Here is a 288,358-nt window from a genome sequence, read left to right on the forward strand (position 1 = left end):
TGGGACAACAGTGGCCGCATCAAAGTCGGGCTCCTGGCTTTCAGTGGTTGGTGGCAGCAGTGGTAGCAGCAGCAGCATCCACATCAGGCCATTGCTGTAGCATGCTTCTGGGGTTGTTCCTAGATTTACTTCAAGACTGTTTCTCCAGCCTTTCTAACAGTTTTGTAAGTGACCTGATATCTTTCAGTGAACCCATTTTCGCCTAAATGAGCCAGTTATGAATTTGGCATTAAGAACCCTGACCATTATAGAGTGGTATATGGGATGAATGTGGTGAATGGGAATGGCTACATCTCAAGGGCATAGTTTCTTTCAGAAAATATTTATTGGGCACTTAAAACGGCCAGGCACTAGGCTAAGTGCTGGAGCAAAATAAGATAATTTTCCTGTAAGAGAGGATAAATGAAGTCAATTAGAATGTATTGTGATTAAGTGCTAAAACAGTGTTATATGGAAATGGTTATTGTGTCTCAGAAAATGGAACAATTAACATGACGTAGGGGAGGGGAATATTCAGTTTTCCCAAAGGTATGTTTGAATTCAGTTCTAAAATATAACTAGGAATGTATCAATAGATATCACGAACTAAGACAAAGCAAGCCACAGACTGGAGAAAGATGTTCGTGACACATAAAACTATCCATGAAATTTTTTTTTTCTTTTTTGCGGTACGCGGGCCTCTCACTGTTGTGGCCTCTCCCGCTGCAGAGCACAGGCTCCGGACGCGCAGGCTCAGCAACCATGGCTCACGGGCCCAGCCGCTCCGCGGCACATGGGATCTTCCCAGACCGGGGCACGAACCCACGTCCCCTGCATCGGCAGGCGGACTCTCAACCACTGCGCCACCAGGGTAGCCCCATGAAATTTTTTAAAAATAAAGAACTTCCACTTCTAAGGAAGATCCCACTTCTGGGGAATATGACATAAGACACTGGCAAAAGGCAATGGTTGCCATATATGCAATCTAGAAAATAATGGATTCAGTTCAGGAGAGCAGCTAAGTCCCAAGATGACGACTGTGCATTAGGATAAGGAATCAACAAGTTCAGACTGAAGCAAGGAGACCTGCCTACAGGGGAGTTTTCTGGAGTAAAAGGATGAGTCTATAGACTACTCGATGTGATGGGAGGCATTAAAATAATTGTGGTTATGATAGAGGCCAAAAGGATGAAGAGAAAAAATAATTAGAAACACCAAGAAAAACAAAAAGCGATTTAAAAAAATGAAATCATAGTATACACTGTGATCTGCAGTGAACTATATCAACCTATAAAGCTAAGAGGACTATTAATAATGATTATAAAATAGAATGCAAGTGTTATCAACCTTAAGGTAAGAACACAGATGGCAAAGGCCAAGAGAAGGGAGGAGAGTCAAAAGGAAGGATGGTGGTGTTAATATTGTCATCTTACACACTAGAGAGACAAGAAATACTGTTGACAGCCAATGGGATAAGAAATAATGGTGAAAATATATTATTAGACATTGTAAAGGAAGCCTATAGAGGAATCAAAAGTAATGATATGATCCTAGAAAGAGGGTGGGAGGGAAAGGAGGTAGGAAATGTAAGCTTAATCCTCATTTATCAGTCTTGAAAACTATTAATTTATGTTTAAAATTAAGAAATTAAGAAACAGTGGTATAAACATACTATTGAGAGGCATGGAGGCAACTACCAGAAGAAACACAAAACAGCTTGAGTGTCTCCAGTGGTAGAGGAGCTAAACTTGGTGGTAGAGGCATATTTTGTGATTCTTAGCTTTTCACCATGTCCTTCTGTACTACTTGACTTTAGAATCATTACAAGCATACTTTTTTACCTTTTAAAAATTGAAGAGGAGCAGGAAAAGAAATCTAATAATTTAATTTAGAACCAGGTTTTGGTTCTACCATTCTTTTCCACATTTTTACCCCAACGACTGATGCCCCACAGAAGGCATTTGCTCCATTCAGTTCTCCTTAAAAAATTTTAAAATTTAATTTTAAAAAAAGTTTTGAATTCAAACAATGATCCCAACGAAACCACTTTTAAATTTCTAGATCCTTTCTGGATCTGTTAAGTACATACATGCTTTTACAAAGCTATAAAGAGTCCCTGGGTCTCAAAGCTCTACCCTCTTCTCTTCATACCCTCCAGGAAAATGACCTCAACCCCCCTCTCTTACAAGTAGGACTAAGGTCATTCAGTGACCACTCTCCTCTAGTATCCCTTTCCCCCACCTGCACTCTAGTCATTCATCCTCTGTGTGGAAGACATGCCAAGGCTAATCTCCTCACGCATGCTCTCAACCCCAGCTCTTGCCCTCTTGCCTCTTCTATATGTTTGGTTTTTCTCCCATGCTTTTGTTTTGCCTATCTATAACCAAACTCAAATCTTTCCTACATTTAAAAGCAAAGCCAAAGACTGTATCTTCTTTTATGTACCTCAGAAATTCTCAAAAAATCACATCCTCTCCACTAACTCACCTTTAATCACTTATTGTTCCTTTTCTGTCCCTCTGTCCCAGGCCCATGCACACCTCTACGGAAACTGCTCTCTCCAAATGATCAGTGATACCAATTTCCAGTGGCCTTTTCTCAGGTCCCACTCTTCCTCATTCTGCTGCACTCTACTCTGTAGACGACCATCCTCTTATTGAAATTTTTCCTCCCTTTGCTTCTGTAGAACCAATCTCCCATGGGAATGTGAATATACTGCAAACAGTTGGCAATATTGTAACAGAATATACCCAGGATATTCTACTGAAGAAGTGAAAGGTTTGTGTTCTGTAACTTGTTAAGTGTGGCATGACAGAAAGCTGCGCACTGGTGTGTCTGCTTCTGATCTTTGTCTTAAAAATATGGCTGCTCTATAATGATCATTTTTGCAGTAACTCAAGCAACTGGCACCTTACATCTATAGACAAAGTCATTAGGAATGTTAGCTTGTATAGTTGCAGGAAAGTGAGAGTCTACCAGACACTAATCAGCCCAAGTTATTGGTAATGGGGCAATAAAGAGCCTCAGAAACCAGATGCATAATGTTTGCAAGGTTGTGATTACAAGCAAGAGTAGAGAAGCAGTGAACATTTAATACATCCTTGCCATGGAAAATCAGGCGCACCAATTTCAGTGATGTGAGGTTTATGAGAGCAAAGCTCTTTGACATTTCTCCTCATGCTGAGAAACAGAGTATAAAGGCCTACTGCAATGAAGGAAAGGTTAGACATGACTGAGATGGAGAATCATCATCTCTCTGCATCCATAACCTTAATCTGGTTTCTCACTTAATTTCCAACCCAATATTCCAATTCCATTTCACTTTATTCATTCAAAAAGCATGTAGTATGTATAAGCTGTTTCTAGGTGCTAGGGATGCAATAACGAATTAGACTTCACCTAAGGAAGTTAAATTTGATCCGAGATCAGAATGAAAAAGAGCTAGCCAAACTATGGAACAGGGGAGGGCTTTCCTGGGTGGCGCGGTGGTTGAGAGTCCGTCTGCTGATGCAGGGGAAACGGGTTCGTGCCCCAGTCTGGGGGCACATGCCGCGGAGCGGCTGGGCCCGTGAGCCACGGCCGCTGGGCCTGTGCGTCCGGAGCCTGTGCTCCGCAACGGGAGAGGCCACAACAGTGAGAGGCCCACATACCACAAAAAAAAAAAAAAAAAAAAAAAAACCAGGGGAAGTGTTTAATGGAAAAGAAACATGTTCAACAGGGGCAAAAGGATCTTGGATGTATGATTTCAGAACGGAAATGGGATGGGGCAGTGGGAATGGGTGGGACTGCAGCACGCACAAGGGAGCAGGAGTAGAAAGTTATGTGTTAGGGCTTCCCTGGTGGCGCAGTGGTTGAGAGTCCGCCTGCCGATGCACGGGACACGGGTTCGTGCCCCGGTCCAGGAAGATCCCAAATGCTGTGGAGTGGCTGGGCCTGTGAGCCATGGCCGCTGAGCCTGTGCGTCCGGAGCCTGTGCTCTGCAACGGGAGAGGCCACAACAGTGAGAGGCCCGTGTACTGCAAAAAAAAAAAAAAAAAAAAAAGAAAGTTATGTGTTAGAACTACAGCAGTTGTCCAGGTAAGAAATAGTGGCTTTGGGTATGGTGCCAGCAGGGAAGAGAAATGGACAAATTCAGTGTATTTTGGTGGGTGTTGGTCACAGCCTCTGAGGAATAAAGGATACGTTGGCTCGAGTACTCAAGTGGGCAAGTGCACAGAGGTGTATTTACTGAGTTGAAGGCTGCAGGAAAGGACAGTGTTATGCAGGAAAATCAAGTTCCTTCGCATGCCCTGATCTCCAACCAAACTTCCTTATACAGAGCCACATTTTCCCAATTCCTTGCCTATTTGAAAATAACAGCCCTCCACCTAAAATGCTTCTTTCTCCCTTTCCCTCCACCAATGCCTACAGCAGCCCATCTCTCAAAACTATCTCTAAAATTTCCCTAACTTACCACTCATCCCACTTATCCCCTAAATTTAATAATGCATTCCTCTAGACTTCCTGGAACTTTATTATTTCTATTTCTCTTAAGGAATGTAATACTTCCACCTTGCATTAAGTTTTATCTATCCATCTATCTAAATGTGCACACACACATACAGTTGACCCTTAAACAACACAGGTTTGAGTTGTGTGGGGCCACTTATAGGTCCACACAATACACACTACAATATTATACGATCTGTGATTGGTTGAATCCGTGGATGCAGAACCACGGATAAGGGGGGCAGACTGTAAGTTATACACAAATTTTCAACTGCGCCCAGGGTTGGCACCCCTAACCCCCCATATTGTTCAAGGGTCAACTGTATGTATATAAAATTTCTCAGAATGTCTCATCCATCTTTCTATTTCTGACAGTATTGTACTAGAGTGTTTTATACCTGAGATGGAAAAGACTCACAATCTGCAAACATTTCATGTTACTTAAATTACAAAGCCTTTACAAATATAAGTTAGGCTGCTAGGACCTCATAAACAAACACTATCTAAATTAAAACAAAATTTAAGACTACAATAGTTAAATTCTTTCTGCATATCGTAGTAGCTGAAATCTAAAGGGATCAACTTCAGAAAACACACTGAAAAACAATATAACACTTAAATGAGACAAAAACTGCAAATCAAATCAATAGAAATTAAGTAGATCAATTTATTATTGTGTATTTCACAAGTATAATTTTGGAAGGGCTATTTAACAAATTTCAGCATTAACTGCCAACTCTATAGACATGTTCAACAAAAAAGGCATTTACTCTTGGCCCTTTTAATAGAGGCAAGTGTCCTACTACTGCATCACAAATAAAAGATGCAGTAACAGATTTGAGGGTATATTAAAGAAATTAGATTTTTCTTTCAAATGCTGTTTAGTTGATAAATAACAATACAAACATAATTAATGGCTGTCATGACCATCAGTGATTTCCAGAATAAAACCCATAGGCCTACCTACTTTAAAAGGCAGAAACTAGTAAAACAGTATTAAAAATCAGTATTTTTATCCTTAGATTAACAATCCCAGAATGAGGCTTCTTTGATCCCAATTTTACAAGGTATGGTGTGATGTCAGGGGGAGAAGGGATATGGGGGAAGACTGGCAGTGCATGCTGAATTGCAGAGTTGGGAAGGTGGCTCAAACCTGTCATTATCCAGGTGAGGACAGTGTTTTAGAAAATTTTAAATGGGTCCTTAATTGTGTTATATTGGGAAGGGTATTAAAGGATTGATCATTCATCAGTCCTAAATACCATTTAATAGATGCTATCAGGAGGCTTAAGAAATAAGCAGGGATGGGAGGGGGGAGAAGTGAAGTAAAATGAGGCAAAAAAGGAAAATGAAAAATGGAAGAAATGTGTCTGAATGTTGGGGAATGTAAAAAGGCCACCACAGAAACTGCTTAAGTTGCCACTCAGACATGCTCTTCCTATTGGATACCTGCCCCTGGATCACCAAACACCAAGTTTAGAGCACAATTCAAGTAGATATCATATTTCAGCACTGATAAAACTTCACTAATTTGGATTGAGAAAGAATACATGTCTGATTTAGTAAAAAGTATCAATAAACATTCAGAGGTACAGTTTTGTTACATCAAGTAAAAACAGCAACAAATTCCAAGTGAAGTAACAACAAGTATAGGGCTTGATGAATAGTTAAGACTTATTTTTAGGTGAGCAGCAAAGGAATACTGAATAACTTGTAAATAGACTGCAAAAATGCTCCTTTCAGTTCCTCAAAACAATCCAACAGTCCTTACTATCCCAACATGCCAATAATTGTTTTAATCAGATGTAGCCTTTAAAAATGAAATGTTTCTCAGAACTGTATTATCAAATAGGAGCTACTGGACATAAAACAGGTAATTGAGTTCAGACATTAGCTAGTTTTCATGAAGTATTTATCTCCAACTTGTTTACTCCAACATTCATTTATAATAAGAAGGACAATGATTAAAATTGGCCATTTCTCAAACCACAATTCTGAAACCACAGAAATGTTTAAGCCCATCTTGGTCAAAAATCTTCATTCAAGCGATGGTGAAACAGCCTGCAAATATGTCTTCAATAAACTGAGCCTTGAAGCAGAACAAAAACACAAAAATGTAAAACCTCTATCCCAAGCACCAATAATGGAGGCTAAGCAATTATACCTACAAGTCCTAAATGACAGGTCTTTTCTGATGGAAAATCCTGAGATTTCTATCACTGTGACTTTACAGAAGGCAGGTTGGTTTAATGAGGAAATTTATTAATAAAAAGACAATCAACAATATTTTATTTTGGGCACTTACTCAGTATTTCACAGATCCTCAACAAGTTTTGAGGTAGGTTAATATTAGCATTGTATTTTACAAATGAAAACTCAGGCAGAGATTACATCACTTGTCGCAAACCATAGCAGGAGTCCTACCATAATCAGTAACATGGTCTGATCTTTGAGATTAATCTCTGATGTGTGTGTGAATTTAATGGTGATAGCTTGCAAATAGTCATAAAAACAAAACAAAACCACTAGGTATTCTACTTTGGGGTATTTTGTAATTCTTAAATAATCCTACAATGATTATACACACTTTGGAATAACCTACTTACTCCCATTAGAAATCTATTTATATGTAACTAATCCTTATAATAACAAATTAACACATTATCGATTTTGTTGTTTTCTGCCTTTTGGGGTGGGTGAAGCACAAAGATAATCAGCAAGTTTTCCTCAGAGAGCTAAGCAGCCTTTAAGTGCAGGTACTATGCTCAAGGCACCATCTATGGTGATTTGAGGTCATAGGAAAGCAGGTATACAAATGGAGCCAAGATCCAGAAAAGATGCCTGGATCCAAAAGAGGGGGAGGCCCTGCACAAGTAAAAGATGAAGAAAAATATACTATCATCTCAGGCTACATATCCTCAGCATCATGGGAAGAGCTCCTAAAAGACCAGTAAATTTGTCCCAGTAAAGTCTGTTAATTAAAGTTCTTACTAACTAGATAAACCACAAGTATTATATTTTATTAAAGTGACATCTATAGAAACAAAATATCTAAGTATTTAATATGAATATGTTCCACCTATCATGTAAATTCCTCTAATTGTCACAAGCCTAATTCACCTAGCTCATTATAATTACTTAAAATTCAGCTCATCCTGACTAGGTTCCTGGGCCAATCTTCTCAAATATTTGTTTCATTATAAATTTCCTTTTATTTAAACAACTGTCAATTCTTAACAATACAGGATTAAGAGTGGTTAATTAACAACTGAGAAATTATAAGGAAAATATCATTATTGTGTTAGAATATACAGCATTCAACAGAGCAAATTTCAAGAGTAAAGATATAGACACCTATGTTTCTGAAGAGACTGAACAGCACAGCCCAACACAATTTGAGTCAAAGAAGCAAGAAAAAAAGAAGGGAGGGGCCACAGGAGGCAAAGTATTTTATTCTAGTGTCCCCAAAATTGACTGTGGAAGTAAAAAGTTTCTACATTAAAAAAGTTTATATAAATTACATGAATTGTGATTTTCATAAAAGTCAAAATGAAATGTTCTGCATAGGACAAAAGATATGCCTAAGCAACATATCATATTTGCACAAGGCCACTGAGTCATGGATATGAGGAACAAATGAAAAAGCTTAAGTCTATGGCAGACTGAGCAAAGATTTCAGTTTGGTATTCTATAACCCCAAGACTGTAAACTACTCTTACTATGCAAAAGCTCTAATGACACACGGGGTTTTGTGTAGGAACTCTTGTGCTTCTGGTTGGCACATCATCTACTCTTTAATATGTGAAATTAATACAGACAGTTGTGAGAGGTTGTGCAAAACTACTGTATTTACAAAAATGGCACAAAAGTGAATTCAACAGTCGATGCACATGCACACTTCATTCACATCTTCAACAACAAAAGGTATTCTAACACTACAGAACTGAATAAGAATACTAGCTTCAACAGCAGCTGTTAAGCACTAGAGTCACATAAGTTACACCAGAATGGGCAAATATTGCCCAAGTAAAATTCTATTGTTAAAGCTGAAACAGATTTAAGGCCATTCAAGTTCAAGGACAGGATACAAATCTTTTGAAGCCCCATCTATTTGTGTTTGAAATATGTGACCTTTCTTCTAATTGAAATATGTGACCTTCTAACTTGTGGTCTTAAACTTCTGTTTTACAAAATCCAAAAGGAAAATACAGAAGAAATCAATACAATAGAGGTTACATTAAATAAGAGTAACATACAAAGCTATAATTAAGATGAATTAAAGAAAGCCAAAACATTAAAATTGTAAAACTTGCTTGTTACTTGTTGGAACCAGCCCTACACTAGGAGTTAGGTAATATATACAATTATCTTCAAGTAGATTACTTTACATTGCTCTAACATGTTCTTTTCATCAGTGCACTGTTAAACTAATCAAAACTCTACACATGTATATTCCCTTACACACACACTACCACTACCTGCAAAGCCATAACTCTCAAATGACTTAGTGAGTGAAAGGAAATAAAAAGTGGAGAAGTAACATATTAAGGAGAAATAGAGGGAATTAGAAGATTCATGCAGTTCAGCTCTTTTAATCAGCCAGCCAGCTTGCTAGCAACAAGAGATGGTTTCCGTTGAGGAAGGTCCTGTGGAGTAGGAATGTGGTCACCAGTGACTTCTGTCTTATCCGGAGCTGCAGTAGGAAGTTGCTTGTTCTTCATTTTCGCTTTAGCCATGTTGTAATCCCCAGAATCAAAATATTTTTGCTACAAGAAAAAAAAAATTCAGACTAGAGTTTAAAAAGCTTTCATATGCAATTACACTGGTTTAAGATATAGATGTGACCCTGTGCTGTCAAAATAAAATAAACCTAATAGTTTTTAAACAAAAACATCAACTACACGAAATAGCTATGACTCTATAGTGAGTTCTATCACAAGTCAACAGCTGAGAAGTCAGGCAAGAATCCTTTCTTCAGGCTTACTTATATCATTCTAGTTCCAGTATGGAACCCTCAATATTGACATAAACTTCCATATCAATCTATCTGGGAGCTAATAGCCATGGACTTAAAGAGTGGGACACAAGCCTTTCACTTACTAATGGAAAAACCAGCATGAATTTCTTGTTTAAATGATTTTGAAAATAAAAACACACAATCCACCAACTTGCATTTGGGATGTCACCCATCTCCAATCAAGTTTACAATTATTAAAACTATTATTTATAGTTGCTGGTACTCTGTCATCTAAGATGAACTTTTCTGTAAGGATTTAGACCATTTATTTGAATTAGAGCAGTTCACTAACATAAAAATTAAGGTTAAAATATAAATGCTAGGGTAATAGAAGAAATGAACTCATTAGAAATTAATTATCACTTAAAATACACATCCCTATCCTATACCACCATTTTTCACCTAAGACACTAGGTACAACAATCACTCTTATTAGTTGGAGAGATGGGATGTGGTAACAACCACACCATTTATCACTGAAATAGAAATTGTGGAGCTAAAGATCAACCTTAATATAGATAATCTACACGAGTTAGTCTGTTCCAAGGTTAAAACAGATGAATCTGCCTGGGTTCTGACTTTCACCTATCATGTTTAGCCCACCTTTACTGAGTGCCTGCAATACTACACGAGGCACTGTGTGAATCATGAAGAGAGATACAAAAATGGACAACAGCCAAGTAAATCCACTGTTACAGTTTTAAATACATGAGGTGCTATGGTTACTCAAAGGAGGGGAACCTAACCTTTGCCTACAGCATAGACAAGAATCCAGATACGAGGTGAGGGCTTGGACAAAGGATGAAGGGGGGAAATATAAATATTATCTTTGAGACTTCAGGGGTAACTCAAGTGGTAAATCAAGGAGCTAGGAACTCACAGCTTAGTTTAAGATTGCTGAATGGCCTGAAAAAAACGTCTCACCGGCTGCCTCCCTCCAGTGCCTATTCTTTTATAAGCATCTGGCCTTAGGCCAGAGTCTAAAGTTAGAAATTGCTTTTCATGTGTCACTACACATAGAGTAGAAACTTGGACCAGGCCTTTCTAAGACTTCATTTCTGCATGTTTTAAAATAAGTGTATGCATGAAGCTTCATTTCTGAAGCTTCAAGTGTATTCATGAAGCTGCATGCAGCTTCATTTCTGCATGTTTTAAAATAAGTGTAGTGAAAAAAAACCTCAGAACTTCTGATGTACTATATTATATTAGAGAGCTACTACTGAAGTTTAGTAGCCTCTAAAAGAGAAAGCAGACTGCCAAATTTCTTAGAGTCAAAAGCACAAAATGAGAACTTTAACACATAGTGCAAATTTTAGGCAGATTTTCCCCAATGTAATAAAGTCTGTTTCTAATGTTACCTATTTTATAGTAACCAAAGGTTCATCACAAGGGGATCACACTTAACTGTAGATTAGGCTACTTTGCTTGAGGAAAAGGAATTAAATTTATTTAGTGTGGTGAGAGAAAAACTAAACTCAATGCTTAATAATTATAACTGCTCTAGGTAGAGGAATGAACTAGATCAGTGTTTCTCATATTGGAAGAGATACAGTTCAAGAAGGCAATATTACTTGTCTTTAACAATTTTTAAATTTTGTGCAAGTGAAAATTTTTAAAATTAACATATTCTGTACCATCTAGATGACACTCTTATAAGAGCCTTTTCCCACTTCAATTTAAGGGCCACACTTACATCCATATTTATAATTGCATTGACACTAATGGATCACCAAAGCGACAGTATTTACTTTTAAGGTCATGTTTCTTAAAACTGGATCCTGTTTTCTTGGGACTTTACAAACTCCACAAATATGAAAAAACATGGGCCAGACTGCTGCTTGATATCCCTCACACGTCATATTGTTAAAAGCCTAAAAATAGGTATCCGAATAAATAACATTAACGAGTACAATAAAACAGAAAGGGACCTAAAATAAATGATATCTAACCAACCCTCTCAAATGAACAAGTAACTGTTTAAAAATACTAAGATAACTTGCCAGTTTGCTATTACGACAGAGGAAAACTAAAACCCTGTGATCCAGACATTTTTTAAAAAACAAAAGTCTTTTAACATAGTAAGAAATTATATAGTTGAATATAACACTTCATTTCCCTAATATAAAAGTGTTTATTCACTGACATTTTGGTAAAATACAGAATCATTCAAGAGCTCCCTTCTCAAATTCTATATAAATTTCTTGATTCAAGTGGCATTTTCTTATTGACAACTATTTACATCTATAACACCAATGCCAAGACACAATGTATATAAATTCTAACTTGAAGATACTTAAAAAGTCATAAATCGTTGAAGCTAGAGAAAAATGACAAAGTCAACAGCCCAAATGTTGGAGGAAAGGCTGCTAGCATAAGTTATACTGAAGATTAGCAAAGGAAAAAAAGTTTCCTAAACACTAATAGTCAAATCCCAAATCCAAATAATAATAATCAAAGAAAATTACATAATTTCATACTAAAACCACATCTGATGGGATGATTTCAAAATGAGACTTGGTACAGATACATTTTACACAGAATGCAGAACATGTTTCTCAATGCTGCTTTTTTCTATTTATGCCCTATATTATGGCCTTTTCTTTTTAAATGACCACATAATGTTCTACTTTGTTGACTTATCACAATTTATTTACTATATCTCTGCTGTTGAATAGTGATGCTGCTTTTTATTATAGTTAAAGCTACAAAGAAATAATTGTTCTAATTTATACTCCATTGATTTCTATCCTGGATAAACATTTTTTTTCTGTGTTTCATAACAGTATTTCCTCTGCTAAAATCCTTTATCTAGGGCACCTTAATGTTTTCCTTGTGTATTTGAAAAACCATTTTATGTATTACAAATATTAACTAACATTTTTATAATAATTTCCCCACCATATTACTTTTCATGGAACAAGGATTTTATTTTTATGTTTTGGTATAATCCTTCTTTGTCATTCTATTATTTCAAAGCTGTGAATGTCATTCTTTCATGCTATATAAAAACACCATTCTATATTTTGCCACTTTTAAAAGTAATCTGTTAAACTAAAATTAATGTTAAAATATTCTTTTGGTAGAAAGACAATTAGTGTATGACATCACTTATATGTGGAATCTAAAATCATCAAACTCATAGAAAACAGAGAAGAACAGTGGTTGCCAGGGGCTGAGTGGTGGGGGAAATGGGGAGATGCTGGTGAATGGGTGCAAACTTTCAATTATAAGATGCGTAAGTTCCAGGGATCTAATAAATGGACAACATGGTGTTAACTACAGTTAACAATATTGGATTGTATATTTGGAAGTTGCTATGAGAGTCAAGCTTTAATGTTCTCACCATAACAAGAAGAAAATGGTAATTATGTGAGGTAAAAGATGTGTTAGCTAACCTTATTATGGTAAGCATTTAGCAATATGTACATGTATCAAATCATCACACTGTACACCTTAAAGTTACATAATATTTTACGTCAGTTATAACTCAATAAAGCTGAAAAAAATATTCCCTTGCAATTTGGTTTATTTGAGAAAATAATTCACATATAACTATAGCCAACATATATACTTATCAATGCACACACATCTGGTGGTAAAGAGCTATAAACACAGACACCCATTTCACAATCTCTTTCGGCACACTGAGTTCACAGGACTTAAACATGTGAAGATTTACACATGAGAACTTACCCCCTTCTGCAATCGTTTCCTTAAAAAATCTGAACCTCCAGGCTTTTGTCCCAGATGAGGATACCTTGCTTTTAATTTTGCTTCTTCAGCTTTCTCTGGACTAGTCACTTTGTCTTCCATTTCCTGAAATAATTTTAAATAAATTACTTCTCTATTACAATTCAGATATTTTAGATAATTCCACCTTTTAAATATCTGGATTCTGACTTTAGTTGTCAAATACCAAATAATGCAGCAACAGACTAAGAAATCAAGCACAGAGGCTTTTAAAACATCTCTGTCTTGTTTTTCAAATGATCCATGTGACAGCTCTATTATAGCTGTGATGCATGTATAACACCCCACACACTGGATAAAAATATCAAGATAGCTCAGCTCTGAAGTCTTGCTTGCCATTACTTTCCAGTCATGTATAATACATTTATAGTTAGTCACCTTCTATGGAACTCATCAGCTCTTTGCCCATATTTAGAGAACCATCTTAATACTGTTAAAATAAAAAAGAGCTTTTTGACCTCCTGTTTATTCAAAATCATATTTAATTGAAAGCTCTGAGAATCTTTAATAGAAATTAACAGCAGCTTACTTACCATCAGATTTTCCTTGAATAATGCAGAAGACCTTGTTATTTTTAAAGGAGAGAAACATCATCTCTGTCAATCTTTACATCTGTATATTTTATTGCCTAATTTCTACCCATATTTAATGGCACAGTTTTCATGCCAAAGATCCCATCTTCAATGCATCAAAAATATGTTTTCTGACCAAGGACTATCAATATCTTAAGCCTATTCACTTTTAACACCAGTCTTGATATAGCTTACTTTCTTCCATATATATATATATATATAGAGGCTGTGCCACACGGCACGTGGGATCTTAGTTCCCCAACCAGGGATGGAACCTGTGCCCCCTGCAGTGGAAGTGGGGAGTCTTAACCACTGGACTGCAGGGAAGTCCCCAAGAGTAATATTTCATAGGGAAGCAGTGTTTACCACTTCATGGCAAGGAATGCAGAAGAATGAACGAATCAAGAAAAATAGAGCTGCCTTGATAGGGGAGGCTGGGCAATGGCAAGGCACACTTTTTAGCTAATGGACTCATTTCTGCACACCAGCTCAGCAAAATTACACACCTCTGCATATCTTGATTCTTCCAGGTTATTTATGCATAGTCAAAAAGCAGAAATGTTATCCATAAATGCCAAGCCTACTGTTCTTACACAGCAGCAAGTAATCATTTATTAATCTAGGAACTCAAGAAACTTCATATAATTTTTGCATATATCTTCCTCAAAAGTATTTTCATACATGTTTTATAATCAGCTTTATTCACCTTATAGATTGTCAATATTTTTTTTCCATCTTCAAAAGCTTCCTCATGTGTTGTTACCTCTTCTCATTTTTAGTCTTAGAGGATTTTGAGAATAAAGCTGCTGCTGCTGTCAAATATACCCTTTCTATGGGGCTTCTTTTATGTGTATGCTTCCTCCTGCTTCAAGTGTTCTACTCTCTTCTTATGCTGCAGTTTCATGCATCTACATATTTTGATTTTCATTCTTTTTACAGTGGTTGCATCATTCACTTGATGTACAAAAAATTCAACTATGTGTGCCCAGCCAGAGATAGAGACTCTAAATAGTATCGGTGATTCTGCCAGTCATTCCATGCAAAAAGGGTAGCTCAAGTGTGAGGTGTATGACGCAACCCCGCGTTCCCAGGAGAGTCTCAATCCCAGAGAGTATGTCTCTTTCAGAGTGTAAGTGTATCAACATACTGTTTATCATTCCAGTGTTTAAAAACTCAGCCCCTGTAACAGGAATCAACTACCTCAGCTGGCAATCAACTGAAGAACCAGCTCGGCCATCTGTTCAAACACTAGACAAAAAAGTGACTACCACTTGACCTACTGAGAATTGATGGGGCAGTCTCTAATGTGATCATGACTTCACTGGGTTTTTCAAGGGTGATTTCAGTTATATGTGATTTTTTGCCTTACTAACTTTAGAACCTAACCCCTATACAAGATATGACTACATTGTATTAATCAGATAAGCTGGAGAAATAATATAAATTTAAGGTTCCCAGTTTAGTATAAGAGAGTGCGCTGGGTCACCACAGAGGCTTCACTTCGCTACTACAGCCCCGGGTATCCACAGTGGTTAATTTATAAGTGGACTTGGGAGGGACCTACTCTTGGGTTCCACTATACGATTGTTTTTTTAAATTGGTTGACGTTAAATTTGGACACTGGTTGAAAAGGACTCCAGCCCGATTATAGCCTTTCGGTCCCAGCACCTTCAAATTAAAGGATGTTAACAGAGTCCTACATTTCCACTAAAAACTTCCAGCTTTCTTAGGCTTGGGAAATGAGAGCGCTCTACTTCTTTGTTTGATTTGAATGATCAGTTCTCTGTATCTAAGAAAGATTCCTTAAAATTTCTAGCATGGGGTAGCAACTTTCCCTAGTTTCCAGCGTTTCTGCAGATTTCCCCATTTTATATACGAGGGAAAAAAAGTTGTGCACAATATGCCATCTTATCTGGCACTCCTCTATTTTCTTAATAAGGAACACATTTATGTATATATTTACATATAATATTCAACTAAATGAAACAGTTTAATTAAATTGAAACAGTTTACTATCGAAAAATATTTTGGGCAAAACAGAACCTACAGCTGAAAATATTTAGATTTACAATAAATTTGTAATATGTCCTAGAAAAACAAACCAATTCTTGGACTTCCTGGCCAAATACATAGCACAATGGCAAGTCCCTGCTAGGTGTAACTTTGCAGTTGGATTCAGGATTTCAGCTACATTTAACACCAAAAGGGTGGAAAATATGACCTAAGCTACATTTTTTAAATGTAGTCAGTACCATCAAGACACATACAAAACTTTTAATGGATCATACAGAAACATTCTTAAACCTTTTGCAGATGTATACAGTTCTAGGGCTTATTGATAAGCAAGTTCAAATGCCTGGGTGTTCACCAATGATCTGACGCAGGTACAGTTTGCTTGTGGAGTATTAATAACACGTCAGGTGGTGGACTGTGTCTATGGGCATTCAGCCCACACTTACCCTTCTCTAAACACTCCTCTGAATCACTACAGTTAGAATAAGGCTGAAAGCACATTTCTCAGACTGAATTCCTATAAGGTTCTGCCAATGGTACCTACAACAGATTAAAAGGCATGGGAAAAAGAATCCATTTTATTCCTGGTGATGCCACACAATGTGCAGACAGCAGTAGCTCGCTCCTGTGTGTTCCTGCAGAAGGGCATCAAGCTCATGATTAGGGTCTACTGTAGCAGCTACATGAGATGGGGCAGAGGATGCTGGGCTCAGAATAGTGCTCACTCTTGCAGGGTCAAAGGTTTTTTTTGCAATCCCTCACCTCTGGAAACATCATCTCCCCCTTTTTGCTACTCTATCCTTTCAAATAATTTGTAACCTAACCCCCTAAATCATATCCCTTTCTGTCTGAAATACACAAATTGATTTCTATTCTCCAGAGCAGGACATTAACTGACAAAATCAGGTAAAATAAGTAATTTACTGAAATAGTTCCTAGAAAGTACTTGTGTAATTTAAAAGAAAGGAGATAATATGTATAGCAGTATGTATATATGTAAACTGCCAATTAAAATTAAAGGAATAAACTGTTGTATAACTTTTGCTAGAACTATTACAAATAAAAAGAGATCACCTCACCTCCAGGATGGTCCTGGCAGGATTTTGGGTGACTGGGGTGGACATAGGGCTAAGAGGGAGGAATGACCTGACAGTCTACTCCAGATGCCTGACTCTGGAGTTTGAAGAGGTCTTATGTTGTGAGAACTTCATTTCACAGTGATTTAAAATAAAAAGCTGCAATAGAAATTATTTTTTAAAAAGGCAATTTATCCCTACAGTCACATTAAAAAATGCAAAGAAGGACACAAAATTTGGTGTAATTGCATGTTTCTGGACATCCTTCAAAGGAATTCCTGAACATTTATTCCAGCTAGAATGAAAATACATCCCTCAAAAGGTCTGAGATAAAGAAGGAAAAAGCAAACAAAGAAATTGGTATGTATGTATGTATACTGAACAAGTCAATTTTCTAATTTTTTCCCCAGCTTTATTGAAATATAACTGACACATTCACTTTCCTAATTTTAATGTCTTAATATGTGAGGTTAAAAAAGGACAAAATAAAAATATACAACAGTTTTTTAAAGTTTAAGTGTTCTATGTTTCTGTCTCATTTACAAAAAGATTTATGATATTAATTTTACACTTTGCTTAGTTGAGGAGGCTTGATAAAATTTCAGAGGGAATCAATTTAATAATGAAATAAAGTATATAACTTCCAAACTAATAGTGGGGGTAAAATGGAAGAGAAAATCAGTCAACTGAAAAAAAAAGGGGGGGGGAGGAGGACAAGAAAGGAAAAAAAAAAAGACCAAAAAGCTTTATTAGGAATACAGAAGATCTAACGTTTATGCCTCTAATAAGAAAGCCTCAAAATATATAAATCAACAAAATTATAGGGAGCAACTGATAGGTCTATCAGCATAGGAGAGTTCAACAGACCTTCCTCATATTGGTAGGTGAAAAAGACAAAGTAGTCAACATACTTGATTTTAATTCTGCATCCAACAATTAGGAAATACATATTCTTCTCAAGGACAAATGGAAACACTGACTAAATATTAGGCCATAAAGCAATTCTTAACCATTTCCATCCAGGCCACAATCTATGACTGCAATTCAGAAGGTTAAAAGTCAATTATTTCAAACTGTATATATCCCTGCCATTTGGAAATTAAAGTACATTACTAAATAATTCATGGTTAAAAAAGGAATCATAGGAACAAAAAAATTACTTGGAACTCACTAATAATAAAAATTCTACACATACCAAATTTGTGGGATACAAGTGTCCCTTAAGGGCTTATATTAAAGAAAACTAAAACTCAATGAGCAATGCAACCAACTTGAGAAGTTAGACAAAGAACGGAAGCCAGAGAAAACAGGAGAAAATAAAAAGCAGAAATTAATGAAATAGAAAAGAAAGATATAATAGAAAGGATCAACAAAGACAGGAAATGACAAGCTTAACCAAGAAAGTATTTCTAAAAATTCAAATCTGGTTTTGAAACTTTACTCTCCAAGAGGCCTTTGTGTTACACAGAAATTTTACTACTTTTTAGAAATAGATGCTGGAATATTAGTGACTTCATTTAGCTAAGTGGTTTCTATGCTGATAATAGCTTTGGGAGGAGGGGGGAAAAAGCATCATTAGAATTCTGGAACTTTTACTCTAGGCTACAAACTAGGAAAGCAGAAATCCAGGATACTGCAACAGAGATGTATGCTTATGATGTACACAAAACAAAAACTTAAAAACAATATTTTAAGTGATAGTTATTCTCTTGGCAACAACATATGCCCCAAAATAATCTTCGTTGTATACTCTACAATTAGCACAGGGCCTAATATTTATTAACGTTAGGCACTTGCATTTTTGTGAATCATTCTATTGAAATACACTAGCTAAGCTTTCTGTAAGTAGGAGGACTATAAGGTATAAAAGCATATATATATATATATATATAAACATACATATATTCAAATAATTAAGGATTATTTTGTAGTCTGTCATGGAATTGATAGTAAGTTTGAATGATTAATACCACTTTTTGGTCTTCAGCAGGGAAGTTACACAACAACATCAGCAAATAAAAATCTGAACTCTCTAAGTAAATTCTCAATCTGCTCAGCAATATGTTCACTGATGCACTGATTGATGAATAAGATTAATGAAAGAGGGCTTCCCTGGTGGCGCAGTGGTTGGGAGTCCGCCTGCCGATGCAGGGGACACGGGTTCATGCCCCGGTCCGGGAAGATCCCACATGCCGCGGAGCGGCTGGGCCCGTGAGCCATGGTCGCTGAGCCTGCGCGTCCGGAGCCTGTGCTCCGCAACGGGAGAGGCCACAACAGTGAGAGGCCCACGTACCACAAAAAAAAAAAAAAAAAAAAAAAAGATTAATGAAAGCCAACAAATCCTTTGGTATAGTGTCAGGAAGGGACCAATACTGTTATCAACCTCTGTGGAAAAATTCTGTAGTTCTATTAAGTCCTTGCTGCTTGCCCAGTGCCTGGCATTTAATTGGTGTTCAATAAAAGTCTACTGAATGGGGGCTTCCCTGGTGGCGCAGTGGTTGAGAATCTGCCTGCTAATGCAGGGGACACGGGTTCGAGCCCTGGTCTGGGAAGATCCCACATGCCGCGGAGCAACTAGGCCCGTGAGCCACAGCTACTGAGCCTGCACGTCTGGAGCCTGTGCTCCGCAACGGGAGAGGCCGCAATAGTGAGAGGCCCAGGCACCGCGATGAAGAGTGGCCCCCGCTTGCCACAACTAGAGAAAGCCCTCACACAGAAACGAAGACCCAACACAGCAAAAATAAATAAATTAATTAATAAACTCCTACCCCCAACAACGACAACAACAAAGTCTACTGACTGAACAAATACAATGTACTCCAAAACTGTTTTTTAAACGTTAAGAAACTTTCTAATCACGTGATAGTTTCACCATCAGCTTATCTTTGGAATATTTCATGTTTAGTAGACACTTACAAGTTCAGGAATAGAAGTTGTTAAGTATTAAAGTCTTGCACAAACAACAGGCAAGCCTAAACACTGTTGCTATCTCAGCAATTTACTATACAACAAATGAAAGAGCTTTTTTTTTTTTTTGAAAGACATTTTAAAACTTTTCTGAGGTTTACTTCTAGATTGTTAAGAATCAATGGTTGCACAACAAACCAGAGGAGCAGGTTGTGCTCCAAACTGAATATATCTTAAGCCTTTTGGTTACCAAAAGTACTGTCAAAACAGTCCCAGAAAAAGGCCAATATTAACCACGATTTTTTAAAAACTGGGAAAATGGGAAAGCAATTTATATCCACTCTTTACTGATGACATAATGAAGTAATTTAAACAGTAGTTCTCCTCCTCTTCCACCAGTCACAAAAGCACCAAGCATACCTTTTAAACTGACAAAAATATTTAAGTTGAGAGCTCTACTTGAGTTAGCCTTTCCCAAGACACCTTACTAACTTAATTTGATGAATCTTGTAATAAAATCTCTAGAAAACCTGTTTTCTAGAGAACCTGCTATTAAGATCTTTTCTAAAAAAAAGTTAAAAGCCATATATATGAAAAAATGCATATAAACATCCTTCTATTTCATCCAGATTTCTTAAGTGGTCTAAGCTGAGGTTTTTTATATCACCATGGTCTATCCCTCTCTTTTTTTAACCGCAGTACTAGTATCATCATTTGTATTGACATAATGCTTTGGCAATAGTTTCAACTGAAAAGTTTGGAGAAAAATTCATTCAACCAACATTTTCAGAACAATGCCAGGCACTATCCTAGGTGCCATGGGAGAAAAGATAAATAAAGGAGAGACCTGAGTTTAAGGTGCTCACAATGAAAAGAGAACTATGTGTTTTACGTCTCCACATGCCTCTTTTCACCCCCAGGATCAGACTGCATGCCTGTCTCAGCTAAGTGTTATTCAAAGTGGATGATGGATCCATGAGGTCTCTGCTAAAATAATGTTTACTTTTCACTTCAGTGATAATCTAAAGAAAAATATAAGCATATCCTAGGGCATCTGAATTGCCATCTTATATTTAAGCAGTACTATGGTACTTGGGTGTCTGAGCTTTCATTTACTACTCCATTTGTCCAAATAATGAGAAAACTACAGAGCTGAATTTAAAATGTAAATGATGTACCTAAGACTACAGTTAAATGACCATACAGCTTACTCTTAAAAAAGGGAGAACTAAGGGATCATATGGTCTAAGGGAGTGTTAACTTGCCAAACTCAAAAGGCTCCTGAACTTTAACAATTGCTACCATAGTCTCAATACACTGGAAATTCAGTTTCAGCAAACTACCATGCCACAGTGAATTAATAATTTAGAATGTTTTTGTCTGTATTTAGTTTGTTTTAGTTTTAGAATGGTGTAAGAGAGATAAGAGTTTATACTTATTTTTACGTTTGTAATATTTAATTAGTATCGCAATAAAAAATAGTGGCTTATACAGTTTTCTTCTCTTAACAAGGGTGCACATACTACTCAGATAGATAGTGACTTAGCTCTTACTCTATGCCAGGCTCATCTCTTTACCTTAGTTTTTCAGAAGCTGACGTACCATAAAACTATAAAGGTATTTTAGCTGAATACTTTGGCTTTAATTCAAAGGTAAATTGGGTACAAAAACAATAACCCAATTTTTTTAGGTCATCTAACTATTCTTCCAAATAGAAGACACAGGTGATTTGGCCCACAGGAACACAGAAGTGACTCTGCACATTTTCCTCATGTTTAGGGATGGTATCCATGCTACGGGCACTTAACATCTACAGCCAAACCTTAATTCAAGAAGGGACGTTATATTACTAACTCACACAGCAGCCCTAAAACCAAAGGACCTGAATTAAAATTTTAATGTAGACACAAAAAGAAAACATTGAAGATAACCTTAAACTTGTTAAGAGACATAAATATTAGGCTGTCCCAAGTGAAGCATTTACGATGCAGAAATCAACACTCCACGCTTTGGCAACATATTAACAAATCTCATAAAAGAAAATTACATAGCACATTATTGTGCTTCAGAAGTCAAAACTGAGGTTGATTTTAGTGTTTAGGACAAGCCAGCACAGACATGGGTTTGCTGTTTTATCTGGGTTCCTAAATCCTAAGCAATAATGAACACCAAGATAAATATTTTACAATAAATACATAATATTTAATATTACGATTATGACTGTAATCCTTAAATTATATATAGCATATATACTCTTTTTTTTGCCCCCAAGTTCGATTTTTAGCAAAGTGTGAAAAATACCCAACATAGTTTACATCGGAATATTCTCGAATAAGGTAGTGACTTGGCCTATTTACTGCTTTTTTCTCCAGTTACTTTACAAGTAATATCATAACAGAGCCATCCAATTCAGGGAAAGTTAATATGGTAAAGAACACATGGAATGGGTTTAGAACACTAATCAAATTTTCAGCCTGATTAGGAGCATGGTTATAACCTAAAGCAGAAGCCCTTACAAAATCCAAGTATTAGACCAAATCCTATTTATGACAATGCCCTCTGATTCTTTAAATAATTATGGTTATTTAGAAGCAAGCACTAGCCTAGACAAATATAAAGCCTTTATATCCATAATCTGAATAACACCGATCCGTGGCCTATTTCCCTACATCAGCAAGGTATTACAAGTGAGTTTACAAAATGTTCCCATGTTTCCACGAAAAACATGATCAAGTCAGCTGGCAAAAAAAAAATTTAAATTCCAACCTTTCGAGTTTTAGTCAAGCACCACAGGCGAATCCCACTGGCACACATTTCGGAGCACACGCTGCGCCAAAGCGGTAAGTTACCCACCACATTTAAGCCTCACAACAACTGTATACAGCAAGGATTATTATTCTTATTTTACAGATGAGAAAACTGAAGCTTGAACAGTTTAGTAACTGACCAAGGTTACCCGGCTAACAATGACTGGACCTGAAATTCCAACCCAGGTCTAAGTCACCGCCCCAACACGAGATACCGCCTTTAGAGTTAAGAACACGCAGACAATACAAGCAGTTAGACAGTTAGTTCTTCGAGGGAAAAATAAAGGTTCATGAGCCAAGTGCAGCCCACGGAAAAGCTCAGGCTCCACGCGTTAAGGACCAAGTCACGAGCTCTCGTGTACAGTTAAGTATTAAAGGAAACCCCGACACACCCAGGCGCTAAAGGAACGTTTCAGCCAGGACGCTGAGAACCTCCAACTCGCACCACGCCGGCGCTAACTACCCGAGCTCCTGCGGGCGGCCGGTTCCGGAGTGTCTGGCCTTGCCAGGTGAGGAGGAGCGGCACACCGGCTCTGCACCGGCGCCGGGCTGGCTCCGGCTGCGCCCCTCCGCCCGCGGTGGGACCAGGCCGCCGCCAGGCCTGGCCCCCGGCAGCGACGGCCCCGGGCCTTGCGGGCTCCCCGGCCCGCTCCGCGGGCACACTCACCTTCTGCTCCTCCGCGGAGGCTGCCTCGGGGACTTCCGCGGACATACTGCTCCCTCTGTGGACAAGACGCCGGGAAGAGAAGCAATTACCAGGTGGCCGAGGCCGCCCACCCGCCCGCCGCGCAGCCTCAAGCCCGCCCCGCTCCTCGAGCGCCCACCCGGGCCGTCTCTGCCCGCAAAAATGGCCGCCTCCTTATAACGACACGCAGCCCCGCCGCGCCCGGCGGGCGGCCACCACTGCGGCCCGCCGCCGACCCACCGCCCCTTCGGCCCGCCGCCCCTCCGCGCCGCGCCGCGCCCTCGCCTACCTTAGTCCGCTTCTCCCGCTCTGCGACGCCCAAGCACTTCCTTCTTTCCTTCAAAGGTCGCGGCTCGCGCTCACCTCACATCCGTCCGCCGAATGCTTCCTGGGAATTGTAGTTTATGAGTGGAGCCGCCTCTCCCCGCCCTTGCCTACCTAGTCTGGTCCCTTCGGTTCCAGGAGCGTTCCTATTTTCACTTTCCCAGGCTCACCTGGTTCCGCTCTCCTCCTGGCTCTCCGCGCTGCGGCCATACATACCTTCTTTTGGGCGCCCCATAGGTCTGTGCTCCACAACTCTCTCCCGACTCTGCTTCGCCTTCTTAACCCTATTTTTCACATCCTCAATCCAACGTCATCGCCTTGGGCTTTTACTGAGACCCTACTAGGTCAGATCCACCTCTTAAATGCTGTCACATCTCTGCATAGTTCGACAATGCACGCTTTATCATTAGACGGTATTTGTTGTGATTACTTTATTAATGTCACCTTTCCTGTTTAGATAAGCCACATCAGGGCAGGGACCTCGTCCATATTTGCTTATGTTTTGTTCCCAGAGCCCAGAAATTCCTAGATAGTTAATAAATATCTGATGAAGGAATTCAGCTTCTACTCATTTGTCAACTCCCAGGAGTCCACTCCCACAAATTTACTCAAACTGCTGGCACCAAACTCCTCCAATGATTTTTTTACATAAATTTATTTATTTTATTTATTTTATTTTTGGCTGCGTTGGGTCTTCATTGCTGCACACAGGCTTTCTCTAGTTGCAGTGAGCGGGGGCTACTCCTTGCTGCGGTGCACAGGCTTCTTATTGCAGTGGCTTCTCTTGTTGGAGAGCACAGGCTCTAGGCACGTGGGCTTCAGCAGTTGTGGCGCACGGGCTCTAGAGTGCAGGCTTAGTAGTTGTGGCACACGGGCTTAGTTGCTCTGTGGCATGTGGGATCTTCCTGGACCAGGGCTCGAACCCATGGCCCCTGCATTGGCAGGTGGATTCTTAACCACTGTGCCACCGGGGAAGTCCCTCAGTGACTTTCTTAATTGCCAAATCCGTTGGCTTTACATTGAATCCTTATTCTATTTGACATCTGAATAGATACAGGCAATATGTGGTGGTTCCAATGAAGCATCTCTCAGAAACTTGGAAATAAGATTGCCCTCTAAAAGTTAAACTAGTAAAAAGCAACAGATTATGAATGCAGTTCTGTGGGAATTTGGAAACCATAAAAACTCAACCAGGTTGTCCTGCGTAGACTCTCAGGCAGGAAAAATTGCACTGGGATTGCAACTTGAAAAACAAAAAGTGCACTCCTTTTGGAGAAAGAAAAGAAGGAGTTTGTCAGGCAAAGGAGCATTTAAAATACAAGGGTTCAAGAGACTGAGCTCTTTCTTTGACAAGTATATCCCTTGGGAGTGACTTAAGCTGGGCCAGCTGAGACACTTCATAAGATCAACTAAATATTTGTTCTCATTTCATACTCACAAAGTAACCTACTGAAAATTTGCCTTTCTTTTATGCAGACCTACAGGGAGAAGGCAGAATGCACTAGTCAGGCTAACTTAAGCATCTGACAGTCTTATTTTTATTGAGTTGACATTCTGGTATATATCCTACATCAATGTATTTGTGAGCTAAAATCTGATAGAGGCATATATATAGAAAATCAGTATATGTAACCTTAGATAAGGAGAATCTGTTCCTGAAAGATAGTGACACTCACATGAGGGCAAGTTTGAATTTCTGGGAGGCAGATTTTGGTCAGTGGAGAATCCACAAAGGCCAATGTCCCACTGTGGGGACTGTCTGAGAAGCCATCCTTCCCCAAGTAATATTCCTTTTTGCATCATCAACCATGTACCTTAATGTTTAAAATTACACAGCGATCACCAATTCCCTGTTTCTCAAAACTTTCTTCCCTTGACGTTTAGGATACTACTCCCTTATTCTCTCTTACTTCTCTGGTCATTCCTTCGCTGAGTCTTTACCTGCCTCTTAATAGGAGGATTTTAACAATTCTGTCCTTGGATCCCCTTCTCTTCCAGTTTTATACTTTCTGAGAAATCATTTCCATCCTCATAGCTTCAACTGCCATTTATATATTCTAGATCAGTGCTCTCCAAGAGAACTTTCTGTGATGATGGAAATATTCTGTATCTGTGCTAGCCAATACAGTAGCCACTAGCCATATATGAATAATGAGCATTTGAAATGTGACTGGCACAACTAAGTGAATTTTCAATTTTATTTAATTAAATTAAATTAGCTACAAGGATTAGAATCACTGAGAAACCCTAGTGACGGAGATTCTCATTAAGTCTGGGGCAAAGTCAAAGAACTGATGTTTAACCAAAGCTCCCCCTGGTGATTCTGGTGCATACACGCACAAAAGATTTTTCAGGCTTGGAACTAGGTAGGTATATAAAAGTTTTAAAAAGATCAGGGGTCTTTTTGAGGTTTAGGTGCCCTAGCTCAAGGGTTTGTAGGAGTGAGTAAAGGAGATGAGAAGTCACACCCCATCCATTCCTCAAACAGCTGAGTGAGGAAGTCTACCTGCATCATTGTTGACATTGTAGCAAATATCAAGAACTGAATACCTTTTTTTAATTGAAGTATAGTTGATTTACAATGTTGTGTTAGTTTCAGGTGTATAGCAAAGTGATGCATATATATATATATATATATATGTTCATTCATATATATATATGTTCTTTTTCAGATTCTTTTCCATTATAGGTTATTATAAGATATTGAATATAGTGCCCTGTGATATAAAGTAGGTCCTTGTTGTTTATCTACTTTATATATAGTAGCATGTATCTATTAACCCCAAACTCCTAATTTATCCCTATTCCCTTTCCCCTTTGGTAACAAGTTTGTTTTCTAATTCTGTGAGTCTGTTTCTGTTTTGTAAATAAGTTCATTTGTATCTTTTTTTTTTAGGTTCCACATATAAGTGATATCATATGATATTTGTCTTTCTAAAAACAGAATACATTTTTAATGAAAGGGAGAAACTGGAAGATCAACGCAGGGAAACCAAGTTAGATAACAGAGTGCCAAAAAACCCTGAGTATAAATGGTGATGTCTGTGAGCAAAACTCAGGGAACATTACCTGAATAAGTAGGTCAGAGAACTGTAAAAAAACAAAAAAAAGTTTTAACAACTTGAGTGTTGGGAGTGGGACTTAGAGAGTGGAGGATGCCACTTCTCTAGGGACTTAGTGAGACAAGAGAACGTTATACGAACTGGAAAGGCTGGAATAGGAAATTTTTGAATGAATTAAAAAGAATGATGAACAGTGGGGTCTGGAAGAGATGTTTAAAACTTTAAACATTTAAATCTCATAAAATATTTGCCACAATATGTTTCTAAAACTTCTCACAACTGTATTTGCATGCCTCCTGACAGTATACTAAGTTGAAGGGCCTCTGAGTTGCTTTAGGACATTCCTTCCTAAAGTCTTTTATATTTTAATCAAAATCTTTTCCCCCCTAATGATTAATAGGCATTGCCTTATTATATAATCTCATTACACAGCAAATTAATTTTTTTGCCAAGAATATTGATGAAAAGTATATTTTGATGCCAGGCCACAATTACTAGTAGGAAAAAAAAATGAAAAAAGGGGTGAAATGCCAGTGTAGTAGAGTGGAAAAGACAGAAGATTTAACCTAGATTTGAATCCTAGCTCTTCAGCTTACTGACCATGGGACCTTGGGCAAGTACTTCAAGTGTCCTTTTTCTTTCATTGTAGACTATATCCATACTCTCTCTGAATAATGGCTTTAAGTATTAAATAACATATAAATTGTTTACAATGCCTGGCACAGTAGGCATTCCTATGTTCCCTGCCTCTTCCCACAGTGTTCAAGTTTAAGACATATATCTCTCACAGATAATCCATGGTGGACTACAATGAGCTGATTCCAATGTCACATACAGACAGTCTTAGGGATTGAGAGTGAATTCCTACCATGATGAAAAGCCTACTTCCCATGTAGACTGATACTGTGTTCCCAGGTCTAGTAGATCATGTGGAGTATCATATACTAAAATTTTGAGAGCCACCACATCTGTAAAGTGATAGCTAGAAGGGTGGATGGAAGGAGGGACTTTCACATTTACTTTACATAACTATGTACTGTAAAAAAATTTTATAGTAAACATGTATTGCATAAATTAAAACAATTAAATTTAAAAACAAATCATTGCTTCACTCACAAACTGACTAGGGAGAGTGGGGATCCCAAGGATGAAGTTTTTGAAGGAGAAATTGCTTCCTTTCTCTAACCCTCTGGGAATGAGAGAGACCTGGTGGGGTAAAATGACAGGAGAGGGAACCTTCTGTTGGGTGCCTTGCAGCCAGTCCCCATTGTCATCACTTCTTATTAATATTTTTCATTCTCTTCTGATAAGAAAATCTCTAAGGACTTTCCGGAGGTTACTTGTGTCCTGGAGTTCCTTTTAAAAACAAGTTGTCACTCATTTTGTTAGTCTGCAAAACTGCCAAGTGAGTCTGCAGTAAGTGAGGAGATCTCTATTTAATCTACCACAGGTAGCAGTGTTGGTTGTCTTTACCTGCAAGCCAACTCTCAGTGTAGTGACATAATCTGTGAGTACAAAGAGGAGCCACACAGGAAGTGTGGTAAAGTCTCGGCCTATGACAAAAGAAGGGTAGAAAAAGAACCATTATGATAGAGATAGTGCCAGGGCAAGTGAGAGCAGACAGATGCTGGGTCACCATACCTCACTGGGAAAAAGAACACGGACAAAAAAGAAGTAGATGGACAAAATGTCAGCACTTGTTTCCCTTGCACAAGCTTGCTAGGAAGAGCACAAGGTGCATCTAGCTGCTTCAGTCATTTTCTGGAAATTTTCTTTAAAATGCCCAGAAAGGTGGCAAACCAGGTACTAGAAATAATTCTAGAAAGATTGCAGTGTCGTGTCCACATAAAAGACACCTGCATACACATACATCATTAATTTTTGGATTACCAGAGAGGTTAAAGCAGCAATAACATTTTTTTAAATTAAATAAAGGCATTTTGATATTTTAAATACTTGGTATTTTCTGAGTTTTATATAAAATTATCAATATTGACTTTTGTCAAATGTATATAAAAAGTCTATTAGGATTGACATATATGCACTACTATATAAAATAGATAACTAATAAGGACTTACTGTATAGCACAGGGAACTCTACCATACTCTGTAATGGCCTATATAGGAAAAGAATCTAAAAAGAGTGGATATATGTGTATGTATAACTGAATCACTTTGCTGTACACCTCAAACTAACATTGTAAATCAACTGTATGCCAACAAAATTTTTTTTTAAAGTCTAGATACATGTATTGAAATACGTATTCCAATAATTAGATGACACTTTAAGAAGAGAAGACACATTAATTATACTCTCACCCCACTTTCTCAATCACACAGAGCCAGAAAGGTCAGTTCCATCAGATACCATTAGAGCTAGGACTATAATCCAAACGTAATGGGTCCTAATTCCATGTTGTTACCACACACCTAAAGATTACAAACAAACCTTTATAAATTTGTGCCACTGAAAACTTCTTTATTTTTCGTGGAGTGTAAATAGACTTTTCTCTTTAAGCTGGTGTTTCAAAAGGACTTTATAAGAGGCTTCTTGCTGACCATCCCACAGCCTGCAGGTACACACTCTTATATGCCTTGTATAGTCTATCCATTAGCTGAGTGCCAAAGGAAAGACCTTCCCATCTCCCAAATTCCAGACTGCTCACTTGGTTCTAGACTCCCAGGTCTCCTGGGTCTGGCCTACTGGAACGGTATGTATTTTCTAACCTGCGTTCATGGCTTTGTGTGAGCATTCCCAGTATTTGTGCCTTGTTAACTGATCTGCTGTTGACCACTGTCCCTGTACAAAGATCTAAAACCACTCCTCTTTCTGAGGGGGATGGATGGAAGCCTTCTGATGCACTCAATCATGTTCCTTTACTCAGTGGTTTTCCCAGTTGCCAAATGCCTTCCATGTGACCGTGAATGAGAAAGTGATAAATTGGTAGAAGGCTCAAGATATCTCTCTCCTCTTATTAGCTGTAAAGCTAGAATAGAAACTGTCTGATCGGTACCAGAAATTCACTCAATCACATAAATGTCTCATCTAAAAATAAAAGCCAAATACACATTTCTTTGTTTCTTGCATATATTTACAATATAAATACTAATTTGTTTTCAAAGTACATATTCTTTTAACAATTTGCAAAAGTTATCTAGAATGGGATAGCAATTTAACGTAAAGCCTTTGTAGTAGTGATTAAGGAAAAAATAGAACTGTTTTGGGGATAAGGGATTCTAGAAGGAATATGAATGGGCATGATGATCTGAACTCGCTAAGGGAATGTGAAGCAGCTTACTCTGTGTTGCACTGCCGATACAGCATGTTAAAGGACTACTGTGTGAGACAGCAACCGGGATGGGGTATTGTAAAAACTAAACCTGGGAGATATAAAAAGTACACATGCTTGCATAGTGCGTTAATCTTGAAAGAAGCTCAACATTTCATTCTCATTTTCAATAATTTAAATGAATAGTACTTAAAACACATCACACAAAATTAAAAGACTTGTGCATATATTTCAGATTTCAACATTAATGTCAAAAATACATAGTATGATTTTACATAGGATTTGTGCTACATTAGAACACTAAAGACAAACATCACTTGAGTAGTAAGGAAAACATTAAATATTAAATAACTGAGAAATGAAACGTGTAAACACTAATCTAACTGTGGAGGGGGAGTGGGGGTGGGGGGTGGTTTGCTCTTGCAACAAGTCCAGTGAAGTGGTTTCGACAGTACAAAAAGGGTTAGGACATGAGTGTTTCCAGTCTCCTTGGAATATGTGGATCTCATCCCAGGAATCCTTTCATAAAAACTGGTCCAGGATAACAGGAGAGGACCCACTCTCCTGCTTGTTAATTTGGTACACTCCCTTCTACGCTATTTTTTACTTTCAAACTTGGGTACTGAGCAAATACTTTAAATTGTCACTCTTTATCAACATCTTGGTGAAAACTGAGGGTTTGTTGGCGATTCAGTGTAAGATTTGAGTTCATATGCAGCACCGCTATCAACTTCCATCGACTTTCTAGAGAACAGGAGCCGTACATCTCTATGGAGGTAGATCTTTCCAGATTTAGAACTCTGGAACCTAAACAAAGAAACAACAAAATGATGCTTCATTTCAGGGAATTAGTGTTTAAAACAAACAAACCTGAGTAATTAAATTTTGAAAGCAGGAAGGATTAGTCTTACTACAATATTAACAGTGCCTCTTTAACAAGATATTTAAAGTCTTATATTGCCAAAGCACTTGCTGCTATTTCAGTGCCTCTCCCTCACTGTCCCTAAACATTCCATACTCCCTTTCCCCTCTTACAATGGCAGAGGTGCTTCTTTTTGTAAATCTGGGTTTCACAGGCAATCTGACTTTACATCCCTGACACCACAGCACATGCACCTTTCCTTACCTGTAGTACGCACTTTCAGTTCACGTCAGCCAATTATACTACATTTGGGCATCTTCTAGCTACAAAGAATGACCCATTTCACACAACTTGCCCTCCTACAATTTTGAGTACATTAAAATGGATCCCACACTTGGAAAGTCACCACAGAAAACTATCAAGTTTTGAGACAATCACAGGATGAGAAAGGACTGCTACCACCAGTAGTGGCTAGCTAAATAAAGCCTAATCATCATTAGAAACGAAAAGGAAAGTTAGCAGTGAAATGGAAATGGTTATCAAAGCTGTATATGGAACTGTTTCTATCCTCTGCTAACAGCTTATAGCATAATACAGGGGGTTGGAGGCTTTAATCACATAAACTTAACTGGCAGATAGTCAAACATACCCTTTAGTGTTAATTTCTCTAGTTTTCCCTTTGCATAGCAGAAATATCCAGACTTGTGGATTTTATTCCCCAATTAGCTGAAAAACCTGGTGGTCAGTTGTATATGTTAAAGCAGAACTCAGACTGGCTCACTCTTTGATTCTTTCTGCAGTTTTTCAGCTTCTCAATCTGAAGAACATGGTGAGCTTTGGGAATTATACCATGCCTTCTAAAGCAGTTTCTTTACAGCATTTAAGGCATCTAATCATTATATGGAGATGACAAAAGCTGGGATAGTTGACTTTTTGGCGAATGTTGGTTACATATGGCTAAGCCTGTTGTAACAGATTAAAGAGATGAAAGTTACCTCCTCCTGATGAATAGGGCTCCTTGGAGTAAGCAGTTAAGCTAAGATGAATTACTGTCACTGATGTGATTGAGGACTTACTATGAACGACATCAGAAAATTATTAGGAATAGAGTTACAGGCAAAGGGCTACTGAGTTCTCTTCTAAGCAATAGACTTGCTCATTGATGTTAAGAACTACACTAGGATTTCAGGGCTAAAAACCTTACCCTACGATGCTGGAAGCATGGACCTCAAGAGCAAACAAATGGTTTCTCACAACCTAGAGCTATTAGCTGGGTAGTAAAAGTTTGAGGAAAATATATTTCTGATGGAATCACCAGAATATAAGCTGTATAAGAACAGAGATTTTGTCCCGCTGTTTCCAAGAGTCTAGAAGCATGCCGGACACATCAATATTTGTTGAATGAATGAATGAATAAATGAAAGTTAAGAATTTCCCCGTCCAACTCAGCAGCCACAAGCCACATGTGGCTACTGAGCACCTGAAATGTGGCTAGTTCAAACTGAGTACAGCAAAGGAATGTAAATATCTCATTAATAATTTTTATATAGATTACATATTCCAATTATAACACTTGAATATGTTAGGTTAAATAAAATATATTAAGCCTCTGCTTATTACTTTTTTTAATGTGGCTACTAGAAAATATAGAACTATATATATGGCTCGTATTACAATTCTATTGGACAGCATTGGTTTAGACAACTGTGTTTCATTTCCCCCAGATGTATTAGCATTGTTTTGCTATAAAATAGTTTCCATTACACAGCTATAAATGAAAACTCCCCTAATTCAACAAGTAGTAATGACTGAAGGAAGATATGACATGTGTTTTCTGCATCCTGGCATATCATAAAGAGTGTCGAAGTTAAGCAAATTCCAAGGGGCACTCGTCTAGTCAGAATGCCAGTTTTTAAAAATAAAAATTTTAGAGTTTTCTTCTAAAGTAACGTATTTTCATATTCATTTGAAACATTACCTCAGATGTATGAGGTAGCGTAATAACCGTTCTTCTGTATGTCGGATGTTCTCTTTATTAACACTTCTCTTCATTTCTTGTTTAACAGGTACAGAAAAAGTTCTTTGTCGTAGGAATGTCTGATGATTGGCTGGCATATCTCGTAAGTCATATATCACAACAAACATCTTCACCACAGTCTTATTAGGATTAAATAAGGTCTGAAGAAACAATATAGAAATTATTCTTTAAAAACAGTGATTCGTTTATTTGATTCAAAATGATTGTGCCAATAATAAAATAGGCTTTTCAATAATAAATTGATCCCAGTGGATATAATTGAGTTTGGGGGAATAAAGTTAATAAAATTTCAGAAGTTTATGAAATGATATTCAATATTTTTTTAATGGTTCACTTAGATTTTTTATTTATGGAAATAAAAGAAAAGCTCCTGTAACAAATCAAAATCTTTAGTCACAAATCTCATATTAATAATAGATAATACATAACATTTACTCTTGTTCATATTTTAAGAAATGATTCCATTAGATTAAGCAAAATATACCTTCACTGAATTAAAACATTCCAGTTCAATTACTTCAAACACTAGCTTTATTAAAATGAGTCAACTGAAAAATGCTCAAAATAGAATTTTAGTTTTCCTCACATTTTAATAGTGAATAAATAGAATTTTTTTTTAAATAAAAAAATAAAATCTTGGTAAAACTAGACTCTGATATGATGTTTCAGGTACATATGGTTATTATAAAATTTAAAATACATTCCCAAAAAAGAGAACTTTTCTTGTTTGGAAATTTTTCCAAGTTTAGAAAATAAAGTTCATTATTATTAGTTACAAAGTAGGCTAAGTAATACTTCATGTTCTCACAGTTGGATTCATTTCAAACACTGCAGTGACACTAGACTTTTTTTTTAATCATCATCAATATCATAATAGACTGAAATTAAATTCAATTGTTACTTGGCCATTAATAACTGAAGGAATATTATTTTTTAAAGTACTAATTTTTAAACAAAATTCCAAGCTGCTGATTTGACTTTAACCAAATTACCAACACATCAATAGGTAACTTGGTGCCCATGCTTTCAGAAGCTCATCCGTGGCACTGGACATCACTCACTGAATCAAAATGAGAAATATATCAATATTACGATCCAATTTTTGAAATCTAGTGAGTCTTAAGATTAAGGCTAATAATACATTTAACAACCACAACAACTAGTAAGCCAGGAGTTCAAGCCATGTTTATACATAATTAAATTTATACAAGGAATGAAAGACATACCCAAATTTCAGATTTAAAATAGCCAGTAGAGTTGGTAGTCTTCAAACAAGGGGTAAATGTGCTGCCTCTGGGTCTATGCCTCATTATTATGACACCTGATAGCTAGCTTTCCAGTGACCCACACTTTCACAAGCGCTACAGAGCCAGAGGCAAGAGATCAGAAGATGATCACTCTTTTAGTTCAAGAAATCCATTCAACATAAAAATCTTACTTTAAAATGCAGTGATTTTTCTTTGGTAAAATTTATACATATGTACATACTGCAATACATACATGCATATATATTGCCTAGTACTATGTTTCATTCCTGTGTGATACGAAATAAACAAATGTACAGACTCTTTGCTATACTGGAACAATGATGATGAGTAAAAGTGGTCCTTCGAAGCACTGATCACACTGAAGCCAAAGGTCATCAAAAGGCTTGCTGAATTAGACCAGATCCTTAGTGTGAGGAACTCAGCTAGGCTCTTTTTTTTTTTTTAATTTCAGCTTTATTGAGGTACAGTTGACAAATATCAGCTAGACTCCTTCCAAGAGCTGAAAGAGCCAACACTGTAATAGACTTCCACACTTACAGGATTATCCTGGGTCTGACTTGGAGATGAACTCAATCACAAACTAGCCTTGATATAAAATTACTCTTCTGAGAATCCTAGATCAAGGATGATGAAGGATTATTGCTCTGGGCTAGAAGAGTTCTCCTAAGCCAAAACTAGATCAACACCTAGACCAAAAGGAAAGAGGCATTCTTTGACCTGACATCTGTCGGACTGCATTTCTGCTTTGTGTAACAGTCTCATTGAATCAATTTTAGAAATTATTACAGTAGGGATAATATAATTTTGCTTCCCATGTTTCCCTGACAAAGCAATACTAATATTTGGGGTCTCCTTTTGCATAGGTCAATCTCAATCCGGCTTATTAAGTAGAAGGTACTGGTAATCTAAATTCTAATTATACTGAAAATAGCTCTATTTAAATTATGTTAACTGTCATATACTATTTTTCTAAAGCATTCACCTTGATTAGCTTATTAATGCTTTCCTTTTATGGAGGTCCCCAAATGGCCATTCCTGAGGCAGAGCAGGGAAACTCCAAACAAAGCTGCAGCCCCACTGTTACTTACCAAAGTTGTTGCAGCAGCAGTAGCAGGAGAAAGGGCTAAGTTCTATATGTATGTGAGAGAATGATTATTGCAATTGTAGGCTATAAAACACATACCACTTGAATTGTTCCTGAAGGAGGTACTCGATAACCCCTTTTACCAAGGGACTCTAAAGTAATCACACCCTTGAAATAAAAGAAGACAAACTGAGTACAAACTGATGCATATATATACATAAAAGACTAAAATAAGAATAATAAGTCATGTAATTACTAACATTTCAGAATTGTATTTGTATGGAAAAACATTCACATTGAATTAATAGAGATACATTCTATGAATATGAAACAGTGAGGATCCCACCTCACTAGGAAACGATTTACTGTTCTTCCTAGAGATGCTTCAATAAACAATACATACATCAATGCTTGAAATTAATATTAAGATATCAAGATATAGAAGTGAGAAGTTCTTTAACTAAAAAGGAAATAAAGGGAGATGGCAGGATTATTCTCTTTTACCATGTGGGAGGAGGGAAATGAAGCAAAACAATTTATTGGTCTTTGGACATACAGAAACTCAGGAATGAGGACTGATCCTAAGTCTTTCCCAAAAATGAAGTCAATTCTTCAGTCAGAAAGTTGAATTGTTATATACGTATATGGACTTCTGACTAGAGACAGACCAGCATCATCAGCATCACCTGTGAACTTGTTAGAAATGCATAATTTCTGGCTTCTTCCCAGACCTACCAAATCAAATCTGCATTTTAACAAGATTCCCCAGATGATATCATATGTACATTAAAGTTTGAGAGGCACTGCCATATTATATAAAATAGTTTTCTGAGAAACATGCTGTAATCAATGCAGAAGTCCAAACAATGACAAACAGTATAAATTAAAACACGGGAGGCTAAGATTGAATGTGTGAAAGTTTCTTGATAACCAGGATGACCAAATTACTACAGGTGGTGACTGTGATACTTAATTCTTAGGTAGCTTTAAGAAACAAATGCTGATTCATTTAACTGGGTGAATAGTTTTCTTTTGAGTAGTTAAGTAGAATAATTGCATGCTCTACAACTCATATCCCATCATTTTACACTGTACCTGCCAAAACATGTCAACCTTATGTAAAAGTAAATATAAAACAGGACTGTCCCATCAGGCAACATCTCTGTTGGGTTTGAAAGACCAGGGGAGGTGGTGGGGGGTAGAAAGCAGTGGACAAAGGTAAAAGGGAAGGCCAGACTCTAATATGTGAATACCTAATCTCCAAGCGAACAGCAATTGACAATCAGAATATTAAATTAATACGTTAATAATGGGAAATGTTCATGGAAATGGGCACTGAAAAGACATATGTGGTTCTTAACAAATATGATTACATGGTCATTTATTTATTTTTATTTTATTTTATTTTTTGCGGTACGTGGGCCTCTCACTGTCATGGCCTCTCCCGTTGCGGAGCACAGGCTCTGGACGCGCAGGCTCAGCGGCCATGGCTCACGGGCCCAGCCGCTCCGCGGCATGTGGGATCTTCCCGGACCGGGGCACAAACCCGTGTCCCCTGCATCTGCAGGCGGACTCTCAACCACTGCACCACCAGGGAAGCCCCCTACATGGTCATTTAAAGCATGAAAACAGCATATCAACAAACTGCATCCCTAACCAAAACAGTAATGAAGCTTTAATAATTTTTCTCTTACAGTCTTCTCTACATGAAAAAATGCTATGGTATATAATGCTCCTCTTCCTCCTAGTTCCAGAAAGAAAAAGCAGAATATATCTAAATAATAGCTACCTTCTAATCACATTGCTCCAGGCAATATATTACTGTTTTTCCTTGCCATCCTCCACTAAATATATATAAGAAAACTGGTGAGGGAAAATCTACTACCAAGCCTACACTTACTTCCTTTAATACAATACAATTCTAATAGATTTTAGAACATAATAACAGTAACTAAATAAATTTATACAGAAAGAATATGGATATTTTTAAAACCCCTCAAAGTTTAAGGCAACACTTTACAACAATAATTTCTAAGCAATATAAGACTAGTATTGGCAATGGCAAGTTAGGAATTTTGAAGAGATTGGGAAAGTATTTGGAATTTTTTTGTATTATTATTAAATTTATTATTTTTAAAATTTCATTATTTTAATTGGTTGGCATATTAATATTTCCACCTAGAAAGTTACTGTATTTAACATAAAGAAGAAAAATACATTTTCTTCTGGCATTTTAGGATGGAATAGGTAGATTAAGATGAACTAAATTTGGTCAAAATCTTACACAAAAACTTCTCAAGTGACTGGGGAATAGAGAATATGCAAAGCTAAGTAAAACTGAAGGAGGTATACCTTAATTTGGTTAATTATAAATAGAAGAAAATATATAAAATATATAGTGCTGTTAATATGATCATAAAGCAAGTCATACCATGAATTTGCCACGGGCAAAACTGCTTTAGACCTTTATGCCTGGTTCCACCGTGCAATAGTTTCTAAACAGTGAAATGTTGCCATATTATATAACACTTGGAGAACATTTTTACCACTGATGTAGGATTGGAGAGAGACATTTATATGGCTTTGAGCTAGTCTAAAAGGAATTATTTAATGAAAAGCCCTGTACTATCTCTACTCCACAAAGACAGAATTCCCTGTGCTAAAATTTCACCCTTGCAAGTCATTTGTATAATTTGTCATGAGAGGTCCCAAGGTTATTATTAGAGTAACAAATAGGGGTTTAGTGTCTCAGCTCCACTGGTCTGTGATATGTACTATCTTATCAAAACATGATCAGTCCTTTGAAAACAGACTAAGCTACCAAAATACAAGTAAGACTCCCTACCAAATAAGATTAATTTGATTAATTTACAGTAGGAAAGATCCATGGTCTAAGATTTGGACTGGGTCATTTGCAAAGGGAACCCATTCCTAATGAGTAAAAAAAATTACATAATGGAAAATTTATTAAAGAATATTATCAGAGAAAAGTAAGAAAGAGATTCTTTTTTTTTTTTTTTTTTTTTTTTTTTTTTTTTGCGGTACGCGGGGCTTTCACTGTTGTGGCCTCTCCCGTTGCGGAGCACAGGCTCCAGACGCGCAGGCTCAGCAGCCATGGCCCACGGGCCCAGCCGCTCCACGGCACGTGGGATCCTCCCAGACCAGGGCACGAACCCGTGTCCCCTGCATCGGCAAGTGGACTTCTCAACCACTGTGCCACCAGGGAAGCCCAAGAAAGAGATTCTTAAAGGATAGACTAACTTAACCTAATTTAGACTCTTTTCAATATTTATTCAAAATCTGTGATCATTTGTGTGTGCTTTCTGGAGACAGTGATAAAATCCTTTCTCTCTCTTCTTTTTAAATTTAATTAATTTATTTTTTATATAGCAGGTTCTTATTAGTTATCTATTTTGTATATATTAGTGTATATATGTCAATCCCAATCTCCTAGTTCATCTCACCCCCTGACCCCCACTTTCCCCCTAAATCGTTTATCTCTTAATCCTTATTTTTTTAGATGTCAACCAAGGTCAAGAATTAATGTTGTTTTGCTTTTTTAAAGCATAGTTCAAATTACCTCTTGCTCATGAATTTCACTCAAAGATAGTTTTTTGAGCTGACTTTCAGCCAATTCACTCTTTAACTTGTTTCTAACTCATCCTAATGTCATCAGGGACTCTGTACACTAATGACCTCAGACCTTATCTTTCCATTCTTTATTACCATGTGCCAATAGAATACCTGAAACTAATGAGACCTCTTTTTTTTTTTTTTGCAGTACGTGGGCCTCCCACCGCTGTGGCCTCTCCCGTTGCAGAGCACAGGCTCCGGACGCGCAGGCCCAGCGGCCACGGCTCACGGGCCCAGCCGCTCCGCGGCACGTGGGATCCTCCCGGACTGGGGCACGAACCCGCATCCCCTGCATCGGCAGGCGGACCCTCAACCACTGCGCCACCAGGGAAGCCCCTAATGAGACTTCTTGATGTCCCAGTAAAGCAGAATGGCCATCTTTATAGCTATATTCTAATATTGTAAGCATTCCAGTAAGATACACATTTTTTCTGATATTGAGCTTATCTCAATGATATTTTCCATTTTATTAATTATCTAAAATTAACAGTTATTTTTTCAAAATTATACTGGAAGGTGGATACATCTTTCTATGGTAAATCAGTAACAAGTGGTATATGTGATAACTGGGTAGGTTTGTGAAGAATTGGGCCTGTTTTTTATAACAACCACTGTTATGCATCTTTACAATTATGACCCACAACTGTTATTATTATTGAAAAAAGAAAACTTTGAATAAATGATACCACTGTGCTTTTTAGATCAAAGTATGAAACACCAATCAGACTCTTGATTAAAATTTTCATCCTTAGAATGGAATAAGGCTTAACAACCTTCCGTGAACAAACTACGTCAATAATGAGTAGACTGTATTTAGGTCCCTAAAAAACTATAACTTCCCTTCCTTTGTTGTTTCTCAATTATGCAGAATTTGCTTTTCATAGTTTTTATTAATAACAAAAGATATTGTTGCTAATGTCCTTGAGGAACCTAGAAGGTGGGGAGAGGGATATTAGAAAGGAAGAAATTGGGTCAGGGGATAAGTTAGGAAATTCAAGTAGCAAGACCAGAGCTGTATATTTCTATGCCTACTGCAATTTGTATTTCTCAAAGTAAGACCTAACATAAAAACCCAGATCTGACTCCATATTTTATACCATCAATGTAAACTTCTTACAGACTTGCACTGCTAGCCACTAACTTGTCTTTTGGAAAAGGGCTGATAGTAATCACACACCAGGACTTGGTATCATTTTTGCAGTTGAGGGCTTATTTCATCCTCAAATTCACTTGAATAAAAAATGGGAAAGATAAAATTATAGGATCCTAAGGCTCAAGACAGTGCTCTTATTCCTCTTAGCTATTTTACTCTCCACTAAAACATTGGCATGGAGTCAGAAATAGCTAGTACTCTAAAGAACCCTAGGATTGGAAAAAGAATGGTCCAAAGATAAACCAAACAGGAGAAAGGGGGTGAAAGGGCCTCACAGAAGCCGTAGGTCACCAAATCTTTACCTAAACTCTACTGAGATGAGGATCATAGTGAAGGCAACACTGATAGGACTAGAGTGCGCAGTAAGCACTTGAGAATCTGCGTGAACTCAGCGAGATATGGAATTACAGTGTCACTAATCAAAATTTTATCATTTTTTCATATTACATAGAAACAAGTAAATTTTCAGCACAATCCTCAAATATAATAGAGGATATCTGTTATTAGAGCTTGCTCAGAAAGAAGTTGTGAGGTGTTGTTTTGGCATATTCATCTCTATGCAGCCTTCAATCCCCTCTTAGGAAATGCTTTATATTTTCAAGCATTGCACCAAAGTAGTACTAAATCTCTTTAAACTTAAAGGTATTTGTCATTAAGATGGTTGATTTTAGCAGAAGAAGACAATTAAAAAATACTTGCCATATAAGGAGAGGGAGCATTATCATCAGAAACACTGTAGAATGACACTTCAACTGGAAGAGTCAAATGGGTGGGGCAGAAAACACCACTTGCGCCTACCTCGGCAGTAAAGCCATCAACAATGCCGAGAGGATCTAAACGATAGTTCAAGACAGACTCCTGGAAGGCAAAATAAAAGAATTTTTAAGAAATAAAATTTAAAAGTTAACACATTCTTTCCTTCTTTCTATTTAAAGAAATATGTTAGTATGCTTTCTGGCACTAGAAAAGTGGTCGCTGCCATTGCCATACCCTCATTTCAAATGTTCATCTGACCTGAAATCAACCCTCTCCCAAATCAATCTTCTACCATCTTACAAAGTTTGGCCTCCTTATTATTCCAACCCACAGTGAACTATCTTTGAACTTCACCATTATTTTGATATAATCATTTAATGAGTTTTTCTTATCTCTGTAAAGAAAAATATGCTTTACCAGAGCAGGTATAATATCAGAAATGTTCTTATTCCTCACAGAATATATTCCTACTGTTAGCCACAGAGAAGCACTTGAAAACTTGTTAACAGATCATATACAGAAGTTCCATCAAAACAGAAAGCCAAGTACTCATAACTTTAACTGAAAAACAACTGCCTCTTAAAAATTGTTGTTGGACGTGACATATGTTTTATTGTTTAGTTTAATTTAAAAAACAGTAAATATACATTGGGAAAAAATTTTAAAGTACATAAATACAAACAGTAGAGAAGCTCCTTATCCATCTCTCCCAAGCTCATTTGCTGAGGAAACCACTTTTAACAATTTAGTGTTTATCTGTCCATGTATGAGAAACATGTTAAACCTTTCACAAGCTCTCTTTTCTATACATATATCAACACATATATGCATACATCATGAAATGTGAGTAGCATTTCTTTGATTCAGTAATTCTTTGAAAAGAAACACTCCAAGCCCTCATGAGTCTAAATTTGAAAGTGACATCAGCAATTCTCAAGTCCTGTGTCAAAAAGACCAGACCAAGAGACCTATGTTACAACGAGCCTTCTATATCTCCCTCCTGCCCTGCAATCAATCCAATCCATATCCTGCTGATGGGACCTCTCAGCCTCACAGCCTCAGCTCTCTCAACACCAGTAACCTAGCTCAGACCCTCATAACCTCTCCTCTGAACAAATGCAATACCCTCTAATTAGTTATTCCATCTTTAGTGTATCATCTGTATTACTGCCAGAGTTTTTCTTTAAAAAAAAAAAAAAAAAGTGTTACATTACCTACCAGGTTAAAAAGTTTGTGTTTCTTGATGTCCACCCACAGGATGAAGTCAAATATTCACAGCATGGTATGTAAGGCCCATCCTACATCTCTTACCACAGCTCTCCTCACTTGCACACAGTCTTATACTCCAGTTCTGGCTGATGCTTTCAATATCACCATGCTCTTTTACTACTTTTACACATATGCCTTTGCACATGTAGCTCCCTTTGTCTAGAATCCCTTGACACTTCTCACACAATATACTTGGCAAATTCCTACTCATCTTTTGTAACTAAGCTCAAATGACAGCTCCTTAGTAAAACTTTCCCAGTCCCTTAGCAGAGAGAATAAATATATGGAGACTGAGAAAATTTCTATTACAGTGCTAATTACTTTGATTTATAGATTATTTATATGTCCAATTTCTCCAGCAGACTGTAAACTTCTCTAAGGCAGGAAGTTTATTATTTAGCTTTATATTCCTAGCATACAACATGACACATAGTAGGTACTCAATAAATGTTTCTTAAATAAGAAAAATGTTCTAAAGATATTTGAAATTTTCAGAAAAAAGAGCACAAAAATGCTAATGGGTAAGGCCAATGATCCAGTGTAGTCTCTAACTTTATTCAGATTTTTGTGACTTTAAACGAATATATTGTACTAGCATGTACGTTAGGCCCTATTCAGTGCAAAACTACAAGAAAAGGAAATAAAAGGCATACAAATTACAAAGTAAGAAATAAAACTGTCCCTATTTGTAGATGATGTGGGAATCTACATACAAAAATCCACCCCTCCAAATCAATAAAATTAATAAGCAAGTTGAGCAAGGTCATAGGTGATTATATATGTTTATACATGCATATATATACATACACACATACATATATATATATACACACACACATACATATAAAATCACTTATATATATATGTATATTTTTAGCCCCAACTCGCAGCATGCAGGATCTTAGTTCCCCAACCAGGGATCCAACCCATGCCCCCTACAGTGGAAGCATGGAGTCCTAACCACTGGGCTGCCAGGGAATTCCCTAAAACCACTGTTGTTGGGAATGTAAATTGGTACAACCGCTATGAAGAACAGTATGGAGGTTCCTTAAAAAACAAAAAATAGAAGTACCATATGCCCCAGCAATCCTACTCCTAGGGATATACCCAGAGAAAACAATAATTCAAAAAGATAAGTGCACCCCAATGTTCATTGCAGCACCATTTACAATAGCCAGGACATGGAAGCAACCTAAATGTCCATTGACAGGAGAATGGATAAAAAAGATGTGGTACATATGTACAATGGAATATTACTCAGCCATTAAAAAGAATGAAATAATGCCATTTGCAGTGACATGGATGGACCTAGAGATTGTCACACTGAGTGAAGTAAGTCAGACAGAGAAAGATAAATATCATGTGATATGGCTTATGTGTGGATTCTAAAAAAAGGGTACAAATGAACTTATCTACAAAACAGAAGTAGAGTTACAGATGTAGAAAACAAACTTATGGTTACTGGGGGGTAAAGGGGGGGAGGGATAAATTGGGAGACTGGGATTGACATATACACACTACTATACATGAAACAGATAACTAATTAGGACCTACTATGTAACAGAGGGAATTCTACTCAATACTCTGTAATGGCCTAAATGGGAAAAGAATCTAAAAAAGAGTGGATATATGTATATGTATAACTGATTCACTTTGTTGTACACCTGAAACTAACACAACACTGTAAATCAACTATACTCCAATAAAAATTTTTTTTAAATGTCATTTACAGGTTCATGTTTAAGATTGTTTTCTAATTGAAGACAACTAAACCCTTGATATACTTGATCCCAAGTAGAAGAGTCATTAAATAAAGCAGCACCTGTATCAGAGACCTTTAACCATTTGATTTTTTAAAAATAATCTTATTTTATAATAAATTTAGATTTACAGAGAAGTTGCAAATATAGTACAAAGAACTATTTGATTTTGAAAATCAGCCTCCTTGATCATGAATCAGCTGCTATCAGCCCACCATCATCCTTCCTGGGTCCCAGAGCCAGTTTTACCAGGTAAGAAGGTGTGGTCAAGTCTATTTTCCAGCTTGAGTAATGGATACCTCCATCCAACCTGATTTCACCTAAGTCCTGCATCTCCTCCACCAGCTACCCAATTCTAAGATGTCACTGCCAACAATTCTCCCAACTTTACTTCTCATGAAAAGGAAAGGAAAAAGGGAAATCAAAAAAGGAAAAAGGGATAAGGAAAAAAGAAAAAGGGAAAGGAAAGGAAAGGAGGTGATTTCAAGGCTTTAGAAAAATATAATCCATTTATTTCCTTTTCAAGAACAAATGACATAAGTGACACCATGGATCTAGGTTAGGAAACTTCAACTCTTAAAATAGTTTCAAAAAACATTACCTCAAAATTTCCTAAGAGACTAAGACTTGTTATAGGTGGAGCACTAGAACTCAGAAATGGTTTTTCATGAATATCTGGATCATCTTCAATGTTTAAACATGGTCGAGGACTATTTAAAAAAAAAACAAATCAGCAAATGGACATATTAACAACAGTATTTTCTAATTCACTTTTGTACAAATTAAATTAGGAGGATCTGATCAATTTTACTTAAACTACCATAATAAAAAATTAATGTAACCAAATTTTAAGATATGAAATATCTCATTTTAAATTCCTAATTAGATTTTATAATCTTTGTTATAATATTTGATAAAGAATATAAATAACATCCTAGGTTTCAAGGTGGAATTTATAACATATCACATAGCAGCATCTACTGGAAATACATAACATTGTAATGCAGTCTTCTATATCAATCTTCATTTTAAGTTAAAAATTAGAATATGAAGGCAAACTTATGTGACTAAGGAATATAATGAGAGTATTATTTGTCAACATGGAACAAATTGCCAAGGCTTTTTTGCAAAGGAGTATAAGACAAAGGAGGAGGTTAATGACCAGAAACAGACAAACCCACTTAAATGTTAAAACCAATGTAAGTGTTTGTTTATCATAATGACCACTGTATAGTTACTCATCATCTTAATTTCTCCCTCACTCATCCTTAATAACTGTATGTGTGAAATCATCTTGAAAATGATAAACTGAAAAATGGGATTCCTGTTAAAATTCTGATTTTCAGAGTCAACATTATTTACTGTGAAAGGCTAGAATTTTGTGCAAGATTATTTCATATACACTAATGAATTTTAAGATAAATACCTTCTAGATGATAAGCTTTTCAGATGCAGTAATGAAGAATCCAGATTAAAGCAACCTGATTGTGCCTTTCTTTGAGGAACCTAAGGTTAAAATAATCACTTGTTAGGTTTCAAAAGAATTTCAGAAGACTATAATTTTTTTCTTGAATTGATAGAACAATTTTCAAATGAAAGCTAAGCATATCTTAAAAAATAATAAAACTTCTCTCCTAACAGCTTATTAAAATCATGCTCTTTATTACATATTGTCCCTATGTCCTCATTTTATTAACTAGTTTGGAAAAAAAGATGATTAATAAAAGCACTTTTACTAGGTTTTGATTTTTTTCTTTTTTTGGCCAACTGCACTTCGGGATCTTAGTTCCCCAACCAGGGACTGAACCCTGGCCACGGCAGTGAAAGCGCTGAGTCTAAACCGCTGGACCGCCAGGGAATTCCCTAGGTTTTGATTTTTTAAGAACCAGAACCAGTTTTTTCTAAAACCAAATCTTACATGTAATCCCAATATATAATATAATAAGACTTTTACTTTTTTACTTTATACACTTCTGTATTGAGGGGGTAGGAATAAATGATTAATAGCTTTACAATAAAAGGGGGAAAAAAGAATTAAATGGCGATGGGAGTCTGGGGTCCTGCCAACTCTACTGTTCTTTTATCCATCCTTACCCAACTGTACATTTCCAAGAACCCTGGCTGGGGCTTCACAGAGAACAGGTTTGAAAAATACTACTGTGGATTTTTAATCACTATTGTATACCAAATTACATTTAAGACAAACCACCAACTAGCTAAAAATAATCTAAAAATGAAAGACCCAAGTGTAAATTAAAGGTAAAATCACATACAACATACAAGTTAGATGGATTTGTCTCTAAAATTAATGTTAAATATGTATAAAGTATCTGAGTGATTGGTCTAATTTGTGATTAAGAAACAGATGATACTGAAAGTCTAAACAACCTCAATATTTTTGAGAGTTGTACAAGTGCACCATTCTATATTTTGGAGTTAGAACTTAATGTCAAATCTTCAATCCAAATTCTCATGTCTTCAATTCAGGAGTTTTCTACTTTCATTTCTTCCAATACTGCATTTTCCTCATTCCATCTAGTCTTCCTTTTGGAATTTCTACTAGGCTTATACTGAACATCTCATTTTATCCTCCAGGGCTCTTTCATATTTTACCATCTCTCTTCCCTTCTGCACTTTATTCTAGGTGCTTTCTTAATATGTGTCTATCCATTGACTAAATCTCTGTTCAGCTGATTCCAGTCCACCATTTAATCCATGTGTATGTGCACGTGTGTGTACACTTCAATTATATTTTTCATATTTTTAATTTCTATATTTCCAATCCCACATGTTCTCTTATCTCAGTTCCCTGTCTTTATCTTCATTTATCTCTTGGAACATACATTCATTCATTCATTCATTTATTTATGTTAACATCTTTATTGGAGTACAATTGCTTTACAATGCTGTGTTAGTTTTTGCCGTATAACAAAGTGAATCAGCTATACATAAACATATAACCCCATATCTCCTCCCTCTTGCATCTCCCTCCCACCCTCCATATCCCACCCCTCTAGGTGGACACAAAGCACCAAGATGATCTCCCTGTCTTGGAACATTTTAAAAAGAATTATTTCTGATTCTCTTTCAAGTTGCTCTGATAACAGGATTCCTAAATATGAATTTTCCCACTTCTTCTTCTTGCTGATTCTTTTAAGGCGCTTTTTAATTTTAATTCCCCTGAGATCATCCTCAGTTAAGAGTTATCTTCCATGAAAATAAATCCTTGGTGCCATGGGTAATAGATGTGGGATAGTTTCATGTTTTCTCATAGACAGCACAAATTCAGAACCCCCTAACCATGGGTGACTTAGGCTTAGGTCCAAATTCTTTTGGGGGTTTGTTTTCCCATCTACTCTATCCCTCCTATTGCACCCCTTAAGTAAATAGGTGATTTCTTTTCTCTTCTCCCACTTCTAGAATGGCAGTCCTCACCTGTTTCTGGCTTTATGGAGTTTGGTTTTAGGTCCCAGCTATGACCGGTGTAGAACTGACTCCTGATCCAGCAGGAGCATTAAACCCTAGCACTATATCAGATTTAGATATCCTAGAAGGTCATAATTTGCCCCAAGTTAGTTGCGGAGATTTATCTTTCTTGCTCTTACACTATATTATGTATTTAAAAGTTGTGTTATATTTTGTCCAGGATTTTTGTGTTTGGGAAGGAGGAAGGATCTTCTTGTATTAACTCAGTCCACCATATTGAACAGAAGTCTGTAGTGCTTTTTACACCAGCATGATGCTGTAAGTTTTTTCCTCATCACTTGGGCATTTTGAAAGCACCTCATACGTAGGTCAAACATTTGGGGTTATTTTAAATTGTTTAGAATTCAACTTCCCTAAAATAAGCACCTAAGGTCCAAGTTACAAATTTAAAACTAAATCTCTTATTCAAGAATTAATTTTTGAAAATATGCCAGATATTGCATGCTTTGAGTTTACTTAAAAAAACTCACATAAAAACAAAAATTATGTCAATAGCAAAATAAACATGTTTTTAGTTTACTAGGATATTGACTGCTTACCTCTGGTTTAACTGAAATGGCAGCTTTAGCAACTATCAAATGCTTACCAGGAATGATACTAATCATCTTCCCAACACTAAGGTAGACATTATCATCCCCTTTTTTCAGATGAGGAAACTGAGGCTCAGAGAGACAATATTTCTCACCTAATGTCACACAGCTAGGGTGAAGTCAGCGTGACGCCAAAGCGAGGTTCTTAACCATCACACTCAGATCTATAAATTTATTAGTAAATGTAAAGTGGGGAAACTTATATGTCTCAAAATAAGACGATTAACTGTACAGGTCGCAAGTCAAAGACAGCCACGAATTTGATTTCCAGATGATTCAGCTGGTGGTGTCAACCAGCCACAGTACTATGATACAAATCTATTTAGAGAAAATCCACTTTACACTAAGTATTTTTTTACATTAGTGAGAATTAATATGCTGGACAAAAGAATTTCAGAGAAATTTTATAATCCTAATACAATAAATTCATTTTTATTCATTTTCTCTGCCTTTTTCCATATTAACATTTAGCTATTAAATGTATCAAAAAATAAAATGTTTTCCCACTAGAAATTCATGAAGGTATTTAAATTTTTTCAATTAAAATTTGGATAAAGTGATTTGCAAACATTTTACGTGTTTTGCAATTCTAAACATAAAATAAGAGAAAAACACTTACAGGACTGGAAAGAAGAGGCAACCCAGTTCGAGGATGAAAGGCTCTGGTTGAGGTTCCATCCAAGGAATGAAAATTATGTTTCTGCCAGACACTTGAGTGTTTAAGTGGTATAGTTCTCTGCTAGGAAAAGATTTAGATTTTAATGGCAATATTTAAAATTTTTTTGTTTTTAGATTTATTCTTAACATGTACTGAGGTATTACATCCTTGGTGGTAAAGCTAACAACCTATATAACTATCTATACACACATATATATACACTTTAATCAAAAAACAGTGTTTAAGAGTTTTTTCTAAGATGCTGAATAAACTCAAATATTCTAAAAAAAGTATGTCCAAACACAATTGCCTTATCAACATATTTATAAAAACTCAGTCTGGGCTTCCCTGGTGGTGCAGTGGTTAAGAATCTGCCTGCCAATAAAGAGGACAGGGGGTTCAATCCCTGGCCCGGGAAGATCCCACATGCTGCGGAGCAACTAAGCCCATGCACCACAACTACTGAGCCTGTGCTATAGAGCCCACGAGCCACAACTACTGAAGCCTGTGTGCCTAGAGCCTGTGCTCCACAAGAGAAGCCACCGCAATAAGAAGCCCTCGCACCACAACCAAGAGTAGCCCCCGCTCACCACAGCTAGGGAAAGCTCGCGCACAGCAATGAAGACCCAATACAGCCAAAAATAAAAACAAATAAGTTTATTTAAAAAAAAACCAACTCAGTCTATCATCTAGTAAGCTAATATTCAATTCTTTGGCCGCTGGGCCTGCGCATCCGGAGCCTGTGCTCCGCAATGGGAGAGGCCACAACAGTGAGAGGCCCGCATACCGAAAAAAAAAAAAAAAAAAAAAAAAAAAATTCAATTCTTTTAATCTGTGAAAAAAAAACCTCACAGTTAGAAAAAATTAGTAAAATATTCTAAAATATAAAACTATGTCAGTAGCAAGAGCCATTCTCAGAAAATATAATTTGGTACAGCATGATATAAAAATTTAAATGTGAATTTTAAAATATACTTAACACAGTCACAGTATCATGTTTTTGAAGTGATATAAGAAGTAGACTAATTCTTAAGAATTTAAAATGGCAAGTTTATACCCAGAAATAAAAAATGCATAAAAACACATGAATAAAAATCAGAGAAGAATAATTGGGGTCCTGGCTCTACCATTTACTAGCTTTATGACCTTGGGCAAGTTACTTAACCTCTCTGGGCCTGGAGTCCTCATCATTTGTAAACTGGAGTTTGTAATAGCACCTAACCTTATAGCGTAGTGAAAGGATTTAGTAAGCCAGCATGTATAAAACATTCATAAGAGTGCCTGGGCACCCAGTAAATGCTATATAATTATATTTAAAATGAGTGTATGAAAAAACAAATCTTAGTGGCTTGAAAAATACCATGGTCAAAGTAAGTCTCCCTATTAGGTACCAGAAAGGATCATGAAAAGCTAGTATTCCTAAGGCCAGGGTAGGTTTTTGTGACAATTATAGTTTTAGGAAATTGGAAACTGTCATTTGATTAAACCCATGTGTTAGAAAGAGATCGTCTGTTGAAAAATATTAATTGGAAACATGGCATACTTTTAAGACTCTAATGTCCGGCAAAACTAATTTGTATGATAAAGAAGATGAATCAAGGTCATTCAGACTTGGATCGAGGCAGTTAAGTAGTTTTCCATATAACTGAGATATAAATTTGTGATACTTTTTGGAGAAATAAAGGAAATTTAAGCCTAATAATAATTTTCTAAAGTTAAAAAGTGATTTGGTGGACAAATAAAATGGAACTAACTTAAATATCTTTGATTTAGGTAGTGCATTAAAAGCTTACAAAATGTTTAAAGATCTATCATTTGATTATCACCACAACTATAAGCAAAAGATATTCATTGTTCTTATTTTAAAATCGAGGAGACTGAGGGTTTTACAAGTTACATGATTTATGCAGCCTCACTCAAGGACCAAATCATCAGGACTGAAACTTGGGTATTCTGACCAACAGCCCAGTGATTTCACTATAGATATTCCTAAAATCCTTAGCTGAGTAGTGGCATAACACAATGGGCACACTGCTTGTACTAGGCCAGAGCTGCTATCAAACAGTACCTTAAGCTAATGATACAAGTTTCATTTCTGGCTCTTATTTACTCTCCATCAACTGTTCACAGTATTAAAATAAACAAAAAAAGGCAACAGGAAGAATTTACCTAGCCTTTGCTCTGAAGTGGGTGGGTTATTTACAAGGATGTTTATTATATCAGACAGTGAGTTCTATAGATAATGGGCATCTTGGGCCTAACTAGATCTCCTGTAAACAAAGTTCAAACCATAACAAATGTTTGAGGATTATATTTGAAATGTTAGATATTACCTACCAATACCTCTTTATTTTTCAGTCGTTCACACGTAAACAAACAGTCTTTTATATTCTTCCTCTGAGAACAGTTTTGAGATTTTTCATCAACTGGATCTTCTTTCTTATCCTGTTCATTGTTTAATTGGTTTGGCTTTTTGTATTTGAAACCTTCACTATCTTTATTGAGATAATTTTCTATACTATTAAGTTGAGTATTTTGTTCGCATGACTTAGGCTTTTTTGAGTCTTTATCTGAGCACTCATTTGCATGTTTGTTCAAATATCCAGACATTTCCAACACAGTAACATTTATTTTCGAGTCATTTTTTATTGAATGATCAAACTGGTGATTGTTAAAAGATTCTGGATTATAATTTTCATTTATTATTATTTTGTCCTTATACTTATTTGTGCAAATCTGTTTGTCAATACTGTTACATTTTGAATACTGTTTATTGATTTCATTGTCAATTTCTTGTTCCTTAAATTGACACTCAGAAAGTGTGTTTTCCAATCTGATTGTGAAATCTAAGTTATCTTCTTTGCAATGAGACATATTTGAAGGATTCATTAAACCAGTGGCTTTGTTCTGTGTCTCTTGAAATGTACTTTGGATTTCACTAGGATTGTTCTGATGCAGATTTCTTCTTCTTTGAGGTTTCAAAGAAGGCTTGACATTATTATTGCATTTAAAAGAACTAAAATATTTATTAGGTGTTAAGTGTTTCCCTTCACTGATGTTATCTAACAAGGAAAATTTTGTATCAGAAATGGAAACAGAGGTGTCATCCTTGTTTTTCTTCAACAAATTTCTGTTTTCATAGGAACTCCTAAACACTTTAGAAGGAACTGAACTGGAGCCCTGCATGTTGAATGATTGCCGGGGCACGTGAGGTGCTGTTGGATCAATGTGTTCCAAGTGCTGAGCAATCCTTGCAATGACATCTTGCCGCTCCTGGAGTAAAGAGCTTATCAAAGGATTAATCTCACCAACAGACTGATCAGAATGAAGACCATTAGAAATGCAAGTGTCACTTCGAGGAGTTTCTGGTTTTACTCGAATTTTCCCTTCATTGGTGTCTTCTGAGGAGGTGAGCTCTGGGTTACCAAAAGAAATGGAGAACGTTTCTTTACATTTTCTCACATTTTCATTTTCTTGTGGAACCCGGAAAAGTTTTGAATTAAGTGAACTAGATTCTTGTGTATTAAGTGGATGTCCAGAAACATGTGAAGTGCTTGGATCACAATGAATCAAATGCTGAGCTATTCTTGCAATAACTTCTTGTCGCTCCTGAATTAAAGAGCCTATTAAAGGATTAGTCTCACCAACTGACTGCCAGGAACTCTGACGGCTAGATTCACTAGAATCAATCACTGAAAATGATTTTAAAGTTCTCACTGATGTTTCATGTGACTTTTTATCTCCTATACCACTGAAGCCCAGAATATTGCCTTGAGATGTTCCATAGTCAGATTTACCGCTAGTACCCGGATATAGTTTGACATTTTTGACAGCTGCAGTATATTCTGGAGTTGTGCCATTTTTTGCATGTAATATTATGCTTTCAGGTGCCATGGTCCAAGTTTGTTTGCTACACAGACGCTGTGAACTGTTTGTACAACATTGCTCTGCTTCAGTAGAATTTCGGTGCTGATGGGTTTTAAGTTCATGGTCTTGAACTCTTTTCTCATAAAGGCCAATATTAGTGTGAATACTACAGGTCAAAACTGGATAATTAGATTGTCTGGGCAAGGACTGAACACTGACTTTCAAGGCCACATTGTAAGACACATTGGGAACAGGAAACACATGTTCAATTGGAGTCTGTGAAAAATTCCACTGTAGGTCTACATCAGCAGCACTGATTCTAGAATCACACAGAAAAAAATGGAATCAATGGATTATAAAACATATCATTATTATATGTTATTTAAAAAATTTTAAACAGTCATATACTTACCTTTGTTTGCATTAATTATTATTGAGATTTTATTTTAACCTACTTTACCATGCATGTCATTCTAACAAAACTAACATAAATAGATTATACCTGGAATAGAGACCATCTTCTTTTTAAGAACACTATTCTATTAAAGCATTAAAGCTCAAAAATACTATAATTTAAAATTAGTTGTCAAAACAGAAAAAAAGGACTTTCCATTTACTACTAAATAAATGGATTCAGCTAATTCTGTTGCGCATGGTGATTAAGAGATACTCTCTATCTCATGGCCACCTGCCTAAAGAGACAGTTAAGACAGTTGTTCAGCAGCCTGTGTGTTTATAGTTTTCAGGGTCTAAAAATTAAGTCTACCATTATGGAAATTCAGCAACCCAGAAAGTTTTTCCACTTTATTTATAATGGTGGTACATTCTCATTGTTAGTTCTGTAAAGTAAGCTAAGAAGTTCTCTGAAAACTATTCTACACCAGATTTAACCCAAGAAGCAAAATTCATATTGAGTCATATCTAAATTTCTCTAACCTGTTTTGAAAAACAAGTAAATTTTTTAATTTTTAATTTTAGTAAATTTTGTCCACTTATATTTAGAAATGAAGGAAATAAACTGCTTAAAAGGTAAAATATTCAGTAGCTAACCACTGTAGCTGAATACACATTGTCCTTTTTCTGCCCTAGACATACCTGTAAAGAATATTTCGTGGAATAGCACCATGAGAAACACTCAGCCAAGCACTTAATTGAGAAAAAAACACAAATGAGCGGACAGCCAATAGGAGAGTCTTCTCTTCAATAAATCGATCGCCACTCCTAAGGGAAATAAAAACATCATCTAAATGTCAGCAAGTACAAAGTGACTAAATTTTAGAAAGATAAAAGCTGAAATAAACATATCACTCAGGACACGTGCTTTCAAGAGTATAGGAGTGCATTTACCAGTGTCACTTGAAGTCACATAAGTACTAAATATGTAAATTTTACTACATAAATAGAGGGACTCAAAGATATGATATATTATTAAAATAATTTATAGAAAGTAATGGAAAACCTGATTTACAAAGGACAACTTCAAACTCAGTTCAACTTACTGTCGAGGAACTGGCTCCAATATCCATCTTTCTAATAATAATGCATCTTGCTTAATTGCAGGATCATTTAGATCAATCCCTTCTGTGGTGGGCCCATCGTCACTGTAGCAGCAATCTGGTAGTAGCATCACTTCCACCATGATTGGAAGGTTATTCTTCCACAATAATGCGACCTCAGACCTAGTTCGTCGGGCTTGGCGACACTTGGAGAAGATGGAGATAAGCAAAATGGCTCAAAAGCCCACCCAATTTTATATTTAAATTTGAAAAGTATAATTGTAAAGCAGACATCTGTATGAAAATGAGTTGCCTATTGCAGGGCTCTGCTCAGGCTTGTCTGCCTATTTAGGTTTCCTCATTAAACAATGCATCAGCACTAGGAGCTCTAGAGTGTGGGGATTAGTAGCAAACAACAATTATGATGCAAATTTTCTTGGGGGAGGATATCTTTGCTCTATTTTGTGGAAAAAGAACTGCCATGCCCAATGTCTGACAGGCCTCAAGATGGCCCAGCCTCGCCTCATTTGTTAATTACATCGTCATTAATTAGAGGAAAGATTCATTCTAAGAGCAAAATGTTAAAAACTCATTTTCATTAAACACTCAAAGTAGACAACATTTTTAGAAGTTTAAAATTTTGGACTACAGTTAAGAGACTAACTGGGAGAAAAATCCTTACAGCAAATTATACGCTACATACCAAAATAAATATTTTTAACAGTATTCTACAAAAACATTAATGATTGCAAAAGTATCCTCCCATTAAAAAGGGGAGGGATATAAGAGGGAAAGTGATTAATGTGGGGAAAATAATTATGAACATCAATCTATTAAATAAACAAGAACACAAAGTTGATGAACCGGGGGCTGAGACTAAAACGAAAGAAAAGCTAATTCATAATAACAAAGATAATCTCAAATCTGGTGTGTGTGGAGGCAGGTATGAAACTGGCTGCCCACCTGCCTGCTGATGGAAAAGCTACCTACTGTGGCCTTTCAGAGCCTTGTTTACAGCCAAAATTATTACCTGCGGTTCAGGATTAGTACTTTTTCTTTATGTTGTGACCAATTTTATACTTAAATGTGAACATTATAATTGTGATTTAACAAAGTCAATGACAGAACTTAAACAGGTTTATATAAAAGATAAAAAGCATTCAAAACACAATTCTCACCTGGGCCAGCTTATCACTACACTCATGTTTGCTAGTTACTGGGTAACAGGACTGTGCTGGAGGGCAATGGAAACTTTCCGTCCGACCTTTAACAGAACATTCAGGTGTTCGTCCTTCTGTTATTAACAAGGCCAGAGAGACCAAGAACTCCTCTGCATCATATTCAAAATATTCATCCAGACTATCTGGTATCAAAAAAAAGAAAGAAAGAAAGGTGGGTCCTTGCTTTAAGGTATTCTTGACAAGAACTCATTTTTTTTTTTAACATCTGTATTGGAGTATAATTGCTTTACAAGAACTCATTTTTTTATGTCTAAAATAACTAATGCCATAGCCCAAATTCAAGTATATTCACAAACAAAGGGTGAAAAGAGAATAAAAATGAGGCAATTAAAATACAATAAACTCTTGGTACTTCCCTGGTGGCACAGTGGTTAAGAATCTGCCTGACAGTGCAGGGGACACGGGTTCGAGCCTTGGTGCGGGAAGATCCCACATGCCACGGAGCAACGAAGCCCGTGCGCCACAACTACTGAGCCTGCGCTCTAGAGCCCGTGAGCCACAACTACTGAGCCCGTGAGCCACGACTACTGAAACCCACACTCCTAGAGCCCGTGCTCTGCAACAAGAGAAGCCACTGCAATGAGAAGCCCGTGCACCGCAATGAAGAGTAGCCCCCCCCACCGCAACTAGAGAAAGCCCGTACGCAGAAACGAAGACCCAACGCAGCCAAAATAAATAAATAAACAAACTTATTTAAAAATAATAATAAACTCTTAATTCACAAGGTACAGAAGTCAGATGATGATGGATAATTCAAAATTTCATTTAAGACAAAGCTGGTTAAAATTACGGCATAAAATTGTTTTTATGTAAACTTCAATTAAAATGTTTAAGATTTAGGAATACATTTATAATCTTTTAGATAATGATATTTTTGGACATCAAATACAACAGTTTTCACACACAAAACTTCGCCAATAGCCAAAAGGTCAAAATGTCTTATTAGGTCATATAAATATTTTCAGCTAAGATGTTTTATTACTGTTATTAAATATTAGAAAAAGAGGAAGATACAAATGTATGTTTCTCCCTTTCTCTCCCTTTCCCTTCCTTAACTAGTTCCTTGTTCTTACAGCCCTAATTCTGTGATGTGGACACTCACAGCCACAGGGTCCTTCTCTTTCCTTGCTATGCAGTGGTAGTAGTTTCAGAGGAAGAAATTTTATAATTATCCAACAGGAGATGCAGGCCTGTATTGCAATATATGAAGTGTGATATTTTTTGGTTACTAGGCAGTTCCAAACAATCTAACCTGCAGATATTTCACTTAGATATATTAAATTAAAAAATTTTCACAAGTCCTCCAATTTTAAAACCACGGTTAGTCTTTAAAACTGTTAACCTGCTATGCAGGTTGGACATGCATGCATGTGTACATGCACACACGAAATTCAATTTATAGTGCAAACTTGAAAAGGTTGCTTTCTCTTATCTCTGCCAGCTAAGCAACACATATTTTAAGTGCCTAGCACACTGTAGTAGGTGACAAGGGGACACAAAATTGTATTGCACATAGCTACTAGTTTCAAAGGATTTGATTCAGAGATGATTTTTTAAAACAATAGAACACTGAAGCATATAATAAATTCCAAAGAAGTTCAGATAACAGTGGTAAAATTTTGCTAAAGAGGTGTTAAGCTGAACCATGAGAGAGAAAGTGCAACTTGAGTGGAGTATTTGTTCAAAAAAAGTGTAGAAAAGGCAGGACTGGAGCCTGATTGTGAATAGCCTTGAAGAGTATGACGACGAGTGCCTATTTCTAGGCTCAGGAAGGCTTATCAGGAAAAGAAGGAGTCTTGAGAGCCAACTTGATTGAGCTGGTATTTTAAGACCATTCAGTCCCTAAAATGACCATTTGCAATATATAAAATAACAGCCAGCACTTAGGAATGTTGTTAGGCATTGCCAGTTCTCACTACTTTCTATACATTAACTCATTTACTCCTCAAAGCAGCTCTAGAAGGGACTATTACCACCACTTTTATAGATAACCAAAGCATAGAGAGGTTAAATAACTTGCCCAAGATAACCCAGCTAGGAAGTTGCAAAGTTGAAATTTGAACCTACACAAGTCTGGTTCTAGAATCTGAGTCCATAACTACCCCATGCATGCTTTCTTTCACTGTGGCTACAAATTTTGCCTTTATATACTTTAATAGACATTTGTAAAAATATAAATATAAGTAATATATATTCAACATATATTTTAACAATATATTTTGGAATATTGTGGTACAGGATTTGTTTCCAGGAAAAGGACCATAATTTATAATAATGCGCCAAACTGGGGAAAAAAAAGAGGTCTCAACTTTCAACTTTCCTCCAGGAACCAATTAGGTAAGCCAAGGGTCTCCTGTGGTCTCCTAGGACTCACTGAGTTAAATCATGGTGTCCTTCAGAGGGAAGCAAAAGACATAAAAAGAAATCCATTCAGACCTTTCTCTGATGGTTCTGTGGGTTTTCAAGGCTAGCTTAGGCTTGCCATGGGCTGGCTACATGGGATGATTTTAGCTCCCGGGAGATTTCTCTGGGCTCATCCTTTTCCCTCTCTTGGACTGTGGGGTAATCCTGCAGAGCTAAGAATTGTGGCAGAGCAGTGGCTCTTACGCTATGGAATGCTGAATGATGTCAAGATGTCAGTTACTCCATGTGAGTACCAAGGACGGTTCACAGCCTAAGTAATGTCTCATATATATTTGGTACTATTTTTTTAATTATAATTTATCTCTAAAACCCTAGCAGGATATCCGTTGACAGATGAATGGATAAAGAAGACGTGGTACCTATATAATACAATGGAATATTACTGAGCCATTAAAAAGAATGAAATAATGCCACCTGCAGCAACATGGATGGACCTGGAGATATCATACTAAGTGAAGTCAGAGAGAGAAAGACAAATATTATATGATATCATTTATATGCGGAATCTAAGGAAAAAATGATACAAATGAACTTACTTACAAAACAGAAACATACTTACAGACTTAGAGAATGAATTTATGGTTACCTGGGGGAAGGGTGGGAAGGGGGAATGAATTTATGGTTACTGGGGGGAAGGGTGGGGAGGGGAATAGATTGGGAGTTTGGAATTGACATGTACACACTGTTATATTTAAAATAGATAATTAACAAGGAGCTACTGTAAAAAAAACCAAAAAACAACAACCCTATCAGGAAATGGCTTACTCATATACTAGAAATTACCAAGTTTAAAGTGATAAAAATTGAACTGTTATACATTGTAAAGCAACTATACTCCAATAAAAATTAATTTTACAAAACTGTTATGTGATGACAACCTTTAGGAACTTGTCAGGAAAAATTTATGAGTGTCGGAATTTTAATAAATGAGAATACTAAATCACAGTAGTCATTAGAAAAGTTGCATTATTAAAATTTTGATAATTTCAATCTCTAAAACCTCTGCCATAGCACAGAGTTTACTGTAGTAAAGAATATGACTTAAGGAACTGGGACATTTTATGTCATACTAAAGAAAATTCATTAGATCCGATGATACTTTGAGGACATAGCTTACTCAAGAAATAAGGTATAATTTTGGGGTCTCTGAAAACAATTTACTCTTTACAAAAACAAAAAGTGTTGCAAATCTAGACAAATATGGGCTGCTAAGGCTTACCTACTAGCTATACATTTTAAAAGAGATAAATTATTTGATGTAAAACATAACTTTGAAAAGAACAGAAAAGATGTTATAAATTCTCACAGGCTATCAATGACAAGTCATCACAGAGTGGGAATTAATCAATCAAAACATAGTCCCTCTGCCCCCAAAACCTCAATGAGGATAGTGCTTATACCACAGTCTGACTAGAAGCCATGACCAGACTAGCTCCTTTTTTGTGGCACACTCTTCTGGCTCCAGAGTTCAGCCATCTTAAAGTTCTTCATCTGTTCTCTCCAACAAAAGAGGTTAATAATTTGGCCACTGGGAAAACCTTAAACAATCAGAATGACCCATAGGTGAAACAGACTAACTTGGGAAGTAAATTCTTCATCACCAAGGGTGTTCACAAACAGACTGATAAACAATTGCCAGGGGTGTGGTTGAAGGGATTTCACTGCCAAGTGGAAAATGAATTAGACTTGCAGTGGTTCTTTCAACCTTGAGAGTCTATGAATCTCTGTTCTTCAGAAGTACTTCATAAAAAACCTAGGGGAGAGGCCAGAACCACCACTTCCTTCTTGGGAGGCCCTAACCAGGAGCCCCTCTGGATCAGAACTCATCATAAACACTTAATTGGTGGTGTCTCTGGATCCTTGATTTAAAAAAAAACCTAGGATACTTCAAAGCTCTGTCTCAAGGAAACAGAAGGTCCTTCCTACCATTGGGCTGCTGTATATACTGTTCAATTTATTTCTAAAGCCTGCCAAGGTAGTAGATTTCACCCCCCTCATATATGGAATAAAATGGCAAGAGAAGCATGAGAACACCTGGGGGATTGCCAGAAAGAAAGTTTCTCTAAAAACAATATCCTTTCAAACTTATGATGGACAATCTAGTAATACGAATAAAAATTATTCTATGAATTTATTCCAATGAAATAATAGAACAAGTACACAGAGATGAATGTTGAAGGATATTTATTAAAATGTTTATACCAGTCAAAAAAAACTGTAATCAATCTAAATGTCCAACAAAAAGGGACTGGTTAAATATACTGTGGTACAGTTTTATCTAAAATAATGATATAGATTTACTTTTTACAAGGAAAGATTAGCTACATCATAAGTGAAACACAACTCTCAAAAGAATGTTATGATCGTGTGTTTGTGGAATTTCACATGCATAGAAAGATATACATGCAACAAAATATTATCAGTCCTATAAAGCAAACATACAAACACATAAACTAAATTTTAAATAAATTACTATTCTCTGACTGGCATTAGATAAATGATAAAGCCTATTAACTGAAAAATAATATGTAAATAAAAGAATTACGTAGTGTCATATATTTTAATTAGAGTTATTGTTTTCTAAAACCCCTGCTAAGGAGATCACAGTTTGGTCACTCAGTAGAGGAATTTGTGAAGACACACACAGGTAACAGCACACTGGTTCTGGTGTTGAAAAATTAGAACTTAGCAGTTTGAAACACTTTTCTGCTTTGCTTTCTTTCTTTTTTTCTCTTTATAAATAATCTTTTAAAAATAATTAGGTAAGAACTAGCATCTCATACTGATAATATGAGAAACATATGGATTAATCTGAGAAAGGGCGTTAAGAATTAGTAGAAGAGGTTATGCTCAGAGAATTGAACTCTCAGTTGATATTACCAGTATGTAGGTATGAAGATGGTGCTAAGTGCCATGCTATAATTGCAAAAATTGAGAATAGTTATGTAAATGCTTTATACTAACTGTTGAGGGATGGCTTTTCTGAGCAGATAACATTTAAGCCAAGGTCTGAACAAGGAACAAGCAATTCAAAAATCGGAGGAAAGAGCATTCTGAGCAGAGGGTCTAAGGTGACAATAAAGGAGTAATGTCCCAGGAACTAAAAGAAGGTGAGTAAGGCTGGAATGGCAGTAGCAGAGAGGGAAAGTGGTAAGAACTATAGTTTAGAATGGTGGGCAGGGACTACATCACACAGGATTTTGAAGCTAGGGAAAGGAGTTCAGATTTTATCCTAAATGCAATGGGAAGTCACTGGAGGGTTTTAACTAGAGAAGTGACACGATCTGATTTACATTTTTAAATGATCGCTCTGAATGCTATGTTTATAACAGAATAGGGGAAAAAGAATCAAAGTAGGTATACTAGTTAGGAGGCTGTTGTTTTCCAGGGTTGGGGATATAGTTTTGGGAATCATTGGCATTTGGATAGTATTTAGAGTGAAGAGTTACCTAGAAGCATGTAGAGGGCATTCATGACAAAGGCCAGAGGCACTCTAAGAAGCAGAGATCTGTTAGAAGATGATGAACCAGCAAAAGGAGCCGGTATATGTCAAGTATGGTATCATGGAAGCTGCGAGAAAAAAAATGTTTCATGGAGGGCATGGCCAATGGTCTCAAACACTAGTGAGGTTTAATAAAATATAAACAAAGAAATGACCACTGTATTTGACAATAAGGAAGTCATTGGTGACTTTGACAATAGCGATCTCAGTAGGTGGTGATGATGGAAGATTAGATGTGACATACATTGTCAATTATTCTGAAGGGTACAGATGATAAATACAAAAGCCTACTTTCCTAGTCCTCTCTTAACACAATGGCAATTCATGTATCACAATATAAGTATTACACATGCAAAATCATCACTCATACAAAATTGTCTCCAAATCCCAAAAGAGAATAAGAGAAGTTCCCTTCTAAGTCTATGGTACAGGGGCAGGAGATTCTCCCTCTTTATGGTACTAAAATCCAGTCACTGAACAAGTCACTAACTTGTTCTTCAAATTTCTCTTGAAATTAAACCTTCCTTTTTAACCTCAAAACAGTTACCAAGTTAGATTCCTATTAGTTTACACATAAATTACTACACCAGTCTCCTAGCTATGGTCTAGGACTCTAGGCCTTTTCTTATACATCTTGCACCCTGATGCGGATTAATCTTCCCGAAAGCCATTACATCACATTCCTCAAAGTTTTTCTGTTTGTTTGTTTTACTGGCTCCCTAACTGCCTATTAAACCCAGTGTAAACTCTTAAGCCTGACATTAGGGCCAGCACCACTGTACAGAGCCAGCTACTCTGGCTGGGTGGGCATTGCCAGATTCTGATGTGAACACTGCCTCTTGAAGTTATACACTGAGGTGACCCTGCTTAAGACTCCACCCACCTCTGGTTCTTAATCTCATCTTTTACTGCTCTCTGTGTTCTACCCAAACTGCTGTCTATACCACACTCTACTCATTTCCCACCCTGTACCACTGCTTTTTCTTTCTGTACTGCTAACTTTAGCCAACCCTCTCCCAACTGCAGGCACATACAGAGTTACACTAACCCATCCATTTCTTTATAAAAATATTCTTAATATTTCATAGATGTTTATCTCCTAACGGGTTAAGTTCTACATACATTGAAATATTTTTGGTTTCTCATTTATATGTTCCAATCTCATAGATATGTGTTGAGTGTTTCTGTTTTAAGTGAGAATTGTAAAGGACCTTAGAAATCATGTGGCCTAATCTATCTTACTTCCAGATGAAGAGAGTAAGGTAAAAAGACATTAACTTTCTTGCTCAAAGTTGTATGCATACTGCTGCACACTGGAATCCAAATTTCTTCATTCCTAGTGCAACCTGATTTATACACCATGAGAAGTCTTTAAGCAGAGAATAAAAGACAAAGTTGACTCTAACGACAAGTGCAAAAAATAGTGGCTGTGGCTATAAATGAAAGCAACTTTATATCTGCACTATTATTTTATTAATACTAGTGACACAAATATTTCCACTGTCAGAAGAGTACCTTCAAACACAAAAATATTCTTTGTTTTTGTTAGCCAACAACAAAGCTTAAACTGAATTTAAAAAAAATCCTCAGCACTCTATTATGAAAAAGGCAAGTGATCTGTAAACAAACTTATCATGGACTGACTTTTAAAAGCAGCTTTCTAGACTTGTGTGTGGTTTAAGTTCAACCAAGTATTTCTGCTGTACATCTACATTATACAGTAACCACCAAAATTCAAAATTATGATAAAAACTGAATATTCTGAGGTTCTATCTGAAAAACAAAGTCATGTGTATGTTTTTATAATAATCTAGCTCTTTGAAAATTGGCTATAAATTTTAATTGTCACATAATACAAACATTCAGTTAAACAAAGATGATCACTATCATCTTGAGTTGTGGAGTGTTTTATCAAGTGCTTCCTCATCTTAATTCTCATGATGTAGCATAAAGTAATAGTTAAGAACATGAACTCTGAGGTCAGGCAAACAGTTTTGCTACTTGCTAGTTGTTTGGCTTTGTACAAGTTATAGCGATACAACCTCTCTTTGCCTTAGTTTTTAAAAAATCTATTAAATGGCAATAATAATAGTATTGACCTTCAGAGGGGAGTTAGTAGGTTGTTATTTGTAAAATATTTAGAATATTGCCTGGCACATAGTGAGCACCATACTGTTTCTTTTTTCTTTTATTTTCCATCTAACGTTTCTTAAATTTAAAATAAAAATAGGGACTTCCCTGGTGGTGCAGTGGTTAAGAATCCTCCTGCCAATGCAGGGGACACGGGTTCGAGCCCTGGTCCAGGAAGACCCCACTTGCTGAGGATCAACTGAGCCCGCAAGCCACAACTACTGAGCCTGCGTGCCACAACTACTGAAGCCCACACACCTAGAGGCCATGCTCCACAACAAGAGAAGCCACCACAATGAGAAGCCTGCACACTGCAAGGAAGACCCAACACAGCCATAAATAAATAAATAAAATAAAACAAAAATAAATGCAATGGCATAGGTTTTTCTCTCATTTTACAGATGAGAAAACTAAATCTGTAAATCATTCGCCCAAGGTCACAAACAGTATCAGTAAGTAGAGAACCATCTGTAGGAGCCCACTTTCCACTACCAATAGCTCTTAATAATTCTCAATTATGAAAGTTCATTCTTATTTTTCATTTCACACAAGAAAGACTCATTTTTAGGGTAGAGGTTACCCTGCCAACTCGGCATAGATTCTAGAAAGCTCCTCAGATAGACATATCTTCAAGGATTCCTGGTATTAAAAGAATTTGGACAGCTATTCCTTTCTCTCCTTATGTCTCCCTAGTTTAAAGGTTTCTCAATTTAGATATCATGGAAAAGGTCTGGATCATGCAGTTCCAGAAAGAGCAAGAGGATATCCCACTTAGAAACATTATCCTTATAATGCTTGGCAAAACTGTACAATTACATCTGCTTATAAATAAAATGTTTCAATGTTCTGTTTTGTGCATTCAAAACCACTTAGAGTTAATTAAAACCAAGCTTGGTACCTCTGTCATCAAAGAAAAATAAGCAGCTTCTGTGGGCAAAACTACAGGGGATAAGTTAAAAAGTGGGGCGAGGTGGGGGGAGTCTTGGCTTTTGTATAGAATTCAGGAGTAAAAGAACTCAAAGGAACCTTCAAGAGTATGTATTTTCATTCATCTATAGATGAAGAAATTGGACTTCAGAGAGTAAAGTGACAGCTCAGACACACAGAGCAATATAATGGTAAAGTGAGGGCTTAAATCAAGATCTCCTATGTATATACAATGTTAAAAATCTGAGGACTTATTTCCAAGTCTCAACCAGTGTGCCTACCTAAACTCTACTCCCCAATTAGTCCAATTCCAATTCTGGCTCAGGAAAGAATAATGGATGGAGACTCAGCCTCAGGTATTTGTTGGCTTAGTATCAAGGTCATTCTTACAGCTCATTCTGTATTGGTTATCCAGCCTGTGAATGTTGATTCTGGTCCTTACTATAAAACATCTTGATGTTTAATTCCCAATCTCTGTTTTCCTTTGAATTCTAACTTGACTTTCCAGTTTACATGGTTACTATTCTGCAATCTTGACAGAATTTTCTTTGTTTCTCTGCTCATGCAACCACTCGGAACCCTATTTTTCACCACTGAGACTTGAAGTGCTTACCTATCTCAGGACTGTTTCCTCAATATCTATTATATCTGATAGGGATTCCTATATGCCGTGGCTACCCGAGCTAAACCTGACACTTTGAAAGCTGCAAAAGAAGAGTTGTGAATGAGTTGGAAAACCAAAGGGGGAAGGGAAACAGGGGTTAAAAACCTTAACTAAGGAGTACACTGTTACAAACTGTGTATTTTCCAGTGGAGAAATTGAAAATCTGCCAACTTTTTTCTAGTCCCTGATTTCAGTTAAATTTCAACTCAGGTGGGAAGCAGACACAGAGGGAAATCCTCTCATAAGCTTCATGTGTTCCTACTGCAATTATTACTCTATTCTATGGCTGATTGTCTCTAATTAGATTATAAACTCTAGGCATGCAGGAGCCAGGTCTAACACATCCATCATTCTATTACCAGTGCCTAGGACAGTGCCTGGCATATAGGAGATGCTCAATGAACACATAAGCAAAATGAAAGAGTGGTTAAAGTGTAGTTATTTAACTAATTAATAAGATCTCAGTTGCAGATCAACTTGAGATCTATGTTAAAGTATGACCAACTCTGGAGAATTCAGGTATTATAGGACAAGTGACCTCAGATTATTAGCCCTATAACAAATGGCAGATTGAAGGTACCAGGACATCAGGAAATGCACAAGAAGTTCTTTTAGCTTTTATTTTACTACGTTTTTTTAAAAACAGAATTTAACTTATTCACACTGACATTTTAATAAAGAGTTGTTAAAACACACACACACACACACACACACACACACACCACTAAAATGATTATATTCATGTATGTTCCTGGGCCTCAATCATCAGTATCTCAAGAGAATTTGTTTCCTACATTCCAATTTGACAGCCAGTTCTGCCATCTGATAGTGTATTCTCTAAAATGTTGAAAGCAGGTAATTTTTGAGGGTCAGATCTTACAGATATCTTCACACTAAATCTCACAGAAAGCAAAGGAAAAGCCTTAGCTAATTCTCTAATCACTAATTCTCTATTGTTAACAATTAGTACAACTAGTATAACCAATGGAAATGGACTAAAGGAAGGCAGGCTTAGTGATTTGACAGGTGAGAATTAGGACTTTCAATTATTTTCAATGCTCCAAAATGTTTCTTAAATTTTTCTAAAACTGCTCATGTTTGTAGACATTCTATCCGGCTCAGAACTGGTGTTTTGAAATTTTCATATATATACACAAAAATTTAAATATTGTGAACAAAATCAATACAAAATATTCATTCCATCATTCTTAGATATTTTAAGATTAACAGTATTTTCTAAAGCACTTTGAACTTCTTGAAACAAGGATCTAAATAATGTTAAAAGACAAACAGTTCTAGTTCTAAAACTAAAAAGGAACATAAGAGAATTCTGGAAGCATAGAAGGTGCTCCTTTGATATGAGCTATGACAGGCCTGTGTACTCAGAACTCAGGCTATACTGAGTTCCTATGTTCCCTAAATTACTTACAATCAAGTAATAAGTACTAACCCTTTTCCCACCTTTGCAAATATTGCATAATAAAAAACAGCTATCACCTACCAATTTGAATTTGTTTACCACAACTATTAAATAAATTACAGTAACAAAAATACAATGCTATGTAGTTTTTTAAAACACTATCATAGACTATAGTAAAACTTTTAAAAAGGCATATATTTTATGTCATTTAAACTGCTCAGATGATTATATTATAGGTTAAAAGCTTGCATAACAAAGAAATATGGCATTTATGATTAGTATTTACATATCTTCCATCAAAATAATTTTTAACTAAAAGTGCTACATAGGCATAACACAAAAGAAACAACTCTTTATAGTAGTAGAACAATTGGTGAGTTCATTTAAAAAAAATTCAATCTAATTTATGCAATACTTACTACTGAATTTTTCACCCAATTGTTAGCAGATAGATATTTTCTAGGCACAGAAGAGTAAATAGAGTTCACCAGAAGCCAGGGAAGGTAAAGGTTGTACTTCACACAATTCTGCAAGGCGACTCTCTTCCCAGAGGACTGTAATTGGCTGCCGTAAGAGACATCTCCTTTTCCTCTACAATCCAAATTCCCAACTACACAAAGCCTCTAATATGTAAATGCCATCCATATTCCCCTCCTGGCTCCTTACCAATTCAACTACAGTAATTTGTGTGGAGATAAGGAAATTTTTAAAGAAAACAATCAGAAAAGAAGGATAAGTAACTAAGAATTGTGATCAAAATAAAGAGAAAAAAAGGAGGAAAGGGACAGGGAGAAACAAAATAGACAAAGAAGAAAGAACAAACAGGAAAATAAGATGGGGCGGGGCGGGGGGGAATATAAAAGGAAAAACAAAGTATACAGAATAAGAGTAGAGTTAGAGGAAGCTGAACAGATGAGGGAGGGAAAAACTTTTCAGGGGAGCCATCACTTTCTGTCCTAATTGGTCCTTAGGCTCTTTTCCTAAACTCCCATCTTTCAAACATTGCAAAGTAGGCCTCCCTGTCTTCTCACACATGTTCTACTAGCACCTCTAAAAGGAGCCCCAAATTTGTTAGGTAGTTGTATACCCATTGATTAAAAACAGTTTAAAGTAGAAAAGGCCAATTCAATCTGGATTTTCGTTCACAATAGTGTTCAAAAGGTACAGAGCTTCAATTTAGTGAGCATAAAATATTAACTGTAACCTAGGCAAGTTGCTCTCTTAATTATTTCTCTGGTAACTAAGAGATGATTTATTGTTTGATAACCATATTGCTTATAATAATTTTTCTGTTGGTTTTAGATAAATGATCTTAAAGATTAATTTTTATAAAGGACATAATATGCCAAAATTATAACTGTGAATTTTAAACCTGAAATATTAAAATTTTATGTTCTTCTATAGAACTGTGATGGTTCTAAACTGTGGCCTAACTTTGAGGAAAAAACTGGCTTTATGATCAAGTAGATGTAAATTCAAATACTGAGTGAATCTAGGCAAATTAAAATAATTCTTTGAGAAATTTCTGAGAAAAAAAAGACTCTGCCCTTTGATCTTTGGCATACCCTGCTATGGTAGGAATTATCAAATTAAATTTCAGTTATTATTTAACCTTAAACAGCAAACCTCATGTGGTTGACAAATATTTATTTATTTATTTATTTATTTATTTATTGACAAATATTTAAAAACCCACTATAAATTCACTGCTCTTTATGGTCAGAAGACATTCTTAGTAAAGTTTTCATATAAAGGGCCAGAATATAAATTAAGAAATTATTGATTTCAGGCTGTATTTCCTTCATAATGTATTTGATTCAAGGAATGCCATGAAGCATAAAACCTTCCCATCTCCAGAAATGAAATGAGGTTATATACAACATAACTGATGGTCAAAGTGAAAATTAAAATTCATGTAAAGATCTGAAAATAAAATTAACCTTTAATAACTATTTCGTAACTGCAATACGTAAAACATTCACTGCAGAATTTGATTTTACTGTTTTCACAAAGACAGTAGGATCCAGTGAGGACAGTCCTGGGCAAGTTCAGGCATGTCACTTAATTTCTTCATTTATACAATGGTAATGATTAAGTGTCAGGGGAGAAAGGAACTTCTTCCCTTTACCTGGGTTAGGTCTCTGTACACAGGGAGAGCAGGACTTTACCCCAACTCTTATCTTCCACCAAGGAACATACTGGGGAGAAACACATGATTTCTATATTCACCCATTTTATGAATTCTTCCACAAGGCCAGTAGGATGGCTGACATGACTGGTTTGATTTTGGTAGTCACTGTGCTATTTCCAGTCAAAATGGAGTAACAGGGACTTGATTTACCCACACACCTAAACCACAACAAAATAGAAACAACTGACACTGAACAACAGACAGTGTAAGACAGTGATCTCTGAGAGAAAAATAAACAGGTGAGCTCTAAACTGCCCAATGCCTGGAGAAAGTTTCCAGGCTGAAGGACAGGGAAGGAGAAGGCAGATGGAATCCAGCAGTCTCCCTGAATCAAGCACAAAAGAACTAAGGGAAAGGGAAGTTAGGTGGCTAGAGTCACAGGGCAGAGCACCAGACAAGGGAGAGTAGCACAAAGAAGGTGAGTCCAGCAGAAATAGAGAAGGAGTGAAAGAAAAAAACTCAACCTGGAATTCCTGAAAAACAAACAAACAAACAAAAACCTTAGACCCAGAAAAGCTGAAACAAGTTTATCACCAACAGACCCTCACTACCAAAAACGGTAAAGGAAATCCTTCTGTCAGAAAGAAAATTAAACCATTTGGAAATCTGGATCTACACAAAGAGAACTGGAAATCATAAATATGTAGGTAAATAAAAAGTAATTTATTCTTTGTTTTTAAATCACTTTTAAATAGAACTGACTATTTAAAGGAAATGTTGAAGTATTTGAAGGTAAATACTTCAAAGTATTTGAAGGTAAAATGTGACAAGTTAATTATTGCATACTTTAAAGTAACTACTGAAAAAACAAACCAAACATACCCCCATAAAACTAATTATAATTAATAAGTTAACAAAGGAGATAAAATGAAATTATTTTAAAAAAAAACACCAAAACTATCAATCCAAAAGAAGTCAGAAAAAGAAGGATAAAGGAACGAAGACCAGATGGGACAAATAGAAAGCAAATAATAAGATGACAGATTTAATCCCATCCATATCAACAATAACCTAAAATGTGAATGGTCTAATTAAAAAGCAAGGATTGGGCTTCCCTGGTGGCACAGTGGTTGAGAGTCCGCCTGCCGATGCAGGGGACGCGGGTTCGTGCCCTGGTCCGGGAGGATCCCACATGCCGCGGAGCAGCTGGGCCCATGAGCCATGGCTGCTGAGCCTGTGTGTCCGGAGCCTGTGCTCCACAGCGGGAGAGGCCACAGCAGTGAGAGGCCTGCATACCGCAAAAAAAAAAAAAAAAAAAAAAAAAAGCAAGGATTATCAGATTGGTTAAAAAAGCAAGACACAACTGCATACTACCTATAAGAAATCCATTTTGAATATAAAGACACAAATAAGCTAAAAGCGAGTGCTAACACTAGCCAAAAGAAAGCTGGAGTGGCTACAGTAATCAGATGAAACAGATTCCAGAGCAAATGAACTTGCAAGTGATAATGGTGGCCATTTCATAATGATAATGAGGTCAATCCATCAAGAAAGCATAACAGCCCTAAACAAACGTTTTCCTTTGAGACCTAAGAAACCTAAGAAACCTAAGAAAATAGCTTCAACAAGTATAAAGTAAAAATGATAGAACTGTAAGAAACAGACACATCCACAAATATATTTGAGATTTCAACACCCGCTTTTTCAATAATCAATAGAACAAGAAACAGAAAATCAGTAAGAACATAAAAATCTTGAACAGTACCATCAACTTGACCTAATTGGCATTTACATAACACTCCACTCAACAAAAGAAGAATACACATCTTTACTCGGTACACATACAACATTTACCAAGACAGACCATATTCTGGGCCACAAAACAAGTCTCAATAAATTTAAATAGTTTTAAATCATCCAAAGTGTATTCTCCAACCATAATGGAACTAAATTAGTACTCAGTAAGAGAAAGATAGCTGGAAAATCTCTAAATATTTTGGACGTAAATAACTGGTGTGATTTCAATAGTCATTGGACCACCTCTTTACTCTGAAATGAGGTTTCCAAGTTTATGGACTGAATTGTGTCCCGCCACACCTCCCCCCGCCCCCAAACTCATATGTTGAAGCCCTAACCTCCAATGTGACTGTATTAAGAGACACGGCTTTTAGAAGGCAATTAACGTTAAATGAGGTCATCAGGGTGGGGCCGTAAACCAATAGGATTGGTGGCCTTACAGGAAATGGAAAAGAGAAATCTCTCTACCTCTCTTCCTTCCCCTCCCCCCTCCCCCCTTTCCAAGCACATGCACCAAGGAAAGACCATAAGGGCTTCCCCGGTGGCGCAGTGGTTAAGAATCTGCCTGCCAATGCAGGGGACACGGGTTCAAGCCCTGGTCCGGGAAGATCCCATATGCCGTGGAGCAACTAAGCCTGCACTGCACAACTACTGAGCTTGCGCTCTAGAGCCCAAGAGCCACAACTACTGAAGCCTGTGTTCCTAAAGCCTATGCTCTTCAACAAGAGAAGCCACCGCAATGAGAAGCCCGCGCACCACAACGAAGAGTAGCCCCCACTCTCTGCAACTAGAGAAAACCTGCATGCAACAACAAAGACCCAAAATTAATTAATTAATTTTAAAAAAAGGGAAGACCATCCATCTACAAGCCAGGAAGAGAACAGTTACCAGAAACCAAATCAGCTGGCACCTTGATCTTAATACTTCCCAGCCTCGTTAACTGTGTGAAAATGAAATTCTGTTGATTAAGCCACTCAGTCTATGGTATTTTGTTATGGCAGCCCAATCTGACTAATACATCAAGGATAAAAGCCAGGAATCTGCCTCTATATTTCCTGTTCTTTGCTGAAACTCAGAGGGTGTAGTCCTGCACCTTGCTGCAGATTTCTAGATAAGGCATGCTGGAGCCAGTGCCTAGAGCCTACATGTTCTCAATTAATAAAAGAGGGAGTAAAAATACCAGGCATAAATGGGTTTCCAGAATCCTTGCACTTGGAGAACCATAGGGTGCATGACTCGTTTAATAAAGTGATACTCTATTTCTCATTCTATTGATACCATCAATCATGTGTGTATATACTTGCAGTTGGAAAGGAGAAATGGTAATTAGTACTATGAATCCCTAGCAATTATAACTATCCAACCATCTTACATAATTGTTGTGATGAGCAGAAGTGAGGTATGCCAAACACTGATTCATTAAATTAATCTTACTCAAAGGAAAAAAAACCCTTCTGTTCGAGGGCATAGCTACTTAATGAAGTCAAGGTGGGGGTAAGGGGAGAAAACTGAGAAAAGAGTGAGTAATAAGGGGAAAAGAAAAACAAAAGTAATGATAAATACATGTAGAATTCACTAAGTCCAACATCATATTCTACTCCCCCCTACTACCTTTACATCTCCAAACCCAAATCTGCTCTTTCTCTTGAGTTCTCTATATAGTCTAACATTATCGATGCTTAACTGCCCAAGCCAAAAACTTGGCAATGGAGTCCTATAAACGGCACCTCCTAAACAGCTCTAGCCACTTTTCTTCCTCACTCTATGGCTCCTACCTATACTACCAATGGCCATATGGGGACTTCCCTGGTGGTCCAGTAGTTAAGACTCTGCGTTTCCACTGCAAGGAGCATGGGTTAGAACCCTGGTCAGGGAACTAAGATCCTGCATGCTGCATGGCGTGGCCAAAAAAATTAATAAATAAAAAATAAATAAAATACATACTTAAAAAAATGGCCATATGTTACACACTAGTGTGTATAAAATAGATAACCAACAAGGACCTACTGTACAGCACAGGGAACTATACCCAATATTATGTAATAACCTATAAGAGAAAAGAATCTGAAAAAGAATATACATATATATATATATATGTATAACTGAATCACTGTGCTGTACACCTGAAACTTATATGACATTGTAAACTAGACTTCAATAAAAAAAATTTTTTAGGGCTTCCCTGGTGGCGCAGTGGTTGAGAGTCCGCCTGCCGATGCAGGGGACACGGGTTCGTGCCCCGATCCCGGAAGATCCCACATGCCGCGGAGCGGCTGGGCCCGCGAGCCATGGCCACGGAGCCTGTGTGTCCGGAGCCTGTGCTCTGCAACGGGAGAGGCCACAGCAGTGAGAGGCCCGCGTACAGCAAAAAAAAAAAAAAAAAAAAAAAAATTTTTTAAATCATCATATGTTGAAAAATACCTCCTGTAAAATGCTATAAAAAATATATATGTATTTCACCAAGAGTGAACCCTAATGTAAACTATAGACTTTTGGTGATGATGTGTCAATACAGGTTCATCGATTGTAACAAATGTACCACTGTGTCATGGGGTATTGATAGTGGGGGAAGTTGTGCATGTGTGGGGAACAGGGTGTATATGGCACTCTGTACTTTGTGCTCAGTCTTGCTGTGAACCTAAAACTTCTCTCTAGGGACTTCCCTGGTGGTCCAGTGGGTAAGACTCTGAGCTCCCAATTCAGGGGGCCGGGGTTCGATCCCTGGTCTGGGAACTAGATCCCACATGCATGCCCCAACTAAGAAGTCTGCACGCCACAACTAAGAAGTCCGCATGCCGCCACTAAGAAGTCCACATGCTGCAACTAAAAAAGATCCCGCATACCGCAACTAAGACCCAGTGCAGCCTAAATAAATAAATATTTTTAAAAATAAAATAAAACTTTTCTCTAAAAAAAGTTTATTAATTAAAAAATATTTCCCTTCTATAAAATGCCATAAAAATATTCTTGGTGGTTTTTTTTTACTTTCTGCAGATTTAAAAAATAAAAATCAATACTGAAAATAATCTATTCACTTATCCCAAAATTGTACTTAAGAAGTTTCCCTCAGGAAGCATGAATTATGAAGACAAAAACAAAAATTATAGTAGAAAGCAACAAAAGAAGCACAAAAGAAAATTATCAAAGCTCAGATGAGTTATCACTGTCCCAGGATCAAAAAAAAAAAAAAAGATGTTCTGTACAAACTTAAATTAACATAGTTTATGTTTTATATTAAAGTATTTTAATGCCTGATAAGTATGAATATACTTAAAAGTCTTCAGGGTCTGAAAAAATGTGTAAGTTACTGAAAGAAGGGAGAAACACTACTTCTGCAACATTATTTGCTATTTAACTTGTATTACAGGTAAAAAATTAAGTGACTGAGGGAAGCACAGTTCTTATTATAACTGATATTCTCAAAGTCTACTGACAATAATATTGTTTCTCATATAACCTCTGGTGCTGAGCTTCTTGGACAAAATTCCGCTGGACTAGACTATTGAATACCTATGTTAAATTCTGTATTTTGAGAATATGCCAGAGTAAGAGTCCTTAATGAGCAGTACAGTGCAGTATATTGTATAATGATGGCTTTAAGCATTCTATAAATACAGCAGTCTTGGAAATATCAATTTAATGCCAGTCAGATTTGTTTATAAAAGAACCCACCTACAGGAAATAACTTAAATAAGTTTCACTTACAAACTGAAGACTGCTTGGACACCTTTCTCTGGTCTGTGGTTGTGGATCCATCATGCAACTATAACACTAGTATTTACAATACTATAATACCAGCTGACACTTCCTAAGCTCTTACTATGTGCCAGATACTGTGATGATTATTTTATCTTATTTAATCTTCACAACGATACTGAGAATACATCACAATGTTTTACCTCCAAAAATAGCCTGAGTATATATGGAATGGTCATTCATATATAACCACTATTGTTAATTCATCAAATCTAAGATGTCATTAATTTTAAGATACATACTATTTTATCTTTCATTAAGAAAGAAAAATCTGCCAATTTAACTATAGTGTGCATCAAAGTGTAAGAAACAAATTTCTTTCTGATTTCAAAGATTTAAAATATAGAAAATGTGCATGCTAAAATCAACCAAATATGGTAACCCTAAAATTATAAGTTTAATCAGAATCTGATTTAAATGCAGTATTTCTTAATAGACCTGAAAACAAAGTGAGCTAACTAACTGAATGCTTTTCAGCCTCTTTTGAGAAGAAATACAACCTTGGAGAATGAAATCATTTCGCCAACAAACTTCTTAACTGAATGGGAAAAAAAGAGAGGGAGCAACAGCTACAGGTGTTCATATGAACTGCATTCATACTTTATGCTTATATATTTTTAGTCAAACTATGTACATTATTCAAAGTAAAAACACCTTCATCAAAGTGTGTGTTTAACAGTGACTGGTTAATCTATATTGTAATAAAAGGGTGAAATAAGACTGGATATTTATAGTTTCGTGGTTAAGATCATGATTAACAGACAATCTGAATCCTGGTTCTGCTGCTAATAATGATGTAGCCCAAAGGAGCTTATTTAGTCTCTCTAAACTTTACTTTCCTGAAAAATGGAGGTAATACCTATTTCATAGCATCAATGATTTCAGGAGGTAACAGTATGTTGTGTTGGACAACACGGCATACAGTAAGCAGTTTTATATAATACATAGTCTTACTGTTCCTTAATAAGCCAAAGTATCTGGATAGAAATTTTCAATAGTTCTAGAATCTTGTGGTTTGGACTCCCAGCTGCACATTGAACAAACTGGAGAGTTGTAAAAACAAAGTATAAGACAAAACAAAAAAACAGAAACAAAACCCAGGGACACATCCAAGACTGGATATTATATTCTTATAAAAGCTCCCTAAAAGCTCCCTTTGTAATTCTAATGCAAAAAGGATTGAGAACCACTGCTCTAATTGGAAGCTTGAGGCTAAGCAAGGGGAGAAAATGAGGATATTAGGCAAGGTGGTACATGGAAAAAATAGTGGTGACATTCGAAAAGCAAGAGACCCCCTTTAACATATGTACACTGGAGTTACATTTTCAGTTATAGCTGTGAATTTGCAAATATCCATTTATAATATGTAACTGAGGTAGAAGTGGTTCTCAGACTGGGGTCTGTGGACATTCTGGGGATCTAACAGCTTTCTCCAAATTTAACACGTGATTTATTTTCAATGAAAATCTCAAAAAATGAGCAGAAACCTAGCCTGGAACATCGTGAACAATGATAATCAAGGATTGCCTTATAATTTCAGGGCTATATTCATATGTACTATTACGATTTACATTTACAGTTTTGCTGGTGTTTAAATAACATGACTTTAACAGCTCTAGGCCAGTAAGAGAGGTGGACTTAACACAGATGACGTTTTTGTATTGTGTGCAAAATGGTGGCCTTGGGTACCAACAAAAGTTGACAATGAGTCAAATGGGACAAGCAAATATCAAGCCATAGTATGGTAGGCACGTTCATCTCAGAAGGACTTGGCCCATAATACCAATCATGATAGTCACATTTTGACCAGTAACTTTGTAACACACCATAATGATTTAAAGTTTACTGGTTCTACAGTTTTATTTGCACTTAGTTTTTAAATTTTAAAAACTTTTTTAATATTTTAATTTTACTGGAGTATAGTTGATTTACAATGTTGTGTTAGTTTCAGGTGTACAGCAAAGTGATTCAGTTATACAGATACATATATTCATTGTTTTTTAGATTCTTTTCTCATGTAGGTTATCACAGAATATTGGATAGAGTTCCCTGTGCTATACAGTAGGTCCTTGTTGGTTATCTATCTTATATATAGTAGTGTGCGTGTGTTCATCCCAAGCTCCTGATTTATCCCTCTCCCCCATGTTTCCCCTCTGGTAACCATAAGTTGTTTTCAATATCTATAAGTTGGCTTCTGTTTTGTAAATAAGTTCATTTGTATCTTTTTTTAAATTAAATTCCATATATGATATTGTATGATATTTGTCTTTCTCTGACTTACTACACTTAGTATGATAATCTCTATGTTGCTGCAAATGGCATTATTTCATTCTTCTTTATGGCTAAGTAATATTCCATTATATATATGTACCACACCTTTTTTATCCATTCCTCTGTTGATAGACATTTAGGTTGCTTCCATGTCTTGGCTATTGTAAAAAGTGCTGCAATGAACATTGGGGTGCATGTATCCTTTTGTATTATGGTTTTCTCCGGGTATATGCCCAGGAGTGGGATTGCTGGATCACATGGTAGCTATCTTAAGTTTTTTAAGGAACCTCCATACTGTTCTCCATAGTGGTTGTACCAATCTACATTCCCACCAACAGTGTAGGGAGGTTCCCTTTTCTCCACATCCTCTCCAGCATTTATTGTTTGTAGACTTTTTGATGATGGCCTGCATTTAGTTTTTTAAAATCATTTTGGTTTTATAGTTGTATGAGGTCTATAAGAAAATTACACTGAGTTCATTTTTCTACAATGTAATTAAAAAATAACTTATGTCAGCTGGTTCAAAAAATTTTTTTCCCTTAAATAGTTGTGGGGAGTCCTGGAAGAAAGACTGAATGGATTCAAATCTCAGTTCCATTATGTAAGGAGGAGGCTTTCAATTTTTCATAAAATCTTTAAGATCTCTTTCTCTCTCTCAGGTATTATTCTGAAGTTGGCAAAAAGTCATACTTGGCACACCTGTCAGAATGGCTATTATCAAAAAGACAACAAATAACAAGTGTTGCTGAGGATATGGAGAAAAGGCGACCCTTGTGCACTGCTGGTGGGAATGCAAATTGGTGCAGCCACTATGGAAAACAGTATGGAGATTCCTCAAAAAGCTAAAAATAGAACTACCATATGATCCAACAATTCCACTCCTGGGTATTTATCCAAAGAAAACAAACACACTAATTGGAAAAGATATATGCACCCCTATGTTCACTGCAGCATTATTTACAATAGACAAGATATGGAAGCAACCCAAGTGCCCAGATGAATGGATAAAGAAGATATGGTTTATATATACAGTGCAATATTACCCACAAAAAAGAATGAAATTTTGCCATTGCAACAACATGGATGGACCTAGAGGGTATCATGCTAAATGAAATAAATCAGACAGAGAAAGACAAATACTGTATGATTTCAGTTACATATGTAATCTAAAAAACAAAACAAATGAGCGAACATAACAAAACAGAGTCATAGATATAGAGAACAAATTGCCAGAGTGGAAGGGGGTGGGGGGAGAAAAGAAATAGGTCATGGGTATGAAATGTACAGTGTGGGGAATACAGCCAGTAACTATGTAATATCTTTGGTATGGTGACATATCATAACTAGACTTATCATGGTGATTATTTTGAAATGTATAAATACCAAATCACTATGTTGGTGCAACAGGAACTAATATAGTGTTGGATGTCAACTGTACTTCAAAAACAAAAAACTAAAGCACTCATAGAAAAAGAGATCATTGTGGCTACCAGAGGCAAGCAGTGGGTGAAGGGGGAGTTGTAAGAAGGTGGTCAAAAGGTACAAACTTCCAGTTATAAGATAAATAAATACTAGGGATGTAATGTACAACATGATAAATATAATGAACACTGCTGTATGTTACATGTGAAAGTTGTTAAGACAGTAAATCCTAAGAGTTCTCATCACACAAAAAAAGGTTTTTTTCCCTGTTCTTTAATTTTGAGATGATGGATGTTCACTAAAGTTATTGTGATAATCATTTCATGATGCAGATAAGTCAAATTATTATGCTGTACACCTTAAACTTATACAGTGCTGTGTGTCAATTATATATAGAGAGTATGATCCTATTTTTGTTTAAAAAGGGTTTTAAGACATCTAATATTATATATACTTATATGAGGACAGGGGAAAGAGTAAAGATACATGCACAAAACTAGATACTATAGATACTGTTTATCCCTGGGAAAGTAGGCATAGGAAGAGGTAAGGAGTTTTCCCTATTTGTTTATACACTTTTTGTTTGTTTGAATTTTGTTTCAAACACCATGTACTATTACTGTAATTTTTTAATCAAATTTTTCAAAACTGGGGGAGGGGGCAGTGAGAATCAAATAAAGATACATGCCTTTAAAGGCTTTTAAAATCACAGATAAGAAATACCTACCATAAAAACTAGAGCATTACCAACTTTTTACTTTGCTAGATATTTTTTAAAAGACTACTGAAATAGGGAACTCCTAAAATGACTAATTATATATAAAACTTTAAGACATCTATCTTATATAAACTTTCCAAGACAGAACAATATTATTTAATAACAGTTCACATATATATACAGTGATTAAGGGGAAAATATTGAGTATCTACCATACACCAGTGTTTCTCAAATTTTAATTTTTCTAAGTATTATGGTAGACAGAGTAATGACCCCCCAAAAAATGTCCATGTCCCAATCTCTGGAACCTGTGTATATGTAACTTTACATTGAAAAGGAACTTTGAGGATGTGATTAAGTTAATCTTCAGATGGTGGGGGAGGGGTCCCTGGATTATCCTGGTATGCCCAACATAATCACAAATCCTTATAAAAAAGAGGCAGGAGGTAGAGGTGAAAGATGATGCTACATTGCTACCTCTGAAGACTGGTGAAGGGGCCATGAGCCAAGGAAAACAGGAGGCCTCTAGAAAGCTATAAAAGTCAAAGAGACAGACTTTCCCCTAATGCCTCCAGAAGGAGGAAGACAGCCCTCTGGACCCATTGTAAACTTCTGACTCCAGAACTGTGAGACCATGAATGTATGTTGTTTTAAGCCATAAAGTTGTGGCAATTTCTTACAGCAGAAATAGGATCCTAATACAAGTATCATCTTAGAAGTTTGCAGAAAATGTATATTCCCAGGTCCTACTCCCAGAGATTCTGACTCAGGAGGTCTGCATGTTTAATAAGAAAGCTCTATGCCTCTGATGCAGGTGATCTCTGAATCATACTTTGAGAAATAGCACTTTAGATCATACATCAAAATAAATACCTCACAGGTAAAAAGAATCACATCTAAATTTTAACGGGGAAAACTAGCAGAATATTCAATAGTATTTATTTGACCTGTGGAATAATGAGACCTTTCTCAGCTTGAAAAGAGAAAAATACACACAAAGGAAAATATTGGCAGATTATAATGTTTTAAATCTAAATTATATATATTTCTTTTTATATTTCTTAAAGGTAAAAAGTAGAAGGGGACTTCCCTGGTGGTGCAGTGGTTAAGAATCCACCTGCCAATGCAGGGGACACGGGTTTGAGCCCTGGTCTGGGAAGATCCCACATGCCACGGAGGAACTAAGCCCACGAGTCACAACTACTGAGCCTGTGTGCCACAACTACTGAAGCCCATGCGCCTAGAGCACGTGCTCTGCAACAAGAGAAGCCACAGCAATGAGAAGCCTGTGCACCGCAACGAAGAGTAGCCCCCACTCACCGCAACCACAGAAAGCCCGTGCACAGCAATGAAGACCCAATGCAGCCAAAAATTAATATATAAAATAATTTATTAAAAAAAGGGAAAATATTTCTATACTATATGGTTGACAAAGTGTTCCTATTTATCTTATATTATTCTATATGCTATTTTAATTAAACTTACTATTTCAAAAGTTGAAAAGAGAAAGAATTCACATAAGGTGAAATAAAAAGAGTAAACACATAGAGAGGAATGTTTACTCTCTCTAGAGAGGATGTTTAATCAAAGAAATACCAATTAAAACCATGTTGAAAATCCATGTTTCATCTACTATAATAGTAAAGTTTAAAAAAATTTTTTTAATTATCTATGAAAAATGGTTTGAGTGATGTTATGTCAACATGATGGAATATCCAACAGCCATTAAAATAATTATATTATTTAGAAAAATGCACTCAAAATCCATTAAGTTAAACAGCAATACATACAATTTTATATTTAAGACTTTTTTCAATAATGTATAAACTGATATAAAGATGATCTGAAACAATGACAATATAAAAAACTAAAATAAGTTTGCTAAAGTTTGCTAAAATAAGCTCTCTAAAGCTTCTGAAGATTTTTAAATACTTTACTTCTTAAAAGCAAAATTAGAAAGAAAAACAGTACTGTCTATCTATCTTTCTACTTTCATCATCAATTTCATAAAAGAAATAAGAAAAATTTAACAGTCATGATCCAGAAAAAGGAGTCTCTCTTGAGAAAGGCTGCCATCTTTGCCATGGACAAATGAAAAGCTTATGTTAGACTAGCACAGGTCTGAGGACCAGTCTTTGGGAACCACTGCTACTACCCTGAAAACTATTGGACTTCAGGCCCTGTGTGAATAGTAACCAAGAGCCCAACTACAGTTCTCTGGGGGTTCTTCCTCTTTCTCTCTCTACTGCTCCCACTTCAATCAGCCTGAGAAGCTTATCTATCATTTGAAGGAGCAATAATAGGGAGGGTAGAGACCATGTTCCACAAAAGTGGAAAACTGCCAATTCTAAAAAAAAGGGGGCAATGGACCAGAAGTCAATGAGAAAGATAGCTTGCCAAAAAGAAAATGAGATGATGTAATAGCACCAAGAAAGAATACCCACTGGTTCCTTCAGTGATCCAACCAGTTGAAGCAGGGAGACAATGCTACCCTTTTAACCATTTGTTTGTTCAAGTGGATTCATTCATTAACCTCTGTGCAAATGTGGGGAGATCAATTATTTTGAATGGAAGTTGCAGTATAGTTGTAAATGGCTATTGTAAAGATATCACCTTGCTATATAAGGTTGGTAAGAAAAGAAACAATACTTTTTTCTCTCTAATTTTTTTTCCTCAAAGGCAGTTTCATATTGCTCTATTTCCCCTTTAAAATGGGTAACTCTGCCAAAGACAGTATCCTTTGATAAAGATAATGATCAAGCAGGGAATGCTAATGTAATGCTTTTAATTAACGTTTTATTGGATAACTCTGTGGTCATTATCGTCAACTTCAATCAGCCAAGTACAGGATATTTCCTAGAACCAGATTAAACTGGTTTTAGTTCAGCCAGTATACACACAATTAGAAGTATCGTCAGTCGAGCATAGCTATTATCATCAAGCAATTATTTATTGTTATATTATTTCAAAATCATCTGTTTAGAAGATAAACTTGCCAATATGCTTTAATTCCATATTTAACTTAGATCTTTTACCTAAATTTTGATAGCTAAATAAATCTTAACACTAACATTTATACTTGTAACGGATCTTGAATTTGACAGATCTCTCAATAAAACAGAAAACAAATGAAAAAAATTTTATAGTAACTTGCAGAAAGTATGAAAATGCTATACTAGAAGCCAGAAGATCTGGATTCTAATTTCAGCTTTGTCATGAACTGGTTCCAAGACTTTGGGAAAGGTCAATTAAACACATACTCACTTGTAAAATGAAGGAATGTGAAACTAGATGGCCCCTTCCAATTTAAATAATATCTGATTCTACATGTGCCAATTTTTGGAGTTATAAAATACTATCATCCCATTTACTGTCAGTACCACTTTGTCCACAAGCACAGACTGATCCTGGTACATCTAGCCTACCACAAACTAAAAATAATCATGGGGGTGCTGGTCAGAGTACAAAACTTGTCCCAACTACAGCTGTTTTTGCTTTCTGTGACTCGAAATCTTAGAATTATCTATGCCTCCTCCCTTTCTCCCGCCTCCAATAAGTAAAGTCTGACTGCTTCTATTAACAATCTCCCATATCTGATCCCTCACCATTCCCAGTTTGGCCAGAGCGTTGGTTGCATAAAGAGAAGCAATGAGAGATGAGGTAAAAAAAAAGGACGCTATCTAACTTTTTTAAACCTCTTCTGTCATTACTGCCCTTTATGCATCCAATGGTCTGGCTCACCTGATCTTATTCTCTTCCAGAGTCACCTCAAGATATCCCACCCCTCTGTATTCCACTGAATCACTATAATTTCTTGTTTCCAGCACTCCCCTCCTGGCAAGCCTCACAGCCCCACCTCAGTTGTTTTAATCGTTCTCTCCAACTATTCCAGTATTCTTAAAGCCACACCATGGAAAAACTTTGTGGTAAGGAGATGATTCATCCTTTGTGCTCCAACTCTCCTAATACTCTTACTGCTTTTCCATTCTTGATACCCCACTAATTTACCAATGAGTCCCAAAAATTATAGCTAGTGACTCAAAAATCACTTCAACTAACTGTCTTTTTTTTAGCGGTACGCGGGCCTCTCATTGTTGTGGCCTCTCCCGTTGCGGAGCACAGGCTCCGGACGCACTGGCTCAGCGGCCATGGCTCATGCGGGCCTAGCCGCTTCGCGGCATGTGGGATCTTCCCAGACCGGGGCACGAACCTGTGTCCCCTGCATCGGCAGGTGGACTCTCAACCACTGTGCCACCAGGGAAGCCCTCAACTAACTTTTTAAAAACTGCATTTTAAAGGTTCAAATCTCACCATTTATACAAGCCTTCTAAAATATTCTTTGGAAGAGTTTTGAAATTTTCTTCATAAAGAATTTGCTATTAAGTTCATTCAAAATTAGATGTGTTTGTTACACTTGTGCATGGGTTTTCAAAATTACATTTTCTAACAATCTCTACTCTTATGAAGTTAAAAATTTAACTTTACCACTTGATCAAAGTTCTACAGATTAAAAGAACAGGGTATGATATGACCCGGCAATCCTACTACTGGGCATATACCCTGAGAAAACCATAATTCAAAAAGAGTCATGTACCACAATGTTCATTGCAGCTCTATTTACAATAGCCAGGACATGGAAGCAACCTAAGTGTCCATCGACAGGTAAATGGATAAAGAAGATGTGGCACATATATACAATGGAATATTACTCAGCCATAAAAAGAAACGAAATTGAGTTATTTGTAGTGAGGTGGATGGACCTAGAGTCTGTCATACAGAGTGAAGTAAGTCAGAAAGAGGAAAACAAGTACTGTACGCTAACTCATATAGATGGAATCTAAAAAAACAAAATGGTTCTGAAGAACGTAGGGGCAGGACAGGAATAAAGATGCAGACCTAGAGAATGGACCTGAGGACATGGGGAGGGGGAAGGGTAAACTGGGATGAAGTGAGAGAGTGGCATAGACTTATAAATTCTACCAAATGTAAAATAGATAGCTAGTGGGAAGCAGCCGAATAGCACAGGGAGATCAGCTCGGTGCTTTGTGACCACCTAGAGGGGTGGGATAGGAAGGGTGGGAGGGAGATGCAAGAGGGAGGAGATATGGGGATATATGTATATGTATGGCTGATTCACTTTGTTATAAAGCAGAAACTAACACACTACTGCAAAGCAATTATACTCCAATAAAGATGTTTAAAAAAAAAAAAGAACAGGGTATGAAATAATGCAATGAGCTCTAGTTCAGCTTGAATACACAATTCTTCCCTAGGTCTTATCTCAGCTCATCTGGTCCTATTATACCCTCCCATGATGTTTTATTGTTTTTAGAAGAAGAGCTCAGTGTACCTTATGCTTTTCCTTCCTAAAACTTAGCACAGATAAAAATAAATCACTATTTGCCTCTCTTCTCTAACCCACTAAGCTACATGAGAACAAGGACCAACTCTCTTACAGTTATCCAGCACAGCACTTAGCATGAAGAAGCTCTCAAACACTTGTTGAAATACTGAATGGTTAATGTTCCATCATATTTTGTTTTCTGCCTATTTCAGCTTATTTCTGGTTAAAGTGATAAAGGCTCGCTGTTACCCTTTCCAGATAATTATCATTTTATTCTTCTCTTGGATTTGACATTTTGCACTGAAATAGTTTTTGTGAGGTTTTTTTTTAATGCCCTTATCTATATAATTTTCTTAAACGGGACAGGAAATATTTGTTTTTAAAATAAAGAAATTGGGCTTCCCTGGTGGCGCAGTGGTTGAGAGTCCGCCTGCCGATGCAGGGGACACGGGTTCGTGCCCCGGTCGGGGAAGATCCCACATGCCGCGGAGCGGCTGGGCCCGTGAGCCATGGCCGCTGAGCCTGCGCGTCCAGAGCCTGTGCTCCGCAACGGGAGAGGCCACAGCAGTGAGAGGCCCACGTACCGCAAAAAATAAATAAATAAATAAAATAAAATAAAGAAATTGCATTAGGTAATCACCACATCTCTAGCCCAGGACGAAAACATTTACATTTTAAAAAAGAAAAAAGAGAGGCGCTTCCCTGGTGGCACAGTGGTTGGGAGTCCGCCTGCCGATGCGGGGGACGCAGGTTCGTGCCCCGGTCGGGGAAGATCCCACGTGCCGCAGAGCGGCTGAGCCCGTGAGCCCTGGCCGCTGAGCCTGCGTGTCCAGAGCCTGTGCTCCGTGACGGGAGAGACCACTGCAGTGATGAGCCCGCGTACCACAAATAATAATAATAATAATAAAATAAAATAAATAAAAAAGAGAGAGTACTTTCTGAGTTCTAATTTCCATATTGATTATTGGAATTTCTAGGCCTCAACAGTCTTTTAAGGGATAACAGAGAATTCATCATACCAACCTATTGATTGCTTATGTGATGAGTTGGGGGCAACTTAAACTCTAGAAAGAAAACTGTATTTTAAGTAATTTAAAGACTGGCTGTAAGGTAAGAATGGAAAAAAGAAGTATCTACATGTCAAAAAATTCAAGTGAAATCCAGCTTTTCTCCAGAAGGCAATGGGAGAATGCCTTCAAGTAGAGGACAGTCTTATGGAGCACATTCAGATAAGTCTAATTCAGGGGGATGCCTGATAGATAATAAAGGTGTTACTAGAATGCTTAGGTGGGAACTCAGTCTTAGATATCAGAAAAAGCTCCCAGAAGGCTTGATATTTAAAATGAAAGAATTAGGGAATTCCTTGGTGTTCCAGTGGTTAGGGCTCGGCGCTTCTACTGCAGAGGGCACAGGTTCAATCCCTGGTGGGGGAACTAAGATCCTGCATGCTGTGTGGCACGGCCAAAAAATAAAAAAAGAAAGAAAGCATTAGACCCAGTCAGTGTTACTGAGGTGTTCTTTTGTTTTGCCTCCTTAAGTTCAGGCTGCCAGAACTGTGCTTTTAGCCACGTATCATAGATGCATGGGCACAAACTTAGAGCTACACAGATTTTATTCATTTCCTTTTTACTTGCACTGACCCTATTTTTTAATTTCTCTGTGCTCTGTGTAAACCATTAAGCCTAATTCACCACTGTTTCAGGACCTGAAAATCCTCAAGTAGAAAATATTGTCCTTTTCACTTTGGTAGGAATATTCCTGATTATATGGGTGTTATCACTCCATACCACATGCAGAAAGAACCATGGGACAAAAGCTGAGAAAATGCTGCCACAAAAGGTAACAAAGTCCTGGGCTTCACTGGTGGTGCAGTGGTTAGGAATCTGCCTGCCAAGGCAGGGGGTCATGGGTTCGAGCCCTGACCCAGGAAGATCCCACATGCCACGGAGCAACTAAGCTCGTGTACCGCAACTACTGAGCCTGTGTGCCACAACTATGAAGCCCATGTGCCTCGAGCCCATGCTGCACAACTACAGAAGCCACCGCAATGAGAAGCCTGAACACTGCAACAAAGAGTAGCCCCTGCTCGCTGCAACCAGAGAAAAGCCCACACGCAGCAACGAAGACCCAACGCAGCCAAAAATAAAATAAATAAAATAAAATAAATAAATTTATTTTTAAAAAAAAGGAAACAAAGTCCTGTCTCTCAAAACCACAAGTTCTAGATTTAGCTATACACTCAAAAGATGACCCTGTGCTAAAAAAGCAACAATCCACTATTCTAGTTCTGTTTTGTTTTGTTCCAGCTTTACTAATCCCAGATAACTGGCACATAACTTTCCAAAATTACTCTCAAGCTTAACTTAATTTAGTCTTTCTTACATTTTTATCTCGTGGGAATATGGTTACAACATAGGCTGGTCCCCAAAAATACATTCTGTCCTTTCAACCTCCTTCCCTCTACCACATGCATGACTCCTACTTCTAAGTACTCTTAACATTCATATTTTCCACTGACTGTGTGTTGGTATGTGTGAACCCTAAAACTCCAGCACAAATAAAAAGTGGACAGAGAGTTGTTTTTAATTAAGAGTTGAAAACTTGCGCATACACACTAAGATCAGTTCTGCTCAGTTCTCTGGAACAAAGATGGAATTAGCATCCGTTGCAGTGGACCTGTCATCTCTAGTGCAGAGCAATTTCTGAAAGAGCATCCAGGTGAAAGCCTAAGGCCATAGGAGGTGTCTTCTAGGTCTCCTCTTATCTCAGTCTATAACTCGGAGATGATATATCTAGGTGCTGGGGACCTAGATATTACATTCCAGGCCTGGTCCTTTTGTACTAGGTTCTTTACCAGAAGCCCATCCAGAATATAGGACTCAGCGCAGGAATATGGGGTACTCCCTAGGACAAATCCATTTGCAAGAGTATTAATGTACGGAGCACATGTTAGAACATTTTCCCTCTCCTCAGAAGTTACAAAACAACATCCCATGTTCACTACTTAACACTTTGCTTGTGTACATATCCTGAAGTTCTCATCCAGTTTGTTTTAAACCTCAGTTCTCTAAAATTAATTCTTTTATTCTCTGACTAAAGGCAAATTATGTTTAACAAGATTTCTTAACTTAAGAGAATTTATGAACCTCTGGATATTTTCCACAATATTATGTATGTATATACACAGATGCATTTTTTTTTCCTAGCAAGAGGGTTTATATTTTTCAGCAGATTCTCAAAAGGTTAGTACCCTAAATGAGAAACAATGACATAGAGCAATCTTTTTTTTCTTTTTCTGTGTGGATATTTTTCAGAAAAAAAATGATTTAAGGTAAACAAATACACCAAAGCAATGCAATCAGGTAAAATCAGGATACTTATTTCTAAAAAAGTTCTCCTACCCTTTTTGTTAGATGTGAAATAGTCTCTGGACCCAATGCAGAAGCCACTTGGGCAGTACCACTGAATGCATTGACAGTGAAAAAATGGAGTACACTTGCAAGAGACTGTCTTTTCTTTACATTTGCTTGTTCTCTAATCCTCAGTAAGCTAAACTTTATCTTCAGCAAATTGGAAGACTAAATATGTTTATGTGGGCTCCCCTGGTGGCGCAGTGGTTAAGAATCCTCCTGCTAATGCAGGGGACATGGATTCGAGCCCTGGTCTGGGAAGATCCCACATGCCGCGGAGCAACTAAGAGCCTGTGTTGCGCACCTAGAACCGTTTCTCCGCAACAAGAGAAGCCACCACAATGAGAAGCTCGCGCACCGCAACAAAGAGTAGCCCCCGCTCGCTGCAACTAGAGAAAGCCCGCGCGCAGCAACAAAGACCCAACAGAGCCAAAAATAAATAAATAAAATAAATAAATTTATTAAAAAACAATAGTTTATGTAAGAATCACAAAATCTTAGCACTTGATGAAAATATGAAAACCAGGATGGGAACCCAGATAACCCTCTCTCCCAAAATAACTTAAAATTATCACCACCCAAAGCAATGAAAATACTGGGCTCAGTTGAAAAGAATCTGAAATTTTGTGTACTTATTAAAATGACAAAAGAGCATTTTCTGAAAATTTTGGCTTAGAAGTTCGAGTTTTCAAATTTTAGCCCTACACCACCAGATTTTTATTCTGTAAATTCTTATATTTCAAAACAGTTACATTCATCATGTATGTGACAATATTTAATTTATGGCTTCGAGACAGCTGGCTTGTCCCTTGACATTAAATAGTGGTAAATACAAGGTCATCCTTAGCCCAATCCTAGTTGAGGAATTCAAAAGAAAAGTCAGAAATGAGTTACTTCCCAGTAAACAAATCCCCGGTGGATTTACCTACTCTAGTCAGTCAGCCCAGCACTTGTGGGCACTTGTATGCACACACAGGTGTGCACACACACACACACACCAAAAATAACACTACATCAAACAAATTTTTTTCTGCCTTCTCTTCTTCATTTATCTTCCCATTTACTCATTATTTCCTTGCCATTATTGACTATTATCTTTCTTCAGAGGTTTAGTCTCATACTTCCCTATCAGCCTTGCCCTTTCTTCTGCCCAAATCCCCAAACTTCCACGACTTTCTGGGTCATAAAGTAAATTGAGACATCTGCATAAAAGTATATCTGCATATGTGACATTTAGAGGAAAAATATAAAAAACTATACTTAAAATTCTCAGAATTTAAAAATGTAAAATAATTTTAAAGAAAAGAGAATGGTTAATATTTAGAAAAAAATATTATGTAAATAACAGGGATTGTAAATAACTGGTGGAGTTCCCCTTTCATACTCTGGATGACAAGAAGCCTACAGCAAAATCTAAGGCCCAACTATGTATGACCCTTAGGGCCCAGCTATTTTTTCTACCCTATTTTGACTACTTCCTGTAATTTATAATTTTAATGTCCCTGTGCTTATCATAAACCTTATAATTCAAATCCTTTGATGTTCAGAAGTCTTTAAATGAGTAAAATAGAGACCAGTGAAGAACAAGGCAACATTTCCAGTTTCTCAAGTAACAGTCATCATACTACCACTTATGACTCAGCCTGATCACAAAGGATTATATAATCAGATTCAAGCAATACAGTAAACAACTATGTTTTTAAAACTTGGGTCTTTGATTTTAGATACAACGGCATCTGAAGATTTAAAAAAAAAAGATTTACTATGCTCTTGCAAAAGCAACATAGTTTATGCAATAGCACTGTTGCTACATGAAAATGCTTGATAAAATGTTGTTAAGAGGCATCTGGTGGCAGGGTCTGGAGAAGGGGCGGCAGGCGCCATGTCGGGCCACGAAAGTGGCAAGAAGAAGCCCCTGAAGCAGCCCAAGATGCAAGCCAAGGAGATGGATGAGGAAGATAAGGCATTCAAGCAGAAACAGAAGGAGGAGCAAAAGAAACTCGAGGAGCTAAAAGCAAAGGCCGCGGGGAAAGGCCCCCTGGCCACAGGTGGAATTAAGAAATCTGGTAAAAAGTAAGCTGTTTCTAGACTCCATGTATTGTGTCCAGGCAAGTTAATGAACAACACACACACACATACACATGTGCACATAGCAGCAGCAACAACAATCTATGGGGTGGGGGGCAGGGGTAAGAAATGAGAATCTAGATTTGCTACCATATATTATCAAATATGTCTACTTATCAAAAAAAAAAAGTAAGCTGTTCCTTGTGCCTGAGGCAATGATGATCCTTGATTCCATTCCTGTTTAAACATCTGGATTAAACATCTGGATTCCCTGCCATAACATCTGTTGCCACCTATAGCTAGAATGTTGTCTTGAAACCTATTGTACATTTAAGAATAAACTTCTGTAAAAAAAAAAAAATCATTAAAAAAGAAACTGTTGTTAAGACAAAACTTCCCTGCCTAGCTGACTATAATAATCAAATCTTTTTTGGATTCAGAACATGAACAAGCGATGGAATTTCTGCAAGGAGAAGTCAAAGAAACATTGTATCATAGAGCACTTAGAGCATACATGTAGGAATCAAACGTTTGGGATAATACTTGCTGTAGGAATGATTTTTCACAAAAAAATGACCAAAAGAAAAAGAAATACTCAGATTGTTACCCCTTCCCAGCCTGAAATTTTAAATTACAGAATTTTTTTTGAAGAACTATAAATGAAATACTATTTCATATTATTGCCTGGTGATTTAAGAATAAACAAAAAAAATTATTTTATTTAAAATAAAATCTGTTACAGCAATCACACTGCATCTGATAAATATAAGAACTTCTATTTGCTATTGTATCAAATGGCTAAGAGAAAAAAGAAATCACTATTTTTGAGAACTGAAGTATTTTTCTATTTTCAAGTACAAAGAAGTATAGTTAATTTAAAGATTTGGCACAGAATAAGACAATTAAAAATTCTATTGTCAAATAATAGATAAATTCAAAGAGTTGAAATATGCTAGCAATGTCACTAGCTAGCCTTGACCAGAGGAACTTTCAGATGTGTAAGACCTGTAAGAACCATCTTTAGGTGCTGAGCCCAGGAATAAAATCTGGGATTCTGCCAAGACTATTCCTCCTGCAACAGAAGGCAAAGCTTTTGTGTGACACAACAGTAGATCCAAATTTCTTGCCAATATCATGTACCTTTATTTTTGCAGCATATGAATGAAATCACCCTGCTCTTGGAAAGTCTGTTAATTCTTAAGAAATAAACCAAGGGGAAGGGAGTAGTAAACCAGTTCAAGCAACATTTTGGTTTTTGTGGTTGTATATTAAAAAATAAAATAGTAATTGATGAGAGTGATAGCTAAAAAAAAATGGAAATAACTAGATTGACTTCCATGTGGTTAGAGCTACATTTGATGAACTTGGGTCTACTCAGCATACCTCTGCCTCCCATCCCTGCCCTTCTCACAGCTCCTCTTCTGCAAATGAGTGCTTTATATTGCAAAGGCCACCAAGTCCAAAAACTATAATAGCTTTCCTAATTTTGCCATAATTTTTATAACTCCTATCAAGTTCAAGTTTGGGGGTACACGTAACGAACTGAAAAAACTAAGAAATGCCAGTCTTTTAAAGTTTAGCAACATGTAGGTTCACATAAAACACTTTTTTAACGTTTAAGGCCAATTTATTTTGTCAATTTTCATCTACTATTTGAAATCCTTAACTTACTATAAATATATATGTATCTTTAAAAATGATCAGTAATGGGTGCAAAAGCATGAAATGTATTTTGAGTTCTTTTCAAGAAAAGATATATCTCTCCTCTCTTATCAAATAATGCTACCCCTTCCTAATAACAAGCACTTCTTGAAGAGAACAACAATATCAAAACCAATCCTATTCCAAAATATATCATTTGTAGAGATAAAAAATATAGCTTGAATATTAACTTGGAATTTATATTATATTAATTTTATTCAGACATAAATTACCTAGTGAATTAAAAAGGAGCCACTTACACAACCGGGTGAAACTGGATAAGCAAAAGAAAATTGTTCATAAATGGGTAATATACTAATTAGTATTCTGTTCTGCTTTAATTAATTTAAAAGAATCATTAGCTAAATCAACTATGTAAAATATAACTTCACAGTATTTGAAATTATGTAAAACTTTTCTTTATATCTAAGATATTTTAAAACTTGCCTATAATTAGTTGGATAAACTGGTTTTTCCAGATCTCATAAACTGTAACCCATATTCTGTTCAATTATTACAAATACTGAATTAGGTTCAATTTAATAAGACTGTACTATATTTGCAGTATTAACTAAGTCAGATATGGAATTATTATATTTAATTAAGGTTTACTTTAATTTAAAAATATTATCTTAAACATTTCTGGTTTGTCTTCAAAATCCTTTATTTTTTCAGTTTTCTATATGGACATTTAATAGAACATGCCACTACCTTTGCAGTTGGATTTTACTACTATCTTTTATCTGAACTGAGAAGTACTAGCCAACAGATCAAATAATTAAGAGGTTATACAATTTGAGGTAGCATCCTCACAAATCCTTTATAGAAAGACACCATGTCAAAAGTATGTCAAAATTCTCACTAAGCTAAATTCTGACAATCTCTGTCAAATTCAGAAACAATGAATTTCAGTTAAAAATATGTAACTTATATTAAATACATTCTCCTTAACAGCTTTTATTTTAAAAACACCTCCTACCCCCAAGTACAGTTAATACTTCTGTCTAAACCTCATTCTCTTCCCAGTTTTCTCATTTTTATCAAAAATTTTTCCCCATTAAAGTAAGCATATTGTATTTTGGTTTCTTTTCTCCCTACTCATTGTTCAGATCAGCATTTTAATAATCTTTTAAGCAATGCTGTTCAAAGAAAACAGGCTATATGAAGCTAAAGAAAATTCCCTAAGTTCAATGTCTTTCAACCTGAGATCATTTTCCTGGACCTATTTATTAAAAACCCATGCAAAGCAAACACTACAACTCTAAACAGCCACAGAAAATTGGAAGCTTAAAAATAAAGCCGTTGAAAACACTTCATTACACACCTTCTCTGTGAAGCCCTTTGTTTCCACTGAAAACCATACTGGAATCCTTGTATAAAATAAGTTGCCTTCTGGCTGTCAATAGCTATACAGTCAGTAACTGAGGGATCCAGATGTCTGCAGTGGTTAAAACAAATGTTCAGCAGTGGGTGCTGATTCCGCTTTCCTCTGTGTAAGGTTTTTCACAAAGGCAGCAGAGTAAGAGCTCACATAGCAACAGCACTCACAGCTGATTGGATGGAGGATACGCTCTGCCGCCCCTGCTCGCTAGGTCCACTACAGCTTCCTGTCTGCTTGGCAGCGGTATCTTGTTGTCTTTGCTCCTCTTACCAACTCAGCTGTGTTTAGGCAACGTGAAAGGAAAGATCAGTAGAACGATAATGACAAAGTATTCTAGCATGAGCCCCTAAAATGTGCGTCTCTGGGTGCTTTTAAAAAGGAGAGAAATTCATAGGGCAAACATTTACTTCAGTCAGTGTTTCACATAAAACGGAGGACAAAGAGGGGTGGTGGAGGGAATCAATTTATTACTTCGCATTTCAAGTAAATCAGGCTCTACCAAGTGAAACCCTCTGAAAACAAAGAATACAAAAATTTTCGACAATTAGGATAAAGCATCAACCTCCATCTGCCTAGAACTATGAATTACTTTACAACAAAGTTCACAAATTCCAAGAAAAGCACGCAGGACCAGTTAGATAGTTAAAATGAGACAGGGCCTAAAAATAGTCCTCCCTCAAATTTATGCAGTGCCTTTTAAGAGGGCAAGAAAAATTGAGGTTAACAGATTGCTTAGAAAAAGATTTTAAAAGGAAAAAATAATTGCTTAGTAAACTCTGACAACAATAGAAGATTTAACTAGGTATCTGCATTAATAATATCTCTTCTTACATAAACGACAATGACATAAAATATAAAACAACGACACTGAGTCTGGATTAATTTATTTTCTCTATCATAAAAGTATCTGGAGACAGGAAGGCATAGGAATTTTTTTACCCCTAGGTTTCAAGTACTGGGCTTCAATGTACCAATCTATGTACCAATGTACTATCTCCACAAGCTTTAAGAACAAAAACATAAATCCATCCCCAATTTACGAAGATGTTTGGGGGAGTCAATGCAGGTGTAGTAGGAGATAAACAGATATGAAGAATCAGAAAAATTCCTCATTTAGGAAATATTTCCCTTGAACTTCACACAAGCTAGGATAGTGTTTTTCAAACTTTTAAAGCAATGGAACCCTTTTAATTTGCATTCTTCCAATAAAATGACTTATTAGTAGTGGCATTAGGATTTCTATACAGGAGGGGTTTGTGGGAGTAGGCAGAGGCAACAGCAGAAGCATACTGTTTATTACTCAGATCTTTGTTGATGTGGAGTGTCTTGGGGGTAGGGCAGAGAGGCTGATGGAAATGTTGGCACTATTAAAGCACCCCATGAGCACCATGAGGCTATTTTTAAATGAGAGGCTACAAACAACACTGCAGTTTCATATCAGCCCCAGAATCTACAAAATTCCTACCCCTGAAAAAGCTTTTAGGATCTCTGGAGTTCTACAGTATACAAACAAGAGATATAACTTGTAAGAGTTAAATCTTATTATTACCTTAGTGTAAGGAAAGAACCTGATCCTTGGCTCCACAGTTAGCCAGAGGGAGAGCTGCTAAGCCCTCTGAGAAATAACAAGAGAGAAGATGTGTTTAGGAGCACAATAACCTCTGAGCTAAGTGACTCGGAAAGAATGGCATAGTAGAGAGAACAAGGACGCTGGAGTCAGGCTGACCAACCTGCGTTCAAAATATGAATCTGCCATTTACAAACAGTAAGACACTATACAAATTACTAAACCACCCTGAGCTTCAGTTTTTTTATCTATAAAATGGAGTTAACTCACAGGACTATTGTGAAGGCTAAAAGGTGCTCTTTGCCAGCCAGACTGCTTTTTTGGTTACTAAGTCTCTTCAAAACTTAGGGTCTTTGCAAATACTATTCTTCTTTTGCTAGGACTGGTCTCCCACAACCCCTTCCATTGATAAGTCTCCATTAAATTTCTCTTCCCCGGGGCAGCTTTCTGTGAGCCAAGACTAGTCTCAGGCTCCCTGTACTTTTTTCTTAGTACTTAGCTCACAGAATGTTAAATAATTATTTGCAAAAAGACTGGTTGGACATTCTCCTCCAGTACACTGTAAGTGCTTTAAAGGGAGGTACTACATCTGTCTACATTATTGCTTACCTAACACCATACCTGATTTATATTCCACATACTATTTTATTTGATTTCATAACCTTGGGAGGTAAATACAAGTATCATTATCTGCATTGTTCAAATAAGAAAATCAGCTCTAAATGTTTATTTACTTAAGTCATACAACTAGAAGTCAAAGGAAATAAATTTTTAAAAATTTTTGGATGAATAACTTTATAATTCAAAATTAACTTCTTCCTATATCTTTGAAAAAAAGAATATATAATCTCTAAACTGTTTTAGAATACTTCCTTTCAGTTAGAATTCTTAAATTCTTAGAATTTTTAATTAAAGGCTAATGATAGCCTGTTTCTATAATCTAAAACTACTGATTAACATATACAAAGAGAACTTATTGAAAAAATATTAACTTTAATCAGAAATATGTAATTATAAGTGAATAAAATGAACTCCAAGAGACATGCCACCTTAAAAAGTAAAATCCAGCCAAGAGATTTATTTAGTGAAATGCTTCCTCTGCTACCAGTTTTCTAAATGGTAAATAAATTTCAAAATGGCACTTTACATAACTCTGAAGAATGCTTGCGTTTTTTCCTGGTTCATCTTGGTACACAAAGCTATAAATAATCTCAACAGTCTACAAGTTAAGAATCTGCATAGGACTTCCCTGGAGGTGCAGTGGTTAAGAATTTGCCTGCCAAGGCAGGGGACACGGGTTCGAGCCCTGGTCCGGGAGGATCCCACATGCCGCGGAGCAACGAAGCCCGTGCGCAACAACTATGGAGCCTGCACTCTAGAGCCTGCGAGCCACAACTGCTGAGCCCACGTGCCACAACTGCTGAGGCCTGCGAACCTAGATCCTGTGCTCCACAACAAGAGAAGCCACCGCGATAAAGAGCAGCCCCCGCTCACCACAACTAGAGAAAGCCTGCACGCAGCAACAAAGACCCAGCACAGCCAAAAAAAAAAAAAAAGAATCTGAATAATATAAAATGCTATACTAAGCGCTAGTCTCAGGTTCTCAATTCTCAACACTTAACCATGAAAACCCCCCTTTTTGCCCAGCGTGGTCATAACTGTACTCTCCATAGACCAGTTCAAGAAATATAAATTATTTATATTATACTAATGTAAGGAAATAAGTAGGAAAGCAGATCTTCCATAAGAGTTTTCTAAGGTACATATTCCAAATATAAAATGGAAAAATTTGAATTATCAACTGTTTCAGATCATTTGTGTCCTCTGTTAGCAGAAACAATTGGGAACTATCTACTTTTAAGATACCTTAGATATAACCATGCTAGCTTGGACAGTTTTTAAACAAAAAGATATACTGCTAGAAGAAAAAAAGAACCCTTCAAAGGTAATGATTACATAGCTGCTATATATGTAGGCCCATGGGCCAGGCATGGTGCTAATTTCTTTACATGCCCATCTCCTCTGACTCTATGGTAGTTAACTATCCTGAGGGATGAGGAAACCTGCTGTAACCTGCCCAAGTAAGCAGAACTAAGTGGGCAAAGCCAGGAATTAGGTCTTTCTAAATCTAATATGTGTGCTTCTAACAATTCCTTTCATAATTACATTTCCATAAGATAAATATGGCATCACATAAGAATAAAGTTTAAATACAGAAATCTCAAGTTAACATTTTCCACTTATTACTCATTCAATAACCACCACTACAGCCCCATTACACCTCAGAACTGTCACTGATACACTACTTATAATACAGAAAAACAGGATTTGACTGCTAGACAGGGAGCCAGGCTGTAGCTATAGTGAAGGCACAATAAAAGATTCAATCTGTAAAACTTCACTACTTCATAATCACAGAACACATACCGGATTCAGAGAAAAGTATAAAGGGAGTATTATAGAAATGAACATTGAACCAGGAACCACAGATCTGGGTTCTAGTCTACCACTAATGAGCTTTGTGATCTTAAGCACTTCTCTGAAATTGCTCACGTGTAAGTCAGGAATCTTTTTTTTTTTCCTTTTCTTTTCTTTTTTTTTTTGCCTGCAATATTGGTATGTTGTAAGGACCAAATAGGACAAGAAATAATTATTTTGAAAACAGCAAAATGCTACACAAATAGGATATTGTCATCCCTGGTGGTCAGTCTTCTAGGGGTTGGCACAGTAAACATGTTTGCACAAAATCCAGTGTAATTACTGAAAAGATCCCTTAAAGCAGCAAGACATAATGGAGCCTGTGCTCCACAACGGGAGAGGCCACAACAGTGAGAGGCTCGCGTACCACAAAAAAAAAAAAAAAAAAGCTATATTAATTTCCACTCACATGGAGATTCCTAGTGATCATTATTGCTGAAATGATTATCCAGTGATTAGAATTTATTATGACATGGTACCAATAAGCCAAGTGGCCAAACAACAATCCAAACATACTGTGTTTTTAAGAGCTAAAACACTTTTTAAATTTAAAATATTAAAATGTACCTAAGAGACTTAATTGGGATTCTCATCTTTCAAAAGATTTGGGGTTATGATGACCTACATTAGTTCCAGGAGCAGAGCCTTGTTTACAAAATCTAAGATCTTGGAGAGGAGAAAATGTTCTAGCATGTTTTTTGGCTTCACTCATACTACATTGTTTAAAATGAGCTAGAACAGGGATTATTTATAATCTAAGCTACTGGACAAACACTCTAATAATATCTTATCCACACACTAGTCTGATTTAATAAGTATCAAGATCAGGTATAAGAATCCATTTTTAATATCCTATAGTACTTGGTCTTAATAAAAATATCATTATTTATTTTCTTTTTTAAAAAAATAAATAATTAATTAATTTTTGGCTGCATTGGGTCTTCATTGCTACACGTGAGCTTTCTCTAGTTGTGGCAAGCAGGAGCTACTCTTGGTTGCGGTGCACAGGCTTCTCATTGCAGTGGCTTCTCTCCTGTTGTGGAGCACAGGCTCTAGGTGCGTGGGCTTCAGCAGTTGTGGCATGCGGGTTCAGTAGTTGTGGCTCGCGGGCCCTAGAGCGCAGGCTCAGTAGTTGTGGCGCACGGGCTTCATTGCTCCACGGCATGTGGGATCTTCCCGGGCCAGGGCTCGAACCTGTGTCCCCTGCATTGGCAGGCAGATTCTTAACCACTGTGCCACCAGGGAAGTCCCCTATCATCACTATTAAATAAAATATGTGCCAGGATGCACATGGGTTCCCCTTTACCTATACCCATATTTCTTTAAAGATATGATCTGGGATGTTGTTAATCTTCTGCTATTATAAAGAATGGTATGTTTGATTCAGTCTTAAAAATCTAGAACCGGGCTTCCCTGGTGGCGCAGTGGTTGAGAATCTGCCTGCCAATGCAGGGGACACGGGTTCGAGCCCTGGTCTGGGAAGATCCCACATGCCGTGGAGCAGCTGGGCCCGTGGGCCACAACTGCTGAGCCTGCACGTCTGGAGCCTGTGCTCCGCAACAAGAGAGGCCGCGACAGTGAGAGGCCTGTGCACCGCGATGAAGAGTGGTCCCCACTTGCCACAACTAGAGAAAGCCCTCGCACAGAAACGAAGACCCAACACAGCTAAAAATAAAAATTAATTAATTAAAAAAAAAAAGGCAGCATCTTCCTATGCACAATTGCCTTCATAAAAAAAAAAATCTAGAACCAATCAAGGATTTTTTATTCTGATAAAATGATATTTTAGTAAAAGTATTTCCATGCAGATAATGTATCTTACATTTACTTGTCCTTTAGATGATCACAACTTTGTGAAATAAGAATGAAGAAACAGAATCACCTAACCCAGGTTTAATTCCAAGTCCTGGTTTGTTTGTTTGTTTTTCCCCCACAACTAGCCATCACTGGTAATGTCATTACCTCTACTAATTATGCCAATAGTCATACAAATGACAGATTCTGCATTTTAAATTTTGGAGAATGTTAACAAAATCTAGTAAAGTAAATTAGTTATGTGGAATTAAGACAACCTCATGTAGCTTTAGGACTCAATTGCTAAGCCCTCAAAGTTTTAATAATTTACTTGCATTTTTAAAAATTTTGCTAATTTCAGACTATTTCATATAGTCTCATTTCCAAATGATATAATAACAACTCTTCTGGCTACCTGTATCACTGCAAACTCTAATGTATCTAAAACTGAATTACTTTTCCTCTGATTAGGATTCACCATTATTATCACTCCCAATTTCCTAAGCTAACAAACTTTGGAGAGAATAAAAATAGCCACTGATTATGTGTTTATTAAGTGCCTGATACAACCACTTTACTCAGGTTATGTCATTACAACAAACCTATAAAATGAATACCATTATTATCTCAATTTTAACCAATGAAGGAACTGAAGCTCAGAGAAGTTTGGTAATTTGATCAAGCTTACATAGAGTAGGTGACAAAACCAGAATTTTAACCCAGGTCTTTCTAGTTCTTCTAAATGCTAAAACAATCTGCAGGATTAAATGTGAAATTAATTTAAGGGGCTGGGACTATCATTTTCTTTTTAAATGAAACAGGAAAAAGATGAGCCACCATTGCATGAGCAAGATTGAATAATGAGTTTTGCTTAGGAGGAGGGAATGTTGTTATAGGGCAGCAACTTCAGCTGTCTTTGTGGGCAGTCAAATGTTTAACCTACTGCTCCGTTTGACACTGCCTCTCAGTTACCACCACCCCCTTAATTTTCCCAAATAGGTGTTTGGTTCTACCTTATCACATTCAACCAACATGGACTTTGGAAGCATATATTAAAGGCTGATATTAAGTTTTACCTAGTTTGAGAAAGAAGTAGTTGCTAGAGATTTAACACCAAAATGCATGAATTCTGTAACTACTAAATACACTTTTTTGTGTAAAGGGAGAGTTTTTTTCTTCACACAAATGCTACAGTCAACCTCTCAAAGCTTTCCATTTTCAATACAATTTCAGTTAACACAATTATTTTACCCAGCAAGCCAGTGCAAAGTACTTATACTTTGCATACCTTAATAGTTTCTAACATTTTAGACCAGGAAGGTTTTAGCTGCATCGCCTAGAGGGGAAAATCAACAAGGCCTCATGAACTAAGCACCTCAATTGAAACCTCCACTTACTGAGAATAAATTTCCATTCCTTATTCTCAAAAACGAAATAAAACAGAACAACCAACACATACATACATACCCTATATTCAAACCAAAAATATTTGAGACAACCACAAATAGAAAAGGGTAGTGGAACGTCAAAGTTCTACAAGTCTGTGCAGGCCATCTGATACTCTCTTCCTCTGGGCCAGTTCCCCTACTCCCTACCTGCGCCTCTTCCAAAACAGCACAGGGTAACCTCCAGTCCTGATTTGTCTGTTGACTCAGGGAAAAAAAGTCAGGAAAGACTACATTTGACTACAGGTTCCATAGGGCAAAGATCATGTTAGTTCTTGCTCATGATTGTATTTCCACCACATATGTGCCAGGCACATAGCAGGTGCTCAATGAATATTTGTTTCAGGAGAAGAGAGGGAAAGGAATCTAACTGTCCAAAGTTTTATCATACTTAACAGTAAATTCTAAAAATGATAAGTCATTTTATCCATATACTATGTAATCACTAATTTAAAGTTTATTACAGAAGGCACTGTTCATAAGAATTCAGATGACTTTGAATAAAAATTTTTTTTTGCTAAAATATGTGCATTTTGGTAGAAACACTTTAGAAATCAAGAATTTCTGAAACAAAGTCCAGGTGTTCTGTACCAAATCAAAGCAAACATTCCATGTTGTCAATCCCTTGATTTAGTACAAGAGTCCACATAAATTATAAAATATTAGATGCAATACCCTACAGAACACAGCTGGGGCAAATTGTCTGCCTTGAGCTATATTTAAGCTAGCTAAATACAGAATAAAATACAAGTTAATGGAAGACAAGATTTGAGTGCACTAGCAGGACAACAAAATGGCTAATAACTAGGGTGAACATAAAATTCTTTGTCCAAACAATGACACATTTAGAGTGAAAGGAGACAACTGTGAAATAGGATTGAACACAAGCGCAACAGGCATAAAACCAGGACCATCCCAGGTAGCATTTAATCCATCCCATCCCCCAAGAAAATGTGAATTTCATGGTTAAAATAGATATACAAAATGGTTAAAAAAATAGATATATAAAATGGTTAACTTAATTTTTTAATGTAAATTTTTTATTCCATGAAACTCACTGATCTGAGTCAAAATATAAAATTTATGATATTTTATATCTGAAATACTTTACAACTGTGCATTAGGTTTTTCAAATGTCCTTAAAAAAAAAAAGTTACCATATGCAACTCACTACTCCTAGCTTTCTTGTCTGAAGGGAAGGGAAAGAAAGATCAAGTCTTCACCCACAAAGCACTGACAGTGATTAAGCACACAATAGGCACTTAAATGTTTCCTCAAACATCTAATAAATGCCAGCTCTGAGCCAAGCGCCATAACAGGTGTGAGGGAAGAAGTCAGATGCTGTGCTGCCCTTGGAGAACAAATACTCTAGTGAAGGAAGCCCAAATTGTGGTATGTGTCCTAGTCTTCTTTCATTTCCTAAAGCATGCCAGTCTCTTTCTAAATTCAGGACCTTTGCACATACTATTCCTTTGGCCTGCAATGTTCTTCTCCTCACTCATTACACAGCTAGCTCCTTGTTCTCACCTCACTTTCTCAGAGAGGCCTTAGCTAATCATCCCAACCAAAGGGGTCTTCTCCCTGCCCTAAGTTGTCACCCTCTTAACCTTTGTATATTTCCTTCAGAGCACTTAGAACATGTACTTACCTTACTTGTTGAAGAAATGTTAATGTATTAATAATAATAGGTAACATTTATTGAATATTTCTTCAAAATCAAATACTATTCTAAGCACTTCACATGGATTACTTCATTTAACTACTATGACAGTCCTTTATTTAGGCCTTTACTAGCCCTGCTTTTCACATAACAAAACTAAAGATGGATTTCCTCTATAATTCTTAATAATAAGCTTACACTATTTCTTGACTTTTAAATTTTAGGTGTTATGTCTAATTTCTTTATATTCCTTTCTCTTTTTAGCAACCCAGTTTCAAGGATTAAATATTTCTTTCACTTTGAGTTACCATTTGACTTTCTTTTAAAAGTATGTATACATTACTTGAGAAGAATGTTAAAATATAATCACCTAGCCTTTGGTTCTTTCAAGTTCCTTGAGGAAGGCTGGATGATCATGATGTCATTTCTGATGCCAGAACCTAGAGGCAACTGTGCTCTTGCTAGAGGTAATAGAGTACAGAAAAATACTCAACTGGCTAGCAGGTAATTTAAGTTTTACTTTTGTAGTTAGGTTACTTCTTTTTTGGGGGGCCTTATGTTTTCTCAACTGTAAAAATGAAAGAGACTCACACTCTCTAAGGATCTTTCCAAATCTGATGTCTAGCAAACTTTTAGAGTAATTTCAGAATAACAAAAGCATTTTCATGTCCTGAGCTCTTCATAATGGAATTTAATCTGTACCACGATGTAACCTGATGATTTTTTTTTCATTGTTAGTCATTCAGAGTCCCCTGGCAGATCCCTGAACTCTGCAACATAAGCTACAAGAAACAGCAAAGGCCAGGGTTGTTATATGCTGGACTACAGAAACATGTCTCCAGGACTAGCATTCAACCAACAGAATAATTACCAAGATTTGAGTACACTTCCTCAAAGGCATAGGTATGTTCCTTATTCCAACTTCTGAAGAGCAAGTCAACTTAAGAAGAACATACATGCCCAGAGAAACAATTTTTAAGAAAGGAGATATGAATGATGGAAAATAAGATTTCCTGCTGTGCTCTTTCTACCACAATACACTGCTGAACAAACCCCTCTTATGACCAAGATTTTTTTCTTGAAGCTTTGGTGTGAAAAGTGTTTAGTTGGTTGGGTAGTGGAGAAGATATATGTTCATTCTCTCCTTAACACAGCTAGAAAAGCTTATCAGTATTGTGGAGAATCTCCTTACTCTTAATGCTCACATGCAGTTGGGAGGTACAAGGGCTTCTAATCCTACAGAGTTCATTAAGTTTCTGCTAGCAATTGTCTGGAATGAGAGAAGGAATCTCCAACTTCATCCTGTTCTTTTCCCCTTTATTTGTTCTAACACACAGCTACTTTAAAATAAACTGTGCAGTTTACTACTCTGACCAAAGAATATCATAAAACAATAGCCATGGTATTATCAGTATTGTGTGCCATCTTAATATTCCCAAGAATTTTCATAAAAGGCAATACATACTAATCCCTCATATATTATAACGAATGGTGGTGAAGGGAAAAACATATAGAGAAGAAAACAGCCAACAGTAGACATGAGTGTCAGGTAATTTTTATAATACCAGATAATAATGTAATTTTGAGGGCTAAAAAACTGAATTTAAGACTGTCAGACATTCATTAATATCTCTGTTCTGGTTTATAATGAAATTATATAAATGTATTGCCAAATTATTCTTCCAAAAAGTTCTCTTAATCATACGCAACAGTAATTAATGGTGCCCCACTATCGAATGAATGAAGCTCAAAGTCCTTAGCTTGACATTCAAAACCCGAATCCCCTCATTCCTAAGTAACCCTTCCAATTCACATTAGTCTACCTGCTAGCCCTCAAACATCTTTATTGCTCATGTCCTCTCTGCCAATCTTCCCCCTCTTAATCTCTGTAAAATTTCCATCTATCCAAATCATACTGTCTTTTAAGGCTCAAAATGCTGTCTCTGCCAAAAGACAGGCTTTGCCCGGAAATTAATCATCCCAGCTGAAATTAATCATTCCCTACAAACTCTGATAGTAGACATTATTTTACCATTTACTGTACTCAGTTACAAATATCTTGTATTATGTTTGTTTGTTTGTAGTTATCTCATTTGATCCTTCCAATAACCTTGAGAAGTGGGAATAAATATTCTCATTTAGAAACAAAAATGGACACTGTAGAATTAATTCTTAGTTATAAAACAAATCACAGAAAAATAATGCAAAAAGTTTTCCAGTAATAAGTTTTATGCTGCAACACAAAGATATTAAAATGCATGCAAGCATTCATTCAATGACAAATATTTACTGAGCAGCTACTAAATGCCAGGCACCAGTCCATGCATGGGGAAACACAGCAGTGGACAAACGCCACTAAGTCCCTGCCTTCTTGAAGTTTACGTTCCTATTGGGAGAAAAACAAAAAAAGCAAATAAATAAACATAGAACAGCAGGTCAAGCAGTGGTAAGGACTATGAAGAGTAATGCAGAGTCAACAGACAATAAAAGAACTGTACTCTTTTGACAGGATGATCTAGGAAGGCTTCTTTGAGGAGGTGACAATTGAGCATAAAGTCAAATAAAGTAAAAGACAGTCATTAGACTTATATTCCAAAAGGGAACAGCAAATGCCAAGTCTCCATGGTGCCAATGTGCTTGTGGTGACTGAAGAACAGCAAGATCGATGTGCCTAGAGTACAGGGAACCTTAGAAAAGTACCAAAAAAATGAGGTCAGATAGGTAGCACGATGCTTCAGGATTAAAAATGAAATTCTTCCCAATGCAAAAATAATTTAAAATATAATTCTTTTTCAATTGAAAAAGTCTTAGAATCTCACCAATACTCATTTTCCTCTTAGATCTACTTAGTCCAGGTAATTTTTTATAAAAAGCTAAATAAAATAAGGAAAAATCTGCTAAAATCCTAATTAACTGTCCTATTTACATGACCTAATTTTTTTTCCAGAAGCCAATCATTTTATTTACTTGTACCTTTACATATTCTTATGGTGTACTCCAAAAGCTTTCTAAATGTTGTTCAAACATCAGGGTCTAACTCCTTTTCTTTAACAGAAAGCAACTTACTTCCTTAAAAGGCAGTATGACTATAGACAATACCAGGACAACTAGAGAAATATGAATATAAACAGTATATTAGATATTAGCATTGTGCTAATAGATTTCTTGGGTGGGATAATTGTATTGCAGGTATGTAGGAGAATGTTTTTATTTTTAGGAGACACACAGTGGTATGATGGTAAATGTTTAACAACTGGCTCTGCAAAGAAAAAAAAAAAAAAAAGCCCTGGTTTGTAGCACTGCCAATTTCCATGGTGTAAATGCTGGTACCATTGCTGATTTCAAGCAACCAACCTGATGCAGAGCTGGGAAGAAATGTACACAATCAGCTTTCACATGCTGTTACCAGCCAGTTCCATACTGAAGTACACAGGGTTGAAGTGTCATGACGTCTGCCACTTACTCTCAATTTATAAAACAAAAAACAAAACAAAACAAAAAAGCCCCTATGTCTGTCTGTCTAACCACTTACCTATCTACTGACCTCCCGCTCAAGAGAGATAAAACAAAAGTGGTAAGATGTTCACAATCCATGAAAAGTATTTGGATGTTAACTGTATGATTCCAAATTTTCTTGTGGGTTTGAAATAGAGCAAGCAATGTATGGAAGTTTAAAGAAGTCCTATGGCCAACTCTTCTGTATACCAAAAAATTTGTTTGTATATCAAAAATTTTTTTGTATGTCAAAAAAAATTTGGGAAGTATACCAAATATGATATAGATCTTTAACTTAAAGTTATTTTTAAGATCAAAACCTTGGAATTCCCTAGCGGTCCAGTGGTTAGGAGTCCACATTTTCACTGCTGAGGGCTCAGGTTCAATCCCTGGTCAGAGAGCTAAGATCCCGCAAGCCGCAGAGCACAGCCAAAAAAAGAAAAAAGATCAAAACGTTTTTAAAAAAAGCAATTTGCCAATACTGAATGCTAAAGTTATACATTCTCCTACTATTATGAATTTAAGTAGAAGTGACCCACTGGATAATGCAACAAACCATGATATGTCTTCACAAAAGAAAATGGCTGATTTGGTTAAAAAATGTAAAAGAATTCTCTAGATGTCAGAGTAAAGTTTTAACAATATAAATAGCCCGATTTCAGCTATTGTTATCAAATTTTAATTCCATTCAGAATATATAAGTTTAATAAGTGGGAAAATAAAAAATAGGAACTTCATATTAATTTAAAATGTTAATTCTAACTATAAACTAGTTGTGCTCTCAAAAAGGATAAGTTTTAAAGTCCAAATAAAAGTCATACTTTGAATAAATATTATTTATAAATAATAAATAAATAAATAAATAACAATTATAAAGTTATGACTAGATTCCCAGGCTAGCCTACCAAAGGTTTCTTAACCTATAATATTAGCCCATTTCTTACAGCATCATGGAACAAGTGTAAATTCTGGGTCACAGAAGCAGAAGGGCCATGCTCTAAGCACTGAAATCAATCCTAGCTTATATTCTAAAATAAAGAAAAAAGCAATTTGGGGCACCATCTGACCATTCTAATAATTTCCATCAACCTCCTTCTAGTGTCCACCCCCACCCGAATCTCCTTGCCTTAACACTGCTCTAAATGCTCTTAATGGTGTATGATCACCCAGAAATAGTTGGTGTGCTCCAATTACCTACTTTCCCTCTCCCCTTGCATGCACGTTACAGATGTGTAGTTCAGTACTTGTTTCGAGTTCCTCTAGTTGTATATTCCAGAATACAAGGTTCAGAGTGACAAACAATAAGGGCCTATTGATCTCTTATGCCTTTTATGATTAACTTTCACAACAGAGTACTAAAACATTCATTTCCTCAGTGCAGCTGATCCAAGTTGTGTATCCTTGGAAATAAAACACTCACCAATCTCTATCCCGTGCCACGCACAAGCTAGGTGCTGAACCATAGGTTCTCAGTTCGTCTTTCCCACAATCCTTAAGGTTGATGTTATTAGAACAAAAAGAACTGAAGTTCTGACAGGTTATGTAATTTGCTCAAGGTCATTTGGCTGATAAGTGCTGAAGTTAGAATTTCTAAGTTTGACCCTAAAGCCTTAGGGTCTTAACTCTTCCTTTTTAGCATGCTGAAATTTGAGCTAATTTTATAACAAAATATGCCCATTATTTCAATAATCCTGAAAAATGCATAATTAAATATACATTTATTAATTAAATGGATCTCTTGTTGGTGTAATTTCAATCAGAATAACAAGGGGAAACTTTAAAAAGGGAAACTTTAAAAACAGTAAAAACCAGGTACTATGTGAATGGATAATTTTAGACAGAATGAACCCACCTAAGATACACTTGGGAGCACCTGGCCCTTTACTCATCTGTACAGATGATCCTGTCCATAGGGCAAACCAGTCAACATATACAGCATTTCACACCTTATAAAGTTCTTTGACACATTATCTTACCTGAAACTCAGAAGCAACACTTTGAGCCCAGTACAATTTACAGATGAGAAAACAGGCTTGGAAGTTGACCCAAGTCACAGAACCTATAAGTGACACAATGAGCCCCAAATCTAAACTCTAAATCCTTTGAGTCTTTATCCTACTTATACTCATAAATCTGAAGTTATCCAACAAATTTAATCTCTCTTTCTTTCAAAGAAAAGTAACAGGAACAAATTCAGCATGGTGGTTGGAGAGCAGAGAGCTACCAGAAGATGTCTGTGTGTGGATCATTTGTTAAGTAGATGTATATAAACTGGGGACCACCTATACCAAACAGCTTTTGCCTACTTCTTATTTTACAGCATTTTATTTCAATTTAATCAATTTTAAAATATAACCTTTTTTAAACTTTTTATTTTACATTATAATTTATTAACAATGTTGTGATAGTTTCAGGTGTACAACAAAGTGATTCAGTTATACATGTATCTATTCTTTTTCAACTTCTTTTCCCATTTAGGTTGTTACATAATATTGAGCAGAGTTCCCTGTGCTATACAGTAGGTCCTTGTTGGTTAAATATAACCTTCTTTTAAGGTAAGTTATGGGCAAATACATCTTAAATCTATTTTTTTAATTAGGTATAAAGTGATAATAGACTAACAGTCAATAACGCAAACAAATTCCTAAAGTGAGAGAATTTCAGGTGGTGACACTAAAACAATCAATGATTGCTAATCATCTGCTTCTACTCCTATTTGCTCCACAAATATTGGGATATACTAGTGATTCATTCTTTCAGCAAATATATATTAAGCACCTCCTATGCACCTACCATGTATAAGGCTATCTGCTAGGTGATGGAAATATAGTTGTGAACAAGAGATAAGGTTCTTGTCCTCATGGAACTTAAAATCAAGTTGTGGAGACAGACAATAAGCAAAGAAAAAAATCACAAAATGTGGTAAATGTGGGACTTCCCTGGTGGCACAGTGGTTAAGAATCCACTTGCCAATGCAGGGGACACGGGTTTGAGCCCTGGTCTGGGAAGATCCCACATGCTGTGGAGCAACTAAGCCCGTGCGCCACAACTACTGAGCCTGCACTCTAGAGCCCACAAGCCACATTACTGAAGCCCGCGTGCCTAGAGCCCTCGCTCCATAACAATAGAAGCCACCACAATGAGAAGCCCGCACACCACAACGAAGAGTATCCCCTGCTCGCCACAACTAGAGAAAGCCTGCACGCAGCAACGAAGACCCAACGCAGCCAAAGATTAAAAAAAAAAAAAAATGTGGCAAATGCTATGAAGGAAACAGACTGCGGAGACACAGAACAACATAGGACACTAATTTAATAAATAATAATAACAGTTAGCATTAACTGAGCACTTTAGATAGAGTAGTCAGAGAACATCTCTCTGAAAAGAGATATTTAAACCAAGGTCAGAAGAATGACAAAGAGCTACCTATGTGAGAACTAGGGAGAAAGGCTTTTTAGGCAGAGGAAATAGTGCACACAAGGCTGTGAATGGTCATCAAAAACCTAAAAGGTGGCCAGTGGAACTGGGCATGCTGAACAAGGGGAAGAGATGCAAAAAGCCTTATTGTAATTTTACTGGATGAGTTTCTTTTATATGAAAAGGAATATATGAGAAATTTCAACTCAGGTTATTGCTAGGTCTGTCTTTGGTATTACACATGGATTAATGTCTAATATTTTGACTAGCTACTGGCATTTTTAGCCAGTCCATCCTGTTTCAGTTTAAAAAGAAAGTCTGACATAATCAACGTCAGATTTTTCACTCATTTGAGCAAAGACAGAATTAACTATTGACAAATTGACTTTGGTTTACCTACTAGGAAAGAAATACTGTTTCCTGGTACTACAATTTTGCTTTTTCATTAAAAAAAAAAAGTCAGTATTAAGTTAGAATTTCTAAGTTTAACATTCCCTCAGTTTTTAAAAACTTCAGCCTTAAATGGGGGAAAAATACTACCATAATTAGGTGCAAATTTGAGAAGGACAAAAGAATAAATGAATATAAATATTCTTCATTTAACTAATTTTTTTCTATACTTGTTCACAATACAGAATGCTTAGGCCCCATGGGTTTCTTCACTTTTTGAAAAGGAAATCAGCTTTTGAGTCACTCTCCCTATGTACACATTAGCCTCTCAATTCTGCCTTCCAATTATCTTTTTTTCTCATCCTTCAAAGAAATGACAGTGTTCCACCCACTGAATCACTTCCTTCTTACTGAATGACAGGCAAAAACATAGGGAACCTCTATGTCAAGCCCTTTAGTATTGAATCTCAGAAGTTGTATCAAGCCAGCAATTATTTGACAGCTACTGATGTGTCAAGACCCATCAATGTAAATGGATAAAAGATCAACAGTAGTCATTTTTGGACTTGAGATCACAGGGAGTATACAAAACATATACAGCTTAATTAACCCCTTTCTTTTGTCCTCCCCAGCTTTCCCTAAATGATTGACTTCTTAATTATAATATGTCCAATTGTAGCAAGAGCAGTTCACATTTGAATGTCTACTATATCCCAGCCATAGTTCTAAGCACATTACATGCACTAACTTATTTACTCAAAGTAACCCTAAGGCAAGGTACTATTACTTCCTCCATTGTAAAGATGAAGAAGGTGAGGCACAAATAAGATATACAGTTTTCCAAGATCACAATAATTAGCAAATCTGTTTTTCATTTTCCTCAGGCCTATTTTAAAACAAATTTGGTCCCAATATCTTATAATACTTTAATATAACATACTCCTACCAGTCGGAAGGTTAAGAGCATGTACCCAAGCTTATTTCAAATCTGGGCTAGCCCTCTTATTAGCTGTATAACCTTGGGTAAGTTACCAAACCTCTCTCTCTGACTCAATTTCATTTATCTATAAAATGGAGATGACAGTAGCATCTAATTCCTTGAACAATTGTGATATTTAAATGAGTTACATATATAAACTACTTGAAATAGTGCCTGGCACATAGTATGTAGAAGAGTTAGCTGTTATTAGTAATAGTACCACACCACTTCCACCCAGGGAATTTAGCAAAAGCCTGATCTATTTAATCTAGTCAACACTTCTTTTCCTCTAACATCTGTCATTTGTATTGTCTGACTTACATTGGCTAACAATGAACTATTCTTAGCAAGTAAGCAACACATCTAATTCCCATGCTACTTTTTTCTAGTCCTTACCACTTCTTTCCTCCTATTTCCGTTGCCCAGGAAGAACTGCTTGAGATTAAAATGGTTTGCATTATACTCTAGGCAAGTTCATAAGCCATCGCAATACTAAAGCTAAAGCCTAAATTTGTAGTACAATCAAAAAGGGGGTTTAGTCTATTCAGCCTGCTATAACAAAATACCATAAACTAGGTGGCTTATAAACAACAGAAATTTATTTCTCACAGTTATGAAGGCTGGAAAGTCCAAGATCAAGACACTAACAGATCTGGGTGTTTGGTGAGGACCAGCTTTCTCATTAGGCAGTTGTCTTTTCATTATAACCTCAGATGGTGGAAGGGGTAAGGGCACTTTCTTGGGTCTCTTTCATAAGGGCACTAATGCCATTCATGAGGTCTTCACCCTCATGACCTCATCACCTACCAAAGGCCCCTACCTCCTACTACTATCATCTTAGGGCTTAGGATTTCAACACATAGATTTTGGGGACACACAAGTATTCAATCTACAGCAGAGGGAAAAAATTAAGCATTCCTCTCAGTTTTAACCTCAAAAATCAAATTGATTGGTATTTTATTTGAGGAACAGGTTTTGCACTAATAGTTTTTACTTAAGAATTATAAATGACTTACAATATGTGTTCAAATATGAATTGAAACAAAGTATGTTTAAATTATTAATGCCTTGATGATTTCCTAGATGTTATAGGCCTTAACCTTTCATAACAGTTGATAAGCTCAGACAACATTCTTAGAAACGTCTGATGAAGAAACTGTTTCTAACCAAAGCATAAAGCATAGCAAAATTGACATTTATCTTTTAAATTGAAAAGATTTTGATTCTACTTAAATTGTTGAACAATACCATGAACTTAGGACTTCTGAAACCTTGGGACTTCTGAAATCAAAACATAAGCTTATATTCTATTATTTTGAAATATATTTTTATAGAAAAAATATGCATTCAAAAACATACAAAATTAGATATACCATACATTTATAACATAAATAAATATTAAATGTTAAAAACATAAAATGCTTTAATTGCTTCTATGCAAAGACCATACTTTAGACATCTCTTGAAACACTGGGCATTCAATATCTAACTAGGATCAGATCCAAACTTTACATCCTTGAGTACAAGGTGAAGTAACATTGTTTAACCCCTCCAGCTGCCCAGCTCCAGTTAGAATTTAACACTGTTTAAAAATATATTTCGGGGCTTCCCTGGTGGCGCAGTGGTTGAGAATCTGCCTGCTAATGCAGAGGACACGGGTTCGAGCCCTGGTCTGGGAGGATCCCACATGCCGCAGAGCAACTAGGCCCGTGAGCCACAACTACTGAGCCTGCGCGTCTGGAGCCTGTGCTCCGCAACAAGAGAGGCCGCGATAGTGAGAGGCCCGCGCACCGCGATGAAGAGTGGCCCCCGCTTGCCACAACTAGAGAAAGCCCTCGCACAGAAACGAAGACCCAACACAGCAAAAATAAATAAATTAATTAATAAACTCCTACCCCCAATATCTTCTTTAAAATATATATATATATATATATATATATATATATATATATATATATATATATATATATTTCCAGGAAGCTTGGTCCACCCATGCCACCCCCTGCATATAGAGGTTAAGATGTAATTGTAATAACAAATGGCACAGAAATAAATTACACATACATCAAGCATCCTTTCATAGCTTTTGTATCTTCTCAGATAACTATACATTAAAAGCCTACTAAATCTGCTTGAGCCTTAGCAGGTTACAGGCTATGAATGCAAAACGAAACAAGATACTATTAGGTTATTGCTCATTTGACTATTTCTTTACCTCTGTTGAACATATTTTATAACTGACCAACATATAACCTAACCATCTGTAATATCTTGTTTAACATGGTAATGATCATTTATTTAAAACCTACTATGTGCCAACCAGTGTCGTATTTCATTCTAACAACTATGAGAAGTTGGAATTATCCCCATTTTACAGACAAAGAACCTGAGACTCTCAGAGATAAAGGAAATTAATGAAGATTACACAGCTAGCAAGTAATGGAACAAGGATACAAATACAGGTCTGATTCCAAAACCTGTGCTAATGATAACATCAAAGATTCATCTTTGGCAGCATTGCACAAGTAATGTTATATAACTGCTTAAAAATTTAGAAAAAGAAAAAAGAGGAAAAAAAGATTTACCTCAGACTATAGTAAAATTCTATTGACTACTGTGAAACGTAGCCATTGTACAGTAACATCTTAATTATCTGGAAGTACAGTAGAAGGTCTTTTAATTTTCACTTAATCAACTAGCAAGATTGTCCAATGCTTTCCATATCTTCCATAGAAGCAAACTGACAGACATGAGTAGCTAATAAGTTACTTTCCAGTTGCCTGCACACTTCTACTCCTACTAGTTGAGTTGTATGCTTAAGTAGTATCTGGTATTTATTCCCAAACCTGCTTATGCGAATTTATTTTAAAACTATATAAATCAATGAAATGAATGCAAAAAAAGGTTATTTCTGTGAAAACTACGTTGAATGCTTTGGAAAGCGCATATTTTGATGAACATAATTTTGATGAATATATATTCCCTCTCCTCCCAAAACAAATTTCTGTTGACTACACAAATATCCTTGTAATTCCTGGTGTACACAGACACCTATAAAATTGTGTGAAACATTAAAAAAAATTGAACACTTTTTAAATGTAAAATATTCCACCCTTGGATTTTTTTGCAAAGTCTTATTCCACTTTAAAGAAATCAAAAGTAGAAATCTTAGGTGTACATTTTTGGTGTGGTTTACACAGGAAAGATCATCTCTAACTCTGAAAAACAGACCCCATTTCACCCCCAAAAAAGGGCCTTGAGCCTACACCAAAAGACAAATGAAATAATTAAGGCTATTATTTTTTCTGATTCCTCATTTAAACTAACTTTTTAAATTAGCCAACCAACTACCAAATACAACCATGTAGGATAAGAGGGTCCTTTTGTACTCAGAAACTTTCTGAAGCACAGCTGTATACCACTAAGCAAGTATCTCAGAGTTTCCACACTAGAATTCGTATACTTTCTTAGCTTCTGAATGAATATCTGAAGGTTTTCCTATTTATTCTCATTTTTTAGAGAACTCAGTGTTAAGCATGGTTATCTAGTTCTTTATCCCAGAGACTAAAAGCAGTAAAGTTAAAAAGAGACAAGAATAAGCATATTGACAACAAAGACTGTTGACAGCATGGGAATTCAAAAATCAGATCTTAAAAAAAATAGGCTGAAGTGGTTTAAGCTAGAGGAAAAAAAAAATCTCTGTCCACATATCATGGTTACAACTGAAAATATTTTTGGCATTTAAAGAGTAAAGTTTCAGTTATCCAGAAAATTAACTCATATAGAATAGCTTCTTAGATACCAATGTAGAAAAAGTGAAGTATTACTGTTGTCAAGCTCTCCCATAATTGTGCCTTGCCAACCACAGGTCAAGAAATCAATTCAATGGGTTATGCAAGCAATTTTTAACAACAGAAATAGAACAGAAAGTACAAGACCACACTGCACATAGTAAGAGTAAGTATGTTTTGTGAAAAGTTTATTTCAGTATTTCTATACTACTTTGCAAAGTAAAAGATACTACTTACTCTAGGTCCTGGTCAAAAGAAAGCCATGGGCCTAAAGACTCATATTATAAAATATAGTCACAATACTAAACTTTCAATCGCCTCATTTTTACATCATAATGCTAAAGATAGCTACAATTTTAACGAGAAAAAAGTCACTTTTTTAGGAGTCTTGATGCATAAATGTATTTACTTTTTTTTTAGGAGTCTTGATGCATAAATGTATTTACTTTTCCTAGTAATCTACATTAATATATAACATTTTATTGTGTTTAGTACTAGTTTTGGCTAAAATAGAGATTGTGTGCAAATACTATTTTTTTAACGGCTTAGGCGACTTCCTGGCGGTCCAGTGGGTAAGTCTCTGCCCTCCCAATGCAGGGGGTCCAGGTTCCATCCCTGGTCAGGAAACTAAATCTCGTGTGCATGAGGCAACCAAAAGATCCCACATGCTGCAACAAAGACCTGGTACAGCCAAAATTTAAAAAATAAACAAATAAACAAACCTGCGTAGGACCTTAAAGCAACTTTTACAACAACCACCAAAACAAAAACAAAAACCAAATAGCAACTCTGATTTTCTTTGCTTGTTTATTTTGAGATGCAATTACCGACCTTGGTGCCATCTTTCCAAAGTCACAGATGAAACCTAAAAGTCTAAATTTGGCATTCTACACAAGCAACCTGCTTAGTAACAATATTCTTGCTAATACTTAATTCATACAAAGCTGATTTTAAGAAACAATCAAACACTTAAAACTAATCCACTAAATTAAGTATGGCTTTCTCCATTTCTTTCTAGTGCATTTTAAGACAATATTACCAAAGATGTTTTAATAGAAAAGAAAATTTGACTTTCTAATCCAGTTTGAAAAAAAATATGTAAAAAATAACCAGTTTAATACATATCTTTAAAATTATTTTATTTTTTAAAATTATCATTTGTTGATTGATCGATTGACTGCCATGTCGAGGCCTGCGGGATCTTAGATCCCCCACCAAGGATCAAACCTGCGCCCGCTGCAGAGGAAGCACGGAGTCCTAACCATTGGACCGCCAGGGAATTTCCCATATCTTTTTTTTTTTTTTTTGCGGTATGCGGGCCTCTCACTGTTGTGGCTTCTCCCGTTGCTGAGCACCGCCTCCGGATGCGCAGGCCATGGCTCACGGGCCCAGATGCTCCGCGGCATGGGGTATCTTCCCGGACCGGGGCACGAACCCGTGTCCCTTGCATCGGCAGGCGGACTCTCAACCACTGCGCCACCAGGGAAGCCCTCCCATATCTTTTTTTAAATGAGCATCTAATTCATAAAGATATGAACATTTCCAATCCGAAAGTCTCAGATTTGGAAGGAACTCTGTTATCTAGTCCAACTCCCTACCAAATACATTAATCCTCTTCCTACAATGTTCCTTGGACTCAAATTCCCATATGATGAACTCCTAACTACGACTATATTAAAATCTTCTAAAGTTGGTCGTTGCAATGGTCAATCAAAAGTAGATTGATAAATGAGTTTTCAATTCCTTTGAAGTCCTTGAGAAACACAGTGTATGCATTATTCCCATAAGTCCTGAAAATACAGGTTTAGAAAGGAAATGGCACATTTACAGTACTTAATATAGGGATATCAGTAGCCCTGTGTATATATTGATATACTGGACAAAGCCCTGGAGTACTTTGCAAACTTTTAGAGTTTGCCTAAAGCACAAAAATCAGCAATGACAAATAATATTTGTGAACTCAAACAATCTTAAATTTTCTCAGTTTATCAAGATCAAATTCTCAAGTTGAAAAAACTTTTAAACTTCTTTAAAATCGAAGTTAGATTGAACCTAAAAATGACTAATGTAACTCTAAAATGATACCAAGTATTGTGGCAACAGATACAAGTGCTGCTCTTGGCAATTTCATTTTTAATATCTCTTGAAACTAATACTTTGAAGACACTTTTGAAGAATGTATTCTCCCATCTAGTTCCTAACTCTTCCATGCGCCCTTCTCTACCTTACCAGCTGGAATCTGTAACAGAAACAAACAATCATATGTAATTCACAGAGTTGATCCTGCCGCAGAATTAGGTTAACGTTTCCAAAATGGGGCACAGAAAAAAAAAATCCTACTCAAATCAATTATTTACCTCGGTCTGGCTTCATGTTCACGCCAATTTCCACCCAAGGTGCTGTGAAATACACGTGTGGGTTCTTTCAACAGGTTCGCCGCCGATTCTGTGGCTACTGCTCCGTTTTCAAAATGCTAAAAGAGATCAAAATAAAATTAATCTGGTCTTGCCCTCAACACTCGATTTTGCAAGAAAACTACTGCTAACAGGCCTCTTCCTGGCACTAAGTGCGGTGACAGCACCATCCGCAGGTCTGAAAAAAGCAAAACTCTGCACCGCCCTCCCCCATCTCCTCCGGACCAAGCACCCCTCTTCCCCGCCCCTGTGCTCTCCAGGCCAACGTGTCCTTCTTTGACACAGTGTTTCGGAACCAAAAGGAAGATCTATTTATAACCTGAAGGTACAGGCAGGGGGAAAAAAAAAAAGGATTCAAGCAACACAAGCTAACTAACCCCTTTGTAAGAAAAATACCGCTGGGAACAGTGGCACCTCCGCAGTGGCTGGTATAGAAATGCTCCGACCTGGTGACTTGGGCGCAGGAAACTCTTCAAGACCCCAAGCGCCTCACCTACAGCTCCGCCCGCCCCGCCCGGCCTCACCTGTGTAATTACCCTCTGGCTAGTCTTCCTGCCTCAACCGCGGCCAAGTTGACACAATGAGAGGGTCAGAAAGAAACGCGAGTCATCTCCTCGTGCCCAGCCCCCAGTTCCAAACGAACTCTACTGGGCTGTCCCGGGTCGCCCCTGCCACCCCCCGGCCCTGCGAGGTCGTCCCGGGAAGGTGTTAAAGGCCGGGCGCTCGCCCCTGCTCGGCGCAGCCTGCTCGTGCGGCCCCCTTCCGTCCCGCCGCGGCCCCGATTTCCTTCAGCCACGCCGTCCGGAGCGCCGCGCCAGCCCTTTTCCCCGCCGGAGAGTTGTTTTCATGGCTCCCTCGGCCGACCTCTTATGACTAACTCGCTTTCCTCTCCCGTCCCAATCCCTCCTCCTCTTGGCACTTCTCTCCGCCGCTCGCCCAGCGGCTCACATCACACTCCCACCTCAGACGTGAGGCTCCGAGAGGTGCAGGGCCGGCGAGAGCGGAATGTGGCGCGCAGCGGCCCCCGGGGCTGCGTTAGAGGACCATGGGGGCCCGAGACAACAAGCCCGACGCGGCTCCCCGGCGCCCCTGTGGCCATCCACCCCCGCCTCGGCCGCCGCCTCACTCCGCTCCCAGCGCTCAGCCCCTCGCCCTGCCTGCCCGACTCGCACCCGAGCCCCGCTGCCCCCGGGCTTCGCCTGCCCGTCGCCCCGGCCGGCCCGCTCGCCCCGCGCCTCTGCCAGCTCTTCGCCCGCCCGCTGCCTCTAGCTCTGGCGCCCCAGCTCCCGGTCCCCCTCGCTCGCCCAGTTCTTTCTCTACAGTTTGCCCTGTCAAAACACTGCCCGGGTCACGTGTCCCAACAACAGCCAACCCACCGCTCGTCACTTCCTCCCCGGCGGCCTCCGCGGCGGGCGCCCGGTTGTTATGGCAACGCTCCCCGCGCCCCGGGGCGCTAGCCTGGGGGCCTGGGTTCCCTTGCAGGTGCTGTCGGCTGCGAAGGGCCGGCGGAGCCCGGGAGGCCCGAGAGGCGCCTGGCGCTTTGGCCGCGCTCGCCTCCTGCCTGCGCTCCGAGCCGGCTGCGGCGCTTCTGGGACCAGGAACCGGAGCTGCGCTATTAGAGCACAGGGTAACTGGGGAGATGTCATCCGAGGGCCTGCCCCAGACGTGGAGGATAATTATAGTCTCCTCCTCCTCCTCCACACTGGATGCTGGCGCAGAGTTGTGACCCAGCCCCGAGGGGCTTGCAGTGCACGGTGGAAGTCGGGTCTAATTAATGTGGCTGAGACAGGAGAGTGGGCAGCCATACGCTGCAGGGATTGGGGAGTTTAAGAGCAAGAGCCCTCCCCAACCAGATTTTTTTCAAATCACTAGGGATTTTAGCAGGATTCGGAACCCAAGCTCTAGAGGCCTTCACTGTGCTAAAAATAACTTTTATAACCTCGAAAACACTGACTCATGGCAGGAGGACACTTTTGACACCGTGTTATTGTTAGGGAGCTGTAATTTTGTTGTTGTGCTATAACAATGTGACATGATGACATTTCATGTTGCGATGTTGTATCATCATTTCAACACAAACAGATGACAAGGATCTACTGTAATTAAAACAAGCAATCCTAACAAGGGCTGAAACTATTAGCTACTCAGTTTATAAACAAAGTACACATGGGGTTGTGAGCTCAAAACAGAGACAAAGAGAAGTACAAAATTTGCAATCCTCTTTGGTTTCATTTAGAAAAAGCCTTTTTTTTTTTTAAGAAATAATTTTGCATACAAGAATCACAACAGGAAAGTACTAGGTTAGGTTTAAAGGTGATTTACTTTAGTCTTTGTACTCTTCTGAGGTTTCCAAAGTTTTACAGGAAGTATGTTTACTTCTACATCAGAAACGTTTTTGTAAATTACAAGATTGGGATTGCATTTTTTTTTTTGCCTCAGATCTATTAAATACATGAAATTTTTATTATGAAAACAACAATATTTTCTGGATGTTTTCATATGCACAGTAAAATTACATATGCAACTGCAATTAAAAACCTTAACTCTAAGATTGCAACTAATCAAAATAGGACAGAACATTCAGGAAGGTAACATTCATCTTCATGGGAAATGTTCTGGCATCGTGAAGATGAAACTTCTGACAAACGGCAACAGTTCCTTTATGTAATACCTACAAATGTTAACTCCCAGTGGATTTGACTTTGATATTACAGAATACTGTAGTATGTAGTTTCTTTTATGAACTGAAGCTTTACTTGTTCTAACATCACTTCTCAATTAACCTTGGTAATGGGAGACAGAAAGAGCAGTTAAAGATAATCCAAAATCCTAAATTTAGCACAACAGCTGGGACCAGATAACAGCTATTGTAAAGGCTTACTGGGCATCAAGATCTGTGATTTAGCTCCTCTTCCTCTGCCGAATTTGCAAGAGGTATAAAGACCAGAAAAATGTTGAGAGTAGAAGCTGAGAATATTGGATAATCTGGAAAACAAAAGAATTCTCTTTTAAACAATTAAGTTTTAACAGCACATGGATAAATGATGCTGTCTGAACATTTGTTAGACTACCTCGAAGCTTTTTATTGAGAATCTTAAATTTGTTGAAAAATTGGAGATCATTATGGCAGTGGAAAAATATTTTAAAAGAGGTGTATTTTTGACTCATTCATTCATTTTTCAAATTATTTTTTCACTCAGCCTACATTTATAGAGCACTTACTGTCTGCTAGGCATATGCTAGTTTCTGAGAGCACAAAAGTCACCAAAAACAGGGTCATTACTCTCATGGAGCTTACAGTATTGATTTCTACAGTTGCATAGCCTACATCAAGTCACATTCTACAGCCTCTTTTAACCTATAAATAATCTCTTTCCTTTCTAATTCTGAAACAATCCTGTAATTGTATAAAGCATTTGTGGAATGGTTGGAAATAAGGACCTACCTACCATGGCAACTCTAGGTGTTGGTGATAAAGTGTGTTTGCACCTTGGAGCACCCAAGCAAAACAAAAATCTCTGGTTCCTGCTTGGTGAGGTGTGAAAGTGGGTGAAGAAAGCAAGTCACAACAGCTGGCAGGGGGCTTCCCTGGTGGCACAGTGGTTAAGAATCTGCCTGCCAATGCAGGGGACATGGTCTCGATCCCTGGTCCAGGAAGATCCCGCATGCCGGGGAGTAACTAAGCCTGTGTGCCACAACTAGTGAGCCTGCGCTTTAGAGCCCGTGAGCCACAAGTACTGAAGCGTGCATGCCTAAAGCCCATGCTCCGCAACAAGAGAAGCCACTGCAATGAGAAGCCCGCGCACTGCAACAAAGAGTAACCTCCTCTCGCCACAACTAGAGAAAGCCCTCACGAAGCAACAAAGACCCAACGCAGCCAAAAATTAAATAAATAACTAACTATTTTTTAAAAAACAGCTGGCAGGAACCTTTCCCCTTTTGCATCTGATTTGCTCTCCATTTTGCTTTCCCCTAGTGTTGCAAAGACTTGAGTAATTAACTTCAAAAAAGTTAGCTCATCTTCAGCTAGGAGGTAATCCCCTCAATTTTGATATGTTTTGCTGACATGGGCAGTGTATAACAAAACTGTGTGTTTAATGGAGGTGTTTTACTAACTAAAGTGATGAGGATAACTGGTTTGCTCACTTTATTAGTACAAGGCTGTTACTGTTACCAAGGTCATGGAACCAGTCCAGGCTACCAGAATGAGCTCCACCAAAGCAGGGACTGGTGCATGTTTCTTCTTGTATCTCTAACACCAAGCATAGGACCTGGTACAGAGTAGGAGCCCAATACATGTCAACCTTTGTATTCACCAATAAAATACTCTTGTACATGCCCACAAACTGTACCTCTAATACCAGTTGGCATTTACTCCCTAGTGGGATAAAGCTAGATAGAGAGTTGGGAAATCAGTGGGTGGCACAAACTTCATACATGAAGGATACGTTTTCATTATACTTTTTTTTTTTTTTTGCGGTACGCGGGCCTCTCACTGTTGTGGCCTCTCCCGTTGCGGAGCACAGGCTCCGGACACGCAGGCTCAGTGGCCATGGCTCACAGGCTCAGCCGCTCTGCGGCATGTGGGATCTTCCCGGACCGGGGCACGAACCCGCGTCCCCTGCATCGGCAGGTGGACTCCCAACCACTGCACGACCAGGGAAGCCCTCATTATATTTTTGGTATTGCCTTATAACAGTAGGAGCTCGTTGTGGGTTGAATTGTGCCTTCCAAAATGATATATTGATGTCCTAACCCTGATACATGTGAATGTGACCTTATTTGGAATTAGGGTCTTTGCAGATGTAATCAAGTTAAGATGTAGTCATGCTGGAGTGGGCTGGGCCCTAAATCCAATTACAAGTGTCCTTAATAAAGTGAGAGAGATTTGACGACAGAGGAGAGACAAGGAAGATGGCCATGTGACTGGGCAACAGGGATTGGAATGATGCAGCTGCAAGCCAAAGAATGCAGAAGATTACCACGAGCCACCAGAGTCTAGTAAGAGGAGAGGAAGGATTCTTCTCCAGAAATTTCAGAGGGAGCATGCCCCTGCCAGTATCTTGCTTTTGTCCTTTTCATCTTCAGAACTGTGAGGGAATAAATTTCTGTTGTCTTAAGCCACTCAAGTTTGTTGTATTTTGTTACTGTAGCCCTAGGAAACTAATATAAAACTCCAGCAAAGAATATTGCCATAATTTTTTCTTGGCCTGTAAGTTGCATTACTGATATTGCAAGTTTTCTAAAACTCCCAGATTCTGAATGGTCACCAAATCATGGAGATCTTTAATTCTATAAAAATAACAGTAAATAGTTGGAAATGTGAAGAAAATCTCTCTAGTGTCACAAAAGAACAACTTTATGATCATGAATAATAAGTGGTTGAGAATCATCACATGAAAATACACTGTTTTAGATATGGTGATTGGTAGATCTGTTTTAATCATATTGTGGAAATAAAGACTAGTAGAATTAACTGGAATGTATAGATAAATCTTCTAAGGTAAGTAAAAAAGTATCAAACTGTGTACTTTTAGTTCTTGAAGCAACAAGAGGAAAGGCACACTATCTTTTCTGTACCTAAGTTGTTTCCAATTGTTCAGTCATATTTATTACAGTTCACTTCTTCCTAAGGGAGAAAGATCATGGAGTCGTTGCTAAGGTATTGTTCTCATGTAAACAACCCTCCACCTTCTTTTAAATCGGTTGGCTGATTTGTCCTTTTACGAGACTCCTGTTTGTCCACCTTCTTTAACCACGGGTATAAGGAAGTGAAAAATGATTCTTTCTGGTTCCTGCTTGCAGAAGTGACTGTAGTACTCAGAAATATGAAAGCTTCTAAACTTCAAGCCATGGGAACCTTTCATCTGAAGGTTTGCTGAGCTGCTAGAGGTCTCTGAGCCATCAAGACTTAAGATCTTTTCAAAAGTTAAAAATAATTGTTCATTTTTGTGACAGTAATTGTGCTCAGCACTTCACATATATTATACATTTGATCCTGAGAGGGTGATATTATCTTGTAGATTAGGAAACTGGGGCTCTGAGATGAGTAAGTTTCCCAAGGCTGCAGTTAATAAGTAGAAGCAGCCTGCTTCCTAAGTGGGTTCATTTAATTTCCATTACAACATGATAAAGTAGGTTAAATTATTCCAAATTTTTCAAATGGGGAAACTAATACTCAGAAACATTGAGAATGGTTGCACATTTGGAATGTAAATTGGTTTATGTAAACTTAAGCTCAGTGCTTTGAGATATAAGTTTTAAATAGAATGACTGTGGTTGGTTTGTTATATGTAAACTCCAAAGAGCAAATAGTCACACTTAGTTAATAACAGCAGCTAATATTTCTTGAGCATTTAAGTAGTAAGCACTATACTGAGTGCTTTATAGGTATTAGTTCATTTAATCCTCACAATATCCCCATGAAGTATTATTATCCCTATTTCATAATCAGATAAACAGGAAAAGGGAAGTTAAATAACATGCCAAAAGTCAAGCAATTAGGAAGTGTCAGAGCCAGGATTCACACCCAAAGAGCATGACTGTGGAGCTTATGTCCTTAACTACCACCTAGTACTAGTCCCATATAGTTTGGTTTTCATCCTAAACCCTGTATCTTCCTGCCACTGGGCTTTCACCATTTCCCCCACAAAATGTTCCTCCCCAGTTCCTATCTAAACCCTTGTGGACTTTCAGGCCCCAAAATCTTACTTCACAATGCCTTCTAACGCCCACACTCACACACACCCATCTGTCTTTTCTATGAAATCATGTTTTATGTATGATCTTAAAACCACATACTATATATTTTTTAAATCTTTTTATGGGCAGAGATGAACTGTGACCTTGGGTTCCTTTTTATTTCCTGTGTTGACTGACACCAAATTGGGCACAAATCCTGAAGTAATTACTGAAGACCTGAGGCCATCACTATCTTCTAGAACTACTCCAGCCAATACAGTAGCCACTGGTCACATGTGGCTACTGAGCACTTGTAATGTGACTAGTGAAACTGAGAAACTGCGTTTTCCATTTTAATTTAAATATAAACTGAATGACTGGTTCTTGATTCCATGATTAGAAAATTAAGTATGTTTGGAACAACTTAGGTATATGAATCTACTTTTTCCAACTGCAAATTGTAGGAAATATAAATATAGATCAATTATTTCTTTTCTTTCCAAATAAATTTTTTATTGTAGCAAAATTCACATAACATAAAATTAACCATTTTAACCATTTTAAAATGTACAGTTTAGTGGCAATTAGAACATTCACAATGTTGTGCAACCATCACTACCATCAGTTCCAGAACATTTCCAAAGCCCTAAAAAACCCTTGTACCCACCATTTAGCAGTCACTCTTCATCCTCCCTCCCCCAAGTCCCTGGTACCCACAACTCTGCTTCCTGTCTGTATGGATTTGCCTCTGTTGCACATTTCACATAAATAGATCAACCAACATTTTTCAGGCTCAGCACCTGCTAGGCACAGAGAGTATGAAGATAAATATGATAATCTGCTCTTAATGAGATCACTTTCAACTGGGATGAAACAGATTTAAAAAAATCATAGTAGAATGTGATGTGATGATTATTGTAATAAAAATATGAACATTGTGAGAAAACAGATGAGGGAGATAAGGGATGCTGCAAGAAGTAAGATTTGAATTTGGGCATGGGGGCAGAAGTTTGCTAGACCAATGAGGACTGGGCAGGAGGGTGGTGTAGAAAAGAGGGAGCTGGAGTAGGACAGGGAGAGTGTGACCAAGGCACTATATCAATTATTTCTAATGAAAATTTAGCATCCAAATTGAAATGTGCTGAAAGTCTGAAATATACACCAGATTTCAAAGACTTAGTATAAAAAAAGGAATGTAAAATATTAATACTCTAAAAATGTTGATTATGTGTTGAAATGATCCTGTTTTAGATAGATTTGGTTTCTTTAAAAAAAATTTTTAATGTGGCTACTGGGAAATGTAAAGTTACATATGTAATTCACATAATACTTCTATTAGACAACACGGCTCTAGGACTTGGTGGCTTAGTAGCAGCAACACAAAAGACATTTGAAAATCAGCTATGCTCCCCAACCAAGTGATGCCTTCTAGCAGTTCAAATTTAGGGCTAAGGGAACTTACTGCTTGCTCAAGTCCTGTCAAGAATTCTATGCATCCTAAGCAGAAATAGAGACACAGATGTAGAGAACAATGATATGGATACCAGGGGGGAAGGGGAGGTGAATTGGGAGATGGGGATTGATATATATACACTATTGATACTATGTATAAAATAGGCAACTGATGGGAACATACTGTATAGCACAGGGAACTCTACTCAATGCCCTTCAGTAACTTAAATGGGAAGGAAATCGAAAAAAGAGGGGATATATGTATACATATAGCTGATTCACTTTGCTGTACAGTAGAAACTAACACATTTTAAAGCAACTATACTCCAATAAAAATTTTTTTTTTAAAAGAGTTCTATGCATCCTATGGGAATTCCCTGGTGGTCCAGTGGTTAGGAATTGGTTCTTTCACTGCAGGGGGCATGGGTTCAATCCCTGGTCAGGGAAATAAGATCCTGCAAGCATAGCAGTGAGGCCACAAAAAAAAAAAAAAAAAAAAAAAAAAAATTTCTATGCATCGTAATGAGACTTGAATGCACCACAAAATGGTGAGAGCATACCTTAGATATAGTAGACACATTAGTGAATGACCCTTCCAAACACACACGTTAAATTCAGTAGTGTTTTCATAGAAATTATTTTCCCTTTTGTGCCTGTTAAAGGATCACACACAGAACTATCTTGCCCCCAAACAGTGTGAGCTATTTTCAGAAGCAGTGACGGGTGGACTTCAGTTAAACTCTCCATGAGCTGGTAGAGACATTAAGTCTAATATAAATCAAGTTACTGGTCCTTTAAATCTTTTCATCAGAATATATCAGTTCATTGCATCCTAATGCGAATTCTATGACAGTGTTTTTCACTGTAAAAAAAAAAATTCCATACCATTTGACTTGAATGTAGATATAAGCAACAACAGTGACCTCTGTTTCAAAATGTGTATGATAAGACACAGCAGTGTAAAGCAACTATACTCCAATAAAAAAAATGTATGTGATAAACTAAATGATTAGATATTTCAGAAAAAATATTTTGAGCAGACTCTTATTCTTCCAAAAGTTTTTAAAGAAGCAATCTTAGGTTATTATGCTATTAGGTTTTTAAGAAAGAAAAAAAAGAGTGTAAGACCATACAAAAATAATGCAGAAAATCTCCAACTCCTTTTTACAAATGGGAAAACTCATAACTGAAACTAAATTCTTCACGTGCAATTCATAGAGCATGATAGAACAATCTGTAATATAATTTTTCAAATCAAATTTCTGCTGCTTCTGCCAGAACCAAAAAGCTCAATGCAGCATAAAAAGAATTCTAGAAGTGATTATTTGCCTGCTGTGTATATCTCAATAATTTCATTCTGCCATGCTTCAGAGAGAAGAGAACATTAGCTGTCTTCTTATTCCAATTTTCACAGGCAAAATTCTGTACTTGCAACTCAGTGTAATTGGTCTTTATTTCCAAAACGTCATATCTGTCTAACATAAGTTTAATTCAATTTGGCATTCATTGAATTTTGAATGCCAAATACTTTGCTGGGCTCTAGAGAAAAAGAGGCCAGAAAAGCAAGTACTTACCCTCAAAAAGCTTTATTAATCTAAAAAGGAGGTGGCAATGTAAATAAATAACTGCAATTTATTTGATAGCAGCAAAAAATTCATGCATAAAGAAAACAGCTGGCACAAAGAAGGAAAGTTGCTTCTCTCTAGGAGCAGGAGTTGCTTAGGAAGGAAAAGGAACATATTAGCTATGCTTTGGAGCATGAAGGAGTCATCATCAGACAAGCAAAATGGGGTGGGATGCAGATGGGGGAAGTTGTTCCTAGCATGTTACTCTAGCATGTTACTGAGGCATGATAGAACATATTTTGTTCAAGATGCCGCATCAGGTCAGATTCAAGAAAGTTAAATGAAAGTGATAGGTACAATATCAGACAGCCCCCCCCCCCCCCGCTTTTTGCCATTGGCCGCAGTTCTTCATCCCTCCCTGTATCCATGCTTTTCCCTTGTAACTTGCAGTCTCTCCCAGTAGTAGGTCAGAATACATTGCCCAGATCCTGGTTCAGCCACACGACTTACCCTGACAAATAGAATGAGGCTAACATGATAGTTTTGAGCTAGACCTTAAGAGGCCTTAGCTGTTTGCTCTCTTGTGCCTCTACCATTTCCATGAAAAACAGATACCAGGGCTAACCTGCAGGTCCCTGGAAGATGAGAGACAAATGGAAGGAACTTTAGCCACCTCACATGACCCACAGATCATACCAGCTTTGATTAGCAGTACCACCATAGCCAACCCATATACCCAAGAATATGAATTGTTGTTTTAAGCCACTAAGGTTTGGAGTGGTTTGTTACACAGCATTTTTGAGGCATTAGCAAACCAATACAGCCGTAGCAATGAATTTGGGTTTTATCTTGTAGATGACAGAAAACTATAAAGGATTTTTAAATGAATAGTTAGATTGTTTCAGAAAGATGGCTTCAGCAACAAAGTGGAAGATGGAGACGGAAAGAGATGGTGGCAAAAAAGCTACTACAGTTGTCTGAACCCAAGAGTATGCAGACCTGAACTAAGGCACTGGCAGAGGGAATAAAGTAGAGAAGACAGACTGGAGAGAGGTTTAGGTGATAGAACTGATAGAATTTGGGTGGTGACTAGTTGTAGGAAGAGAGAGAGGGCAGCATTCCCACACTTACCACGCCATCCTACCCTGGCTCAGAATAGTTGATGAATCACCATGTACTTTTAGACAGGAAATACAGGGAAAAATCAGATGGCCACTGAAGGCTGGGGTAGGGGTGGGCAACAGGGGATACTGTATTTAATTTAGATACATTAAGTTTGAAAAACCTGTAATCATCTAGACAGACAGTATGAAGGCAGAGGAAAATTCTGCTCTGAAGCTTGGGGATGAGGTCTCATCTGAATGCATAGTGCTCAGAAACCATCGCCATAACAAATGGTGGGTACTCCATGGGATAGAAAGTGCTATCATGGGATAGAAGAAGGAAGGTGCTCAGAAATGTTGGCTGCTGTGGAGAAGTCAAATAAGGTAAGGACTGAGAAATATTCTTTTGATTTAGCAATCACGTCACACTTAAGAGAAGAAACAATTTTGAAACTGTTTTAACAGATGGACAGCAGTAGCCTGGGTCCAATTAAACTCATTGTCTATTCAGAAAATAACCCATAGTTGGGAAATTCACAGCACCAGTGCTTTGAATCAGATCACTATTTTACACCAGGTCAGTGTGGCATAATTCTGAGAACAGCTGATATTTTACTATGAGCACATGTTTTGGGAATTTAAAATCATTTGTGCTGTATCCCAGAAACACCATTATCCTTGATTTCATGAAGTGTACCAGCAAAATCCAACATGCAGAGATTTCACAGAAATTGTTTTTCTGAGAGTAATGTACTTCAGAAATGTTTTCTGATTTATAGGAGTGTCACATATGAAAAACCAGAAAAAACCCTCCCCAGCTCTTACTCATAAGTGCCCATATATTGAATTTCTCTTCAGTGTGCTATATACATGACATTTTTCTCTCAGTAAATCATGGTTCATTTCTGTCTCTTCATCAGAATACACCATGGTGATTTTAGGAAACGTGATTGGGTATTGATGGCTTGCCTAGTAAATGAAACCCACACAGCAAAGATGTGGCAATGTGAATGTAAAATACAACTCGTATGGCTGTTTGGATTGTTAGATATTGATATGGAACAGGCCCTGGTTATTGCCTTTAACAGTAAGGTAGTACTAGGCCATGCAAAGTGCCTCAGGGTACCTGCCTCATTTGTGGCCCCCCTTTTGCCATGTGACCTTACTCCGTTTGCCACAGGTGATTGAACCAAGGATCATTACCTGACCTGAAGGCAACACTATATAGGTTGGCAAGTGACCTGTGAAGTGGCTCAGTGCTAGAGAACTAAGCCCAGCAGGAGTACCATTATATTGGTTAATGACTGGCTAATCATATTCATTATGATGGTGGTGGTGGGAGGGTAGTGATGTACTTCAGACATGCAGAGTCAGTGGCAGCTGAGCAAACACAGAGGCCTCCCTAATGGTGAACAATGGGAAAGGGGGCAACAGACACCCAATTCTGAAAGAGCATTAACTGCTCTTAACCCAAGAGCTGCAATTAGGCTGCTAGAGGTGTTGCCAGTCCCAAATGATGGAAATGATTGTCAGTCGGCTGTATACCTGTTGGGATTTTTTTAAATCTTCCTTTTATGGCTCCATGAATCCTTCCAATAAACCCCTATAACAAAGGCAACCTTAAGATCTCTGATACTTGAAATTTGAAAGCATCTAACATAATTTTACATTGCTTTTTATCATGAGTAGCAATGTTAAGATACATTATTGAATTAGGGTCCCTACACACATCAATTAATTATTCAATCAACAATATGTACTGATTACCTACTATGTGCCAAACGTGTACTAGCATTAGGAATTTAGTAGTAAACAAGATCGACATGACTCCTGCCTGTATGGTGCTATGGTCTAACCTGGAATACGTAGACGACTTGGGTCTTAATATGTACTATATGGACAAACCTAAACTTAATATGTCTCACAAGCTTGTGATCTACAATTGTTTTCCTTGTTTTAAATATTTATGGTTTTCCAAGTATATTACATTGATAAGGGTATAGCATTAATACTTGTGTTAATACTTTGGTCTAAGGATACCTACATTTATATCTGAATTGAATAACAGTTCAGAGCTTTCTAAGATTTACCATATTAGAAACAGAGCGAACAACAGAAATAAGGGTTAACAAAACTATAAACTATTAACTAAAACCTGGCCCCTAAGTAGAGCCAGAAGTATCGTAACAAAATGAGGCTTGTATATAGAAATCAACCAAAGAGAATAAAGTGATGACATTTGTATGCCAGTATTTTGCAACAGTGGTAACGTGCCACCTATAAATGAGAGTGAGTCCTGAAGTAGAAAGGCTGAACATTTTTCTTTGCCCTAAATAAAAGATAAACTGAAAATTAATGGCATGGATTGCCCAAGATAACAAGGCTGAAAATAAAGGTATAGGTGATTCATTAAACTAGATTGAAGAAAAATGGAGAAGATGGAATCTGGTGCTTGGTGAAAGTGAAATCGCAAGGAATTGACATTGATGCATCTTGTTGGTAACTCAATAGTCAAGCAAAAAATTTTAACGCTATATTTCTTAGGCTGACTAAAATTAAGAGTGAATGTCTTTCTCAGTGGAGATAAGATGGCCCAGTGAGAGTAGAGAGTTGGGGGAACACTGTTAAGTTCTTCAGAGTTTCTCCCACTCTATTATTTTACTTGGAGCATCAAGGGACTGAAATACTCTTAGTTATATTTTACCATTAAAACTTTTTCATGTTTACCTTCCAAGATACTCAAATCCCTAGGCCCCTGAACTTCTAATTGCTGTATGAGAGTTAGTCTGGTTGCTATAGTAATGCTATGGAAATTATCTCTTGTTGTCTTCAGTTCAATAGGTTGCAGTTTAAAGGTCTGCGGCTCTCTAAGCAGAGAACACAGACCACAATGGAAATTAAAGAGATGACATAACCACAGCTACAGAAGATAATTTAATTAGCACAAAATTTTATTTATATAATTTATATAATTAATTATAAAATTAATATGAAGTGGATAATCTTACAGAAAATATAAATTTATAATATGGAATCAAGAATAGGTAGAGAACCTGACTAGACTAATCATCATCTAAGAAATAGAAAAGTTAGTCAAATATCTACTTCTTCAAAAAAGATAACAGGCCCAGAAGAGTTTGAGAGAGTTCTACCAAACCGCTGAAGAACAGGTAATTCTTTTGTTATACAAACTGTCCAGGGCAAAGAAAAGGATAAAAAGCTTCCTATTTCATTCTGAGACCAACATAATCCTGATAACAAACCAAAATGGAAAGTACTGCTTCCCCCCAAAAACCCCACAAGAAACAAGTGTCATTTATGAACACAGAAGCAAGTATCTCAAATACAGTGTTAGCACAGAATATGGCAGTATATTAAAGGGATATCACATCAAGACAAGAGAGTTTATTCTAGAAATATAGAACTGCTTCAACATCATGAAGTCTATTAATACAAATCACCATACTATCTGATTAAAGAAATAGAAACCAAGTGATCATCTTATGCTGAAAAATGAACTTGATAAAATGTAATACCTTTCCTACCAAAATGCCTTAGAGAGCTAACAAGACAGGAAAACTTCCTTATAGAGAATTTACCACAACCTTATGGCAATCATCATCCTAATAGTGAGACATTCAAAGCAAGCATCCCCTTGAAAGAACAAGATAAGAATACCTACTTCCACCATTACTATTCATTATTGTATTTGAGGCTTTAGTCAATGCACTAAAACAGGAAGAAAGACATAAGATACAAGTAAATGGAAAAGTTGAAACAAAACTATTTCAGAGGTTATGGTTAAACTAGTAGAACAAATAAGGGAATTTAGTATCATGGTCAAATATGTGATCAACATTTGAAAAATTAATAGCTTCTAACACTCCAACAATAATCTATCAGAAAATGTTAGGGGAAAGGGAGCCATTCATTTCAGCAACAAAACCATTACATCACTTAGAAATAAACCCAATGAAAAATGTTGAAGATTTACATGGCAAAACAACAACAACAAAACCAAAATGACATAAAATATTTAAATAGCTGGACAGACAGACCATGTTCCTGGATAGGAAGACTCAATGCTTAAAGATAAGATATCTCAATCAATCTAGGTGATTTTTATCTTCTTTATGTTCATAGTATGTATTTTCTGATTTTTCTATAATTGTTACAAATTACCTGTAAAATAAACATGAAAACAAACACATACACACACACGCACAAAGATTTCTCAATCTATAAGTTAAATACAACCTCAGTCAAAATCTCTACAAGCTTTTTAAATGGAATTTGACAAGTTGATTATAAAAGTTTACATGAAACCCTAGAATTACACTTAATACAGTGAAATGCTTACACTAAGAGCATGTGAAAACTAATAGCAGCTAATGGAATCACCTCTTCAAGCCTTACTTCTCATGCTCACATAGAAAAAGATATTAGTTGAGGGGGATGCCAGATAGCAGTGCCTGCACTCTTCTCTCTCATACCTAACACTCCTTTCTCTTATTCAAAGACTCTAGATGAGTTCTCTAAATTAAGTGCACTATATAATGTGACTACTCGTCACTTTGATACATGTTCTAAAGAAATACTACCTAGAATTTTGCAACATTTCACATCAGTCTCTTTGCATTTTACATTTAAACCTCCAACTGAGTACATTTTAAATATGTGATTGCTTAGAATTAAAGCATATAATTACCATTTCTCCTCTGAGACTCAAGAATTCATAGAAACTTGATATGGCACCTTTGTGTTAGGTCAGGTAGAAAATACAAAATACAAACAATACTGAAACAAAACATTTGTAACATACACAAAACCCCACTGTTTCACAGAATTAGAAAAACCCATTACACACTTTTTAAATCTAATTTTGAAATATATTTTGTCCTGCCTATATCCCTGGATTATCATACTTTTCCACTTTTTTTTTTTTTTTTTTGCGGTATGCAGGCCTCTCGCTGTTGTGGCCTCTCCCGTTGCAGAGCACAGGTTCCGGACGCGCAGTCTCAGCGGCCATGGCTCACGGGCCCAGCCGCTCCGCAGCATGTGGGATCTTCCCGGACCGGGGCACGAGCCTGTGTCCCCTGCATCGGCAGGCAGACTCTCAACCACTGCACCACCAGGGAAGCCCCACTTTTAAATTTAATAATTACTGTATGTTTTCTGATAGCTCTTTCTAGTGTTCTTTGTTTTGCTATCACATTTTTTCTGACTACTTTTTAAGTGTTACTTTTCCTCCCAAATTCCTTCTGTCATTAGCCAACAGGTACTCTATGAACAAGCCCAAGTTTCAGCTATCTCCCACATGCTGATCAACTTCCAAATCTAAAATTCTGTACCAATAGTCCTTTCCCTCGAACTCCAGACCACCCAGGTATCCACCTGGATGACGCACGGATCCTTCCTTAAAATATTAAATCAATAACATTCTCTTTGTTTCCTGAAAGCTTCTACTTCTCTCCTGCCTTTCCTTTTTTGGAGCTGCATCACCATCCCCTATTCATTCATACAGTACCTATTGAGCACCTGCTATGTACCAACCACTATTCTTGATATTTGAGACCACAGTGACCAAAACAAAGATCTCTGCTCTCATGGAGCTTACATTCTAGTGAGAGACAAGAAATTGAATAAGTGATACAGTATGTAAAAGGCAGGAAAAAAATAAATCAGAGTAAGTGGGATTTGAGGAAATGTTACTAAACCAAACTTGGGTCCACTCACCCACATGGAGTAAAGCCTATCTACTGACACTGGGTTATGGCGAAGGAAAGTGCAGCGCTTATTGTAATGGTGCCAGACAAAGAGAACGGGTGGCTCATGCTCAAAACCCTCGAACTCTCCAAAGGGTTTCAGCAAAGCATTTTTAAAGGCAAGGTGAGGGAGGGGTGTCCCAGCGTATTTGATCAGCTTGTGCACAATTCTCTGATTGGTTGATGGTGAGGTAACAAAGTGGTTTCACAGGGGTTAACATTATCAATTCTTAGGTGCCAGTAGGTCTGGGGGCTACATTCTTATGATCATCAAGTAGTTAATTTCTTCCATGAGGTAGTGGTTTTAGCATCTGAAAAACTCAGGAAATATGTATTAGATACTATTATCTAGGAATTTCAGAGAGGAGCTAAAGCAGAGGATATGGGGGAGGGGTCTGTCCCAGAAAGGCCCCATAGGGTCCTTCTTGGTTACAGAGATGCTATTTCAAATAGGGTTGTCAAGGTAGGCCTCACTAGTGTGATTTGAAGGAGGTTAAGGAAGAAAGGACTTGAAGAGGTTTGAGCAAAGACTTGAAGGAGTTAAGGGAATTAGCATGTAGTTAAAGAAGACTGTCCCAGACTGAAAAAGAGTCAGTGCAAAGGCCCAAGGCAGGAACATTCCCTTGTTTGTTTGAGAAGAGCAGCTGTATCTGAAACAGTGAATGGGGAGGGAGGGAGAGGAGAGGCAGTGGAGACAGTAGGAGATGAAGTCAGAAAGAGGATGGAGGTTCAGACCATGTGGGGCCCTAAGGACTATTGTAAGGACTTTGATCATTACAGGGCTTTGAGCAGAGACATTATGTAATCCTACTTACATTTTAAAAGTCCACTTTGACTGTTCTGTTGAAATTAGACTGTGGGGGATATAGACAGACACTACTAGCCAGTTAATAGGCTATTACTGCAATCTAGGTAAGAGTTAACGTGGCTTGGACTGCCAACAGCCCTGTTACCCAGTCTCCGAACCTCAGTGAACTCCTCTAGTCAGGGCTCTCTCCTGCTTTCCCAGTCATCACCCCACCTACTCCCAACACACACACACCTCAACTCTATTTCCGAATAGCAGACACTGTCCTTAACCCCACTACGATGGCCTCCATTCAGACTTGTCTGGACTATTGAAATGGTCTCCCTGCCTCTAGCTTATCTCTCCTTCTAGTCTATCCTATTGGCAATGGTATCCTTCTGATCACAGAGAATCTTCAACTGAGATGCACACATAGAACTCACTGGGTCTGTGAGCTTGGTGAGAAAAGAACATATTAATTTTTACTAACATCTAACTGAAATTTAGTATTTCTTTCAATTATGAATGTAAGCAACAAACCATAGTAATAGTAGAACCCATGACTATTGTCAACAGAAATTATAGATATTTTCATATCTCATTAAAGCTGAAACATATATCTCAAGACATCATTTATAACCATTCCTACTTTGAAATTATGATAATTATTAGATCTACCACTAGATCTTTTTATGTGCCAATAATGGAACAAATGGGGCTTCACTGGTGGTGCAGTGGTTAAGAATCCGCCTGCCAATGCCAATGCAAGGGACACAGGTTCGAGCCCTGGTCCGGGAAGATCCCACATGCCGCGGAGCAACTAAGCCTGTGTACCACAACTACTGAGCCTGAGCTCTAGAGCCTTCGAGCCACAGCTACTGAAGCCCACGTGCCTAGAGCCCGTGCTCCACTACAAGAGAAGCCACCTCAGTGAGAAGCCCGCGCGCAGCAACGAAGACCCAACACAGCCATAATAAATAAATAAATAAATTAATTAATTAAAAAAAAATGGAACAAATGCCATAATTTAGAAATATTTTGTATTTCAAGATTACTGGATTCCTTTGACTTCTTATGTAGTTTAATTTATACATTTTAAATTATTATTCTTAGGAATTCATAGGCTTCATAGGCAGACTTCCAAAGGCATTCAAGGCCAGAAAAGATTAAAAAAATTAAACCTACTGTTCTAATCATATCATAAATCCATTTGCTTATAAATAAGTTTGCTTGCAAGTCACAGAGTAGAAGATATTTGCAATACACACATCTGACAAAGGATTCAGACCACCTTAAAAAAAAAAAAAAAGACTCCTATAAAGCAATAAGAAAAAAGGCAACCAACTCAATTTAAAAAAAAATGGGCAAAAGACTTTAACAGGAATGTGGAAAACAAGGATATCTACGTGGGCAATAAACATAAGTAAAGCTCAACAGGGATTTATATGCCTTATCAGGGAAATGCAGATTAAAACCACAAACGAGATTACCAGGGGGGAAGGGTGGTGGGGAGGGATAGATTGGGAGTTTGAGATTGACATGTACACACTGTTATATTTAAAATAGATAGGCAACAAGGACCTACTGTATAGCACAGGGAACTCTGCTCAGTATTCTGTAATAACCTAAATGGGAAAAGAATTTGAAAAAGAATAGACGCACATATATGTATATATAACTGAATCACTTTGTTGTACACCTGAAACTTACACAACATAGTTAATCAACTATATTCCAATATAAAAAATAAAAATAAAAAACCACAATGAGAGACCACTATTTCCTCCCCAGAAAGGCTAAGATTTAGAAGACTGACAATATCACGGGTTTTCAAGGATGTAAATCTCCGATATTGTCGGTGGGAGCTGCAAAATGATGTAATCTCTTTGGAAAACCATTTGTTAGTTTCTACTAGAGTTAAATATGCATTTGGTTTAAGATATAGCAATTCCATTTTTTATCCCCCAAAGAAATGCCTATGCCCTCTAAATTTGTACATTATATTCAAAGCAGCTTTATTCATAATATCCAAAATATGAAACAATGCAAATATTCATCACACAGATAAAAAATTATGATAATTTATGTAATGGAATACTACCCAGCAATTAAAAACAAAAGGCTCCAACACAAGATGGAGAAATCTCATAGATACTGTGTTGCATGAAAGAAGCCAGACACACAAAAAATTCTAGTATGTCATTCAATTTACACACAGTTTAAGAGCAAGCTAAACTAAAAGATGTTTTTAGAAGTCAGAATAGTGATTAACCCTTCAAGAAAAAGAATGAAAAGTACACAAAAGAATCTCATAGGGTGCAGGAAGTATTCTACAGTTTTACCTCAATGGTGGTTATTCAGATGTATACGTATGTAAAAACTCAAACTATATGCTTAAGATTGTGTACTTTATGCAATTTGCTGCATGTACGTTATTACTCACTAAGTAAAATAAAGTTGGTCAGATCTGCAGAAGAGGTAGTGTTTAGGGAAACTCAAACCATGGCAAAGCCATTTGGAAAATGGTTTTAATATAGTCCAAAACAAACTGCCAGTTGACCCAGTGGAAAAAATAAGAAAGTTATTCTTGGATGAGTAAAAAGGAGAATGAAAATAGAAGTATTTTGAAAGCAAAAGCACACTACACAAACGCACTATTAGCACAAACATGTCCCAGCCTTGGACCAGTGGGTATGTGGGTTAAGCCAATGGCTCAGAAATCACTAAACACAGTGACAATGTTGGCCTCCAAACCATCAGAACATATTCTGTTTTGTTTAAAGTTTTTATTGAGATATAATTAACACATAACATTGTATAAGCTTAAGGAGTAAAATGTACTGATTTGATACATTTATATACTGCAATATGATGACCACCTTACCATAGCTAACACCTCTGTGACTTCTACTTCCCATTTCCTCTCTTCTTTCTTGTCTGTATCTTCACACTGATAGCACTTGGGACTGAAGAATATTTTATTCCTTTTGCAGTCAGGCATGAGTTGGAAAAATGTCCTTGAGGGAAATCATTTGGCTAGGGAAAATAGAACTCACAGGGTGTGATCTCCAAGGCCCAACACACTCCCACATCCTTGTCAGTGTACCCAGCCATCCTGGATGGGTCCTCCTAATACAACCCTCAAATCCTTTTAGTCCTACCTCAGGCCTGCCACTGCCTTTTAAAGGCCCCTGATGTTGCTTTAATACAGCATCCTGATTAGTCTTCTTGCTTTAGATGTTCTCTCCAGCCCCAGTTCCACTCTCCAACAGCCAGAGTGATTAACCCCAAAAGCAGGTCTGATCATGTCATTCCACTTAAGTGGTTCCCTTTGTCTCAGAATAAAATCGTAACTGTCTGGTGGTAAACAAGGCCTTTTACCATCGGTCCCTGCATATCTCCCTCTCCAGCCTCATCTCCCCAGCAGGCATCCTGTGCAAGTCCTTAGAATGGGATATCAAGTGGAAATGTCTCCAGGTTAGCCTTCAGAGGATCACCATGACCCAGGATTTTAGGGGTGTCTTACTCTTGTCCCTACTATAGCATTCGGATTTAGTATCTGTGAGAATCTGAAGGATACTGGCCACAGCAGCAATTCTGTTATTTGCCTTCTTGCCTTGGGATACTAGAATTGTCAGCTCTAGAGTGAGGTTTCCAAACCTGAAGGAGATTAAAACCAGACATGGGGCTCCCTAGACATAGCCCCCTCTACCGTAATCCTCAGAATATGTATGGGTGTGGCATCAAGTATTTTATTCTCAATGTACAAATCCTTTAGAATCTAAAGTTTAGATTCTTAGTATGGAATTAGATAAACCACCAGTAGAGGAAGAAGTCTCTTTCTTACTACTTTCACAGGGACAACACTGTGATCTTCTTGGTGGAGCTTTGCCAAATTAAAATCTGCTCAGATCCAAATTATGTTAAACTACAGATCCCTCAGGAGAAATAGGAAAGTATGAGCAATACAAATTAATATCAGTGGGTAAAGTGCCCAAACCTGGATATTGCCTACACAGCACTAGGTTTGTAAGCCTGTAATATATAATCCATAGTGCAGGGGTTCAAAATTAGCACCTAAGAATCAGCTTCGTGGAGTCTCTGCCCTTTTTTCCCATATGAAAAATGTTTGAGCTTATGTATTTTGGGTAAAAGAGTCCATGGCTTTCAGATTCTTAAAGGGATTCAATATCCATCTATCTATCTATCTACCTACCTACCTACCTACCTACCTATCTGCTGTACCACTTGGCTTGTGGGATCTCAGTTCCCCGACCAGGGACTGAAGTCATGCCCATGGCAGTGAAAGTGCGGAGTCCTAACCACTGGACTGCCAGGGAATTCCCCAAGGTCTCCTTATAAAACCAAAAAGCCTTAGACTGATTAAGCTTATTATTTATATCGAGAAGCAACTGCCCTTCATATTGACCCAGAGAAGACTCAAGGAAGTGACATCCAGGAAACTTGAATGCTGCAGACTAAGATGCTTAATGATTCCTGAAGACAATTAAAGCTAATCGAGTAGTGTATTACTATTGTTTTTAAATTGCTGCTTTCCTTTATTGGAAAGAAAGCAAGATAGACTTCTTGTTTTTTGTTATGTCTTGTGGAAGTAATTTCTGGTTCAGTTTTCTAACATACTTACCTCAAACATATCTTGTTTAACCAAAGAAAACTTTAACAAAAGGAAAGATATCCCTTGCTCATGGTTGGAACATCTAATCATCATAAAAATATGTTTTTCCCTGTGTTAACTCATAAATTTAACATGATCCCCCCAAAATTACTAACAAACTTTTGTCCGCCTAGAGCTAGACTGGTTGATACCAAAGTTCATGTAGAAAAATAAACACACGACAATAGCCAGAAAATCTGAGAAGGGAGTTTTACTGTCAGGGGGAAAGGGAAGGGACTTGTCCTACCAGATAATTAAAACATACCAAAAAAAGGCCCCTATTCTTTAAACAACATGGTGCTGGCACATGAATTAGGGTGATCAAAGGAATAGAATGGAAAAATCCAGAATAACACCAAGTACACATGGAAATATAGTGTATGATAAAGGTGACTTTTTTCAAATAACTGGGGCCAAAAAAAAAAAAACTGGACTTTTGATATTTCAGTACAGCTGGATAGCCAGTAATACTAGAAGAACATAGGTGAATTTCTCTGTAATGTGGATAGAGGGAAAGGACTTTTAACTATGATTCAAAATCCAGATGCGATTAAAGTAAAAACGAATACATTTGACTACATAAAAATTTTTTTTTAACTTTGCATAGAAAACCTTAAGAAAAATTAATATACAAATGACGAGTTGGGAGAGAATATTTGTAACATATATAAAAGGAAGTTCTAATATTCCCAATAGACAAAGAAATTTAAAAATAAATAAGACCAAAAATATTACAGAAAAATTAGCAAAATGAAGGGACAATCACAAAAGATAGAAAAATGGCATTTAAAATAGACTCAGGGGGCTTCCCTGGTGGCACAGTGGTTGAGAGTCCACCTGCCAATGCAGGGGACACGGGTTCGTACCCCAGTCTGGGAAGATCCCACATGCCGCGGAGCAGCTAGGCCCGTGAGCCATGGCCAATGGGCCTGCGCGTCCGGAGCCTGTGCTCCGCAACGGGAGAGGCCACAACAGTGAGAGGCCCGTGTACCGCAAAAAAAAAAAAATAGACTCAGTTTCACTCATAACAAGCCATTTTTCTTCCCCTTGCGTAAACACCCAAGGGAGACAAAAACATATGTCCATGCAAAGCTCTGTACACAAACGTTCATAGCAACTTTAATCGTGGTAGTTCTAAACTGGAAAAACCCAATGCCCATTATCATGTGAATAGATAAACAGCTTTCCTTTTGTTATTTATTCCTAACTTCATCCCATTTGTAGTCAAAGAAGATACTTTGTATGATATCTTAATTTTAAATCTATTGAGACTTGAGTTGTGGCCTAATATGTGGTCTACCCTGGAAGATGCCCATGTGCACTTGAGAAGAATGTGTGTTCTGCTGTTCTGGGGTAGTGTTCTGTGTAAGTCTGTTAGATCAAGTTGGTTTATTGTGTTGTTTAAATCCTCTACTTCTTAAGGAGGAGAGGAAAGAGTAATGGATGAAGAACTGGAAATGGAGGAGAGGTGGAAGGAATATGACTAGAGGGGGAGCATGGGTGGAGGGAGTATGACTGAAGGGGGTGGAGCATTTAGAGAAAAGCAAGTAATTTCATGGCTTGTCATGATTAACTATTATTTGGTGTTGTTACTACTAATCACAACTATTAATAATATAATGCAGTTAGCATAAGTCTGGTCCAAAGTAGAAATCTGATACACAATATTTAGTATTTTCTTTTAAATTGACATGATGACTTCTCTACACAGTGAACATACTCATTCACTGGTTCATATAATTTGTCACACTGTGCTGGGTGATGCTGAGGATAAGGTTGTAACAGAGACAGCCCAGGCCTTTCCCTCATGGGGTTCATCATCCAGTGGGGAGACAGAACTTGTCCCCAGATAGGATGACCCAGGGTGGGCAGAGCAGGATTGGGGAGCCCAGGAGGGTGAAACAGGAGAAAAATCCCATACACATAGAGAAAATGGTACAATGTACATTCAGTTACCCACCAGCCAGATTCAGAACTTGCAAGATTTTGACACCAGAGGCACAGGTTACAGAAGAAAAAATAGACAAATTAGACTTCATGAAAATTTAAAAAATTTTGTGTATCAAAAGACACTACCCACAGAGTAAAAAGGTGACCCACAGAGTAGGAGAAAATATTTGTAAATCACATATCTGATAAAGGATTAATATCCCAAATATATAGAAAACCCCTAAAACTCAACAGGAAAAAAACCAAACAACCCAGTTCAATAATGGGCAAAGATCTGAGTGGACATTTCTCCAAAGAAGATATGCAAATGGCCAATAAGCACATGAAAAGATGCTCAACATTACAAATAATTAGGGAAATGCAAATCAAAACTATGATGAGATACCACCTCACACGCATTAGGATGGCTGTTACCAAAGAAAGAGAAAACAACAGGTGTTTGTGAGGATGTGGAGAAATTGAAACCTTGTGCACTGTTGGTGGGAATGTAAAATGGCATAGTCACTGTGAAAAACAATAAAGTAGTTCCTCAAACAATTAAAAATAGAATTATCATATGATTCAGGAATTCCACTTCTGGGTGTATAGTCAAGAGAATTGAAAGCAGGGTTTGGAAAATATATTTGTATACTCATGTTCATGGCAGCATTATTCACAATAGCTAAAACTTGAAAGCAACCCAGTGTCCATCAATGGGTGAATAGATAAGGAAAATGTGGTATGTATAAGTTGCAAACACACACACACACACACACACACACACACACACAGAGGAATATTATTCAACCTTAAAAAGGAAAGAAATCCTGCAATATGAGACAACATGGATGATCCTTGAGGACATTATGCTAAGTTAAATAAGCCAGTCACAAAAAGATAAATACCATATAATTCCACTGAGAGTACTTACAGTAGATGAAATCATAAAGTCAGAGAGTATTAGTGGTGGTTGCCAAGTGCTCAGGGGAGGGGAGAACGGTGTTACTGTTTAATGGGTATAGGGTTTCAGTTTTATAAGATGAAAGAGTTATGGAGACAGATGATGGTGATGGTTGCACAACAATGTGAATGTATTTAATACCGCTGAACTATAATTTAAAAATGGTTAAGATGGTAAATTTTATATTATGTATATTTTACCATAATTTTTAAAAAGTAGAAAACCCACTGAATCGTATACTTCAAAAGGGTGAACTATATCACTAAAGCTGTAAACAAACAAAGAGTGTCATAGACGGGAAAGCTCTTTCTTACAACAAATGTCACTTAATAAATGTAGAGTCAGTGGTGGTATAACTGGGAAATTACTATTTTGCAACCATCATGGAAAAGAGTGGATGCTAAATCTAGGGGGAAAATTTGATGAGGAGCAGGGTATTTGTATGGTCTTATTGTCTCCAAAGATTGTTGATTGGCTGCAAGGTTACAAGCAATGAATATATAGTGAGGAAATAAACAATGACTGGGTGGTTGAAGTTAACATCACCCAATAGATGCTGACAGATATCATGTGTCTCCAGATGTGATAGTCTGGGGAGACCACAAAATCACCAAGTAATGACCTAGCTGGGGATACATAATTTGAATTCTAGTGAGGAAACACTAGATAAACCAATTGAAGAACGTATAACATAATTGGCCTACATTCTTCAAAAAGGTCAGTGTCATGAAAGAGAAAGACAGACTGAAGAACTCTTCCAGATTAAAGGAGACTACAGACATGGTATGATCTTATATGGTGAAGGAAATATTATTTGGACAATTGACAAAACTGGAATATAGACTATAGTTTAGATTAAATTATTTTATCAATATTAACTTTCTGGAATTTGTTAATTATATTGTAGTTATGTAAAAGAATATCCTTGTTCTTAGGACATATATACTGAAGGCCCATGATATTTGCCACTTGCTCTCCAATGGGTAAAAAAAAAATTGCAAAATAGTGGTGGGGTTTTGTGAGGGAGGGAGAGGAGAGAGAGAATGATAAAACGAATGTTGAAACACTGGTAAATTTGGGTACAGAGTACACAGAAGTTCTCTGTACTATTCTTACAATGTTTCAATTTTAAAAAAATTTAATAAAAGTCTGTTTAATACTGTTAAATTCATTTGCCTTTCATATGTGAGCCCCTGAGTGCAGTTTTTTTTAGATTAATTTTTATTGGAGTATAGTTGATTTACAATGTTGTATTAGTTTCTTCTGTATAGCAAAGTGAATCAGTTATACATATACATATATCCACTCTTTTTTAGATTCTATTCCCATATAGGTCATTACAGAGTATTGAGTAGAGTTTCCTGTGCTATACATTAGGTTTTTATTAGTTATCTATTTTAAATACAGTAGTGTGTATATGAGATCGGAATTGACATATACTCCTGAGAGCAGTTTTGCTTTGGATAGCCAGGAAAATCCTAGTCCCATCTCTACACTAGCTCTATGTCATAAAAACCTTGTCAACAGAGGGTGGAACCACAGGAGACCTAGGGATGCTTTCTGGGACTTCAAGAAAGGGGTCAGAAAGAGAAAGACAAATACCATAGATATCATGGATATATGGAATCTAATATATGATACAAATGAACGTAACTATGAAACTGAAACAGACTCATGGACATAGAGAACAGACTTGTGGTTGCCAAGGGAAACGGGGTTCGGGGGGGGTAGAGTGGGAGTTTGCGGTTAGCAGATGTAAGCTATTACATATAGAATGGATAAACAACAAGGTCCTCCTGTATAGCGCAGAGAACTGTATTCAATATCCTATGATAAACAATAATGGAAAAGAATATTTTAAAAATGTATATATATATATATATATCTGAATCACTTTGCTGTACAGCATAAATTAACTCAACATTGTAAACCAACTATACTTCAAAAAAATTTTTTTTAAAAAAAGGAGTGTAGTTACCCTCAGGAAATTCTAGTGAATGTTAATTTAGGAGAAATGTTAAATAGGAGAAAATGAAAAATGAACAAAATGAAGGGAAGGCTAATGCCTCTCAGTCCTGTTCAGCAGCTCGGGGTACTATGACACCTCAACCAGAACAGCGTACCCCTTCCGGAAACTTCTCCTCTCACTTACATGCCCTAACCGGCCTCTTCTCAACAGAAAAGGGAGGGAAGGGAGGAAGGGGACTTTCTTTCAGCTTCCAAAAAGTGAATCAAGTACATTTTCAGATAGACTTGAGAGTAAAGGCCGCTTCCTGATTCCTACTCCTCACCCAAAATAAACTTCTCACCTGAGTCTTAACCCTTTAAATAGAGAACAAATCTCTTTGAAATAAAGTGTTCAAATGCAAATAATCGGCCAGAGTAACACAAACATGGAAATGCATCCATGTTACTGTATAATCAGTTAATGAATCAGTACAAATCACAACTGTAAAGGACTAAGAAAAAACTAGGAATAAATTTTCTTGTTTTGGAAAAGAGAGGCATTGAGAAAAAGAAAAAGAAAGAAAGAAATTCCTGAGATGTAAAGAGAGGGAAGAAACAGGAGAAGAGAGATCTTTACTACCTTTATAATTTGCTGGAAAGTTAATCCTGGGATTCCCAGAACCAAAACACTTGACGGGCTCATTGCTATTAAACTGCAGGACACTAACTTTCCTGCTTGCATGATTTACGAAGCTTGCTTATCAGACTGACTTTATAACAGATCTAAGGTTTTGGAGGATTTTCTGAATCAAGATATGGGTATTAAATTAAGGCACTTTGCCTCCATTTTTTAATCTGTAAAGTGGCTATAGTTATATTTGTAAAATCTGCCTCACAAAAGAGTTGGGACTGAAGAGAGAGTTTCTGTTAAACTGCTTTAGGAAGAAAGACTAGCACCAATTTAAAACTGTATAATTTTTTCTATTCCAATTGGTCTGAACAAATTCTCCTCAAGCCTCTTACCTTAAAATTAACCCTTAGGTCATTCACCCCCATATTATCCATTGTTCACAGATAGCTAATTGTTTCACTAACATATTACGGGAGACTTCTCCCTTCCTCCCTAGTAAAATGAGTTTTCTTAGTTGACCAGTGTCACAACCTCAAATCCTCCAGGGCCCAACCAAGTACCACAATTCCTGAAGCTGGCTCATGTGAGGTGAGCGTTAGGGAGCGGTGAGGACTGGGCCAATGGAGACAGTGTGCCTGCCTGAACCCCTTCACGTGCAAAACATGTTCAGGCAAGTGGGTCAGTTTTGTTCCCTCTAGATTAAAGGATGTCTAAATTCCCTTTTAACTCCCAAATCTCATGATTGATTATTTTGAAATCTCACATTTGACATGGTAACTGGCCTGGAACCCCTTTCCCAGTATGTATTAACCTGCATGGCTCTTGCTGGTCATCTATCATTGCAAAATCACTGGCCTTTGCACAGTAGCGCGGTTACTATCAAATAAAAAGTTCACATAAAATGTTTCACGAATTTGTGAAACTTTGCCCCAAAGCTCGAATTTGGCTATCTCTCTTAAGGGACCAAGCTATTGGTTATAACACGACAAGTTACGGATTATTTTTCACATTGACCCTTTTTTTTTTTTTTTTTTTTTTGCGGTACGCGGGCCTCTCACTGTTGTGGCCTCTCCCATTGCGGAGCGCAGGCTCAGCGGCCATGGCTCACGGGCCCAGCCGCTCCACGGCGTGTGGGATCCTCCCGGACAGGGACACGAACCCGTGTCCCCTGCATCGGCAGGCGGACTCTCTACCACTGCGCCACCAGGGAAGGGAAGCCCCTCACATTGACCTTTTAACATAAAATGTATACAGGTCCCTTTCACCCTTCCAAAGATTGTACCCAATTTCTACTTTATCCCCCTTGAATATTCCAGATAACTCTAACCTCATCTGATTACAAATCCCTTCACCTCGCCTAGTCCCTTCAACCACATCGCCGCAACCACAACCTCCCATCTCTTATCTTTTTACACCCATTCCCCCCTTCCTGTTCCCCCCTTTCTCCAGACACATACCCACTAGGTCTTGTTCACAGAGGCCAGAGTGTTCCCTGCCACAGAAGATAAGATGAGGATCTGGGAGCCTGGAGACAGGAGCAGCCACCTAGGTTGCTGCTTCAGCTGTAAATAGGCAGAGGGCGGAGTGTGTAGGAGGGGGAGACCCGTTTGTTAGAGAGGCTGGGAGCTCTGGCTTGAGGGAGGAGGGGGCTCTTGGACTGTCGCAGCCTGCTAACCCCAAGTAGTTTTGTTGTTAATGCCTAGTTCCTGATATTTCAGCCTGATTCGTTCAACCTACAATAAATCAGCTCAGGATGCTTTTTATTGTTTTAATGATAATGACAATTATGCCCCCACAAGAACTCAGACCTGTAAATTTCTGGAGTTAGTGAGTTATATTGCTGGCAACTGATCCCAAAGAAAGGCAGCAGCGAGGTCAGGTGTCTTAAAGTTCAGAGGCCTGGTGTGAGAGGTTGCAACCTGGGAGATTGCAGCTGTAACTAGTGAAGTTTCTGTTCCTGTTGTATGTGTATCTATATGTTATTTTAGGTCCACGAGGGACAGGCCTGGGCCGACCAGCTCCTTTGACTCTTATTAACAGCTTGCTATTCTGCATCCACTGGAGCCAAACTCTATCAGGGCCTCCAAGGTCCTTCCTCATCTGCCTCTGCCAACATCTCAACTTGATGCCCTACCATGTGACCCTCCTACACTGTGCTCTGGCTACACTGTGTTCTCAATGAACCATATTCCATGAATAAACCAAGTGAGTTCTGCCTCAGGACCTTTGCACTGGCTATTTCTGTCCCTGGAACATTCATCCCACTGCTACTGTTCTTCCCTTTGCATAAACATCTGGCTCTCCCTCATTCATTAGTCAGCTCATTGAGTAACAGTCTTTCTAAGGGTTTCCCTTGACTTTCCCCTCAGCCACAGGACACTGATTTTCTTCATAGTTATTAGCACTACCTGAAAGTATCGAGTTTCTTTGTTTACTTGGGTATTTCTCCAGTCCCCTCCCCTCACTAGATGGTTAAGTGCCATGAGGGCAGAGCTGGGCCTGTATTGCTCATAATATTATCCCCACCTCCAAGCTTAATACCTGACACAGTAGGTGTTTAATGTATGTTCATTGGCTAAATGAATGGGACTCCTTTCATTCATTGACAGAGTATTAGTGTGTACATGGTGTGTGTCAGGTGCTGTGCTGAGCACAGGAGATATAACAGCAAACAAGACTGGTAAAGGTTCCCCCAAGGAGGCTTCAGGTCTAGAAGGAAAGACAACTATTAAAATAATAATCAATTAATTGAAACTGAATCTTTTTTTAGATTTTATTGAAGTATAGTTGATTTACAATATTGTGTTAATTTCTTCTGTACAGCAAAGAGACTCAGTTATACATATATATATTCTTTTTCATAGTCTCATATTCTTTTCCATTATGGTTTGTCACAGGATATTGAATATAGTTCCCTGTGTGATACAGTAGGACCTTGTTGCTTATCCATCCTATATATAATAGTTTGCCTCTACTAATCCCAAACTCCCATTCCTTCTCTCCCCTCCCCGCTTCCCCCTCAGCAACCACAAGTCTGTCCTCTATGTGTGTGAGTCTGTTTTTGTTTCATAGATAATGTTGAATCAAATTTTAGATTCCACATATAAGTAATATCATATGGTATTCATCTTTCTATTTCTGAATTACTTCACTTAGTATGATAATTTCTAAGTCCATCTGTGTTGCTGCAAAGGCATTATTTCATTCTTTTTGATGGCTGAGTAATATTCCATTATATATATATATATATATATATATATATATATATATATATATATATATATATATATATATATATACCATATTGTCTTTATTCATTTATCTGTCATGGACATTTAGGGTGTTTCCATGTCTTGACCATTGTAAATAGTGCGGAAACTGTATCTTTTTTTTTTAACATCTTTATTGGAGTATAATTGCTTTACAATGGTGTGTTAGTTTCTGCTTTATGACAAAGTGAATCAGCTACACATATACATATATCCCCATATCTCCTCCCTCTTGTGTCTCCCTCCCATCCTCCCTATCCCACCCCTCTAGGTGGTCACAAAGCACCGAGCTGATCTCCCTGTGCTATGCGGCTGCTTCCCACTAGCTATCTATTTTACATTTGGTAGTGTATATATGTCCATGCCACTCTCTCACTTCGTCTCAGCTTACCCTTCCCCCTCCCCATGTCCTCAAGTCCATTCTCTACGTCTGCATCTTTATACCTGTCCTGCCCCTAGGCTCTTCAGAACTTTTTTTTTTTTTTTTGATTCCATATATATGTGTTAGCATACAGTATTTGTTTTTCTCTTTCTGACTTACTTCACTCTGTATGACAGTCAGAATGGCCATCATCCAAAAATCTACAAACAATAAATGCTGGAGAGGGTGTGGAGAAAAGGGAACCCTCTTGCACTGTTGGTGGGAATGTAGATTGATACAGCCACTACTGAGGTTCCTGAAAAAACTAAAAATAGAACTACCATATGATCCAGCAATCCCCCTACTGGGCATATACCCTGAGAAAACCATAATTCAAAAAGATTCATGTACCACAATGTTCACTGCAGGTCTATTTACAATAGCCAGGACATGGAAGCAACCTAAGTGTCCATCGACAGATAAATGGATAAAGAAGATGTGGCACAAATATACAATGGAATATTACTCAGCCATAAAAGGAAACAAAATTGAGTTATTTGTAGTGAGGTGGATGGACCTAGAGACTGTCATACAGAGTGAAGTAAGTCAGAAAGAGTGAAACTGTATCTTAAAACAATAAACAAGAAATTGCTTGTTTGTTCACAGATTGCTATAAATGTACATACCAGACATGTTGATAGAGGAGGTAAACTGTCAGTCACAGAGCCCAGAATTCTCAGGAACCTGAGCCACATTTATGAATTGCTAAAAGGATTTTATTCCTGGAAACTTGATGAAATTCCATGGAGCAAACAATCCATTTCTAGTTCTCAGACTAATATTCTGCTGAGGTGTCTGATCAAGACTGCCCTGTGACACCAGCATATTTATCAGTCTTAGGGAGTTTAATTTGACAATAACCTTTGAATCCATGTTTCAACATCCAAAGAATTCAGATTCTGGGGATGACCCGGGGCTCTGAGTGTCCTTTGGAGATTGTAAAAGAGATCTGGCATAAGGCAGGCATTGCAATAGGTAAACTTTAAAGTTTTAGAAGGGAAGTTGGGAACAGGTCACTTTCCTCTAGGAGAAGTTACAACCAATAATTTTGTTGGAACTCTCTAGTTTCCCCCAAGCTCCCGAGTCTCTACTGGACTCATTTCTTTCAGCTGTCAGGCCCCTGAAGACATTTGATTTTATGAGCCCTGCTTCTAGACATTGAATTGGACGTGCTACGAGTTTTAGTACTCTGAAATCCCTGGAAATTTTCTGTTAGACAAATAAACTATGATTTGGGGAAATTCAAATGCTAAAATGCTGGTGATTTGAGCACCAATCCAAAAATCTTCAATACAAAGGGGTCTAAGATACTAGGATTATAAATCTCAAATCCTAAAGATTCATAAATTAAAACTTTTTTAGCACATTCTTTTGAATTTCCTTGGCAGGAACAAATTTTATCCTTTGGGAGTTGTTTAGTTACTGTTACTGTCAAACAAACCACCCTGAACCTTAGGGACCTAAAATATAGTTGTTCCTTGTTATCCAAGGGGGAACTGACCCCAGGACCCCTCAGGGTACCAGAATTCGTGGATGCTCAAGTCCCTTACATAAAATGGCATAGTATTTGGTATAATGGCATTACTTACACACATCCTCTGTATATTTTAAATTATATCTATAGTACTTACTATACCTAATAAAATGTAAATGCTATACTAATAGTTAACTAGCATGGGGCAAATTCCAGTTTTGCTTTTTGGAAGTTTCTGGAAATATTTTTTCCCCAAAATTTCGACCTGTGGTTGGTTGCATCTGCAGAAGCAGATTTTATTATGCTCGTGGATTCTCTGGGTTAGGGCTTCTGACAGGGCAGAGCGGGGACAACTTGTCTTTGTTCTGTGATTCTGGGTCCTCAGCTGGGAAGAAGGCCCAGGTGATTCAATGGCTGAAGGTTGGAATCAGATGGAGACATCATCACTCATATGTCTGGCAGTTGATGTGGGCCACTGGCTAGGCACACCTACACGTGGTCTCTCAGTGTGGTCTCTCTGCAGGGCTTGTTTGTCCCCAGAGAGCAAGGCAGAAGTGTATGACATTTTTATGATCTGGCTTAAGGTCTCATGGCAGGAAAAGCACGTGGGATGGGATTATTGCAGGCATCTTTGGAAAATACAATCTGCCACAGTGGTAGATTTGACTTCAAAAATAGCTAAGAGTCATAAGGGGTTAAGTTTGATGAAAAATGTCCATGAGTGAAGCTGTTTCTGGATTCAGAAAATGAGGAGTATGACCATCAAATAATAATAGATGAATAATTTCCTTCTGTGGCTCACATCCCGTCCAGAATTCATTTTCAAAAGACCACTCCTAGAACTTTTAAAACAACCAGCAACATTCTACCACTTACCATGGTGAATTTGATTGGATGTTGCATAAGGATATCACCTCCTAGGGGAGTACTTGAAGAACTGCTGTGTAGACATTCTTACATTTAGGTTTATCAGAAAACAAATGGCCTGGTCATCTTCTATCACGTTTAGTACATACAGCCATCACCAAAAGCTTACACTTTGCTTTGGGGGTGAATTCTGAGGTGCTGAAAACAATCAGTAGATCCCAAATGCTTTAGAAAGATGTTTTCCAAAACTGCGTTCTGAGCACTAGTTCCTGGAGATGAGAAATCTTCCCGGATATTAATAGCTAATAACGTATGTAAGTATTAAAAGATTTCCACAAAAAAAAAAAACCTGTTTGACATTGTTTAACACGGTGACCAAAAAACTCCCTTTTCAAGGAGATCCTATTAATACCCCTTGGAACTAGTACACTGTGGTAATACTGTAACGCTGTTGTCTTGTCCTTAAAAGTGTGTGGGAACAGCAACAAAAAAAGTACTGTTGGTTTGTCATTTTGTCTTCAATGTTCATTTTTAACTTCTGATTAAACTGGTGCCAGCTGATCTGATTAACTTGGGGGGATGGCGGACAACTGGGGCCATTTGATAAAGATTCATTAATATAATACAACCGTGTTGCCTGGGTTTCAGGGCCACTTTCACAAATGTGGAAAGCAATCTGGGGTATAGATTGTAAAAGAACCACAGAGCTGGAAGAAACCTTAGCGATTATCTACTTTAACTCCTTTATCTCAAAGATGGAAACTGAGGCCTACCTCTGTTGGATGACTTTCCCAAGAAACCTTTGTCCGTGCCAAACCAGAACTGGAAGCCAAATGTACTTTCCTAGGGTAGTTTCTCCAAGTATAAAAAGTGCAACTGTATGTCTTAGAGTAAGTCTGGATCCTGTACCCCTTAGAAGCAAGAGTTTGGAATCAAGCCTTAGGAGACTCTGCCATTTATTAGCTGTATGATTTTAGGCAACTTACTAACTCACTCACTTTCTCAAAGCCTGTTTTCTCATCCACAAACGGGACTGATATAGTACCCTAGCTGCGTTATGGGGGTTAAATGAGGTAAGGTACTATACAGAGGCTTATGCAAATGTGGTTGGTTGATTGGTTTACTTGCCCTCTGCTCACATGTAGCTTTCTGGACTCCTTAGTAATTGGATTGGTTTGAGATGCTGATGGACTCACCAATGCAATTAGTCATTTAAAGTAGCTGCTTTCTTTTTATATCTTTGTAAATGACACAAAATGAATAATTGAGAGCAAAACCTCAAAGCACGTTTCCAAAGATTCTTAGAGGTAAAACCTAACACACCACTGATGCCTCACCATTGTGCTTAGGAGTTGGAGGATCTAATGTTTGTCTTGAACAATTCTGGGTGTCATTGCAGCACTATTTACAACAGCTAAGACGTGGAAGCAACCTAAATGTCCATAGAAAGATGAATGGGTAAAGAAGATGTGGTACGTATACAAGGGAATATTACTCAGCCATCTAAAAGAATGAAATAATGCCATTTGCAGCAACATGGATGGACATAGAGATTATCATACTAAGTGAAGTAAGTCAGACAGAGAAAGACAAATATCATATGATATCACATATACGTATAATCTTTAAAAATGATGCAAATGGGGCTTCCCTGGTGGCGCAGTGGTTGAGAGTCCGCCTGCCGATGCAGGGGACGCAGGTTCGTGCCCCGGTCTGGGAAGATCCCACATGCCGCAGAGCAGCTGGGCCCGTGAGCCATGGCCGCTGAGGCTGCGCGTCCGGAGCCTGTGCTCCGCAACGGGAGAGGCCACAACAGTGAGAGGCCCGCGTACCGCAAAAAAAAAAAAAAAAAAAAATTGATGCAAATGAACTTACTTACAAAACAGAAACAGACTCACAGACATAGAAAACAAAATTACGGTTACCAAAGGGGAAAGGTGGGGGAGGGGGAGGGATAAATTAGGAGGTTGGGATGAACAGATACACAAGTATATATAAAATAGGTAATCAACAAGGACCCGCTATATAGCACAAGGAACTCTACTCAATACTCTGTAATAGCCTGTGTGGGAAAAGAATCTGAAAAAGAATAGATATGTGTATGTATACTTATATAACTAAAATCACTTTGCTGTACACCTGAAACTTACACAACATTATAAATTAACTATACTGCAATATAAATAAAAATTTTAAATTCTAAAAAAAACCAAGACAAAAACAAAAACCAAAAAATTCTGGGTGTAGGGAGACCAGTTAGGCCTGTTGCTAATACTGGTAGAACTGGGGCAAGAGTCCAGAGGCCCATACACCATATGTCAAAATATTTAAAAGTTGCAGATAAAACTGATCAATTGTTAAATAAATTATGTTTTATCTTCCGATCTTGACAAATACACATTCATAACAATCTGAAGAGTCAGGTTTGAATTTTAAGTTCTCGGAAACTCATATCAAAACATAGTATCGCAGAGAGAGCTAGCCCTGGCTCCCAGCCCTGCCCCAGCACCCATCCCCTTTTCTTCATCTGAGATGCTCCAGCTCTGCGACTGCCACTCCCACATCCAAACTGCGCGTCCACACCTGCCTCAAACAGCTACCCTCAGGCCACCCTTTAGATCCAGAGCTGTGCACACTGGTTACAACATTCACGGCTGGGATGATGGATGCCAGGAAAAAGCCTGCACAGGCTCTGGAAGTAGGCTTAGGACTATTTGGACAAGAAATTCTAGGACAATAGCATTCCAACAGTGGCCTGGAAGTGGGGACTTGGACTTGAAGTGGTGTATCCCTCAGCTCTGCAGTATCCTCTTTGTGCAGGGGGGCACAGCCAGAGGAAGGCCAGGGCAAGGGCCCCTTTGCCTGGGTCCAAGAAGGGCACTGCAGTTAGAAGCCTCTTGCAAAAGTCGCAGTGAAGGGTGACAAGGCTGTGACCAAAGGAACGAAAAAGAGACAGCAGTTGAGAAGATCACACAGGGAAGATTTCCAGCTTCTGAGAAACTACCAAGATGTGGGAGAACAAAAAAGAAAGAAGATAACAGAAGATGCCAGATTTTCAGTCCTGGGTTCTTGGTGGAGCTGGGGCGAACCCTCTAACCTAGGAAATCTCAGATTTTTGTGAACATGTATGATTTTTTAAAAAATATTTGTTTAAATTAATTATTTATTTTTGGCTGCGCTGGGTCTTCATTACTGCGCGCAGGCTTTCTCTAGTTGCGGCGAGCGGGGGCTACTCTTTGTTGCAGTGCACGGGTTTCTCATTGCAGTGGCTTCTCTTGTTGCGGAGCATGGGCTCTATGCGTGCAGGCTTTAGTAGGTGTGGCACACAGACTCAGTATTTGTGGCTTGCGGGCTCAGTAGTGTGGCTCGCGGGCTCTAGAGTGCAGGCTCAGTAGTTGTGGTGCATAGGCTTAGTTGCTCTGTGGCATGTGGGATCTTCCTGGACGAGGGCTTGAACCTGTGTCCCCTGCATTGCCAGGTGGATTCGTAACCACTGTGCCACCAGGGAAGTCCAGCATGTATGATTTTTTGTGTGACTGAGCAAAACCCTTCCTCAAAGATTTTCAACCAGAATTTTCACCCATTCATATGTATTCATAATAGTGCAGAAATTTAAGCACTTGCTCCAAGCATCAGATATAAGAATACTTTTGCTTAGAAATGTTTATTAACAGCAATATCTTAGAGCAACAGACTTTAGGAAAATGTGTGCTTTCTATTTAAATATTATGTTACCTCAAAGTATACAAATTAACTTCATTTGATAGTTTTTATGGCTTAGAATTTGATCAGCTACAAAATAGGGCTATTAAAATTGCTTTATTATTATTATTATTATTATTTTTTTTTTTTTTTGCTGTACATGGGCCTCTCACTGTTGTGGCCTCTCCCGTTGCGGAGCACAGGCTCCGGATGCACAGGCTCAGCAGCCATGGCTCACAGGCCCAGCTGCTCCGTGGCATGTGGGATCCTCCCGGACCGGGGCACGAACCCGCGTCCCCTGCATCGGCAGGCGGGCTCTCAACCACTGCGCCACCAGGAAAGCCCTATTATTAATTTTTAAAGTCCACTGCCAGAGTAGAATGGGGTGGTATTTTACTCAGCCTTAGTCCTCAGAAGTCTGAGACATGACTTTTCCTATTACAGGTCAATCCAAGCTGAATTATAGGTGGAAAATATGTAGATGGAATATAATTATTCTAATCGGAAAATGGTCATGACAGCTCGCTAGCCAACCTTCCAGTCATAAAAACAATGGTTATTTTTTTTTTCATTTCATTGCTTTTTATGAGCCATTGCAATAATAGTTTGTGTCAGACAACTCTGACAATGTAATTGAATTCTGGAATTATTGTTCTAAACCCACTTTGTAATATGAGAAACAAAAAGTGTCTTTCTTTAAAAGTAATCCGTCAGGGCTTCCCTGGTGGCGCAGTGGTTGAGAGTCCGCCTGCCGATGCAGGGGACACGGGTTCGTGCCCCGGTCTGGGAAGATCCCACATGCCACGGAGCAGCTAGGCCCTTGAGCCATGGCCGCTGAGCCTGCGCGTCCGGAGCCTGTGCTCCGCAACGGGAGAGGCCACAACAGTGAGGGGCCCGCGTATGGCAAAAAAAAAAAAAAAAAGTAATCCGTCAAATGTTTGCTTGAAAGATAAAAATATTTAGGGTTATGAAAGGTCCCATTGATAAATAATAATGGTATTCCCACAGTGGTTTTTCCTAAAGGATAGTAAGGATTTTTAAAATGGTCCACTCTTTCTCTTAATATTGATAACTACACAAGGAAACCACATAGACTTAAGTGTATCTTGGGGTGCGGGCTCTTAGAGCATTTGAAATACCCTGGTGATCCATGGTGTGCCCAAAATCAAAGCCTGTAGGACACTGGAAGGGAGTGGAACAGGATATAACTTGTGAATGACTAGGTCCACATCTCCAGCTTTAGGTGTTCTCTGGCTCACAGAATACATTTGACAAACCCCAGGTCCAAATGGGGACGGGGGAAGGTGAAGGCTAGGGGTGGAGGTGAGGGGGGCAGGCAAGATCGCTAAGAAAATGTATCAGGATAGATGCTTGTTCTTCGGGGGGCACTGAGAAGCAAGGGGGTAGAATTCTTTGCCAATCACATCTCCTCAAGTTGTCATTGACATCTTAGGGATGCCAGTCAAATCCATGCTTCCTCCCTTCAGGCTCTGAATCAGTTGAGAGATAGGCACAAAAATCTAGTGGGAATAAAACCACACCTTTACTAATGCTGAAGCTGGACTAGAGAGCACAGCTTGCACCTGTGGCCTAGGTGGGGCCTTCAGCTCTACCTGTGGGTAGAGGGAACTGCTCTGCAGGAAAGGGAGTTTCTGCCCTCACTCCCTATCAGACTCAGAGAGGAGGCCCGGGAGACACTGGCCTCCAGAAGGCAGGCCCCTGCCCAGCTCTGCTTGCCTCATGGGAATAAAAGCAGAGAGGAGAATGTGCAGGCAGGTTTCAGCCAGAGAGAGCAAGCAAGTGGTGTGACCTTTACCCCCATCTGCCAGGTCATATCAGTCACTCCTCCCCAAAGGGCAGAGCTGGGAGCAGCTTTCTCGCTTCCCTGAGAGGACAAAGTGTGGGCAGAAGTCACTATTTTAGGGGTCAACAATGGAGCATGAGAAGAAGAGAAGTGTTCCCTCGGTTGTCATGTGACTCAGTCTTAACCTCTCCGAAGAACATTCCAGAACAGTTGGGTCCTGAAAGTTATATTTTTAAATGAGCCCAAGTTTGAATCAGGAGCCGGGTGACATTCACTCACTCTTGCTCATGGGTGAGTGAGTCGGGGGCAGCAGATGGAATTTGTAGTTGGAGCATTTGCAACTGAAACTCTGAGGTCAATCTTGAAAAGGAGCCAAGGAGTCCCTCCTGAGAACCCCACAGGACTTGTTTGAGGGAAGAAAGTCGTTTATATTTCTTTTTATTGGAAGCTGCCTTTCCCTTCTGAGGCTGTTGGAGGAGAAAAGCCTGGACTGGAGGAGAAAAGCTGGAAGGGGGAACCTGGATATATGTGCACCGGCAAGGCTGAGGTTTGAAAAATTTTGAAAATTACGTTCATCTTTGTTATCCTCAATCTGCTGTTCAGTCTGCCGCCCTCTGATTCCTTCATCTTCCAGATGTCCTTTCCTTCCTTCTAAACGTGTCAAAACAAGCATTCCTTCATTCCTTTAAGTGCAGCTCATAGGTAGACGGTAGGAGAAAAATAAATTAATTAAAATAATTAACAATGAAGCATGAATCTTAGCCCTCCTTAGTCACCTTGGATGCATTTGAATTTTAAAGGAAAACACTGGTTTACAGGTGTAGATGTCTCAGTGGTTTAAATTTCAGGCAGAATTCTGAAGCTGTTTGCCTGGGAATCGGGGATGGAATTATTCCCAGTGCCAAGCAGACAATACAGTCTTCTGTGAACACGTGGCATGAGTAAGGACCAGGCACAGATTCGGCAGAGGTCAAGGATGAAGACAAAGAAATGACCCTTGGTTGGCATCAAATGAGGTCATTGGTAACTTAAAGGGACCAGGGAGCAACAGTGGCAGTGATGATGAAAGATAATACAGGTGGCATGGGTTCAATTCAGCCAGTTAGATTCAGGATACTAATTATCTGCTAAGCCCTGGGCTGGATACAACTAAAGCTACAGGAAAAGGATACACTCACTTGGAAGAACAGGACAGTACTTGGGAAGGGTAGTAGAATGAGCATTTTAATTCTCTGGACATCTGAACTGGTAAATATTCTTTGCTTTTTCTAAGCAAACCCCTAGTCTTGAACAATGGAAATGCTGACTTCTCCCCTTCTAGCTGTAGGACTCATGCTGTACTGTGATGGTAAGGTCTGCCCTGGGTCAGTCTCCTTATCCATCCAAATATGTGTTCTGTTCCTCCCCACATCAATCCCTCTGTGCAGCCAAGTGGGCACCTGATTGATGCCTCACATCCTTCACATTCTCTCCTTGCCTCTGCTCTGGCTGTTCTTCCCGCCACCCCGAGGTGTTTGTGCCCCTTCTGAATCCTGCACATCCTTTCAGGCTGGCTCAGGTTTCCAGACACTTCCTTCTCTGAGCAGGCTTCACTGAGTACCAGGACCACTCCTTTCTCTGAGCTCCAAGTATTGTAATCATAATCATAATGGCAATGATCACAGCAATAAAAATAAAGCCCTACATTAGAATAGTACTAAGAATTTTTCAAAGTGCTGACACATACTGTGTTATATTTGTGCATCCCAGGATCATTCAAAAGATGCTAAGGGATTAATATTATGCTTACCTAAAACCAAAACAAGACAAAAGTCAACAAGGAAACTGAGGTCCAAAAAGAGTAAATGCTTCTCCCCAGACCATATACCCCAGGATGCATTATAGTTTCTGCCATTTTGGTCTCTCTGATTTAAGTTATGATTTCTGATTAAATGTTATCTCTCACTATTTTCAAATAGTTTCCTGTTGCTAGTCTTGGCTCTCTAATAAGATTATACTTTTCTTCAGGGCAGGAAAAATCTCATGCATTATGGTGTTTTCTCAACACCCAGAACACAATTTTGAGTACACAATTTTGGCTTAGAAAACGCTGCATTGATGATGCGGAGGGTCACATGTTTATATTCCTGCACATTGTGTGAGTGTGGACATGGCCCTGTGATTCCATTTGACCTTACTTTGGGTGTTGGAGATCATGGGGCACACATAGACCACACATAGGAGGAGCTCTCTGAGACGGTAGCTACCATAAGTAATCTAAAAGACCTTCAGTATTGGTATAAAGTTAGGAAGGAATGAAATATCTCTGTTTAATGTGTCACCTCCATAGTTCCTACATTATTAAGTTTAATTTGGAAACATGCATCCTGCCCTCATCTGATCTGAAATTCCTTGCCTCCCTCTCTCCCATCAATAGTGGTATCTGATGAAAACATTAATTCGAAAAGATATATGTACCCCAATTTTCATTGCACCACTATTTACAAGAGCCAAGACATGAAAGCAGCCTAAATGTCCATCGACAGATGAATGGATGAAGAAGATGTGGTACATATATACAATGGAATACTATTCAGCCATAAAAAAGAATGAAATAATACCATTTGCAGCAACATGGATGGACTAGAGATTATCATATTAAGTGAAGTCAAAGAAAGACAAATATCATACATATGATATCACTTATATGTGGAATCTAAGAAAATGATATAAATGAACTTATTCAACATTTACAAAACAGAAATAGACTCATAGACATAGAAAACAAACTTATGGTTACCACAGGGGATAGTGGGGGTGTTGGGAGGGATAATTTAGGAGTTTGGGATTAACAGATACACACTACTATATATAAAATAGATAAACAACAAGGACCTACTGTACACCACAGGGATACAAGGTATAGTCAATATCTTGCAGTAACCTATAATGAAAAAGAATCTTAAAAAGAATATATATATATATATATATATATATATATATATATATATATCACTTTGCTGTACACCTGAAACTAACACAACATTGTAAATCAATTATACTTCAGTAAAAAAATAGTGGTATCTGACCTGTACCAGGTTCAGTGGGGGAGATGAAAATCTCTGACTTCATGACTGACAGTGATAATGCTGGTGAAGAGAATGAGCTGGGAAGGTTAGTGACTGTGCTGGCAGCTTTGGCTTTCTTAGAGGTAAACTGGGGAGGCACAGACTGGCTCTCTCTCTCTCCCAGGGCTTTGAGGAGGAAAGATGGTCTATGGGTTACTGCTCTGGCTCAGTGTTTGACTCCTGAGGGAGAGGAAAGAGAGGAGATCTGCACAAGCTCCAAACCAGATTTCTGGAAGTTGAAGCTACTGGAGATGGTTGCAGGGATACAGTCAGGGCAAGTTGGGTTTTAGTTCAGGGATGGGCCAACCCCACGTCCCAAGAGTGATGGATCCACTGGTTGATGTATCTCCTGGCTTGTTGCCACATAGATTTATGTCCCACACTTAGGGTGTGCAATCTCAAAATATAATGATATCGGAAGATTTGCTTAAATTTACATCTGAAAAAAATACAGTGGGACATTGTAGTTTCAATACTTAGAGCAAATCCTACCAACTATTGATTACTGTATAAACTGTTAATTTAAAACAGCATTCAAATTCAAGTATGGAAGCATGCCAGTAAGATTTTTGAGGCAAAAAATATCAATGTACGACTTTTGGTTTCTGAGTCAATCTTGTGGATAACTTTTTTTTTTTTTTTTTTTTTTTTTTTTTCTTTTTGCGGTATGCGGGCCTCTCACTGTTGTGGCCTCTCCCGTTGCGGAGCACAGGCTCCGGATGCGCAGGCCCAGCGGCCATGGCTCACGGGCCCAGCCGCCCCGCGGCATATGGGATCCTCCCAGACCGGGGCACGAACCCGTATCCCCTGCATCGGCAGGCGGACTCTCAACCACTGCGCCACCAGGGAGGCCCGTGGATAACTTTTAATAAACACATAACACCTATTTCATTTCTAAGTAATGACATCAAATGTTCCAGGGAATTTGACCTTCTCCAGAGGGAAATCAATCAAACTATGATAATATAACAAACAACCTGAAACAAACATAAGAGCTAAGGAAATAAAAAGAATATTTATTATAACAATTATTTGCTTTTCCAGAATTATGACCCTCTGATTTATCAGACTAAGAAGCCCTAGAATAGGCTGTGAAATTAAAAACAAAGAATAGTTTTTAAATTCTGAGTAAGAAAATATTCATTTTATTCATATTAAAGTATAAAATCTGGGCTTCCCTGGTGGCGCAGTGGTTGAGAGTCCGCCTGCCGATGGAGGGGACACGGGTTCGTGCCCTGGTCCGGGAAGATCCCACATGCCGTGGAGTGGCTGGGCCCGTGAGCCATGGCCGCTGAGCCTGCGCGTCCGGAGCCTGTGCTCCGCAACAGGAGAGGCCACAACAGTGAGAGGCCTGCGTACCGCAAAAAAAAAAAAAAAAAAAAGTATAAAATCTTATTAGAGAACCAAGACTAGCAACAGGAAATAATTTGAAAATAGTGGAAGATAACATTTAGTCAGAGACTAAACTTAGAGAGACCTAAATGGCAGATATAATGCACAGATGCTGGTACATAGTTAGAGTTTAACTCATAACTGAAAGTAAAATAGCAAATACTCATGTAGCGTTAATTATATCCCAGGCACTGCTCTAAGTGATTTAAATATATTAATGAATTCAATTCTCATAACAACCCAGCAAGATAGGCTTTATTATACTCATTTTACAGATGAGGAAACTGTGGCACAGATCTGTTAAGTAATTTGCCCAAGGTCACACAGCCAGTCAGTGACAGTGCTGAGGATCTGACCTCAGGCAGCTTAGTTCCAAAGTCTGTGATCTTAAGCACATAGCTTCTCACACTTCTTCTGCTGTCAGTAGTAATAATCATAGTAATTTAAAATTGTTTTTTCTTATGTTAATACCTTCAGTAAAGCTTCAGGTATTAAGTGAAATACATGCCTGCATGTCACTGGCCTTTGCTTTGTAAGAAGCCACATCCAGAATAGCCCATCTCCCAGACTGTAATGGACAGACTGTATGGGCGGCTGGCTCACTGCCCAGCTCACTTACACAAAACCTCAAGTTGTTTGTAGGCCCACAGCCCGAGGAGTTCCTTTGGTTGCCCCCCAGGAATCTTGATTGCATAGGTTGCTCTCATTTGTGCCTTGGAGACATGACCTACCACCCCAGGCGCGAACACCTGCTCCAAAGGCAACCATCGAAAGACTGGCCAGTGACCTACGGATTGGCCTCCCCTGAGACCTTCAGCCAACACTGTGGTGACTGGACCAGTCAGACTCTCTCCCTTCAAGACATGTGAGGCAGAGAGGGGATGCTGAAGGAGTGAACTGGTGTTGGGTTAGAGAGAGACACAGAGAAACCAGCAGAAGGCAGGAGGCACAGAAACTGACTCTGCAGGAGCCATGAGGTGGGCAGGGAAAGTAGGGGAGTCGGTCGGCTGTGCGGGAGGAGTGAAGAAACAAAAGGAGAGCAGGTTCTGCTTGGAGGAACTGAGTCACAAACTTGGCCACTGATAAGGATTGCAGTTGAGCCCTGAATTGATACTGGATCACCAGGGCCACGTGGTATCTTGAGATGACATGAGTGACATTTTCATGAAGCCAGAGATGCAGTTATGGAGATGGTTTCTTGTCCCCTTGAGGGCTCCACGTATCCTTATAATCCACCCCCATTCGCAGGGGTGTTTCGATTATATTTTTTCATCTTGCACCCTGAAAGGACCTGACTAGCCCAGGGATTCCAGTCCTAGCTTCTCCTCCTTGTTCCCCCTCCTCCCAAATGCCATTACCACCTCCTGCCACATTTGTCCCCAGGCCCCTCCTCTCCACACCTTCCTGTTGACGAGAGGTCCATAATCTTCCTACCCACACAGCTGCAGTGACCTCCTGGCAGAGGTCGCTTTAAAAACTCAGAAATATAAATTTCTAATTTGTTTAAAATTTGTTCTGATACAGATTTGCAATGGAGTTAAAAGAAAAAGGATTTTCATTTGTTAAAAGAAAAAACAAAAAGCAAAAACAAACCTGTAAATCAGCCCCTTCTGATTAGTATGCTATTACCACTGATTGAAATCAGAGAACATGGAAATTTTCTAGCTGAATTTCAACAAAAATGCTTGCATCATGGGTATGTGGGATTGAAAAAAAATTATCATGATTTATAAGCACGCTTCTTCCTTTGGGTCTGCTTTACTTTGGTGAGGTGTCTTTTATCAGCCATGACAACCACTAAACCCAATGTCAGAATATACCCATCTTCTGTTAAGTCATGATTTCCAAAATAATGAATCATAGTCCATCTTATTGCTCAACCTAAATTATTAATTTTGTTTTTAGGAAAAACAAATATTAAAAATTATTTTTAAAATGCTTATTTAACTAATCTACTTCATTACAATTTTTTTGAGTGTATGTTTTATAATGTACATATTAGTAGAGAGTACAAATGTTATACATAGGGTATAAGCTTAAAACATTTTATTGTGATTAAAAAAATACCCTGTCCTAAAGAATAAACTGCTAGGTCTTCAAGGCTTTTCTCCAGCCACACTCCCCTTGCTTCACCTCTGAAGCCTTATCATACCACAGTTCCTCCACTCCGGTCAAGATTGCCATTTCTGGAAGCTCATGCTCCTGCAAGCTTCTCTTCCATTAGGCAACCTCAGTTGACATAACTTTATCTGCCTTCCACCAATCCAGATGGTGAAATTTTATTCTTTTAGAAAAACCTTATGGTTCCTAACTTTTAATTCCTTGCCCATAACGCAGACTCTACTTTAAAAAATGTTAAAATCCAATATTGTGGTTACATTCTATTTCATTTTGTGTTGGACTACAAATTGGATACTAACATTATAATGTTACAGTAACAGTGTTTGTTTGGATGTACCTACATGTTTGCCAACTTACTGACTCATCATTCTTTTTTTTTTTTTTTTTTTTTCTTTTTGCGGTACGTGGGCCTCTCACTGTTGTGGCCTCTTCTGTTGCGGAGCACAGGCTCCGGACGCGCAGGCTCAGCGGCCATGGCTCATGGGCCCAGCCGCTCCACGGCATGTGGGATCCTCCCAGACCGGGGCACGAACCCGTGTCCCCTGCATCGGCAGGCGGACACTCAACCACTGCGCCACCAGGGAAGCCCCCTGACTCATCATTCTTTACAGCGCACCAGACCTTTCCCATCCACAATCATTTTCCAGTTTTCCTGCAGTACATGGATAGTAGGGCTTTGCCAGTGGCCCTTCATATCCCCTCAACACTTACCACTTCCAAGCTCAGCCAGGCCTACTTCCAACTCTCAGCACCTGTCACTCGTCTTGAGGGCTCTGTTTGGCTGCTGCAGCCCAGCTACTCCTACCAGGTGCAGGCAAGGAGTATGCGGGGAGTAATGCCTCCTGGGAGCAGCCCTCCAATGAGGTCTGAAGGGAATTGGTAGATTGCCAGCTCTCTGGCCCTTTGGGGAAGAAAACTGAGACACTTTCTACACTGGCCCCAGGGTCCCTCTGTGGGATGAAGCTCCCATCCCCCATGATGGTGACTTGCTTGATGGTGCACCTTTTCTGGCTTGCTTTTCTTTCCTCTCTCACTTCCCCACTTGCCTGCAACTATTTCCTAGGGTCACTTTCCAAATAAACTACTTTCACTCCAATCAGGGTATACTCTTGGAACCCAAACGAAGACAAGATCCTTTAGAAGTTCCCTTAATGCAGGTTTATTGGTGGCAAATTCCGTTTTTGTTGATTAAAAACACCTTCATTTCATTCTTGTTCTTGGATAATGATTTTGCTAGATACACGATCCCAGGTTGTCAACTGTTTTCTCTCAAACTTTGAAGGTATTATTTCACTGTCTACTGTCATTCTAATTACTGTTCTTTTGTAGGTGATCTGCCTTTTCTCTCTGAGAAAAGATATCTTCTTTGTTTCTGGTGTTCTGCAGATTTCATTATGATACAATTAGGTTTAGATTTTTAAGAAATTTACCTTCCTTGGCATAGATTGTTCTTACTGCATCTGTAGATTCTTATCTTTCATCATTCTGGAAAATCCTCAGCAATGATCTCTATAAATATGCCTCACTTGCAGTCTCTCTTACTCCTTCTGAGACTCTGGTTAGATATATGCTAAACATTGTCCTTTTTTCTATGCCTTTTCTTCTGTGCTACGTGCCGGTTAATTTCTCAAGATTTTCTCTTCTAGTTAGCTAATTTTTGCTTCATCTTGCTATTCAATTTCTCCATTGAGTTTTAAAATTTTCTATAGTTATATTTTGTATTTTAAAAATTCTATAGAGATCTTTTCCCAAAGCCATCATTTTTTATTCCTTTTTCCACTTCTGTGGTTCTAACTTTATTTAGATATTTTTGTATATTATTATTTTATATTGTTTATTTGATAACTCTAGTGATGAAATAAAGTTTATATTTTAAGGCAGGTCAAGAAAAAATTAAACACAAAATTCTTTCTGTGTGTTTGTTTGGGCCTCCTGCCTCCCTCCCTCCCTAATGTGCAGTGTGCATCTGCATTACACATTAACCAGAGCTCCTCAAAAGTGGGAGTGCCTGCACAACCAAGAAGACCAATTCTTTTTCTTTCCTCTGATGCTAGCATGACAACTTCTTAAGAGAATAGAGTTCTTTCCCAGCTCTGTAGGGGGTCATGGTGACTTGCTGCTTGCTTTGTGCATGCTTACATGGACTATGTATCCTTGGTCAACTTTCTGTAAAATATCAGTATGTCATTTTGATATACAATCCTTTGTCTTGAAAATGTATAAATGCAGAGCTTTCTGAGAATCTGCTTCCCAGGTTATAATCCTTAGTTTGACTTGAACAAAATTCCCTTTTTTTTCTTCTTGATAATTAATTGAATGTTCATGGACACTAGTATTTAAAGTTTGGGGCAGTTCTAATTGTTGTCTGTTGTTTTTGCTGATGCTCATTCATTGTGCCTTTTCCTCTTATTGATCTTTGGTAAGAAGCGCACATGTATTTGCTATTAACCTACAGGGACCCTTAGGGCCTAAGTTTGGGTTACTTTCTTTCAGGGGAAATTTTCATTTACATCTGCATACAGGGGGCACTACCTACTGGGACCTTTTGGCCCCTTCCAGGATTCTTGGCTTAATCTGGAGTCATGACCCAAGGCGTAGACTCTGTTATGGGCTAGATTGTGTCTCCTTGCACCTCCCAATTCCTATGTTGAAGTCCCAATTCTCAGTACCTCAGAGTGTAACCATACTAGGAGATAAGGTCTTTAAAGAGGTGATAGGGACTTCCCTGGCGGTCCAGCAGCTAAGACTCCAAGCTCCCAGTGCAGGGGGCTTGGGTTCGATCCCTGGTCAGGGAACTGGATCCCACATGCCACAACTAAAGATCCCGCATGCCGCAACAAAGATCCCACATACAACAACAAAGATCCTGCTTGTTGCAACTAAGACCCAGTGCACCCAAATAAATAAATTAATAAAAAATAAAAAATAAAGAGGTGATAAAGATAAAATGAGACTGTTAGGATGGGACCCTAATCCAACATGACTGGTGTCCTTATAAGAAGAAAAGATGTTAGGGAGGCCTGAGTACAGGGATGACCATGTGAAGAGGCAGCAAGAGGGCGAAAATCTTCAGGCCAAGGAGAGGGGCCTCAGAAGAACCCAATCCTGTCAGCACCTAGATCTTGGACTTCTGACCTCCAGAATTGTGAGAACATAAATTTCTGTGTTTCAGCCCCCTCCCAGTCTGTGGTATTTTGTTATGGCAGCCTGAGCTGACTGATACAGGCCCCACAGTGCCTTCATTAGGATTTGCCCTTGGGGTAGCTGCAGTTTTCCTCCCGTGTGCTTATTATTCACCACTCTGGTTTCAGCCAGCATTTTAATCTCTGCTCCAGGGAAATTTCCCTTACTTCCTAAAAGCTCACAGATGCAAAGGAGAGTATATTTCATTGCAAGTCTAGTTGTTTTGTTGGAGCATCTATTCAGAGCATCTGGTCTGCCATACTGCCAGCAGTGCCTCAAATTCTATTGTTTTCTTAAGTACCAACTTCCATGTTCTTTCTTCTACATCTTCTTGAGTCATCTCCCACAGTAATCACTCCCTTCCTTAAACTCTTAGCGTGTATACATACTTCATTCTTTGCCATTTATGCTACCTTAGAATTAGTTGCCAACTACTTCCTTGAAATCAGAGATCAAATCCTATAGCTTCTTCTCTCCCACAGATCGTAAGGCAATCCCAGATACCACAGGCAATGATTTCATGTTTATGAAATGAGTGAATATAAAATGAGAAACAAAGGACCAAAAAGCTGTCAATACTACATTGAACAGACAACATGAGCCATAGCAATGGTTGTGGCTATTAAGTGGTCCAAATATGTTTTAACAACAAAAAGATCACATTTGAGGCCTGATTCACTGAGTCTTTGAGGAAATGATGAACAGACCTTCCGTTATTCCTTAGAAACAACCCTGAAGGAAATGAAAATGGAAGTAAATCAGATCTGTAAACCTAAGCTGTTTTGCAAGTCCTGCTCTTCCTGAGAAACAATAAAGATAATAGCAACTAAATTTATCTTGCACTGCCTCACACCAGAAGGGAAAATACAGTCACCTGTTGTAACTCATACAGCCTATTTAGCAATGACTTCCAGATTCCTCTTCCAATTAAGAAGCAAGACAGAAGAACCAAGATTGTTTAGTTAAGTCTGTGTGGCAATAGATATTAGACTGTAACCACACGAAGTCCCTCGCAATATGGGGACTTAGTCTATAAATGAATTCTGGGTTTTAAAGTTACTGAGATTTCAGGTTTCTTTCATCAGTTCTGTCATTTCATATTGCTGAAGGAATAAAAAAGAGGGGGAATATAAAAATTTAATAGTTCTATAGCCACATGGTCAAAATTATTTTATGATTCCAGAGTTTGATTTTTAAAAAGCTAAGAGATAAGGGCTTCCCTGATGGCGCAGTGGTTGAGAGTCCGCCTGCCGATGCAGGGGACACGGGTTCATGCCCCTTCCGGGAGGATCCCACGTGCCGCGGAGCGGCTGGGCCCGTGAGCCATGGCCGCTGAGCCTGCGCGTCCGGAGCCTGTGCTCCGCAACGGGAGAGGCCGCAACAGTGAGAGGCCCGCGTACCAAAAATAAAAATAAAAAAAGCTAAGAGATAAGACCCAACATGAAGAAGAGGGATAAGCAGTTGGGAAGCAGGAATGCAGCTGAGAGATGGAGAGGGAGGGGCCACAGCTGAGAACAGTTGGGTACCAAGGCTACCTCTCTGAGGTGACTCAGAAGACTGGAAGTGACCTTCCTCCCTTCCAGCCCTGAGGACTCCTTGAGGGGTTCCAAAGAGGCATCTGGAATCTGGAACAAGACAGAGAGCTAGACAGTATATATTACCCTGCCCTGGCTCGTAACTGGGAGCATTCCATGTCAGTGACACGAGCGCAGCCAGGGCTTAGTTTACCATGATCTGAAAGACGGCTAGGAGCAAGCTTATCCTTAGACCAGTGTGAACCGCAAGATCCTGCACTGAGTTTGATTTAGATTCTTCAAGGGGTACCATTTTCTGGAAGGCTGTGGAATTAAAAGATCACATAGCCTTGTAATCAGAATTTTGGTGGTCTCTATAGGTTTATAACTTCCTATTGTTTCTTTTTCGAAACAAACTCACTACCTGCTTAAGTTTACCTTCCTTTCTCCTGAGGCAAGGAGTGATTATCTCCAAATGGGCCCAGAAAAGTTCCTATCTAGCCCAGCACCTGTGTCACTAGTGGCTTACAGGGATATATGTTTACCTAAGTGATATGTCTGTATCCCTCTTTTGTTAATAAATCTGTAAATCAGTATCCCTTCGCTCTCTCATTTGACGAGAAAAACATTCACCATCCTTCAATTTCCTAAGACTCTTTCTGTGTAACACACATGCTTCAACTTTTGTCTTCATCTCACAGACACCACGATCAATTTCCTGTTGACTTGATATTTCTCACGCATGTGCCATTAGATCTTAAGACTAATGCACACCACCTTCGGAAGAGGACTTAAATAGCCTACCTGTGATTCTAGTTCTTCTGTAACACACCCACATCTGGTTTGTCTTCCTGGTGTAGCTAAGATGATATGGAGGTAATTTTTCTGTCCCTTTTCCCATGGGGGTGGGGGTCTGGTGAGCTGCCCATCCCTGCACTTTCTTTTGTCAGAAACAAAAGAAAGACAATATCCAAAGGGTTTGGGGGGGAAGCATAATAAATAGTTTTTACTTATTACAGCTTTTACAGTCCAGTTCTCCAAAGAGCATAAAACCAGCACACTGAGGTAGGGCAAACGAGTCTAAGAGTAGTATCTCAGCTTTCTTGTCTCACAGTACACCCTGGAGAATACCTGAACCTCTGTGTAAGCCGACACCAAGGTTAAAAATACCTCTCTCTGCTCTGGCTGGGGGAGAGCAAGGCTTTACCCTGCAGAGGGGCAGTGAAGGCCCAGCCACCCCTGGCTGACCAGGGCATCCTCCTTCTGGAAAGCTGCCCCAATACAAGCATAGCTCCCACTACACTTCTCTCGGAAGTGTTGTGAGGCCTGTCCTGAGCTGTCAGCGTAATTTCAGAAGAGTTGGGACAGACCTTCTTCTGGGTAAAATACCTTCCCTTCCCTGATAACCAGCCACCTGAAATGCTATCACTGACAGATGCCTTTAGCTGAAGACACGGGAAAAAGCAAATCCTCCTGAGAACGGTTACCCTATGGATCAATGCGTTAAACAAACAACCTACAAAACTGTGGTTGGTGAAAAAGTCATACGTGCACATGGTAAAAAATATTCAAATAGTGCAGTAAAATTAGTCTTCCTCCCCATACCCTCAGTCTCCCTGCAGTTATACTCATTAGACTCATATATCCTTCCAGAAATAGCCCATATATATTCAGGCATACGTAAAATAGGTGTCCCCTTACAGCACCCCACCACCAGTTTTTCACCTGCTTGTGAGCACACAGGTGTGGCTCCTTGCCTCACCCCCACCTTTGTTTTACAGAATGATTTACTCTGAGAGTAACTTAGCACTTGAAGATGGAGTGTATCCTTCCCAGCAGCTGCCCAGTGTTCCATGATCACCATCACAGAGGGCACAGCTGACCCATCTTAAGGAAGGTCCAGAGGCTCACATTTCCTAGAACAGAAGAAATGGCTGAGATCACTTTAAGGTGGCTTGTTTGTGGAAGACACAAGCTCGTAGAACAAATGATTTATTCCACAAAACATGGGAAATTATTTAGAATTTGGGGTAAAGTTTTGAAATGAGGAGCCCTTGTACACTGTGAGAACAAGGTAGAATTTCAACCTGGATTTGTTGTCACTGCTGTTGATCTCTCACCTGTGGGGTTAGGGCTGAGGCAGGGCCCAGGCAGAGAATGCGTGAAGTGGATGGGTTGGACAGGGACCAGAACCAGGAGCGGGGTCAGGGTAGGGTTGTGAGTCAAAAACTGGAAACGGATCCATTTCCCAAGACAAAACAGGGGTGTTTCCTGATTTCTTTTATGTTGATATCTTCTAAGTCATATTTGACCACATGTTTGTGACTTACAAGATTTTTTTTTTTTTCCTTTTGCGGTATGCGGGCCTCTCACTGTTGTGGCCTCTCCCGTTGTGGAGCACAGGGTCCAGACGCGCAGGCTCAGCGGCCATGGCTCACGGGCCTAGCCACTCCGCGGCATGTGGGATCCTCCTGGACCGGGGCACAAACCCGTGTCCCCTGCATCGGCAGGCGGACTCTCAACCACTGCGCCACCAGGGAAGCCCTATTTTTTTTAATCATAAACATGTTTATAGTATTCTAAGTTTCACACTTCCACATTTCTGCACTTACAAGGTCTTCATTGTAATGAACGCCATTTCTTTATTTCTCTTCGGGAAGGAAAATTACCATTTCTACATGGACTTGAATTGCAAAATTTTCCATAGAGACTATGGAATTCTGTTACTGCTATGATGACTAAAAGGATTTCTTTGTAGTTTATGTTTATTCAAATAGCAAATTATGCTTAAAAACGTAACAGGCTCCAAGTGCTCTTCCGTGAACTTGAGTCTTGTTCTGATATACTTTAGAGTTAGGGAAAAAAAAAGTAGACCTTTCTTATTACTGCTATGGAATTATTAACAATAGTGACTTACAAGATTTTAAAGGTAGAATTATAAGTAGAGTCCCATCCATATAATGGATAAGTAAGTAGGTTTTGTGTTTCATGAGATTAAGATAAAGGTGGCCTAACTGAGTGGTACCACTTCATACACGTGTGTTACTTTACGTAATATATGATTGTCATTTATGCCATTCAGCTTTTCTGTGGGACACTTTCTCCGTTTTATAAAATACATTTACATTCAGGTTTCACCTGAATCTCTAACTTTTAGATATAACTTCCAGGTTACAGGAAAGTCGAGGGATAGAGAAACAAGCAAACCACATCTAGAAGAAGTTATCAGACACATCCAGGAGGCAGGCATTCTGCAGGTCAACTGACCCCACATCTCCAAATGGTCAGTCAGTAGCATGAGAAAAGGGAATGTTGTAGATTAAGAGACAATAGGGGGCTTCCCTGGTGGCGCAGTGGTTGCGAGTCCGCCTGCTGATGCAGGGGACACGGGTTCGTGCCCCGGTCAGGGAGGATCCCACATGCCGCGGAGCGGCTGGGCCCGTGAGCCATGGCCGCTGAGCCTGTGCGTCCGGAGCCTGTGCTCCGCAACGGGAGAGGCCACAACAGTGAGAGGCCCGCATACCGCAAAAAAAAAAAAAAAAAAAATTTAAAAAAGATGTCAGGACTTCCCTGGTGGCACAGTGGTTAAGAATCTGCCTGCCAATGCAGGGGACATGGGTTCAAGCCCTGGTCCAGGAAGATACCACATGCCATGGAGCAACTAAGCCCATGCGCCACAACTACTGATCCTGCACTCTAGAGCCCACAAGCCACAACTACTGAGCTCACGTGTCACAACTACTGAAGCCTGTGCACCTAGAGCCTGTGTTCCACAACAAGAGAAGCCACTGCAATGAATAGCCCTAGCTTGCTGCAACTAGAGGAAGCCCACAGGCAGCAACGAAGACCCAACGCAGCCAAAAAAAAAAAAAAAAAAAAAAGATGTGTATTGAAGTTAACAAACTGTTTTTGTTTGTTTTTTTGTTTCCCCCCAGACCTTGAGGCTCTTAAAATGAAGGTTACCACATCAGGGTAGGGTAATAGGTCTGGGCTACATTTTCACTTTTGTTCTGGTTAAAACAAGTGTCACCACTGGCAACCAGGGCACCATGGGCTGTTTGCAGCCAAGCATGGCTGTCTTTCTTGAGCTGCCTCTTCACGGGGTTGAGTTCTTGTATTAAGTTTTGCACATTCAGCAGAGCGGGCATGTGTTATGTAAAGCCAGGGATTGTTGCATCACAGTCTCAAGCCCTCTTACCCACATCCTGTCACATTCAGCTGCAGATGTGGCAAGAGGCTCCGAGGCAGCACAAAAGGCTTGGGACTGCAACCTGTGCGCTGGGCCTCAGTCTGCTGTAGGTCAAAGTGAACTGCGGGGACTGAGTTGTGTGGGACTTCAGTGTCCCCCAAGCAGACAGATCTCAGAATTGTCTGCACCTTGACTTTCTAAGTAAGGAGTCCTTTCTCAGGCAGTGCCAATGAGAAGGACTACCTGTGATCTGGGCCCTCCAGCTCTGTGATGGCTGGTTTGGACTAGACCTTGAGACTCCCGCAGAGACAGCTGCCCTCAGTGGCCTCCACCTGGACTGGACCAGAAACTCAAGAACAGCTCCTACTGGAACTGATTCCTGAAGCTCATCCTTGTCAGTCCTGATATCTCTCAAGCTGAGATCCCTGCTGGTTCTGGCTGATTCTGGCCATGTCCTTCCACACATCCTTCTAACCTGCTGCTTTGCTGAAGAGGCTGGGGGGCAGTTGCAGGAGGCCAGGTGGTGAGTGCTCACCAAGCAGGCAGCACGATGTCCATCTGTCCATTAGCAGTAGGCTATGGATTAGGTATGGTATAAAGGGTATCTTTAAATAGATTTCTCTTGTTTGTTTGGTTTCAGGCCTAGTGATTGAGGTCACTCTGGGAGAAGCTTCAGAAGTAGCAGGAAGCCCTGGTCAGAAATTTTGGGTTTTATGTTTCACAACCATTATCCATCCTCCCACTTCAGTGGGGGAAAGAAAAGGTTAGTCAGGTTGGATAGTGGAATAAGGAGGAAAAGCTCTCAGTCTAGAAAAATCAGAATATAAAGTATTATTAAAATATAGATTTTAGGGACTTCCCTGGTGGTCCAGTGGTTAAGACTCCACGCTTCCACTGCAGGGCGCGCGGGTTCGAACCCTGGTCGGGGAACTAAGATCCTGCATGCCGTGCAGCCAAAAAAACCAAGACAAAACAACAGCAACAAAATGTATATATATTTATATGTTTTAACAATTACAGGTAGAGTTCATCTTAGCACAGCTCAGCTTCATCGGGGACTCCTTGGTGCCCAGTACTGGAAATCATCCCATCCCTGTCACCTGGGAGTCCACACCTTCACACATGAAAGGCAGGGGCTTAGGATGGGTTTCCACCCCATGGAAGGAGGACTGGACTCATCAAAGTCTTGGCTTGAAGTCCTAGTCCTGGCACTTGCTGGCTGTGGTCTCTCCTGACCGCCTGGGGTTCGGCGACTACCAAAAGATGGCTGAGACACTGAGGTCAGGTGTTAGACTGATGGGAGCAGTTCTGGGGTTTGGGAGAGAAGACAGCAGAGAGAAGAAAGAGAATGAGTGGAGTTCCTTCCAGGCCCACCATTCTCAGAAAAACCAAAAAGAAATTTGGTAAACAGTCTTATTTTAAAGACTATTTTTAAAGACTATTATTAAACTTTTATACTATTAATGATTTATAGTTTCTTCGTAATTCATTCTTTAAAAGTCTCACAAAGTCACCCGTTGTTGTCCTTTCAATAGTGTGGCATTAGCACCTGGTGGAGGCAGAGTGGAGGGCTTCTTCCTGATGCTCCAGGCTGGGGTGGGAGCCAGTGGGGATAGGGTGGGGCAGATGATTTTGCCTCCAAGCCTTACATCACTGTTTACAAGTTCTTTCCTCCATGCCTCATCACTTCAGTGCCCATAAAAATGGATCACCCTAGAGTGACTGTACATCAAATAATGACAATGTCACCTTTACTTCCTGTGTCCAGGACGTCTCATTGTTTCACCTCCCTCTTCAATCTCATCGCTCGTTCTTCCTGGGTTTGGCCGATGAGAAACTGGTCAAGTGCTGCCACCTACTGGCCAAAATGTATATAACTAAGGAGCTGTGTCCCAGAAAACGTTAAGACCTAGGGTTTCCAAGACAAGGTGCTTTGTTGTAAGTGACTGGGCTGCTGCTATTCACGTTATTGTTAGCAACCTATAAAGCAAAGAAGGGGTCCACAACTGCACTTCAGAGAAAAATGAATTTGGGCAAAGTTGTTTAAAGCAAAGTTTTTAAACCTTTTATGTTGAAATAATTTTAGACTTTCAGAAACGTTGCACAAATAGTACAGGGAGTTCTGTCTACCCTTTATTCAGCTACGCCTAATAGTCACATTTTACATAACCACAGTGCAATTATTGAAACCAGGAAACTAACACCGACACAATACTTTTAGCTACTCTAAAGACCTAATTTGAATTTTGACTGTTTTCCTACTAATACCCTTTTGCTTGTCCAGAATCCAGTCCAGGAGCTCTCATTGTCAAGTCTCCTGAGTCTTCTCCAATAGTGACAATTCCTCAGTCTTTCTTAACCTTAACACTTAAAAAAAAAAAAAGTTTATTTATTTATTTATTTTTGGCTGCGTTGGGTCTTCATTGCTACGTGCGGGCTTTCTCTAGTTGCAGAGAGCGGGGGCTACTCTTTGTTGCAGGGTGCGGGCTCCTCATTGCCATGGCTTCTCTTGTTGCAGAGCATGGGCTCTAGGCACGCAGGCTTCAGTAGTTGTGGCTCCCGGGCTCTAGAGCGCAGGCTCAGTAGTTGTGGCCCATGGGCTTAGCTGCTCTGTGGCATGTGGGATCTTCCCGGACCAGGGCTCAGAACCCGTGTCCCCTGCATTGGCAGGCGGATTCTTAACCACTGTGCCACTAGGGAAGTCCCTCCCTTCCTTTGTGAACTGATGATTTTCTATAGTGGTATGCTTTGATTCCCTTCTCTTTATCTTTTGTGCTTTGTGACTACCATGAGGCTTACATAAAACATTTTATCAACATAATGGTCTATTTTAAGCTGATAACAACTTAACTTTGAGTGCATACAAAAACTCTATCTTTTTACTTCCCCTCTTTTATGTTTCTGATGTCACAATTTACCTCTTTTTATATTGTGTATTCATTAATAAACTATTATAGGTATAGTTATTTCTAATACTTTTCTCCTTTAACCTTTATACTAGAGGTAATTGGTTAACCCACCACCATATTATATATTATAGTATTCTGAATTTGAATATATACTTACCTTTATTGGTGTGTTGTATATTTTCATATGTTTTCACATTACTAATTAGCATCCTTTCATTTCAGTTTGAAGAATGCCTTTCAGCATTTCTTATAAGGCAGGTCTAGTGGTAATGAACTCCCTTAGTTTTTGTTTGTCTGGAAAAGTCTTTATCGCTGCTTCATTTATGGAGGATGACTTTGCTGGATAGTGTATTCTTGATTGATATATTTTTTTCTCTCAGCACTTTGAATATATCATTCTACTCTCTCCTGTCCTGTAAGGTTTCTGTGGAGAAATCCGCTGATAGCCTTCTGGTGGTTCCCTTGTAAGTTACAAGCTTTTCTCTTGCTACTTTAAGATGCTCTATTTGTCTTTGATTTTTGACAGTTTTATTATAATGTGTCCTAGAGAAGATCTCTTTGAGTTTGTTTGGGGACTTATGAGCTCCATGAACTTGGGATGTCTAAATCTCTCCCCAGGTTTGGTAAGTTTTTAGCCATTTTTTCCTTAATAAGTTGGGGGTGCCCATGGCCAGTTGGAGGGGATCTGTCCACAAGGCATCCCCAGCAGATCATGGGTGAGCTTCTTGATGGAGTCTGTGATGTAGTTAGTAGGATCTGCATCATTTTAATGCCCACTGAGAGTCCTATCTGCCACTCTTCCTGCCACTTCCTACCCCAGCTGTGAGCTCACAATTCTGTACTCTGGATGGAGTGAGAGAGAAATGGACCTCTTTGGCAGCATCCTGCACAGCTGGGGAAAATGGGTGCTCACTCACATACTCTCATTTTCCCCTGTGGGAGAAATCACAGGCCAAGAAGGTATCTCTTGGCCTTGAGCTTTGCTGCTTTGGGTGATGCACTAAAGTTAAACTGTTCCTCTTACCTTCCCCAATGCATCCAATCTCATTTATTTTTGCTCTAATGTTGTGCTGGAACTTCTCTGCTGGACTCCTGGACTTCAACAAAAGCTCTCTTGTCCATGGGTAACTGTCTAAGACAGTGTTCTCCAGGGGCTCCTAGACCACAGCCAAGAGGGGGTGCAGCCAGCTCACAGTCCATTGAGGGTCCGCGGCTACAATTGAAGTCTGTATGTCTATTACCCAATGCACAGGTGGGCGAGACTCCACCCAGGTTCCTTGCTGTATGGTGCTGGATCCCACAGCTCCCACAAAGGCACTTTTTTCCTTGGATGTATGCCAAATTGTTATTGTTGAAGAGGGGATATGAGTGAGGAACTTCTTATTTGGGCATCTTGCTGATGTCGCTTCCCAGGTGTTGGTTTCAATACCTGTTTTCTTAGGCTGCTGGTTAGAAAAAGATGCCATACCCTATGACCAAAATTCTTGTCTTGGAAAGATGGCTTTTTTTTTTTTTGAGAGGTGGCTTTTGAGACCTAATCCCTTCCCCCGACTCCAAATCAAAACATCTTAAAGGAGCTTCCCTGGTGGCGCAGTGGTTGAGAGTCCGCCTGCCAATGCAGGGGACATGGGTTTGTGCCCCGGTCCGGGAAGATCCCACATGCCGCGGAGCGGCTGGGCCCGTGAGCCATGGCCGCTGAGCCTGCGCGTCCGGAGCCTGTGCTCCGCAACGGGAGAGGCCACAAAAGTGAGAGGCCCGCGTACCGCAAAAAAAAAAAAAAAAAAAAAAAGAAAAATCTTAAAGAAGACACCAAAAGCAAAAATACTCCTGCTTAACATTTTCTAAGGAACTGGCTGATGTAATAAACACTGTGGTCCTGACCACAGCAACTTGACTAAAATTCAAGTGGAGAAAAGTGAATGACCTGGTAGTGGAAACTTCTTGTGGTTCTGTTGCTGAACCAAGTTTGGTTTGCCTGATGGGCAGAGATGCCAAAGTTTGCAGCAAAGAGAGGGTTTTATTCACAAGACAGCCAAGCTAGGAGACCGGAAAGCAAATTTCAGACCCACTTCCCTGAAAGCAGGGGGCTTGTGGTATTTATGGGATAAAGAATAAAGAAGCAGGGCGGTCTGAGGCTTGGGGAGCACGGGGAGAGGTGATTGGAAAAAGGTGTGGGAATTGTGGTTCTGCACAGTCGTTAACTAAACTACAGGGCTCCGCACCTTCATGAATGGAGGTGCTTGGCATGATCTGAAGGTGGAGTTTTCAGCCCTCTGATGTCAAAAGGTCACTGAGTGGACACCCTTGCATACCCAGTTGGAGGGTCAGTGGTCCTATCCAGTCTTCACCAGCTCAGCTTGAACTAGACACAGCTGGAAAACAACTCAGGCAAACATCTTACTGTTTAGGCTACGGGCCCCTAGAGGACACGAAAGTCTTTTGTAGCAACAATTGAAATGACCTTGATTAGTGAAGGCAGGTGAAACGGATTTGACTAAAGATTACCCACGGTTTCAGTAACACGTCAGAGGGTTGGAGGTTGGGTAAAGTTTAAACACCTGAGAAAAGAACAAGGCACATTCTCTCCCATCACCTCCTTCATGCCCGTGAACACATTTACTGAGTGCATCATACTCTTCAAAAGTGTAATCACTGGAAGTGAGGACCCTGCCCAGGAGGGGAGAAATAGGAAAAACTGCTTTGGAAGGAATTGAAATCAATTAAAATTTATAAATATTTGTTTGCCATCTGCAAGCAGTATGTACACACACTATTTTCAGCACTTCAGTGAAATAGAAGAGAAATACTGACCCTATCTGGAGACTTCCATGTTTCTTCTGGCTTCCCTCCCGTGGGCTTTATTTATAACCTTTCCTCAGGGACTTTAATCCCCCTAGGTCCTCCCTGTGGAGCTTCCTAAATCTACCCAAATTAACTGCACTCTCTTATGGACTCTATAGCTGAAGTCTTTAGGGGATGGTGTTTGGGATGCCTCCAGAAGTCTCCCCCTCCTTTGTAAGGCTCAAAGTCACCCGCCCTTCAAAAACTTCCACCCAACAGATAATTCTTTTTTCCTTTCTAGTGTCCTGGTACATAGACATTAAGATGGAGACCTCTTCAGGGTCAACCCACTGGACCACTTGAGAGGGCCACATTCACATTTTATTCTACAGCTTTCCCCACCTACCTTTGGAGAATATGATGTAATTACTGGGATTATGTCAATAAAGTAGCCCTGCTCTTATATTTAAAAAATGAAAAAACCTGACTTAGAAAGTAGTGTTTTTCTTAAATTGGAAAAAATCTGCATTTTAAGATATTTACCAATAATAATACAAATAGCTAAGATTTACTGAAGATTTGTCATATGCCAGACACTGTGCTAAGCTTAACTCACTTCAAATTTCTAATCCTCACAGCAACCCTGTAATATAGATATTTATCCCCATTTTACAGATGAGGAAACTGAGATTTAGGGATGTTAAATAATTAAATTATTTGCCCAAAGTCACATAGCTAGTAATCAGTACAGCAGGAATTCCAAACCCAGTTTCTCTTTTCCCTGAGCCAGGCCTTTTACTCAGTCAGTATATACTCTATTAAAATACAAGAGGGTCCTAATTTCTCAGCCCTCTCCTAGCTCCACACACGTACAACACACACATGCACGAGTTATTTTATTGGAGAGGATTTTAAAGGCCATCCTCTCTAATAATAACTTTCATTTCTTCCGAGGGTCAATCAGGTTAATATAAATGGCTAACATCTACAAATAGAACGTCCCACTTCCATTTAAAAACGTCCTCCTGCTCCACTAGAGAACACCTCTTTCTTTCTTTCCCCCTAATTAATCTTTCTTTAAATCATGGCACTGGCTTGAGTTCTCAAGCCTGTTGTCCTCTTAACTTCACCCTTCCTCCAAAGAAAACCCACAAGCCACTCACTGAGGATTGCAGAGAGAATAAAAACAAAAGAAGGCAAGAATTGTCTAAATTTAAAGTGCTGGAAAATCCAACATTTTATTTACTACATTTTGGTGACTACATAAATGCTGAAACATTTTAACACTGAAAAGCATGATGGCATCATCACTTGCTTTTTTTCTTTTTTTCTTTTTTGCTTAGCAAACACAGCTGATGATATTGCACGGCATAAAGTGAGAACAGTAACGAAGCTTAAAACAAATGAAAGAAACCTTAATGCAGTACAGGAGATACTCATAAACCAGAATAACGCCTAATGCATTACACTTTTTGTTGCTACACACAAAAATACAGAAGAAGCATTGGACAGGGAGAAAGAGAGACAAAATATCAGCGAACAACCATAACTGGGTACAATAATCATTTAGTCTGAAATGTAGATGCAATGTAGAAACTACCACTGCTTTCTAATTGACAAAGAAAATGACAGCAACATTTGTCTTTTATCAAAAATCTTCTAAGCCCCTCATGGTTAGGTTTTAAAATTATTATTTAATTATGTATTTACCTTTTTTTTTTTTCTTTTTTTCATTGCTAAGGAAGAACTCCCTCTGCTCTTGGAAGATTTTCTACTCTACTGATCTTTTTTTTAATTTAATTTTTTTTTTTTTTTACCTGATGATTGTCTTAGGCACCCTCCTTACATAATAAACCATCAAGCTAACTTGAACAGGGAAACTGAGTCACACTCAAACAATAGCTAAGGTCAAAGGTACTGAAAATAGAAGAGAGGGAAAGGACAGGTCTAAGTGAGTGACAGACGGGCTGACTTCAGAAGGGACAGGAAACACAGGGAGATATGAAGACAACTACCGAAGCAAGTGGAAGACAATGTTTTAAAGTTTATTTTGTTAAAAAATACTTGTCACTTGGTTCAGACGGCAAATGTAAAATGAACCCACAATGATTATGTAATAAATGCAGAACATACCACGAAAAATCGAGACTCACACAGAGACAGAAAATACGACCTTGTGAATATAACTCTGTTCAGTGTTTCATTGCTGATGGTAAAAGTCTACTCCCTCAACCATTTTCCTGGGCTTTCTATAATTCACTGCACAGCATTTGTATTAAAAACAAGTAATTAATCAATGCTTACCAACAGAGCACTGAATGATCCTGCAACTCAGAGCAGATTTATTGCCCTATTAAAATACATAACAAGTATAAAAATGTTTCTAAGAAAATGTAACATTTGACCCAAAGTCTAAACCCTCCCTTTCCTTCCCCACCCCAAACACCCCTGCAAAAGAAAATAAGGTAAAATTCTTGTATTGGGAGAAAAAGTATTTACATCTATGGATTTATGCCATGTAGTTGAAGCAACTTATTTTAGCAAAATAAAACAAAATAGTGGGCACTGGGTGTTCTGAGGATGCCCTAGTCAGTTGAGAATTCTTCGTGTGTGCTGATCTGAAGCAGGGCCAAGTACCTGAACAGCCTCAATTAAGGGGGCCTGGGGCAGGGACCATCTTTAGCGTGGACAGGAAAACTAGTGGGAAGATGAAGAGTGAGAAGAGACAAACTGAAATAAGTCTGAAGTTCATTCACACCTGGGACTCTGACATTTGAGAATTCTTCTAATTCTGGTTGTGGGGAGGTGGTTTGGGGTGAGAAGGGAGTAATTGTGGGTAGTAGATTCCAAGAAAACAACGTGGGGAGGAATACATAGCTTTGAAACATCTTTCTTAAACTTGATTGCTAATTGGGGCTCAGCAATCGTGTTTTGCTTCTTCCGTGGGTTGGCTAGACAGGCAGGGGCCAGGTCAGCTGCCCCTCACCCTTGACTTTCTCTGCACGGTATGGAACCCGTGATACTCTCTTAGCTCTGTGACAGGAAATGTCTCCATGCCCTGTCCCCTGCCTTGAAGCAGTTCAGAAACTTGGTGAAACTTAAGAGCATTTCCAAATTCAAGTTAGCTTGTCTCTTTGGGTTTTTACACTTTTTACTTCTCACACCCGGGGGAATGGTTAAAAAAAAAAAAGTAGCAAAGTTTCTCACAAATGCCGGTGCTTTGAAACATTAAACAAGTCTTAAATTCTTTGGAATTTCAGGTCTAACCTGCAAAGTAATCTTTTCTTAAAAAAAAAAAACAATAAATTAAAGGAAGAACAAGAACGATGCCTTTCTTCTAAGTGACAAAAAAAAAAGACTACCTCGAAACACCCATTTTGGCATGTACAGATTTTTTGAGGGGGGAGCCTGGCAGTGTTCACAACACACATTGAAGTGCCTGCTAAGAAAAGCTAAAGATACACCCTGCAGTTAAGAGAAGCTCTTGCCTTCAGCTTATCTTAGCATCGAGAACAAAAAGATTGTAATGTAAAGCTTTGGCCATTTCCATTCTACTATATACATTTAAAAAACAATACAGTCATAAATTAATGCAGTGATTAAATAAGCTCATATAAAGTGTAATTTAAATTAAAAAAATCACAGCACATTATAGAGAAAAATAGGAACCAGTTTCACAAAAAAGAGATTATACATACTTTTTTTTACCCTGTGGAAACAAATTTACTACGAAACACAGAAACTTCATAAGTAACCATCAAAATGAAAATCATTTCTTATTCTATTCTTGCATTTTTACACAACCCTTAACCCACCTGGGGAACATTTCCAGAAATTAAGTCTTCCTTGAGCAACAGAGCAGTTCTTCTGAGAAAATAAACCCCAAACCGAAGTGGGGGGCGGGGGACATCCCCAACATACAAACTACAAAATAAATAAGAATTATAAAGTTTTTTTAAAAGTAACCTTAACAGTTATCAAACTAGTAAGTTCTGCCTTATCACATAGACTCTCTATACAACATAACCCTAAAACTTTCTTACTATGAGGTATTTGGAGGAATTGGTAAAAGTGATGCACGGCCTGCCTGGTGAAGGGACTCGGTGAAGTGGGGGGAACTCTGAGAGGGAGCGAGGAGGAGGAGCTTTGGTCTATCAGCAAGAAATTGGGGGAAAAAAAAGTCATCCTTTGGTATCAAAGAAAGTTTCATTGCATGGTTGCACGGAAAAAGCACCACGGTGAATAATTATTCCTTTTTTTTTTTTTTCATTAGTGGCCTTTCTAAGAGGCTGAGGTATTCAAAGAGTATAAGGTGAGAGAGGTCAACAGCGGTTTAACACTTTGGTTCAAGCAAGGCACTCATCCTAGGAGTTTACAAAGGTTGCAACATGTTTGCCTAGAGATTTACAAGTAGAGCTACCAGTAATAAGAGTAGTATCTGCTAACGTTGTTATCATTATCGTATTATTATTATTAAGAATGAAGACAAGATTACACACTGAGTGAAGAGTGAGGCGGGTAGAAGAGGCGGGGGAGGAGAAGGGGCGGAGTTCCTTCTGCAGACCAAGGCCGTGCATGAAAATATCTTTGGTATTCTTTGGTATCATCAATGTGATTAAAATCACCAATGGAAATCGAGTGAGGTAGCGTCTTTGGTTCACACTATAAATAGTAGATCTTTACACTTTTTTTTTTTTTTTAATACACGTGGAAGTAGCTATTTCTTACCTTCTGCTTCTTTGTCCTTACTGTTTAGGAAATAGTTACCAAATGTACTGTAAAGCTAACCACACCACAAGAATAATCCAGAAGGCCAATCGCATCTCAAAACGGCCTCTGGAGTTTGAACGCACCCTAAACAACTAGATAGGGAAGGGAGAAGTGCTTTCTCTTTGTTTGCTAAATGCATAGTTTTCATCCTTTATGTACAAACAAGGGAGGACCTTTCTTAGGGAAAATGCCTTTATAGCTCATGTGAAAATGTCCTAGGACTCTTTGGTATAGCAAAGTTTGCATTTAACCTGCAAAGACCGGTCGTTCACCTGGGGTAGCAATGGGAGTGGCATGAATCCAAAAACAGCACAGAGCTTTTACTTTTTTTCCTGGAAAATTATGCTTTTGAGGGGCAGAGTGAGTGACATATTCAGTTAGAACTTCTAAATTTCCCCACACATTTTCTTTGGTTTTGGGGGTCTGTTCCAGCTGCACCCAGGAACTGGAATACTCAGTGTCTGACATGCAGAATTCTTTTACCTGAACATTTACTGATGTCTGGGCTTTTGGAGTGTCCAGACATCACACCTCCCACTCTTTCTCTTGGCCCCCTTTCAGGGAAGCTTCCGGTCATGAGAGGACCTGAATGATATATGGCCCAAACCAGTCTAACTTCCATTCTACCAAAAAAACCCCAAAATGTGTTATTTGGAGTGCAGTTTTGGAATAAACAGGCATACAAAGAAAAGAGTGAGATATCTTTTTAGGTGAATTTCGCTAAAGGATTGAGAAACGATGCATGAACAAATGGCACGGGATCTGCTCTGTAGAGTGTGGTAGGTGAAGAAACCTGAGTCATAAATTAACGCTAGACTAAATAAGAATAGAAGCATTTTCTATGTGCCAAGTCAGAAGCAATAAAGAATCACTCATACATGATGTAATACATGTATTGCTTGTGAGAAGCTGAGTTTGTCCACTAGGATTTCTAAAAAGCAAAGGTTGTGGGTATGCTTAAAGAGTCAAGCAAAAAAAACCCTGCTTTTCAGGCTCTGATTTGTGCATCTGTTTATGAGAAAATATATCTCTAGGCCCTGAAATTGCATAATGGGTGCAAATTCAATGCTGGTATGAAAATTATCTTTGGTGTTAGCAAATAGGATCACTGGTTATTTTTCAAAAAGAAAAAAAAAACATTATGGGGACTTCCCTGGTGGTCCAGTGGTTAGGACTCCATGCTTCCACTGCAGGGGGCACAGGTTTGATCCCTGGTTGGGGAACTAAGATCCTGAATGCTGGGAGGCACAGCCAAAAAAAAAAAAAAAAAAAACATTATGGTGGGAATATTAAAAATGTAGCAATATTCTTTGAGACTGTGTCTACACAGTACCAAAATAATTGGTTGAAAATGTAAATCACAGTCAGATTAATCTGAGGGGGTTATATAGGAAAAACAAAGCAAAAGACATGGTTGTCTGAATTCAACTTTTGTTTTTCCTGGGGTATTGAATTTGGTAAGATTGTGTGTAGACACAACTTGAATTTCCCTGCATTTAAAATGCTCATGTTTTAAATAAATAAGGCTTTCCTCCCTCCTAAATGATAAATACATTATACAGCTGTACCCTGGCCCCTTCCTTTCCTGGAGAGAGAGAAAAAGTTAATCAGTTTTTTCTTTTTCATTTATGTCATTGACAAGATTACATTTTTAGCAAATCTCGAAGGGTGGCCATTTAAATGATCTCTTTTAATAGCTGAACTATAATTGTGCCATATTTAGAAGGGAAAATTTAAAGATGGAATTTGGGGCGAGATTAAAAAAAATACTAAGACAAAATGTGTCAAGGCAAATGCACTGCTTCATCAAAGGAGAAGTATGTCTTGGTTTCCTTTTCTCATCCCACAGCAGACATGAAGGAGACACAGATGGCTTGTGGGTTTAGCCTCATCTCTCCAGGTGCCTGCTGCTTCTAGACCTGGACAAGATGCTGAGATTTGATCCTAAGGAGTTAGGTTTTGTGTCAAAATAGTATAATCTTTTCTTTAGCATTTTAACAAATCTCAATAAACAGCTTATTGTTGAGATAATGTTTAATTTTATATTTCTAGTTAGGTGTGGTGATTAAGAGTACCCAATTCTTTACCTATTAGTACAAAAGGCATCTACTTATGCGAGTTACAGTTCAACTGAATCCAGAGAGCATTTTCCTGGGAATCAAGCAATTCACTTGGGTACTACCAGAACAATTGTACTACTACTATTATTATTATTATTATTATTTGCCTTGATTTCTATAGCCCTGGTTAAGTGATTTGGAAAAATAGAAATTTAAAATTTTGTATTTGTAAGTTCAGGTCTAGTTTTTAATCTGTCCCTGTTAGAGAGTGGAATCTATGCTATAAAATTTCCAGCTTAATGTAGTAGCAAGAAAGAATGTAGTATTCTTTAGAGGCTATGCTTAGTGAAATAAATAGCTTAATACCTATGGAACCCAAGGTCTTGTCTTCCACTAGAACTCTTGCTTTTTCTTTGCAGTTCCACCATTTCTCCATTGTACTTGCTATTTTTATTGGTGTCCAAGTCACAAAATGTCTGGGGTTGGCAATAAAATCAGTTGATTATATTTTCAGGATATAATGAACTGCATAGTTCATTTTAATAATAATGTTCGTCTGCTTATTTTGTGTGTTTGTAAAGTATTTTAAATAGGTATTTGGTGTCAAATGCATAAAGCAAATTTAAGTCGAATTAACCTAAGTATGGGGTCCTTTATTCAGTGGCCTTTTACTAAAAAGCATTACTTTGAACAAATTTTCTAATTTAGTTACCTGTCCTGTTAAACTTAGTTTTCTAAGTTTACAAATCGGTCCTACTTCAGAAGAATCCCCAGGTTTTCTCAGCTATGAACAGACCATGGAATCATGGCTATATGTTTACTTAAGTGACATTTATGGATCCAGAAAGGGAGGGTGCCATCTGGATGTATATGTATACTGCATTGACCTCTCTGTTATGATATTGCTTCCCTGAAGCTACATTCTTTCTTGCCAGTTCTGAAAACTAATATTTCAAATGCTTCAAGAGTCATAAATAATAGTCATGATTCTACGTGGTATGTGTATTACAGCTAGATCAGTTCATACGTATAACTTTACATAGTATCTTGTGTAAAAATAGCTTTGGTTATTAAAATCATTGCAATAAAATACCTGCACTATAATATTGTGTTCTTTGGTACCTAGGTGATTTTCTTTTTTAATGGATGGACTCTTGTTTCATTTCTTAAAAAATATCTGAACAGTCCTTAACAAACAAAGAGAATGCACTGGTTTAGGTGTCATTCAAATTTCTTTGCTGGGTTTGAATCTGCATTTAGGTTGCGGGCCTGCAGGTTCAAACGCTAGGCTAGACGAGCAAAATCACACTCCTAAGCCAATGAACTCAGACAACCCCACACTATGTTGGTTGCACTCCTACAGCACAACCCTTCCTGAAGACCAGCCCTGCCTAAGTCCCTAACCACTGGTGGTGGTGGAGGTGGTGGTGGTGATGGTGGTGGTGGTGGAGGTGGTGGTGTGTGTGTGTGTATGTGTGTATATTCATGCACATACCCACACACAGTACTGAGACACCATACACCTTCGTGGCGCAGTGGAGTGGATGAGAAAGTCTGATCTTAAAGATGTCCACTCAATGGCTCAAAATCACTATGCTCCAAACCACGAAACAGCCAAGCACAGCGAGGATGATCATGGACTGAAGCTGTAAGATCCAGTGGTGTCTTCCCGCTAGTAATTTTCCTTGCCAAGTCATCACCTGGCTGAAGTGTGTGTCTCCGAACAAAGTCCGAATGCAGGTGAGCTAAGTCTTTGGTTTCTTTGGACTATAAATAACACTTTTTTTTTCTTCAAATATTTCTAAGTATAAACCTGCTATCTTGAGGTCCTGGTCTTAAAAAAATTTTTTTTTTTCATTTAAAGCTTTTCCACCGAGGTTTCAGTTTGTGGTTATTCCTTCATGCTTTGGTACAAGTGCTTGATGAAGAAGATGAGTTGCCCGAATTGGAGCTGCCCTCGTCCTGCCACTTGTCCAGACTCCTCCTCCTCGCGTTCATGAAGAAGTTGCTGACGGTGCTGAGCTCCAACCCCAGCTGCTGGGAAATGGTGATTTGCAATTCTTTGGATGGACGCTTATTTTCCTTGAATATTGCGTGTAGAGTTCGACGCTGGACATCTGTGAAGACCAACCTGGGCTTTTTGGGTGTGTTGCCTCTATCTTTCCCGTGTTCTTGCTCTTTCCTTTTGCATGCTGCAAAGAAGCACAGAGGGTGTTAGAAGACACTGCCTGGGAGAATTGAGAGCACAGCCCATAAAATCTGTTAGGCAATCCTCATGGCCACGTTCTGTCTGCTGACCTCTGACTTTAGCACCAACGTGGGCTGAGAGGGAAGTATAACAGAAGCATGGAGAGTGAGGAGGAGGTGGAGTTCTGTGAGTCCTGGGCATGGGTCCTGGCTTTGATGAGCATCTGTATTTTGTTGGTGGCAAATCAATTAACCGACACCTGGGCCTCGATTTCTCATCTGCAGAATGTTGGGCTTTAGACAAATGAACTTATTGTTCGAATTTTTATATCACTATATGTAAAGTGGATATAAGAACATCTACCTTGCTGGGTGTGGTAAGCATATATGAAATAATACGTAAAAGATAACGTTAACTAAAGTGCTTTACAAATGCAAAGTTTTATCATCTAGAAGTGGTTGTAGCCCTCAAAGGATTTACGGTCTGCTGCTAGTGGAATACTAAGAGCCTATGTGAGGGTCTAAAAATCAAATAAAAAGGAATTGCATTTGCTCCCCTTCCGATCTCTTGTGCTTCCTGGGAAACTGTATGTAAGAAAACTCTGTATAGAGTGTCCTACCATGCCCATCAAACAGTTTTCCACTGAGTCTTCAGTGGAACCAGGACTTGGGGAGCTGTGGTGAAACCCACCTCCTCGACACTGGGGCTAAACCTGTGACATTAGCCTCGTTCACCTTTGGGGTCTCCCTGTGCCTCTCTTTTGTTCTTTACGAGAGTCTTACTCTTGGAGTCCCCCTCTTCCCTTACCTCATCTCCACTGAAAAGGCCCATTCCCTGCGCATGCCTTTTGGTCCTGTATCATGAAGCTGCCTCTAGGCTGCTAGAGCTATTCTGGTGCATCATCCCAATGTGGTCCTCAGGTCCGCAGGGTTTGGTGCTGGATCAGGGTCTCCTCACCTCAGATGCTGTACTCCTCTTTCTCGCCTAATGTAGCTCACTAGCTTCCACCTGCCAAAGGGGCACTGAATTGCTAATGACTCCCTTCCCCTCCCCACCCCCAATCTCCACCATCAATGAATCCCTGCAAGCCATCCCCAAATAACCACGCAACTCAAGTGAGAACAGTGCTCTGGTTAGCTCCTATGCCCTAACTCCAATCAGCTTCCTGTCCCGCAGCTCCCCTGTGTAGGGGTTCTGGAGCAGCCATGGCTACCTTCACACCTGGCTGGCTACACTCTGATGTGCGCTCCAACCACAGCGAAAGGCAGACAGGGCAGGGCATCTTCCTGGTGGAGCTAGGGACTGTCGCTCTTTCATGTCGCCTCCAGCTGGCTGCCCTGCCTACTGCTCTCTCCTGCTCCCCCACTGTCCTTTTGTATTCCAGGTTCTCAATTCCTCCTTAGATGGTTCACCAGCTCTGGCTAGATGCAGCCTCTGTACTATCCCCAGGTATCTCTGCTCTTCAGCCTGCCCCTACCTTTCATTCCCAGCTGCTCCACATCGTGGATTCCCCTAAGGCCTTAGGTGCCCTTGAGCACAAATTAGCTAGGCAATCAGAGCAGCTAAAAAGCTAATGGGTAAAGGTTGAAGAAGCCTCCAGTCTTTGGAGTCCAAGCTAGGAGTCTCCAGGTTTTTTTAATCATGTGCTATTTAGTAAAAAATGTTTGGAGTATTACATTCCCTTACATTATTTCTTTATAAATGATATGCATGTGTTACTATACTACTGTATTATTATACAGTAGTAAATTAAAAAGCATACACAAAATATAGAAACATTTAAAGGGGTAAAATAACATAAATCGACATAGAAATTCTCTTCTACAGGTGCATCAGCTTGCCCAGGCCCCAGAGTGCATTTGCCTAACTCTAGGGACCACAGGTCCAATATATCAGGAAATATAAGAATAAGAATTTCAGAATGGACATGAGGGGAGACCTCAGTCGTAAAAGAGAGATTTTTAGGCTAGTCACGTCTTCTGGTACCTTTTATAACACATTCCATAGATCACTGGCTATGCCCTTTGCCCACCATGACAGAAAGCATAAACATAATGGGAAATATTTATTAAACGCCCAGCTCCCTCAGAGCATTGAGCTATATATACTAAACTAGGTGAGAGTCCCCAGATAGAGTCCCTCCCCACCAGGAACCCATAGCCTTCACTGGGCAACTAGATTAAGTCCCTGAAAAAAAAAGCTGACTAGGCTGAAGTCAAGCCTAGTTAGATTGAGTCAGCCCATGTAGACACAGCTTTATATAATACCGATACACATGGCTGGTTGATTCATTCACTTACATTCAAAGATGAATATAACACAAGCCTTTCTGTTAAGGAGGTCAGTCTAGTGGTTATGTAAACAAATAACTGCAAGAGCATGAAAAGAGTATACGGGATATTATCTCTGCTTGAGGATATTAAGGAAGGCATCACACAAGAGGGGTGCTTACGCTAGGCCCTAAAGGATGAATAGGAGTTTGCTAGTGAGAAAAGTGGGAAAATCTCATTCCCAGCAGGGGGAACAGCATTCGTGAAGAACTGATAAGTAGTAGTAGATTGGTAGTGGGGCAAGAGTACATGCAAGTACATACATACTTCACAGGTAGACAGAGATCAAATTTGAACTATCTTGTAGGTAAGGTTTTGAGTAAGAGTGTTGTGTGATTAAATTTGGGTTTAGAAAAACCCCTCTGGTGGTGGTGTGGGGGATGAATTGGAAAGCATCAAGATTCAGGACCAGTATGCTGTGTATGCCACTCTGACCCCCTTCAGGACTAAGGCACTCACTCATTCTTGTACCTGATGGAAGAGGCTGGTGGCTCTCAGCTGAGGTCCATACTGGGAATTGCCCTTGGTCAAAGGTTAGGCCACCCTGGGGTGCAGTTGGGGGACTAGCCACACCCAGTGGGGGATAGGGGAGTAGGGGATGGGAGTATGGATGGTGGAGGTTGAAGACAGTAGGGATGTATTGGTTTAAGGCTCCCCCACCCCAAACCCTTGCATCAAGTAGGGACAACTCTGAAGGGTTATCTAATTCCAGAGCACCCTGTAGGATTGGTTGAGGCTATTTTTGCAGCTACACCAAAGTTCAACTCCATCTGCCTGGTCTTACTTCCTCCACTCCCCCGACAGGGGTTAATCTCCATAGCCCTCTTTGATAACCTTCCTGCATGCAAGTCTCAGAGTCTGTTTCTCAGAAAACCTGACCTAAGACAGAAGCCAATTAGAAAATCAGTGTAGGGCTTCCCTGGTGGCACAGTGGTTGAGAGTCCGCCTGCCGATGCAGGGGATATGGGTTTGTGCCCCGGTCCGGGAAGATCCCACATGCCGCGGAGCGGCTGGGCCCGTGAGCCATGCATGGCCCCTGAGCCTGCGCGTCCGGAGCCTGTGCTCCACAACGGGAGAGGCCACAACAGTGAGAGGCCCGCCTACCGCAAAAAAAAAAAAAAAGAAAAAGAAAATCAGTGTAACGAGGACCCCAAGACAGACAATGGCAGTTGAAGATGGAAAATAGGAAGCAAATTTAAGAGCTTCTTGGAAGGTAGAATCAAGAGGAATCAGTGATAACAACCTGGCTGGGAGGCTGGAGTTCGGAACATCTCCCAGGTTTCTGATTGGATGGTAGTAATAAGGCCATTAGGGAATGCAGATGGAGAAATGAGTTTTATGAGAGCAGTAATCACTTCTATGTGGGACAAGTCCATTTGAAATGCATGTTGGACATCCTGTTAAAGATCTCCAGTAGGTGGTTGTCCAGCAGACGGCAGGATATATGGGGCCTGGAGCTCAGGGAAGAGATCTGGGTTAGGAAGACAGACTGGGAAGTCATTAGGGACCTAGATGGTAAATTGCACAGAACACATACTTATGGAAAAATAAATAACTGAGCATCGGGTGCAGACTCAACTTATTTATCATTCAAAAGGCAGAACAGGGACTTCCCTGGTGGTCCAGTGGTTAAGACTTCGCTTTCCAATGCAAGGGGTGAGGGTTCGATCCCTGGTCAGGGGGCTAAGATCCCATATGCCTCGCAGCCAAAAAACCAAAACATAAAACAGAAGCAATATTGTAACAAATTCAACAAAGACTTTAAAAATGGTCCACATCAAAATAAATCTTTAAAAAAAGGCAGAACTAAGGGAAATCACAAAGAGATATCTATTTTCTACATAACTAAGGTGTCTGAATGACTTCAATGTGGTCCTTAGCATTTGGCAGGACTGAGTGGGCTGAAGCTACTCCAGAGCCACCCTTTCCCAAATGGCATCAGAGGTATGATATTGCCTCAAATAGGAGTTACTTGAAAAGATGGTTTGCAGGCCAAGTACATTTAGAAAAACCTACTATATAGCCTCTTCCTCAAAATGCGTGATACGTGTTTAGCAAATATAATTTTGTTTCCCAAATTTATTTAATTCCAGAACCTTGTTTGGTAGAGACTGTCTATCAGTGTCTCATATAATACTAATGTTGGAGAAATGCAGTTTGGAAGTTCCTGACCCGAGCTCTCAATGTTAGAACCTGGGAAGTGGGATTCTCCTGGAGCAAGGAGCCTGGCGGACTCATTATGTCTTTCCAGGGCAGGCTGGCATAGTGCCTGGCTATAAGGGGAGCTCAGTACCCATATGGGTACTGGATGGGGTATCTGTGACTAAATGTGTGTGGTTTTACCTGGAAAGAACTTTGTGCAGAAGTTGGAGTGGCTGAATAAGGAAGCAGAGATATCTGTAGAATGGGGAGTGGACTAAAGCTTGTTGACAGTCAGTGGGTAACCTCAACAAGGTGCCCAGGAGAAGCAACCCACAGAAATAAAATCATGCTTCTAGAAGCTTGTACAGAATTATAGTTGTGAGACCTGTTAAGAGAATATAAATGAGAGCAGTGCTTTGGCATTCCCATGGAATTCATTTCAAGGTAGAGATTACCCATTATAAGGTAGGAAATCAGCAACTGATCCACACAAGTGTGCAGTGGAAAGAGAGAGAGTGGGAGCAAAGTCTGACAACAGGAACTGCTGCTTAGGGAACAGCACTGCATGTGTTTTATGGGAAATTTATACTTTTTTGTGTGGGTGTACAGTTTTCATTAAAGGTAGAATAGTTATTATAGAACTGGATTAAAGGGAGGAAGATTCCTGTTGCACGTGTAAGGTAGTACTGAAGAGGAGGAAGACCCGTCATGAGTCACCTCCATGAAGGTGGGCAAGCAGATATGTTTGTAGGATGCAGTGGCAAAGTGTAGTGGGGCTGTCTCAGGTGACTTTGATCTTCTCTGGGAATGAGGTCACCTACAGTCAGTACTATACGGGAGACAGAAGTAGACGTGGAAGACGGTAAAAGGCAGAGAATGATTTTGTGCACCACAAGAATAAAAGATTATAAAGAATTTTTTTTTAAAGCAATGCGTGAGGCTGTGGGCAAAGGACAAGCTTTCATCTCAGGCATGACTGGGGCCTATGCTTTGCCCATAGTTGGCAGGACAGAGCCAAGGGTATTTCAAGAAATATGAATTCTGCAGGATGTTGAAAGGCATTCCATGAATATTGAGTTTCGAGGTCAGGCAGTTTGGGAAATGCTGAGTTAGTTAATGATTAAGCAAGCTTCTTTAATGCAGGACTTCTCAGAGCCTTTAATATGCTAATGTGCACTGATATTTTCTAGCGTATGGGGTCTCCCAAACTTATTTATTAAGCAACTCTTTATTCAGGGAATTTCTCTCAGGAATGGTGTTGCTTAGAACAGTGTCTCTCAAAATGTGGTTGCCAGACCTATGCTGGTCTGTAAACTGTTACTGACCTGCAGCAAGATCAGAAAATTGAGAATAAGCAATTAGAAAGTTTTGTGGCAGTTTGACATTGCTCCAACATTCTGTGATTATTGTTCTAGTAATATATTTTTTATTGTATTATCAAAACTATTGGTCCAGAACAGATGGAAATTAGAAACAAACAACTACTCCTTCACTGTTTAAGAAGCCCTGTCTTAGAATACACTTTATATAAACATGATATACAGTAACATCCTAGAATCGGCTGTCAGCCAAGCATTTGTATATCAACTTATATTCATTTTCCTGATTTAACGTCACAAAGGACATTACAACATTTAAACTGCTGATTGAACTATGCAAAAGTCTGCCAAGAATTTGTCTGGGAATAAGCAGGCACATTGCCGTACACCTGAAAACAACACAACATTGTACATCAACTATAGTTCAATAACAATTACAAAAAAAAGATCTGTTGTACCAAATTAAAAAAAAATAAGTAGGCACAGACATGTGGGCCTGGGAGACATTTATAAAGCCAGATGGACTTACAATACAACTTCTTAGATGAACCTGGGCTCACAGGACACAAGCTCAAGGCCCAGCTCTGTGGCCACTGATAGATGTGTGATCTTGGGCAAGTCCATTGCCTTCTGGAGCCTTAGTTTACCCTGCTACAAAATAGAGGACAATGGCCTTCTTTCCTCACAGGATTATAATAAGCATTAAATAAGATAAGCTATGCTGAAGTGATTGTTAAAACTATAAACGCTTAAGAAGTGTTCTAGATGTTTGCAAATCAATTTTCAGATCCTTCCTTTTTTCTTTGGTCAAGATGCAAGTATAAACATTGAATTTACACAGCAGGCTCGGGTCTTTGCTCTGTCTCTAGCCTGTGGTATAAACCTGAACACATGACTTGATCTCTTTTTCTGTATCCTTTCAATGAGCAGGCAGTATTCTAAGGCCCCTGCAGGGTTGAAAGCCCTGTGAGTCAATGAATACACCCCTGCAGTGCCTTTCCTGGTTTCCAAAGTCTAATATTATCTCAGTTAAAAAATTTCCAAGGCAACCTTACTCTGTCTTTTAGAATATAGAGCCACTATGTTGACTATTCCATTTCACCTTCTCCATCTTTATGGCTTCTCAAAAAGAGCAGGTAATGGCTCTGCAGGGACACCAGCCAGTCCTGCAAATAATCCAGATCCACATTCACCTGAATGAAGGCGATCAAACACAAACTCACATTCCTGACAGTTGCTTCGACCTCATAAGCTTTAGAGATTAAAACAATGACAACAGCAACTACCACAGACCCTGTGAACAGTTATGCATTTGCCCTCCTAGGACTCTGAGCCATTAAACAATAGGTACTCTATATTTTTACTAGTTTCTACTTTTTCATTAAAAATGTAGGAAAATTTGCTTAACTTGCTTCCTGAGGTTCTTGGCATATTTGTCCCAGAGTTGGCTGCTTCACATAGGATGGAATTGTGGGTTAGAAGAGGCTGTCTTCTTGGGGGCAGTAGTGTATGTTTCAATGTGCCCTTATGGAAGGAACGCCAAGGGTCCAGGTAGAATGAGGGTGTACATTATGTTCCCAGGCTATGAGGGAGGGAGGAAGGTTCTGTAAAAGCACTGCTCTAGTTGTCAAAAGTTTTGGGTTCTGGGTCTGTCATTAATTAGTTGAATGGCTGGGTTAAACCCCTTAAACAGGCTGGGTCCAGCTTCCTTAACTGTATAATGAAGGGACTTGACTAAGTAACTTACAACCCCTTCTAGGTGCAGCTCTATGACCTGACATGTGTAAAGTCAACATCACTCCAGAGGGAAGATGTACAGTTCAGATTCTACGTCATAAATGGGCACTCGGAGAAGGGTGAGGGTTGAACAGTTCACTCTAGCTGGCCCCCTCCCGGGCCCCCTGCCCCCTTTTGTAAGGCCATCCCTGTGCCACCACCTCCTTCTCCCTCCTGGCAGGCAGTGGGGAGAGAAGACTTTTGGGGCGGAGCACTTGCAGATGAGGTAGGAAAGGGAACAAGACCTGTGTGCTTAGTAAACAACACTACCAGGTAAGACCCAAAAATTGAACTTCATAAACTGTAATTACAATTTGTAAAGGTCCTTTAGAAAATTTTCACTGATCTTAGTTAGACTGAAGAGGAATATGGAGAAATGTGTGTGTGTGGTGGACGCACAGACAAGTGACCGGGGAGCCACAGTATCTGCTAGAATAAGATGGGGATGCAGCCAGATGAATGGTAAGCCATGGGTCTGTCACTTTAGAGACATTATTTAATTTTAGCAACAGCTCTGTGAGGCATCGAATTTAATAGGAAATATGGGAATTTAACCTGAGGAGAGGACAGTTTGGGCCTCAAGGTCTGGATGGTGAATCCTAGAGAGGCAGGATGAAAGGCCTGCGCGGGCAGGGCTGAGACAGCCAGGCCTGGGTGATTCAAGTCACATTTTTTTGGTGGTCTGACTCTAAGGGACTGAGGAAGGAGACTGTATGCCTGCAGCTTCCCCAATCACATGTGGCTTCTACCCTGAGAGTCCTTGCGCTATGGCCGTGTACTTCCTCCATACAACTGCTCCAGGGTCTGCTGTCCTAATGTGATTGAGGTGAGGTGGGCCAGGGAGAAGTAAGGGAAAGGGCTGGGATTCCAGGGCACGGCGAAAGTGCCCTGTCATCTCAAGGGGCCTGCTAGAGACGCAGTGTCTTCCCCCTGAAGGCCAGTGCCAGTGCTAAAAACTGCAACCTGCAGGGCCAAGGGCTCTTGAACAGGTAAGCCCGCGATGTCCCAAGTCACTCAGGGGAGGTCCGGCCTGGATTTGGAGGAGGCGGGTCCAGGCAGCTGCTAGGGCCCTCAGCTCCTTTGCTGCTCCAGTGCCTCCAGGGAAGGTAGGGTGCACTGGGAAGGCAAAAAGCACACTCTGAAATTCCTCCCAGATTCCCGACCGACTTGGTAGTAACATTCCTGCACACCCTGCTCTGGGGACCTTGGGGCTTCAGGGACAGAGAAAAAGGATAAAAAAGCAGCGGGGCCAGAATAGGCAAATCCATAGGGACAGAAAGAAGTTGGTGGTTGCCTGTGGCTGAGTACGTAGTGGGGGGAAATGGGCAGGACTGCTAATGGGTATGGGGTTTCTTTTTGGGGAGGTGATAAAAAGGTTGTAAAATCGATTGTGGTGACGGTTGCACATCTGTGAGTATATTAAAAACCACTGACTTATACTCTTTAAATGGGTCAATTGTATGGCATGTAAATTACTTCTTAGTAAAACTATTTAATAAAGAAGTAGCTGGGCACGCAGACAGGTTGAGCCCTCTGCTCTCACTCCCCACTTGCCACCGAGAGGAAACCTCTTCTGGACTGTGGCAGGGACAAGGGGGGTTGCTGTTCATGTCTACTGAGCCCCCAAACACTGTCTCTTGACAGCTGAAACTGCTTTTCAAAGTAAACTCTACAAGACAATACATGTTCGTGGAGGAGCAAGCATGCAAATAAAACAGATTTCAGTAAAACAAGAATGGAGGAACCATGGAAGTGAACGTGGCAGGTTCCCAAGCCCATTTTACAGGCTAGCACCCATCCTGTGGAGATCAAAAAGCCAGTGGGTGGGCTGCCACAGCTTCAGGATTAGAGCTCAGACTCCAGTAGTTCTGGGTCATAGTGTTATCTGCTTTGCCTTGAGTTACTGTGCTGTCCTGTGCATATTTTCATAAGCCAGGCCCCCAGTTGTTTTGTCAGCTCTTAAGCAGCAAATTTGGAGAATACAGTATAAAGTACAATTTGAAAAGCTACTCCAGTGAGTTCTAACTGATATGGCCACGGACAGCCTTTACACGGGAAGGGAACTCCTGCACAGACTATCTGGAAACAGTGATGCCCAGGAGAGGGCGGTGGGGTCAATACAACCTGCTGGACACAAGCTAGCTTTTCTGGTATCTGTGACTTTGTGGGTAGCTCAAGCACCTATGGAAACTCTTCTGGGCATGAATGTGAAAGACCTGATAAAAACATGCAAAGAGCAGACATTCTTAGCCAAGAATGATCACTGTAACTCACCCCTGTACCTTGCTTTATGGTACTTAAATCACCTCCATTAAACCTTCCCATGTGATCCCCATAAAACTCAGTGAGGTAGAAATGGGTATTATGTCTTTTTCTGTAGGTGAAAAAACAGTGTCAAAGAGGTGAGGAGACTCGCCTATGGACACGCAGCTGGTTCACTGGGTGACTTCCAACTCCACTGTGCCCTGGAGGCAGATGCCAGCATGGTGGACACATCATGCAAACTTTCCCCAGGATGGTTACACGGGCAGGAGTAGCTGGTAAGGGGAGCCCGGGAACCCAGAGCCACGGTGCGTGGGGTAGGAGGACCTAGCCGGCCAGGCGGCAGGCCTGTTGTCAGCCAGACGGCTCTGGCTCTGGCTGAAAGGATTGCAGTTGGCCCATCCAGGAAATCGGGCTGCATGGAAGTTGAGATGAAGGGAGCTCAGGCAGTGAAGGGCACCAAAGACCCACGCTGGCCTGGGAGAGGGACCAGAGTGAGTTTAGTTTCAGTAGCGGGACGGAGGAGCACTAGATGCTGTCTCCGTGTGGATATCGGCTCTGAGAGGAAGCAAAAGAAAACTGAGCTGACCCAAAGGAGAAGGAAAGATGGGGAGCAGCTAAAGCCAAGAGAGGTCTGCTACATCAAACTCAGGTTGGAAAAGTCGCCCGAACCTCTCACAACCCCACCCTGTTTGCTTCTATAACTGAGCTGTCCAGGACAGAGACCTGCCTTCCCACCCATCTGCTGCCTGGAGTCCTTCTGGAGACAGCATATAACAGATTTCCAGCAATCTCTCTTCTCTAGGGACAGCTCCACAGCTGTAGCCCAAGAGGTAGGGCTATTGGACTTTATGATCAAAGGAGGGCAGAGGCTGCCTGGGCCTGGGGGGGGATGGAACAGGATCAGCTGAAATGTACAGCTGCTTCCCCTGTGCTAAGCCACACACATGTATCACCTTATGATGTCACTCAACAACTGTGGGAAGCAGGTGCTGTTACAGCTGTAGGCTGCTTCCCTGGGTAGCCCCACTGCTCACAGGTGCCCACGATCTGCACTTCTTCTGATCTCCACCCACCTGTCTGCCTAACCTGGCTTTAGACTGAGCATTTATTTAAGAGTAAAATCGTGGTGGTGGTTAAAAAAAAAAAAGTTTACGTTTGTTTACAAATGCACAGCCTGAGGCTCAGAGGTTAAGGGATTGGCCCAAGGTCACCCTAATAGTAAATGGTGGATCTGAGAAAAGAGCCAGGGCAGGGTCCAGTGATGGTGTGGAGGAGGCGATGGTGTGGAGGGGGTGATGGTGGGGAGGTGATGGTGTGGAGGAGCTGATGGTGTGGAAGTGATGGTGTGGAGGTGATGGTGCGGAGGAGCTGATGGTGTGGCGGAGGCGATGGTGTGGAGGAGGTGATGGTGGGGAGGTGATGGTGCGGAGGAGCTGATGGTGTGGAAGTGATGGTGTGGAGCTGATGGTGCGGAGGAGCTGATGGTGTGGAGGAGGCAATGGTGTGGAGGAGGTGATGGTGTGGAGGAGGTGATGGTGTGGAGGAGCTGATGGTGTGGAAGTGATGGTGTGGAGCTGATGGTGTGGAGGAGCTGATGGTGTGGAGGAGGCGATGGTGTGGAGGAGGTGATGGTGTGGAGGAGCTGGGGCTCAGGTATTCCTCAGGCACAGACTGGGAGGACATCAGAGAATCACACCAGCTTTCACTTTCCATGGCTCCTGAAACAGCCCTTTTTGTGTGATTCTAGACTATCTTAGTTCTTCTTCTCGCAAGCTTTGTCTTCTCTCATTTTTTCTGCGTTCCCTGTGGTACAGGCTGAACATGGGACAGAAAGGTGAACTGAGAATCCTGTTGAATGAATGCATTTTCATACCCCTGTGATACTTGCATCCATCCTCTTGCTGGCCATTCACTGTCACATGCACACATTTTCCTGAGCACAGGCCCAAGCTGTTTGAGACTCACCAGAAGAGGCACGACCGCCTGACCCTTCCCTCCTGGAAGCTCTTTCCCTGCACTGCAGCTTCAAAAGAACCCGTGGGAAGAAAAGCTGCTGCCTCGCACATGCCCCTTCAGTCAGTTACGAAAGGTAATGTGGCTCTTTAATGAAAGGTTGGCTCAGGAATTCTGATTTTTAAATTCCTAAACTTCTGTTAATGCCTGATCCATTGAGGTTTTATTACATCAGTCTCCCTCATCTTAAAGAGCCCCTCAATAGTTTGGGCTATAATAATAATAATTGGAAATATGTGATATCGATGCCCTAGTTATGATGTTGATTCTGCAAAACAGTCAAAATAAATGGCAGACCTGATGAATTACATGCTTAGTATGCATTATTATCTCATGCAGGCCTATTGTGAATTGTAAGTCTTAGCTTATTGATCCCATTTCTTTAATTAATAGCCATATATAACACTTTATAATATTCACAGCAATTGGAAGTTATAAAATGGAACTCCTTAAAAAATAACCTACAATTTTGACTTTTCGCCAAGTCATCAGACGTTTTTCACAGTTAATTTCAAATTAGTGGTTTTCCTTGTTTGCATTTCTGGAAAGTCATCTGTAGAGTCAATTGTAAATGCTGTTCTCCCAATGACACATGTATTATACAATTGGCTTCATAAGGGTCTCTAGTAAGCTTGAGAGGAAAGCCCTTCTTGGCCGCTCCATCAAGATATTCAAGGACCTCGACCCTCTGAACCCAATCACCTTTTCCATTTCACTTCCCACAACTGCCCACCCACCATCCACACTGAGCCACACTGTTCAGAAGTCAGTCCTAAATACACTGTGAATGTTCACACCTCTATTCCTTTGCTCAAGCTGTTCCCTCACCCAGAATGTCCTTCCTTCTCTTTCTTGTCCCTATGTAATCAAGGCCCAGCTTAAGCATTTCATTTTCTATTAAGGCTTCTCCATCCCCTCTCTCATCTGGGGTGAATTGTGGTCTCCTGTGCCCATAGAGCTCCCCAGATAATTAGTTATTACCTACCCATCTCTCTCACTAGGAACCCATGAGTTCTGTAAGAGTAGACCATGGATTATTTCTTTGGCATACTCAGCATCCTTGTTGGATAAATAAGTCAGATGTGGCCCCAGAGAAAATGGGGAGACATCCGAGACACAGTCCTTTTAAAGTCCCCAGGTGATTCTAACACATAGGCTAGGCTGAGAACCACTATTCTAAATTAGTGCTCCTCAAACTTGAGTGTACAAACTTGAGTCATTTGGACATTTTGTTAAGATGAAGATTCTGATCCAGCAAGTCTGGGCAGAGCCTGAGATTCTGCACATTTAACAAGCTCTCAGTTGCCCACTGCTCAGTTGCTGGTCCAGGATGGCACTCTGAGTAAACAGGGTCTAGAGTCCAGAGCAGAAATTGTAAGGCGTGGGTCAAATACATCAACATCACCTGGGAGCATGAAGGGGAGGCTTGTTCAAAATGTATATTCCGGAACCCTGTCTTATCTCTACTGAATTAGATCTTCTGAGAGAATGGGATTCCGAAACACACATTTTAAACAAGTTTCCCAGGTAATTTAGAATAAAGTTGGAGGAGATTCTGTCATTAACTGATAGAACTTCCTAATGCCAAGGGGCAGAGGGGCGGCTGCTGTGGAGCTGCAGAGCGCCCCCTCTGGCAAATGAGGGTACTTCACACCCATGCCTCCCTCTTCCTCCTGATTATCCACCAGGCTGGCAACGGAACAGAAACAAATAACTGGGGGCTTATCTTCTTCTACATCACACCTCCACACGCCTGCTGACAAAAGGACTGTGATTAGTCTGCACTGCACCTGTTTTATGGTTGCTATATTTAGGATCTTTTAAAGTATTATTTTACATAATAACATGTTGGCACAAAGGTGCACACACACACACACACACACAAACATATCACAAAACTGTTCTGCATATTTCAGGCTGTGCTTCTCAAACTTTAGTATGCTTTAGAATCATTTAGAGAGCCTGTAAGAAGACAGATTACTGGGCTCTTACCCTGAGTTTCTGAATGAGCAGGATATCTAGCAAGTTCCCAAGTGATGTTGGGGCATATGAATGGGGGAAGAATTGAAAATGAATGTTACAGAAAATATTTTTAGCAGGTTTGTTTATTTTATGGGTATGGGTGAAGCAATTTTGAAATTATTTTAGATGTATTTCAGGATTGAGCAAATGAGTAAGTGTGCATGTGTGCTGGGGGGTGGATATGTTATTGAGTGCCAGGGTTCTCACTGTAGAGGAAGGGACACACAATTATGGAATGAGGGTAGGCAAGAAGAAATCCTACGGGGATATATTGCAATTAGATGTGGAGGTACTTGTGCGAACTCATGATTTTAAAAATATATATGTAAGCATGTTTATGTGCACGTGTATATTATATATGTATGAGTGCATATGTATATTTCTGGGGTGTGTGTGTGTGTGTGTGTGTGTGTGTGTGTGTGTAAATATACATGCATATTTTTCCTGGATTTTTCTGAGGGGGCCAAAGAACAAAGTCATGCTACTAGCCATGAGCACACCTAGTGACCAGGCCTTCTTGGTCTCTAATACCATTCCCCACCAGAATAAACCAGGGCTCATCAAGGAAAGGGCAGATTCTAGGGCTGGGACAGGGTAGGTAACAGATGAGCTTGGAACATCTTATTATGATGCCAGAAAGTAAAAGAAAAGGGCTTCCCTGGTGGCGCAGTGGTTGAGAGTCCACCTGCCGATGCAGGGGACACGGGTTCGTGCCCCGGTCCGGGAAGATCCCACATGCTGCGGGGTGGCTGGGCCCGTGAGCCATGGCCGCTGAGCCTGCGCATCCAGAGCCTGTGCTCCGCAACGGGAGAGGCCACAACAGTGAGAGGCCCGCGTACCGCAAAAAAAAAAAAAAAAAAAAAAAAAAAAGAAAGAAAGTAAAAGAAAAAAAAATGGAGGAGAAGGAGGAGGGGGAAGAGTAGAAGGAGAAGGAAAAGAATGATGGAAACAGGTCACAAGAACAGAGGAGCCAGATTAAAGGGGCTCCCACTGTCAAATCTGAGACAGCTTGAGCACCAAAATAGGTAAGTACAGAATTGAATTAGAAACCATTGAGAAAAAAGGAATGTGTGAATCTTATCCAATAACAAATGGATAAGTAAACGAGAGAGAAGGGGCTCTTGCTCACAGAAGAAAGCTGAGAGCTGACTGTCAAACAAGGCAGGAGTGCCGGAGATGGAAAATCATTTTGAAGCCGTCGTGATAAACAGGTCAGGCAAGAATCAATAGATGCTAAATCTGTGGGGAATTCTGATGAGGAGTAGGATATCTGCATAATCTTAAAGTATCTCCCCACAGACTGCTTATTAGCTGTAAGAGAGAAAGAGAAAAAAAATGTGATTATACAGTGGAGAAATTAGGCAACACCTCGACCAAGTGATCAAAATTAACTCTCCAGTTAAGTGGGAGACAGACAGACTTCATGGGCCTCCAGATGTGATCCCCTGAGAAGGACACGCCTCACTCATGCAGCTTTCTGGGCAAGAAAGCGCCACCTCAATCTAATCACGAGGAAACATCAGATAAACATAAAATGAGAAATATCTTTTTTTTTTAAAGTGGGGACTATATTCTTCAAACATTTCAATGTTATAAAAGGTTTAAAAAGCTGTGGAAATGTTTAAGATTAAAGAAAAGAAGAGATATGAAACAATCCCAGACTGGATCCTCTCCTGGAGAACAATGCTGTGAAGGACATTACTGGGTCAACGGACAAAAGTGAACTGTGGCTACAGAAGGGAAGGTTCACACTCGTGGAAATACATTCTAAAGTATGTAGGGGTGAGGGGCTATGATGTATGTAACGTACTCTGAAACGGTTCATGAAAAAAAATTCTGTGCATTTCAGAGTGAGAGAGAAAGAGAGATTGAGAGAGAGAGAGAGAGAGAGAGAGCACGCATGTGTGCACAAATGATAAAGCAAATGGGGCAAAATGTTAACAGTTAGTCAACTGGTGGGTAAATGGTTTAATGTTCTTATTTTATTTTTGCACCTTTTGAAAAATTTGAAAAAAACTTCCAAATAAAATGTTCTTAAATCATGCTTTTGAATAATATTTAATGACACAGATAAGTTTGACTGTAAATTCTTTATGAGCTCAATTTTGTGAAAAATAAAAATTAAAAATGTATCTTATTTACATAATTTTAAAAAGCTAGAAGGGAACAAACCGACACATAAACAGATATCATCTCTGGGTTATGGGATTATGGATGATTTGATCCTGTCGTATTGTTTATAGTGTTTCATATTTTCCAAAGTTATGAGAGAAAAATTATTTTTGAAAGAGGAAAACAAATATTCAGAAAAGTTTTGTGTTTGTTGCTGACTGCTGTGCCATTGACTGATAATAGCAAAAACAAAACAAAACCAAAAACTTGAAATCACTGAAATGTCCAATGAAAGGCTGTTGGAGAGGTTATGTAAATTATCATGCTTCTGAAATATTATATAGTCATAAAATTTATGTTTGCCCAATCAATTTATGGACCAACCTAAGCATCTAAAAATAGGGGATTGGTTAAATTACAGCATAGCTGTAAAACATAAAATGTGCAGAAAGCATTTTGATCCAGAGCACTCCAGGAGCAGAGGGAGGGCTTTGACCTCTTTGCAGTCTTGCAAACTGTAAACACCCTATTTATACATATCTGCTAAATGAATAAGTGCTACTCGTGGGAGGGGGCAGGAATGGTGGAATTACCAGGGGTTTTTATTGTCTCCATTTTCCTTTTATGTATTTTCAAATATTCTATCATAAATTTAATAACATGGGATTTTTAATTTTAAAAGTTATAATATAGTATGTATGGATCATCCCATTGAGAAGAGATTGGAAAGATATTCACAAAAGGGGGCTATCTCTGTTTGGGGGTGTTATGGGTGATTCTTGTCACCTTTTTTCTTGATTAGTAGTAATAATTTTACAAAGAAGTTATTTTTAAAAGGCACTGGACCATCATTAAAAAGTCTACAAATAATAAATGCTGGAGAGGGCGTGGAGAAAAGGAACCTTCTTGCACTGTTGGTGGGAATGTAAATTGGTGCAGCCACTATGGAGAACAGATGGAGGTTCCTTAAAAAACTAAAAATACAGTTATCATATAATCCTGCAATCCACTCCTAGGCATATATCTGGAGAAAACTCTAATTTGAAAAGATACATGCACCCCTATGTTAATTGCAGCACTATTTACAATAGGCAAGACATGGAAGCAACCTAAATGTCCATTGACAGATGAATGGATAAAGAAAATGTGGTGTAGATATACAATGGAATGTTACTCAGCCATAAAGAAGAATGAAATAACGCCATTTGCAGCGACATGGATGGACCTAGAGATTATCATATTAAGTGAAGTAAGTCAGACAGAGAAAGACAATATCATGTGATATCGCTTATATGTGGAACCTAAAAAATGATACAAATAAACTTATTTACAAAACAGAAATAAACTCACAGACTTGGCAAACAAGTAATTTGTGACTACCAAAGGGGATAATGGGGTGGGAGGGGGAGATAAATTAGGAGTTTGAGATTAACAGGTACACACTACAAAATATAAAATAGATGAATAGCAAGGAACTGTTATATGGCATGGGGATCTATATTCAGTGTCTTGTAGTAACCTGTAATGGAAAAGAATCTGAAAAAGAATATATATTTTCTCCATCTCTGCTGACAATGGCATGCAATCCGACCCTCATCATCTATTGCCACCCTCCTAGCTAGTCCCCTGATGCTGCTACTTCTCCTATTGGCTCACACTATGCTGCCTTTCAAAAGCACAAGCCTGACAACTTCACTCTACTAGAGGGCACAACTTCCTTCAGCTCCTGCTGTCACAGACCCAAGTCCCTTGGACGGCACAGGCATACAAGATCCTATGTACTCTCTTTTCAGTCTTCTTTCCAGTTTCCTCCCTGCTCCCACATAACTGTTTTCCTGCCTATTTCAGCACTCATCAAGGATATTTGTGTAAGTATTTGTTTCCCCACACATGTCCTCCCGTGAGCTCCTCCAGGATACGGCAGGTTGTGCCTCTTCTGAGCCCCAGTACTTAGCCCAGCGCCCTTCACATAGGAGGTACTCCATCAGCCTGAGGGCAAATGAAGGAAAATGGGCCTTCTGAATGATGTAATATGACCCTCAGTGACTTGAATGTGCACATGAATCTCCTAGGGATCTTGTCAAGGTGCAGGTTCAGATTTAGTAGGTCTGGGGTGGAACCTGAGAGTCTGCATTTCTTACATGTTCTGCTGCTGGTCTGGGGACCACACTGAGTAGTAAGGACCCAGAGAACAGTAAGAGTTTTTCAGATGGAGGAGAGTATGGACACAATCATTCTTATAGGAATATTGAATTTTTTAAACATATTTATTGGAGTATAATTGCTTTACAATGATGTGTTAGTTTCTGCTTTATAATGAAGTGAATCAGCTATACGTATACATATATCCCCATATCTCCTCCCTCTTGTGTCTCCCTCCCACCCTCCCTATCCCAGCCCTCTAGGTGGTCACAAAGCACCCAGCTGATCTCCCTGTGCTATGCGGCTGCTTCCCACTAGCTAGCTATTTTACATTTGGTAGTGTATATATGTCCATGCCACTCTCTCACTTTGTCCCAGCTTACCCTTCACTCTCCCGGTGTCCTCAAGTCCATTCTCTATGTCTGCATCTTTATTCCTGTCCTGCCCCTAGGTTCTTCAGAACCTTTTTTTTTTTTTTAAGATTCCATATATATGTGTTAGCATATGGTATTTGTTTTTCTCTTTCTGACTTACTTCATTCTGTATGACAGTCTCTAGGTCCATCCACCTCACTACAAGTAACTCAATTTTGTTTCTTTTTATGGCTGAGTAATTAGGAATATTGAATTTTTGAGTGAACTTTTAACCTCAAAAGAGATAAAAGAAGTAAAATATTATATAATGATACAATATATATATATATTATATATCATTTAAAAATATACATAAAGCTATGGAACTATAGGTTATTCCAGAAAAAGAGTAAAATAAATAACAAAGGGGAAAAAATATAAGTCATTTGCTCTTAAATTCTCAATATCAATATTCTTTTTTAAATAGAAGTATAGTTGATTTACAATGTTGTGTTAGTTCCTGGTGTACAGCAAAGTGATTCAGTTATCATATATATATATATATATATTTATATATATATATATATTGTTTTCAGATTCTTTTCCATTATAGGTTATTACAATATATTGAATATAGTTCCCTGTGCTATACAGTAGGTCCTTGTTGTTTATTTTATACATAGTAGTGCTCAATATCAATATTCTAATTATCAACTTGGAGTTATAGTAGAATCACCTGGGAGGCTTTTTAATCAGCATATATTTTCTTGCCACCTCTCTGCCACCAATCTGATTTGAGGAATATGAAACTCTCCATCCACCCCTCCCCACTACAAAAAACTACAGCCTCGGAGAACGCTTTTGTTATTGATGGGAAGGCATCGTTTCACTCAGCTGTGCTGGGGAAGAAACAAGCTTCCAGCTATACAATAATTCGGATCCAAGAAATCTTCTGCAAGGGGTTTTACCCACGGCGTCCACACATCCTATTGTCCCCTCTGCCTGAAAACCTCTTTCCCCATTTCTGACCAAGTCCTGTTTTTTCTTTTTTTCCAGATCTTCAAAACTTTCCTTCATCACACCCTAAACCGTTCCTTCTTGGCACAAAAAAGCAACCAAGCTATTTGTCTCTCTTCCCCACTAGACTATGAGCTCCAAAAGACTTGTTTGTGCTCAGTACATCCCCAGTCCTGAGCACAGCACTGTCATAGCTGTACTCAAATGAATAAAGAAAAAAACCACTCTTTCCATATCTAATGAAATTTCCTCTTTCGCATCTTATGGCCTGTCCACAGTTGGCCAGATGTAATTCCTAAGAAAGCTGACATTTAGTACAGGGCTAAGAACTGTGTAAATGACAACTCAAATGTCCTGGGGTTTATTTGGTCCAAGTTGTTCGGGTTGGGGAATCAGACAGAAACCATCTTTTTCCTCCCCAAAGTTAAAATTAAATAATATTTACCTCTTACAAAACATGTATATTTAAGATAGGAAGCACAGGAACAAAATGAACACTGGTGAAGGCAGCACCTGACAAAAGAACTGGAACATCTGCTGTCTGTGAAGCTACAAGGGTGTTCTCTCCTTTTATCTCTAACCTTTCCCTACTGGAGGTACCACTCTTAGGAACTTGAGTTTATTATTAATTTGTTTTTTCCACATACTTATGTATCTCTAAACAATAAGTTGTTCAGCATTTCTTGCTTTTAAGCCTTGTAAAAATGGTATTGTTCTGGTGTGATTTTCTATAGCTTGTTCTTTTTTTTTTTTTTTTTAAAAGAAATTCAACACTGTTCCTAAGACTCAACTGTGCTGTTGTGTATAGCTGTGGCTCATTCATTTTCATCACTCTAATATACTCCTGCATTATATGAATACATCACAGTTTATTCCTGCATTCCTCGTCAGTGGGCATTTGGGATGTTTCTGGTTATTTGTTCTTAGAAGCAACGCTGTTACAGACCATCCTTGTACTCATCTTCAGGAACACCTGTGAGCTTATCAAGGGTATATACCAAGGGGTAGACTTTGTTCAGCTGCGGGTTCAGGTTTATAAGCCAAATTATCTTTTGAAGCAACGGTGGCAATTTACATCCCCACCAGCAGTGCATGAATTCCTGATGATCCATATCCTCACCAACGCGGGTATTGTAACCTCAAGCTGAAATATTTTTGTGCCAGAAGGCAGTGCTCCTGACTGGAAAGGCTGTTTCCTTCTGGCCATCTGTTAGGAGAGCCTGATCTGAGACTCTGCCCAAGAGATGGGTGCCAGGGACTTACACCTTGTTGAATCCTGACTTTGGGACAGAGCATTAAATTGAGAAAAGAGACTGTCATGGATACACAGTCATCATAGAAGGCAATCATTCATAGAATGTGGGATCTGGAAGGACCCTAAGGCCAAATCCTTCATTCTACATTTAAGGAGACTGAGACCCAGAAAGGTTAAATGACAAGTTCTCAGAGCTAATTAGTACAAGAACCTGTCTCTGGGGCTCTCATTTCTTAGTCTAGGGTGTTTTTTTTTTAATGTGTTTATTTGGTTTAGTAATTTAAGATAACACAATCTAGTAAATTAAAAATGACTCCATAAATATTCAAATAACTGCCAATTTATCTTTAAAAGGTAGTTGTTTGACTTCCATGACTGATGAATTTGATAACTTCAGCTTCTTGTGAAGTAAACAGTAATACTGAATTTCAATGGGATAAACAGGGGAAAGATGCAATCTCCATAGTAATGGTTTTCAATAGGCAAATTTAACAGTATTAAAACACACTGATCCCCTGGGGAAATTAATTCCCAATTTTTTGGCGGATCATCCTCATCCTTGGATCATCCCCCCAGGCAAATGATAGGCGTGGGTTTAAGAAGCCATGTTATGAGGAAGGTCAACTTCAAATGCAGTGAAATTTCAATTCATCCTCCTCTTCTGAGTACTCAAAATTAACATATCGTAGGAGGCTGGGAACTGTTTGTGGATATTATGGCAAAATAGCCTCAGTAATCCGATGGTATATAATCTTAGGTGCCTTTACTTGTGAATGTTGGAAAATTCTGAAAAGAGACCAGTTTGCAGCTGAGGTACTTAGTGCTCTTTAGAGTGTGCATAAGAAGCATGATGTGTACAAAGGAATCTGTCCCCACATACGAAGCAGTAAAAATGCAACTGGGGAGGGGAGGAAGACTGCCTAATAGGAAGGGTGTCTGTGTGAAGGAGAGTGGCTTCGAAAGCCTGCAGGGAAAATCTTCATCCTGGAGCTGTTTCCTACAGGGACCCCTCCCTCCACCTCCCCTGCCCAAATTCCTTGCTCCTCTCTACCCCAAGAATCCATTTACCATTTGAAAATATCTTTGGTTTAACAATGTTGGCAGGCTGGCAATAAAAGCTTTCCAAGAGGCATCCCTCTTTTTTTTTTTTTTTTTTTGCAGTACGTGGGCCTCTCACTGTTGTGGCCTCTCCCGTTGCGGAGCACAGGCTCCGGACGCGCAGGCTCAGCGGCCATGGCTCACGGGCCCAGATGCTCTGCGGCATGTGGGATCTTCCTGGACTGGGGCACGAACCTGTGTCCCCTGCATCGGCAGGCGGGCTCTCAACCACTGTGCCACCAGGGAAGCCCGGCATCCCTCTTTTAATGTCAGGATAAGACTCAGGAGCTGCTTATTGCTTTGGGGCGGGGGGCGGGCTTGGAGGGAAAGGACACCAAGTAATTTTGCTAGGAATGCTGACCAAACGGTACTGAGGTATTCCTGGTTCAGGTTTTCCTCCCAGCAGTCATTTTAATCAGCACTTCCTCTATTTAATGAGCTTGTAGTGCCATTACATAATCACCCAGCTCACTGGATTAATGATGAAAAGAGGAACTGATTTTTCCAGTTGCATCATTTGAAGTAAATGTTAACTTTCTTTCTGAGTCCTTAGTTAACCGCATTACTGTGACAAATATGCCTTTGTCTAGCATAAGTAATTAGAATTTAATCACTTTAACTGCATCTTAATTACCCTAAATGAATTGAAAGGACATTTAATAGTAAAGATTAAATTGCCTTAATGAACGATTTTTGTGACTCCATCAATACTTGAATCGCGTTAGCCACTCCTCTCACGCACTTCACCTGCAGTGAGCAGACGAGTCACTAGGTGGCGCGCTTCGCTCGTTTATTTATTTAATTTCCCCCATTGATCTGCTTTAGAAGACATCAGGAAAGAAAGCGAAAAGCATAGAGTTTATTATGTTCCTTTGATAACCTCTCTTTGGGACTACGAGGTCATCACCAGATGCAGAATGAAAGCAGCGATTTCAGAAACTGTCGATTCTGCGGACCCTATGGCATATGCAAAGGGAGACGAGAAACTCATCGGTAACTGGAAACTTGCGGTGCTTGAGGGAAATTGTAAGTTGCCCTCTGGATGATTGCCAACATATATACAGAGTTTAAGTCAATTTATTATTTTTTAGTGCAGAGTTCTAAAACATGAGTAACAGGCAAGCTTGGAATAGCAAGGCAGGCACCGATGTGAAGCCAAGAAATAGAATTGCTGTGCAAGTGCAGATCAGAACACCAATGCCTGAAAGAATGGGAGGTTGGGGCCTTTGGGCCCTCCTCCAGGCTGGCTCCCAATGGACCAGTCCTACCCACAGTACACATCTAATGAGATGGGTCTTGCCTGTGAATAATTGTTTAAGTGAAAAAATGGATAGAGAGACTTGGGTTCCATGTCTAGCTCCGTGACTGCCTCACATTCCCTCTGGCTGCTTCCAGAGAGCAATAAAAAGTCTCTCTTATAAGTCCTGAGTAAAAAAGAAATAAGTTTCCACAAGTAACTCTCTTTGAGAGTCCCAGAGGGAAGACACACATTCTCTAATTTTGAGACCTTATTATGCAGGGACTTTCCAGATTGGTGTTTAAGACAGTGAATCAGACATTTCCACATTCTGGGTCCACCGACCTAGTGGACTTGCACCCATAATCGAGGCACAGGGTGGAGGGTAAGGGTGTTCTGGGCTTTGAGCTGGGAAAGCTGAGTTCAGGGTCTCAGTGATTTCCAGCTGTGTTATCACAGGTAAGTTATTCAACCTCCTTGAACAGAGAAACAGGAAAAATAATGGTAATTGCCTGTAAACTAGCAGCTCCCAAACTTTGCTGCACATTAAAATCACCTCAGAGCTCTTAAATATCCTAGTGCCCAGGTCATGCCCTATACTACTAACGCCAGAATATTTGAGGTTTTAGCCAGTAATCATTTTTTTAAAAAGATCCCTAAATGATTCCAATGCATAGCAAGATTTGGGAGCCACTGGCACAGACAGTGAGTATTAAACGAGAACATCTATGTGCCTAGCACAGTACCTGACTAATAAAATGTACACAGTGGACCTAAACTCCTTCGTTATCAATTGACTTCCTTATCACTTGCCAAGACAAATGTGAGGGTTGTACTTCAAGGTCTGGTTCTGTTCAGCTGTTATCTTATCAAATTGTCTCACCTAAAGGAGAAGAAAATTTCTAGAAGCTAATTTGTTCCAACTTTATGATAATGTAACATCTTTTGGGAGGAACATAATGTGGATGATTCTATAGCAAGACCCTGTGATCAGACATAAATTTATATGTTTGTATCAAAATAATAAGATTGCCCTGTGATGGGTCTGGTCATCTAAGCCAATCCTACAATTTCAGAAGAAAATTAAGCTTCATTAGTATTAACATACTTGTATTAAAATAAAAGTCTGTTCAAATCTGTTGATAGAAGACAGTAATTTATGATTATGCACTAAATTCATTCACATTAGGAATCAGTTTTTTCCTTTTTACTAAACTCTGTGAGGCTGACACTTTTCACGTAAAAATAATGTGGCTTTCTTCTCCCAAAGGTGCTTACCCATCTTATTTAAATACACACAAAATGAAAATAGTATTTAATGAATACTTATTGAATCCTTTATCCAAGATTATAGGAAATTTATCCTCTAACTACTATGACTTCAATAGGACCCTCCTTCTGTTGCTACTCTAGGTTGGGGACCATTCAATTTTGCCAAGTGTGGAAACTGCTGTTTTCAAGGGGACTGAAATGAGACTAGTCACTTCTCATCCAGTCCGTCAAGGCTCCTTGGTTGATTTAAAATAGTAAATTGGTGCTTAACTATTCCAATATATGGAATTTACAAAGAACACTGAGCACTCTTACTTGAAGGGTGAGGCTTCTAACTATGGATTTTGAGGAGCAAGACACTTGAGAACCTCGTTTTTAATTACCCACCTTCATTAGACTTGAGGATTTTCTTTCTTACAAGGAAATCAAGAATAAATGTTACCGATATACTCTGTAATAACTATTTCTTCTGAGAACTTTGGGTAGCAGCGTCTGTTTGATTAGCTGAATTTGCCATGAATGTGGAAATGATGACATCAAAACAGCTCATGTAACAACCTCCTCAAAGACCTTGTAGATTAGAGATGACTATAGATTTTCCCCAGCACGGATCAAAGGGACTGAATTGAACGTTTTAGCTTAATGATCCAACCCCTGTCACACCCATAGGGACTCGAATTCCGATTGTATAAGCAGGTGTGCCCATGGACTCAGACGCACACAGAAAGCTACTGCGGAGGGAGGAAAAAGATCAACCACCTGATCGACGAGGATAGGTTTGATCTTTTCCATTACTTGACTGTGCCCGTGTGTACTACTGGTGAGGCCTCACGATTTCTCATAAACTTCAAAATATTAGCTGTTAGTTTTTGTTTCCTCATCACAACTGTTCAAAGCCATCCTAGCCACCCTCCAGGGGCAAGAGAAACCCAGGCAACAGGCCTGGCTAGGCCCTGTCCAGGGTCCTGACGCTGCACCAGGGCTCCAGGCCGCTAGGCCTCCCAGAGCCCTTCACCCAGCCCACCAGACAGCAAACAAAGACCTTCAAGCTCAAAGCCTCAGGGCAGCCTTCTAACTCCCATCAGTTAGCTGGAAGGGGAAACAACAAAGGGAACGCTAATCCACCCTCCCTTCATTACACCCTGAGCCCCAACCTCCCATTTCAGACTGCCAGGGTCACCTTCTCTACTGTGACCCTGATAGTCTCAAACAAAAAACATGCCAGCAAAAGTATAATTTGGATATATTTTCCAAACATGCATCTTGAGAGGTTAGAGTTGGGGTATAATTGGGGGGGATGGCAATTTTGTCTCATCAGTGGGGTAATACCCAGGAATTGTTTAGGAGCAAGACAGATCCACTAGGTATCCTTTTCTCCCTCCACTACACTCTCTACTTGTCAAAATAGTTTTCATTTTGAAAATCACTAAGACATCAATGTTCTAAAAACAAAGCCTCTCCTCTCCGCAGCGGGTTGAACCACAGAGGCTTTCTGGGTGCCTGGCCTTGCGGCCCGCAGGGGGCATGTGCAGTTACTGGGGAAGATGAGTCCACAAGGAGGACATCAGTGAGGGCAAGAGTTTAGCTTCCTGTGGTGCGCTGAGCGCTTGAACATAAAGAAGGATGCAGCCTGGGCTTTGAGTTGCTTTGCTGCTACAACACAACCATGCTATTGTTGGCACAGACCGTCCCAAGTGCCAGCTGCAAAACAGCGACGGCAGGACAGGGTCTCTACTGACGCCGATCGCCCTCTGGGTGCTTCCAAAGGGCCTGGGGCTGCACCCGCTGGCGGGAGAGCCAACCACCCTCGGGACAGGCCGCGGGGTTTATTGTCTCAGGCAGCCGTGCTCGATGTTCTGACACCAGGTCACCACAAAATAACCATCAGGCCTCCTCAAGCCACAGCAGCAGGTCTTGTCCACTCTAGTCAAACTCTCCGCTCCAACCTTCACCACATGCACACTTCTTAACTCCATGCACCCCTTCCTCTCCTCCCTGGGGTTTGTGCTCCCCAGTGGGGGCCGCAAGAGAGAACTATTGTTCCACACCCTCCAGGGGTCAGACATGGGCTGTGAGAAAGGCCCACGCAGAGCCTTCTGGGGATTGTCTCCAACAGCCAGACCTGTGCGCGCGCGCGCGCGCGCGTGTGTGTGTGTGTGTGTGTGTGTGTGTGTGTGTAGTGTGTGGGCGGGGGTCCCTAGCCAACTCTCCGGGAGCACGGGCGACCCTTAGGCCTGAGTTGGTGAGGGGACTCTGGAACTCCTCGGCCTCCGCCTGACGACTGGCTGGCCCCCAGGCCACGCTGGGAGGAGTCTAGCATAAAGCTTCGGAGGTGGCTCTCGTCCGGGGCAGCCAGCCCCCATCGCCCCCAGGCTGCTAGGCGGACGCTGTCGGCAGCGCCCCGCGGGCCCTTTGTTCGGGCCGCAGCCGGCTGAGAGCAGCTGCACTGCCCGAGAACCGCCCCGCAGAGACGCCGGGCGTGGCGGGGAACCAGTCCACTTGGCACCTTCTCCTCCGACTCTTGGGCCCAGGAACCCTTCCAGTTCCTGCATCCCACACGCCCAGTTGTGGCTTTTCTCCCGGCCCAGAGTCTTCGAGGACTGGAGAAGTGGAGTTCCCAGGGCCCAGCATCGAACTCCTTCTGCTTGGCTCCCATGGCCCAGAGAAGTGAGGGGACAGTTGAAACGTCACCCGTTGGTATAAATATTAACAAAAAGCAAATGGACTTGCGCGGGAGCCAGTTAGTTATCAATCAACCAGGCAGCAAGGCCACTTATGGCAAACATGGCCCATGTTGGTCCGGGCGAGACTTTCTCATGGCCACCTCCTGGTCAGACTGCCCCCCCTCCCCACGCCCCCCGGTCCCCGGGTGTTCCTGGGGCAAATCCCGTCCAGGAAACAGGCGCAGTCCCGGGTGCTGGAGACCCGTCTGGCTCCCTGGCGCCGCCGTTGGGAGGTTTCTTCGCCTCCAGGTACCGCAGGGTCGAAGCGGCGCAGCACCCACCCCTGCCCGACCCCGGGCCTCGCCTGCTGGGTCTCTGCAGCACCCGCTGGTGGGTGTGCAGTGGCAGCCTCTTCCTGCGCCGGCAGCTCCCCTACTGAGGCCGGAGCCTTCTGGAATCTTTAATTGGAAGCTAATCTCCCCGCGTCTTAATAGGCGCCCACGTCAGAGGCGGGGCACCCACCCACCGGCACAGCCCAGCCCCTCTCCCCACCTGGGATGAGACGCAGCGTGAGCCTGGTTGCGCTGCACTTTAATGGGGAAGCAGCAAGTGTTACATTGAGGGAACATATATTGATTTTTTAAAGGTAGTTAATTTGGTGAGAATTTCCTCCTGTCTCCCGTCGTCCGCCAGCCGATGTAATTTCGTGAAGAGAAAGCGCCTCTCCAAACACGCTGCCGCGGGCGGGCGGGCGGGCGGTTTTGACCCTCCACACCAGGCTGTACAGAACCTGGGGAACCAGGAGGGGCATGCAGAAGCCACTCTCCCGCTACCCAGCGAAGGAGCCGACCTCGATGGGCCTTGCCTCGCATGGGGTAGAAACGAGTTTGCGGGGTCTTTGAGTGCAATGGCGAGCAAGAGCTGCAAGTGGCACCTCCCTCCGTGCACGGGAGCTGGCAGTGGGGAGGAGGGGGCAATGGCTCACAGCTGCGTCCAACATGCCCTGCAATCCGTTTTTAGTCACCTGCAGTCAGGGCCTACCAGAGATCATTGGAACGGTTCAGGAAACGGCCTCGTTGGCCCCCCACACACACCAAATTAAAATGTTAACGGGAGGTCTCGTCGTTCTTCGGTGACTTAAAAACAAGTCTTGGCCCTTGCTGCGTAATGGGATTGATCCCGGCTGGCTCCGCACGCGCGCTCATCCCAGCCCGCCCCACCCCTTTAATGAAGTTAAAGAAAGGAAAATGGGAGCGACGACCGCATCCGGGTCTTAGGATAAAGAGTTCGCTGGGGGTTTGGCGCCAAACTCACGTCCCGCCAGAGTCTCCGATTTTCCTTCCCCCCCCCCCGAGGAAAAGGCCACGCGCCTCCGTCCAAAGGCTGGGCAGGACTCTCAACGCGCTGCTGGGTGCCAGGCAGCGGCCCCTTCGATAACCTCCTGGGTCCCGTGAGCCCAAGCGGGTACGCCCACCGCACTTCCCGTGTGCAGGTAGCAGTACTAGGGCTGCCCATGCGAGGAGGTGAGAGGGCACTCGTACAGGGCAGGGCGCTAAGGCGGGTTTCCAGGGCTCCGGGGTCGTCCCTGAACCTAATTTATAAGCCTGTCTTTCCAGGGGACAATAGGAGGCAGTGGGGAAGGAGAGTCATTTAAGTCCTGAGCAAGCGCCTTCAGGAGGTGGGGGGTTTGGAACGAGCTTCCCTGGGGGCGGGGTGGGGGAACCGCTCTCCATTTGCATCCCCTCCCTCCATTCCCCCAGCCCCACTAACCTGCTTGTGTGTGCACTGCCTCGGTAAAAAGTCCTGAAGCCGGGCTCGAGGCTGGCGTGTGCGTGTGAAAAAGCACTACCTTGGACGCTGGCATAGGCGTATCAGTCTGGGTGAGGAATAGCATTTTCTGCCGTCCCTTCCAGAACTTCAGCTGCCCTCGGGTCTCGGTCTACCCATGGGATGGGGGCAATCTGGTGGCTGCACACAAAGCTAGAGAGTGGAATTGCGGGAGCCCCAGAGGGTACCCTGTCAACCTCTCCTGGCTTCTGGGCTCAGGCTGCAAGAGTCCTCGTGGGGACTTTGGAGCCAACGACCGCGGGGTGAACTGGAAAACCTGGTGGGGCAGAGGCTCAGACGGTGCGGAGCTCCAGCAGGGAGGCCACAAGAACCCAGACCCCAAGACTGCTTTGGGTCGCATCCGGCTGGAGTGGCAAGCTCGCGGGGACGCCGGCACCCGCTTCCCTCTAGCTTCTCATTGGCCCGCACGATGTGGGGGAGGGGGCCCTGGCCTCTTGCTTTGATTTTAGACTGTGAAACGGCTCAGCGCCCACGGCTCTGCGCGGATTGACTGTCTCTCGTTCTCCAGGGACGAATTAATGGAGAACGATCAGTTAATTAAAAAACCCTCATTCCGGCTTTTACCTTTTTCTTCGCCAGGACTCAGGCTAGGGCGCCGGGCTGAGATTGGGTGGGGAAGTGGCAGCATGTACCCCAGGAGTCAATCAACTCAGCCCGGGTCTCATCAAACCGAGTCCACCCTCGGCTGCCCTTGGCTCTACCTCTCCGCTTGTCCTCCGCCCTAGGGGGTCACTGAATCTGCTTGAAATCTCCCGTGTGATTCAGGCTGGGGTCAGTTGTCCCCTCCGCCGGTGGGCCGGCCAGAGCCTTCCCCTTACCTTGGCTTAGAGAGGCTGGGGGAACTGGGCGCTGTGTCTACGCAGCGCCGCCAAAACCTTCCCGCTCAACTCGGAAACACCAGGCCCTCGGGGTGTTTGGGTCCGGAGACCTCTGCTCGAAGACTTGGTTTTTTCCCTCACACTCCCACCCCCTGCATGGGGATTCAGACGAAAATTCATGCAGAGGAATAAAACAAAATGCGAAGCCCTAAGCGAGTTGGCAGCGAAATCGGTCTCTGGGCTAAGCTAGAAGCTCCCTTGTTGCTCGGCCGCCGTCACCTGGACCTTGGCACGATCTGCCTTCCTCTCTACAGCCGGTCACAAGCGCATAGTGCGTCCTAAACCTTACGGAGCGTCTGCGCCACACACCCAGCGCCGCGCGGCTTCGGAACCTTTGCTGGAACTCCCAGAGTGCGCTCCCCACCCTCCAGCCCCCCACCCCGCCCCGCGTCACTAAAGTGAGCGCGGGAGCGGGGTCACCGCAACGAGTTCAGCTAAACATTGGCGGGCAGCTCCCGCAACGCTCCAGCACAGCGCCCGGGTATGTGCCAGGGATACTGGCTGGCAGCACCTGCACGCAGTTCCACGCACGCGTCGCCTCTCTCGCCCCACAAACCTGGAGTGCCAAACCCAGAAGCGATGCACGGACCGTATCCAGCCACGTGCTGGGATTTCTTTCCTCCTACGGTCGTGCGAGCTTCCTGCGCTGTCTCCCAGCACAAATGCTCCTCTGCAATCACCCAGGCCGCGCTGCTTAGTTCCCGGAGCCTTCCATAGCCCCATGCACTGAGTCCTGGAAGAGGCTGTCTGCTCCCTGGAGCCACGCTCTGGCTCTTCCAGGCCTAGGGACCCCCCTCTCGGTGAAAGGAGGACGGGATGAAGCGGGCACAGATCTCTCTCCTTCCCTGCCTCCTTGGGTCCCTTCAGCTTCCCCAATACCTTATCTCCCCGCGCGCCCAGCTCCTTGGCCTGCTCACCTGCTAAGCGGAGCGCCGACATGCGCTGGAACTCCGGCTCCTGCAGCCACTTCCACATCCTCCGGAAGGTCTCCCGGCCGGATTTGAGTTTGCTCCAGGGTTTGGGGTTGCGCAGCAGGTCCGAGAGGGTCCCTTGGGAGCGACAGAGCACCCTCTGCGCGAAGATGGCCTGTGGTATGCTGTAGCGCTTAAGCTCTGTGGTGATACGCTGCGCCACCTCTTTGGTATTGATCTCTTCCATCTGCCCTGAATTACTTCCATTGCTGACCTGCGCACCGGTTACCGAAGGGTTGGGCTCCCGGGCCGTGCCCAGGAGTTGCCCGTGGCCCTGGGCGTTCAGGTGGGCGTGTGGGTGGTGTGGAGGAAGGCCGTTGATGGGAACCATGCCGGCCGAGGTGGGCGTGAGGTGCTGCTCCCCGTGACGGCCGAGCATGGCCGGGTGGTGGGCTTCGAAGCCATTGGGGGTGAGCATCTTGTCGGTGGGCATGGCGGCGCCCGGGTGGGCATAGTGGGGGAGCCCTTGCTGGGAGTTGTGGATGCCGCCCAGACCGGAGCCGGAGAGGGGAGAGAGGCTCTGGCCCATGCCGGCCACGTCCTTGTGATAGGGGGTATAGAGGTTATTCATGGAGGCCAGCCCGCGCTCGTCCCGCATGAGCGTGAAGCTACCGCTCACGTTGCCTGCCAGGCGCTGGTGGTGGTGCGGGTGGTGGTGGTGGTGGTGGTGGTGGTGATGGTGGGGGAACTTGTCCGAGACGGTGGAGATGGGCGGCAGCGGCTGCAGAGGGGTTAAGGTGGTGTAGGTGGTGGGCATGCTCATACCTGGGGGAGTCTCGCAGGCCATGGTCATGGTGGGGTGCAGGGGGCCGGCCAGGCTGTGCTCGGGGGCCCGGTGGTGGTGGTGGTAATCGCCGCTGCCGCTGCCGCCGTCCAGCAAGGACGCCATGCCCATCGAGCGCGGGTGCGCGGGGGGCAGGTGGCTGCCGCGGTGCGCCACGGAGCTTCGCGCGTGGGGGCTACCGCCCAGCAAGTCGGCAGGGGCAGGCACCGGCTCATGGCTCACCCCGTGCAGCTCCCCGATCGCCTCCATGGTCAGCTGCGCGTTCATCGTGATCTGGGCGAGCGGGCGGCGGACACAACATCGATGAGGCCGGGCAGAGGCGGCGAAGGGCGCACGCAGTCCGGTCTTCACATCGGCTGCTGGCGACTGCTGCCTTCCTTCCTTCCTTCCTTCCTCTCACTGTGGGGCTCTGTCTCCCTCTCAGTGTGTCTCGCCTTCCCTCTTGTCCCCACCTTCCCCTCTGCGTCCTCGGCTTTTTTTTTTTTTTTTAATATTAATTTCCGAAAAGGATCCGCGCCGTTAGGCGAGCGCGGTGCCCCCAGCCCGCCCGCCCCCGGCCCCCTCACGTCCCTCTCCTTCTTAGAATTGTGAGGCCCCCGGCTCCCCTGACGCACCCCTTGCGCCTTCCGCGGCTGCTGCCTGCCCGCGCCGCTGGCCAGCTCCAGCCATGGCTCGGTTACTGTTGCAGACTCTGTGGCCGCTGTTCCGCCGCCGCCGCCGCCGCCGCGGCCCGCCCTCACGCCCGCCGGGCGCAGCGCGCAGGCGCGCGGATCAGCCCCGCCCTCTCAGTCCCCGCGCGCGCGGCCCATGACGTCCCCGTACAAATGAAGGTGGGGGTCCCAGCGCCGCTCGTAAGGCCCTGGGCTGCGGGGGAGCGGTGCGCACGTGCGAGTGTCTAACGTAGAGCGCGATCTGGGGCTGCTACCGCAACCCTGGGAAACTTGGGTCTCTCTCGGCTCCCTAGCTCGGGTGGGCTCTCTTCCCAGCCCTCGGCCACACTTGCTGGGCTCGCCTCCCGGGTGGCGCAGTATGCCTAGAGAGCCATCGCCCCTCTCTCCAGTTGCTGCCTCCCGGTGCAGGTTTCCCGGGGAGCCTCAGCTGGTGTCATCACTCCTTCCACCCTGGCTTGTTTCCCGGGAGGGCCTCTGGGAGTCCACGCTCTCCCCATCTTCAGGTTCTTGGCCTTTTGAGGGGGAGGGGAGCAAATATTTTAAAGGCCTTGGTCAACCTGGTGGCTGTTGACCCGACAACCTCTGTCCTCCCTGATAATTCTCTGCCCACCCTGACTCTTCCATGCTCTGCGAAGAGGTGAGCTTAGTGCCAAGAGTCCCAGTCCCGGCCATACCTCGCTGTCCTCCGCCTGGGTCCTTCTCCGGCTCAGCTGATAATTAAGGCGGCGCGCCGCTTCGTGAATGACTCGGCGTGTGTGTGTGTGTGTGTGTGTGTGTATTTTGTGAGTGCCCTGGTGGGTTCCTATGTTAACTCGTGGGTTCTGGTGGGGCCGCCGAGGCTCGGGCTGTTCCTGCGGTTTCTTCATGGCCCTCCTGGTAAAACACCAAGAGGCCGCTGCTTGCGGGAAGGACTGACGCCGGCAGGGTGGACCAGGCGCGCCAGTCTCTTTTTGGCCCATAGGGACGCCCTCTTCCCGGCGTCCCTGCGAGAAGCCTCCAGATTTGAAAATCAATTCAGCTTCGGGCGTAATTGTTCGCTTCCCACAATCACGGTCCAATCCGGAATCGAACCTGGTCCTTGGGCCTGGTGGGGACGCGTGGGGAGGCCCCCAGTGTGGGACGTATACCCGGCCGCCACATGCCGCGGCTTTCTTTCATTTACAAAAGAAAGGGAAAAAAAAACCGTAACAAAAGGCAGAGCGTGTCCGCTTAGGTGCTTTCATCCCTCAGAGAAAGGGCAGATGTGCCCATTGTCCAGCCCTTGGCAGTTATGACCCGGTCAGCGCCGAGCCTCAGCCCCGGGCGAGTGGTGGTCACAATGGGGGACAGCTTCTCAGAATCTGGGTATATGGGTTCGGATATGGAACAAAGTGTGTGTGGCCAAACTCAGACTGTATGTTCCTTTCCTGGGGCACCAGGTCGGAGCCCACCACCGGTGTCTCTGCTGGGAATGTTCCCAGACCCTAGGAGAGGTCAGGGTGGTGGAATGGTAGTAGTAGTGGTGGCTGAGTCCCTTAGGCAAAAGCTTGGGCCAGTCTATCCTTGGGGGAAACTTCTCACCAGCTAAGGCATGAGCAGGCAGGCCAATCTCTGCCCAGGTCCCTACCACTGCCTAGGCAACGTCAAGATCAAGGTAGGTCAAGGCCAGTGGGTTACACTACCTGCCTTCCTTGAAAGTGGTCATATCCTGAGATCGGTTAACCTGGTTGGTTTCATCACCACGGACATTCCTGTTTTGTCCAAACAATGCCTATGGAGGTCCTGGAGATGGGGGTCCATCTCAGTGGACTTAGCATCAGCTTGTGCAATGAATATTTAGGAATTTAAAACCTCCAGAGAGTAGAAGGTCTTTGGGAAAAATACAGTGACAAAAAGGAACTCAAAAAACAAAATTACTCTATTTAAAGTTACTCTTGTATCTACATCTCTCTAGTCATACATACATATACGCAAGCTTAAAACATATTTTCTGCCTAGTGGATCACAATATGTTGGTGGGAAGCTGAATTCTTGGCTCTGTATTGTTTCTGTTCTCATTTCTTACAACATAGAGCATGTAGCTCTTATATGAGACCAAACAATGGGTTAACGTAGAAGGCAGACTTTGAGCTAAACCGTTTGCCTCCCCCCACATATTTTAATCCCCCTGAAGTGATCGATTTGCCCTTATGACAACTCTCTTTCCCAAAGGCAGTTTGTTAAAAGAAAGAAGTAAATACCACCAAATGCACAAATTGTTCATGGTTTTCTCTTTGTGTAACTAATTAGGGACTTGATCCTGGAAACGCTCCTTCATGTGAGGCTCTCAGCTGAGCCCCTGGAGTCTACCTGAAGAGGGCTGGGATCAGGTGAGCTTAACTCCCTCCGCACCCCCCCGCTCCACCCCCCATGAAAAGGGGGCCTGGTTCAGTGCTGGTCCCTAAAGGAGTAGCCAAAGTAAAAATCTGGATAAGTATTGTATATGGTGGACTAATGTGAGTGCAGGACTTGCTTGGGGAGTTTGCAAATCTCCCTAATCTTTCTTGGCTGTTCATTCCTTTCATTTAACCTTTGTTTTCTTGTAGTTGACTGAATTGCAGTAATTTCTCAGAAACATTTTATTCTTATTCAATGTCTTGGAAAACTTTCCTATTACTAAGAATGTATGATGGGTGGGATGGATGCTCTTAGGCCTAGTTAGGGTGAATGCACATATATGTGTGTGTGTGGGGGGGAAGGACAGGAGGGCTAGGATAGCTTTTTGTCATTTTGTCCCTCTCTTCCCTTCCCTCTTCCACTGCCCAGCATAACATCAGGTGCACTATGGAGGATTAAAGAGGCCAGGGAGGGGTCTCTTGAAATTACTCAGTGGGTCTAGTGTATGTGATTACAGGATACTGTACAGTTCTTTATCACAGCCAAGAAGCCTGAGGGGAGGGCTCATTGTCAGCTGGTTAGATTTTGAGTAGCTGCAGGGAACTTAAAGAAAAAAATAATGTCAGTCACCACCCCATTTCATACATGTATATATTTAAGAAAAAGGGAAATAAGACTATGGACTGGATGCTTGTGGCTGGCAATGTTTTCAGTGTGGAAACAAAGATTTTAGACTACTTATTTTGTAGTTGTTGGGGTGCTGCTGGTGGTGGTGAGGCAGGTGCAATCCTTCCTATTCTGGGTGGGCTAGAACTTGCCAGGTGACCCCACTAGGCTTAGAAAAGAGAATGAGAATAAGATCTTTCCTCCAAATGCTGGCCACACAAGGTTCTTTGAGAACCTTCCATCAGTTTCAGAGTTACTGCTTTAGTGCTCTTTGTGAGTAACAGAGATGTAACATATGGCCCAGTCCCAGTTTTCAGGACCATTCCAAAAAACTGTTTCTAGCCCCTCTGAGCCATCAAATGTTAACTTCCGGTATGTTGACCGCACAAACAGCAAACCTGGGTGTCAGGGAAGATTCCCTCACCCAGGGCTCCACGGAGAGTCTGACACCTTGGCCAGGGCCTCAGAATGTAACTCACCAGCATTTCTTTCTTTCTTTTTTTTTTTTAAAGCTCTTTTTTAAAAAATTAATTAATTAATTAATTTTTGGCTGCATTGGGTCTTTGTTGCTGCAAGCAGGCTTTCTCTAGTTGCAGCAAGCGGGGGTTACTCTTCGTTTCAGTGCGCGGCTTCTCATTGCGGTGGCTTCTCTTGTTGCGGAGCAGGGGCTCTAGGCGTGTGGGCTTCAGTAGTTGTGCCACGTGGGCTCAGTAGTTGTGGCTCGCAGGCTTTAGAGTACAGCCTCAGTAGCTGTGGCGCACGGGCTTAGTTGCTCCGTGGCATGTGGGATCTTCCTGGGCCAGGGCTCAAACCCGTGTCCCCTGAATTGGTAGGCGGATTCTTAACCACTGCGCCACCAGGGAAGTCCGCTCACCAGCATTTCTGATGCCTGTAGCAAGTCTAGAATTAAACTCTCGGTGAGGAACCATTTCTTTGGTGTCTGGCACAGTAGGGCACTTGATAACTGTGGGTGAAGGATTTGGTCCTGGGTGCTTCTGGCCAGGTTTTCCTGTCTTCTTCCCACCTCTGCAGAGTTTTGTTTCCCCCACCCCAGAAAATTGCTATTGGCTTACAATGGAACGCCAGAAAGTTCAGAAGAGGGTGGCCTGATGATTCATTATTGACAACTGTTAAAAAAAATTAGTCAATGGCTTCTCTCCACTTTATGGGGGCCAAGGAAGCAGTAATCAATTATTCTAGCCCTCTTCATCAGCCTTTGACCTTCATATACTTTTTATTCATCTGTCCGGTTTCCTTTTTTCCTTTTTAATGTAAATTATGTTTTTTGCTCATAACAATATTTTTTTATTCTGTGTTTTGCACTCTCCTTTGTTCCATCTCCTAACCACACCCTCCACATCCCAGAGAAGACGCTCTGGTGAAGAGCTCTTTGACAGCTGGTGCCAACCCCAGAGGACTCCAGGTTCTAGGAGGTGCACAGGGCGGTCGGGGCAGCGGTTCTAGGACCTCAGACCCCTCTGGGAGCATCTCCGGTTACTTCCATTCTTGGGGCATCCGATAAGCTAGAGGCGGCTTCTCTTGGACTTAGATTCGTTCCAATGGTCGCCCACTTCGGCGAGGGCTTTTCAAGGTCTTCAGCTGAGAGCGCTGAAGGGATAAGGGGTGTCCTGATGCCGTGGGGCTTCGGGTGGGGTCCAAGGCTCCCAGGTGGAACACGCTGGCTTCAGGACCCCGCTGCGGATGTAGCCAGCTAGATGCCGGGGCAGGTGACCTTCTCTGGCCAACCCTTCGGTGGATTTTCTTTCTTGGTCTTATCTTTGTACTGTTGAAGTATATTACAAAGGAGACCTATCCAGGCTGCGGGGTGGGGTAGGGGCAAAGAATTTACCAGATTTGGGGCGGTGGTTAATGCTCTTCCAGTGCCTCCCTTCTGGGGCTCTACTCTGGGTTAGCTGCGCGCCGCCGAGGTAGAGAATGCCAGGGCTGGAGGCTGGGGAGGCCAGAGGCAAGGGAGAGGGGGGCCCTTTCTCTGGAGCAGATCAAAGCGACCCAAAGTGTGGACAACTCAGAGCAAAAGGGGCGGGCAGAAGGCACAGTGGGCTCACGAAGGTCCCCAGGTGCAGCAAGCTCCGGACCTGGAGGACAGGAAGGGCGGAGGTAGCGGAGTGCGGGCCAGCCGGGAGCCTGAGGCAGAAGGGGCGTGGACCCGCGCCGACAGCCCCGGGCCGACTGCGGCCTCTGCGGCCTGGCGCGCGGCGCGTTGGCCGATCTCTTCCGCAGCCTCGCAGAATAACGCCGACCCCGGCCCGAGAGCAGCTGCCCTTGGAAAGGAAAACTCTTTAAACAAATCATTTTGGTGTCTAATCAATTAGTGTTTGCGAAGTCAAGTACCATAGATTTAACAGAATAATCATTACGGCCCTTGTCTTTATTTGACCTGCAGACACCTAGAAGATTTAAAAATGAAACGCCGGTGTTCTGGGCTCCCCATCCCTTGCTTGTGCCTCCCTCCCGGGCTGCGCCGGGCCTTGTGTTTTCTCCAGGCCGAGCCTCCTTTTTCCCTCCCAACCTTCGTTTCTCCTTTCCCCTTCACACTTTCCACACATTTCCTTTTTTTCTTGCCCATCCGGCCCTGTCCGCCTTGCAAGTCTCGGCCTCCTCACCCCTTCACCCTCGTGGCTGGCACGAGATGCAGCCTCTGGCCGTGGGACCCTCCGGCTCTGGGCGAGCGCCTGCCCGAGCGCCATTCCGGCGAAGGATTATGGAGTCGTCAGTCTCTCCCCCACCCCCATCGCCGTCCTTTAACCCTGAAGCTCACCCTCTTGCCCCCTTCTGAACGGTCCAAGGCCCAAGGGATTCTGTGCAAGCCCTTCAGGGTCTGTGGAGCTCGGAAAAGACCTTCACCTTGATGCGGCGGGACCTTCGTGCGTGAAGGTATCTTGCCCCATAAATGCGGTGACCCAGGGCGCGGGAGGGGGGTTGGGAAGAAAAGCAGAGTGTGTGACTTTAGAACCCCTCTCTCCCAATGGCAGGGTGAGGCGGCAAGGCCTGCGGGGGTGGGGGGCGGGGGCTGGGATTGGGTGAGGGGAAGACGACCCTGGGGACCGATATGGGGGGAGGGCCGTTGTCTCTGAGGCACGCTTCTCAGGGCCGGGCCAGCACCCAAGGTCCTGAGTCGGGGCCGGGAGGGTCTCCAGGCGTCTCCCTCCCCACCTCGTATCTTTTTTTCAGGCCTAACGGTGTAGATGCATGTTATGCATGTACTTGATGTACTTGTGTAGGCGCAGGGGCTGTGCTCCCCTCCAAGCCTCAGGCCACCGACTGGCATGTGCGAGTCCCCAGCCTTGGGGACTCTTGGTCGAGACCCAGGGGGATTGATGGGATGGTCACCAGGGCCAATAGACCTGGAGGCGGGGCTAGGAGGCTGTGGGGAAGATGCATGGGGGGCAGTGAGGAACTTTGGGTGTCAAGGATGCCTCCACCTCTCAATTTCTCTAATCATCATTTAACCCAGCAACAGATTGAGCCAGACATACTGGGGTAGTGGGTTGGTTAAATAAGCCTGTAATTCTAAAAGGAGGGGGGAGGGAGAGCGAGCTGGAGTTGAGGTTGTCTTCTCCCTACACTGCCAGACCCTGGGGGATCTTGGATGCCCATACCTGGATCTGGATGGTCTTGAGCCCCTGGGAATGCCTCATAGTCCTGAGCCTCCAGCACTCACCTGAGAAAGGTCGGTCTCAACAATAGATGATTACAATGTACTTGACTAATGCCTGCATTTCCCTGTTTAACATACATTAATCCAAGTAACAAAAAAATCAATATTGCTAACAATATGGCAAACAAATCCTAGTCTCTCTCACACAAAACCTCATCCGATCGTCTGATCTTCAGTCACTCTGACCCACTTGAATTTTGTTATCTCTTCTAGCCCACTGGCAGCTCCTGGATAGCCTGGAATCCAGACCTGGCTTTGAATAGCTTTTCTCTAAAAATTATATTTTTTCCCCCCATGGGGAGTAGGGGGAAGGACTTGGGACCCTCCCAATCATAGCCTCCTCCCTCTTGGAGTCCCCTTGAGGACTCTGAGTTTACCTAAAACTTTGTTTCTTCTGCAACCATCGAATGCCCAAAGTCACTGCCCAGTGATTTTGGATTTTGTTGTTTTCTCTTCCCAACAACCCCCCATCCCCGCCCACCTCCACGGGGCAGCTCTCAGCCCCTCGGAAGGCTGCAGACCCCATACTCCTCTCTTCCAGCCAATCAGCCCCCACCCTTAACACCCTTCGCTAATTGCAGACAGTGGTTCCTGGGAGTTTATTATGATTCTTATTATGATTATTTTTTTAAATTAGTGTTTTCCACCTGGAAGGAACAAACCGGAGGGGCTGGCTAATGAAGGAACTTAGGTTTGCAAAAACACTGTAAATAATTTAGTATTGTATTTCAAGGAAAAAAATAGCTTTCTTAAATCATCCCTGCAATATAAATTGCAGACTTACAGTATGGTCCTGGTAAGTCTAAATTTTTAAAGGAGCAATATTCAAAGAGACATAGATGTCTGTATTAATTATTTATTCGCCGGTGCCTTCCTTCGTTTCTAACTTATTATTAATTAGGCGCCTCTAGTCTTTCGCAGAGCGCTCCACCGAGCCGGTTGCAGCTTTAAATATGAATTAAAAGCAAATCCAAGCTACTGTAATGCGAAAATTATTCCGTGTCTTGCATGGCAGAGATGAATAGCCGCGTGGATCAATACCGTGAAACTCGGCTCCGAACGACAGGGTTATTGATAGCTTATATTAAAGATGTTAATGATGGAAAAAGGAAAACAACGGCCCACCCGACTTAGAAACTTTTTAGCCGCTGAAACCCCGCAATGAAAACGGGAAGGGGGCAGGAATCGGGCTTAAGTGTAATAAGAAAATTATTTATGAAACCGGATGAATGACTTCAGAGCCTTGATGCATTTGAACCTAACGTTCTCGGCTCCTGGCGGCCCCGGCTCCAGCTGGGGAGACAGCGAAAACCCCAAGCCGCCGGGAGCTGGGGGCGGGGGGTGCTCCGCCAGCCTCTGCAGCCTCCGGTTTGCCGCCCACCTTCCCCCGGCCCCCGCCGGGAGAGCCCTCTGGGGCGCCGGTCGCAGGCGCTTTCGGAAGTTAGTGGAACGGGGCAGGCGCTAGGCTGGTTCCTGCTGTCCCAGCAGGGATGGTGAGGCAATCAGCTGGGCCCGGCAGCACGGACTTTGGCTCGATTTCTTCACTGGTTCTCTTGGCACCTATTCCCACAGAGGAGTTAAATGCTTCGGGCTTGAGGGGGGCACAAGTCTGACTCTGCACTGCCTCCCACCTGACCAAAGCTCTTCGGATCCCCAAAATGCAAACGGGTGGCTGGTGTCTGAGGGGTGCGTGACACTTTGAAAGAAGAGAAACTGCTCTAAACAGGGCAGGAAAGAAGTCCACTCTCTTCCTACGTGCCTCAGCGTGTTCTTTACCAGGTACGGGGTTTAACTGGGCCTTGGCATCCAGCGCCGGGCAAGCAAGGGATCCTTGAGGCTGGGTTTTCTGGGCGTGGGGAGCAGAATGAGCACGCTGGTTTGGGCCCCATCCTCTTGCAATTCGACCTGGGCGCCGCCCCCTCCTATGCTGGTCCCAAATATTGACCCACTCTCCCTAGCCGAGGGCCACTGAGTGGCGGGGGCGGGGAGCAAAAGGTTAACTACTGACCCTGGAGGACGGTGGAAAAGGTCAGAGCCCTAGGGTCACTCGAAGGCCCGAGGTTCCATCCCCCTCTGCCGGGCATAGAACCGCCAGGTCCCCTCCCCCCAGCCAGGGTCCTAGGCCCTTGGAAGCAGCGGCGGGGGGCGGGGGGGTAGGGGGGAGAGGGTGACCTTTGTCATTCACCGCGGAGGATGTGGGGGGCGTCGGCGGACGCTGGGTTAGTCTCAGTGGTCCGTGTGCCCTGAGTCCAGCCTTTTGGATTGGAGTAGGAGCTGAGGGTTTTTGAATTTGTTCTGTGTTCCAGGAGGGAGGAGAAACCACCCGGAGCTGCGGGAAAAGTCCCAGGTAGTCCATAGAGCAAACAGTTTCCCTCTTAAGGATGGGGTACTTTTATTTTTTATTAGGTCTTTTAAAATCTATTTTTCCTTTTTCTTTTCCTTTCTTCCTCTCCTTCACCGTCCTTTTCACTTCTTCTTTTCCCTTTTATTTCTATCTTCCCCCTCTTCCTTCCGTTTTTCTTTCCTCTCCACCTCTTTTCTTGATTTCTTCTTTCCTTCCTCTCTCCACCTCACTCTTTTCTTCTCTGCAGCTTTCTCCCCTCATTCCCTCCCTCCTTCTCTTCCTTCTAGAGCTAGGTGGAGGCCTGGCCGATCTCTCTACACCTTGAGACTTTCACAAGAGAGGTGCCAACTCCATTTGGCATCAACATCAAATATAATACTGTTTTTGAAAAAAGAAAGAGAGCACCAGTATTCGGAGAAATCATCCATGCCTCTGAGCCCTTTGGCAGTAACTGGCATCCCCTGACACTTCTCCGCTGGGCCTTTGCAGCAGTCCAAGATTGGCCAGCTCAGGGTCATGCCCCTTTCCTGAACTTGGGGCTGCTGGGAGAGTGCACTCTCCTTGCTAACGCTCCTCATGGTGTTGTCTGGGCCCCTGACATCATCAAGATTTTGGGGGTTGTTGTTTTTATTTTTGTTTATTTGATTTTGATTTTGAAAAAAATTAAAGTGTATTTCTGAGGCCATAACTCCTAAAAGCACCAGTTGAGCCTTAAATCTGTCCTAGGGCACCAGACGAGGCCAAGTTGAAACCATTATCTAGATAATTAGACAAAAACCAAACTTTCTGCCACCCAGGAAGAGCCCCCTCTCAGCTACCTGGCTTCAAAGTCCACAATCAGCTATATGTAGTGCAGTCTTAGAGCCATACAATCTACCAGCAAATGGCCCTTCCTCGGAAAGGAAATACAACAGACACTGCGCAAAATCACTTGATTCTGGAAAAAATCAATATCGAAATTAGGTTTATTGTCTGCTTATATGATTAAAAATGACAAAGTGTTGCCTTTTATTTTCATAAAAAGACAGAAGTCTGAATAAAATAATTTACTATCGAGTTCTTCTTGTTTCATTTGCCTGGTAAAACCTGAAGGAGGCTGAAAAAGCAGTTGGGAGGTGCAGTGGCCATGCCAGAGGCTCCCTGGGCAGGGGTGAGCTTTCCATCGGAGGAGATGTGTGCTGCTGTGTGTGCGAGGAGAATATATTTCCTAATGTCCAGATTGCGGCAATGCCGGGCCAGCTGGGTAGTTCTCAGTTCTCCCTCATTCCAAAGAAATGCTCGGTCATCTGTCACTTGCCCCTACCCTCTTTAGCTCAAACCTAGGTCCCAGGTCTTTCTTCCTAAAATAATTATCAGGATTGCGCTGCTTTAGTGGTTGCACAACTCCGGCAGCGCCAGGGCCTCCCTCAGCCGTAGCCTCCCAGATCCCCATCCAGCAACCCTGGATCTTCGATCCTACGAAGAACTGCCTCCGTCTGTGTGTGTGTGTGTGTGTGTCTGACCCACTACTTGGCCCGGATGGGGCTCCCTCCCCCGGAAGGCTCGCGGGGTTCCAGAGCCAGGGCTGCAATCAGGAAAATGGCATTTCCGAAACCACTGTGGGCTGGATTCTCCAAGTGTGGCCGGCGGGGCGCGCATTCGAGGAACACGACTGCGTTGGGCGCGCGCGCGCGCGCGCGCGCGCTGGTTACACCAACGCCAGGGTTATCTATCTACATTAAAAACAAAAAGAAAACAACAGCAACTAAAAATCCACTGTGTGAATCTCAGCGTAAATACCCCTCCCCTATCCCCCCATCCCCACAAGCCGAGTTAGAATCTACTCTCATCTCTAGGCCGCTGCTCTTGGGTGAGAGTCCAGCGTGCACAGAGCATGCTGCCACCCCGTTACTACCTTGTTCTGGAACAAAGTAGCTCCCAAACGCGCGAGGGTTCGTGGAGCGCGGCCCTCGAGAGAGTGCGAACAGTTTCACGCACACTTAGCACCGTTAGGAAAACAACTGCCAAGACGGATCCCTTAGAGCCCCAACTGTGCCTTCACCTTTGGAGTTGGAGCTGTTTGGCGGGCTGAACACGCCGACTCATTTGTTAAAGTCGGTAATTGGTTCTCCTTTTGTTCTGGAACCGAGGGGACTTATCTCCTGGTGGTTGTGGAAATGAAACCCAACCGAACCATCTCCTCCACTGAGTCCCCATGGGCATGGCTTCTCCAAGGTCGTCCTTGCCTTCTCTTGGGGTGGAGGGCTTATGGGGTAGCAGCCGTGGATTATGTATTACCGGGAAATGTGAGAGGCCCGGCTGGGCGCCGACGGCGGGCTAGCGGTGGTTGAGCCCCACCTGCTGCCGGGCTCGACGTCTCCCTCTTCGCCCCGGTAGTGTCAGGTCAGCACACCCTAGAGTCGGGGCACTTTTCATGGAGACGCCCAAAGGGAGGCCACGAAGGCGCATGGGTCCAGACACGCAGGTCCGAGGAAGCCACCCTGGGGATGCGGAAGGCAGCCCGAGGGTTGAGACGTCGGGTGGTCCCTGCTGTAGGGCAGCTTCGGGTTCCTTTCGGCGTGAAGGCAGATTCAGCCACTAGCTTCTTGGGGAACAAACCTGGCCTCTCCCGGACCATGTCTCCAGCCTCTTTTTCCTACCTTCGTCCCTCTTCAGCCTTGAGTGCCCTGGAGCTGCTAGCCCTAGGGTCAAAGGTCAGGCCTTCACCAGGCCGGGGGTGGGAGAGGGCACCTCCTCGTTCAGGCACTGGCCAAGTACGCGAGTCACCCGGGCTATCATTCGGGGCTGGACGTCCATTGCCAACTAAAGAGAGAACAGATGCTGAACTCAGAGCTCCCTTCTCCCGTACTTAGCCCTCTTTAATGACATGGGGTCTTGAAGTGGATGGCAGTTTAATTTAGAAAATTATATCGAGACTATAAAGTCACTCATCTGGATATTTTAGGAGTTTTTTTTGGGGGGGCGGGGGTAATGATTTCCGTAGGTGTCCACCTTGGGGTGGTTTTGAGCACAGGATTGATCACAAGAGCAGGCTTTCATTGCCTTAACCCTGACCAGAGCTAGAAAGAAGTTGCCAGAAGGGGTCCAGGAGAGGGAAACGAATGCCCAGCCTCCTAAGAAGGCAGATCTGTTCCAAAGGGGCCGACCTTTCGCATGAGTGGGGGCAAGGCAGGCAGAGTAAAAAGCAGATCTCTATGCATGTTCATGCGGCTCAATGTAATGAACACATCTCCATCAATTCCTGGAGGCCGAGGGCTCAATTTACTTGGGTTTTAGCCGAGGAATGTCCTCAGCCTCAGCTCTGACTACAGAGAAGCCAGAGTAGTTAGAATTCTCTCTCCAACGAAAGCAATGGTCAATAGAATTCTCGGTATCAAATGAGCAATAATTTGCTGTGGCTACATGCTGGATAATGAAAGATGTTAGTGGGATCAATAAAAAATGAAAACACTTTTACTTACATCTTGAGTTACTGTTTTAAGAGAGTGAGAGGGATGCAACAAACCCAAAGCTAGGCTCAGAGCCTCTCCAGACCCCCTCAGACCCACAAAGCTCTGTTACCACCAGACAGAGTCTTTTTGCCACCAGGACCTCTAACTTCCAGATTCTGTGCTCACAGGCAAGTAGGTTATTTACATCAAATTAACCCCTTAGAATCTGGTAATCGTTTAACTGTCAGGATTTAAATTTTTTCTTTTTTTCTACAACCAGAAGTAAATCTTAAATTGTTTTCCATCAGAATTAAACTGGTTGTAGTTTATGGAAAAAGTAGGAAAGCACCCCAAAGCTGACTTGTCCTTTGAAATGCCTCAGAATGTGCACTTGACCGACAAACCCAGGAGTGCCTGTGTTCTTTGGTTGTGAATAAAAAATACACAGGTAAAAGAATAGATTTAATTCCTTTCAATTTGTTATGTGTGGCCATTAAATCTGAAAAATTCAGACCTTAAAATTGCTCTTTCCAGACCAGTTAATTCCCTCATCTTCTTTCATAATCATTTCCTCTGTTTAATTTGTTTTCAATTTGCATTGGGTTTATTTGTACCTTCCAGTCTGCTTTTCTCACCATCCAATCCCCAAAGCTTCCCTACATGTCTGGTTCTTAAGAAACCTATTGCAAGACGATCGGGAAAGCATTCTCTCTCTATATATATATTTAAGATACAAGACTAAAAAACATCCCGAGTGCTCTGCATGAAACAGGCGCAACGAAAAAGCTCATGGTCAGACAGCTTCCAGCACCCGAACCGATATAAACAAAGAACATTAGGAAATCTGTGCTTCTTTTCGCCATTAAAGGAAAAAAAAAAAAAAAAGACACGAATTTAGCTGCTGCTTTAAGCTGTCTGACCAGAGGAGCTGTTTCTGCCATCGAGATAACGGTCAGTGCTGCAAGGACAGTGGCCTGTGATCATTCTTAGCAGGTTTGGGCTGGATTTGGAGAGACAGCCAAGTAACCTGGGGGATTTAGAAAGCGGCAACCGGCCTAGGGAAGTGTAGACAAGTTCTAATTTGGGGATTTCCTCGGGTCAGTGAATCTGACTAGCTGCACTTCTACGACACGCACGACAGCAGGTGCGGTTCTGCCGCTTCACGCGGCTTCGCGGGAGAACCGCGCACAAACCGCAGACGCGCGCTCGCATACCCGCCACCACGCTGGGCACGCCTGGATTATTTACACCCTGTTTGGGAGGCCTCCTCCCCGCCCTCATTTGCTACTTTAAATTTGCCAGGAGGACTTATTAGCGGCCGAGGCTGTGAGGGCAGGCTGGGAGGGGGGCGCCCTCGTTCGGCTCGCTGGCCGTGACGCGGCTTCTGCCCTCCTCCCTCGGCTCCCACCCTGTTTGCGTGGCTACAGGCTCAGCAGGACCAGCGACGCCGGGCCCCAGGAGCGCCTGCCCCGGCCTACCCCCCACCCCCACGCCCGCACGCGCCTGTGAGACTGGCTTACCCTGGTGGGCGAGTCGCGGCGCATTAGCGGATTTCATGGCAAGTTGCTTCTGTGACAAGTGATCAGGTTCGCGTTTAAGGATTTGACCCCTAGGAGGGAGGGAAGCGAGAGTCAATCTGCGTAATTTCAAATGAGAAAGAAACCGGGAAACGAAGCGGGGAGCCCAATTTCTAGTCCCCTAATTTCCCCCTCCCACGGATCCTATAAGCCACCCCCCTCCCCGCCCCCCTCAGCCAACGCACAGTAAAAAAAGTGATCCGCACACGTCGCCGGTGATACCTTTTATTGCTCTCATTTTAAAGACAGGGACGGGATGGCTCCCTCCATGAAGCCTTTCTCGGCAGCTCGGCCCCGGGCAGGTGGGTCAACCAGGCAGCTCCAGGGCCCGCAGATTGCTGTAGGGTCGCGAGGTGAGGGGTGCGGAAAAGAGAGACCTCGGGCTTCGTGGCAAACGGCCCCCTTCGGCGCCCGGGGTCTGAGCTAGGCGCACAAACCCAAATTCCCTCCAGCGTCTTCGGCTCCATCTTTAAGTCCAGGCAAAGATCAATTCTCCCTTTCTCTCGCACGCACACATTTGCAGCCATAAATAAACAGCTCCCAGCTAAATCAGGAACCCGAGAAGAGAAAGAGAGAAGAAAGAAGAAGAGAGAAGGATGAGATCCAGAGCAAGGGTCTCGCTTCTCCCGGGCGCCGTATGGCTCTTTTTGGTCGGGCCAGTCTTGCATTTGGGGTTGCAACTTGCATTTGAATAGCTGCCTGGGCTTGTTATGGACCCGGGAAAGCACTGAAAGGGAATCACTATGCAAATTGTCCCAGTTACAATCGAAAGGTTCGATCTCCAGGAGCTGCCTGACGGAAGTTGATGTCAGCTATCTATGCATTAGGATTGCATTACCGCCTTCGCCGGCCTCCTCAACACCCCCGCTCGCGCCTGCCGGGGAGGCTTTTTTTTTTTTTTGCTTATGTGTATATTTCCCTCAGTAATTTAAAAAGAGAAAGAAAGGAGAGAGAAAGAGAGAGGAAAGAAAGAAAGGAAGAAAGAAAGAAAGAAAGGAAGAAAGAAAGAAAGAAAGGAAGAAAGATAGAAAGAAAAAGAAAGGAAGGAAGGAAGGAAAAGAAAGAAAGAAGGGGAAAAAGGGCTTAAGGTGGCTGTGTAGTTGGTTCGGGCCTGGGAGGCCCACAGGCGGAGGGGAGGAGGTGCGGGCAGAGAGGACGAGGGGGGTGGTCGTTCTTTTGCAGCAGGTGTTGATGGTGCGTTTGAAATCAAACATTTGGAAACGGTTTTCTAGCGCTTTGCAGGACTAGGCGGCAGCGAGGCGTGGGGGCGGCGACGTCTGCCTCCGCCCGCCTGCTTGATCCTACAATGCCGGCTGCGGATCAATACCCGCTCACTGTAATCCCAGTAATTGTAGGGCTCGCAGCTTTTATTTTAAAGAAATAGGACACTAGGGCGCGGGCGGGCAGCTGAGATAGCGCTGCTGGACCTTGGTGCCTTCGGGCGCCTTTTGGGGCGCCCATCTTTTACCCTAGAGCCCCGAAAGCTCCTCGCAATGGGGTGGTTTCGGGACCCCAGCGTGCGAACATCAGCGTGGCTCGCGTGGCCTCCGGCAGGGAATGGCGCTCGCCCGAAGGCGCTCGTGGTGGCTCAGGGCAGGACGCCTACGGCAGGGCGTACGGCGTGGAATCCGGCTTTTTCTGGACCTGATCGCCGGCCCAGGAGGGTGGGAAAGCCTGTGGGTGGGCATCTTGGGCTTGGACGCTGCCCTGTTGGCCTCAGGCCGCACGGATCCCAGACGTTGACGCTCGGGGCCCCCGGTTGCTGTAATATGGGCCTTCCGGCACAGACGGCGAGAAGTTTTGTCCCTTTTCGGCCGCCTTCCAGGGCCCAAGGCCTAACTTGGGCCTACCCTGTGTCTGGCGCTTTGCCTGGGTGGCCGGGAAGGGCGCTATAGGATCCAGAGATTTTTCGCCTGCGCGGCCACTTAGACCCTTGGTTACTCAGGGGGTGCGGGGCCGCGCGTTTGGCCTAAGCCCACTGTCCCCGCCGCGCCAGCGGGCTGCCTGCTGCCTCTGCCGGCCCGCCCCTTGCTGGCAGGGCCGGGGCAGGACCGCTGGGGCCTGTGGCCGCGGCCCCCGCGCGGCTGGCAGCCCGCAGCTTCTGGCGCCCCAGAAGATGACCATCTGTCATTCAATTAAGGTTTCAGGGCAGCTGATGGGGGAGCCAGGGTCAGCGACCTCAGGACAAAACGGCCTGCTGCCTCGCATAGGAGAAGTTCAAATGTTAAATGCAGAACATTGTGCCCTCTCCCAGTCCCGGCCCCAACCCGGCCTCAGGTTCGGCCGGTGGACAGCAGCGGGGTGAAGGGCAGCGGTCATTAGCACTTAGATTTCAGCTCTGGGCCGGGCTCCTTCTGTTGGGTCATTTTGACCGGAGAACCTTTAACCCTTTCACACCAGCCCGCCCTCTAGGGAGGGCCAGCTTGTCTGATGGAGGAAAGAAAGAGGGTGCTTAGATGCACCCATATAAAGAGGGGTCAAATTTTATTTCGGGTCACTTCTTCATTGGAGAAGAAAACCTACAAGGTAGAAGGAAAACAGTTCATTATAGCCAAAACAAACTATAAGATCTTAATAGTTTTATTTTTTAATTTTTAGCTTTGGGGGAGAAGTACATTCATTAAATATGATCAGGGAAGTACTGGGCCAGTGTGTGGAGAATGGATTTGTAAAAAATTCCAAACTCCACCCATAATTAAGTGTATTTATCCAAACGTGTGTGAGTGGTGATGAGCCACTACAGACAACCTGTAGTCTTAAGCCAGCTACAGACAACTTCCTTTAAAGTATTGGTGATGAAGTCTCCACTGCAGCCAGCCTCATCTACAGTTGAAAATAACGTTGGACGGTTGGCACTTTCTGATAATAAAATGAGGTTAAAAATAATTTTAATTAAAGGAATTCGTAAAATACATTCATTAAGCATTCAGAGGCTGTGGGCATTTAGGTGTTAATATTCCTGGCTTCCCTACACTAGACAGAAGGAGAAGCAGCCACATACTTAGCAGCTTTCAGCAGAAGATCCAACTATTCCTCTCAATTATTAACCATGAAGCCTGAAAACAACTCTATTAGCAAGATATCATTCCAAGGCTTGGAAAACTAGGTCCTTCAGCAGGCTAGTTAGTAATAGAGGAAGGAACTGGGGCTTCTGGCTTCCAGCCCCACTTCTCAATATTAAACCTAGTCTTTACTTTTTGGAAGTAACTATCAAGAAATCAATTAATCAATCACACATTCAGCATTGAGGCATCTTAGCAAATTTTTCATTGGATAACAATGAATAATACATGGCCCTCCAGTATATTGACTGTGGTAAATGGTCTTTAAGGTAAGGTGCTGCAACAAGTACCTTTAAATAAAATCAAAATAAAAAGTTTACCACAATCATAATAAATTGTTCAGTCATCTTCCTATTGACTCACATAGCATCTTTCTTCAGGGGCATTTGGAGTTATTTTTTCCCCCCTTACAAACAGACCAGAACAAATTGATGAATTGAGCTTTCACTATGCTAATTTAGACATTATAAATATTTAATTAACATCCTTAATAGCCAGTCATAGAGGGCCCTGCTCTACTTTACACTGTTCTTAATCTAAAGTAAATGCTTTTCCCATTAATAGCCTGATGCCATATTAGCAGCTTCCTCAGTAAAAGAGCCCCACTTAGTCTAAAAGGAGGCAGCATTGAGTAGTCTGCATTAGATAGGGGTTTATTCTTGTTTGTAAAGGATCCAGGGAATGGTATCAACTCTCTACAAATTCCACCTTTCCCAGTTCTTGCTTAGACTATTCTAAGAATAGGGACAACCTCTCAGTTTCACTTTTCTAGACAAGGTAAGCCTTTTGAGGTTGTACTAGAATAAAAATGAATTTATTTTAGTAAAGCTTACATTAAAAAGTGAATCATAGGTAAAGGATGACAAATTGCCAACTGTGGAATGTACTAGTCTTTTCAACAGAGTGGTGCAGTGAAAATAATTCTGTACCAGGAGTCAAAGGACCTAAGTTCAAATCCTATGACACTCACTAGCAGTGGGACCCTTGGGCAAGGCATTTAACCCCTCTGAGCTTCAGTTTTCTCTTTTAATGAGACAACTAATGCCTATGCCACAGGGTTACTTTAATGATTAAATGGGAGAATATATATGTGAATTACTTGGCATATAGCAGATACTCAATATTGGGTTAATTTCTAAATGACTGCCAAATATTCATTAACCTTTCTCTCCTCTTATGTCTATTCTTGTCTTCTCTAAACTATTCCCTTATCATAATCTAACATTATCTTTGCAAATGTGGTTTGTCTCATCAATTCTTGGATCTAGTTTCTATAATGTGAAGTGGGGAAAAACTGGGAGGCCTAAACCCTGACCAGGAGACAGTGTAAGAACAGATACTAGAATTTAGACTTACAAAAGCTCTGAGTCATAAACTCTGATCACTGATATGTCGTTATACAACAGTCCTTGTGTGGTTTAGAAAGATTCCAGAAGCAGCATTATATTTCCCAGGGGGCAGGAATCAGGCCAGAACTGAGAGATCAAGAAATTAGAAACTCTCCAGGCTGATCTAACTCTGGGACTAAAATCCACAGATGCCAAACATTAAACAGTTGAAGAAAGGAAAAGCAGCTTCAGACAATCTACATTTAAAACATTAGAAAGATAAGCCATCTTATTATGAGAATATTTCTCAAAGAATCTGAGGAAAAACCAAATTGACTTGTTGGATGTTGCTGGTTACAGAGACAAGAGAAACCTTGCATTATTCTTATTTGCCAGAACAAAATAAATACTACTTAATGTAATATAGGCACTTATATTGATAAGATAGATATTTATCTAGATAGTGTAAATATCCTAGTAAAATCACATAATTTGGATTTTTGGTACAACCCAAATTTTCCTTTTTATTTTTGGTCAGCAGTGGAAAATCCCAGATAGAAGGATCAATGGGAAAGGGGCAAGGCATTGGCTGGGATGATTTCTCAAGGAAAAGGTAGTAGTAGGAGGTATAGGCAGACAGACAGCAGAGTCTGCCATTGAATAGCTCATTCTCTCTTCCTTGCACTGCTCTTCCTCTCTCCTGCTCTTTTTTCTCTCACTTTCTCTTTATGTTCTGTGATGATGCATTAAATCAGCAGTCCCCAAACTTTTTGGCACCAGGGACCAGTTTCATGGAAGACAATTTTTCCATGGAAGGGGGGTGGGGATAGTTCAGGCGGTAATTTAAGCTGTAATGGGGGCGATGGAGAGCAGTAGATGAAGCTTCACTTGCTCACCCACCACTCAGCGCCTGCTCTGTGGCCCGGTTCCTAACAGGCCACGGATCACTGCATAAAATAGAAAGGGAAATATTTTTTATTGTCCCCTCCCCCCAACATTTTGTTTTGAGATACCCATGAGGAATGTTTTTGACAAGTGGCTCCCAGGAGTGTCCCAGAGTATACTTTCTGAGGACACCATTCATTCTATAGAAATTCCTATAGGAATTCTGTAGGAGTGGGCTTACAGAACTCTCATTACCTACTTCTTGGGCCTCCTGAGTGAGGGCGATGGGCCTCTTGTAGTTAAAATATGGGAAGTTGCCCTGATGCTCTTAGGAACAGAGTGGAAAGTGATTTGCAGTATGGAAAGCTTCATGTTTGCTTAGCCATCCAATGCCTTGTTGCACAGGGGTTAAGAGGAAGACAGAAGTGGTCCTTGTTCCTGATCCGAGGGAACTGACAGATATTTAGGTGCTATTTCAGAGATCTGAAGAAAGCTGTAAGAGTAGAGAGGATGGGTAGCTGTCTGGGTAGGGAGTTTGTCACTGATGGCTTTCTCAAGGAAGCAACCCCTCAAACTCAGGAGGAGAGATGGAGTTGGGCAAGTGAAGATGAGGATGGGGGAAGGACATATAAATAAAGAGAATGAATAATATGTGCAAGGGTACTAAGGTCTGAGAGTTCAACCTAGCCAATGTGAGAGTGTACAACCCAAGAAGAACGTCAGCTAGGACAGGTGAAGGGCCCTATTGCCAAGTTCGGTTTGGGTTTTATCATTTAATCAACAGGGAACCAACAGACGTTTTTTATTTTATTTAAAATATTTTTTAAAATTTTATTTTATTTTTTTATACAGAAGGTTCTTATTAGTTATCTATTTTATACATATTAGTGTATACATGTCAATCCCGATCTCCCAGTTCATCCCCCCCGACGCTTCCCCCCTTGGTGTTCATACGTTTAATCTCTACATCTGTGTCTCTATTTCTGCCTTGCAAACTGGTTCAATTGTACCATTTTTCTAGATTCCACATATATGCGTTAATATATGATATTTGCTTTTCTCTTTCTGAGTTACTTCACTTTGTATGACAGTCTCTAGGTCCACCCACATCTCTACAAATGACCCAGTTTCGTTCCTTTTTATGACTAATATTCCATTGTATATATGTACCACATCTTCTTTATCCATTCATCTGTCGATGGATATTTAGGTTGCTTCTACGACCTGGCTATTGTAAATAGTGCTGCAAGGAACACTGGGGTGCATGTGTCATTTTGAATTACGGTTTTCTCTGGATATATGCCCAGTAGTGGGATTGCTGGGCCATATGGTAATTCTATTTTTAGGTTTTTAAGGAACCTCCATACTGTTCTCCATAGTGGCTGTATCAATTTACATTCCTACCAACAGTGCAAGAGTGTTCCCTTTTCTCCACACCCTCTCCAGCATTTGTTGTTTGCAGATTTTCTGATGCCCATTCTAACTGGGGTGTGGTGATACCTCATTGTAGTTTTGACTTGCATTTCTCTAGTAATTAGTGATGTTGAGCAGCTTTTCATGTGCCTCTTGGCCATCTGTATGTCTTCTTCTGAGAAATGTCTATTTAGGTCTTCTGCCCTTTTTTTTTTTTTAATTGGGGTAGAGTTGTTTTACAATGTTGTGTTAGTTTCTACTGTACAGCAAAGTGGATTTCCCTGTGCTATACAGCAGGTTCTTATCAGTTATCTATTTTATGCAAATTAGTGTATACATGTCAATCCCAATCTCCAAATTCATCCCATCCCCCTTTCCCCCCTTGCTGTCCATACGTTTGTTCTCTACATCTATGTCTCTATTTCTGCCTTGCAAACCGGTTCATCTGTACTTTCTGCCCATTTTTTGATTGGGTTGTTTGTTTTTTTAATATTGAGCTGCATGAGCTGTTTATATATTTGGAGATGAATCCTTTGTCTGTTGATTCATTTTCAAATATTTTCTCCCATTCTGAGGGTTGTCTTTTCGTCTTGTTTATAGTTTCCTTTGCTGTGCAAAAGCTTTTAAGTTTCATTAGGTTCCATTTGTTTATTTTTGTTTTTATTTCCATTATTCTAGGAGGTGGATGAAAACATATTGTTTAGCCTCCATGTGTTTGTGTTTTTCATGTTTTTCATGTTTTTTCCCCTGTAATTGATTTCTAATCTCATAGCATTGTGGTCAGAAAAGATGCTTGATATGATTTCAATTTTCTTAAATTTACTGAGGCTTGGTTTGTGACCCAAGATGTGATCTATCCTGGGGAATGTTCCATGTACACTTGAGAAGAAAGTGTAATCTGCTGTTTTCAGATGGAATGTCCTATAAATATCAATTAAATCTATCTGGTCTATTGTGTCATTTAAAGCTTGTGTTTCCTTATTAATTTTCTGTCTGGATGACCTGTCCATTGGTGTAAGTGAGGTGTTAAAGTCCCCCACTATTACTGTGTTACTGTTGATTTCCTCTTTTATAGCTGTTTAGCATTTGCCTTATGTATTGCGGTGCTCCTCAATACATATATATTGAGGAGCAGCTCAATATAAATATGTGTATATATTTATAATTGTTATATCTTCTTTTGGATTGATCCCTTGATCATTATATTGTGCCTTCCTTGTCTCTTGTAACATTCTTTATTTTAAAGTCTATTTTATCTGATATGAGTATTACTACTCCAGCTTTCTTTTGATTTCCATTTGCATGGAATATCTTCTTCCATCCCCTCACTTTCAGTCGGGATGTGTCCCTAGGTCTGAAGTGGGTCTCTTGTAGACAGCATATATATGGGTCTTATTTTTGTATCCATTCATCAAGCCTAGGTCTTTTGGTTGGAGCATTTAATCCATTCACATTGAAGGTAATTATTGATATGTATATTCCTATTACCATTTTTTAAATTGTTTTGGGTTAGTTTTTGTAGGTCCTTCTCTTCTCTTGTTTTTCCCACTTAAAGCAGTTCTTTTAGCATTTGTTGTAGAGCTGGTTTGGTGGTGCTGAATTCTCTTAGCTTTTGCTTGTCTATAAAGCTTTTGATTTCTCTGTCGAATCTGAATGAGATCTTTTCTGTATAGAGTAATCTTGATTGTAGGTTTTTCCCTTTCATTACTTTAGTTATATCATGCCACTGCCTTCTGGCTTGTAGAGTTTCTGCTGAGAAATCAGCTGTTAACCTTGTGGGAGTTCTCTTGTATGTTATTTGTCTTTTTTCCCTTGTTACTTTTACTTTTTTTTATTTTTTATTTTTTTTGCGTTACGTGGGCCTCTCACTGTTGTGGCCTCTCCTGTTGCAGAGCACAGGCTCCGGACACGCAGGCTCAGCGGCCATGGTTCATGGGCCTAGCCGCTCTGCGGCATGTGGGATCTTCCCAGACTGGGGCACGAACCCGTGTCCCCCGCATAGGAAGGTGGACTCCCAACCACTGTGTCACCAGGGAAGCCCCCCTTGTTATTTTTAATAATTTTTCTTTGTCTTTAATTTTTGTCAGTTTGAGTACTATGTGTCTCGGTGTAGTTCTCCTTGAGTTTATCCTGCCTGGGACTCTCTGTGCTTCCTGGTCTTGGGTGGCTATTTCCTTTCCCATGTTAGGGAAGTTTTCTACTATAATCTCTTCAAATATTTTCTTGGGTCCTTTTTCTCTCTATTCTTCTTCTGGGACCCCTATAATGCAAATATTGGTGTGTTTAATATTGTCCCAGAGGCCTCTTAGGCAGTCTTCATTTCTTTTCATTCCTTTTTCTTTATTCTGTTCTGTGGCAGTGAATTCTACCATTCTGTCTTCTAGGTCACTTATCTGTTCTTCTGCCTCAGTTATTCTGCTATTGATTCCTTCTAGTGTATTTTTCATTTCAGTTATTGTATTGTTCATCTGTTTGTTTGTTCTCTAATTCTTCTAGGTGTTTGTTCTTTAATTCTTCTAGGTCTTTGTTAAACATTTCTTGCATCTTCTCGATCTTTGCCTTCATTCTTTTTCCGAGATCCTGGATCATCTTCACTATCATTATTCTGAATTCTTTTTCTGGAAGCTTGCCTATCTCCACTTCATTTAGTTGTTTTTGGGGGTTTTATCTTGTTTCTTCATCTGGAACATAGTCCTCTGCCTTTTCATTTTGTCTGTCTTTCTGTGAATGTGGTTTTTGTCCCACAGGCTGCAGGATTATAGTTCTTCTTGCTTCTGCTGTCTGCTCTCTGGGGATGAGGTTATCTAAGAGGCTTGTGCAAGCTTCCAGATGAGAAGGACTGGTGGTGGGTAGAGCTGGCTGTTGCTCTGGTGGGCAGAGCTCAGTAAAACTTTAATCTGCTTGTCTGCTGATGGGTGGGGCTGAGTTCCCTCCCTGTTGGTTGTTTGGCCTGAGGCGACCCAGCTTTGGAGCCTACAGTTCTTTGGTGGGGCTAATGGTGGACTTTGAGAGGGCTCACGCCAAGGAGTACTTCCCAGAACTTCTGCTGCCAGTGTCCTTGTCCCTGTGCTGAGCCACAGCTGCCCTCTGCCTCTGCATGAGACCCTCCAACACTAGCCAGTAGTTCTGTTTCAGTCTCTTATGGTGTCACTGCTCCTTCCCCCTGGGTCCTGATGCACACACTACTTTGTGTGTACCCTCAGGAGTGGAGTCTCTGTTTCCCCCACTCCTGTTGAAGTCCTGCAGTCAAATCCCGCTAACCTTCAAAGTCTGATTCTCTGGGAATTCCTCCTCCCGTTGCTGGACCCCCAGGTTGGGAAGCCTGACATGGGACTCAGAACCTTTGCTCCAGTGGGTGGACTTCTGTGACGTAATTGTTCTCCAGTTTGTGAGTCACCCACCCAGTGGTTATGGGATTTGATTTTATTGTGATTGCACCCCTCGTACTGTCTCACTGAGGCTTCTCCTTTGTCTTTGGATGTGGGGTATCTTTTTTGGAGAGTTCCAGTGTCTTCCTGTCGATGATTGTTCAGCAGTTAGTTGTGTTTCCAGTGCTCTCGCAAGAGGGAGTGAGTGCACGTCCTTCTACTCCACCATGTTTGATGTGGGTCCCAACAGAAGTTTTTAATCAGGCAGTTTTAATAAAAATTTTAATAAATTTTTAATCTTACTATGACCAGATTTATTGTTTAGGAAACTAACTTGTGGCAGAATGAGGAGACTGGGGATAGGAAGGCCAGTATGAAAATGACAAAACGGAAAACTAAACCAAAATGGGAACCCATACTCTTGGTGTATATAAAACCCTAATTCATTAAATAATTATCTGAATCTCCATTTTTTCGGATTTAACCACAGAGAAATCACAGTATAAAATTTATCTGAGGAGAAATTTTTTTCTATTTACTATTACTTTTGGTTAATTTTCCCTTCTTTTACAATAAGTACCCCATAGCTTTGCCTTTGAATCTTATTGTTCTCGATTGAATTTGATTTGTATGTTTTGGGTGGACAACCATTTCCCCTGGACAGGAAGCTTGTCTTCAGTGGAAGTGTGAGATGGTCATATTAAAATGAAACATAGGGCTTCCCTGGTGGTGCAGTGGTTGAGGGTCCACCTGACAATTCAGGGGACACGGGTTTGTGCCCCTGTCCGGGAGGATCCCACATGCTGTGGAGCGGCTGGGCCCGTGGGTCATGGCCGCTGAGTCTGCGTGTCCGGAGCCTGTGCTCCACAATGGGAGAGGCCACAGCAGTGAGAGGCCCACGTACCACAAAAAAAACACAAAAACCCCAGCAAACAGGCATCTATTTTTTTTCTACTTTTAACTAAGATTGCTTTTACTGATATACCCAGGGTATAGGTTTATATTCTTATGATGTTTAATTTTGCCTCACATGTTTTCAGAATCTTTTTCTTAAAAAATATTTATTTATTTATTTATTTGGCTGCGCCGGGTCTTAGTTGTGGCTCATGGGATCTTCATTGCCGTGTTCGGCATCTTTTAGTTGCAGCGTTCAGGATCTAGTTCCCTGATCAGGGATCGAACCTGGGCCCCCTGCATTGGGAGTGCAGAGTCTTAACCACTGGACACCAGGGAGATCCCTTCAGAATCTTGTATCATCAAATAATTGCTATTATTTTCAACACTCTAGGAAATCTCTTGGAGTTTCTTACAGCTTTATGATTTTACCTTTCCAAGTTCAGTCTGTTCAAACTCTGTCATATCTTAATGTCCTTCCTGCCAAGTTTCAGTTACAAAGAAACACCCTTTCCCTTGTAATCACATTTACTGCTCACAGCTATCCCCAGCAGACACAGAAATGTTTTCTTGTCTTGTCTAGCTTTTTTTTTCACTTTCTTCCCCAAATAGTCTTTCTTCTTCTTACAATTGTCTTTCCACTTAGTCATCAATTGTTATTTTGAATACTCATATTCTTCAAGAAGCCTCCATAATAATAGGTATTTTGTGGGATCACAAAGGAAACATTCTAAGATGTGATCAATTTAGACTATTTATTTGAAATTTACAGTAGTTGCATTGGGCTTTATATTAACCACTAGAAATATTTTTCCATTCTAATTAAAAGCACAAACAAAATGTTTGGAAGTAGAAGGAAGGGAAGTGAAAAAAGTGTTTAAGAAACAGAATTATATTTTCAAGTGTTTAAAGTCAGTATCATTTAATCCACAATAATGCTGTGTAACATTTGTATGCCTCTATTAGTGCAGATCCAGTGATGCTTCTTTTGTCTGTTTCATATATATGTATGTGTGTGTATATATAATATATATACATATATACACACACACATAGGTATGTACATATAAATATTTATCTATACAGGTATTTGAAAAAACACAATAATAGCTACTTATTTCTTAACAATCAAAAACTTATTTAAAATAAAAACAATATAGCTGAAATTAATATATACATATGTTAAAAGTACAATAGGATATGAAAAGAAAAAGAAAGCTCTTTCTCCATCTATTCTTCTCCTCCAGGAATCACTCTCAACAGTTTCTCATGTAGTCTTTTATACATTAAAAATATTTAAAATCCCCACATGTGTATGCAAGCATCTGCTTTTAAAACAGTTACACAAATGGAGCATACTATACCTATTATCGTTAGTCTTTTTTTTTTTTTTTTTTTTTTTTTTTTTGCGGTACGCGGGCCTCTCACTGTTGTGGCCCCTCCCGTTGCGGAGCACAGGCTCCGGACGCACAGGCTCAGCTGCCATGGCTCACGGGCCCAGCCGCTCCGCGGCATGTGGGATCTTCCCAGACCGGGGCATGAACCCGCGTCCCCTGAATCGGCAGGCGGACTCTCAACCACTGCGCCACCAGGGAAGCCCTATCGTTAGTCTTTTTAAAATTTGTTTCATTTGGTAATATATTTTAAACATATTTCCATTCTTCTATTTTATTTTTTATGGTTTTCATTTTTATAATTTTAGTTTTTAATTGAGGTATAGTTGATTTACAATGCTGTGTTAGTTTCAGGTGTACAGCAAAGCGATTCAGTTATACACATATATTTTAGATTCTTTTCCCTTATAGTTTATTACAAAATATTGAGTTTACTTCCCTGTGCTATACAGTAGGTCCTTGTTGGTTATCTATTTTATATGCAGTAGTATGGATATGTTAATCCTAAACTCCTAATTTATCCCTTCCCGCCCTTCCCCTTTGGTAACCATAAATTTGTTTTCTATGTCTGTGGGTCTATTTCTGTTTCGTATATAAGTTCATTTGTATAATTTTTTTCTTAGATTCCACATATAAGTGATATCATATGGTATTTGTCTTTCTCTGTCTGACTTACTTCACTTAGTATGATTATCTCTAGGTCCATCTATATTGCTGCAAATGACATTATTTCATTCTTTTTTATGGCTGAGTTACATTGTATACATACACCACATCTTCTTTATCCCTTCGTCTGTCAATGGACATTTAGGTTGCTTCCACGTCTTGCTGTTGTAAATAGTGCTGCAATGAACATTGGGGTGTCCACCACCAGTGTCTCCATGTCCCTAGGGTGAGCCACAGCCACCCCCCCGCCTCCCCAGGAGACCCTCCAAGACCAGCAGATAGGTCTGGCTGAGGCTCCTATGAAGTTACTGCTTTTGCCCTTGGTCCTGGAGTGTGTCTGATTTTGTGTGCGCTCTTTAAGAGTGAAGTCTCTATTTCCCTCAATCCTGTGAAGCTCCTGTAATCAAGCCCCACTGGCCTTCAAAGCCAAATGCTCTGGGTGCTTATGTTCCCAGTGCTGCACCCCTGGGCTGGGGGGCCTGATGTGGGGCTCATAACTCTCACTCCTGTTGGAGAACCTATGTTGTATAATTATTCTCCAGTTTGTGGGTTGCCCACCTGGGGTATGGGATTTGATTACATCATGAATCTGCCCCTACTACCAGTCTCGTTGTGGTTCCTTCTTTATGTCTTTAGTTGTAGAAGATCTTTTCTAGTAGGTGTCAGACTTTTTCAATGATGGTCGTTCTACAGATTGTTGTGATTTTGGTGTGCTTGTGAGAGAAGGTGAGCTTAGGGTCCTTCTACTCCACCATCTTGGCTGTTCTCTGGAAATTACAAATGCTGCTCTTGAAACCCTGCTAAGTCAATTGAATGGAGTAAAAAAAGGAAGATTCCAAGTCAAACATAGTCTATGTTTGAAGGATTGTCCTCAGCCTGCGGTGCACCCATGGCCTACCAGTGAGTTGCATGTGCTGGCTGGGGCTATCCTTTCTAACAGTGTATAAGAATGCCCATTTCCCCAACCACCATAAAAACGTTTATCTGTTCAGTAAAAAAACTTTTGCTATTCTGGCAAAAATTCAAAGACAGATATTTTTATGTTATTTTGACTTTAAATCTTGAAAACTTTTTTCATTAAACTCTTGCAGCTTCCAGCAAGCATCCTTTCCTCTTCTGGGGTTGACTAAAGACCTCTGAACTGAGGACTAGTCTCCCTTCCGACCTTCCCCCCAGAAAAAAGCACTCAGACAAATGTAGGTGGTTAGTGGGGTGTAGGGCCTGGGTCCTGTGAGGGTGAGTAAGTAGTTTTAGGTCACATAAAGCCCATGACCTTTGGTTACTCCAGAGGAAATGGAGACAGGTCATATTATTGGGTTCAGGTGAGCAAACTCTGGGCTATAAGAAGCAGCGAGACCCCAGTATAAACAAGGAACATGGAGACATTTCTCTTTGCCTATTGATAGAATGTGGTTTTGTATTCCTATTCCCCATAAGGTTGTGTGCCTGGGATGGCAGTCCAGCACTGAGGAGTGGCCTGGATTCTGAAGCCTAGATGCTTAGGTTTGACTCCTGGTTTCACTACCTGGCAGCTATATGATCTTGTGCCTCAGCTTCCTCATCCATAACATGGGATATTAATCGTGCCTACCTCATAAGATTGTTATGAGGACTAAACATATTAATATCTGTAAAGCACTAAGAATTGTACCTGGCACATGGTAAGCAGCATATAAATGTTCAATGAGATAAATTAAATGAGCTAGTTGGTGAATGTTTTTTTTCCTTTAAGCACATTTGGAAGTACACTTTTTAAATTTTTTCCTTCTGTTCTTCAAAGGCGCTTTGGCTGTTTTCAGAGCTCTCTCTTTGTAAGCTTTTAAGTGACAAGAAACAATTGAGTAGAACTGATAAAATGTAAACATGAATGCCGATGAGGATGAACAGCTGATGCTTCTGGGTTTTATATTTGTTCTGCAAAAGGGCCCAGAGTAGAGTGATATGAGGTAAAGCTCTTTCTGCATCTTTACATGCACTGCATCACAAGGTAGAGTCAAGTGTGTCTTGATTCACTAGGTTCCATCTCAGGACAGGTTAGTTTTGGAAGGCACCTGGGACAGACTGGCAGTGGCCAGAACTGGGCCTTGAGTCTAGGGTGGGTAGGCACAGGGAAGAGATCAAACAAGGTTTCTCTACTGTGCCAGGTACATTGTAGGCCTTCTGTATATGTTTGACCAACTGAAGTGTACTCACAGGAGGTGCAGTAAGTGGCTCACCAGTGGGGATCCAGAAAGGATGCCTTTCCATCAACACTTTGGTCACACTTCTCTATATGCCAATTGTCTCTATAATTCCTGGCTCTGACTGCTGCCTCTTTATTTGTAAATAAATTTTATATTTTCCAGATTATAATTGCTTAGCAAATAGTGAAAAGTGGAAAGAAGAAGAATCTCATATCTATCCCACCATAGAGAGGTAGTCATTGTATTGTTTGGTTGTAGTTAATTCCCTTATCTTTTGTATCATGTATTTATTTATCACATATTTTTAAATTGTCATGGACAGTTTAAGATATACCCAAAGATATAAAGAATAGTAAAGCCAACACCAAGGTACCCATCATCCTGCTTAAGAAATTAAATATTCATCCATTCTATTGAAGCTCCCTTTGTGCCCTTTTCCTGTTATGTCCTTTTCCCTGTCTCTAAGAGATAATTGTTATACCACAGCTCTCTATAGTCTTATATTTATATACATTTATCATTAAGTAATGTAAAATATTGCTTTATATGTTTTTAAGATTTACTTTATTTTTTCTGCAATCTGCATTTGATATTTAATATTAAGTTTGTGAAAGTTAGCTATATTGATGTAGTTCTAGTTCCTTCATTTTCATCGTCATATAGTATTCCTTTGTATGACTTGCTTACCACTTATTCATCCGTTCTCTTATTAATGATTAATTGAAAAGTTGTTTTTATGTTCACTATTATAAATAGTAAACTTTTCCATGGTTGTCTCTTTATGTCCATGTAGAAACTTTCTCTTGGTTATATACCCAGGAGAGGAAAGTCTTCACTTTTACTAGATATTGCCAACTTATGGTACCAGTTCCCATTATTCCACAGCCTCACCAACACTTACTATTGTTAGACTTTAAATTCTGCTGATCTGATGTTGTGAAATAGTATCTCATTGTAATATTTATTTGCATTCCCTTTAGTGAAATTGAGCCCCTTATTTTTATGCGTACATTTTAATATAGTTAAGATCATCCTATATACACATATTTTCCCACTTATAATCAAAACATAAGGATTACTCTTTGTTACATGCTTTTCATAAATAATCTTTAATGGCTGTATAGCATTCCAACATGTGAATGGAATAAAACATTCTGCCATTGTTAGAAATTCAGGTTAAATCCAGATTTTAACTGTTGCAGATGAGGCTCTGAATAAATTTAACTAGAAAGCCTTTTATGTATTTGGGATGACTTCCTTAGATTAGCTTTCTAGAAGGTAACTTACTGGACCAAATGGGATGCACAATCCTAGAGCTCTTACTAGTACATTGCCAAATTGCTCTTCAAAACGCTTGTACCAATATTCTTGCCAACCAGCAGTATACAATTGGAAATTGGAACTTGAAGGGCATTGCTTATGTCATTTCCAGATTCTGGAGAAGTGGTTCCAAATACTTTCCATAAGCAATTCAGAGTCTGTCATAGACCAGAGGACACAGAGAAGAGATGGGCACTAAAAAGAAGGGTCAGAAACTTAAATATGAAAAGTTTTTTTTTTTTTAATCTAAAGGAGAGGATTGCTGTTCATGCTTTTGTGGGGAGGACTGACTTCAGGAAGGAGGGACAGGGTGACTTGCCACTAACCTTGTACAGTTGCTCAGAGGCCCCCTTCTTCTCCTTAGTCTTTCTTCTGGTGTAACCCATCTCTGACTTTTTACTGTCTTCTTTTTCTGTGATTTTCAAGTAAATGATGATATCTACAGATAAAAACATATGGGAGTCAGAAATCACTTTTCAAGCAATTGTATCTTTTTTCTTGGAAATAAGATAGTATATTATCTATCCTATTATATGTAATACTCAATTAGATTCAACAAATATTAGGCACCTGCCATATCCCAGGCTAGTCCCTGGGGGTACAGTGGTAAACAAAATATAGTATGGTAGTTTATTATCATTAGCATGAATGCTATGGTAGTATATTCAGTATGTATACACTATAATAAACATACTGGTTGTGAAGAGTAATAACAGTCATGTCTATTATTATCAATAATACTTAAGATTAGTATAGTGACTAGCAGTGCCTGAGAATTTGTTGTTATGAAAAGTGTTTTTCAGGCACAGCTGGAAATGAGGTGTTACGGTATTTTTTCCTGAGTTTCCAGATCTTTCATAGCTGAGCAGACGTTGCAGATTGGTTGCTTATTAAAACTGGCACAGTGCCCTGTGGGGCTAATATGTTAATAACAAGCAGTGCCCTGCCCTTCATTAGCATCTCCAAGGATCTGCCGCTGCTGCTGCATGGACCTCCATTCTGCCCCTGACATTCCACTGAGAGCCTCCAGGAGTGGGGTTTCAGTGCTGCTCATACATCATAGGTGATTCTTTAAAAAGGGATCTTAGAGATGGCAGGATAATTTAACAGCCACATTTGTAGCTCCAGAGGCTAAGAAAATGATGAAAGCAGTGAAACCTTGGGTTCCAGAGCAGGGTCTTTTCACCAGATAGGGGTAAGAAGGCAGTCCATGCATGTTGTGGTAGGGTTTCTTTTAATTTTTTTGATTTTCCTTTGAATGTTCTTGTATTTGCTAATAGACCATGAGGAAGGAAAGATATAGAAGTAGCTAAAGAGGGAGCCATGGTATTTTGAGTTGGTATAATAGAGTGAGTGCTTCCCTTGTATGGTGGAAATTGGAAGAAGGATGGCTTTTTCCACAGACTTGTGCAAACCTGGCTACACAGCCCAGTCTGGGAACCTCTTAGCTATAAATACCATGTTCCAGTTCTTCATGGATAGGCATTTCTCAGGCTATATCATACCTTGAACAAGACAGTTTTTATTCCCTCTATGCACACGTTTCCAGCAAGTACTTACTGATATACTTTATGCAACTGTAAGATTTAATGATATATTTATTGCAATGTTTCAGCTTTTGCTATTTGTCAATACTTTTCAATAATAATCCTGGGTAAAAAAAAAATGACTGCTGAGAGCTCACATTGTTAGTGAACTGATTTTCCAAGCTGATAGAATTTAAGCACTGTCGGGTAAAATTTCTCAATATGAAAAATTGTATCTGATCTATTAATTTTATAAGCATATTCGTTATTATTACTATTATTAAAAGTAATGAATTCAACTTGGCATTGGATCGCCGTATAATTAGAGGAATAAAATTCTCTTTCTGAATGCTGAAGTCATTGGGAATGGGTAATTTGACTACTCAGCTAGTTCTATTATTAATTTCAGGGTTGTTCAGTTCAGCTTCAATTAAAATCAAACATTTATTACTTTGAATTGAATTGAATTGTTATCTTTGAATAGGTAATGTGGGTAATTTATGCACAAGGTAATACATGCAATGGTTATAAAATTCTAACAGTATAAAATGGTACACAGAGAAAGTAAAGCTCTGTCCCACCACTGACTCTGTGTATCTGCCCCCTCCTCAATGGCAACCACTGTTATCAGAGACTTTTTGTTTTTTGTTTTTGCTTGTTGTTTGGTCTGTGTGTGTACGTGTATCTTTTGAGGGATATATCAGAGATCAATCTATTATTATCTCTATATATCTCTATCCATATCTGATTTTATTTTACATAAATGGCAGCATAGTATAAACACTTCTCTGCCTTTGCTTTTTACTTATACTTGTTCATAGTTTCATATATTTTTTGAATGGCTGCCTAACATTTCATTGTAACCCCAAAATATTTGGAACATCTACCATGTGCCAGGCAGGTGTTGCCTGGGAAGCAAAGATGAACATGACAGGTCTCTGTCTCCCAGGGCTCACAGTCTCATGGATGAGAAAGTATGTACCTGAATAATTGTAACAAATATAGGCTAGGGCTTCCCTGGTGGCGCAGTGGTTGAGAGTCCGCCTGCCGATGCAGGGGACACGGGTTCGTGCCCCAGTCCGGGAAGATCCCACATGCCATGGAGCGGCTAGCCCCGTGACCCATGGCCGCTGAGCCTGCGTGTCCGGAGCCTGTGCTCTGCAATGGGAGAGGCCACAACAGTGAGAGGCCCACGTACCGCACACACACAGACACACACAGACACACACACAAATATATATATATATATATATATATATATATATATATATATATATATATATGGGCTATTGGTGTGCTGTAAGAATGGTGTAAGCAGAGTTAAATGAATGAACCTAGGAGGAAGAGATTAACTATTTGGAAGACATGAAAAGTCCTCCTAGAAGTGGAAGATGTGAACAAAGTTTTGAATAATTGGTAAATCTGACAGGTGCAGATGTGGGCTAGGGACATTCAGGCAGGAAAGAGTGGCAAGGCATACTAAATCTGTTCAGGGCATGGTAACTGTGGGGTGTGTTTGGGACATCAGTTTGGTGGTGGTAGTGGGGTGTTAGTGGAAAGATGGGAGTAGGGCTAACGCCAGAAAGATGGTTTGGTGCTTTAAACGTCAGGGAAGAGCAAAGCTGTGTGCGTGTGCATGCGTGTGTGTGTGTGTGTGTGTGTGTGTGTGTGTGTGTACAGAGGCCCAGAGAAGTGGGTGGAGATGAAGGAGGGAAGGCTTTTGTGTGTGTCAGATGTAGGGAGGGTCTGAATTCGAGTAAGTTGTGCGGGAGAAGAAAGGAAGAGATGAATTCCTGACATCACAGAGCTAATTTTTCTTATGAATAAGGGTTGGGAGTTTTGTAACATCATTAACCATTCTAAATCTATTCCCTGATGAACTTGGAGTTTTGAATGCCTAATGAGGACAATCTGACTGAAAGCCCATTTAGGATAATACAACTTAAGAGAAAAGTCAATCACCCTTATGTTAATAGAAGCATGAAACACCATTAATTTGCAGAAGGAAAATAACTGTGGGGTGGCACCCCTTGCCATGTAGCTATCATGCACATGGCTGATTGGAAAAGTCACTGAATAATTGTGTGTGTGTGATTCTGAATTGAAATAGAGAGCACACTTCTATGTTGAATTGTGCCACTACTTGCAAAGGTGATTTTTACAAGCCAAAGTGCTAGGAAAGCTTTAAAGGGCAAAAAATGAAGGAAAATAAAATGCTCCAGATAACCTTATGAGAAAAGTATAAATGATGCTTTGCAAGCCAACGTCATTAGCCTGTCTCCAGCATGAACTGTGACAAATGGACATGTCTTGTTTTTCTTCATTATTTGGGATCTCTCACAATTCCAACTAGTTCTCTATTAGGAAATGGGGAAGCTAGACAATCAGCATATGAATTTGTCAAGTTCAAATTGAACATATTCTTAAAACATCATAGTTAAAAATTTATGGATTCCTCAGCCCACAATAGCTTTTTCTTTTTCTTTTTTTAAAAAAACTAGATCTCTCCTTGCCCTCTAGGGACAAATACATGTAGCACAGTAAGTGAAATTAATATCCTTTTCTATGTGCTCCTGATAAATAGTTTCTTGCCCTGAGCAAGTGACTATTTGCAAGGCCTGTCAAATATTTCAAATAGCCGGCTGGAGAGACGCTCAGATGAGTGATCCACTGCCTTTGGCACAAGCCACTTTACAAGTTCGAAGTGGGTAGTTAAGTCTCACCAAAGATTCTATGGGCCCTCACCATACTCAGGGCTGGGAATTAGACATTCTGTAACATGGGAGCTGTAACTATGTTGAGTGAGGACAAGTGGCTGGAACTTCATGTTCCTTGGAGATCAGGTGGCCAGGAATGGTGAAGGAAAGGCTCTGGAATGCACAAGCTGTTGGCTACATGGGTCATTGCCCAGCGCCCCAAAACAATGCAAAAAGGCCCTCTGCAGCTTCCCTTATCCTTGACCTTCCCCTAAACACTCCCAGAGTCAGGTATATCTAATTGTTAGAAGGCTTTGGAAATACTGAGTTGCTTTCTGCTTCTTTATGACCCATTTGTCCAAGCTCTACTTGGAGAGCAGAACTTTAGAATGCATTAACATCACCCAGGGGTGCTTTTTCTTTTTCTCTTTTCTTAAATATTTTTATTATGGAAAAATTTAAATATAATAAACAATAGAGAAAATTATATTTAAAACTATGTCCTTATCAGCCACTTTCAACAGTTATCAATATTTTGCAAACATTATTTATCTATCTCTCCTGTTTTTTAATGGAGTAATTTAAGGAAAATCTCAGTCATTGTATAATTTCATCTGCATGTACTTCAGTATGCATCTCTGCCAGATGACACTTTTTTTCCTATACATTTCACAATACAATTATCACACATAATAAAATTAATAATAATTCCCTCACATTAGCTAGTACCCAATTGATTTATATTTGTCTCCAAAATATCTTTTAAAGGTGGTTTCTACACATTATACATTGCACTAAATTTTATATTTCTTAAGTGTCTTTTAATCTATGACAGTTCCCCATCCATTTAAAAAAATACCACTTATTTGTTGAAGAAACCAAATCACTCATCCTATAGAATATGCAACATTTTGGATTTGGCTGACTGTATCCCAGTAATGAATTTTAATTAGTTTGCCATTATTTCCTGTTAACTGATAGTCACTTAGATCTGAGACTTGTCTAGATTTAGTTCTATTTCAGGGCAAGAATACATGACAGGTGGTGCAGTGAGTTTCCTACTGTGTCACAGCAGGAGGAGTCCCATTTTAGTGGTGCTGTGATTGATCCGTGGGTTCAGGTATTATGTCCTGAAAATGCTGGTTCATGGGTCTAACCTAGACCTCTGAATCAGAATCTTTAGAGAGCAACTCAGGTAATTTGAGACTGGTGATCCATGGAACACCACTGTTTGAGAAACACTGTTCTAGAGAGGCATTCTGAGGTCAGATAAGTTTTGGGAAACACTGTGTGAGGTGGTTAAATTTATATGTCAACCTGACTGGGACATGGGGTTCCCAGACCTTTGGTCAAATATTATTTCTGTGTGCATCTGTGAGGATATATCTGGATGAGATTAACATTTGAATTGGTAGATTGAGTAAAGCATATTGCCCTCATTAATGTGGGTGGGCCTCATCCAATCAATTAAAAAATCTGAATAGAATGAAAAGGCTGAATAAGAGGGAACTCCTTCTGTCTGACTGAGCTAGAACATCAGTCTTTTCCTACCTTTGGACTCAAACTGAAAACCGGACTCCTTGAGCCTACTGGCTTTTGGACTAGAACTTACACCATAATTCCAAGTTTTCCTTATGTGCTTTTACCAGCATCTTCTGTTTCCTTTTCTCTTCTCGGGGAGTTCTCTGGTTAGTCAGGGGGCCTTTTAAATAGTTATGATTCACCTGTCATATGATGTGAGGACTATGAGGAAGGCCTTGGACAAGACTTCCAGAAACAGCTGGTGTTCATCTGGTCCAGACATTCCATGTCTCAGGACACAAAATGAGACAAAAAAGAAGGCAATAGTTGTTGCAGAGAGAGAAAGGATCGATAAGCAGCATTTTTCCTGCCAATCTGAATTTGGAAAGAAAGGAACAATGTGAAATTTTACCTTCTTCTCTTGATTAGTCACCATAGATAGAGATCTGGGAGAGCTGACTTTGCTAAGAATCCTCACCCTTTGACAGCTTCTGCCAGTTTCCCCAGGTCTGGAGTGAGTGAGGCATCCCAGTGGGTCTCATCCTGGTCACTGGAAACTGTAGATTACGAAAAATAATTTTCCCTCTACCCATTATGCTGAGTGCTTGGCCAAGACCCTTTTTTCTCTAGGGCACCTCGTAAATGGATAAGCTTATGTAGGATGGTTGGAAGTTCTCCACTGTGGCTACTGTAATTTAAGATTATCTTCGGTAAGTTTAACACACTTGTTCAGCCTTAAAACAGAATTTTATTTACTCGAGGCCTTACAATGGACCCGGTCTAATTTAAGTTGGACTTAATTAAGCAAGCAAGCTCAAGGGACTCACGGGTACCTACGCCTGGTTGCTCGTTGTTCCTGGGAATTACTGGGGGTCTCCTCAGTTCCCTCTCTGACACCAGAGCTGTTAAAAAATGAACTGAGGCATATTAAACATTTTAAGAGCTTATTTGCACAAAAATCGATTTGAATTGGTGGCACCAAACCAGAAGTGGTTAGGTTTGTTCCCTACTTCATATTTATTTGGTGTGCATTGGATTAGGTCCTTTGGGGAAAGTAGGTGACACACGGTCTCTGTTCTTCACCAACTTTGAGGTTAAAAGGCACCACTTTACCAATGGAAGTATGGATGTTCTTGAAAAAAATTTGTCTCTTCAGTGACATCTGGTTTTCTGTTTAATGATTTTGGTCTCCTCTAGGGCACTGCATCAGTGGGGAAATGGTGAGGTTAGTCTTTTGGCTTGATCTCTGGCTTCCTTTGCCCCTGCTGTTTTTAGCTTTTTCATAGATTTGATTTGCTGGATTTTCTCCCTTTCTTTCCCCTCCTGTTTCTCTCTTTTCTTTCTCTCTCTTTTTTTCCTTTGACCCTCTCTTCTTTTATCTCCCATTCCTTCCTCACTCCCTCCTTTCCTTCCAATACAATTTTATTCAATGCCAATACAATTTTTGTTTTGTATTCTAATACAATTTCACCTACTATGTGAAAAAGGGTAAATAAACCATAGACAGTCATATAAATAAATAGTTAAAATACAAAGCAATACATGCTATTGTTAATTTATATGCAAACTGATTTAGTTGTGTAACATAAGAGAAACTGAATTTGATCCAGGATTAGGGGAAATGTTTCACAAAAGAAGTGAAATTTAGTGTGGGTTTTGAGAGATATGTATGAGTTTACCCAGTGCATAGTGGAGGGAGGAGATACCTGTATGTGTAATGGAGCCAGCAAGTCTGGAGAAGAAAGAAGTCTGGAGTGACAGAGAGCATCAGGAATGTGAAGGCATGACTAAGGTAGGAAAAACAGATCAAACCCTGGCTCTGAAGAGTTTGTAAGTGATGCGAAGGTGTTTAGACTCTTATTCTGGCTAAAAGCTTCCAATGACACTGCAAACTTTCTAAACAGGGAATATACGTTGTGAGCTCTGAATTTTATTTAAAGCTCAAAATTGTATTATCAAAAGAGTCAATAATGAGGATAGTAGGAGCTGACATATATTGTGTAGAGACTCTGTGTTAGCCACTTTATACACATTGTTGCACTTGATTCTTACCACCACATCACCTGTTGGGGTGTTATGGGTTGAATTGTGTCCCCCTCTCCCACTCCCAAAATTCATCTGTTAAAGTCCTAACCCCCAGTATTTCAGAATGAAATCGTATTTGGAGATAAGGTCTTTAAAGAGGCATTAAGTTAAAATGAGGCCTTTAGGGTGGGCCCTAATCCAATCTGGTTGGTGTCCTTACAAGAAAAGAAAATTTGGGCACACAGAGAGACACCAGGGTTGTGTGAGCATGGAGAAAAGACCGTGTGAGGACACAGGGAGAGAGCGGCAACCTGCATGCCAAGGAGTCATGCCTCAGCATGAAATCAACCTTGCTGACACCTTGATCTTGAACTTCTAGCTTTCAGAACTGTGAGAAAAAAAGTACTGTCGGTTAAGCCCCTGAGCCAGTGGTATTTTGTCATGGTGGCCCTGGTAAACTCATACAGGAAGGCTGCTATCCCCATTTTGTAGCCGTGGTGACCAAAGCACGGAGAGCCATTTTTCCATGATTGCACAGCAAACCTACAGAGATAGGATGAAACTGAAGTCACTGTACCTCAAGGTTTTCTCAGAGTCCTGGAGGGGCCTGGAGACTGAGGAGCATAAGGCAATAGTCCACTTGGGCTTTTAAAGGTCATATAAAAGGGTGGTAGATGGCTGAGTTTGAGGGACCCATGCTTAAGGCTAACTGTGTTTCCCAGACACTCTTCATCAGAAACATGGTGCCTAACTGCTCTCTTTAACCTGTCTTATATTAGTAACATCACAAAGAAATTCTATAGTTTCTCTCTAGATCAAGGGTGAGAATCTGGAGGTATTTTTTAAAACTCAGGAAATAGTCCATATTAAGATGAACAAGAAAGATCTATGAGGCTGCCTTCCTTGCTGTAAATTGTGTACTTTATGGTAGAAATGATTACTGCTTTCATTCACGTGGCAGGTGCTAATGAGCACCACCAGCCCATCGGATCATCCAGCTGTCAGGCTGGCTTTGCAGAGTGCACAGTTTTGGTTTTCCAGGGTATAATTCAGTGTCAGAAGAGTTTATGTGTGCTTAAGCCCCTGCAGCCTATAGATAGGAAACACACTCTAAATGCAGTAATTATATTTTTAGAGTGCTGGGTTTGTGCTAATAAATCAGAGAGGTAAGGCTGGCAGGATTGAGGACTACTGCCAAAGACAATAATGTCAAGAATCTGGCCTCCCACCCACGTGCTCAGCCCACCCAGATCCTAGCAAGGAGCGCTAGGGGCCCATACCTAGCAGGGGGAGCCTAGCATTCAGCACCTGGTTACACAGTCACTTGTGAATTTCATGTCTACTTGTCCCTTTTCATGAAGACAAGGAAATTTACAAAAGCCTTTTACTGATTGTGTTGGGGGATCATTGGAAATAAGACAGAGATTTATGAATGAATATTCTGTTTTAGTTCCCTTTTCTCTTCCTCCTTGTCCTTTCAGTTCATTCCATTTCTCTTATGAAAACGAATGATAAATAGATGGAAAGAAAAGACTAAATATATTATTAGTAAAAAATATACACGTGTACTCAGGAGACCTTGGTTTTAGTTCTGACATTGCCACTAATTGGCTGTGTGACCTTGGGGAAGTCTTTTTACCTCTCTGAGCCTCCACTGCTGACTCTACAAAATGAAGGGGTTAGACTATGTAATTCCAATATTTGATGATACCAAAGGTTGAAGGATATCAACTAGCATGCATTATTGGTGATGGGGTCAGACCTGAGAGAGTTGGGGATGTGCTACTTTGTTTTGACTGTCTCCTTTCTCCCACTGCGTTTCTCCATTTACTCCATTTTCTTTGTTTCTCACTAGTGGTAAGGACCTTACACTTGGGTGTCCCATGGACCACACTTCAGGCATTTTCCAATTCTAACCTTGTCTATCAAACTTTGTCAGTTCTGGGTCCTATTCCACTGGAGCACCTTCAGGTAAAAGAAACAAATGGATATATGATCTCATAGTTAGGCAATGATTCATAGTATAGCCTCTACAATCCAATAACCACTTAGTGAGCACCCACTATGTGCAAAGTACTCTCTTATTGACAATAGGGATTTAGATAAATAGGATCTGGTCCCTGCCCTCCAGAGTGTACACTTTAGGGAGGGACACACACCACTGACTGTGATGTAAGCTGGTTTGTGATGACAGGAAGGAGGAAAGCCTGAGCTGGGTCTTTCTGACTGATTGGCTGGATTCTGAAAGGCAGCAGTGGGTGGAGGGGAGGGAGGTCAACTGCAGGAAACCTAGGATAAAGGCACGTGACAGGAAGCATTCAAAGTGTGTTTAGTGAAAGGCACGTAGTCTGGGAGGTGGGTAATGATTTGGATGTAAGGATAGCTTTAGGAGAAGATGAGCTGCAGTGGAAGCAGTGACTGGGGCTTTGAATGCCAGGCTGAAGAGTCTGGGCTGTGCTGTATACGTGGTTTAGAGCCATTGAAAGTTGGCTGGGTCCTGCCATGAGCTGAAGCTCTGTTCTCCCCAGCACGTGGTGTGTTTGGAGAACTGGCGTGAGGAGCGGAGACCCCGTCATGGTCCATTTGCACAAGGGATCCAGAATTCTAGACTTCAGGAGGTGCTACTTTTGGTGCTAGCTCTGAGGGGAGACACTTCCTATAACCCTGTAAATGTTGCAGGGATAGGGGACATTGGTAGCCCATAATTTTGGTTTTGGAGCACTTAGGAAATACCCTTGGGGATTCTTGTGATGATTTGGGAGGATCTGGAGGGGTCTGCAGGCCCTGCAGAGTGGGTGGGGGTAGAGCCAGAGAAATGCTTTTGCGTGCATGTCATTGTCTCCCTGGGAAGCCGCGGTTAGGAGAAGAGGAGGGGGCTTCAGAGGGCAGTGAACTAGGGAGAAAAGAAGGGGACTGATGACCAACACTTTTTGGAGCCATGGTGCTGGAGATGCGGCCCTTGAACACATCCCATTGTGGGGGTTGGTGAACTTGTTTGGTCTCAGCACAAGGTTGATGCTAACCCTTTAGCATCAACTTTGGAGGTTGACGCCTCCAAAGGTCACCTCCAAAAGGTGTGGGGGCAAATACAGTGAACTCTCTGTTACCTTTGACTTGAGCAGCAAACACCCTAGGAGATACCATTGGTCTAGTAGCTTTTAAAAATTTATTGGTATCTTTAAAAGCCTGGGGATTAGCCAATGAGCTTCCTCCTGTCACAGAAAGGACTAAGGAAGATTTGAAGGAAGAGCTGGCCTCTTCCCTTTCCTCCTGGGTCTGCTAGACAAACAGGTGCTGGCAGTTTACGCACCCACTTTTGGCCTGGAAACGTGAAGAGTTAGCACAGGGGGAGTGGGAGGATGCTTTAATTCTGTATGATAACCCGAGAGAGCTGTGGAGAATGGGTACGAAAAGGCTGAGGGCTTATTTCAGTTGAGGCCTTTCACATTTCAACGCCCTGATCTTGCATTCTCACGGCAGCACCCTCTCAGATACGCTCAACACATCCACTTAAGTAACTCGATTACTCTCGCAGGCACTTTTATGTAATGCACCTCCCATCAGGTTGGGTGCTCAATCATTCAGCACAGGACCCAGCATCTCTCCTCTAATATCACTTTACACACAGCTAACGAACACGGGTTCCCAACAAGTGACTGCACCACTCAATAAAGGACGGCACAATCCTACCTGCCCACGCTGCTGCCACTGCCTCTGGAGCCAATTAGCCTGCCCCTTCCTGGGTGCTGCGGGAATACATTTCCCAAAGTGGTTCTCCTGTTCACCCTGGGGTTATCGTTCTCTCGTTCTCCTTCTTTGCAGAGGGCATGCAAAACAGAGAGGCTATGGCAGTTCCTCTGACAGGATAGACAGGTTAGCACTGGGAGCTGGGGACATGATTTAAATTCACCATCCAACTCCAGCGCCTTAATCCAAGCAAAGGAGTGTGTGGTAGATGTGAGGAACCCCCGCGATTCCTGATGCTCTGAAAAGCAAGGAAGCTGCTGAGAGAACAGACTGGTATGTGCATCACCCCCTTTCCTCTTCTAGTCTCATGGTTTGAATTGTTACGTGACAGGTACAAGATCCAGGAATAAATGAAAGTGCACGCTCCCTGTTTGCACGAGTCCTTTCTCCTGCTCACCCCTCCCATGAAATCACAGTTAGGTGTGAAGCAATGGTCCCTGTGCTGGGAGTCATGATGCAGCAACAATCTCTGTTTGGATGGCTTCAGGCAGGAAAACTCACCAACATCCTAATTTGCTCTCCTCCTGTGGAATTTCTGCCCTGCCTCTCACCCAGCACTGAGAGGACCAAATGATAAAACGTCTGTGAAAATACTTTGTGAAAGTAAATCTCTGCACAGATATATGTTTTGAGTGATAATGTGGGGAAGTGGAAACAACGATAGCTAGATGTCAGCAGGTTAGAGCCCTAAATTATTTTCTGTTCAGCCCTGCCACCTGCTAGCTCAGGAGCCTTGGACACGTCACCTCACTGACGTGGGACTGTTTTCTCATCCAGAAACTGGGGAAGATAAAGCCTACTTCATAAAATTGTTTGAAAATTAAGAGGTGATATGTGTGAAGAGTTAGAAAACTGTGGAGTATTGTACACATGGAAGGCATATTTTGTTATCGCCTATGTTGATTTAATTGTGGCCTTAATCCAACTGTCCCTGGCCCTTGGGTATTTCATTTGCATTTTATTATTTTCCACTAGTTTTTATGCTGCTCTTTCTTTAGTTTGAAAAAAGCCTCCTCTCTGTTTTAAGTCTTCTCAATGAGATAATAAGCTTCTCAGGCAGAGCCTGCATGGTTAGGTCTGCAGTGGGTTCTTCAGCAGCAGCTATCATCCCATTGAAGGATTTGTATACAGGCAGTGCTTAATAAATGATAAATGCTGCAGATCCACTGAAGTCACTTGAGCACTCAGATCCATGTTCTGAAATGTCACCTCATTTCTAAGAAAGATGCTAGTGGTCTGACTCAAGGAAAGAAATAAAAAAGTGAGCCTAGAGATTTATTCTTTGATGTTCTCTTCTTTCCTTGATGTTCTTTTTCTTGATTCAATGAATGAGTCTGGTTCCCTAAGCCAATTATGAGAGTCAGTCACTCATCACAAGTTCTCTCCCAGCGAGGGAGTAAAGTCTTTAATGATGGGGCCTTGTTGTAACTAATGGAATGAGACTGGAAGAGATATCTCTTGAGTAAAAGTTTTAATCTCCGTTCCAGTCTAATATAGTATCTTAAACTGAAAGATGGAATAGGATTAAAATACCTTTATTTCTCCAGATTGGAAATATCAATGCTTTTGAAACTTTAAGGCTACAAATCCATTGCATTTATATATAGTTTTGAGCTGGATCAATTTCTATAGGCACTAGTTATGGTATGTATTGTGAATTTTGTGCCTGGGGTGAGATTGCTAACAGCAACTCTCCACTTCAATCTATTAATTGCTTATTGAGTTCCTAGGAGGTGAAAAACACTGTGCTGAACTTGTGGGAGACATAGAGAAGGGGGAGATATGGACCCTGCATCCACATTAACTCCTACCCACCCAGGGTCTGCATCGCAGTAGGTAGGGGAGCTGGAGGTATGTTCCTTTGCAATTATCAATAAATGCTTTCTCTCAGCATGCGGAGGCTGAGAGAATCAAACCCCACGACTTCATGCATCCATGCTTTATTTCCTAGAGTCCAAGCCTTGGTACAGAGAGTCATGCCTCTTTTCCTGATTCCTCCACAATGACATTGGTCATAATAATCTTTGGCAAGTTTCTGACTTGTCAAAGGGATTTCTACGATGACTGACAGCATCGTTGATGTTGAAAAATCATGGATTAGAAAGATAACAGCAGTAAAAGGAGATGGGGAAGGTTAGGATTGGAAAGGGAGGAAATGTGGTAGGATCAAGGAAAACTATCTGGTTGAAGGTAATTTATGTACTCCTGATCATTTTAAGACATTTCCCAAGGCTGAGTTGATGTTTTTTCCCCCCTGCCTTCCTCCATCTCTAATCTATTTCATCAAGTCACTGCGTGGAGGCCTGGAATGCCCTCGGATTCACTACTATTAGCTATTAGATCTAGATTCCAACGGTAAAATGACTCAAATCCAAAGTTATTTCAATGTTCCCACAAAGACATAGTTTCTTTAATTATGAAAGGTCACTGTCATACCCTCCAGGAATACTGGCCAGCTGTGCTAAAGTCCGCTGCTGCCTCTAGAACTTCTCCTCTTGCGGCTTCACATCTGGAACTTTCCCTAACCAGATCCAGGCAGTCTTCCGGGAGCCCGGGACCTCGGCTGGTGGCTGATCCCAGGGCAACCACAGCCTCTCACAGAGGCGTCTCACGTTAACCAGCCAACCATTGCTGCATAACAGAGATCCTCCTCTGCGTGTGGACACTGTCACTCCCACCACAGAAGAGCTCACGGGGTGTTGCGTCTTACGTGGCTGGCGATGGTCCGAACGTTCTGCGCAGGCGCGGCCCCACCCTGTGAACTCCCGCGGAAGGTCTCGCGTTGTCACACGCTCTCTCCTCCCGCGGAGATCCTGAGGAGACGGAAAAAGAGGCTGCTGCTGACAGCGCTGTGACCCTTGAGGCGTCTCAGAGACAGTGGGCTGTGCCAGCTCCCAAATTACTGCTTCTCAACCCTGGGTGGCGGGCTGGTCTGAAGGCGTGCGGGTAGGAGCCGCAGCCCGCCACTCAGGACTGGACCGCGGCTCCACCACTCAGGCCACACAACGGGCAGGAGCAACCACTGACTGGTCGGTCTTAAGCTGGCCTTCCACAGACTCATAAACAGAAACTGGAAATAAGGCTGACAGAAAATAAATGGTCCTTTTTAAAAAAAGAAGGAGAGCAAGGCCCAGACAGTGGGAGTTTGAGAAGGGAAAGCCTTGAGTGAGGAAGACTTCCCGAGGGGCTAGCCTGGACTGGAAGGGACTGCCAACGCCTGCTATCTCAGACCCGCGGCCGCGGAGTGAGCTCCTCTGCGGTGGAAGTGACTGTGTCCACACGCCAAGGAGGGTCTCTGTTACTCAGCAGTGGTTGGCGGGTTAACGTGAGACGCCTCTGTGAGAGGCTGTGGTTGCCCTGGGATCAGCCACCAGCCGAGGTCCCGGGCTCCCGGAAGACTGCCTGGATCTGGTTAGGGAAAGTTCCAGGTGTGACGCCGCAAGAGGAGAAGTTCTAGCGGCAGCAGCAGACTTCAGCCCAGCTGGCGGGCCGGTATTCCTGGAGGGATGACACTAACCTCAGCCGGGTTTTTAATGGCAACAGTGGCAGGAGCAGAAGCTTCTCCCAGAATCTCTTTAGATTTATGATGTAGATGTCATCACTTTTCCTCTTGTCGACATACTGTTCCATTTGGAAGTCAACCACCTCAGTTGGTTTCTGCTGCAAGGAATCTGAGGACATCCTCCTCCTTCATTTGCAGGACATCAAGGGCTCTGCACATTGTGCAAGTTTCCTTTTAAGTTACGGCAGGAACCTAGAACAGTGCCGTATGGACCCCTCCATGGGAAGTGCAGAAAGGCCTTGCTCTATTTTTTGTAAAGATCTCTTAGCTTTCACATGATAACTCTCCAACTGATTGAGGACTTAGGCTCTACTTATTCTTGTCTTCTTTGGCCAAGGACCTTCAACCACACACTGTGGTGTTGTCGACTCCTCATCACCCAGCTGCTCCGCTGGTTAATACCCCTCGTCAGGTGTGGCTTCTACAACTGGACACGATATTCCAGGTGGGTGACCAGTGTGGAGCAGGGACTCTCGCTGACCTTGTTCTGTACATTATGTCCAGGTATATAGCTCGATATCCCTTACAGGAGCTTTCTGAAACTTTTATAAAGATGTCTATGGAAGGGTGATAGTTTCAGAAAGCAGAATTCAGAAACATAGGACCCTTAGAATGTTAGTGTTAACATCCTTAAACCGGAGAAGTTTTCACAGGAAAAGAAATCCCCATAAGGACCCTATAATTGTGAATTTGTATATCCAAAGAGTTTCAGATTGGAAAATCATCCTGAGGAGGTTCTTTTTTTAAAAAAAAAAATTTATTGGGGTATAATTGCTTTACAATGTTATGTTAGTTTCTGCTTTATAACAAAGTGAATCGGCTATACATACACATATACCCCCATATCTCTTCCCTCTTGCGTCTCCCTCCCTCCCTCCCACCCTCCCTATCCCACCCCTCTAGGTGGTCACAGAGCACCGAGCTGATCTCCCTGTGCTATGCGGCTGCTTCCCACTAGCTATCTATTTTACATTTTGTAGTGTATATATGTCCATGCCACTCTCTCACTTCATCCCAGCTTACCCCACCCCCTCCCCGTGTCCTGAGGAGGTTCTTGTAAAATGTTTATAGTTATCCCAGACATGCCTTGTCTATACAGAATTTCTTGGACTGACTTATGTATTTCCCTCTTAGAAATTTACCCGACTCTTCTACCACGGGAAGTCTGGGTTACGCTACTGTGGTGGTTTCAGATTGGTCAGTTCCATGGCGTTGGGTGAAATTCTCCTGGAATATGCAGCTTTTTTCTATAAAGGGGAAGAATGTGGGTGGAAGTTGGAGTATTGAAAGAGCTCAGAATCAGAGGATGGCCTCTGGGAGTAGCTTCAGGAAGCCTCAGGAATGACTGAGGCTCCAATGAGATAATGGGAGTAAAAGCCACAGACCACAGGTATGAAGTTCTATGAAAATATAAGGAGTGCAGTATTGTGAGCAGGCTCTTGTCCAGTGTGGTAGGGCAGGTGCTAAGAAGCTTTTCAGTCTGCTCTGGTTCCTATAATATAGAGCTCCTACCCGGTTTCCCCTTTGACGTATTCTAATCCTAATTGCTACCTTGGACAAGTTGCTTAAACTTTAAGCCATGTTTTTCTTGTTGCTACAGAGATTATTTTACTACTAATGACTGTAACTCCTTCTCCATGTTTTTTCCAACCCCTCCCCTACTCTTATAGATAGTTCTGGAAGTGTGTATCCTAGGCACTGGTAATCATTATCACCTTCTGGTGGCCTCCATGGTGCAAAGTCCGGGACATCTATCTATGGCAGTGCTGTCCTGGGCAGAGTGGAGGAGAGGCTATTTATTATTATGTTTTGACCAAATTCCTTGAGTCATAGGCAGTATGGAGTGGCCAGGGCCACCCTGACCTGCACCCATGCCTTCTTACCCTGCAAGCAGTGGCATGAGATTGGGGGTGGGGTGTAGGGTATGGACACTGTTTCTCTTTTCTCTGGAGGAAGGGTAACCAAGGAAGTTTAAAGTGTCCTTGGATACACTGCCAAGGTCTGCCTCTCCCATAAGCATGGGGCCAGGAGAAGGAACTGGGCTCACTGGGTGACGCCCAGAGGTCAGAGCAACCCACCACGTCCTCCTTCCTGAGTGAATGTGGTGGTTTCCCTGGGACCCATGTAGGGAGAGTACTTCTGTGATGCCAGTACACTCAGTAGCTTCTAATTCAGCCAAGCCAAACCTTCAACATAAATCATCCTTGTCCCAGACATTTGCTTTTTACCCAAAAAAGTCATCAGATCCTTACCTGAAGTTATGCAAGAAATGTTTTAAAGGAACCCTGTGAAATGAATTCCTTTTTCCCCTGTTTCCTTCCCTGGCTCCTCTGCAGTCCCCATTGTTCAGCAAGGGATTACTGTACAAACCAGGCAACCTCTCTTTCACTCAACAAAGAAATTTAGCTATCTCTGAGGCTGTGTCACCTTGCCAGCAGAAACACTGAATGGCAATAGCGCTGAGAGTCGACACTAATAGCCGACACCAAATTAAACTGCCAGACTCAGTGTGATGTAGCTCTGTCACCTCTTGACACTTCTGATGTGAGTACAGGGGCTTCTGCAGGAAATTCATCAGCTGTAGTTCATGACGCATCATCTTTACATATCTGTCCGTCTGCATTTGTCAGCAATGGGCAATCCTCAGATGACTTCAGTGATTGGTGTACAAATTGTGCTACCTCCAAACATAGTAAACAGGGTTTTAACTCTTAGGGCTCCTTTAGCTCTACCTTCCCTGCTGACAAGGCCTGGTTACTGGTGTTGCCATTCTCCTTGTGTTTCAGGTGGTGATTGACAAAGGCTGATTAAGAAGGTCTCCTTTCTTTTTTCCTACTAACCAGTATCTCAAATTCGTTCCTTCTTTCCAAGTTAGCTAATCTGTGGATGCATATTTTCTTCGATGTGTATTTCTAGAATGTCATCTAAAAACGTGTATTTGCTCATTAATGGCTTCATTTACCGTTGCCCTGATGGGGAAAATTATGTTTAGTACAGGCTCATCTTGATAATCAAACTTGTTTGCTTCCCAGTGGAAAATGTCTTTGATTTTTCTGTGCCTTCCTGGCATATCATTTTAGTATAGTAATAGCTGCTAATGTGCCAAGATCAGCGGCTTGCTGATTTAAAAAATATTTTTAGACCCTTAAAATTCTCAGTGGTTATTACCACTTTAGGTATTTATTTCACACATTTGTTTACATCTTCAAGTTTCTACACACTCTGAGGAGTAAGTTAAGTTGCTTTTCAGGGGGTGCAAATGCGTTTTTTCCCTTGCATGTCTTCCTAATATGATTCTGGAAAGAATAGTCTCAAATATATAAATAGTGGTGAGGACATGGGAGTCTCCAGCTTTTGGTAGCATAGTACAAGCTGTATTTAAAAAAACTTTTTGGGGGGGATTCATTGCAATGATACTACTCTCCATATGCATTTCTCCATAGTAAAGACTACACTTTTTCACAAACCACATGTGCGTGTTTATTTTTTATTTTTGTTTTAAGGAGAATGAGCTTTTCAGTGGTAAGGACGATGCTTTCTTGTTTTTAATTCATTGATAATAGAGCATTTGCTGTCATTGCCATAGTGACTGGGAAACACTGTCCCATGCTGGCTCCTGAGGGCCATTCTTAGGCCAAGAGTAGTGCTGTCCCTCAGGTTGTAAGATTCATCTGGTAGTTGCTCTTACTTGGGACGCCTAGTCACTTCTTTTGATTTTGGGCCACTGATGAGGTTCTTAGTGTGTTTGAAGACACCCCTGCGAGGACATCTCTGGTGGCAGTGGTCAGTTGTGAGGCCTTCTTTAGGGTGGTAGGGGTGTGAGAGTGTAGCAGGGAGTATGCCCAGTGCACTAACTAGAGGTGGTGATCCATCCAGAATGGACTTTCTAAGGCAGGTGAAATTCCTGTTTAAATTTCTTGAAATAGTCTGAATTTAGCTTTAAAATAATCTGGGGATGGGCGAGTAGAGGTGGTGATGGCAAGTAGAGATGAAATAATATTTACCAGGAATTTATAGTGTTGAAGCTGGGTGATGAATATATGGGGTTCATTAAACTATTCTCTCTGCTTTTGTATATGTTTTAAAATCCCTACAATACAAAGTTAAAAAATGATATTCAGTTTCTTGAAGTGGTAGGTTATGACTCTGTAAACTGAAATTACATTGATTTGATTATTGTTAATGATCTTGCATTGTTTAATAGATGAATCCATATCAAGCATCTTTAATCCTAATTTTACTTTGATCTCAGAAAGGATTCAGTGTGGGCTCTATTTTCTTAGTTCCTTTTGGACTTCTCTCTTTTCACAAAACCACTGGTTTTGGTGTCAGCCTTAAGCATAGGTCAGCTCCACACTGCCTAAGGGAAGGCTGACATTTGATATACTTACCTAGGGTATTGCCTGGTACTTCAAGAAAATAAGGATGCCCCATCCACACCCCTTCACCCTAGAGTTCTCCTGGCAATTGTGGCTATGGAGAAGGGGCATTCTGAGAGGGGAGAGGGGGAGGCAGTGCTCACAAGACTGTATCCACATGAATCATGTGTTTATACCTATGTCACCCCATTTGAGTTTTATTCCTGTTCTTCAAAGTGCTGTCTTGATTCAGAATGCAAGACACCGTTACTTTTAATAAGGCTGGTCTTTGCATCAAGGAGGATCATGTCATGTAAGGTTTATGGCATAGCAGTAAGATTAAATATCTCACACAGTCCAAATTTCACATGGGTTTCATGAATGAATGAATTTTAAGGAGAGCACGCTTAGAATGAACTCACAGAACACAGTTCTTGACTAATACACAAGACTATACTCTAATACAGCCCAAAGCAGGAACATATTCCTGCTTACTCAGAACCGTTGTGGTAAGGTCAAGTCCCAGTATATCGAGCCAGCCTGAGAGAAAACAGCAAGTGAAGTGGTGGGAAAAAATGCTTTGAATCTAACTTATAACTCCTATCTTAAACATATTTGGATAGAAGGTACTTAGGACATTTTTGTAAAATGATAGATATCTCAGCAATAAGACAGCTGTGAGAATCCAGTTTATATGATTTGAGATTGCTCTGCTTAAATATACATTTGAGATGCTTATGAAACATGGAGTTACTGGAATAAGGCATGGGGTAAAAACAAATTGAGACTGGCTACTTAAGGCTATGTTTCAGAGGCTGTGACTTGAAGTGGCTGAGGTAAACAGCTCACTCAGCTGGGGATTATAATGGGAGTGCTGACAACCCTCACTAATTAGGATGCTCTCAGGCAGCTCTGTAATAGCTGCGGGGAGCAGCTATCAGTAAACAGTGTTATATTCGGGGGGTCATTGCATCGGGTGTCTCTCTGCACAGCAGAGACTTCACTTGCCTTGCTTCTAGCAGTCATCTTGCTTCCAGCTCTTTCTTTAACACCCCAAGGATCTCATGCCCTTCTCCAAGAGACACAAAGGATTCTGAGCTTACTAGCAGTCTCTTCCCCGGGCAGAGGGTGAAAGATGACACCTGCAAACACACAAACTAATTATAACCCTGTTTAGTTCCTGTGGGTGAATCTCTCTGTCCATCCCCTTTGCCCTTTCCCACATTTAATTCCTATTTGGTGCAGAGGGAAGGATTATTTCTGGAAACCAGCCTTTCCCCTCCAGTTCTCCCTCCAGCTGCCAAACACAGGCAGTCATCCTGTGGTAATTAACAATCTTATCGTGAGGAGTGCATTTTATGGTACTCTTGGTCAGGTAAATTCTAAATTAGCTCAGTTAAAACGGGTCATAAGACACAATGCTGCCATGTCTATTAGCTCCTGGACCTCTGCCAATACACCACACTATTTCGGGAGCTGGGCTTCTGGCAAAAGGAATCATTACCCAGAGATTATGGGCAGGAAGGGTGGTGTGGGCGACACCCAGTAATGGTGGCTTTCTCTCATTCTGGCTTCACTCTCAAGTTCTGGGGTGATAAATGAAGGGTTAGAGAGGACTGACTGGGGGCAGGGTAGGGTATGGGGATGCTGAGGAAGTGCTGAAGGACCTATCACTGAGGTCACTGTCCCTGCCATCACCTGGGATTTCTGGGGAAAGGCTGCTGCCAGGTTCACTCTTGGTTTCCCAATGGCCCTGAAGAGGATGGAAGGGCTTCTCAGACACTGCAAAGTGTGGTTTGACCTCCCCAGGCCATGCTCTCAGAATGAGATCGAGTGGAGAAAGGCTGGGGGCTCCAGGCCCTTCTTGGGCAGAACATCTGGATGACTTTGAGCAAGTCACTTTCTCCTTTCTTGTCCTGTTTCTTCATCTACTGACTGAAGAGTTTGGGCAGTAGGACCCCTGAAGTCCTTCCTGTCTCAAACACCTTGTGACTCTGGCATTCTCTGCAAACCAGTGGAGTTGACCTGGGATGTTTTCCTGACTCTCTAGAGACAGCTGTGGGCTCTGTGGGCCCAGGCTGGTGCCCTCCTTTGGGTGGTGTTTAAGGCATGGCTGCCTCTGGTTCTGAAAATACATCTTTCTAAGATTTTTATGGCTACTTTTGATGTTCTGAGCCTGCAGGGAGCAAGGAATTCAGCACAAAATAACCCACTGTGTACTGAATGCCAAGAGAGGAACATTTAACTTCAAAAAGATATGCAAACAAGCATGTTTTTTTAAAGGACCTACAGTGTGCCACAGCAGTTTTCCTGGAGTATGTGTGTGTGTACTGTGGGGAGGGGTACAGGATAGATTACTGCCATGAACAAAATACTCTCTCTGCCCTTAAGCAGTTTGCAATATAATGGAGATCAAAGCGGGCTAGCTGCCAGTTTTGTGCTAGAAATTCTACCTTGAACTACTAGAAAACCTCCACAGGCATTGCTGCCTCCACCACCCCAAACTACATGTCTCTGCCACTCCTTTCTCCAGGAGCAAGGGACATTCCATCAGCCTGTCATCAGCACTGCATACTTCCCCCAAACAGTGTCATCTTTGTGTCCCTGATTGGTAGAGCCTAAACCTCAGGCTTGTGTCCTAGCTGCAAGGGAGGCTGGGCATTTGTGTTCTACTTTGGGGAGGTTGGATCCACAATGTGGGGATTTTCCCCAGACACAGGAAGTTGATTCAAAAGCTAATGGGCCCTGTGAAAGTGGCAGATGTCACTACTCCATCCCAGCCAACTTCCTGCTTCCAAGTATATGAAGGAGTGGCATGTGGGCAAGAAAAGACCAGAGGAAACTTTTATCGAGAAGCTCTGTAGCAGATGTGGTGCGTGTGCCACCCATATCCATTGGAACTTACCATATTAAGGTGCTCTGTTGCTTCCAGCTGCCAGCATCTGCATCTCTTTGCCCAGGGTGGGAGTGCTGGGGGAATTAACACAGCCTCCACCAACTGTCAATCAATCACTGAGCTCAGCTCCCTTGCCCCTTGTGTGGGATAACCCAGTGGCTCTTGTTTTACACAGTGTCCCAGAGTTTCTCCCTGGGAATAAGCCCCAGTTGTCCACAGTGTAGGTGGCTTGCTATCTGACCTTTTATTGCTTCCTTCCCTGCCAGGTCTCACTTTGTCACTTGCCTACAGGTGTTTCCTATGCCTCACAAGTATACACCCTGTGCCTCATTTGGGGTCTGCCTCAAGGGGATCCCATGCTAAGGTGATCTTTTTTGCCCTAGGTGCTCTAACATTCTGAGTTAATTCTTTAATGAGGAAAGTGAGGCTCGGTTACCAGCCTGACTTTCATAGACGACTTCCTCGCTCACTGACCGTGAAGTCTGTCGTGGAGTAGGCTGCTCCAGGGCAGGGCTATACCTTCAGGTCTTCAGGCTTGGCCGCAAGAGCCCTCACAGCTTCTCCCTGCTGCCCCCGGCAATAGTTCAGCTGACAGAAAATCACTCCTAGGACCGTCCTCTGTACAAATTGCTGCTAAAACACTTTAAAAGAGTTCATCTCACTTCTCTCAGAGCTCTTCTCTGTTCCTTTCCAGGTGGCAGAAGACAAAAGAGACAGGATAAAGCAGAACAATTTTGAGCCCTTACAATGCCAAAAAATATAGGCTCTCTGCCTCTTAAGACTAGATTCTCTTTCAACAGAGGGAGGTAATTTCCACTTTGCTCTACAAGAATAAATAAAGCAATCACCATTCTGTCAGTTTTCTAGCTTGGCATTCTTTCAGCTGATTTTATATCCAGCAGTGCGGCTGTCGACAGAGCCTTAGCTAGGCTGAGCTACCTGCAAACCTTTCCAACGTACCTCCATAGGAATATTGGAAACTCTTTTCTGAGAGAGCCTGCATACTATAAAAATCAGAAAATGTGTACATAGCTATTGAACATGGAATGGAACAGAGTTTCAGGACCCCTTCAAAGCATGCTTTTATAAAATAGCTTGCACACATGGAGAAAGAAATCCCTTTTCTAAAGCTGCTTTCCACAGGCCCTCTCTCTCCTAGCTCAAGCTGCTGACCGGCCCTTCCACCCCTCTGTGTGTGTATGGGCTTCCCATGCTCCTGCCCCTTTGCTTTTTCCATATATAAAAGTCAAACACTCCTACTGCTGTTCCTTTTCTCTGAAAACACTTGATCCGTGAGTTTCACAAACACTCTGTTTTCAAGTTGTGGAAAATTGAGGCACAGAAGAGAGAAGTGATGTCTTTAGAGTTATTCATGGTGCGGAGGGAAGGAGAGCTGCCTTAGAAAATGCTCCCTTAGGAACCAGACAGAAAGGCTTTCATGCCACTTAGTGCTTGAAAAGAACCACTAGAAGGGGCCAGTGTGGAGGGCGCTTGAGGACGAATTTGACAAATACTGCAGAGTATAAGGTTTTGTTTTTTCCTTTCTGAAAATCATTTTTCAGAAAATAAGGAGTTTTCTTATAGCTATTTAGTCAATACCAAATTTCTTTTGAATGCCTACTATGTGCTAGACAATGCTCTAAACCAGGGGTCAGCAAACTTTTTCTGTAAAGGGCCAGATAGTAATATTTTGGGCTTTCCAAGTTATACAGTCTCTGTCACAGCTGTTCAATTCTGCTGTTACAGAGCAAAACCAGCCATAGACAATACACAAATTAATAGACCTGACGGTGTTCCAATAAAACTGTTTATAAAACCTGTGTTCACAGATTTGGCCCATAGGCCATATTTGCTGATCCCTGCTCTAGGCACCGGGGATACAATAGTTCAGAAAACAGTATCCTTGCCTTCAAAGAATCTACATTCTGATATAAATTCTACTTTAAAACCTAAATTTTTACCAATAGGCATTTGTGGTTTGGGCTAAGCATTCAGCTACAGTATCATACATGGATTCAAAACAGGCCTAGAGGGGAGTGAAGATGGCCTGCCCTACAAATTTGTGTGAAGTGACCCAAAAAGTGGCTCTAAAAAGATGTCAAACATGCTTATGATGAGTTTTATTAAAATTACTTCACGTAACGTGAAATTGGCAAAGAAGAAATATTTGTAAATTGGTAATTCTAGATTGATTCTGTGGATGTTATTTAAATATGTATGTGAATGAAATTAAAATACTAGCTTTCTCTAAGTAGAAATTTGACTATTTAATTCACATTCTGGAAATCGTATATTCAAGTTGGCTAAAATACTTTTTGGGGACCCTCTCTTTGTGGAAATGGGAGATGCCTTCTGTTTCATGGCCTGAGCTATCATCCTCTTCTCATTCCTTTTTTTTCTGTTTAGTTTTTATTTCATAGTCATAAAGTTAATTTTGCAATCCAGCTAAACTTGGAGAGGGATGAGGAAAATATGGAAGCCAAAGAACTGCAGTGGGAGTACAAAGATTATAGGATATTTCAAGCAGATGGGGGTGAAGGGGTGCTCTCCTGAGCAGAAAGAATGGTCTGGTGGTTCAGATAAAACACAAGTCAAATTTATTAGATTTGTCCACAGTCAGCAATGGTGATCTTCTTGCTGGTCTTGCCATTCGTGGACCCAAAGCATTCCATGGCTTCCACAGTATTCATTCCCTCTTTCACCTTGCCAAAGACACAGGTTTGCCATCCAACCACTCAATCTTGGCAGTGCAGATGAAAAACTGGGAACAGCTTGTGTTGGTTCCAGCATTTGCCATGGACAAGATGCCAGGACCCATATGCTTCAGGATGAAACTTATCAAATTTCTCCCCATATATGGACTTGCCACCAGTGCCATTATGGTGTGTGAAGTCACAACTCTGGCACATAAATCCTGGAATTACATTATTCTGTGAAAGCAGGAACTTTTATAAACACATCCTTTCTCCTCGGTGCTCAGAGCACGGAAATTTTCTGCTATCTTTGGAACTTTGTCTGCAAACAGCTTGAAGGAGACACAGTCCAAGGGCTCACCGTCGATGGCAATGTCGAAGGACACGGTGGGTTGACCATGGCTGGACAGTGGGAGAGGCTCCAGGCGGCAGCGTCTGCAAGGCCCTCTTCTCATTCCTTGATCCAGCTTTCTCCCTGCTTCTACTCTTGCTCCCATACCCCCCACATTCCACTCTCTATAAACCTGTCGGAGTGGTTATTTTAACATAGAAATCAGATCATGTGCCTTTCCTGCTTAGGACCCTCAAATGGTTTCCTCCCACATTTGGAATACTATCCAAAGTCCTTCTCCTGGCCCACCAAGGCCATCAGACCCTGGCACTCACCTCCCTTTCCCGCGGGTTTCCCACCTTTCTCTCCTCCCTTACTCTGATCCTGCCTCACTCACCTCCTTGCTGGTCTTTGACTCAAGGCCTTATTTTGCCCTCTTTCTGCATGATGCTTCCTCAGGTCTCCATGTGACTGGCTCCCTCACTTCATGCAGGTCTCTACTTGATTGTCTCCTCAGGCCAACTGCCCTATCAAAAGAGACCCCTAGGCACTCTCTGTCTCCTTGATCTGCTTCTTTCTTTTCATAGCACTCATTATTCTCTGCCTTTGTTATGTGCATTATTTGCGTATTTGCCAGTCTCCCCCACTGGAATGCAAGCTCCATGAGGGCTTTGTCCTTTTTTTTTTAAAATGCTGAATTCTCAGTGCCTAGAATAGTGCCTTGCATATAGTAGACAGTCAATAAATATTGAATAAATGAATAAATAAGTGAATGACTATATGCTATCTATTGAGTACCAGTTATGGACCAGGTATTATTCCTGCTTCTTCAGTGTATATTGTTATGTAACTTCTTTTGCATATGTTAGTTCATGTGTGATATAGAATGAATAGATCCCACTTTAGTGCAAGTAGATTATAAATGTCATTTGAGGGTATAAAATCAATTAAAAGAAAAAAGAACCTTTATTTGCCTTGTGAGTCTCTACATAACTGAGGCATAGACTTTGTTTTATCTTTGGTTAAGTTCCCCTTTTCTCGGTATTCCAGGGCTGATCAACCTCTTTCTCTCTTCCCTGAGGGTAATAAGAAAATGTATGAGTTCTCCCCATGCTTTCTGCATTTTACGTGCAGACTTCTTTTTCAGTTCTCTCTGTAGAATTAGGATTCCCTTAATACATTTTTTTCAGGGATTTGCCATCGGTTTGGATGCCCAGGACAGGGCAATTAATTCCACAGTGACTAAGCCCAAAGCCCTAGTATGACCCCTCCTTTGACCTAGAGAACCCTTTGGATTGTTAACCTGTGTTTCTTAAACTAATGTTTCCCTCAATGTTTGCTACTACTTTTTGCTTTAAGACTCAGACATGTGGCCTGAATTCACTGACTTATTTTATTTCAAAATTTCATTTGGTGTCTATATTGAAGTGTGCTGATCTGGAGCACCTGATCAAAAGCTGGGACCTTAGCTATGAGCTATGACAGTCGCAGAGCTCAAAACTGGCATATAATTTCTTCTTTATCTTGAAGAATTTTTGGCTGGTGGCCGAGTCCCTTTACAGAGAAGGTTGTGTGTGGTACGGTGACCTCTTCATTTGATGCTCCCTTTCCTCTGTCCCTGTGCTCACTTCATCCTTCATCCAGTTCATCCCATTGGCAGCTCTTCCCATCTCAGCATCGACCTTTGCCTCCTCCACATGTTCACTTTTTTTAAAAATTAATTTTTATTGGAGTATAGTTGCTTTACAATGTTGTGTTAGTTTCTACTGTGCAGCAAAATGAATCAGCTATACATATACATATATCTCCTCTTTTTTGGATTTCCTTCCCATTTAGGTCACCACAGTGCACTGAGTAGAGTTCCCTGTGCTATACAGTATGTTCTCATTAGTTGTCTGTTTTATACATAGTATCAATAGTGTATATGTGTCAATCCCAATCTCCCAGTTCCTCCCACCACCCCCCTTCCCCCTTGGTATCCGTACATTTGTTCTCTACGTCTGTGTCTCTATTTCTGCTTTGCAAATAAGATCATCTATACCATTTTTCTAGATTCCATATATATATGTTAATATATGATATTTGTTTTCTCTTTTTGACTTACTTCACTCTGTATGATACTCTCTAGGTCCATTCATGTCTCTACAAATGACCCAATTTCGTTCCCTTTTATGGCTGAGTAATATTCCGTTGTATATATGTGCCACATCTTCTTTATCCATTTGTCTGTCGATGGACACTTAGGTTGCTTCCATGTCCTAGCTATTGTAAATAGCACTGCAATGATCCACGTGTTCACTTTGAATGATCACATGGCCTCTCTGTTGTCTTCTCCTTTCCAGGCGTTGTTTTCTCACCTTCAGGCTCATTCAGTTATTTCATGTTGATGCTCCCATCTTCCAAATGATGCCTCATGCTCTTCATGTGAGTCCAGCAGTAATCTTGATGATGATTCCCAAGTCCATGAGGGATTCTTTCACCCCATGGGCCAGGCCACATTCTAACTCTATGGCTTCCTTTTTTCATATCTCTTTGAAAGCTTTCTTTCTGAGAAGCATGTTGTTTTGAACTCGTTCATTCCTCCTCTAGTGTGGGCTTCAATTATTTGGAATCTCCAATACAATTTCTTTTTTAGGTACTCTCAGTAAGTATCCTACAAGTAAGTTTACTTGCTCTTTGCACACAGATGCCACTAGTATTTAACTTCTAGAAAAATGTGTTTCTGGGATGAAGCAAACCTTCCCCACACCATGATATCCTGCTTGTCTCTGGCTCTTGCTAAGATTTGCCAAAGGAATACTTATGCCTCTGTGTTCTCATCAAGATAAGGTGGCTTGGGCATAGGAGATACAACTTTTTGGATTTTAATGCTGACTTGGTCATTGCCATTCTCTGCAGTTTTTGAGAGGTAATGCTTTTTGGGGCTGAATTACCTTCTCAGCAAATGTGCCATTAGAAAGGGCTAAGTTTGCCAAATGAGTACTCTTTCTTTTTAATTTGACAGATTTTCCTTAGAGTTTGTTTTAAAAATTATGAATATTGTAGCAATGTTTTCCTTAGATTTATCATGAAATGGTAAATGCTTGCAAAAATTTTTGGGACATAATGCAGAAATGTATAAAGATGCAGCACTAAAAACAAAAGAACAAAAACAATTCAATCATAATTTCACCACCAAGAGGCAGACACTGGTAACATTTTGGCATTTTTTTCTTTCATCATTTTTCTAATTTGATGATGTGGTTCAGTGCAACTCTTTCTACCAAAAGTTAGCAACCCACAAATGGTATGATACTAAGCATAAACCTTGAAGAATTTGCCATTGCTTAACACTTTATTTTTATAATTTATTTATTTATTAAATGATAATGCATTTTATGTTTTAAAAAATATTTATTTATTTATTTGGTTTTGCCGTGTCTTAGTTGCAGCAGGCGGGCTCCAGGGCTCCTTAGTTGTGGCTCGCCGGCTCCTTAGATGCGGCACATGGGCTCCTTAGTTGTGGCGTGTGAACTCTTAGTTGCAGCATGCATGTGGGATCTAGTTCCCTGACCAGGGATCAAATCCGGGCCCCCTGCATTGGGACCATGGAGTCTTATCCACTGCACCACCGGGGAAGTCCCTTGCCTATCACTTTAAATACACATTTTAATTCAAATCACTTCCCTTGTAGTTGGAGTAGATATCAGTGCTGGAAGGGATCTTACTCACTTTCCAGTCGGACTGCTCCTAATTGATGCTCCTAAACTATCTCCCATAGTTTTCCTAGAAAAAGCCAGAAAATTTCTGTTTGCTGGGCTCTGACCAATGCTCTGTATTCTTTCTCCTGGAATGAGTTTCCCCATTGCCTGTAGGTTTAAATGATTCCTTCTCTCACGTGCCTTTCCTAAAGCCTTATTTAATCCCTTTGTGTAGATATTTTTGGTTTATTCTTTCATCCTTTCATTTATTTATTCATTTCAGTAGGACAGTACTCTGAACCTAGAATACAATGTTTGTGAAAGCTTGATGGTGAGTGAAATTTTCTATTTTAAAGATGATAGCAGTTTTCTGTTTTTCAGAGGTAGAGATTTTATATTATGGAAGACAGGAAGACTGTACTCTTTCTTTTTCTTTTGGTCTGGGGACTCTGACATTTTACTATGCCTCTGGTAATGCAAAGGTAAAGTGCAGATCCTGCTTGGAAAGGACAAATTGAGACTTCATGGACTTTGGAGCAACGATGGCTCACACCAGGTTTTATGGGTGTTCCTTGTTGTAACTCCCCTCTGGTACTCCCAAGCCTTGGGTAAAACTCTGCTGAACAAGACAGTTTGCCTAAGAGCATGTGTTGGGAAATTAAAGGAGAGTCAGTGTCCTCACTTAGGAAGAATTGGCACTGAGGGTACTCAGGTGGCCTGGAGAAGCTGGCCATGCCAAGCAGTGACCCACAGAGAAGCCTAGAGTATTATTCCAGATCTGTATGTGACAAGTGACAGCCAGATGACCCCTGTGATACAAATATATCCCTCAGACCTACGTTCCCCCCCACCTAGAAATACATGGGTAGGGAAACCAGGGTAAAGACTGGACTTTGTAGGAAGCAGGATAAAGAAGAGCAAGGAGGTTACACCATTGAAACAAGGAAACAAAAGGAAAGGGCATTTCCAGGACAAGAGAATGAAGACTGCTTGTATTCAACAAGTATTTGTTGAGCACCTGCTGTGTGTTGGCACTGTGCATTGGCACTGGGAATGCAAAGATGTCTAAGACACAGTTTCTGTCCTGATAAAACTCACAGTAACATGCAGTGAATTATCTTGATGGTAACATGAAAATACAATACCACAGGGCAAATGTAATAAAGGCATGTACATGACACCACTTGACTATGAAGGATGGGACATCTGACTCTGCCTAAGAGGGTGGGAAGGCTCAGGAAAAGTTCAAGGAGGTGGTGAGGTTTAAGCTGAGTCTTAAAGGATGAACAGGAGCTTAGACAAGATGGTGAAATAAACTTCAGGCAAAGGGAAGAACGTGAGCTTATATTGAGGTATGAAAGAGCATGGTTTTGCGGGGAGGTGCAGTAGTTTAGTAGAGAGGAAAGTAGAAAACCTGGTTGGAGTGGGGAATTAGGGACAGGGGACAGGTGGGAGGAGTGTCTAGAGCAGTAGGCAAGAGCTTATATGATACACTAAGGTCTTTGCCTTATATGTACATAATGAAGTATAAACTTAAAAAATGTATGCCAGGGAGTTACTTGAGCTACTATGCCTCTAAAAAGAAATTATTCTGTGCCAATATGAAGGACGTCTTAGAATCCCTAGAAACAGAGCCTGAGATGGGGATTCTTGTATAAGTGATTTATTGAAGGGGGGCTCTCAGGGGAAAAAATACTTTAAGGCAGTGAGGGAAGTGGGATGGGGCAGGGGAAGAAGCTGGTCAAAAATGTGGTTTCAGGAAGAATCTGGACTCAGCTTGATCTCATGGGGAGCTCTGGAGCATGAACTGCACCTCAGAGGTTGTCCTGCCACTTCCAAGGGGAGGATGGCATCCCAGGCATCTCCAGATAAAGATGGCTCCATCAGATGTTGATACTCTTCTAGAAAAGGGTATGAGTGTGAGTTGCTACCAGTCCAAACCTACAGCATTTGGGGGATGAGTGTGTCAGTCTTAGGGGACCTGAGTGGAGTTCCAAAAGCAATGGCCGAATAGGATGGATCAGAGGATCATCCTGCTGGAAGTGGAGGAAAAATTGGGAGTTTTCAGGAAAAGTGTGAGATGTAACAGAGAGAGAGAAAGGAGTGGATTTAAGAGATATCCTTGAGGTAGAACTGATGGAATTTGTTGACCAATTAATATGATGGTAGTTGAAGAGAACAGGTTCCAGGGGCCATCTTAGTTTGGGGCTTAGGTGACTGGGTGCCTATTGTCTGGGTACTAATCTCTCCTTTAGTGGTCCAGGTGAGGGGTATATTTGAGAGTAATGATGTTGAGTTTGGATTTGCTCTAATCAAATTAGGGTTTCTTGCCAAATATCCAGGGAGTAATGATTAGTGGACAAGTGGAAATACATTGCTGTAGCTCAGGACAGGGACCCGAGCTAGAGATTTTTAGACATCATCAGGGTGAGTTTGGCAATCCAAGCTGAGTGGTAGATGAGATTGCCAAAGGAGAGAAAGACAAAACAGATAATGTCGTAGAAAGCTCTGCAGTGCTTTGGACCCAACCTGCTCATTCTAGTCCCAGGCCCAGTTTCATCAACGAAGAATTAATGGACTGAAAATGACAATGATTGTTCTTGAAATTTTAACTTGGAAGTTCCTTGGATAGTGAGAGATATCAGTAAACCATTGTTTTACTCGTTCTCCTCCCAGCCTGAAGTTTCAACCAGGAGTCTGAGTGTCAGGCCCCTGACCTGAGACCTTATCTGTTCCTTCCTCTTAAGGCTGGTTGTGTGGGATTCCAAAAGGTGTGTGCATGTTTCTTCATGAACCTCCTTTCTCCACACATTTCTGGGTGGGTCTGAGAGGGGTGCACCCAAGCAGATCTTTATAAAGGGTGGAGTTATACTTTTACCCACACAGCCCTACACACCTCAGCCTTGGTGATAACAGGGTAGGAGAAATTTCTTCTACGTCACCAGCCGTTGTAGTCTCCAATGTTATGGATTCCCAGAGTATTTTGGGGTGCCACCAGGCTGTCACTTGGTAAATCAGATAGGTAAGGCAAAAACATTTGGGCCTCAAGTTTTTGATTTGCCAAGTAAATATGGAAATGGTGTTAGGATAAGGCTCCGTCAATTCTACACATTTGGGCAATGGAAAGACAGAGTTCCATTGACTCAAAACTTTTGCCTTCTTTTTTCTAGTGTACCAGACAGCCCTACTGATTGTCCACCTGAGGAATGCTATTGCCTTTAATTTCTAATGGGTTAACTAATACTCCTAGAGGATGTGATGGAGAAACATACACTCTGGGTATGTTCAGTGTTACACTGCTCCACCTCAGGCAGCTGACAGATGGTGATTTATACCATAAAATATTGACATATTCTGATGAAGTACCCTGTTATTGAGACATTTTGGCAGACTTAGTATTTCCATCTCTGTGTAACAGAAACATTTTCACTGACGTTTTTAAGTTATACTGCTCTATTGTGAAAAATGGCATTTTTCATTTCTATTGAGGTATAATTTACATACAAGAAAATTTGTTAATTCTACATGTACAGTTTGGTGAATCTCCCTCACATCAAGACACAGAACAGCTCCATTACCCTAAAAAGTTATATCCTGCCTCTTTGTAGTCAGTTCTCTCCCCTGATCTCCAGTCTCAGGCAACCACTGATCTGCTTCTGTCACTATAATTTCACCTTTTCTAGAATTAAAAAATGGCAAATATAAGGGAAAAAATGACTCTGTTAACTTAGGTGAAATATCAGCATTCCTAATCTTAAGAAAATCTGCAGATATACAGGATTTTATACTCATATGGATTATGTCTTTTAGAAAGTAAGCAAAGAGAGAATGGTGTATTCAATAGATGTGGCCTTTGGTCAGCAGTGGAACAGGTTCTTCTTATACTCCTGAAGTCAGGTAGAGAATTTTGTTTACTATCAGGATAATTTAGATAAAAAGCATCCAGGTCATTTGTGTTGCAGTGATTTTTTTTTTAATCTGGAGATTCTGACTGATTAGCCTTCTTCACTTAATGAAGGTTGTGTAATAACTTGTCTTATGGGGTCCTGGGATATGGAGAGGGTTATTATTAACCAAACACATACACTGGGGATGGAAATTCAGTTGGTTCCTAACTTCCATCTCTCGAGTTGGAATGGCTCTTAGGAATAGCTGCCTGGGTTGCATGGCATGGTGGCCACAGGATTCCTCTTCCTTCCTCATTCACCTGCCCCCTCAGCATACAGTTGACTGGAATCATCTCTCATCTTATTCCCACCATTCCTGGGTCTCCTGTTCTCCAGGGTGTGAATGGCAGGATGGGTGGGAAGAAGGAAAGGGTAATGAGAAGGTGGCTCTCTTGCTACTCCTCCACTGCTGGGGCTGGTTGTTTTGGGGTTTATCCCTTCTCCTTGAAGTTTCCTCCACATCAGGTCCCACTGGGTTTTCACTCCATGGCCTCCACCTGAACCCCAGGCTGAACTTCTGTGATGATGAAATACCTAGGAAAGTTTAGATCTTGACAATCCCCCAACCTTCTGATTGTGTCTCTGTCTGGACCTATCTGGACCAGAGAGATATGTTTGTGTGGACTTGGCCGGGAAGGGTAGGGAGGAGCAAAAGAAATGGATTTACTTATGTATTTTGAGCTAGGCTTGGCTTTGTGCTTTAATGTGATATCTCTAATTACGTAACTGATATTTATTGAACAGCAAGTATTGCACTGGGCTTCATTGCCCTTTTATGGATGAGGAAGCTGAGGCTCAGAAAAGTTGACTTATCTGAGGTCTCACAGCTGGTAAATGATGTCTGTTTTCTATCTCTTTTAGGGAGAGACCCTGTTTGGAATTTGTAGGTGGTAACAATGGAAAAGGCCACCTTTGGAGTCCAAAGAATTACAGAAAGAGGGTGAACAGGCTGTTGCCTGGGAGTTGGTGTGAGCCCTTGGGGCTGCAGCATGCAGAGGCAGCCATATGACCTCCACCCTTTGCCCTCTGGAGAACCCTCACATCTCAGGTTTTCTCTCATTCCCTATCCCAGGAACCATTGTTTTGGAGCTGGGGAAGGTGGGTTTTTGGTCCCACTGCCTGGCAGGTGGAGGAGGGAACCCCCTTCTCACTGCTTTGGGGGGCACCGTGTTTCCAGAGACACAGTGGAACCCCAACTCCATTCCCCTGTGGCATCATGGAGAGGCGTGGTTATTACTAGGCTCCTTAGAATGAAGTGTCCGACTTGTGCTCAGTTGTTTCACACCATCTGAGGTATTGGTTGTTGGTTAACACCCACTGATTCTGTTTGCTAGAAATGCAGCCTGGATCATCTGAACACTGAAACATTTCTTACCTTTGTTCCCTTCAATGGTAAAGCTAGGGTAACCCTCTCTACATGGGGTTGGTGTAGAAAGCATTACTGTCTAACCTGGATATATGATCATTTCCTGAGTTAATTAAGCACATTTGATTGCACAGCAAGTTCTCACCTGTGAGTTGGTGTTGCATTAGGCTGGGACTTCTAACAGGGTGTGATCTATGATGTAAGCTAGGCAGGCAGGAAAGGCCCTTTGTCATGCCTTCACTCCTTCCTCTGAAGTTTGTTGGAGCTCAGGGGTTGGGAGGAGGGAAGGCAGCCTGCAGAGATACAATGGTTAGCCCTGCTCTCACTTCTTCCCATCACTTGGAATTTGGGATAATGGAAGGGTGGGCACCTGAGCAGTAGGCTCAGGTAGTATATCATGATTTCTAAGTGCTGGGGCAATAGTGCTGTCTGGCTCTTATGCATTTCCATATATTGGTTTCTTTGCCTTGTGGTTTAGAAAAATATTATATCACCACACTTGTGGTGGCTTCAGTGGCATTCTATGAGGGCAGGCACTCTCTTCCAAGAGGCTCTTGCTCTCTTTCATGGTCTGGTGCCTGTGCTGGTGGTACGAAATTTGGGACCTCCATTCGGGTGAGTAAGCAAGGTGCCTGGGGTGCAAGCTTTAAGGCAGTGCTCACTCTAAGCGACATGCATGTACAGAGTTGGCACTTGCATGACCCGAGGATTTGTAAGTCCAAGGAATGATCCTCAGAAAAGACACACATTTCATTAGGACAGGGAGAGAGAAGCTTTGAGAAAGCAGACCTGTTTCTGTTGTCGTTGGCATGGAAAATAAACTGTAATCAGCTGTCTCTGGTCCAATTTGAACATTTTAGTTTTCCTGAGGGAGATGTCAGCAGGTACAACCCACATGCCAGGGACTAGGGAGATAGCAGCAACGATGCTAATTTGAAAATACTTCTGTGGCACTTAGCAGGGTGTGATTTTAATTCATTTTTTGTCCCCTGATAATCATAAAGTGCTTTCAGCCTGTGAATATCCATTTTTGACCAGCATGCTCATACTTCATCTGGGGACCACATTTAATGGCTGTGGTGGTGATGGTGTTCATAGGGGAATTGTGTAAGGTACAGATATTTGCTTTCTGGAGAGAAACATGCCACCGATACTAAATCACATGGCTATTCTGTACAAGGAACTGTAGATCTGAATACTTGCCTGTATGCAAGTATTGTTTGTACACACATGCACACACAGAGCCAATATTTGCATAGTGCTTTGGGTTTATCCAGGTTTTATTATCATCATCTTATTTAATTCTTGAGATAATTCTATGAAATTTACTGGAGCCATTTAGAAAAAGCATAATCCATGCTGGATTGTTTGAATTCTATTTTTGTCACTTAACTAGCTGTGTGACCCTGGACGAGTTACTTAATCTCGGAGCGTCAGTTTCCCCAACTGTAAAATGAGGATAATCATGCCTACCTTATAGGGCTGTTTAGAGGATTAAATGAGCAATACATATACAGTGCCTGGCACAGTACCTGGTTTGTGGTGGGAACTCAGTAGATGCTGGTTCTTTCCTCTTTGTGTCCCAGATTGGGGTCAGTGCTCTTTTCACTATAGCATAGTTGTCTCTGTCTTGACAATCACTCTCTGAGTTTTGAGTGGCTGATTACATAAATTATTCTCCCACAAGCCTAAGTGTGGTAGATCCCTCTTAGCGAGAAATCTGCTTGGTTTGCAAGTGACCCAGGGTAAAAGGGTATTATCTGAGATTTTTAGATTGAGGTCTAGAGGGCTTGGCAGGAAATGTGGGCTGGGCCAGGCCAGGGCACTTCCCCAAATTCTACACTTGGCCAGTCTGCCACCCTTTCTCTAGCTGGTGCCTGCATTACGCTTACTCAAGGAGGGGCCAATTGGTTGCCTCCTGCAGCTGTGTTATGATTCCTGGTGGCTTCTCTTTCTGAGTGGACAATCTTTATTTTTCTTTTATTTTTTTCCCATCTCTTCATCTCCATCCTCCGTGCTCTTTACCTGGTACCAGAGACATTCCAACTGCTTCCCAAGAGTACTGACTTTCTCCTGGCGGCCCTCCACCCATCAGGACTTGTGAGCATGAGGAACTCGTTCTGTATTCCTCTTGTCGTTGCCTCACTCAGGACTAGGAGATGCTGTCTGATTTGCCAAGTCCAGAGAAGACACTGGAGATTCTATTCTTTAACCCAGAGGGGTGTCAAACAGTGGAAATCCTCAGCACCATCTCAGGTTATTAGGGGCTTATTGTTTAGATGGAAAAAACTTTCCACACCCCTCAAGCAGACCCAGTTCTGGCTCTGGGACGAGTGGACTTGGAGTCAGGGGATCAGAGTGTCTGTCCTGGCTCTGTCATTCACTAGCTTGGAGTAGCCATTTAACCTGAGTCTCAGTTTTCCTTATATGTTAAATGGGAAGGAAACTAATGACCCAACAGGATTTTTATTCTACATGAATAAAGAAAGCAGGTAGATGAAAAGGCTTTCACACTGAAGAAAAAGGCATTAATATTATGGGCCACTGCAAGCTCCCTCAATTGTCTTCATGCCTAGGGTGTGAATTTTGGTCAGACTACTCTGGCCCACATCTCTTGGATGCCGACATTCTTTCCTCCCTGCAGCAGTTCTGAGGGGGAATCATAGGATCACCTACTATGTTCAGAGGGGATGTGAAAATCTGACCACAGACATGTGTGTGCTCCTTACCTCTGCTAGTTGCCCTCTCAGTTGAGGCTCATGCAGGGAACGGCCATGGGAGCCCACCCTGGGGATTTGAACATGGCTTTGTCTTGGGCTTTCAGGGACTCTGCTGGGGGGTCCTCAGGATGTGGGGCTGGAAATGCAAGGAGAGCCCTCATGCAGAACAAGTTTAGAGAGACATTAAGGGACAGTGACAACATCACTACAAGTCCAGATTCAGTGTCTCTCATTCTTGAAGCCCACCAGCCACCACTGGGGAACAGGCAGAGCCTGTTAAGTTTCTTATTAATTTGTTCAGTGACGAAAGAGCTGCAGGTCACGCTCTTCAAAGTGTACTGTTTCAAACTGGTAAAAGCCTAGCTGTTACAGGCAGAGAATCCGCAAGATCTCTTTTCTCTTCCATAACATCACGTCACACTTTCCTTCCCCTCTCCACTCACTCCATCTTCCTCCAAACTCCCTTTTCTCTCTAATGATCTCAGCGGCTCATGACACTTCTGGGGAGAACGTAGGAAGTAGGTCCCCTGCTGCCAAATCCAACCTCTGGGTCATTTATTACTTCAGAAGATACCATGCTATTAAAGCACTAAGGCTCATGTTTCCCCTTTTACTTAAGGAACAAATTCCATCATAGTCAAGGCACACAATTAGGTGTATGGGAGCAGGGCAAACACCCAATAAGACCAACCCTCATTTAGTGGGAGTTCTGACGGATGCCAGCGATTACTTCTTGAAGTAGCAGCCAGGCAGCGTTGGATTTGTATCTCCCTCCCTCCCTCCCTCCTTCCTTCCTTCCCTCCCTTCCTTGCTCTCTCCCTCCCTCCCTTCCTCCTTTTCTCTCTTTCTTTTTTCCCCCTCTGCACTCCCACCCCCCACCCCTTCCAGCCATCAGACATTTCTCCTAAGCATTGGAGACCGAAAATTCTGGAAAAATGTAAAGAGCAAGAGGGACTATCTTTTTTGCCCCTGTAAGCATAAAATGACTTAAACAAGGGTCACTTTAAAAGATAGAATAATAAGAAAATGCAAGGTCATTCATTCTAATTAGCCTTTAGATAGCACTCAATTAAAACTACTAGAATATTTTGGGGCAATCACACTTTTTCTTCATAGTATTAAGTACATCTTTAAAATAGAGCAGTTATTAGTCAGTCTTTTTTTCATTTATTCCTCAAGAATGTTAGAATTATTTTTACCCCTGAGACAGAGTTCACTAGCATGGCCAAAACTGCAAAGAAATTGCTGGTGTACTCCCCCAGGGGGCTGTTTCCAGACCCCACCTTGACCTCTGTGAGATTTCTATGGATGCTCTGTGCTCTTAATGACTGGTCATCCAGGGATAGGTCAATCAAGTCTCATGCTGTCACAGAGGTAAAAGGACCAGCTGGGAAGCTATTTGTATCATTTTACAGAGAAAAGTGTTAAAGATGGCAAAGTATGAGGGCTTTGTAAAGATAGCTTGGGGGAATATTAGGGCCCATACATATCTGACCTGGCTTATGCTTTGAGACTTCACTAGATACCATCCCTTCTCTCATGACAAAGTCCTGTTCCACTAAACACCCTGTTTAAAGCAATTATTGTGGACCTTGTATTTTTCATCCACTCTTGCTCTTTGTGTCACCCTATTCCTGCATTTATGCAGCTCCTAAACTTTTCTTAGCTTTCTTCTGCATTTCTAGGACCAGCCAATGGATGGGACTTCCCTGGTTTTGACCTTTGCCTTGTTTTCGGTTGGCCTCATGCTGGTGGTTCTGGTCACAAGTGGCCCAAGACTCTCCTAGCATTGGTCCAGCCTCCCCTGGTATTCCTGATGGGCAGGCCAAAGAGTGGTGCTTTTAGTGTTGACTGCTGTGCTTTTTTTAATGTAGTGATTAGAAATCTGCTCATAGGAATCTCCACAAGGGATTTCAGTGGTGAAGAGTATCAGGACAGGTGACTGTTCTTCCATATTCCAGACTACGTTCCACTCCTGTGGTGTTTACGTTGTATAGGCCCATGCAATTTAGGGTTTTGTAATTTTTAGCTCTTCCAGTATCATTTTGCCTGGCAACAGCTAGTAGGTCAGCTCTAACTACAAAGACCGCAAACTCAACCAAAATCATAATCTCCCCAAATGTTGTGCTTTCCTCCTATGGTTTTTGCAAAAGGGCCTCAATTAATGAGTGAGGTGTTTGTGAAACCAAATTCTCTCATTGCAGACATGACAAGCCATAATTCGTAATAACAGAACTACCTTTCTCCACTTGTCTCGGCCTGGAGTGAAGGCTCTGCTGTGATTTATTACTTTGCTGCAAAACCTTTGATAAGTGGCCACCAAATGGTTCCTCATTACTCAAAACTCTTCCAATTCCTTAAACTAAACTCCTCCCCAAACATCATACAAGCTGCTTGTGTTCTGGGGGAAATGAATCAGGGACCTTCTTGCTAAACTATTTGGCATAAAAAAATATCATAAATGAGAGAGGAGAAAATCTTGTTTGCTAAAGGGCTGCTGGGTGAACTGCCTCTTGGCCTTTTGATAGCATCTTTGAAATGGAAATGGCCAGCTGCCTGACCTTCTGTTCAGTGACCCTTTTTGTACAAAGTCAAATTGCAGCCGCCTCACAGCAGCAATTCACCTATGGACACAAACAGGATTTCCATTTTTTTTCTAACCTTTTTTTCCTGGTGCATTTATTACCGTGAACATTTTTTTACTATTCACGTAAAGGACATCATTGGTAAAAAAAGGAGCCCTTTGCATCAAAAGGTTTGTAACTCATAATGATTTCAAAATACTAGGGAATTGTCTATCTTTAATTCTGCTTTCTATCTGAGCCTTTAAGTGTATTGTAATGTGAAAAGGCCAGTGAAAAGACTATATTCTGGAACAGTTTGGGGTTGTTAATGTTCCTACTCTTTTCTTGCATTTGAAGGGAAAAAATAGTCTTGATCTTATTAAAAAGGGAAATTATCTTCACCTCACTGTGAACAAAAGGAGAAAAGACAAGTTCTGTTTATGTGATTATGGTGAATGTAAGAAAATAAATACCTCTATGTGCTTTCTGTGGAGCAGTGCTGAATTGGAATTAGGAGTCTGCCTTAAAAAGGAACCAGGCTGCACTGTTACTTCAGACTATATTAAAGCCTGTGGCTGAAGATGGAGAAAAAGAGGGAGACCTTTGAACAGCCCCCCTTACCCCCCAGTGCTTCCTCTCGCTTCTCCTCCTTAGTCCTTTTCAAGCCTTAACTGGGCAGTGCAGAACTTCTTACTTAAGGCTGTGCATCAGCACACTGTTGGGCTTGGAGAATGCTCAGGACCTGTACTCTAGGGCTGGGTGTCTGGGTGCTGCTCTGCCTCAGACGCCTCCACTAACAGGACCCCTCCAGGCTGCTGTTCTACCTCCCACCCACTGGAGGTCTGTGGGTGCCTGTTCTTCATGGAATGGGTGGGCTGAGCCTCACTCAGTGGCAAACGGGAAAACTCTCTCTCCTGGGCTGGTCAAGGAAGCTGAAGAAGCTGGAGTAGGGGCTCAGAGAGTTTTGATGGTGATGGCGAGTTCTGATTCAACAAATATTTATCAGGCCCCGCACTGTGAGCCTGATCCGTTAGCTAATTCCGTCCCAGAATAACTGTGGGGGGTTGCATCCAGAGAGTGACAGGAGCAGATTCTGGGGACAGACAATCCTTGGTTTGGA

The 288,358-nt window shown here is 40.7% G+C and overlaps 4 protein-coding genes and 1 pseudogene across 18 annotated transcripts; 1 reads left to right on the plus strand and 4 right to left on the minus strand.

Moving 5' to 3' along the window:
* Positions 1-5,110: 5,110 nt before the first annotated feature.
* ARPP19 (cAMP regulated phosphoprotein 19) lies at positions 5,111-23,643 on the minus strand. 2 transcript variants are annotated; one of them, XM_082617081.1, is made up of 4 exons: positions 23,584-23,643; positions 23,277-23,331; positions 13,178-13,300; positions 5,111-9,233 (listed from the first exon to the last, which is right to left on the minus strand). In XM_082617081.1, exons 2-4 carry the CDS (start codon positions 23,319-23,321, stop codon positions 9,063-9,065), a joined length of 339 nt encoding a protein of 112 aa, XP_082473207.1. In that variant the 5' UTR covers positions 23,322-23,331; positions 23,584-23,643; the 3' UTR covers positions 5,111-9,062. The 2 variants fall into 2 exon arrangements, with proteins under 2 accessions (XP_082473207.1, XP_082473208.1); XM_082617082.1 differs by lacking the exon at positions 23,584-23,643 and adding an exon at positions 23,535-23,556.
* Positions 23,644-29,693: 6,050 nt separating this feature from the next.
* On the minus strand, positions 29,694-117,024 carry ATOSA (atos homolog A). Of its 13 annotated transcripts, none has more exons than XM_082617279.1 (13): positions 117,003-117,024; positions 115,570-115,685; positions 55,069-55,253; positions 53,894-54,096; positions 53,490-53,615; positions 50,865-52,713; positions 48,489-48,608; positions 45,220-45,299; positions 44,395-44,503; positions 40,708-40,866; positions 35,322-35,390; positions 32,811-33,010; positions 29,696-30,777 (listed from the first exon to the last, which is right to left on the minus strand). In XM_082617279.1, the coding sequence occupies exons 2-13, from the start codon at positions 115,583-115,585 to the stop codon at positions 30,624-30,626; spliced, it is 3,270 nt and encodes a 1,089-aa protein (XP_082473405.1). In that variant the 5' UTR covers positions 115,586-115,685; positions 117,003-117,024; the 3' UTR covers positions 29,696-30,623. The 13 variants fall into 13 exon arrangements, with proteins under 13 accessions (XP_082473410.1, XP_082473409.1, XP_082473408.1 ...); XM_082617278.1 differs by lacking the exon at positions 117,003-117,024 and adding an exon at positions 116,799-116,887; XM_082617289.1 differs by lacking the exon at positions 117,003-117,024 and adding an exon at positions 116,163-116,574.
* LOC309802447 (translation machinery-associated protein 7-like) lies at positions 88,864-89,148 on the plus strand. Its single transcript, XM_082618009.1, has one exon. It carries the CDS (start codon positions 88,930-88,932, stop codon positions 89,122-89,124), a length of 195 nt encoding a protein of 64 aa, XP_082474135.1. The 5' UTR covers positions 88,864-88,929; the 3' UTR covers positions 89,125-89,148.
* Positions 117,025-182,832: 65,808 nt separating the features above from the next.
* Positions 182,833-216,861, minus strand: ONECUT1 (one cut homeobox 1). The gene is made up of 2 exons (XM_082618364.1): positions 215,533-216,861; positions 182,833-184,877 (listed from the first exon to the last, which is right to left on the minus strand). Exons 1-2 carry the CDS (start codon positions 216,635-216,637, stop codon positions 184,585-184,587), a joined length of 1,398 nt encoding a protein of 465 aa, XP_082474490.1. The 5' UTR covers positions 216,638-216,861; the 3' UTR covers positions 182,833-184,584.
* Positions 216,862-272,508: 55,647 nt separating this feature from the next.
* Positions 272,509-272,846, minus strand: LOC309802684 (peptidyl-prolyl cis-trans isomerase A-like; annotated as a pseudogene). The gene has a single exon. The product of its transcript is annotated as a peptidyl-prolyl cis-trans isomerase A-like (transcript).
* Positions 272,847-288,358: the final 15,512 nt, after the last annotated feature.

Source organism: Mesoplodon mirus (genome assembly GCF_964341445.2).
Source record: "Mesoplodon mirus genome assembly, chromosome: 4".
Taxonomy (NCBI): domain Eukaryota; kingdom Metazoa; phylum Chordata; class Mammalia; order Artiodactyla; family Ziphiidae; genus Mesoplodon; species Mesoplodon mirus.

Excerpts from the sequence above, each read along its gene's own strand:
- ARPP19 (XM_082617081.1), bottom strand. The coding sequence starts at position 23,321 with ATGTCCGCGGAAGTCCCCGAGGCAGCCTCCGCGGAGGAGCAGAAG. Across the intron at positions 13,301-23,276 it reads CCTCCGCGGAGGAGCAGAAG|GAAATGGAAGACAAAGTGAC; the intron begins GTGAGTGTGCCC and ends AAATTATTTCAG. Across the intron at positions 9,234-13,177 it reads GGAAACGATTGCAGAAGGGG|CAAAAATATTTTGATTCTGG; the intron begins GTAAGTTCTCAT and ends TTTTTCTTGTAG.
- LOC309802447 (XM_082618009.1), top strand. The coding sequence starts at position 88,930 with ATGTCGGGCCACGAAAGTGGCAAGAAGAAGCCCCTGAAGCAGCCCAAG.
- ATOSA (XM_082617277.1), bottom strand. The coding sequence starts at position 92,176 with ATGGTTTTCAGTGGAAACAAAGGGCTTCACAGAGAAG. Across the intron at positions 45,300-48,488 it reads TGCCTCTTCTTTCCAGTCCT|GTTCCTCAAAGAAAGGCACA; the intron begins GTAAGTGTTTTT and ends TTTTAACCTTAG. Across the intron at positions 40,867-44,394 it reads GTCTCTTAGGAAATTTTGAG|GAGTCTGTCTTGAACTATCG; the intron begins GTAATGTTTTTT and ends TTTGCCTTCCAG.
- ONECUT1 (XM_082618364.1), bottom strand. The coding sequence starts at position 216,637 with ATGAACGCGCAGCTGACCATGGAGGCGATCGGGGAGCTGCACGGGGTG. Across the intron at positions 184,878-215,532 it reads GTCGGCGCTCCGCTTAGCAG|CATGCAAAAGGAAAGAGCAA; the intron begins GTGAGCAGGCCA and ends GCTTCTTTGCAG.